At 44.2% G+C, this 288,358-nt stretch overlaps 1 protein-coding gene across 10 annotated transcripts; it reads left to right on the top strand.

Annotated features, from left to right (window-relative positions):
• Positions 1-80,349: 80,349 nt before the first annotated feature.
• On the top strand, positions 80,350-229,360 carry NCK2 (NCK adaptor protein 2). 10 transcript variants are annotated; one of them, XM_078056711.1, is made up of 9 exons: positions 97,860-97,978; positions 99,676-99,810; positions 106,691-106,842; positions 110,622-110,730; positions 141,636-141,743; positions 154,619-154,803; positions 188,411-188,652; positions 209,122-209,843; positions 228,020-229,360. In XM_078056711.1, exons 7-9 carry the CDS (start codon positions 188,427-188,429, stop codon positions 228,212-228,214), a joined length of 1,143 nt encoding a protein of 380 aa, XP_077912837.1. In that variant the 5' UTR covers positions 97,860-97,978; positions 99,676-99,810; positions 106,691-106,842; positions 110,622-110,730; positions 141,636-141,743; positions 154,619-154,803; positions 188,411-188,426; the 3' UTR covers positions 228,215-229,360. The 10 variants fall into 10 exon arrangements, with proteins under 10 accessions (XP_035952472.1, XP_035952475.1, XP_077912837.1 ...); XM_036096583.2 differs by having other exon boundaries at positions 97,868-97,978; positions 99,673-99,810; positions 188,414-188,652; XM_036096571.2 differs by having other exon boundaries at positions 97,870-97,978; positions 99,673-99,810.
• The last annotated feature ends 58,998 nt before the right edge of the window (positions 229,361-288,358 follow it).

Below are 288,358 nucleotides of genomic sequence, written 5' to 3'. Positions count from 1 at the left end.
AAATGGTGGATTCAATGAGGTGGGCTGTCCTCAAGCTCTTAGCACACCTGATGTATTATGCAAAATGAACATTACCAGTTCGTTTCCTCTCGTTGTGAGGGCATCAGATTTGCTCCCCATGGAGACCTATCCACATGCACTGTTATTCCAGCAACACGTATGTAAACAGATCAATGGCATGACAAATGCCACAATAAATTGTTTTTTTCCATCAGCCTATTAAGAGCAGCAGTGAATGCTAACTTCTCTCTACACCTGTGAGATCATTGATCTCTAATGCCCAGATGATGGATAAAAACCATGTTGAAGATGGGCAGAAAGGATCTACAGCTTTGCTACAATAAGTGCTTGCAGGGCCCCCTTCTCAGGCTGTGAGAACACCCATGTTAGAGTAGAGAACATTATTGATCTATTTGGACAGAGTGTGGCTTTCATTTATTTTAGGCCCTTAGCTATTTATCTTCAGATCTGGCTCAGGGCCAGTAAGAGAGGAACTGGTACCTAATGATTAGAAAAATTACTTGGAGCAAGGGCTTCCGGGGTCTGCCCCCCAGGGCCCTCCCTTTCCTCTGTTTGCATGTTGGAAAGTCTCTGAGACCTCGAGATTTCTAGTTGTAAAATGGGAAAGGTCAAGTGCTTTGCACACAGTACAGATTTGTGAACCTGATGAATTGCAATGATACTGGGAGTATCCAGCATCCCAGAGGGGCGGCTAGGATGTCTAGTACATCCCAGGGTCTAGTACAGTGATTCTTGGGCTTTGGCGTGAACCTGTCAGATCACATGGAGGCTTGTAAAAACAGGGTGCCAACCCCTCACCCTGAGGTTTCTGAATCATCAGGTCTGAGGCAGGGCTGAGAATCTGCCTTTCTAACAGATTTCCATCTGGTCCAGGGACCTCGCTTTTAGGTCTAATGGGTTTAGTGGCATGAGTTGTGTAATCAAACGGTGAAATCCAGCTCTTCTACTTCCTGGTGGTGTGATCTTAGCCAACTACCTTATCCTCTCCAAGGCTTAGTTCCCCCTCTATAAAACAGGAAGAATAAGCCAGTGGCCTGGTAGGATGGTTTTGAGAATAAACAAAGAATTGTGAGCAGAGCCCCAAGCCTAGTGCATATTCAGAGCTCAGTATCCTGTGTTGCTCTTATCTACCGTCCCAACTAAAGTTTAGAAGCCTGGAGAATTTTAACAACTTCCAGGCCCACAGTTCGAGTATTACTCAAAAGAATTCTGTGCTTGAAGAGTGAGTGTGAAGGACCCAAAGTCGTGGTCTCTGTGATGACTGAGGTTTAGGATAAGCGGAAGGTCACTTGCCAGGCAGGATGACAAAACAAGGAAGGCTTTGTTCCCCCCGGAGCCCAGCAAGGTGAATGTTGGAGTCCTGGGGATCAAGCCATGTGTTGGCAAAGGACCATGGCCCCCAAGGTCAGGAGGCCTGAGCTCTAGTCCCAGCCTCATGTTGGCTGGCTGTATGCCCTTGTCTCCCTTTAAAGTCTTGGAGACATAAAATGAGGAGGTTGAATCAGATGACCTCTTGGGCCTCCAAACTTCTAAGAATCAAACACTGAGAGTCCCAGCTTTAGCAGCGAGTGCAATGCCTGCCAGGACAGGAGCAATTCTTGAGTGATGGAGGGAGAGGGCGTAGGAGGCAGGGCCAGGGCCTGGGGAGGAAAGGGAGGGACAGGGCCACGGAAGGGACATGCAAAGGGGAAACTTTCTTCCAAATTTTCCCAGGCTCGGCTCACCAGAAAGCAAATTCCAGGGAGGAAAAAAGGAGCACATGTCTCTAGCCTGATGGGACTGAATTCTGCAAGCAGCTTCCAATTTTGGTGGGTGCTCAAGCCTGCTGGTGTAGCTCAGGAAGAATAGGATCCTGGGAAGCTACTAGAAAATGGGAGGAGCCACAGAGACCACACGTCAATGCCAATGTCACAGAGAGGGTTGTCTTTGTCCTGAAAGATAAAAAGCAAAGGACAAGGTTCCAGTAGTCCTCAGTGGTATGTGTGGTCCCTAAAGACCCAGTTAAATGCGTGCTCAGAGACCACTGAGGGTTAGACATTGCTGGTTTTTGAAGAACTACCAAAACACTGAGCTTTTTGAGAACTATTCCTCTGAAGGTTTCAGTTTTGCTTTTGTTTCTGATGGAGAAGGGCAGATGACATGACATGACATCCTAAGAAATGCATGAGCCATGGTTTTCCAAGGGATTGAGATCCCAAGGGCTCTAAACGTGCTATTAGCAACCCTTTTCCCTTCAACCTTACAAAGAAAGTCATGGGTCGATGATAAGGAGGGGTCTTTGATGATGAAGGAGGACTACAGTAAGATTTCCTTCTAGTGTAAATGGAAACCAGGCTCCCGTTGGACTGAGGGCTTCATCCTGGGAGCTTCACCTGGGGAAGGGCTGAAGAACCTCCTTACCCAGAAGGGAAGGGGAAGGATGGAGAAGGGCAGGGCACCTGGTAGTGCTTCCCACAAGGCCACTGATGGGACATAGGGATGCGAGGAGGGAAACCAGAGCTGCAGATGAAGGGAATGTCAGAACGGGGAGGGAGATCTTCCTAGCCATTGCTGCCACAGCCCACGTGGCTGAACCAACTGTCATTTGAGAGCAAGAGCTCATCTTTCATATGGTATCATACGTGTATTAGTAGCTCAGCAGCCTCTCAAAAGAGCTCCATCTTTATTATCCGGACTCCGTGTCAGGGAAATGGAGATACAGAGAGGCGAGGTGAGCCTTCTCAGTCTGCAATGGCAGAAGTAGGCTGGCTCCCGAGTCTCTGCCTTTACCACCACGCTAGACCCTGTCCTTCACCGTGGGCTGCCTGCAGCCGGCTACCGGGGGGCTCAGCAGTAGCCTGTAGAGAAGAGAGAAACCCTTATGGCTATGACCGGTCTCCTTCCCTCTTGACCCTTAGTGATAGGGAAGCCCCTTGCAGGGCACTTGTGATGAACTTGACAGTGCGTATAATTGGAATTATCTGCAGATGAGGCTAGCGTTTCATACGTAGCCACTTAGTTACAAATCTTTCTGTGAGCCTACCGAAGACGGATCTGTCGGGGGAGTCAGCTACGAGCCAGAGCAGGAAGGAAACCTAGAGCTGGGGTCTGGGGAGGGCCGGAGAGGGGCAGCAATTAAAAAGTAAGTAAATCAGCATCTTTATTTAATCATCTGCCTACAGCAAGCAAATTACAGAGAGAGGCTTTGTTAATGAGTGGCAAAGAAAAACCACTGAGGAGGCCTCGAGCTGCCCCCGCTGGGTTAACCTTCATCAGGTGGGAAGGTCAAGAGTCCCGTGGGATAGGAAGCGCCAGCAGGTGCGGCCAGGTGTGCTGCAGCTCCAGGGAGCCCCGCCCCAGTCTAGAGCTCCTGCTGCTAATCTCAGCCCGCAAACAAGCAGGGGAATCGCCCCGCCCTTGTTAGCCTTTGCAATCAGCCTGCCTTTCCATATGGAAGGATCTGGAGTGTGTGTGTGTGTGTATTATGTATATGTAGGTGTGTATATATAACTACCCTGTATCTCTCTTTATATATCATCTGTCTATCCACTGATCTATCAATTATCTATTGCAGTGGGGACCCCCCAACATTTCACCTCCATTTCTGTTCCTTCTAGAGCATCAATTCCTGATTTAGAAGTACTTTAGACTAATTTGTCACAAGTGATTCTATCACAAAGTGTCTAAAACTAAATCCAATTAATCATTTTTTCTAAAATGTCCATTCAACTCCTTCTGCCCCATCCCTATCTTTAGCATTCTGGAATAGACATTTTCCACCTTGCCTCCTCCTCACGCCTCCCTCCTCCTCCCCTACCGCAGCACCCCTGCAAGGCCAGACATGCCCTCCCTGATGGACCTCCAGTCCCTCCGGCCAGGCATTCATGACCTTCCCCTTGCTCGGTGTCGCTGTTTCTGAGTGTTTGGATTCTCTGTCTACTGTACAGGGCCGTCCTCTGACTCCCGGCTCCCCAGTCTCCAAAGCTCCACCCTCAGATGCCTGCCTCCGTTTCACAGCTCATCAGCTCAGCCTGGCTCCTTCCTATCTACCTTATTATCCCGGCTCCCAGTGTCCCCTGGGAAGAAGCTTTCTTGGGGAGACCAGTCAGCACCACTTCTGCCTCCCTTCTGCACGTGTTCTCCAGAGCACGCCGTTAGCTCGTCGGTGTGCACGATCCCATTCTCTCTCTGCACTGCACAATCGATAGGCTGTCCTGTCTAGCGAATTATATGCGTAGTTACATCAAGGCAGATGGATAGTTTATCATCTTATTCTGTGGTTATTTCATGTGTATGCATGTCTCACTGAACCACCTGGTTTATGAGTTCCTCCAGGGCTATACTTTCTAGGAGCTAGTACAGATGTGAATAATAATAACAATAATAATAACAATAGCTGGATAAATAAACTGTGGTACATCCAGGGAATGGCATATCATTCTGTGATAAAAAAGAAAGGAGCTCTCAAGCAATGAAGGAACCTGAAATGCATTTTACTAAGTGAAAGAAGCCAGTCTGAGAAGGCCATACTGTATGAGTCCAGCTGTAAGACATCCCGGAGAAGGCAAAACTATGGAGGTGGTAAAATGATCAGTGGTTGTAAGTGGTAGGGGGAAGGAGGGATGAAGAGGGGGACACAGAGAACAGGGTTTTAGGGCAGTGAAACTACTCTGTATGACTAGCATGGTGGATACATATCGTTATACATTTATTAAAACCCATAGAATGCACCAGGAGTGAACCCTAACGTAAACTGTGGATTCTGGGTAAGACTGACGTTTCAGTGTAGGACATCGATTGTAACAAACATAGCATTTGGGCGGGGGACTTTGATCATGGGGAAAGCAAGAGTGTATGGGAAATCTGTACCTTCCACTCAATTTGCTGTGATCCCAAAATTACTCTTAAAAATGAAGTGTATTTTTAAGGATTATGTATAATATCTAACATGCATCGCGGGCTTTCTTGTGTCCTCATAAAAAGCACTCCGCATGTATTTAATCACAATAACGATTCTGTGAGGGGGATGCCATTATCAGTCCGTTTGACAAATACGGAAACTGGGGCTCAGATAGGTTTAGAAACTTGTTCAAGGTTACACAGAAAGTGTAGCTCCACAGGCTAGAAAAAGCAGCCTTCTTTTTAATAAAGGCATCTGGGCCAGAGTGGGATGGCAGAAGATTCCAGAAGCATTTGCCGCTGCTCCGTGTGTACAGCAAGTGCTGTCTCCGTGAGATGAGGCCGAGGTTTATGACAGAGGACTGCAAGTGTCTGCTCCTTGCCATCAGTAAACAGTGAGTCGCTGGCTGGAGCATGATGGAAATGAGGTCGCCGGGCACCTCTCTGTAAACAGTGCGTCTCTCCGGCCGTGACAATGATTCTGTTTGAGCAGAGAGCTAGAATGTCTATTCCCTCCAGACCTAACCTGTATTTTCTTGTGCTGTCTACTTCTCCCTTGTGGTTTAGGTCAACAGCTTCTCAGGTGGTTTAGCCGACTCCTGATATTTTTTGAGAGGTGTTTTATCTGGTACATTTTGGCACTTGGATTTTTTTCTTGCATTGTTCTGGAAAGTTCTTTCCCAGTGTTTTTTGTTATGAAAATGTGGTCTGTAGAGTTTACCATCCTGTTCACTGTGGCTGAGCCCAAGGCCAGAGAAGGGCACCAGGAGTGTTGAGGGAGGTTCTGCGATCTCCTGGTGGCCCTCACAGGCCCAGGATGGAAGAGCCCTTGAGGCTTGTCTGGTCTGAGCTTTTCACTTCTCAAAGCAGACTCAGGGCCCCGGTGAGGTATTTTGACTTGTGTGAGCCCCTGGGCTCCTAACTCCCAGTCTCTGTCCTGCCCCCCAGATTATCCTCTGGGTCTGCCCCACCTTCTCTCCCTCTACCAGGCAAGATTAAACCCTGAGCCCTGTAACTCCACCTGGGCACACCTCTCTGGTGCCACGTGGGGCCTGCCCCTCCCCACCTCAGCTCAGCTTCCTGTTTCCCCAGCCGGCTGGCCTAACGTGGACATTTCCAACTTCTCAGCCCTGAGAAGTGAGCTCTCAGCAACTGCTAGATCAGCATGCGGAGAGAGAGCCACGTTCGTCACAGACAAGTGACACGGAGCCATGGAAGGGGCTCTGCTGGCTGCCTAGACTATTTGCTTCTGATCCTCCTCCGTGCCACAAATCCAAGGAGGGGGCAGTGTATTCAACTTAGGGGAGAAAAAAGTTCCTATAAAGTGTCAGCACAAACATATCTGACGTATCTTAAAAAGTGGCATTCACTGGATCGAAAATCTCTCCTTCTTATGAGAACTAAAGCACCACCGGCGAGCGGGCCCGCCAGGGCTGGGGGCTGGGACCACGGTGGCCCCAGGAGCCACACAGGGACTTGTGAGGCGCCTCTGTGAGCTGAAGTATCCACTAAGCGGAGCCAGGTGTTAGGGACCCCTAGTTCCTAGGAGCAGTTTGGTCTCAGAGGATTCGACAGGAATTCTCTGCCACGCTCGGGGAGCCTGGTTCTCCCTTAGACCACCCCCCAAAGAGCCCCCCACTCACTTGAGGGATTTGATCTGGGTTGGATTGCCTAGCTTCTCTGTCTCACCAGTGTCCCCAACCCGTCTTCCAAATATCAGGTATGGGGGTTCCTGCCAACCCTCTCAGTTTGAATCTCTCCATGGCAGAAATACAAATTCTTTAAAGCCCCTTTTCCTCTGTCCCCAGAGTTTTGCCAACCAGCTGCTGCCCTTCTGTCACTGTGGACATGCCCCTTGGGTCTCCTGCTGCACCATGATCCCTTCATTGTTCTTTTTCTGCCAGGTTTCAACTTTCTGGAGATGCACCTCCTAAGACTAAACATTGTGGAAAGGCTCATAGCCCATGAAGTGAGACACCACAAGTTCATGACTCATTAGATACTCTGAGTTACCTTGAAATGCTATTTTAATTTAAAAGGTGGGGAGTGGGGAGATGCCAAATTACATTCCAAGGGTGACTTGAGGATTACTATTATGTTTGTAGTGCTTGGGAAGAGTGCTCTACAAATGGATCTCAGTTTTACACAGTGTGTGTGTGTGTTATCTAGGTTATATTATAGTGAGTGTACGTGTAGGTGTGTTATATAGGTTATATAGTATGTGTGTGTGGTGTGTATATGTGTGTGTGTTATAGGTTATACAGCGTGTTTGTGTAAGTGTGTGTGTATGTGTGTGCTATATGGTATACATAGTGCGTGATGCATGTGCATTGTGTGGGTAGTTGGGTGTGGGTACGTTTGTAAGAAATAGAAGATTGGTGTCGAGTCTCCTGGGAAATGAGTTTCTGTAACTGAGAGCAGATTCCCTGCTGGAACCTGAGACCTTTGTCTACCAGAAAGTTGCAATGGCCTAAGGCCTAGAAAGATAAGGTATCAAATTGAATATGCTTTTGAGGTAGCCAATCACATGGAAGCAGATGTGGTGTCTGTGGGTAAATGAAACCAGATCCTGACAAGATGACCTCCATGAGATAATCTGCACAGGAGGAAGATGAGTTGGCCTAAAAAAAAAAAAAAAAAGGCAAAGAGATCCTGAGTTTGCAACCCCATGCCAAAACAGTGGTAAAATGTCTGAACCTTTTTAATTTTTTAGTCAAGTTTTAGATGGTACTCTCATCATCCAAAAATAAAATGTTATCAAAAATAAAACTCCACAGTTAAATTGCCAGAATACCCCTACAGTGATAGAAATTCACATGATGAGTGAGAAGGTATTTTGTTTATGACTGTTTGCTTTTTTTGGTAATGTGTACTTGTAGAGATTCCCCTTGATTTCCAAAGGGAAGGTCTGCAAATGCCAAATCTATTCCTGGTGACTAATACCAGAAAAATCTGAGTGCTGACACTAGGCTGTTGGTTGGGAAGTGAGAGGAACAGCCTTGAAGAAGACACTAGAACCCAGTTGTCTGGACACAAATGTAACTGGCTTATGAGACAGCCATGTGACATTATCAGCAGAGCTGCAAACTGAATTTTTAATATGTCTCCTCTGTGTAAATCTTAATATTTAGAGAAGGTCTTTGTGATTATATGATCAAAGAAGAGAGTCCCTTTGCTTTCGTGGTGGCTATGGGAAATTTGATGCAAAAATTTCCATTGACCTTTAGCATCGTCCTATTGGGGGAGGGACCTCATCTTAGTCTGACTGCTATTTTCTCTGACTTAAAAAACTTAACCTCCCTTCTCAAGTCGTATTGCATTTTTTTAAAAAGATTTAATTTATTTGGGAGAGAGAGAGCACATGTGAATGGAGGGGAGGGACAGAGGGAGGGAGAGAGGGAGAATCTCAAGCAGACTCCCACTGAGCTCAATCTCACAACCCTGAGATCATGACCTGAGCTGAAGTCAAGAGTCAACACTCAACCTGCTGAGCCACCCAGCTACCCCATATTGCATTTTAACTAAGTATTTGATAAATAATGTTTTCTATAGCATGTCCCGTTTATTTTCTGAACACATTAGTATATGACTTAAAAGATCAATTACATATGGTTTTTGGTATAAGCATATAATTAAATATTTGGAAATATGTATAACTCATAAAAATAACCAATCTAATTGTCTTCATAAATTTCCTGCCACATTTTCCTTGAAGGGCACTTAAAAATGGAATACCATGTTTTAATTCAATAAAGAAATAAATATAGAATGCATTTAAATAAAATAAAAATCTCTGAGATCCAGAATAATATATTTTTCAAAACAACTTCTCAAATCTACTTTATGTGAATTCGGTGCCAGTAAAATCATAATAACATGGAGCGTCTAGTCCTTTTTCCTTCTCATTTTTCCCTTTTCAATTTACCTTAACAATATAATTAAAACTGCTAGGAAGCAAAAAATCTTATAATTACAGAATATTATTGCCATAGAAAGAATGACTAACACTTTTAAAGACAAAAACAATTGAATGACTCAATGGATGGCATGAAAACTGAATGCAATGAACTGGATATTTGTGTCCTCCTAGAATTTATATGTTGAAATTCTAATCCCCAGCGTGACAGTGTTTGGAAGTGGGGTCCTCTGGGAGGTGATTAGGTCACGAGGGCAGAATCTTCATGAATGGGATTAGTGGCCTTATAAAAGTGACCCCAGAGAGCTCCTTTGCCCCTTCTGTTACGTGAGGACACAGCAAGAAGACAGTCATCTATGAACCAGGAAGTGGATCCCACCAGACACTGAATCTGATGGCACCTTGATCTTGGACTTCCAGCCTCCAGAAATGTAAGAAATATATTTCTGTTGCTGATAAGTCACCTTGTCTATCGTATTTTGCTTGAGCGGCCCCAACAGACTAAGGTAATATTCCAATTTCGCAGTTTCTCACAACATCATGCACATAGAAGTGGATGGTGAGTCCTGGTGTACTTATTAGGTTGTGAAAGAAAAGAACATCCAAGTCCATGTTCTCTAGAATTACTTGTTTGAGAGATCTTAGTCTTTTCAAAAAAAAAAGTTTGGAAAATGATGTTGTGTAAGATGGCATCAGATGGCAGCATCCCCAATCTCCCCATCCCCAGGCAAGGACTTGGAAGTTTTCACTCATAAGATGGTCATTGCTGTGGTGTGGGCTGTGGCAGAGGCGTGGAGACGCTGTGTGCTAGTCTACCACCAGCCCCAGCCAATGCAGAGAGCAGGGAGTAGCCTCTGGTAGAACTGGTTGGACTAGAATCCCAAATCCCTGCAACTCTGTTGAGGTCTTAGCCAGCTTCTTGTTTTATGGCAGGAGGTAAGCCGCACTGACGCTGCATATGGAGAGCGTTCAGCTGGAAGACCTGGTTTCTAGACGCTTCCCTTGTGTTTAATTATCCACATGACTTCGGGCAAGAACTTAACTCCTTGGAAATCTTGGTTTTTTAAGCTGTAAAATGAGGCGATAGGTCTAGATGGTCCCTGAGGGTCTTTCCAGTGGTAACGTTCTATTCTACTTCCAAATAGACAAAATCTGAAATCAGGCCAACCACTAGAGTGAATCTAGTTGCAAACCAACTGCTAACTGAACAAGAAATTCTAAGCCATTAAATCGTATCTACATTAAATGTGTTAGAGGTTAACCTTCCTAAGCTAAGGTGAAAGTTGAAAGACCAAGAGTCAATGTGAGGAAGGATGTGTTGTACCAAGAAAGCTAAAGGAGTCAACCACCACCCCAGATGTTAGGGTCAGGGACACTGCATCCCATATTTTTGGGATGGAATATGTGTTTTCACCATCTAATTCACCTTTTAGTTAGAAGGGAAGTAGATTTGTTTTTCTTAGGGTTTCAAGAGTCTGTTTTCTCACTAAACACTGTCTTCAACAAAGAATTTCTCTCTTTAAAAAATACAACTTTAAAAGCAATATAAATGCTTTGACCAAGTGGGATTTATTCCTGGAATGCAAATATGGTTCAACATATACAAATTCCTGGAATGCAAATATGGTTCAACATATACAAATCAGTTGATGTGATCTACTGTATTAACAGAATGAAGGACAAAACCCACATGATCGTTTCAATTGATGCAGTAGAAGCATTTGACAAAATTCAACATCCTTTCTTAACAAAAACCAAAAACCAAAAAACGAAAAAACATAGAACAAACTAGGAATAGAAGAAACCTACCTCAACATAATACAGGTCATATAAGGGAGGACTCCTATAACTCCTATAACTCAATAACAACAACAAAACCCAACAACACAGTCAAACAGAGGACTTGAATAGATAGTTCTCCAAAGAAGATATACATATAACCAATAAATACAGGAAAAGATGCTCAGCATCATTAATCATTAGGGAAATGCAAATCACAACCACCATGGGATACCACTTCACACTAGTTAGGATACCCACTGTCAAAGAAACAGAGTATAACAAGTGTTGGTGAGGATGTGGAGACATTGGCACTCTTGTGCCCTGTTGGTGGGACTATAAAATGGTGTCGCTGCTAGGGAAAACAGTATAATGCTTCCTCAAAACATTAAGCATAAAATTACCCCACGATCCAGCCATTTTACTTCTGAGTAACACACAGAAACATTATTCACGATAGTCAAAAGGTGAAAAAAAAAAAAACCCAAGTGGCCAGAAAGAGATGAACAGATAAACAAAATGTGGCATATACATACCCACAACGGAATAGTATTCAGCCTTAAAAAGGAAGGACATTTTGCCATCTGCCACAACATGGGTGAACCTCGAGGCCATTAGGCTCCATGAGATAGGCCTGTCATAAAAAGACAAATTCTGTATAATTCCACTTGTATAAAGTACTTTAGAGTGGGCAAATTTATAGACAGAAAGTAGAATGGTGGTTGCCAGGGGCCAGGAAGAGGGGAAAATGAGAAGTTATTGTTTATTGGGTACAGAGTTTCAGTTTTGCAAGATAAAAAAAGTTCTGGAGATTAGTTGCACAACAGTGTGGTGTACTTAACGCTACTAGACTGTACACTTAAAAAGGGTGAAGATGATGAATTTTATGTCATGTGTATTTTTACCATAATTTTTAACAGTGTAACTTTAAAACATGCATTGTATATATAATGGATCTTTTTTCCAGATTTATTTATTTATTTTTGAAGGGGTGGGGCGCAGAGAGAGAGAGAGAGAGAATCTCAAGCAAGCTCCATGCTCAGCGCAGAGTCTGACACGGGGCTCAGTCTCACCACCCTGAGATCATGACCTGAGCAGAAATCAAGAGTCAGACACTGAACCAACCCAGGTGCCCCTATAATGTATCTTTTTTTTTTTTAAAGATTTTATTTATTTGTTTGAGAGAGAACATGCTAGAAAGAGAGAGTGTGCATGCAGGGGCAGAGGGAGAGGGAGCAGGGGGGAGCCTGATGTGGGACTCGATCATGACCTGAGCGGAAGGCAGACGATTAACCGATTGAGCCACCCAGGTGCCCCCATAATGGATCTTTAAACATGAATCAGTCATCCCAGATTTTATTTTTTATATTCTCCCTTCCAATCTTTTTCATTGCATGCATATAATTTTAGAGTTCTAATCCTAAGCTACCTACCTTGTGGCTATCACTTTTTTCACTTAACAGTTTACCAGAAATGTTTCCTACGTGTGTGTTTTTAGAGGCTGAGTTCTGTCGGCTGGAGCCTGGTTTGGGAGATGTCACTGAGGCAGCTGGGAGGAGGCAGGGACCAGAGCGCCGGGGGACCCAGAATAAAGAGGAGAACCCAATGCCTGATGAGGGAAGAGTCCCAAAACCCAGTCCAGAGGGCTAGAAGGGGCCAAAAGGCGAACGCCCAGACCAAGGCTCCAAAGGAAACTCAGGTGGGACTGAGCCATGACACGTTTCCGGACTAATGAGATCTGTGCTCAGGTGGGAACATGAAGTCTGTTTGGAGCAAGTGTGGCTCTCATTTATTTGAGGTCCTTAACCATTTCACTTCAGGTCTGCCCCAGGGCCGGTAAGAGAGCAACTGGTGCCTAATGATTAGAAAGACTTGCTTAGAGCGAGGGCTTCCAGGGTCTGCTCCCAATTGGGTCTCACCACCTTTGGCCAGCAAGTTGAAAAGTCTCTCAGACCTCCAAGTTTATGGTTGTACAATGGGAATAGTAAAGTGCTTTGCACACAGTAAAGATTCATTAAACTGATGAATGACCCAGGAGTCCAGCATCCCAGAGCGGCAACCAAATAGTCCATCATGAGGAGGTGGAGGGGAGTGCTTATAAAAATGCAGTGTCATTCCCTCCCTTGCCCCCTCCTGGCTCTCAATTCAGTAGGTCCAGGGGAGGGCTGAGAATCTGCATTTCTAACAAGTTCCCAGATGATATCAATGCTGCTGGTTCGGGATTTTGAACTCCTTATGTGAAGGAGCTATGCATTATTCATCTTTGCATCCAACGCGGCATCTTGTACATAGTAGTTGCTCCATAAATATTTGCTACATCCCAACAGTTAGGTGGGAATGAGATACTGTGGGAAGTGGAGGCAGGCTGGAGCAGTAGTGAAGGGGGTTAAAGCCAGATAGATGCCCACCATCATCCTGGGCAAGGTCAAAGTCACCAAGACATGGTTCCTTAGCTGTTTTGCCTAAAGCCAGTATTTATTCTCCAAGTCTCCAAATAGACGGATGCAATGGACAAAGTACGAAGTCTACTTCCTTCCAAAAGAAATTGAATGTTGGCTATGGTGAAAAATTGGTATGCAATAGTTGCTAACTGAGTGGTCCTCAGGGGCCCAGAGTGATGTTTATATTAAAGGCCAGCATTTCACTATGAATTGGGGGTGTCCATCTCAGGCAAGGTGCCCCACCCATGGCCCTGTCACAGGGGATTGCAAGGCTGAAGTAGCACCAAAGACAGCAGGCATCCCAGAGGGGGAAATGAGAACCCTGGGGTACCCCAACATCTAACAAGAGAGAGCCTGGCCAGAAGCTCTGCCCAGAAAATGCCCCATATCCTTACAGAACCTAGATCGACGTCTTGGGAGGGGTTGTGTCTGATTTCAAACCTCCTACTTATAAAAAATTCAATCCCTTTATATGATCCCTAGTGCACCTTCCAACCCCACTTCCACCGGCAGGCTCCTTAGGCTGCTAAAAGAATTTTTTTTTAATTTAAATTTAATTAATTAACATATAATGTATTATTTGTTTCAGGGGTACAGGTCTGTGATTCATCGGTCTTACACAATTCACAGCACTCACCACAGCACATACCCTCCCCAGTGTCCATCACCCAGCTGCCCCATTCCCCCACCCCCCACCACTCCAGCAACCCTCAGTTTGTTTCCTAAGATTAAGAGTCTCTTATGGTTTGTCTCCCTCTCTGGTTTTGTCTTCTTTCATTTTTTCCTCTCTTCCCCTATGATCCCCTGCTTTGTTTCTTAAATTCTGCATATCAGTGAGATCATATGATAATTGTCTTTCTCTGATTGACGTATTTTGCTTAGCATAATACCCTCTAGTTCCATCCACGTCGTTGCAAATAGCAAGATTTCATTTTTTTTGAAGGCTGCCAAAGGAATTTTTGAGAAAGTTAAGAGTGTGTGTGTGTGGAAGGGAGTCTGGAGAATGTCATTCGCTGAGTCCGTTCCAGCATCACAGAGCAAAAGCTAGGCATGGAGCTGAGGGACATTTGGTAAAGGAATCAGCATGGTAGACAGGAGGGCAGCTTAGCATGAAAGCTAACGTGACTGTTTCCAGGAGCATGTGTTAAGGATGGAGGGGAAACACCCTCTTAGAGCATCCTGTGCTCTCCCGTCGTATTAACATATGTATAAGCTGGCTGTGCAGACACAGATTTCATATATGTGGAAAATGATCAGAAGGGTATGTGCATCATGCTAAGATTGTCTTCCATGGACATCAGAGAAGAAAGAACGGGGAATATATGTGGCCAATATAATTTTGTATTGCTTGATTTGTTTTTTTACAATAAGCATATGAGCATTACAAATTCTTAAAAACTTAACAGTGCACTTAGTAGGGCATGCAGAGTTTCCCTCTGACACACGCTGGCGGCTTAGGGCCCCAGATTGCCAGGGAGTGTGTAGCAGGAAACCCGTGTGTGGTTGTTTGGAGCGAGCACTCCCAAAACCTTCTGCTTCTCAACTCAGCTGTGTGTGCATCTCAGAGGTGAGAAGGGAGGGGAGAGCCAGGAAGCAAACCTCGGGCAAATATTCTGCACAACCAGCCCACATATACCAGGGCTGGAACATTCCAGAACATCTGCAGGAGCTATGCGTCGGCTGATGGGGGGGGGAAACGGTACATGTTCAAAGGTTTTGTGTAATAGAAAAGATACTCTGCCTGAAAGGAAATGCTGTGGGAATTCGACTTTTCTTCTTTCTGTTTCCCTCATCTGCCAAGTTTTTCTATCTCCCAGACCTTCTTCTGTCCACCAGAGCCTCCCGACACACTCTTTTATTTTACGTTCCGAAATGAATTCAAAAGCTGTGGAAGTACACACCCGAAAAACGGTTGCTTCACCCTGGATGTGTCGCAAGATCCCCAAAGGGTTTGTTTATAAATGCCTATTTCTGGGCCCCACCTATAGAGATCCCATAAAAGAGCAGTGGGTGGGTGCCCGGAAATGGGCACTTCCGACATGCTGGGTAATTTATAAGACAGATGTCCGGCAACCACAACTTGCGTAAACTTCAGAGAGAAAGTCAAAACCCAATTCAAGGATCACCATATTCTGACCCAAAGCCAACCTATTCTGACCAGTATTCTGACCCCAGCTGCACTGGCTCCTTGTTCTCACTCTAAAAACAGAGGTTATTCAGCGTGTCTTTGCCCTAAAACTTAGGACTTGGCAATATATTTAGGCTAACTGAAGAAATTACCGACTTGCTCTATGGTGGCTCATGTTCCCTCGGTCACATCATTTTTCGCAGGCTGTACGGCGACCACTCATGTGTCCTATGGTGTGGGGGGTGCTCCAAATGGGTGGCTCTGAGAGGGGCCTCATGCAAGAAGGCCTTTCCCAATATATCATCCTAAAAAGTAAAAGTGCTCACCTTTTTATCCGAATTCCACCTGTCGTCTTCCCTCTTGCTGACACTCACAGGAGTTCGTCTTGTAAATTACAACTTCCAATCCTGCAGTGAAGGTTCTCCTTTCATCCCGTACTGAAGTCATTTCCCTGCAGTGGTGTGGAATTATTGCTGCTTTTGTCTCAGCCATCCACGATGGTAGATGCACAGAGCTGGAGTTTTTGTTGTGGGCTATGCGGGGGTACAAGAATTTCCTCCCCGGGAGCAGTTTTGTTTTGCACAGTTTGAGCATCTGCAACATGCCAGCCAGGAAGGAGACCTGAGGAGCCACGTTTGCTCCCAAGGAAGGTTCTGAGCACAGTGACAATAGCGACAAGAGGCTAGAATTTTCGGAAACAGAGGATTTGTTCCTTGACACAATACTGCCTGGCGCTGGTTTCAATTCTGATCATTTTACTGGTCAATGCTCACGAAGAAGCCCCAAGCCAAGACATCCACTGCAACTTGTTAGTGAAAAGACACTACAGAATCAGCCAGAGAATATTACAATGTGCCAACTCCATGCCCAGCTCAGAGTGAAACCTTCACGGCAGGGATACGGAAGTTTTATTTATTTATTTATTTATTTATTTATTTTTAAAGATTTTATTTATTTGACAGAGAGAAAGACAGCCAGAGAGGGAACACAAGCAGGGGGAGTGGGAGAGGGAGAAGCAGGCTTCCCGCGGAGCAGGGAGCCCGATGCGGGGCTCGATCCCAGGACCCTGGGACCATGACCTGAGCCGAAGGCAGATGCTTAACAACTGAGCCACCCAGGCGCCCCGGGATACGGAAGTTTTAGACATGATCTTTTTCTGGTGAGCGGAGAATGTATAAAAACAAGCTGTCCATATAAAAAAAATAATGTGAATTATTACCTAATTAAGTGTGGACAATATGATCCGAAGCACCATGGGAATTCAGAGTGGAAAGCTCATTCTGGGCTAGAGGGGCCAACATGGTAGAGATGGAGGGAATTCAAGACAGGAAGGGGAGCATATGAAACCATGGAATGACCGTGGTCTGTATACAAGTTGCCCACAGACCAATACAGGAAGTTGGCCCAGGGTAGGGGGATGATGATAAAGATGGTGACTTTAACTTGATCCCTGAGGAGTCTGGGATGCTGGGGGAACGGCCCCCAGGGGGCAAAACTGCAACTGAGTTCAACATAAAAGACACCCACAAATGGCAGCTTAAACAAGTGACGGGTTTATTTTTTCACAAAACAGAGAATGCAAATGTCAGCAGTCCAGGGCTGCTCTTCACGACTCTCTCTCGCTCCACAGTTTTGTTCTCATGGTCACAAGATGGCTGCTCAGCCTCCGGCTTCACATCCACAGAGCAAGTGGAGCAAGAGGAAAGCAAAAAAAGACAAAAGGCATATGCCAGCAGTCTATCCATTTTCATCAGGAAAACCATGGCTTTCCCTGAAGCCCCATCCTGTGGTCTTCTATGTTATCAGAACTTTGTGCCCCTGCCACCCTCACTGCCCCCAACGGGCAGAGTCTGGCCCAACAGGCACTCACTGTCCACTCCCTTTTTACTAAGAGAATACTTTGTGTGCGCACTGGGCGAGGAACCGAGAGAGAAAAGATCAGAATGACAACTACAATCCACTGCACAGCTAAATGGGCTAAGCACTGTCCCCAACACTTTACTCACGTTTATCATGCAGCATCTACCTTTATTTTCATAGTAATATTTTATTCTTATAACAAAAAGGAAAAAATTAGCTTCCAGGTCAATCTGTCTCCAAAACTGTATTTTCAGCGTAAAACATGGTCTCCCCTTACAGGGTCGGTGAGGGGTAGATGGGTGAGCAAACATTTACTGTAGATTGTGATAACTACTGTTGTGGGTTCAGGAGGTAGTTGGAGACAGTGAAGATTCAGCGTGTCCTTTACCTGGGCAATTGTAGGAAGACACATAGAGGACGTGTGGTCTTAAAGGATGAGCAGAGAGGACCAGCGAGGGGCCAAGCGAGGAAGACGTACATCCTGATTCTGTCCAGATGGAGCAGAGGCATTAAGGCACAAGAAACACTTTCATCCTACTGCTGTAAATAGTTCATCGTGGATAGGGTGAAATAAATATGGGGAGGTAGCAGGAAACCATTTCAGGAGGCCAGGGGACCATCCAGCTGGCTCTTTCAAGGCAAGAGATGATGTGTCCCTGAGCCAAGGCAGCGGAAGTGGAGGGGAGGAGAGAGGGAGGTGGGGAAGCCAGGGGTCATCTGTGTGTGCATGCATGGCGATCGGGAGGGGCATTAGGGGTGACAAAGAAATTGAACTTATTTCCCAGGTTCCTAAAGCCAGTGACCAGATGAACAGTAACATTGCTAAGTAAGTGGAGGGGAAGTAAATTTTGTCCGACAGACGATAATGAAATCCATTTTGGGATACTTTGAGTTTGGATGATGATGTCACCGGGGTGGCCCCTAGGGGGTGGGGGGCCTTGGGCAAATTTTACATATGTGTGTGTAGGGTCCATCTCTTCCCGTTTTTATTGTTACACGTGTCCTTCCTGCCTAATTTCTGATCTACCACAATGCCATGACCGCCCAAGGCCTGTTTGTATTAAACAACTCACACCTTCTGGCCCCGGCAGATCCCTCACCCAGCCTGTGTTCTGCTCACTCCATGGTGACCCAGGACGCTGCATCCTCCACCTGCCATCTGTCCGCGATGTGGCTCCATGACCTCACAGGTCTCACTGCGCTTCACTGTGATGGCCACTTGGGGTTTGCAGGACAGTGTGAGTGACAACTCTTTTTCTGGTCCTGTTGGAGTTGCCACTTGGCATTTTACGACGTCAGTGTGGAGCAACACATCCCCCAATCCGGTCTTCTGAACCCTCCTGGCCACCATGGCTGTGTCCCCAGAGCAGGATGCCCTAGGGTGTTGACCTCACCCCTGCCCTCCAGGCAAGCCCCCAGTGGGGAGGGTGGGATGTCTCTCAGATCACCCGCCACTATGTTAACCACAGAAGCATTTGCAGCCGAATGATCCCTGTTCTTGGAGAGACAAGTTTTTAAATCACTTATTCTAGAATAGGAATAAGCAGCAAGAGCCTGTTAAGTCCTAGGATTTTCTCCTTGCTCCTCTGAGGCCTTTTAAAAAACACATTTCCATTTAACTTTAGCTTCCTCTTGAATATTCAACTAATCATTATCTAAATGCCAGGGAGAGAAGTGTAAGTAGGTCTTATTCCTTATCACCACCATCAATAAATCTAGAACTCCAGCTGCTTCTTTTCTGCCCATTTTTCCTTTCAGAGTTGTAAGGAGATAGTCAACTCAGAGTGCTGCCAGAGGGGACTCCTGGGGAGCATCTGAAGGACATTCCAACTCTCCGATCACCTGCCATCCTGGCATTTTATTTCCACTCGAACGTCCGGGCTAGCATCCACATGAGCTGACCCCGGCCATCCAGCACCAGGCCTGGGCTCTGGCCCCGAAACACCTGCCCCTGCCAACTGCAGATTTCGAGCCCCCGCCAGAGTGAATAAATGCTTTGTCTCATGCACAGATGCTGACTTTTCCCCTTTCTTTTCTTTGTACTAAGAACTCTGTCTTTTAGGGATTGTACTCAAACGCTCTAGTCAGGATAATCCCCCCCTGCCCCTATAACTGAAGGATGCTGGTCATGAATCAAAAGACAGCATGCTAACTATCCAGCTGGGAGGAAAATGTGTCTTGGTAAGAGTGGTCTTTGGTTTCATGTGAAGGAAATCAGAGGACAGGGACCATATTCCGTGGATGCAATCAATCTAAACAGGGTGGGTCCAGGTAGTCTCTTGCCTCAAACATTGGGAAAACCTCCCTGGCTTCTGAATGCTAACACAAGAAGCATTTCCTGAGCCCATGTGTTGCCTCCCAAGCTGTTAGTGGGGACACATTGCTGTCATAGAGCGAAGGAACCCTCAGCACCTCACAGTGTACCAGCTTCGCCTCACAACTTTGCAACCCTGAGCCCTCGCATCGGCTGCTGGGTGCTGCTGCGCAGCCTTCTCCTAGAACGGACCATTCAACCAACTCTTCAGCACTTATCTTCGAAAAGGTTCACCAGCAGTGATCCTGCAAACCCGACTAATTCATAGGCAATTACTTTATCACTATGAACGAGAAAAGCATCCAACTAAAACATGGCCTTTTACATCTGAACACTTTTCTAGAATCCTTGGCTTCAGTAAGTGGAACCTTGGAAGTCATCCTTGCTACCCTGTCTTCTGGGGTTTCTCTAGAGTAGGCCCTCAAAATGTCTAGGGCAAGTGACTTATTGGCGGGGCTTCCCAAGAGAAGACTAGGGAGATAGGGCAGGGAGAGAAGGAAGCCAACATAGGATGTTGTCTATGGACTGAATGTGTTCCCCCAAATTCATATGTGGAAGTCCGAACTCCCAGTTGTGATCGCATTTACAGATGGGACATTTGGAGGTGATTAGATCCTAGGGGTTGAGCCCTCATGATGGGATCAGTGCCTTACAAAAAGAGATATGAGAGAGATGATCTCTCTCCCCAACATGTGAGGACACAGTAAGAAGGCAGCCATCCACAAACCAGGAAGCGGGCTCTCACCAGGAACCAAATAGGCTGGCACCTTAATCTTGGACTCTCCAGCCTCCAGAACTATGAGAAATAAAAGTCTGTTGTTTAAGCCCCACAATCTATGATACTTTTGTTAAAGCAGCTGGAGCTGAGGGCAACTGGTGCTCGATCCATCCGGGGGCCTCTAAGAGACATTCTGGAACATGCGCCTCACAGGGGAGTTGGGATATTTATCTACCAATTCAGGTCAGTGGTTGAAGGTTGCTGGGTGGTGGGGTGTTCATTCTCTAGCTCTTCCAATTGCTGGGGCCCCGGAGTTCAGAGAAAGTCCTCAGGCTGAGGGATGGAGGTGTCGCAGTTGGCCACCAAGGCCTCCCACTACAAGGCCTAAGGGATGGGTCAGGCCCACTGTGGAGAATGCAATACTGCCCCTTGAAAGTGCTAGTGGGAAGTGAGGACATCAGTGTAGGAGGCGTCTGGTGACCAAGGGTGAGAGTCACAGGAAATGAAGTGAAATGGAACTGATGAGTAGAGGATTTGGGGGCACAGAAAGACTCTGGCTTTGAACTCTGAGCAAAGAGAAGTTACTTCAGGACTTTGAGCACAACAGAGAATGCTCTGATGCACAATTTACAGGGACCACCTGCACTAGAATATGCCTTAGGGAACAAGGGTCAAAGCAAAGAGACCACTGAGGAAGCTATTATAATAATCCCCTGCATGGGGCCCCCATGTGACTCAGTCAGTCAAGCGGCCAACTCTTGATTTCAACTCAGGTCATGATCTCAGGGTCCTGGGATCGAGCCCCACGTCAGGCTCTGTGCTCAGTGGGGAGTCTGCTGGAGATTCTCTCTCTCCCTCTGCCCCTCCCCTCTCCCTGGTCACACACACAATCTCTCTCTCTCTCAAAAATAAAGAAATAAATCTTAAAAAAAAAATCCCCTTCAAGACAAGGAGGGTGGCTTGCACCAGGGTGTGGCCAGAAAGGTCATAAAAAGTGGTCCCATGGTGCTTATATCTTGAAGGAAATGCATCACAGTGCCCACGATCTGCTTACCAGCTAAACAAGCATTGTTCTTGCTAGCGGGGAGAAGAAGGATGGGGCTGGGTTATTACAACTGGCCTTCTAGGAGACATCCAACCTCAGGTGCACTCTTACCAAAGATTTTTGCTTACACGGCTCAGGTCACATCAGTTCATTCCTTTGAACTTAAGTTTTCTCACCTACAGGACAAAAGTGGTTACTTCTGCTTCAAAAACCACATGATTCATTCTCATTAGGAGCTTCACTCACAGGGTGGGACACACATTTCTGAATGTGTCACGGCTACTGGAATTGCCCCGGGTGACAGAGCGCCCCTGTCCCTCAGCCCTTCTTCATGGTGCCTGGTTTTGCCACATCTCATATACGCCCTAGTGTCTTGGCCGCATTCTGACATAGATACAGTTAAAATTACTGTATATTGCTTTCTTGAGAAATAAAACACCAGCTAGTCATACAAAGCCCATATTTCACCTTTAAGCCCCCACACATCCTTGGGGGAGGGGAAGGACTGGAGAAGAGATGAAGGGAGCACAGCACCAATCCTTCATCTTACAAAGGGAGAGACAGGACAGTGTCTGTGGTTGATGAACAAGAAATACGCCAACAGAAGAAAGAGAGACCGAAGCTCCCTGGGGGGAGCATGGAGGAGAGGTGGGTTGTGGCGTAAGTGAGCGCAATCCTTGCTCATCACAGTTGTGAATAATTAAGTTAGTAGTTAAAGAAACTTTGGTCAAAGCCAATGACTAAGAGGTGTGTTGATGGCCACATGAACATTGGAAAAGAGAATAATTCAGAGGGGGAGTGGGGCTGAGGGAGAAGGAGGGCTGGACTCCGTGTTTTTAGGAACCCACTCAGAGTGCCCAAGGTCACAGTTGCAGTGGGAGAAGGAACTGGGATTTAAGTCCTGACCCTGACCTCTGCTTTCAAATGACACAAAGCAAAAATCAAGAAGAAAGCAAGCAAATTAACAGTTATAAATGATTCAGTAAATGTCTACAAAACATATTGTGTCAACTTCATCAATTATTAAATTCAAAATGCATGAAGATTTTAACACACTTAAAAACAATTTGTAGATTTTTCACTTCCTAAAAACCCCCTAGCAGGTACCATGATTGTGGAGTCACTTGAAGGTAGATAACTTCAAAATTAGAATGACAAAATTATTTCAAATTTTAGAGCAAAAAATTACATTTAATAGAGATGTGGATGAATTTTAATTTTTTTATTGAGATATAATTGACATTTAACATTATATTAGTTTCAGATATACAGTGTAATGCTTCAATGTTTGTATATATTAATTTTTTTATTGAGATATAATTGACATTTAACATTATATTAGTTTCAGATACAGTGTAATGCTTCAATGTTTGTAAATCTCATTAACATCTATTGTCATACATAGGTACAAATTTTTTTTCTAATGATGAGAACTTTTAAGATCTACTCTCTTAGGGCGCCTGGGTGGCTCAGTTGGTTAAGCGACTGCCTTCGGCTCGGGTCATGATCCTGGAGTCCCTGGATCGAGTCCCGCTTCGGGCTCCCTGCTCGGCAGGGAGTCTGCTTCTCCCTCTGACCCTCCCCCCTCTCATGTGTTTGCTCTCTCATTCTCTCTCTCAAATAAATAAAAAAAATCTTTAAAAAAAAAAAAAAAAAGATCTACTCTCTTAGCAACTTTCAAATGTAAAATACAGTGTTGTTAACTATTCTCACCAAGCTGTACATTACATCCCCATGACTTATTTGTTTTGTTAATATTTTTTATATATGTTAAGAATTCTAACAATAATTGTACCTAAAATTTATAAAGGTCTTAAATCTTCTGTTAGAAAAAGTGGAACAGGAAAATATTATCTTTTATTTTTTTAAAGATTTTATTTATTTATTTGAGAGAGAGAGAGCACGAGCAGGAGGAGGGGCAGAGGGAGAAGCAGACTCCCCGCTGAGCAGGGAGCCTGATGCGGGACTCGATCCCAGGACCCCGGGATCATGACCTGAGCCACAGAACAGACGCTTAACCAACTGAGTCACCCAGGTTCCCCTTATCTTTTATTATAAGCACTTTATTCTATTTTATTTTGAACTCATGTAGTCTGTTGAATTTTTTTATTATTATTGAAAAAGCCCTAACCTTCATATATTCCACGAAGACTCAAAGATACAATTGCATAGTTGGAATAAATGGTTTATGACATATTCTGATAAAATACACCTCAACTGCCTTATTGACCAACTCACACTGAATCTGAATGAAGTCACATAGTAGTTAATCTGTTTTTGTCTGTGGAAAAATGGTTTGGATTTTTTCCCCCAGAAAACTCCTGGTCACAATGGTAACAGCAGGCTTTGGGTTTGTGTGTTCATTCATATCTCTTTCTAATCAGCTTTAACTCAAGGCCTACGCCAGATATAGGATGATAGAGATTTAAATAGATACGTTACCACTAAACTAAGTCTGCAAAAACAGCAAAAAAAAAAAAAAAAAAAAGCAAAAAAAAAATAAACTCATACTGTCTGATAGAACATATTTGTTGGATTCCATGAAAGTAGAATGTGACTTTCATGGAATGACTGGAACACGTTAATATTCCCAGTTTAGTTTGTAGATTATTTGAAGGCCACACACAAAAACAATTTGATGGGTGACAACATAGAAGCCACCCAGGGACTTAATCATGACACAAGCTGGGGGTCCGTCTTGGCCTCTCCTCTTCCACCTGATGACCCAACTCTGCCTCCCCACTTCTTTTTTTTTTTTTTAAGATTTTATTTATTTATTTATTTGACGGAGAGAGAGCACGTGGGACAGCATAAGCAGGGGGAGCAATGGAAGAGGGAGAAGCAGACTCCCAGCTGAACAGGGAGCCCGATGCGGGACTCGATCCCAGGACCCTGAGATCATGACCTGAGCCGAAGGCAGACGCTTAACGACGGAGCCACCCAGGTGCCCTGCCTCCCCCACTTCTGTTTCAAACCTCCAGACTTTCCATGGTGCAAGAGCAAAACTAAACCCCCTAAGGAGGCCCCCAGGAGCCCATTGTAACCATGTCGGGACACCACAGCCCCCAGGCCTTTCCCCACACCTCCGGCCTCCCGGTTCAGGTACCTGTCCACACCTCTGAGGGGCAGCGGCCCAGCCCTTTCAGAACAGTTTCTGTTCCAGCCTCCTTAGCAGGTCTACACTGGCCCTTTGATCATTCATGTCTTGCGGAATCTCTGCTCCCTGGGGTGTAGACACCTCATTTAGTTGCATTCTTAATAAAATATTACGGTTTCCCCCCAAAATATTACTGTTTCCATTTAATATATAACATAATCAAAACTTGTAATACGTGTTTGCTACTGTAAACACATCCCTGCTAACAAACCTTGTGACAGCAACACAATCCAGAAGGATCTTTTTAACACTTAGGTGAAATCAAATGAATTCAATTTACATGCTTTTTTTTTTTTGCAGAGAAGCACGATCGAGAGAGCAATAAAAGCCTTGTAAGCATAAACCACCACAGACAGTACAATTCTGTGAGCAAAGTGGAATGGAAATTGGAGGCTACGTGGGAAAGGCTTTCCATTTCAGCGCATTAATTACGAGCTTATCCATGTGCTTTTGTTGTGAATAAAAGTGGGTATCCAATCCACAGTGCGTCGAAGTTCACCGGATGCGGTTAAGAGTGACGCAACAGCCCACTTCAGCAGCCAATATTGACAAGCGCAGGGAATGGCCTTCTTAGCATCGGCTCAACTTGACCGGAAAGGAGGGGGCCACGTGAGAGCAGCCGTGAGTCGCGGAGCACTGGTGCGTGAGTCCTCCCCGCGGGAGTGGTTTCCAGCCTTTTTCAGGGCTCTCTGCCAGGGGGAACCCCTCACGGGGCAGCTTGGCCAGGGCTCCCCCCACCCCAGGGCTGCCCTGGTGGGCACCCCCTCTCTCGGCTCGGCAGGCAGCCCCCCTACTCTCCACGCCCACCCCCACCCGCTGGTGAGCCGTGTTCCTTCCCGTGGGCAGGGGACACGTGTGGGTCCTCCTCCACCGCCCCCCACCCCAGGCCCGGCTGTCCACAGACCACATGGCTGGGGCCTCCTCGAGTTGTGGGGTGCGGCTGCCCACATGGTCTCCCCAGAGGGGGAGACACCACAACTCCAGAGGACACACGTGGAGCTGTTCTGAGCCGCGGCCTCCACAGCAGCTCCAGTAAGGACCCCAGGCCGAGAACAAGGCTCCCGGACTCCCCTGCGAAGGCACCCCCCAATCTTAGCTGAGATTTTCTGGAAGCCCATCTCCATAGGGAGACTAGGGACAAGTCTCTCAGGACCAGCCCAGCATTCCCAAAGGGCCCTGGTATGTGTGTGTTGTGTGTGTGTGTGTGTTGTGTATGCTGCACGTGCTGTGTATGCTGTGTGTGTATGTTGTATATGTGTGTGTTGTGTATGTTGTACATGTTGTGTGTGTATTGTCTGTGTATATATGTGTTGTGTGTGTTGTGTATGCTGTATGTGTTGTGTGTGTGTTGTGTGTGGTGTGTGTGTTATCTGTGTTGTATGTGTGCTGTGTGGGTTGCGTATGCTGTGTGTGTATGCTGTGTGTGTATGTTGTATATGTGTGTATGTTGTGTGTGGTGTGTGTATTATCGGGGTTGTACGTGTGCTGTGTGGGTTGCGTATGCTGTGTGTGTATGTTGTATATGTGTGTGTTGTGTATGTTGTACATGTTGTGTGCGTGTTGTCTGTTTTGCATGTGTGTCGTGTATGCTGTGTGCGTCGTGTGTGCGTTCTCTGTGTGTATGTTGTGTGTGTGGTATATGTTGTATGTGTTGTGCGTGTATGATGTGTGTGCAGGAGTGCGTATAGAGGGGACTGGGGTGTTCGGCCTCCTACTCAGCTTTCAGCTCTCACTCTAGCTTCTAAGTCTGACACCAGGCAGCTCACAGCCCCTTGAAACACCTTCACTTTCTTTATCACACTTGGCAATTGTGTATTTATTTATATGTCAATTTGTTCAGCATATTCCCCTCATTTGTTCCAAAGGGCACAAGAGTATACGGCTTCTCCTCTGCTTGTCTGCTCGCTGCTCCCCACAGGGCCCAATACTTAATCGCCGATGAATGAGTGCATGAATAAACCAGTGAATTCTGTATATGGCTTTGCTTTTATCCCTGCCAAATATACTTATTTTTTAAGTCAGTCATTGTTGAGGAAATAAATTTTCATATCATCCTCACTTAATAGGTAGTAAGCACTGCTTATTTGAGACTATCTTTAGAACATCAGAAGTGATGACTTTTACCTCAGTATGTCTCTGATGTAGACAAATAAAAGAGAGTTATTCTCATTAAAAAACGTTTTTAAATGACATGCCCAAATTACTACATTGCAGTGCAGTAGATGAGAACTGTATGTGGTTTTCTAAAAGCCTTCATATCGTCTGCACTTTTCTTGCACCATGTGTCTTCAGAACAAATTCAGATTGATTCTTATCAGATCCAAATTTCTCAGCCCCAGGCCTAACGCACATGCCTGTCTGAATGATGCCAAATCAGCTAGGACTTCTGGGGCCAAGAACTGTTAGCACAGACTCGATTTCTTCTGCTCTTCCCTCCATGATCCTCATGACAAGGCCCATCAGCAGTGCTGCTATTGTGACCCCCATGTCTGTGCCTAAGAGAAAACTGAGTGTGGGGGTGCCTGGGGGGCTCAGTTGGTTAAGTGTCCAACTCTTGGTTTTGGCTCAGGTCACGATTTCTGGGTCGTGAGCTCGAGCCCTACATTGGGCTCCTAACTCAGCAGGGAGTCTGCTTGAAGATTCTTTCCCTTTGCCCCTCCCCCCTCAAATAAATGAATAAATCAAAGAAAGAGAGAGAGAAAAGAGAGATCTTTCCCTCATCTCAGTACAAGTCTAAAGCAATGGGATAAGACCTGGGAAAATTGGCCTATTTTACATGCATATAGAATCATTGACTGAATATGTAATTTGTCTCACGTCTCCCAGAACTACCTAACATAAAGGGCAGATATCAAGTAAGCAGCTTTCTGGGTAGAAATTGTACACATGCTGTATGACACCTGATAGTTTACATGCTGAGACATTACCTATATAGCAAAATTGATTTGAAATGATGTGATTAGCATATATGGCCTCTATTATGTTGAAGTATATTCCTTCGCTACCTGCTTTGTTGAGGTTTTTATCATAAATGGATGCAGAATTTTGTCAAATGCTGTTTCTGCATCTATTGTGATGATCGTATGATTTTTACCCTTCCTTTCATTAATGTATCATATCACGTTGATTAATTTGCAGATGTTGAACTCTCCTTGCATTCCTGGAATAAATCCCAATTAATCGTCATATATGATCCTCTTAGTGTACTATTGAATTCAGTTTGCTAATATTTTGTTGAGGATTTTTGCATCTATGTTCATCAGAGATTTTGGCTTATAATTGTCTCATGACATCCTTGTCTGGTTTTGATATCAGGGTAAGGCTGGCCTTATAAAATGAGTTTGGAAGAATTCCTTCCTCTTCTATTTTTTGGAAGAGTTTGAGAAGAGTTGGCATTAATTCTTCTTTGAATGGTTGGTAGAATTCACCAGTGAAACCATCTGGCCCTGGACTTTTGTTTGTTGAGAGGTTTTTGATGACTGATTCAATCTCCTTACTAGTAATCTGTCTGTTCAGATTTTTCATTTCCTCATGATTTAGTCTTAGTAGATTGTATGTTTCTAGGAATGTATCCATTGCTTCTAGGTTGTCCAGTTTATTTGTGTATAATTGTTCATAGTTGTCTCTTATGATCCTTTGAATTTCTATGTTGTTAATTGTAACATCTCTTTTCGTTTCTGATTTATTTGAGTCTTTCCTTTTATTTTTTGGTGAGTCTAGCTCAAGGCTTGTCAAATTTGTTTATCTTTTCAAAGCACCAGCTTTAGTTTCACTGATCTTTTCAACCTCTCTTTCATTTATTTCTGCTCTAATCTTTGTTATTTCCTTCCTTCTGCTAACTTTGGGCTTCCTTTGTTCTTCTTTTTTCCAGTTCCTTCAGGTGTAAAGTTAGATTGTTTATTTGAGCTGTTTCTTGTTTCTTGAGGTAACCATTTGTATTTCTATAAACTTCCCTCTTAGAACTGCTTTTGCTGCATCTCATGCATTTTGGTATGTTATATTTCCATTTTCATTCATCTCAAAGCACTTTTAACTTCTCTTTTGATTTCTTCTTTGATCCATTGGTTATTCAGTAGCATGCTGTTTAATCTCCACATATCTGTGAATTTTCCAGTTTTTTCTTCATGTAATTAATTTCTAGTTTCATACCACTGAAGTTAGAGAAGATGCTTGATAGGATTTCAGTCCTCTTAAATGTATTAAGACTTGTTTTGTTGCCTAACATATGATCTATGCTGAAAAATATTCCATTTGCACTTGAGAATGACATGTGTTCTGCTGCTTTGGGATGGAATATTTTGTATATATCTGTTAAGTCCTTCTGGTTTAATGTGTCATTTAAGGCCAATGTTTCCCTATTGATTTTCTGTCTGAATGAGCTATCCATTGATGAAGCAGGATATTAAAATCTGCTATTATTGTATTGCTATTTCTCCCTTTAAGTCTGTTAATATTTGTGTATTTATATATTTATATATTTAGGTGCTCCTCTGTTGGGTGTATAGATATTTACAAATGTTATATCTTCTTATTAGATTGACCCCTTAATCATTATTTAACACCCTTCTTTATCTCTTATTAGAGTCTTCGTTTTAAAGTCTATTTTGTCTGATAGAAGTGTAGCTACTCTAGCTTTCTTTTGATTCCCATTTGCATGGAGTATCTTTTTCCATCTCTTTGCTATCAGTGTGTGTATTTCCTTACAGCTCAAGTGAGTCTCTTGAGGTACGTGAATGGCAGAGTTGGTTAAGCATCTGACTCTTGGTTTCCATTCAGGTCATGATCTCAGGGTCATGAGCTCGAGTCCCTCATGGGGCTCCGTGCTCAGTGTGGGGTCTGCTTGAGATTCTCTCTCTCTCTCCCTCTGCCCCTCCCACTCATGCTCTCACTCTCTTTCTCTCAAATAAATAAATCTTTTAAAAAAATAAATAAAGTGAGTCTCTTGTAGGCAGCATATAGATGGGTCTTGTGTTTTATCCATTCAGCCACTCTGTCTTTTGATTGGAGAATTGAGTCCATTTACTTTTAAAGTAATTATTGGTAGGTATGTACTTACTGACATTTTATTAATTGTTTTCTGGGTGCTTTTGTAGTTCCTCTCTGTTTCTTTCTACTTTCTTCCTTTCGAGTTCAATGACTTTCTTTAGTGGTATGCTTATACTCTCTTCTCTTTATCTTTTGTATACTGACGATAGGTTTTTGCTTTATGGTTACTATGAGACATACATATATCTACACCAGTTTATGTTAAGTTGATAACAAGTTAAGTTTGACCCCATTGTATAGCTCAACATTATGATGCTCCCTGCCATGTTTTATGTTTTTGATGCCACACTTTACATATTTCTAAAGATTTTATTTATTTATTTGACAGAGAGAGAGAGCACAAGTAGGGCGAGCAGTAGAGGGAGAGGGAGAAGCAGGCTCCCCTTGAGCAGGAAACCCAACGTGGAACTTGATCCCAGGATCCTGAGATCATGACCTGAGCCGAAGGCAGATGTTTAACTGACTGAGCCACCCAGACACCCCTACATTTTTTAAATCTTGTAGATCCCTTGACTAGTTATTGTAATCATGGTTATTTTTACTATTTTTGTTTTTTAACCCTCATAAGTGATTAATCCATTACCGTTACTATATATTTACCTTTCCAGTGAGATTTTTTCTTTCATTTGTGCTCTTGTTACTAATTAACGTCCTTTCTTTTCAGTTTAAAGAAATCCCTTTAATGTTTCTTCTAAAGCTGGCTTAGTGGTGATGAACTCCTTTAGTTTCTGCTTGTCTGGAAAACTCTGTGCCTCTCCTTTACTTCTGAATGGTCATTTGCTAAGTTGAAAGTGTTTTTCTCTCTCAATACCTTGAATATATCATGCCAATCCTTTCTGGCCTGCAAAATTTCTGTTGAAAAATCTGCTAGTTGTCATGTGGGGGTTCCCTTGTACATAACAAGTTGTTTTTCTCTTGCTACTTTTTATCTCTTTTCTTAAACTTTTGACATTTTATTTTTTATTTTCATTTTTTAAAGATTTTATTTAGGGGCGCCTGGGTGGCTCAGTTATTAAGCGTCTGCCTTCGGCTCAGATCATGATCCCAGGGTCCTGGGATTGAGCCCCGCATCGGGCTCCCTGCTCGGCGGGAGCCTGCTTCTCTCTCTCCCACTCCCCCTGCTTGTGTTCCCTCTCTTGCTGTGTCTCTCTCTGTCAAATAAATAAATAAAATCTTAAAAAAAAAAAAAAAGATTTTATTTATTTTTATTTTAGAGAGTGCAAGCACATGAGTGGAGGGAGGAGCAGAGGAGGGGAAACAGAGGGGGTGGGGAAAGAATCCCAAGCAGACTGTGAGCTGAGTGCAGAGCCTGAGGAAGGGCTCAGTCTCATGGCCCTGAGATCATGACCTGAGCTAAAACCAAGAGTTGGACACTCAACCCACTGAGCCATCCAGGAGCCCCTAACTTTTGACATTTTAATTATAATGTGTCTTGGTGGGGGTGTCTTTTGCTTCCTCTTACTAGGACCTCTTTGGGCTTCCTGGACCTTTCCTCAGGTTAAGGAAGTTTTCAGTAATTATTTCTTCATATAATACTTCTCCCCATGGGGTGCCTGGTGACTCAGTCAGTTAAGCATTGGACTCTTGATTTTGGCTCAGGTCATGATCTCAGGGTTGTGAGATTGAGCCCTGCATCATGTTCCACACTCAGCATGGAGTCTACTTGAGATTCTCCCTCTCCCTCTGCCTCTGTCCCTCTCCTCCATCCCTGCTTGCTCTAAATAAATAAATAAATAAATAAATAAATAAATAAATAAAATCTTTAAAAAAATATATCTCCCCCATTCTCTCTCTCCTTTCCTTCTGGGACACTTACAGTGTGATGTTACTCTATTTGATTTTTTCCTAGGAATCTTTTAAGTGACCTTAACTTTTTAAAAAATTCTTTGTTGTTGTTAATGTTGTTGTTGCTCTGATTGGGTGGGTTCTACCTCCTTGTCTTCAAGCTGACTGATCCTTTCTTCTGTTTCATCTAGTCTGCTATTGTCTTTTTCAGCTCGGTTATTGTGTTACTCTGTCTGTGACTTCTATTTGGCGTTTTCTTATATTTTCCATCTCTTCATGGAAGCTAACATCATTCTCAAGAGTGAAAAGGTTAAACCTTTTTCTCTAAGATCAGGAACAAGACAAGGATGCCCACTCTCACCACTTTTATTCAACATAGTATTAGAAGTCTTAGCCAGAGCAATTATGAAAGAAAAGGAAATAAAAGACATCCAAATTGGAAAGGAAGAAATAAAACTGTCACTGTAGATATAGATGACATATGTAGATGACAGGATATTATGTGTAGAAAAACCTAAAGACTCCATCAAAAACTAAATGAATTCAGTAATGTTGTAAAATAAGAAATCAATACACAAAAATTTGTTGTGTTTCTATACATTATTAATGAACTATCGGAAAGAGAAATTAAGAAAACCCCATTTACAATTATATCATAAAGAATAAAATACCTAGAAATAAATTTAATCAAGGTGGTGAAAGACCTGCATATTGAAAACTACAAGACATTAATGAAAGAAATTGAAGAACACACAAATAATGGAAAGATATTTCATGCTCATGAATTAGAAGAATTAATATTGTTAAAATGTCCATACCCAAAATGGTCTAAAGAGTCAATGCAATTCCTATCAAAATTCCAATGATATTTTTCACAGAAATAAGACAATTCTAAAATTCGTATCTACCATAAAAGACACCAAATAGCCAAAGCAATCTTGAGAAACAAGAACAAAGCTGGGGGCATCATGGTCCCTGATTGCAAACTATATTACAAAGCTATAGTAATTAAAACAATATGGTACTGGCACAAAAACAGAAACACAGATCAATGGAATGGAAAAAAGAGCCCAGAAATAAACCCACACTTATATGATCAATTAACTGGAAGAAAAGGAGATAATAATACACGATGAGGAAAGGACAGTCTTTTCAATAAATGGTGTTGGGAAAACTGATCAACCACATGCAAAAGAATGACACTGGACCATTTTCTACACCATACACAAAAATCAACTCAAAATCATGGAAGATTTTAATGTAAAACCTGAAACCATAGAACTCCTAGAAGACATAGGTAGTGATCTCCTTGACATGGATGGGTCCCAACAATGATTTTTTAAATCTTACACCAAAAGCAAAAGCAACAAAAGTAAACATAACAAGTGGGGTACATCAAACTAAAAAACCTCTGCACAGCAAGAAAAATCATCAACAGAATAAAAAAGCAATGGGAGACAATATTTGCAAATCATATATGAGCAGCTAATATTTAAAATATAGAAAGAACTCATACAATTAAATAACAAAAGCACAAGCAATCTAATTTAGAAATGGGCAGAAGACATGAACAGATATTTGTCCAAAGAAGACATACAGAAGGCCAAGAGACACATGGCAAGATGCTCAATCTCACTCATCATCAGGGAAATGCAAATCAAAACCACAATAAGATATCACCTCACACCTGTTAGAATGGCTAAAATCAACAACACAAGAAATAACAGGTGTTGGTAAGGATATTGTGCACTGTAGCCTCTGTGGAAAACAGTGTGGAGGTTTCTCAAAAAATTAAAAATAGAACTATCACATGATCTAGCAATTCCACTTCTGGGTATTTACCTAAAGGAAACAGAAACACTAACTGAAAAAGATATATGCACCTCCATGTCCATTGCAGAATTATTTATAATAGCCAAGATACAGAAAACGACCTAAGTGTTCACTAATGGATGAATGGATAAATTCTCTTTCTCTTTCTCTCTCTCTCTCTCTCACACACACACACACAGACACACACACACACATACTGGAATATTATTCAACCATAAAAAAAGAATGAAATCTTGTCATTTGCAACAACATGGATGGACCTTCAGGGCATTATGCTAAGTGAAATAAGTCAGAGAAAGACAAATACAATGTGATCTCAATTATATGTGGAATCTAAAAAACAAAACAAAACAAAAAACTCATAAATACCAAGAAGAGATTGGTGGTTGCCAGAGGTAGGGGATGGGGGTGAGTATGGGGGGGTGTGTGTGGGGAGAAATGTGTGAACTCTTTTTGTGTGGTTTTTTTTTTTTTAGTTTAAATAAATTAAAATTTTAAAAAGTGATGTGATTGACACTCTGAAATAGGATAGTCAAAATGTGTTCACTAAAAACTGAATAAATTCACACATGTTTTCCAGATCTGATTTCGTATAGATCCAAGAGTCGTACTCTAAAAGAAGAGTGCAGACTTAGTGCATCTCTACGGGATCCCATTATGAATTTAGTTCAACAAGCATTGGCTGAGTGACTGGGACTGTCCTCGATGTCTAGAATACATCAGTGCAGACATAAATTCCCTGTCATTCATGCAACTTTCCTTTTGGCTGGGGAGGGAGGATAAACAACAATTGTAAACTTAACAAATGAAAAATATGTTTGATGTATTATGTTAGAAGGTGGTAAGCAGTAGGAGAACATTTCTTTAAAGTGGGTCAGGAAGGAGATTAGGAATGGAGAGACAGATGTAGGTCATAATTATTTAAAAGGGGTTACCATAGGCTTCAAGGTGACATTTGAGCAGCAGCTTGAATAAGGTGAGCATATGGATATCCAAGAAAAGAATGGTCCAGGTGGAAGGAACAGCCAGTGCAAAAGCCCTAAATTGGAGGTGAGGACATTGTGAGGCAAAGGACAGTGGAAGAGGAGGTATTAAGATCAGTGGTGCAGGTCCTGGTAGGGTCAGAGGGTTTCCGGAATTTTTCAGGGACTAGAAGAGAAACCTGGGAAGACAAGAAGTAGTGGTCAGAGCATGGAGTGAATGACGCTGGCCTCTACGTGTGAAGAAATATCAGCCTTCGGTCAGGGAGCAACCACATTCTGTCCACTGCTCTTTGTTAGCAGTGGGAAGTCAGGATTCAGGGTTGTGTGTCGTGCTCGGTTACATTGCTAGTTGCCTAGACTGGAGCCCATAAGGATGACCTTCTGTACGACTTCTTCCCTTTGGGAAGAAAGCAACAAGGATCTGCAGCCTGAGGGATGGGGCCCAGCCTATGACTGAGCAGCTCTAAGGACCAGTTTACCTGGGCAAATCCACACTGCTTCTCCCATGAAAACAAGTGCATGTGTTAAGCCGACTCATCCCTAAGGCTTAATAAGCTTTAGGACTGCCCTCAGCTCCTTCATGTTGAACAAAACAAAACACTGCCTCCATGTTAGCAATAAAAAAGGTAAAATTATTATCTATTATCAGGTATACTTATCAATAAATGCATGACTTTCTGGGGTGCATTTCATTTGTCCTCCCAAATCTGATACTGCATTCTGTGGATACAGTGTGTTTCAACCACCCCTTGTTTTTATGCAAGTCATCACCCTAAAAATGCTCCATGTCAAAAAGAGTTACTTACAATTATGTCATGTTGTCATAATAAACCATCCCTTTAAAAGACAATTTAATCGTGACATCTTTTAATGACTTGACATAGCCTTGACCTTAGCTCTTCGCTTAAAATAATGCAAGGAGGTCATCTGTTGGACTCGGGGACCCCCCAACTCAGTGTATGTCATTAATACTACACCACTCAGCGTGTCCCTAGGTTGTCGGCTTTACAAGTTTCTGATGTCCTTTAAATCACTCTACCAGGCTGATGACACATCACTCCTGCTTAAGAGACATTAGTCTTCACATGATCACATAGAGAGATGGGGCCAGGGAAGATCTAAATTACAAGGAATTTTTTTTAAAACCAGATGTTACAGATTTGGGGACAAGGTTGTTTGTTTGTTTGTTTTTTAAGATTTTATTTATTTGACAGAGAGAGACATAGCGAGAGAGGGAACACAGCAAGGGGAGTGGGAGAGGGAGAAGCAGGCCTCCTGCTGAGAAGGGAACCCGTTGCTGGGCTCGATCCCAGGATCCTGGGATCATGACCTGAGCCAAAGGCAGACACTTAATGACTAAGCCACCCAGGCACCCCGGTGGGGACAAGTTTTATCCTTAACTTAAAGATTTATATATAGAGAGAGAGAGCAGGGGAGAGGGACAGAGGGAGAAGAGAGAGAGAATCTCAAGCAGACTCCCTGCTGAGCGAGGAGCCCAAGGTGGGGCTTGATCTCACACCCTGAGATCAGGACCTGAGCCCAAATCAAGAGTCAGTCACTTAACTGACTGAGCCACCCAGGTACCCCATTCTCATTTTAAATTCTTTGAGTTATGGACTTTTACTACTTAAGAATCTGCTTAGCTTTGTAAAGGCTGTTTTAGAAGAAATTTCTGAATTTCCTGACTTGACCTCTAATTTAGATATTGAAATTTTAATATCAAGAGTCTTATGCCTCTTTATCATGTTAAATTGTCCCTCTCACCTAATGACATCTCATCCTAGAAAGCAGAAAATATAAGCTTATGGGTCAGCACATCAGTTCCTGGACTGACGTTCCGTCAGACTAACCTTGGGAAGATTCTTGTAAGAAAGGAAGTAAAATGGTTTTTATCTTTTTGACAGTCCCACCTGGTAGCATTTTTTTTTTTTTTTTTTTTTGACCTTAGAAGAGGATGTCCAGACTTGAGGATTCTGAGTGACTTCTGATCTTTAAATTTCTTAATCAGATCAGCCCAACAGAGCTAGGACTCCCAATGTCCACGGAATTGCTAAAGCATAGAAGGTAATCCTTCTGGCTTATCTGGGCTAAAATGCCATCCATCAAAAAAAAAAAAAAAAACAAAAAAAACCAACCTGCTTTCTATATAAAAAGCAACACAAGACTATACACTGTTTGGTTAGAAAAAAAAGTTTTTAAATTGGGAGCAGTTATATATGAAAACCAGTCATCTATGCCTTAATTTTCTATTATTTTCAATGAAAGAAAAGGAAAGATTACTTAATATGTTAAGAACTCTATTAATTTTTTCTGAGTAATTAGTTCAGAGAGAAGAATTGGTGCTTCATGGATGAGTAGATATGAAATTGTAGAATATTAGGAGTGGAAGAAATGACAGAATCTTCTAGCCAAGCCCTCTTCTTCGGCAGAGGGACGGAAGGAAGCTCAGTGAGGCTAGTTCTCCCACCTAAGGCCCCTGTTCTGTGGATCCATCCATACTTCCACTCTTGGGCCCAGCCTGGAACCCATCCAAAGAGGATCAGTCCTTGGTGAAGAGGCCTCACCCTCATGCTCAAACTGGCTTACAAACTAAGCTCTGCAGATCAGAGACTCCTCACTATGGCCCACCACCTTCCTCCTCTCACAGATCCTGCCAGATCAATGCGCCATTAACATCTCACTCTTGGTTAGTGTGCCCGGTGGGATTTTCATCCAGTTCTTCTGAGGCCCCCATCAAAGCTCTTTCCAAACCGCCATTTTGCTGAGAAAAAAATAGTAAACCGACATGAGCAGACCTTCAACAATTGAAGACGTGCTTTCTAAAGAGCCACTCTGGGCTCCCCATCCTGTAAATTGTCAGGAGGCCTCAAAGGGAGCGATCACGTCTGCTGCCACGTGACAGTGTGCCCCCTCCCTTGACCTCCACCTTTCACCTGCCTTGTACCTTGTGAGGCAGAAACATCTCTATTTTCTAGAAATCTGAAATCTCAGGTGGAACCGAACGGTTGCAAAGACTCCATGATTCTTGACATTGTCCCGAAGCAATTGGTGTCAGAGTGTTTCATTTCACGACTCTTGACATCTGCCTCTCCAATTAGTTTTCACTTCTGTTCTGGCTTCTTCATCGAGCGCAGGTGCTCAGCTGACAGGCGCGGTCTAACATTACGCTTGACAGAGCACCCGTATTGGGAGGCAGACATTGTCTGGTCTCCATAACTCGGTCCCTCACAGATGTCTGGAGTGCATTCTTACCAAAGGGTCTATTCTTGAGGATACACAGCTTGTCTTGAGGCTCACATTCTAGAGCCACCTTAAAAACAAGTATTTGCTGCCAGACTCTCATGGGCTGGTTAGGTATAGGCAAGTAGCCTTTATCTTATAGCATCTCTATGAAGATAGAGGTAGCACCAACTTCCCCTGCCCTCCCCACCCCTCTCTTGTCATCTTGTCTTGGCCCGAAGTAATACAAAAAGAAGTGGAGATTTGGCAGTTTTCCAACTGGTTTGATTAATATAGACAGGTTACCTGAATAATTTAGACTGCAAAGTGGATTTCTTTAGACACTAAGCCACTCCACCTTGCTAGTAGTGTACATTTATCAAATTAAATGGAAAAACGCCAAGACTCTATCTGATGTTGTACTGAGAAGTTACAGCCCAAGACACGGACGAGATCCTGGGTTGCTTGAAGTCTGTGGCAAGGATCGGATGAGAACTTCAGTTTATGATCTGTGCTCAAAATTAGGGCATTGTTTTCTTTTTCCCAGAGGCTTTCAAGCTGAGTCTTTGTTGTGAAATCCTTTATACAAATAAAATTTTAGAGACAAGCCTAAGAGGTAACCAGAGGTGCTCTGATTGGCCATGCACAAAACCCCTCGCCCCACCCTCACAGTGCACTTGGAGATGCACCGATTTACAGAAAACTTATCATGGACCAAATCCAGTTATGTAGTTTGTGTGGTCAGGGAAGAGAAGAAAGAAACTTCCACACTTTGCTCTTAGTTATAGGAGTGCAGAGAAAGTCAGTTCTCTATCCCACCCAAGAGCCATTTGCCCCTACATCCTAGCACCCAGATACCCAGTGTCCACCTGCCTGGACACTTCCTACCTGCCCAGTTGCCTCAACAGTATCCCGACATTCTGCAGCCAGGCCGGCTGACTGCTTATAGCTTTGATTTGATGTTCTTGGCACACAGAAAGCCCTCAACAGATATTCATTAATGAATGAATACATCCTGCCTATAATTCCTCCTCTTGATACCCTCCTATTTCAATTATTTAAGCTAAGTAATGTGCAACTGCAGCTTGAGGCCCCTGCTGTTTTACTAAATGCCAAGACTTGTTATCCTGACTGTTATTCCACATTCCAGTGAATCTTTTTTTTTTCTCCAAATTCTCACATCAAATGGTAGAGTCTCAGAAAGATTAAGGGTGTATTAGTTTTCTAAGGCTGCCATAACCAAGTATCACAGATTGGATGGCTTAAACAACAGGAATTTCTTTTCTCGAAGTCCTGAAGGCTAGAAATTCCAAAGCAAGTTCAAGATCAAGGTGCTGTCAGGGTTGATATCTCTGAGACCTCTCTCCTTGGCTTACAGATGGCCACCCTCTCATTGAGCCTTCACACGGCCTTTTCTCTCTGTAAGCCAAATGTTTGTGTCCAGATATTCTCTTCTTGTAAGGACACCATCATACTGGGTTAGGGCCCACCCTAATGACCTCATTTTAACTTAATTACCTCTTTAAAGACCCTGTCTTCAGATAAATCACATTCTAAAATATGGGAATTAGGACTTCAGTATATGAATAGCAGAGAGTCATCTAAAGTAACCTTTGTTCTGGTCCTTTTGAGAAAAATCCTCTGAAAAATCAGTCATAGGGGCACCTGGGTGGCTCAGTCGGCTAGGCGTCTGCCTTCAGGGTCCTAGGATGGAGCTCACACTGGGCTCCTTGCTTAGTGGGGAGCCTGCTTCTCCTTCTCCCTCTGCCTGCCGCTCCCCCTGCTTGTGCTCTTTCTCCTTCTCTGTCATATAAATAAATAAAGTCTTTAAAAAATAAAATAAAATAAAATAAAATATCAGTCGTAATTGTACCACCAGGTACCTGCTTGGGTACTTGTCTGGATGGACTTACCACTTCACAAGGGAGCCCATCCCTTTCTTGGGCAACTTTTTTTTTTTTTTAAGGATTTTAATTATTCACTTGAGGGAGAGAGAGACAGAGAGAGAGCATGATTGGGGGGAGGGCCAGAGGGAGAAGTAGACTCCCTTCTGAGCAGGGAGCCCAACTCAGGGCTCGATCCCAGGACCCTGGGATCATGCCTGAGCCGAAGGCAGACACTTAATGGACTGAGCCACCCAGGCACTCTTGGGGAACTTTGGTCGAGTTTTTGCATGTGTTGAAGTAAAACAATCATCCTTTACATTTCTCCTTTGCCTTTCTTGCCCCAGAACTAGCAAGGGGGCAGAGGGTCTGCTCCCTCTGCCACGGGTGAGCTCTCTATTTACAGACAGACTCAACTTCACTGCTGACCCACAGCAGGCAAAAGGAGTTGCCTGGATTGGACCCCAACAGAAGCACTCAGTTCAGACAATCTCATTCCCAATTCGGAGCTGCTCGATAGTGAAAAGCCTGGAGAGGTCCTCTCTCAAGCGAAAGTGGAGAGCCAAGTGGCTAGGTGAGGACCCTCCTCCCCCCACTGTATTTTCCCAGGATGGCTACAGTTGGAAATGGCTCCCCTCCCTCCCACATGTCCACCAAGGAGCTATCCATTCCTCAGTCCCACGCAGGAATTCAGAATCTACATGCTCCTGTGTGTTTGCCAACATTTTCATAGTTCTTTAATGTTGACACGGGATGAATCAATCCCATAAATTTGGTTTATGAACAGACAGGCCTTTGTTCTTGAGAATGGAATACTTGCAGCCAGCGAATACTGTAGAGGCAAGCCAAGGTCAGGGCAGCTGCCGGCAGATCACCCACTGCTCTTGGCCGTGATCACCAGCCCCAGGGGGAGCCTCTGACCCGTGGGGCAGGCCAAGGCCAGTGTGCATGCAGGAGATCTCTTGCTTTCTTTTGGCCTTAATCAACCTATGTGTCAATATTTTCCCCACTCACATTAAGTTTTAATATCATGGCAGCTTAAACATTTTAAAGACATGGTTCTAATCATGACTTTCCTGGTCAAAAGCCTCCAGTGGCTCACCATTGCCTAGCAAATTCAGGCAAAACTTGTAGAAATGCCTTTAACACCATGTTATTTATATTCCCTTTGTCATCTGCTTCTCTCTCCCCACCATCTCATGCCAGGCTCGTCGTTCTGGGAGGATGGCCTGGTGGCTTCTGATTGGGTCTGGAAGAAGCAGCAAGAGACTGACAGTTGGGCAGAGAGAGGTGTTGGTATCCTCCCACCCCCTGCCTGCTGACAGCCCCTCCAAGCCTCCAGCCCCTTGCTGACTTGTCCCTCCTCCGGGGTCTGGCTTTCATGGGGCTCCTTCCTTCCCCAGATCTAGGGGTGATCTCTGTTGATGTCTTCACATCTCTTGCTGATCCCCTTACCATGGCCCATAGCCTCTTTATCTGGCTGACTTGGATTCTCTTTCCTGCCAACACCGCGTGTCTTCTGGAAAAGATTCTGATCTGTTTCTCCAATCTCTCGGACCTTCCTAACTCATACCCTAAACTTCAGTACAACTCTTCTTTCTACCTGCTAAACCAAAAACCAGAGGTCTTCAACTCGGACTGCACATCAGAATTACTTGAAAAAATGTTTTAAAATATCCACTCTCTGATGCCTGGGTGGCTCGATCAGGTAAGCGTCCGATGCTTGATTTCAGCTCAGGTCGTGATCTCAGGGTCGTGAGATCCAGCCCTGCATCAGGCTCCACGCTTAGTGGGGAGTCTGCTTGAGATTCTCTCTCTCCCTCTGCCCCTCCCCCTGCTTGCTCTCGCTAAATAAATAAATCAAATCTTTAAAAAAATAAAATAAAATATCCATTCTCAGAGATTCTGATTCCATTGACCTGGGTGAGGTAGAATGGTACGGCAATGCACCAGGCAGAATGGAGGCGGATGGTGAGCATCTGGATGGGCAGGGACAGTGCTGGGCCAGGCATTGCTTGGGGAAAGTATTCTGGGTGATTCTTTATTTTTTAAGATTTACTTATTTATTTATTTGACAGAGAGAGACACAGCGAGAGAGGGAACACAAGCAGGGGGAGTGGGAGAGGGAGAAGCAGGCTTCCCGCGGAGCAGGGACCCCAATGCAGGGCTCGATCCCAGGACCCTGGGATCATGACCTGAGCAGAAGGCAGATGCTTAACAACTGAGCCACCCAGGCGCCCCCTGGGTGATTCTAATATGCAGTCAAGACTGAGAGCCATGTACTAAATATTGCACTCCCTGCCACTGTGCTTTGGCATGTGCCCTCCATTCTCTACAGAATGCGCCCCATCTGGCCCTTTTTACCACATCATGAAATCCCACCTTTAAAACCCATCTCAAGTGGGCTTTCTCCATGGAGCCTTTCGTCACCTCCATCCCAACCAAGGCGGACGTCTCAGCCCTTTGAGCATTCGTGGTATTTACTCTTCCCTCTGGGCAGGGCCTCCTTTTGGGCCTTACATGACAGTTGTTAGGTCAGGCAGCCTCGTCACACAATGACCGTGTATGTTTGGAAAGGACCTCAAGGTCCAAGATGAGACCATCTGACTTTGCCCTCAGCGAGGGAGCAAGGCCTGGGCAATACTGGGTCTGGGGTCTCTGGTGTCACGGCTTGGGATCCTGTTATCATGCTTCCGAATTTAAAAGGCTAGAATCGATTCCAGTTCAAAGTCTAAGCCTGCTCTCCTCACACCTTCTTAGCTACGTAACTCCACCTCACCTGAAAATGTTCTGTAGAAAATCAATGCTATAATCATATTGTAGAACAGAAGTGTTTTATTTGGATATTACATCTGAGTATTAATTAATTGTTACAAATCACAATCAATAGATACGAACACTGTGTTCAAAACAATCTGGTATTTTCTATAACAACCCTAATTTACTTGGATTTCAGGCTCTAGTGCTAATACGCACTTTAAAAATAAACAGCTTCTTTGTTTCTGGGAGATGAAGTAATGTGGCAATTTCCCACACCGGGCTGGGGCTGTGGTCTTACTCAGGTTAACGGTGAATAAGCAGCCTCATCACATTTTTTTGCTTTCCTTCTTCCCCCCAACACGTCATATCCCTTTAACCTTGGTTTAAAGTCTTGTGTGCTAGCCCCTCATACCATAATTGCAACTAACTGCTAACTGGGGGTATGAACGATGGCCACCTCCTCCTCCGTGATGTCCTCCATGCTTTGCTTATTTATACCTAAGCATCCTTACTTCATTGACTCTAGGGGAGTGAGGGGAGATGCATCATTATTTTCTGTATCACCAAGAAAGAAAATATCTGTGATAAATAAACAGGCAAGCCATCAGTTGATTGTGATAAATAAACATCTGTGACAAATAAACAAGCAAGCCATCGTTGTAAGATGCCATTGAGTGTGTCACATATCCCAATGAAAGAGGTGTTAATATATGAAAAGCTGTGTGCCGTGGAATCTGTGAAGAGGATGTTCCTTGCCATCCTTGCTTCCTCCCTGTGAGCTGCCCATCGATCCCATTTCCGCCCCCTTTGATTGTCCAGAGTGGCTCATGATAGATCAATGATCCTTAATTGTGACTATGTCACTTTCTTCCCCGTCTTAAAACTATCGTATCTTATAAGGTTCCTTTGCATCCAAACAGGCAGTTCCATTCTTTAAGAGGCGAGACTTTATTGGCACAAGAAACTTTTCTCATGTACAGTTATAGCAAAGTAAAGAACTAGAAGACATTGTCTTTCAAATAGTCAAGTTCATTGACATCCTCTATCAGTCCTTCTGGGAGCCTTTTCTGAAACAGTCAATTACTTCAATGACAGTAGCTAAAGTTATATACTGTGCCAGAAAAGTTCATTACATTATACCATTTTGAAATGCCACATTGTTTCTCAGTTGAAAAAGAGTAATAAATAATATTGTATATATTCTCATGTTACCTACAAGCTGAAATCATTTTTTAGGTTCAACTGTTTTCATCTAAACTTTTTTACTGTGTAGAATATAATAGAAAATCTATTTTTTTCAATGCCTGCAATTTTTTTCTTAGAAGATTTCCCATCAGTTCTACAATACCCAGAGTCATTAAAACAAAAGCACTGAGGACATAGGAATGTGTTTTCTGTGATTTGATATAGAGGGGCTACCCCTATAAAAATAGAATTCACTGCCTATTCTAAGCAACATGATGCCTGGAACAGACTTCAGGGCTGAGACCATCACTTGGCAGCAAATTTAGATTTTCCTTTCCTAACTTAGGTCATGTTCTCTTTTGATGTTTAAAATAAACTGTTTAATTTAGTCTCTACAATCCTAATTTCTGGTAAGGGAGAAGTCTGAGAAATTGGAAATAAAGTCCTTTCTGTGCATGTGTGCGTGTGTAATATACCAGAGGCAGTGAGTATATTGGCTAAGAGTCAGAGAATGTGTCTTCCATTCTGAGCTCTTCCAATTACTAGCTGTGTACCACTGAGCAAGTTACCCCCAGAGCCTCCTTTTCCTGATCTTTGCAATCGCAATAGGAATAGCCATCACAGAGGGTTGCCATGGGCATTAAATGTGCTGGGTGATTAGTAACCGCTATCAACATTTTTAAATTCACCTGCTTTTTGACCCAGTAACTCCGTTTGTAGGAATTTATATTACAGATATACTGGTGCAATTGCACAAATATGCATGTGTCTATATACCTACCAATATGGAAATACTTCATGTGCTTGTGTATGTGAAAAAGGCACCAGAAAGAAAATCAAAGGCAATACAATGTGGTGCAAATGATTGAATAGCCTTAATATAGGAGAGCTCTTAAAATTTAGTCAAGAAAAGAAGACCACATTATAAGAACAGGTGAAGGGGCGCCTGGGTGGCTCAGTCGGTTAAGCGTCTGACTCCTGGTTTTGGCTCAGGTCATGTTCTCAGGGTTGTGAGATCTAGCCCTGCATGGGGCTACTCGCTCAGTGGGGAGTCTGCTTGAGAGTCTCTCCCTCTACCCTCCCCCACCTCTAAAAATAAACAAATAAATCTTTTAAAAAAAGAATGGGTGAATAGAAGTATTTGATTAATTAAAGAAGCAATTTAGAGACCTGCTAACCATGTGAATATATGTTAACATTCACCAGAAATAAAATATGCAATATAAAATAAAATTAATATCTACCATGTGTCCACCATGCAACTGGCAAGATTTTTAGAAATAATAATAGCATTAGGTATGTAGAAGTACATTTTCCATGCTCTGGTGGTGGGCATGTAAATCTCCAAACTTTGTAGAGCCTATTTTAGCAATATGTATCAAACACCCTACCCTCTGCACTCCTTCTGACAAAACAGTTCTAGAACATTCTAGAAATGTACCCTGAGGAAATAAATACATATGTACTCAGAGATGTGAGGACGTTGAAACAGTGTTGAAAATAGAAGGGAGGACGTTGGAAACAATTTAAATTTGCAACAACAAGAAATGGGTTCAATAAATTATATAGAAACACTACTCAGCCACTTTAAAAAATCCTGCTACAGAAAGTATTTGTTGGCAGGAAAATGTCATAATTTGTTAATTGGGGGTGGCAGTTTAAAACAAAACAACAACAAAAAAAGCAGAAACAGACCCACAAATACAGAGGACAAAACTGATGGTTGCCAGTGGTGGGGGTGCGGGGGAGGAGGGGCGGGGATGGGAGAACTGAGTGAAGAGGGGCGGGAGGCATGGGCTTCCAGTTATGGAATGAACCAGTCACGGAGATGAAAGGTACAGCACAGGGAGTATCGCCCATGGTACTGTTAAGAGTGCTGTGCAGTGACAGGGGGTCGTTACATTTGTGGTGAGCATAGCATTATGTGCAGAGAAATGGAATCTCTATGCTGTACACCTGAGACTGATGTAACACTGTGTGTCAACCACAGTTGAGTTAAAAAATATAAAACTAAAGAAAGAAAAAAGAAGCACAGCAGTTTACAAATCTGTAATTGTGGCCCTTGGCTTGAGGACTTTCCCCGGCCTCTTTTCTTCCTCTCTCTTCTTTCCAGGAGCTCTGCCTCATCTTTGAGATCTTCGAGTCCGCTCCTTGAAAATCCAGGGGGAAAAAACCAGACAATCCGGAAAAGCTCCCCTACTTCACATGCTTCTTCATTCCCCATGTCCCTTTTGAGGCCTGTTTCATAATTGTCATTAAATATTTTATTAACTGGTTTTGGGTCTTTGTCTCCCATGGGCACATAAACTCTAGAAGGACAGGCAGAGAGGGTGGGTCTGGTTTTTTCCCTGGTGTAGCCCCATGCCTAGAACAGTGTAGCCGTGCAGGAGGGGAACTTGAACACGATTCCTTCTGGGGAGAGAAGTACCTTGCTATTTGTGTAGTTAAGACACTGCCTTGAAATATTAATCTTCGTGTTTTTCTTTCTCAAAGTTTTTTTTAATTGAAGTCTCCCTGATGTGTAACATTGTATCAGTTTCAGGTGTACAACATGTTGATTTGTTCTTTGTCTGCGTTGTGAAATAATCATGGCAGTGCGTCTAGTTATCATCTAACACCATACAAGATTACAGATTTTTTTCTTTGATGAGAACTGTTAAGATTCACTCTCTCAGCAACTCTCCAATATGCAATACAATATTATTGACTATAGTCACCATGCTCTACATTACATCCTGTGACTTACTTATTTTACAACTGGAAGTTTGTATCTCTAGATCCTCTTCACTCATTTCACCTCCCTCCCTCTCCTCCCCTCCCCTCTGGCAACCATGAATCTGCTCTTCTCCGTATCTATGAGTTTAGTTTTATATTGGTTTATTTGTTTTGTTTTATAGATTTCACATGTAAGTGAAATAATACTGTATTTGTCTTTCTCTGTCTGACTTATTTCAGTAAGCATAATTTAATATACTCAAGATCCATCCATGTTGTTGCAAATGGCAAGACCTTATTCCTTTTTATGGCTGAGTAATATTATATATATAATATATATATTATATATATATTTTCCATCTTAATATATATTATACCACATCTTCTTTATCCATTCATTCATCAGTGGGCACTTAAGTTCCTTCCATATCTGGGCTATTATAAATAATGCTGCAGTGAACATGGAGGTGCATATATCTTTTTGAATTAGTGTTTTTGTTTTCTTTGGGTATATACCCAGAAGTGGAATTGCTGAATCATATGGTAGTTCTATTTTTAATTTTTTGAGGAACTTCCATACTGTTTTCCACAGTGGCTATACCAATTTACGTTCACACCAACAGTGTATGAGGGTTCCCTTTTCTCCACATCCTTGTCAACACTTGTTTCTAGTTTATTTGATAATAGCCATTCTGACAGGTGTGAGGTTATAGCTCACTGTGGCTTTGATTTGCATTTTCCTGACATTGAGCATCTTCTCATGTGTCTGTTGGCCATCTTTCTGTATGTCTTTTTTGGAAAAATGTCTATTCAGATCCACCGCCCATTTTTAAGTCAGATTTCTTTTCTTGAATTGTATCTGTTCTTTAATATTAGCCCCTTATCATATATATTATTTGCAAGTATTTTCTCCCATTTAGTAGGTTGCCTTTTCATTTTCTGGATAAAACAAAGCCAGAGCTTGTGATTTACAAGTACTGGCTTTTGTTCAAGAAAATATTCTTGAGAAGCAAAAGAGAAGGCCCAGGAAGAGTAAATCCTTGAAAGTGCCTCAATAAACTGGATGGAAAAATAGAAGACCCGGATAAGGGTCACCCAGGGGAGACATGTGGGTTAGGGAATGACTCTGAGAAGGAAGAGGGAACCAGCCTGGGTAGTGATGTGACTGAGAAACCAGCCAGCATAAAGAGAACTGTGGGTCATGAGCCCACAGACCCTCCACTGCCAATGAGTGGATGCCGCAGAACACCTGTGCCACGGGGCCCTGACAACTGTTATTTCCTTTGAGGTGTGGTAGGGGTAACTTTCCCAAGTCTTGGTTTTCTCATATATAAAATGTGGGGAAAATGCCTAACTTCCAGGACCATTGTGAAAAGTTACAATACGTATTTGATAAAATAAATGATTGATATAATGATTGTTATGATAGCCTGCATATCCTTTCAAAGTTCAGTACTTGTTAGTTTCGAAATCTACATATGGCTCTCTGATTCATTGGATTTCCTTTGCAATGCTGTATGACTGCAAACTCCTTGAAGGCCAGAATCCTTTTTCTCTCAACAATCACTAGACCTTAAATGTTATTAAACTGAACAGACTCAGGTAAATCACTTTTATACCTTTCTAGGAAAATCTAAATATATGCTTCTGTATTCATGTATTATAATAATCAGTTAGTGTAGTAAATAACAGCATCTGTGTTAATAAATCAGTTGGCTTATAATTCCCCTTTCTTGTACTATCTTTGTCAAATTTTGGTATCAATTTTATGCTTACCTCAAAAATGAGTTAAGGATGGTTTGTTCTATTTTGTTTTTCAATTTTCAGAAAAAGTTTATGTAAGATCAGAATTCCATTCATGGTAGAACCTAGCTCTAAAAACCGTATGGGATTAATGTTTATTTTATGGGAACATTTTTAACCACTGATTCAGTTTCTTTAATAAGACCATTCTAGTTTTCTATTTCTTTTTGGGTCAGCTTTTGTGAATTTGTATTTTCATTATCTGTTAAGGCTGAATTGTATCCCCCCAAATTCATATGTTGAAGCCCTAACCCCCAATTTGGCTGTACTGGAGATAGTATTGGACTGTATTGGATTAGCCTTTAAAGGTAAATGAGGTCAATAAGGTGGGAACCTAATCCAATGGTACTAGTGTCCAAAAAGCAAGAAGGAAAGATACCAGGAATGTACACACAGAGAGAAAAGGCCAAGCGAGAACACAGCAACAAGGTGGCCATCTGCAAGGTAAGAAGGAGAGGTCTCACCAGAAATCAACCCTGATGACACCTTGATCTTGGACTTCCAGACTCCAGAAATGTCAGAAAATAAGTTTTTGTTGTGTTAGCCACCCAGCCCCTGATATTCTGTTATGAGCGTAGATTATGTCCTGAACAGACCGATGTGCTGCCTTTCTCTCTCTGTGTGTCCTTTTCCTTTATTATATTTTATGAGTTATTTGCAGAAGAGTCCTAGGGGAAAGCTCCATTGTCATTGTCAGACTGCTTCCCGCAAAGATGGTGTGTTTATGTGCTTTCTCTGGTACCGCCTCCATCTGGCACAAACGTAGTTCAAGCAAGAAATTGTCAGTTCTCCTTCTATGTGTGTCTCTTTGGAGAATTTTGTTCTGTTGACTTTGCCCAAGGACACAATGCCAGGCATCATGCCTCTGTCTTACCCCCCGCCCCCCAGTGTGACTTCAATGCATTTTGTAGCCTTTGATCATAAATTTTAAGTGGGATTTTTAGTGTTTCCTACTTTCTTTGCATCTTTGTTGTTCTTTTTTGGGGGGCAGATTTCCAAGAGGAAAGTGAGGCAGAGATACATATCTTTGACATCATCTTACAACTTGCTGTCATTCTTTGTTCTTACAGAAAAAAAATCTTATATCCAAGTACTGTTTCTTGGTCTTTACATTACTTTCCTTTGCTCTCCTTCCCAAGATTTCACCACTTATTACGATTTCTACTTTTGTACCACTCAATCATTACAGGTAATCTGACCATACTTTGGTTCCCCTTTGTCACTCCATATTTGCCCATTTCTCTCTGAATACTAAGTCATACCATAAATTCTTTCCACCTTTCCTACTTGCCTGGTTACATTTAAATACAAATATTGAAGCATCTGTTGTGCTGACCTGTCTATTCTTTTCAATAGCTCATTCTTCAAAGCTGGTCAGAGATGATAAAAGGAAACCAACGGAAGATCAGTGTTTTGCTTGGTTTCCATTAGTGGTAATAAGAAATGCAAAGGATCTGGTTTCAAATTCACCTTTGTCCATTTACTAGCTGCAGGATCTTATTTAGATGATTATTTTTTTGTTTTGTTTTGTTTTTACTTTTCTGAGCCTCCATTTACTCAGTTATAAAATAAGGAAAACAAAACTGGAATGGTGTGAGGAATAAATGAGAAAAATCTGTGTACGGTGCCTGGTGCGTACTCACTCATAAAGGTCCCCCTTGTGCATCAGCACACCTCTGTAATTCTTTAAGTGCTTAATGTATTTCCATGTGCTTTCATATGTGCCTAGATCTGTGGAAGTTAGAGCATGTATGAGAAAAGAAAAGCTTGTGCAGACAGGGCTAGGCCAAAGGGAAAGCATGGCTGAGAACTCTGGGAGGGATTCAGAGTTCCCACTGCCTCCGCGCAAGAGCTCAGTCTGCCCAGAGGAGCAGAGGGGAGAGTTGAAAGCAAACCCTTCTCCACTGCTTTTGCAAAACGAATTTGTCAGTAAAAGTCATTTTATAGAACATCCAAAGCTTCCCCATAGATTCAATTTATGTGGAATAGAATCTGCTGGTGAACGTCAGAGAAATGTTGCCTGAGCTGCATGGTGGGAAATGCATGATTTAATTCCCACGCCCTCCCAACAGCTACCTCGTGTCAGTGACACTGGAGAAAATTCTGGCATTCTTATCTGACATACTTATATTATAAGCCCGTGGTTTCATAAGAACAGTATCCTTTCCTCAAGTTATTTCCTTCTGCTCTTTGCTTGTGGTATAAACTTAGAGGGGTTCTAGGCAGCCTGCAGATACCATGATGGCTTAACCTTCATGTTAGAAAGTCACTTAGAAGCTGGGAGATCCAGCCTCCATTCCTTTTCAGAATTCATTGAGTGACGGCCCCAGTGCTGATCTGAGCTCACTGAGGTTTTTTGGTGTTATTTAATTTTTTTGTTGTGGTAAAATATACAGAAGATTAACCAGTTTAACCATTTTTAAGCCTACCGTCCAGTGGCATTCAGAACATTCACTTTGTTGTGCAACCATCACCCCCTTCCAGCTCCAGAAGGCTTCATCATCCCAAACAAACTCTGTCGCTGTTAAAGACTATCTCCTCATTCCCCCGCCCCCAGCCCCCAGCAGCCACCATCTTACTTTCTGTCTCTGAATTTGACTACTAAGTACCTCATAAAAGCGCAATCATACAGTTTTGTCCTTTTGTGACTGGCTTATCTCACTTGGCACAGCATCCTCAAAGTTCATCTGTATTGCAGGAGGTAGCAGTTTCCTTCCTTTTTAAGACTGAGTAATAATAGTCCACTGTGTGCATACACCACATTCTGTTTCTCTGTTCATCCACTGATGGACACTTGGGTTGATTCCATGTTTTGGCTATTGTGAGTAATGCTGCTATGAACAGGTTACCTGAATTTGGAGTGAAGTTAGGTAAGATGTGAATAACATTTAAAAAACTCTTTTGAGTGGCCAGTATTTAACCAAATGGGACCTGGAAATGAGTGAGCTCACAGGACCAGTGGGAAAGGATTCAGCTACGTCTCTGAGCGTCTGTTCTTAGTCACTGCGGTTGACTCATCACTGGCCTGGTCCCAGCTTTCTCTTGGAAATTATCATAGGAGGGAATTATCTGGAGGAGGCTCAATCGCTGGTCTGCTCAGGAGGCTCCCACACTAGCAAATTCCAGAATCAGCTGGAAAAACATCGGAGAGGCATGGTCACATTTGCCACCTGTGAGATACTGAGAACTTTTAGACCAAACTTTTAACAGGTGACATATTTGATATGAAATGCTCAGTATGTCTGTACTGTGATTCTAGACCATTTACCATTGTGGTTTGCGTCGGTACTCTCTTTGAAAAACCAAAGTCGTTGTAGAACCATAGGCTCCTATGCTGTGTGCTGGTCAAGCAAAAAGGCATTATTAACATAAATAAGAAGCCAAATTGTCCCAGAGCAGATTCCTACTTGTTGGGGTATGGATTACTGCGTTAGTGTTTTGGAAGATTGTATTACATGCAATCAAGGCTTATGTAGAGAGAAGGTCTGGGATGCAGAGATCCTATTCACTGATTTTTTTATTTGTGAAATCTATACAGCCTTGTATCCTGGCACTGACTATCAGGCAGTTCTTACTATCTGTATTTTGCTTGCTAGGAGACAGAAGCTCCTGGAGGTTAAGCAGTGTCTCCAAATTCACACAGCCAGTAACTGGCAGAACTGGAAGTCTAGTCCATGGTTGTCTTAATCCAAACCCGATTCCTTTTCCACCCTTAATCCAGCTCTACTGGATTTACGGAAATTAAGAAAAAGTCATAGTCCAAGTTACATAGACCAGTGGTTCTTCAAGGGTGGTCTATGGTCCAGCAGCATCAGCATCACCCAGGAAATTTGAAAGATGTAAATTCTTATGTCCACCGTCCAGTCTTAATTCAGATGCTCTGGGATGTGGGCAGAACCCCTGTGTGTGTGTGTGGGAGGGGTTCCAATGTCCCCTCCAGTGTGAGAGCCCCTGGACAGATGATTCCTTGTTGAGGGGAGCAGTGGATTATCTATTCTCTCATGTCATCCAGGTAACAGAAAGAAGAGGTACTTGGAAATGGCAAGGATTGGAAGTGGGTAGTGAAATTCAAATACAGGCCAGCCAGTATTTTGATCTCAACAAGTTTTAGCTCATTTTAGATTGCATTGCGAGTTTTACACATGTAAGAGTGTTAACTCTGATCTCAATTTTAATTTAGCCAATTACCCTCCTCCTCTTTCCAGGCCCCAGCTCTCACTTCCTGCAGTGAACTACCTCGGGCGCCTGGCATTTATTGAATAGATATGACCAGCCATCTTTGAGGAATATCAATTTCATCAGCAAACACTTCCCTGCTGTCTTTTCCTGTGCTTGTGCACACTGCAATTTTTACAGGAAGATCTTCGTTCTTTCTTAAGGTGGAATCGTAGCAAAGGAGACGATGCATAGGAACTTACAATATAGCTATCGGATTTGCACGCTGTTTGTTGACACTCTCGAGCACCAGAAACAATAAGATGGAACAGTTCAGATGTTTGAACAGGATTCAAAGGCAATTTTCAGCCAGTTAGATGTCAACGGTGGTGAAGTAGATGAATATGGGGCCTTGACATTTCAAAGCCTTAAAGATCTGATGGTAGTCCTTGCAGAAATGCACTGAAACGGAACACCTTCCAGCATAAAGTAACTGATTTTGAAACCTGACAGTCCTCTGTTGAAGGATTCAAGGTACCAACTTGCCTATGTTGATTGAGTCAAAACGGCAAGACGTGAGTTAGGGAGCTGCTTGGCAGAGAGTGTAAACGATGACATTTGAAGGAAAGTATTCTTTGGAGTCACTCCCCCAGGGTTGGGGGCTTCCTGGGTGGGGAGATGAGAGGAAGCTAGGGGGACAATGACAGTCTTTCTGGAAATCTAGCTTCCAGGAATGCTTTGTTTCATTCCATGTCATGCGTTTGCCAATGTCATCGCAAGCAGAATCAGCACACAGGAAGAGTGAAAATAGCCGTGGTGGAGTCACAGTGAATTAAGATCTTTGTGCGAGCCTAGTCAGCAGGACTGACTCAGCAGGAGCTACTTGGGTATTTTGGATATGGGAGCCCTTTGATAGGGCTGCTTACAGCCTGCACTTAGTAGATAGGAGCTCACAGAAAGACAGTGGGGTGCAGGGGTCAAAACTTGCCCGTCCCGGTTACTGTCTGTGACCTTAAGGAGGCCTGCCTCCCCTCTCTGTGACTCTCCTTTCTCACAGGACAGAAGGATAGCGATCACAGGTCCTGCCTCAATGGGCTGATGTGTAAATATACATAAATGCCTAGACCCTTGGCTGGCTCTCTAGGGCTATTAGTGATTACTAGATAAATAATCAGTGTGATTATTTGGGAGCCTCGGTAGGGTTAAGATATTTTGGGTATCAACAAAACCTTTACAAGCCACCTGAACATGCAGATTTATTAGATCAGTGACACCTTTGTATTGTCATTATTGTAAAATCCTGGCAAAAAGAAGAGAAATTAATATTTACTGAGAACATAGCACCTGAAACACTTGTGCATTCCAAACTGCCAAGTCTTTACACACGCACTAAACCCTATGACAGTTTTTATTGTCTCTAGTTATAAATACAGGAATAGAGATGCTGAACATTAAGACGTGTCAGGATTCACAGAAGGCGAGAACTGGAAGCCAGGATGCCAGCTCTCCTGCTCTGCTCCCAGCCCCCGCACGCCAGACACTTCCAGCTTCTATCACATTTCCTCTAAAAACTGCTGGTATCCCTCTTTCTCCCCAGACCCACTCTTGCCACCCTGGGTCCTATCCAGCCACCTGATATGGAAAGAAACTAGAGCCAGAACTTCTGTTTTCACCAGAAACAAATTTTTCAATGGCCTCGTCAGTCTGACTTGGACTGAGCTTCTTGTCTGAGCACCAAATGTCCCTGCTTAGGTTTAGTTTTTGCCCTGCAGAAAATGTACTGCCACCTTTTGGGATTAATTTGTGAACTGGCTCATTTCAAATGCGCTAAGAACTTGAAATCACAAGCACGGAAGTCGGGGTAGAATGACAATCATGCAATACTTTTATTATAAAGCATCCCACGCCGTTGCATGTAAGCTAGAAAGCCAACATCCGCGGGATAATTTTATACTCACTCTTTCTGCAGTTAATTTTGCAGGAAAGAAAAATAATGGACAAAAATTAAAAGTCATTCAAGGAGTATAACTCTACAGAATTTCTCCAAAGTGCAGGGAAAGTTGTCAGAAGCCCATTGCCAGAGCACAGCTCCTATCATTTGGGGATATTTGCCTTCTTGAATCTTGGGTACTTCCATCAACAAACACATAATGAGAAGAGGGAAGTGGGACTAAGCATTAGGGGCAGCCTGAGTAGCATAATCAGAGGCACAAAGAGTGGGGCTATTTAGAAGATATTCAGGGAGATGGGTCTGGATGAGCTGTAGAAGGTATGATGAGGACAGTGGCAGAAATTGAACTAAAAAGGTAGCTCAGGGCTCACAGTAGAGGAGCACTGTCCACCCTCTCAGCTCACTGAAGGCGTTAGGGCCATACACCCAGTGCCCAAGGCCCACAGACCCTTCAGGGCCTTTGAGAGCTGAAGGAAAATCATTAGCTCTAAAATAAGGGGACAATGGGGTGCCTGGGTGGCTCAGCAGGCTGAACATCCCACACTTGGTTTCAGCTCAGCTCCTCATCTCATGGGCCATGGGATCCAGCACGGCATGGGGCTCTGCACTCAGCAGGGAGTCTGCTTGAGATTCGCTCCTTCTGCCCCTCCCTCCACTCGAGCTCTCATTCTCACTCTCTCTCTCAAATAAATAAATAAATCTTTAAAAATATAAAATAAGGGAACAACTGCAAAGGAAGTGAGCAACTTAACATCATACAACTCTACAGCAATGGCGGTGTCTTCCATGCTACGTTCCCTGTTCAACACCAACACTTGGAGGTCCCGCAGACATCTCAACCTCCACTCCTCCATTGCAGATGACGCAGTTATATCTCTTGAGTTGATCAAGCCCAGGGCTTGGAGACACCCTGGCTTTTCTCTTCCATTCTCATGCCTCGTCAGGAAATCCTGTAGCCCTACTTTCAACAGATACTAGGAATCCTATCACTTCTTCCCATCCTCTCATCTTTCACTCGGATGACTGGAAGAGTCCCCTAAATTGGGGTTTGCTTCTCCAATTGCCCCTTCTTTCCATTCCCAGCCCAGGAGGGGAACTCTTCTAAAACCCCGTTCAGAGCATGTGCCTCGCGGCTCAGAACCCATGGTGCCGCCCGGTCTCACCCAGACCAGACCTGCGATCCTCACAGGGGCACCCACGACCTGGCCCATCTCTCACCACGTCCCCCATCCAATCTGATCCATCACAGTGGCTGCTGGGCCTTCAACATGGTGCACATGCAGCCCGCCCCGGAGCTTTAGCTCCAGCTGGCTCCTCCGCTTGGAAGGTTCTTGCCTCAAATATCCACTCAGCTCCCTGCATCCTTTCCTTTTAGTCTTTGATTAAATCTCCCTTCTCAATGAGCTCCTATGTCACCCTGCGAGCTGTCCCCATCCCAACCACCTTGCAGTGCTCTATTTTCCTTTTTCTTTTTTTCCCCAGCACTAACCACCTTCTAACATACTGTATAGTTATTGACTTATTTTTATTGTTTGTCTCCCCTGACAAGAACATAATCCCTGTGAGATCAGCGCTCTTTGTTTTGTTCAGTGGCATATCCCGAGCTTCTGGAACTATTCCTAGCTAGTGATTAGCACTCAATGAATATTTGTTGAATAAACAGTGGATGAATTAATTTGGCAGAAGTGTGGAAGATTTATTGGAGAAGGATAAGGAGTAGACAGGTAGAGATAGCCATCAGAAATTCAGCATCATGCTGAAGAGACAGATCTGGGCTAAAGATACAGAACCTGACGTAGGCATAGAAAATGCAGTAGCAAAATTAATGTATATGCAGTTTTGACTCTTGCTTTTTCCACTTAAAAAAATATATCAATCCTCTCGTCATGTGTTGCAGTTTTCATAAGCATCATTTGAAATGATTACACTATTCCACTGAGTGGTTGCATAGTAACCATCTCCCTTCTGTGGGCATCTTGACTTTAATTTTTCACTATTATTAATGATATCGCTATGAATATTTTCATGTATACATTTGCTATATTTTGAATCATTTCACTGAGTAGATTGACAAAGGCTAGCAAAAAAACAATTTTATGATTCTCCATAAGATTTGTACCCAATTTCCTCATAACATTGTTGGAATGTACATATTCCACCATAATATTGGCAATATTGCCCATGAATATATGGAAATGTTGGCTTGTTGTCTTCAATAAATATTTATTTTTCTGTATGATTTTTTATTTGCACCCTTCCCTTGTTTATTTACTTGAAGTTTACTGTTTTTGTTTTATCACTTTGTATTAATTATTCACCAATCTGAGAGGTTTAAAAATGCTATTTTAATTTGCTTTTTCCTATTAGGAGTAAATTGAGCATTGTTTCATATGTTCAAGAGCTATTCATATTTCCTCTCCTTTGAATATTTTGTATCTTTTGTCTTTACCTCCGTTTTAAATATTCAATTGTTCATTCAATTCGATAATTAGTCTCTTATATGATGATCAACTGTTGTCAAGGGCCCAGGGCCAGTAAGGACAGGAGGCTCTGCTCCCTGAGATCACGCAGGGACCCTGGGACCCAGGCTTCTTCCTTCTAATCATGCTAGTCCCCATGCTGTTTTTCTCTCCTGTGGCCACCGCTGATTTGCCACCAACAAGTCTGAATTCCGGTCTATGGGAAGGGAGAGAAAACCAAAAGCATGCAGTTTTCTGTGTAAAGAAAGTGCCTTGGAAGTTGTATGATTTACCTACTTGCCGGGGAACTGGGGAGCACAGCAGGTGTTGATGGAGGTGCTCTTCTAAAGCTCAGGGGGTCTGTTAGTAAAGAGGAAGAGGGGAATGGATCTGGAGGGAAATTACCAATCTGTGCTACGGGAACTAAGTAGGTTTACCCCCCAAAACTGCCAAACACTTATCCAGACACCACTTATTAAATAAGACACACCTGTCCCCATTGTTTAGGGCTGACCCTCTCTCAATATCACATTTATTCAAATAAAAACATTGTTTCCTTCATTTCGCTGTTGTATTTTTTTATTATTTATCAATAATAGGGATATATTGTTTGTCAATTAAGTCACCTAAATGAAATTATTTAGGTTTTCAAGGAGAAAACATTTACTTCTTCTTGCAGATGCATTAACAAAAGTAAAGCATGATTTTTAGCTCAACGGATAATAATATAGGCTGGAAAGACATCTTAAGATACCAAACCCCTCTTGTCAAGAAAACAATAACATTCATAAAATAAATGTAGGACTATGTTTAAAGTAGGTAGTTAGATTCTCTACTCAAGTCTTAATAAACAAAACAAAACAAAACACACCTTAGTATATTGGAATCTAAACAAAGACATGGTATAAACAGGCTAAAGTACTTTTTATAATGTGAGAGAATAGTGGTCTCATTGCCTTCTGCAATGAAAATGGTACAGAGTGAATGGTGAAAGACTGATAAGGTTTGAAATTTCTGGGGCAAAAGTGGTCAAGAAGGATGAAAAATTAATAGCAAATGAAAATCGTGTTTCTCCTGAGGTCTAGGACTCACGTCTGTCTCTTGTAGAAGTGGTTTCCATAGCTCTGGAAAACTTGATCCCTGACAACTCCAGGCATCTTTGCACTGGGGAGGGGCACGCTGTCCCTGGGAATTCGGAAAATCTTGATATATAGGCTTGGGACCAGTGGCCTGAGACTGAGCATTATCAGAGCTTTAAAAGTAGGAGTCCATTTCCTGAGATAAACTAAGTAAAATTTTGAAAAACGTAACTCTGTGGACTTTCTCCACTTTAAGACAACTAGGATTTTCCCTCATTTCCAGTCTAGACAAATGGCTTTAGAGGTCCCCCAGTTGCTCCTTCGGAAAGAATTTGAGATGCCATCTAATTCATCTTGCTGCCGTAGGGCAGGATCATAATTAAACTCTCTCAGAGAAATGGCCATCTATTTTCTTTTTAAGGCTCTTCAGTGAAGAATAGTCAGTGAGAATTTTATTGACCGGGGGAGGTCTCCACACTTAGGGATGCATAAAGTTCCAGGCAGCACAAGTGAGAGACAGGCAGGAAGAAGAGAGCGATAGGAAAGTCCTGAGACATCTGAAGGGCCTCAGGAAGACTTTGTGACGGTATATTTCTCTCAAGTGAAAGGGGCACCCTGCCCTGAGTGCGGCAGGTCCACGAGGGTGATGCCCACAGCAGACAGCAGACATTTTCATAATGCCAAAGCAGAAGGCCATTTTGAGGCTTGGCGCATCAGAGCTGCCAAATGGTTTCTGGTGTAACTTGGCTGAGGTGAGCGGCTCTGGTTTCTCAGAGATCACAAAGGAGGCCAGAGTAAGGGAGGTGCTGCCATGAGCCCTTCGCTTTGCCTGCCACAAAATTGTCCCACTTTCTGCTCAAAGAAGTGGAGGAAGTGAGGAGCAATGTGACTGGTGGAGGCCTAACGAGATGGGGCAAGGGAGGGAACTGGGATTACAGTCCGAGAAAGAATGATTGTGTTTTCATTTACTTCAGATTTTACCTGCAATTTCAGAAAATTCCAACAGCTAAACACAGAAGAATCTTATTTATAAAATAAATAAAATATTTTTCAAGACCCTGAAGAGGAATAGTTTCCGAAGCACCAAAGGGGCACAGCAAGTCATAAAGGAAACATATGACTAAATACATATTTAGCACGTTAATGAAAATCTGTAGACTAGGACAAATTTGGTAGAAGAATGCTCAATATATTTATTAACTAAAGAGGTCATATGCGTAAATAATAACATTAAACCTTGATAGCCAAATGCAAAAGAACACAAGCAGATCATTTGTGATTGGGGAAATAGAATTAATGATCAAAATATGATCCCCACCAGTGATTCTCACTTGTAATTGAAATTATGTAACTGAAAACAACAAAGTGGCCACACTTTTTACTTTTTAAATTGAATTAAAAATATATATATTACCCAATTCTGATCAGGATGTAGTGAAATCTGTACTTTCGCTGTTACTCTACTGTATTTCTTTTTTTTTTTTTTAAGATTTTATTTATTTACTTGAAAGAGAGCGAGCACAAGCAGGGGGAGTGGCAGGCAGAGGTAGAAGCAGGCTCCCCGCTGAGCAGGGACCCCCGACACGGGGCTCGATCTCGGGACCCTGGGATCATGACCTGAGCCAAAGGCAGATGTTTAACTGACTGAGTCACCCAGGCACCTCCTGTATTCTATTTCTTAAAAGGAATTTAGAAATGCGTATAAAGGTTAAAAAAAAAAAAAAAGATTCATTTCCTTTGCTCCAAACTCTACTTGTAAAATATTCCTAAATATGGAAAAATATACAGGAAGACAATTACTAAAGACCTTCTATGAAAAAGTCAGAAAAAAGTCCAACAGCTGGATTCTGGCATGCTTGTTAGGGGCACGTTGTACGTCGCATGCAGTGATTATAAAAATTATAATGCGACATGGAGAAAATATTATTGAGTAAAACAAGCTGTGAAAAACTGTATGGACAATAAAAAAAAAAAAAATACAACCAACTATGAAAGTAAAATGTGCATTTGAAAAAAAAGCCTGGAAGGAAAGATGCCAAAATGATAATCATGTCTGGGTTGTGGCCAGAGGATGATGTGAGATTTCTTTAGTTTAAAAAAAATTGGGGGGGGGGGCGGGTAAGGTTTATAAGACATCTAATTTTTAAAAACAGACTTATGTAGTAGATTCCTTGAAATTCCTGAAAATTCCAGGAAAGGGAGTTGTTGGTGATTCAGGTAATCAGAGCACGTTGGAGCCGAGGACCACGGGGCATCTCAAGGGAGCTTACACCCGTGTCTTTGTTCCATTCTATCTTCAGATCCAATCTGAGTCAAAAGATACCTGCACTCATTTCCCATGGATGCTGCAATAATTACCACGGACTTAGTGGTTTGAAGCAACAGAAATGCACTGTCTTTCAGTTCTGGAGGCCAGTAAGGTGGACTGAGCTTTACGGGGCTGAAACCATGCTGTCAGTGGCACTGAGTTCCCTCTTGGTGGCTCCAGGAGAGAATGTTTCCTTCCCTTTTGCATCATTTAGAGCTTCATTCTCTGCATTTCTTGGCTCTTGGTCCCTTCCTTCCTCTCCAAAGTCACATACCCAGCATCCTCTCTCTGACTCTGCTTCTGTCACCTGGCCTTCTCTTCTGTCCGCCCAAATCACCCTCTGCTTCCCTCTTGAAAGAGCACATGTGATTGCACTTAAAGCCTACCTGGATAATCCAGGATAGTCTCCCCATATCAAGACCCTTAATTTAATCACATCTGCAAAGACCCTTTTTTCCATGTAAGGTAAAGGTAGTCTCGGGGTCCATTACTCAGCCTACTGTTTCTAGCCATTGTAGCTGTTGAAGAATTAAGAACTACTGTCCATGATGGATCTGTTGACTTTTCTTGATGACGTTGATGGTTTCTTCGGTGTATAAGTGTGCCAAAACTCATCAAATTGTATAGTTTAAACACGTGTACTTTACAAAATGTCAAGTATAATACCTCAATAAAGCTGTTAAAAATAAAGTACCACTGCAGCATACATGATGAACATTTTCTGAGCAAACATGAAAATGTCCTTTTGGAATTGGTTTTGGATTATTTTAGAAAGTTGGGAAACTGATAAGTTGAGCTTCATGTAGAAGTCTATAGGAACTGCCGGTAAAACACCCACATCCAGGAACCAAAGGAACCTTAATTCATCTATAACTCTTCTCCTTGGGGAGTACAATCCCCTCTCTGCTCCTTGGTGATAGAAACTTAACAGTAGTGACTTCAGTGTCCCCTCAGACACGCAAACATGTACACATAACACTTTTCCTGAGGTCGTTCTGCATGTGTAGTGTCAGGCCACAAGGGCAGGATGGGGGAAGGTACAGGGGACCTCCCTGGGTGATGACATCTATCCTGGCTGGTACTCCAGGGATGTCCATCTTCCTTGGTTGAGCCAGACTGCCATGGGTTGCCATGGAGTCTCGCCTCAAGCTTCTCAGGGTCACATTGGGTTTGGCCATCTGCTTGTGCTGTTCATGGTATCCTCTGCTGGTGGGCAAATTGAGTGCTCTTGCACTCCTTCGGGCTCTAGGGAGGATCTAGAAGTGATCTAGAGCTCCATTCGATTGGCCCCAAATGGAGGGTCTTAGCACCGCCTGAGGAAAGGGATCCCAGGACCTGGTGGTACTTCACAATATTAACTTGTGATAAACAGTGGAGTGCACATGCTTTTCCATGCCTTTTTTACACTATGGAGCAGATAAGTTTTACTTCAATAGCTTATAGAGCAAATGTCCATATTGTAAACTATCCATTGATCTCCATCATAAAGTCACATTAAGATAGGTTTCCATGGAAAGAAAGATCTCCAGAAATATTGAGTGGAAGACATTTGATGGGAAACAGTACAATAGATATAAACACATAATAACAGACTACCCTAAAAATTATTTAAGTCAGAAATGTCAGTTAAAAAAATAATAATTCTTTATATTGCCAATTCCAAACATTTGAAGTTTGGTGCATCACATTTACTTAAAAAGGAATATAGTTGCATTAAATGTAAATTTAAATATTATTAATATTTTGTAATTTGATGATAGAAAATAGAGACACCGAGGAATCATTTTTAGGCATAAGGGAAGCAACCCAGAGGCCAGTAGCCCATCCCAACTCTGTGTCTGTCTTCTGGATGCCCTGACTCCCTTTATCATGGATCTGCTCTTTAATTCTCTCTTTGGTTTTACCTCTAAGCCTTTTGCTTGAGCTTGTGTCAAGCCAGCCTTCACTCAAAGTGGAAGACAAATCCCCTGAGCTTATGGCATGGGGACGGGAGAGTTGGGTGTCTCCTCTGTACTGCCAAACTTTGTAAGTCAAAAATAATGCATGTTTCAAGAGCTGCTTGGGGAAGAATTCTAGTATCTCTGAGGATTCGTATTGAGGATCTGATCAAGGATGTGCTGCCAATTGTTTGTATTATAAACAGATAATTACCATATTTCAGAATTCATCACATTCTAGGTCAAGAACGATTTCTAAAGACTTAAAAAGAATGCTTAAGATGGAAGAGGAAGGGCCACCAACTCACCCTCATCTTCAGTTTTAGGGTTAAGGTAATGAAAGTCTATGCATTTGGGCTAAAAATAGGTATGCCTCTTTAGTTAATGTACAGAGCCTTAAAATAGCTCTTAGCATAACTCCTTCCTCCCTCTGCAATCTGTACTGAGGAGAGGTGGGGCAGCTGAAATCTCAGGGAATCAAATTGCTATTGCCACTGCAATCCCTAGCATTCCTACAGAGCTCGGAATGTTCCAGTAGTTAGGTTCCGTCAAGGCTAGGCAAGACTCTACCCCTAATAGAACTTTTAGCCAAACATGATCTGCACTTGGAATGAATCTGGAACCATATATATTTTGAGTTATAATACTAATTGATGAAAACTAGAGCTTTCCTTGCTCATTGTTCTAGATCATCTTCCTTGGGTGTTTCTCAAGAGGAGTGACACTCCACTTTGTCTTCAATTTGAGATCATCATCTCCTCTTGTCTACTTTGTATTTCAGAATATGAGTTAACTCTTCATACATGGTTTTCTCCATGTAAATATACATTTTTTCATGCATATATCCAGTGCTTTACTTAACCCATCATGCAGTTTCTTTTTTATCAGCAGTGGTAGCTGACAGGGAATCGAGCTTCCAGTCAGGTAGCTCTCCGTGCAGCTCCCACTATGAGTGATGCAGGGACTTGGGCAGTGCAGAGACCTTGGCACTGTTGGCTCCTACTTTGAGTAGCAGCTGAAGCAAGCACAGCACTGAAATCTGGGCACACGCCAATTAGCAGTTTCCAGAAACTTCCACAGCAGCTAGTCAGGGCAGTGAAGGCTCAGCCACAGTACACCTGCTGTATGTCAACCCCAATTCTGGGAAAGAATTCTTTTAACCTTAAAAAGTCACTTTATATGCACTGAGGTGTGGTAACAATCTGACAGGTAGAGATAAGGTATGATTACAGAGGGAGAGAGGCATGCTGGGCCTGTGTGGTGTGTCCTGTGGCTCTCATGGAGAAGTTTGGCTGGCCCATTCCTGTTCTGGGGTGGGCACACTGTGAGACTCAGTGTCCGTGGTAATGGGAGTGAGTGTGCCCTCCACCACTGCCACCAACATCCCCATGTTCTGAATTGGACGGTTACAAAATGCTGGCCAAATAAGGGCAGGGAAGCTGTCATTTCCTTTCAATTTCAGGAACAGAGTGATGTCAGCCACATAGGCCTACTTATTGTGTGATTTGGGCTCACTCAGGTTGTGGGAGAGGCATGAGGTTTCTGCAGAGCACCCCGTGGTCAGCTGGCTCAGAGAGGACCTCCAGTGATCCACACCTCCTGGTGTAATGCCCTTGTACAATACCCTCCCCCTTGAGTGTGGGCTGGACCCAGTCACTTGCTTCTAATAAACAGAATATGGAAAAAGCTACAGGATGTCACTTTTGATATTAGGTCACAAAAGGGCTGTGGCTTCTGTTTTAAGCCCCCCCTCGTGGTCTTTCTCCTGCTCACACTGACAGGAGGTAGATGCCATGTTGTAAACTGACCTATGGAGAGGAACATGTGGAAAAAAACTGAGGGAGGCTCCAGCCAACAGCCAATGAGGAACTTAGACCCTCTGTCCAACATCCTGTGTGGAACTGAATCCTGCCAACAACCATACTGGTCAGTGCGGAAGCAAAGCCTCCATCCCCTAGTAGAGCCTTCAGATGAGACCACAGCCCTGAACAATAGCATGACTGTAACCTCATGAGAGACCTTGACAGAAGCATCCTGCTAAACTGCACCAGGAAGTCAGATCCATAGAAAACGTGAGATCACATGTGTATGTTGCTTTATATGCTAAATTATGGGGTAATTTGTCACCCAGTAAGAGAACAAATACATAGCCTGAGGCACAACACCATAATCTGAAATAAAGAATATTTCAGTTGTGTGATACAAGGTTTTCTCCAGACTCTTTCACTGTACAGACATCTTCATATGGCAGCATAAAAAACTAAAATATTGTCCCAGCCAATAAGTCTAAATATTTACTCCACTAAAAGATTTTTATCAGAGTTGACAAAATACCAAAATGACCTGCTTTCCATTTTTGTTGTTATATGTAAATTATTCCATCCATCTTTCTGCAAAAGTATAGATGAGCAGTGAATGAGACCAAAAGCAACCAGCTTGAAGGAAGACAAATGAGGACTTAAAAACCAAATAATCAGAAAAGTTGGCACATCTGATTCAGACAATGACTAGAGAAGGCAATTGGATTGCACCAGAGAAGGAAATGCTGGGACAGTGAGACAAGAATATGTATGTGGGGGTGTGTATGTCTAATTTGGATAGCATTTCAGTGTTCTGTTTCAATAATTTTGAAAAATAGAAAAGTTGGTTTTAAATTCAATTTAGAGGAATAAAGCCTTTGGAAATAAAAGAAACTGAAAACCCATTAGTCTAGTGATTTTCAAAATTCTTTACCCCTCAAATCTTCTCACAAAAATAAAATCTTAGGTAAAGCTCTAGTGTGTACAACAGAAAATATGGCATTTTGTTAACATAAATTTATTTTACACATTCAAATCCATAACATGTACTTATAAAGTAAATCATCGAGAACAATAACATGAATACAAAATTTAGGAATTGGGATTTATGGATGTCAAGTGCAGTCTTCTGCCCCTCTCCCCTGCTTCTAGTTGTACAGAACTAAAGCAGTTAAAATTGACAAACACAACTAGTTCCAAAGGTACAAGTTTTAAAAAATGGCTTTCTTGCCATCTAGGATACACATCAATTAAGCTAATTCAGAAATGTGATGAATAGTAAGGGAACAGAGAAATAGTAAGACAATTTTAATTATCACTGAGCAGGAAATACTTTTCAAACATAACCATGAACAATATAAAACTATATTAATATTTTAAAAATCAGACACAATAGCACAGCTCTGTCAGATGGTAATTTGAGGTTTCTAAATAGTCTAATTTACTTTGTTTTGCATGTTGAGTACAAACATTAGCTTTCAGTTTCACTGCTGACATTTTAACTGTAATTTTAGGCATGGTAACACAGGGGCCTCACACTGCCAAATTTAGTTCTTTAAAAATATCCCCAAGACATGCAAACAGCACAGTCATGCTATATTGGAGAGTTTTAGTTAAAGATGCTTCTGTTACACAATAGTAATTTTCTGTCTCATTTGAAGTATTTACATGCACTGATGCCTCTCTTCAGTATAACCGGTGAACTTCAATATGAAAAGTAAATTCTGGAATTCACCGCATTTATCACTGTAAATAACTGAAGAGTTTGTAATGGGAAGACAATTCTTTAATAAAGTTGTCAAAGTTGCCTTTTTGTTAATAGCCAGGGCTTGTTTTGCAAATACACTGCTTGCATACACATTGGCAATAATTTTCATGCAAATAGTTTTTCTATCACTCGATATACAGACATTGCTATATTTTTTATGAGGTTATTTGTGGTGTGTTATTTGAGTTCTAAGCAGTTACAATTTTCTTCTCCAAATATGTCTGTGGTGAGAGTTTTATAAAGTGATATTTATCCCTTTTATTTGCCTGAAAAAAACATAAAAAAAAACAATCAAACTAGAGAAATCACCAATCCATACACTTGCCTATTTGAAATGTAAAGATTTTACTGATCTCCGATTTTAAGCCAATTATTTCAGAATCTTGGGTCTGTACTCTTGGATTCTACTTTAGACTCTGTTGTTGGACAATGGTAATCATTGTATTGTACAAACCTTTTATCAGCCCACATTTCATTGGTAACACCAACAATACAAGATTCAGTAACATTTTCCACATGTTAAGTATGGTGAGGGGTCTGAGATTTTACCCAACTTGTTAGCTAAAAAGTTATGCCATAGCTTCATGAATGCTGGCAGAAGACATGAAATTCCTGGATCAGAGACAAAGGGATTTCATACTCCCAGATAACAAATGACATGAATTTCATCTCTGCTTTGGTTCCCCTTGGCTCTCAAATAATTTGGGGTTAACTCTAACTGGTCCAGAAGATGCTATGTATGCAGTGGGTGTTCATCAGTGCCCAGAAACCCAAAGCTCAGGGAACTCGAATTCTTATAATGCGCTACAAGCTAACCAACCTGCTCAACCATGGCGCTGGAGGGAAGCATTATCTTTATTATACTGGACGGTAAAGAAACCTGCCACTGGATGTTGGGAGACACTGCCTTTATTTCCAAAGGCTCTCTGCTATACAAATAAAAAAAGACAGTCTGAAATAAAGGTTGTCAAGGCCTCTGTTTGTGACATGAGCAGAAACATGAGAGACCCATGGAGAATTGTCTCCCAATACCCAACAGTGTATTCTTCTCCCTTTCCTGAAATTTTGCAATTTAACTTAAATGATTCTACGAGTGCCTTTTCATCTTCAGATTTTGCTTTTGTCTGGAGAATCTTTAAAGTTATTTCAGAGGAACCCTACACTTTGAAAATCACTGCTCCAGTCCAACCCTTATTCTACAATCAGGGAACTGAGGCACAACAACATTAAGAGGCTTGTCCAGGTCATAGATTCTTTCTTTTTTTTTTTAAAGCTTTTATTTATTTATTTGAGAGAGAGAGAATGAGAGAGAGCACATGAGAGGGGTTAGGGTCAGAGGGAGAAGCAGACTCCCTGCCAAGCAGGGAGCCCGATGCGGGACTCGATCCAGGGACTCCAGGATCATGACCTGAGCCGAAGGCAGTCACTTAACGAACTGAGCCACCCAGGCACCCAGGTCATAGATTCTTAAGTGTCAACTCCAGGTAATGAAATTACAAATCCAAGCAGGACTAGATGACAGCCAAATTATCTTTTTCTTTAATCTAGAAATAGGTGGTTTAAAATGTATAAGGGCAGAGAATATCCCAGGGCATCCTAATTTGGGTTTCCTGATAAGACAGGGACAAGGATTGCAGTGTAAGAAGATTATTGGGAAGAGATCACACAAAACAGCATCAGGGAGTAGGGGAGTGTGACAATACAAGGGAAAAAGACAATATGAGATTTGTTAGGAACCAGGTGACCACGGTGGATGTCTGGGGCTTTATCACCCAGAGAACTGAACAGTGTAGGACACACACCTCAGTTATCCCTCCAGAGGGGTGAGGGAGCTGGGTATTTGTCAATGAATTCCCATCAGTCATTGGCTGACAGGACTCTGGATGGTGTTAATGTCCACGTACTTCTTCCCTGCCCTGCGCTGGGGTAGAACAGACACGATTGGCCAGAGAGAGCCTGAAGGCAAAGCACTGCAGATGTTGGCAGTTGGAAGCCAGGCCTGTGGGCAGGGCCATGCTGTATTCCAAGGGGATGTGACTGGATACCAGCTGCATCTGCTACGCTGTGTGCCGCCAACCTTTAAGAATCAGTGTAGATTTGAATGATTCTTCTCCTGGTCTAAATGCTCCATCTCTGCATTTGGGTAAAGTTCTTCAGACCTGATAGAAATACTTGTGGATGGGGTTAAGAAGGCTTTTCCATGAACTGGCAATTAAAAGAAGGGATTAAGGAATATAGAAAGTACTGATCAGGGTGAGGAGGAAAGCCTACCTGAAGAGAATAAAAAATATTGGCAGAAGAAGAGAGCAAGACAAACAAAAAGAAATAGAGGAGCAGGTTAGCTAGAACAGAAGACCCATAGGCATGGGCAATTCTGGTTGAGGGAACTCTTCAACAGACAAAGGGCTGTAAACAGGCAGTAGATTACAGACGCTCTTCTTAGACTCCATCCATGGAGGGGCAGCTGAGTTAGAAATGTCTTTGTTACAGATTAGAACAATGACTCCAAAATTTTAAGTAAGAGGGTCCCTTTTTACATAATTTTTTGAATATCTTCATGTGTAAGTGGTAGCAGTTTAAATATCCTTTGATTAGACAACCACATGACTGAAAGTTACAATGAATTCAGGAGCGCTGCACAATGAACTTGTGTTTTAGTCGTCACCACAGCATCTGCATGTGTTTGAAAAATCCTAGTTTATGCATGTGTAAGATGTGCAAAATATGAGGTTTGCTCAGCCCACAGGTTGGGAAAGTATCCTGGCTCAGGGGCATACCACGGTGACCCTACAGGTAAAGATGAGCCATGGTCTAAAAAGGGGTCATAATGGAAGGACCCTGAAAAGTCTACCATGAAACTGTTTTAGATATGTGCCCAACAAATACATCACATAAGGCCTTCCTGAGATGAGACACCCCCCCGCCCCGAGAAATCTGTCTCTTAAATTTCCTCCCATCAGTCAAGATTAGTTGTGCACTCAGCCTGCCTTCATGCAGAACAATAGTAAATAGCATAGTTAAAGGGACTGATGCAGAAAAAGCAAAATCCCATGAATCCAGAGGTACATTCTTTTAAGGAGAATCCTCACACACACATGACTTTTATTCTTGGGTTATGCAATCCAAGTCTACATGGAATCTCACTTGGGATGCTCAGTGGCATTCTCTGACTGCAGGAATGCCTGTTTTGTCAAGCCAGATGTGTGTGTGTGTGTATGTGTATGTGTGTTATTCTTTATAACAACTTTTTTCAGGGTCTAAGGCAAATCGGCATATGGCTTTCTTAATTTGGGCTCATACCCTGAGATAAGGATTTGAGTGAAAGTAATTTATTTGGTAGATGTTTCTGACTAAATATCCCCCCTAAATTCATACGATAAAGTCCTAACCCCTAATGTGACTGTATTTGGAGAGAGGGCCTTTAAATTAGTAATTAACGTTAGATGAGGTCATAAGGGTGGGGCCCTAATCCAATACAACTGGTCTCCTTGTAAGAAGAGGAAGAGAGAGCAGGGATGCATGCACAGAGAAAAGGCCGGGTGAGGACATGCAGAGAGGGTGGCCATCTGCAAGCCAAGGAAAGGAGCCTCAAGAGAGACCCTCCCTGTGGGCATCATGATATCAGACTTCTAGTCCCCAAAGCTGTGAGAAAATAAGTTTCTGTTGTTCAACTCACCTATTGTTACGGCAGCTCTAGCAGACTAAATGAGTAGGTGTTTCTGGAAGCACAGGGAGGGAATAGGGATATGAGATGGGAAAGAAAGGAAAGTAACCAGTGGGTCACTGCTATGAGCAACGGGGGCTCAATCCTGCTGGGGGCCTCCATGTAGTACCACCAAGAGTTAAAGAAGCTGGGATATCCATTTACAGATGCACCTCCCCATTGCTTGGATTGCTTTGGGGGGATTAACTTTCTAGAACTCTGCCTTGCCCTCACTTGACATAGGAAGACATCAGCATGTAGGGAAGAAGGGTATCTGTCCAATGAAGCTGCAACTGGGCTTTGGAGAGGACATGTGGCATCTACTACAATCATTTGGATTAAACAGTAGTATCTACTTTTAGGTTGCTTTGGTGTTTATAAAATTAGTACAGGTTTTAGACCAATTTCTTCAATAACAACACATTTTTTTTTTCCCACTTACACTAACTGGTTAGGAAAAGTGGTTTAATGGACTGCAACTTGCTTTCTACTCGATCTTGAGAATCAACCTATGAATAATAGAAATTTAGAGATTTCAGGGTCTAAGGCATATCACACTGGAAATATGTGTGTATTGGTGAAATCAGGTTTAAATGGTATTCAAGGATGGCTCAGAAAAAACTTAAAAAAGTCATCCTCGGCCTTAGGTGAGGCTTGATATATAGAGAGACAGGTTTTGAGGTGGATTTGAAGATGAGGAAGGGACCACAAGCTAAGGAATGTGGGCAGCCTCTAGAAGTTGGACAATTAAGGAAACGAATTGTCTCCTGTAACCTACAAAAGGTAACACAGCTCTGCCAATGCTTGGAATTTAGCCTAATGAGACCTGCATTGGATTTCTGACTTACAAAACTGTAGGGTAATAAATCTGCATTGTTTAAGTCCCTGACATTGTGGTAATTTGCTACAGCAGCATTAGAAAACTAATTCCCCAGCCAGTTTGGCTTGGAGGGCCACGTTGGTGAACTTGTACTTCCCTCCAGCCTGAGCCCATATGGGTGAAGGTATCACACCCCACCCCCCCACACACACACACCACAAGGCCCTGGTCTGCTGCAGACATCAGAAGTGTTTAATAAAATCAGAGTGTGGTGGAGGAGAATCAGGAACTCTGTTAAGAATTCAGCGTGAACTCAAATAAATAATATCAGAGATGAAAAAGTAGAAGTAACAACAGAAATACAAAGAATCATAAGAGACTACTATGAATAATTAAATGCCAACCAATAGGACAACTGAGAGAAATGAATAAATTCCTAGAAACATACAATATTCCGAATCTGTGTCATGATGAAATCTGTGTCATGATGAAACAGACTAATTACTAGTAAGGATTAAATCGGTAATCAAAATCTTCCCAACAAACAAAAGTGCAGAACCAGATGGATTCACTGGTGAATTCTACCAAACATTCAAAGAAGAATTTAAACCAATCCTTCTCAAACTCCTCCAAAAAATACAAGAGGAGGGAACTCTTCCAAACTCATTTTATGAGGTCTATGTTACCTTGATACCAAAACAAGACAACGATGTCACAGGAAGAGAAAATTATAGGCCAATATCCCTGATGAACATAGATTTAAAAAAATCTTCAACAAAATATTAGCAAACTTAATTCAACAATATATTAAAAGGATCCTATACCATGATCAAATGGGACTTATTCCAGGAATAAAAGGATGCTTCAACGTATAACTTAATCAGTGTGATACATTACATTAACAAAATGAAGTGTAACAATCATATGATCATCACAATGGATGCAGAAAAAAACATTTGACAAAATTCAACATCCATTTATGATAAAAACTCTCAACAAAATATGTATAGAGGGAACATACCTCAATATAATAAAGGCCATACACGACAAGCCCACAGTTAACATCACACTTAAAGGTGAAAAGTTAAAATCTTTTCCTCTAAGATCAAGAACAACACATGGATGTCCACTCTTACCACTTTTATTCAGCATAGTATTAGAAGTCCTAGCCAGGGCAATTAGGCAAGAAAAAGAAATAAAAGTCATCCAGTTTTGAAAGGAAAGAGTAAAACTGTAACTATTTGCAGATGATATGATATTTTACACAGAAACCCTTAAAGACACCACCAGAAAAAACCTAATAGATGAATTCAGTAGAGTTGCAGGATACAAAATCGATATGCAGAAATCTGTTGCATTTCCATACACTAATAAGCTATCAGAAAGAGAAATTAAGAAAACAATCCTACTACAATTGGATCAAAATGAATAAAATACCAAGGAATAAATTTAGCCAAGGAGGTAAAACTTCTGTATACTGAACACTGTAAGACATTGATGAAAGAAATTGAGGAAGACAACAAATAAATGGAAAAACATCACGTGCTTATGGATTGGAGGAACTAATATTGTTCAGATGTCCATACTACCCGAAGCAATCTAAAGATTCAATGCAATTCCTATTGAAATTCCAGTGACATTTTTTATGGAAAAAAATAATACAACCCTAAAATCTGTATGGAACCACAAAAAGACCCTGAATACTCAAAGCAAGCCTGAGAAATAAGAACAAACCTGGAGGCATCATGCTCCGTGATTAGGAACTATATTACAAAGCTATTTTAATCACAACAGTACTGGCACAAAAACAGACATACAGATCAATAGAGCAGAATAGAGAGCCTAGAAGTAAACCCACTCACACATGGTGAATTAACTTATGACAAAGAAGCCAAGAATATGCAATGGGGAAAGGACAGTCTCTTCAATAAATGGTGTTGGGAAAACTGGACAGCCACACGCAAGTAAAACTGGACCACTATCTTACATTATACACAAAAATTAACTCAAATTAGATTAAAGACTTGAATGTAAGACCTGAAACCATAAAATTCCTACAAGAAAACACAGGCAGTAAGCTCCTTGACATCTGTCTTGGCAATAAGTTTGGGATTTGACACCAAAAGCAAAGACAACAACAACAAAAATAAACAAATGGGTCTACATCAAACTCAAAAGCTTCTGCACAGCCAGAGAAACCATCGACAAAATGGAAAGGCAACTACCAAATGGGAGAAAATATTTGCCAATTATGTAACTGATGAGGAGTTAATATCCAAAATATATAAAGAACACATACAACTCAATAGCAAAAAAACCCAATCTGATTAAAAAATGGGCAGAAGAGCTGAATACACATTTTTGCAAAGAAGACATAGAGATGGCCAACAGGTACTTGAAAAGATGTACAAGATCACTCATCATCAGGGAAATGCAAATCAAAACCACAATGAGATCTCACCTCAACCTGTTGGAATGGCTGTTATTAAAAAGACAAGAAATAGCAATTGTCGGTGAGGACGTGGAGAAAGGGAACCCTTGTGCAGTATTGATAGAAATGTAAATTCATGCAGCCACTGTGCAAAATAGTGTGGAGGGTCCTCAAAAAATTAAAAATAGAAATAACATATGATTCAGCAATTCCAGTTCTGGGTATTTATCCAACAAAACCAAAGTAACAAAACCAAACAGTAACAAAAACATGTGTATCCTCGGATGTTCATTGTGGCATTATTTACAAAAGCCAAGATCTGGAAATAACCTAAGTGTTCATCAATGGAAGAATGGATAAAGAAATGGTGGTGTGGTGTGTGTGTGTGTGTGTGTGTGTGTGTGTGTGTGTATCATGGAATATTATTCGGCCATATAAAAAAATAAAATCTTGCCATTTACAACAACACGGATGGACCTTGAGGGCATTATGCTAAGTGAAATAAGTCAGACAGAGAAAACAAATATTGTATGATATCACTTATATGTGGACTCTTAAAAACAAAACAAAACAAACTCAAAGACACAGAGAACATGTTGGTAGTTGCCAGAAGCTGGGGGAAGGTGGCGTGAAATGGTTGAAGGGAATCAAAACGTATGAACTTGAGTTATAAAATAAATAAGTCATGGGGGAAAAAGTAATTCACCATGAAAGTGATTTAATGAGAAAATAAAATAAGTGTAGTTTATTAATCTTGGTTGTATTTCGCAGGCATCCTGTGAGCCAATATTTGTACAAGAGGTCACAAAAAATATTTCACCACCACCTGTTACCTTTGTGACCTTAGACAAGCTTTTGGAGCTTTTAAAGCCTTATCTGTAAGATGGGGATCATCATGCCTCCCTCAATGGGTTGTGAGATTCAGACAATATGCTCAGCAAGTGGTAAGAACACAATAAATGAATAATCATAGCATTAAAAATTTCTTAAAATACACACAGGTAAACATCTGCATTACAAAAACAATATTTCTAAATGGTTTTATCCTATAGCGTTCCTTCAAAAAACCATTATTAACAGCCAACTTTGTATGAGATATTCTGAGGAATTCAAAGAAATCTCTCTTGCTCTTAATCCATTTGTCCTGTTTAAAGATCATAAGGACGTAAATGGTTACAAATCAAGGGATTTGTGGCTAAGTGCCCCAGAAGTAGTGTGTGGGTGGGGAGGGGGACTCCAAGCAGAGAGTTTACTGAATACTGAATGGAGGAGAAGGCTTCGGGAGCGAGGGTGTCCCTGACTACCAGGTACCAAACTACACAGTTTCATTTCTCAAACAGCCACTTCCATAAAATTTTCCATCAAATGCACGGACCATAGAGCTGTTCTGAGCGGCGCAGCACAAAGAGTAAAGTGAAAGCAGTATCACATCGCAGCATTTCCAGAACATACTTTCTCATTACCTTATTTGTGTTTCGGTAAAGAATGTGGTGAATAAAAGCACCATTCTCTTCACCAATACTCGAGAATTGCTTGATATTTTAGAAGTCTTCCTTTTAAAATATACAGGTAAAACACTGAATAACTAGACTATAGGTAACTGGAACCCTCATTAACTGGAGATCTCCCTCTTTTGGGGAAAAAAGGGTAACAAATGTAGGAAAACACACGAATTTCATTAATTTTTTAAAAAGTTATATTGGCACATGGATTCCACCCAAGCCTCCATACATTCAGCACTGTAAAATGAGGATGCATGTTCAGAATGATGACTCTGAGGCATTATGCGCACCCCAACATCAAAGAAAGACTCATTTCATGTACTATACTGCAATTTTTAAGGTAAGATATCAGCTTGCAATATACATATATTTTTAATTTCAACTTATGTTCCAGCTAAAGGGGCTTTCTGGTTAATCCTTACCCAAACTGAAAATTTAATTTAGCAGAACACCTCCCTCCTGAGGCATCCTGATTAATTGAGGGTTTATTGTATCTAACAGAAATGTTTCATATGTGATGTTCCCCTAAAGGCAGATTTCAAAATGGAAATTTGAGTAAAATCCTCTTAGCTTTTCTAAAGTTATGGAGCTCTCTTAAAAGTTTTCCTATCTAAAATGAATTCTTCCCTGCTGCTAATAATCACAAACAATTTAAAGTTTGATCATTTTTATATTTTGGAGCAAGCCGACTACAAGTTTGAAAGTTATACTGCATAGATCTATTACCACAGTAAGTACTCCTGGACAAAATGCATAGGACAGACTGGGCAGTGTGTGAGCACACTTCTCTTTAATTTTCTTTTTACCCTAAATCGTACCCAGCTTTATACTATCACCTCACCTGTTTTTCTTTTATTTAAACAATCAGATAATGCATCGCCGTTTCATGAAATCCAGATCATAATTCAGAGCTAGAAGCAGGAGAATTGCATTGACAAGACATAGGAAAAGTCTTTTTTTTTTTTTTTTTTTTTTTGGTTTGTATGAACCTTACTCTTTGTGATTTTTAAAAAAAAAAACTTAATCCTGCCATTTGCTGAGAGATAAATTTCCTGGGTTTCTAGCCTGTCCCCTCTCAAATCTGAAGAAGTAAGAGAAGGTACTTAGGAGTTTGGGTAAGAAATTACCATGCCATCTCCAGACTCCTGTTTCTGGCCCATCCCCCTCCGCTAATGTAGGTAAAATGAAATAGTGAAATCTGCAAGTCCACAGTATTTGTTTTGAAATTCTTACTGTGGGTTCGTAAAGGCCTCTTTTTAGGTCTCCTCACTAATACTCATAGTCCTCTGTTGCCTTTGGCAAACTCACGGAGGTGAGGAATTTCCATCCATCATTACAGATGTGTTAAGAGTCTGCTCATGCTGGGTACAGGAGACAAGGTGCTGGAGCTGCTGAGGAAAATCAGACTTGGTCCCTGCCCTCAGGGTGTTTCCATCCATGCTAAGATGGATGCTACAATTAAGGAGCAGTACGGGCCATTACCCCAGTGGAATATTCCGCATCCAGAGTACTGATAGCTACTCTTCTAGCCAAACGTCCCTGGAGGGCGGGAACTGTGACTAACTCATCTCTGTACCCTCCTATAGAACAATCTCTGTGTAGTAAGTTGGCAACAATGTGCATGAAATTTAAGTAAAGGGACAGAAACAGAACTGTTTATCCCTCACAAACCAGTTTACCCTGCTTTCCTATTGGTGATATTGGCACCATCATCTTCGCACGCATCCACATCCAAACCCTCAGGCTGTATTTGATGGCCCTTCTCCTTTGCCTCCCCACATCTGATCACTTGTCAATTCCTTGTGAGCCTTTCCCCTTAATTTCTCCTACACCACTGCCCATCCATAGACTCCACCTGAGTTTGGGTTATTACTTCTCTGAGTAATGCAAACGTATTACCGCTCTCCTTCCTCCAGGTGTTCTTGGTATGCACACCTAATGAGTTATCCTGCCGCCAAGCCTGGGTGATGCCCACACTTAACTACCGTAACTCCTTGGTCTTATCTCCTCTGGATCCTTGGCTGGCATCCTCTGCTCCATTGAGGCAACTGGGGGCAACAGGATTCCCTGTTCCGTGGAATCCTCCCACATTCCCCCTGTGTTCGGGGTTCTAAGTTCCCTCCACCGGGAATTTCCTCCCTGTCTCTAACTTTCAAAATCCTATAGTTTGTATCATTCAGGGGTTTGGGTAGTAGGAAGGGGAAGAGCCTCTGGCTACCTTAAGCAGAACAGGGATTTATGGGAAGGATATCAAGTAGCTTGCAGTGGGGCTGGAGGAGCTGGGAGAAGGGGCGAGAACCAAGCAGGTTAACATCTCTGTAAAGAAGCAAACTGAATCTCCTCTTCCTCTTCCCGTAAAAGCAAACTGAATCTCCTCTTCCTCTTCTCTACCACACTCTCCAGTTTCAAAGTCCTGAGTGAGAAGTTTCTACCAGTCAATCCCCGACCATTCATTCTTACAGGGCTTTTGGGAGGGAGGAGATGGAAAAGCTCACTCTGCTTCCCCTTAGGTCAGCTGGGGGCCACCCTACAACCAGAAAGGGGGCTGGCTGGAGGGCCACCAAAGTCTCTCAAGGTCCACTCCCAATGCCATCACCTTTCATAAAATCTAAAGACTCCTTTGACTCCCCGAACATATTTCACTTGGTGCTTTTCTTATCTAGTTTTATATTGGAGTTATTTGTGTCCTGGTCCTGTCCTTCCTCTGAGATTAAAATCTCAACTTATCCTTATTTCTCCTGAATTATCTCTCATAATGCCTTACAAATAGAAATATATCAGGTGTGTTTAATTAAATTGGACGTTGAAATAGAAGGTCATAGAAAAGCTGATATGAGTGTTTACCTTGTGCCAAACACACAGTTGAGACATGTTTACATTATCTCACTTATTCTCACAGCTTTTTGTAAGAGTAGTGTTACTTCTATTTGAGATCCAGAGAGGTTAAATGATCTCAAGTCATGGGCTTGTAGGCAGGCTGCAGGCCTCTGAAGCCTGACCCAACACCCTCAACCCTACCTTGGGTTTCCCATGAGTCCAATGAAGGGGCTCTGAATGGAACTCTGAAGGAAGAGGAGGGGGATGAGGAATTCCTTCCTGTGTCTGCACTATTGAGGTGTGACTATGTGGGGCACAGGGTGGGGAGCAGAGTGACTGGAGTAAATAGCTTATATTGGGACAGAGTCAACAATGAGATTGCTGTGGTAGGACTAAGTTTGAGAGACCTTTGAAAGATAAGTCTTAGGATTTAACATTGAATTGATTTGGGGGGAAAGGCTTACACCTTTTCTTTTTCTTTTTATTATAGAGAGAGAGAGAGGAAGGGAGAGGGAGAGAGAGAATCTTAATATGGCGGGGCTTGATCTCCCAACCCTGAGATCATTACCTGAGTCGAAATCAAGAGTCAGACGCTTAATCAACTGAGCCACCCAGGTGCCCCAGGTTTATACTTTTTCACTTTCAATATTTCATTATTGAAGACATTTCAATAGTAAAACAAACAGGGCATACTAATGGAGTGGAATGCAGAGAGATACATTTTCAGACAAAACATCAGCTTGAAAGAAATGTCTCCCCCATGTTGAATGGTGGCCCCAAAGATATGTTCATGTGGAACCTGTGAATGTGATCTTATTTGGAAAAAAGATCTTTGTAGCTGTTATAAGTAAGGATCTCAAGATGGGATCATCCTGGAATGTGGGGGGGAGGCCTCTAAATCCAATGGCAAGAGAGAAGGGGCCAGAACACACAGGGGATCGGGCCATGGGAAGACAGAGGCAGAGATTGGAGTGATGTTTCCACAAGTCAGGGCATGTCTGGAGCCACCAGAAGCTGGAAGAGACAGGGAAGGATTCTCCCCTAGAGCCTTCTGAGAGAGTATGCTGACACCTTGATTTCAGACTCTCGCCTCCAGAAGTCTGTGAGAATAAACTCCTGTGTTTTAAGCCATACAGTTTGAAGTAATTTATTAAGATAGTCCCAGGGAAACGAATATAGGCCTCTTAGGGCTCAGTTCCTCAACTTTCTCAGAAGCAAGCGCTCAAGTCTTCTGCTGTCAGAGAACTTTTGAGGAACTGTGGTGGGCAATGGGGAGCCATGGTTATTTCTTGATCAGGGGTGAGGCTAGATAGATGCAATTTTTAGGAAAACTACAGTGACACTGATATCCAGCATAAATTTGGGAGATGGGAGGAAGTGAGTGACAGGAGGCTAGTTGGAAGGTAATGGGTGTACTGGAAAAAACACGAATTTTGGAGTCAAGCATGTTCAGTTCTGACCCCAGTTCCTTCACTTACTGTTTCCATTTTTTCATGTGTATAATGAGGATAATACTATCATGTGTGAGTTACAGATTTTATATATATATATATATATAAAGAACTAAAAGAAGTTTCATAAGTATTATCAGTAATAATGTAAAAATTTGGAAGGTACCACTGGAAAGGAAAAAGAAGATACAAAGAGCTGTTTCAAGATCACCAGGACTCAGAATCATGAGGATTTAGACTGAGAGGGATCCCAAGGTCATCTAGGGCCCTCTCCTCACTGCCCTTGGGGAGAGCTTGGAAGAGGGAAGGAAGAAATGGAATTGCAGTGAAGTTTCTCCCGGGAGTTCAGATGCCTGGTGGATTCTTGGCCAAGCCTGAGACCGTGAAGGAGGAGCTACTTTGGGAAGGAGATAAATTTCATTCTGGACCTGGTGATATTGAAGAGATGATGAGCTGCCCAGAGAGACTGCCGACAAGCTGGGGAACTCTCTAAAGCTACAGATCTGGGAGTTAATCACTGAACATCCAGACTGGGAGCATACAAAAAATAAATAAATAAAAATGATCAACTCTCTTAAAAAAAAAAAGGCACATATCAGAATAAAAACAAAGGGCCAAATTCTGCTTCGGGAATATTACTGTTAGATGCTGGAAGGACAACATGCCCTATAAGGGACAGATGTGGAAAGGTCAGAAAGGTAGCTGTGTTAGATAAATGAAGATGACTGAATTTCAGGTAATAGCAGAAATGCCAGGTGCTTCTGAAAACTGCATAGGATAAAGATTAAGAAAGGGATGGGGCGCCTGGGTGGCTCAGTTGGTTAGGCGACTGCCTTCAGCTCAGGTCATGATCCTGGAGTCCCGGGATCGAGTCCCACATCGGGCTCCCTGCTCAGCAGGGAGTCTGCTTCTCCCTCTGACCCTCCTCCCTCTCATGCTCTCTGTCTCTCATTCTCTCTCTCACAAATAAATAAAATCTTTAAAATAAAAAAAAAAAAAAAAAAAGATTAAGAAAGGGACATTGGGTTTTAGATAGAGAATGTCCTTGGGGACTTTACCTTTGTAAAGGAAGGAAAAAGGAAGAGGAGTTCAAGAACCATGATTCAGTGGTGGTTTACAAAGCAGACAAGTTAAAAACTGGGTCAATGTTATTATATGTATTTTGGGTAAACTAATTTAAAATTGGGCCAGACCATTTATTATGATTCTGCTTTCCTTATTAGTAAGACAAAAGGAGGACTGAGGTATCTTTTCTCCCAAGGTCAAAGAGGAGGAGGCTATCCAGATTCCCTGATCTTGGACTCATTGCTGCTCAGTACACTGTACCTACTTCCAACTAGTGACCTACTGAGTGCTCCCTATAGCCAGGAAGGGTGCCAGGGACTGACATAGGAGCTAGGTAAATATGATCTCTCCATTTGTTAGATTTTAGATTGGTTAAGAAACACCTGTACAAGGTTCCACAGTCGAAAAAGCAGATGGTCAAACACTGTCCTGTGACTTCGAAGTTATACTGGTTCTGGTTACCCTACTTGGGTACTTCCTTTTGGGAACAAGGCAGGGGATGAATGATTCAGATGATATAGCCTTGTCGCCTTGGGTAAATTATTATTGCCTTAATAATAATGAGAAGCCAGGAGCCTAAGAAAGAATCTCATTAACATGGATCCAGGCTATTCCGTCAGGAAATCAGAATCATTTGAATAGTAGTATTTCCTTTTGGGAAGCCATATGGGAAGGAGACTGGAGAACAGACATCTGGATGCACGTGCCTGTTATAGGAAAACTTGTCTTTCCCCTTCGTCTTGGGTTTTAATCTTCCACATTTGTTTACAGGTAAGGCCCTGTGTGGCCAGGTGACTGGACCAGTCCCACTAGGAGTGGTAATTCCTTCGGGGGCCCACATTCTGGCAGCTCCTTCCAGGATTCTGCCTGGTGGGCGCGCTTGAGCTGGACAGCAGGCTTGGCAGGCGGCAGGGGCTGGGTTTCCTCTCTTCCTCTTAAGAAGTGCTTCCGACCAGAATGATGGAGTATGAAAGTGTCTGTTTGGGAAAGTAAATAGATACAAGGCAAATAAATTAAAATGCCCAGAAGCAATTACAGAAAGGAAGTGACATTTTTATGTAAGTCACTTTTCTGATGGACCACAGGCCTGCTTTGCCGAGAGTGCCGTGGGAATGCTTCCGGGAGGGGGCCGGTCGCCAAACAACTAGAGCGTCGTGATAAGAAAATCAAACAAAAAGAGGATGGAAAGGCCACCCAGCAGTCACTTGAGGCTGGAAGTTGCTGCCTTTATTTCCTCTCTCGTTGGCTCACCCCCATCGCTCCCCACGCCCCGAGCGGGCAGTTTGGGGAGCGGGGACCTCTCCTCCCCGTCGGCGCCGGCCCCGCGCACCCCCCTGGCGCCCGCCGTTCGGGAGCGCCTGGTCTCCGGGCCGTGGCCAAGGCCGGCCACGCTGCGGGCCCCGGCGCTGCCTGCGCGCCCCCAGGTGGGTGTCGGGCCCCCGCCCGGCGCGCGGGCCCGGGCCGGCCCCTGGGCGGTGTCGCGGCGCGGCCGGGGAGGAGCGGCGGGAGGAGGAGGAGGAGGAGGAAGCGCGCGGAGGAGGCGGGTGCAGCGCGCCGGGGGAGGGTCGCCGCCGCCGCCGCCGCCGCCGCCGCCGCGGGGATCGTCAGGCCGGAGCCGCGCGGCCGAGCGGGCGGCGGGGAGGGCTCGGCGGCGGGAGGCTCGCGGCGGCCGGGCCGGCGGGGTCCGCCCGGGCCGGCAGCGTCCGCCGAGCGGCGGGAGGAGGGAGCGGCGCAGACAAAGAGCGGCGCCTGGGCGGGCGCTGAGCGGCCGCCGCCCCGGGACCCGCGCCGCTGCCCTCCGGCGTCGGCGGGCGGCCCACGGCGAGGTAAGCGCTGCGCGCGGGCTCGGGGCGGGGGCCGCGAACTTGGGCCGCGCGGCGGAATTGGCACGCGCGCCCGGGTAGGGGCCGGGGGGGCCGGTGCCTTCGGCGCCCTGCCGGTGCCCTCGGCCCCGCCGCGGCCTGGCCCCCCGCGGCCGCGACTGCCCGGCACCTCCCGGCTCCGCACCTTCCAGCCCGCCTTCCGGGCTCCCTACCCCCCCCTCCGGGCCGGCGCTTGGGGGGGGGCGGGGGCGCCGGCGGCGGGCGGGTGGGCGGGCGCAGGGGGGCCTGAGCGGCGCGTTCCCGGGGCCAGGGACCCCCGGGCGCGTGGGGCGGGGGGGAGGCGGGGGGGACGGGGGGCGCCCGGCCTGCAGGCTGGCCGCGGCGGGCACGGAGCCGGGGGCCGGCGTGGGATCGTGCGGTGGCCGGGATCACCGTGGCGAGAGTCTCCGGGAAGAATAGCCCCGGTTCGCCCGGCCGCAGCGCGCGGACGCGGGAGGCAGAGCTCGGCCCGGAGAACTTAACTGTGTTTATGGCAACTATTTATGATCCCGCACAAAGCTGCTGTCACATCGCATAAAGGAGATCCTCGCCTGGGCGAGGGGCGCTTTGTGATGGGTTCCAGGCTCTGCGTCCTGTCCCAGATTTACATGACTCTCTTACAGCCACCTGAAAGAAAGTTTCTCACATCGCTCTGTCCTCTTGGTTTATTCAGGGCGATTTAACCACCAAGTGGTTCTGGAAGAATTCGGTGTGTGATTTTTAAGGCACTGGAGGTAACTCCCTTGTGAGCGCAGTTAGCGTGGCATTGTGTGGAGGTATCTAATTTGCAAAACGCTTTAATTTGTAGACAATAAGGATCGCCCTGGAAGGTCTGCGCGGGATGCGGGGGGGGGGGAGTGGGGCTGGGGGGGTGGGGAGGTCATTGACTGATGAACCTCAGGCACCTGACTTTAGCATTGTAACAGCTTCAGGGACAAAGCAGGAACGAGTATAGTGGGCCTCTGTCACTTCAGACAATTCCGGTTGGCGGTTTCCCCTTTATTTGGTTTTGTTTATTTTGCCAACAGGTTTAAGGTTGAATCTGCCAAGTTTGTGTCTGCATAATGGGATGAGCAGGCCCCAGTGCTGGGCCCCAGCAACCTAAAAATCTTGCAGGCCCCCTCGTTCCATTGGCCCAAACAGAAACTGAACCACAGAGGCCAGTGGGCATTGGCTTAGCCCAGGACCTGCAGGTAGGAGAGGCCCTTCCTGGTTCAGGCCCAGCCCTGGCTTCTCCTGGCTTCTGGGAAGGGATTTGGGTAGGAATGAGAGTAATTCGGGTGTGTTTCATACCATTTCATTTGATATTGTTAGCCCCAGTGCTTTTCAAGTCTTAAAATGAATGGAACTGAAATTAACCAGGGCTACTTTAACTTATCAAAACAGATGGAAACTTTGCTTCCCAACACTCTCCTGATGAACTTACCAGGTGTTCCTAGATAGGTGGGTAAATTAACAGGATTCAAGCATGTGCGGCGTTTATATGTATAGAAAGAGAATGGTGGTATTTAGTGGATGCATGGAGAGGAAATGGGTTTAACTGGGAGGTGGGGCTGCTGATGTAGGTGTTTGGAACAGGGATTTCCCAAGAAATAGGTGTTAACCGTGCTGGTGAAGCAGTGACCAACAAGGGAAAATCCTACCTTAATTATTTCTTCCCCTGAGGTTGGTTAGATGTACTTTTGATGGGAGAAAAAGGCCGGATGTTTGTGGTCTTCTGGCTGCAGCGACTTGGAGGCTGAAATTGAGAAGTTTAAGCAGTGCGGAGCTTGTGGAGGTGCTTGACTCTGTTTGCTGTCCGGTAGGCCTCACCTGGGCTCAGAGCTTCTCAGCTGCTACCTAAACACACCACGGTATTGATCATGGAATTTAGGATGAAATTGGGTGGCAGATCACCACCGGTAGAACTGACCGCTCCATCACCCACCTCTGCCCACTTGTGGAGAAATGGGCCATTTATGTATGTATGTATGTATGTTCTATTTGTAAGTAATCTCTACACCCAATGTGCGGCTGGAACTCACAACCCCGAGATCAGAAGTCCCATGCTGTGCCAACTGAGCCAGCCAGGTGCCCCTAAACTGACCCCTTTTAAATGGGTGGGGCTTGTGTAAGGCACATTTCTAATAGCTGTGCTCAGTTCCCAGGCTTTGAGTTTTGCTTTATTACATGCTATATGCTTAAATTCTCTTCTTCCCTGAAATCTGTGACCCTGCCCTGTCATTTGCATTTGGGGATTATTGAGGTTTTCCAACCAACAGCAGATCTTAATGTACATAGTATTTGAGAAAGGCATTATCATCCATATTAAATACACCGGAAATCTTCCTTACGTGCGCACAAACTCAATAACCTTTTGAAATACCCTAAAGACTCCCTGATTGCCTGGAATAACCTAGAGTCCTTTACTTGATAAGTTGCATTAGCTTAATTTGCCCTGGCTAAATGAGGCTGTGTTGCTCTCTGGGATACACATGCTTCTAACAGCCCAGACTGACTTGCAGCGTGCGCTGGGGGGGGGTCTCGGGGACATGGTTCTCCATCATTCAGAATGAGGCTGGCTAGCTGAGGAGCTGAAAATTGCTTGCTGGATCTGCAGGGGAGGGCAGTGGACAATGTTTGGGAAAACTAGTAAGCTGAACTTTTTTTTCACAAATGAACTGGAAACTCCCCACGACTCACCCCAGAGGCTTAGGGAATTAGTTTTCCCATCCAGAGGGATAGCAAATGGCGCTTCCAAATTGTTTCTCTTTCTTCAGATGAGTGATGGAAACCCTTCATGGCATGTTTTCAAAGGGCCTACGCTAAAAAAATGCTATCATGTATGTTGTTAAATGCTTGAGTTCAGACAACTTAGAAGGAGGTCAAGACAGCCTTTAAGCAGTTATCAAAAGTATGCAGCTAAAGTAAAAATAGTTTCCTATTTCTTTAGGCCACTTTAGTAACACAGTTTTAAAAATTAGACTGTTCTTTCTTTTCCTGCATTTTACTTTGAACAGATCCCAAAGTATGTCTATTTCTGAAGGTGTAATCAACATTAGCAAGTTATAACCCACCCCCCCCACGCCCCGAACACGTGCGCACACACACGTTACGATCTGCCCTATGGTTTCTTGTGTTCATACCTTATACACATGGTTCCCAGCAAATACTGACTAAACACATGAATATTGAGTTCTGAGTCTGTCGAGTTATTAGGGCTCTAGGTTCCCACTGAGATGTGAGTAATAAAAGATCTCCAGGATCTTTGTACATCTGCTCAGAACCTGTGACATTGTGGAAGGTTTTGGCCCCAGGATGTCCAGACAATGGGTGAATTTGGCCTGGTGGCCTCTCTAGTTGGTAAATTCTTGGTCAAATGAATCATTTCTAGTCCTGCAGCTAAACTTAAAAAACAAAACAAAACAAACAAAAAGCAAAACAAAAAACAAACCCAGTTGCATTACCACCTGGAGGTTTGGCTCCATATGCTTTTCAGTGGATTGTGTGTGCCAACGTGAACTGGAAACTCGGGGTGAAGCCTTTGTTATCCTGGCTTGGTCGTTGGCTCCACCTTACTTTTTTGTCCCCTTTGTATTTTTCATGTTTTTAAGAGAAGAAGCTTCAAGTACATTCCGAATTGAAATATTGCAGTTTCCTCTTGATAGTTTTGCTGGTCAGTGGTTAATGAAGATCCAAAGTGCCATAGGCAGATAGAAATAATTGGTGTTAATACTTGTATGTTAATTTATAGTTTACAAATTGCTTTCCACATGTGCCATCCTGTTTCATATTTGAAATAACACGGTAAAATGGGCTCTGGCCCTTATTTCTGTGTGAGGAGACTAGAGCTCAGGGCCAGTACCAAGGAGGACAGAGCTTGAACTTGAGGGTAAGTCCGTCCTGTTGGAGAGCCCTGTGGCCCTTAGCTGTGTGGCTAAGCAGGCAGTAGCTGGGGAACCCCAGAAGGGTGCTGGATAGATGTTTCTGTAAGGCTGCTGATCTGCTAGCACGTCGCACTAAGGATGCAGAGCATGACAGACCTTGCGTGGATGCCTTTGCCGTGTGGCAGGTGGGAGCAGATAGCGGTGGGAGCAGAGTCTCTGTGTGAGTAGACTCTTTGAAGGTGAGCCATTTCAGGGCATACCGTTTCAGTGAGCAGTTTGAGTTAAACTTTTGTCCTCGATTCATTGCTAGGAGCCAGCATTACCCTGGAAAGCGTCTGCAAGTTGAAGTGTGCTTGTTCTTGCTTACTGTGTGTATCAGTCTGCTCTGGATGCCGTAACAGAACCGCACAGGCTGGGGGCACAACAGAAATTTATTTCTCACACGTCTGGAAGCTGGGAAGTCCGAGATCAAAGGGCAGGCCAAATCAGTCCTGGCTTGTGGAAGGGCACCTTCCAGCTGTGTCCTTGTGTGCCCTCTCTTTTCTGCCCACAGAATGACTCCGCCCCGTACCCTGAACCACTGCAGTCATCGGTGGCTGGACCCTGAATGGCACTTTGCTAACTGTGGTAACAGTACCGAAGTTTATAATCACCTTCGTTTCAAAGACTTCTGTCCATTGGAGTTGATTCCCTGTTACCCCTTATACCGGTGGCGTCATGCATACCTCTAGCCCTGCACCTCAGAACTGTGCATGCCCCTGTGGGAGGAGGAGAGCGTGGGTCATGCATACCTCTAGCCCTGCACCTCAGAACTGTGCATGCCCCTGTGGGAGGAGGAGAGCGTGGGTCATGCATACCTCTAGCCCTGCACCTCAGAACTGTGCATGCCCCTGTGGGAGGAGGAGAGCGTGGGTCATGCATACCTCTAGCCGTGCACCTCAGAACTGTGCATGCCCCTGTGGGAGGAGGAGAGCGTGGGTGCAGAACGTCCTGTGTGTCTGCTCTCCTGTGGCGTGTGTCCCTGCAGATACCCTTTGAACCAATTATCAAGAGCAGTGCTGTTCTGTTGAAATCTACTGCGGGCCACAGATGGGAGCCACGGACATAATTTTCAATGTAGCCACGTTAAAAATGTTAAAAATTATGTAAATTTTGTAAAATTATGTAAAAATGTAAAAAAAAAATCAATTTTTATAATATTTTTTATTTTACCCAAGAGATCTAAAATATTTTTATTTCTACATGTAATCAGTGTAAAGCCTTATAAGTGAGATAATTTACATTGTTTTCTTTGTGTGCAGTCTTTGAAATCGGGCATGTATTCTGCATTGAGGGCACATCACGTTCCTTCTTTCTTTGGAGTGGCCAGGAGCCCCGTGAGGCTAGTGACTGCCATATTGCGGAGTGCAGGTGGATAGACTTCTCATGATTGCCGCTTCCTTTATTCTGTACGTTCTAAAATTGAGATAGCTAAAAAGACAGAGTGGAACAAGTTAGAATAATAGTAATGGCAATTATTATTATTCCTGAGTGGGAAAGGTGTAATCTGGGTGGTTATAGGGAATAATGTGGTATCTCATGCACTCAATTTTAGAGTACTAAAGTCAGATTTGATTACATGTAATTAAAATACTTTGTATATTTTACAAAGATTTTGAAATGTGTTTTGGATTCTAGAGGTTAAATTATCAATTTGAAATAACTTTTGGGTATTAGGATTCAACATATTTCTGATGGATGTTAAGTACTTGATTTATAAGTACAAAAGCTAAAATCGTATTTTCTTTAGTGATTAGTTTATCCATGAACACACACAGACACACACACAATCACACACTGCAATTACTGTTCTAAGCACTTCATACAAAGTAGTAACTCCTTGAATCCTCTCAAAAGTGTCAAGACACTTCCTGTTTTTATCCTCATAGATAAGGGTACAGAGAAATAGCAGGTTACCTTGCTGAAGTTTCCATCGCTAGCAAACAGCAGGTCTGGAACTCAAACTCAGGCTGACTTTGGGGTCTCTGCTCTTATCCATGAAGCTAGGCCACCATCTCTTCATTAAGATGTATCTGAAAATATGTAAACAGAACCATAAGCTTTTATTAGGTATAAGATTTGAGAAACATTGATGGAAAACCATCGATAAAGAGTGGAGCTTGGATATTGGTTCATTCTGGAACTTCCTTCATCAGCCAAGCAGTGGAGGAAGCCCCGAGCTTGGGAAGGACGTAACGAATAGTTAGAGCCTCCGCTCTCATGGCTGGGGAAGGTTAGCTGTGCAGGGTCACAGGGGATCATGACTGAGCACCCTTGGCCTTGCTTCTCCTCCTAGCCTCTCCTTGCCGTGTCCTGTAGGCTGGTGCTCCTCAAGTGGGCAAACTCGCCAGCTCTGAGATGGGCATCAGCATCCCTGGAGGGCTGGCCTTAAAACTCAGGTGGCTGGACCCACCGCAGAGGGTCTGACACAAAGGTCTGGAGTGAGGATGCCCTTTTCTGCTCAGTTCTTAGGTGACTCTATTTGTTACGTCCTTCCCCAGCTCGGGGCTTCCTCCACTGCTTGGCTGACAAAAGAAGGTCCAGAATGAACCAGGTGACCTGTGTTGGGATGGGCGCCTCACATTGAGAACCAGCACGGTGGGGTTTGTAATAGGACACCTGTGAGTGGGGGGAGTGAGGGGGTGAGTGAGGAGGTTTCTGCATTGGGTAGTAACAGCATTATAATTCGAGAGTGGCCTGCAAGCCTGCCTCTAGGCACTGTGGTGCAGGTCTGTGCACCTGGTCCCTTCATATGTGGCTGTGTGGTGGGTCTGGGGACTGAGGAGGGACCTGACGATTCTCTTGCTCCTCCACCTAGCTCCTGAGCCCTTGTATTGTTGGGATGCCTTTTGGGAGGCCATTGTCAGCTGCAGCTGTTTCTTCTTAATGAGTTCCTGTGTAGTAAAGAGAAGGTAGGTAGGGAGGTGCTTGGAGCCCTGGAGCCCAGCACACCAAATCCTCTTCTTAGGGGCTGTCAGAGCGTTGGCTGGCCTTCTAGTGGGTAGAACCGAGATAGAACCAAGAGTCTGGTGTCTCTGTTGGGGGAGGCGTCTGTATGTCTGTCCCAAGACCCGGGAACACAGTGGTTTCGGATGGACTACACCTTGGGCAGCTTCTCTGAATTCACAGGCTTAGATTTGCCGTCAGGCCGTTTCTCCTGTGGCCAGCTCTGTATGTAGCATGTTCCAGGAGGAGTAGCGGCAAAGATTTATTTACTTAAACAAGCTTAATAATTCTCCCAGCAGCTGTGGGGGTGGCCGACTGGTAAGAAATGTTACAAGAAGCTGAGGTCACAGTGAGATGCCTAGAAAGTGCCAGTGGCTGTCTTATCAGACAAAGCCCATCAGTGTCGACATCGATTTTCCTTAGAGGATGTGCCTCAGTTTAATATCTTATGAATTTTGGCTAAATATTTAAGGACGTCTGCAAGTCAACAAATATTTTAATTATGTCACTTACGAGTCGGGCTGCAGAAGAGAAGAGCAGAGTGTTTGGCAGCCGTGTCCATTTTAAGGACGATCACTTTAAAAGCTTGTTTCCCTGTTTGCAAGTCTATTGGTGTTGGGTGGGGGTGACGGGGAGAGGTCTGAATGGGTGATAAACAGCCCTCTTACTGCTCTGAGTGAGGGAAGCCAGCTTGGGGACATTGCCATTAAAAACTGCAAACTGCTTGAGAATTTTTAAGAGATCAAGAAATAAGGGATTCAGGGAGTTATTTTAGAGACAGTTTCAGGAGATTTGATATAGGTGAAAAGTGAATTTTCATCAAACCACTTAAAAAAAAAACCTATTTAGGAATAGAGTCTGGCAAGGCAGATAGAAAAGTAGATTTTTCTTTACATTCTCTTGGTTCTCCCCTCCGTGTTTCACCTTTGCATGTGACTGACTTAATGTACACCGCCATCCTGACCCTTTATCTTCAAGTCTGTTTTCCATCTGTCTCCATACCTGCCCTCTGATGGTTTTTTCCTTTATATGCTTCCGGTATGGCCTTCCTGGGCCATCCCTAGCTTGTAGTTCGAAGCTGCCCCCGCTACCCCTTTATTAAGCCCTCTGTCCTGCTTTAGTGCCTTCCCCTACTTTTCTTAGTTGGTCTGTTTTATATGGTTCAGGAGATAAGACCCAGTGGCGACTGTAAACAAACATTGCCATTATCCTCTAAAAAAGAAAAAGGGGAGTGGGGATCACACACACTAGCCTGTCATAATTTCCATTTCAGAGCATGCCTGGGTGGAACCGAAGCTCACTTATGTATCACAGGTGAACGCTCAGGTGTTGAATACATCGAGGCTTAAACTTGATTGTGCCAGCACTCAGCGCTGGTCACGAAAGCTGATTCCATCTGCCAACAAAGAGAGGCAGCTCCTCTTTTCCTCGGTGTGTCAGGCTGGTGAGGGCTACATGATGAAGGAAGAAGGTATGTTTTCAACATAATGCACATTAGTACGTGTAAATTCCCATCCATTTTCAGATCTTACTGGCTGTTAGGTGTGGATTGAGAAATAAAAGCCATGCACTTTTGCAAATAGAGAAATACCTTTTTTTAATTGTTAGTATTTTAAAAAACTTCATTGAGACTTGAATCTCCAGTCCTATATATAGGTGAGTGGTTCTCACCTGGGGGTGATTTTGCCCATGTGGACATTTGGCAATGTCTGGAGACATTTTTGAATTATCTTGACTGGGGAGCGCTCCTGGTGTCTCGTGAGTAGAGGCCAGGAGTGTGCTAACCATCCTACAACATAACAGAACAGCCCCCATCACAGAAAATTAACTGGCCCAGAATTTCAGTATTTCAGCAACCTTGATGTCAGTGAATGCTTCTCTACTTGACTTAAACCCTTAAATTAGTGGCACATGTATTTTTTCACACAGTTGTCCATATGGAGATCATTTTTTTCATCCATGTCTATAAACATGAAAAATATCTATTTAGAGAGTTAGACACTATTTATTCATCTTAGTAGTTATATAAAGGGGAAACCTACTTGAATATAACTGACTTAACCACGGTTTATCTGTAATACTGTTTGTGGTAAAATATGGCATACATTGCTTTTCAAATTTTCTACTTCTACATATTTGGACTATATAAGTATAAAATGTTGATTTTTTAGGAAACATTTTGAAATCTGGCTGAGCTGTGATAAAAACATACTCCCCTTAGAATGTCCACTTACAAGAAAATAATGGGGTCCCTTCTCAACTGCATTTATTTATTTGAGAGAGAGAGAGAGAGAGAGATTGAGAGAGAATCTCAAGCAGACTCGCTGCTGAGCACGGAGCCCAACGATGGGCTCAATCTCAGGACCCTGAGACCATGACCTGAGCCGAAACTAAGAGTTGGCCGCTTCACCGACTGAGCCACCCAGGTTCCCCCTCAATTGCTTTTAATAAGTAATCAGTTTTCAGAGGTTGGTCCACTCAAAATCTGTTTACATAGCTCAGAATCCTTTCAGTTGGTGACTGTCCATAGGAAAAAAAGTTTTTTTGTTGTTGTTATTACCAAAGTTCATAAGATTCTAGGTTCAACCTGATAATCTTTGAGCTGGTCACATCTGTTAGCTTTCAAATGTTTCACTCTCATCTTCATATAGCTCTGAAAAATAAACTCTTCAGGGGAGAGCGAATGAAAATACCACAAATTAGACCTTATCCAGGGAAACGGAAAGAGAAAATTATAATTTGGCTGTTAGTCTCTGTCTAGGTTAGTGGCCGAGCTGCCTATTAGCTAGCCTGGAATATGATGTTGATGTCCATACTTTTTTTTCTTTAGACTGAGGCTCCCACTTGACAAAGTCTGATAATCCCAGGAATTAAGAGGCCTGTCAATTAGAAATTTCCCTGGCTTTATCTAGATCTATTTTGTATAAATCACTTCCTGTTATACTGCTCTTCCTTTTTACTTTGTTGCTTATCTTCTTCCTGTTCAGTTATGGGGATAAACACAAAATCAGCACTTTTTAAGTTTTTGAATTTCTCTTGGTGAAGATCGTTAAAAGTACAATGAGTCTTTTCTTTTCCAAAATGCTCCCATCCTCAGTGGACTGAGAAGGACCTCTGAAAAGTCACTAGTAACTCTTTGGACAGAAAACATTCTAGCTATGGGCTCTAAAACAATGTAACATATCTAATTGTTCTTTGCCCAGGCTCGGTATCATTTGATTCTTCCAGCTTGGGTGGAGGGAGGCAAATAATGTCACTAAGCCACTGTGTAAATGAGGAAAGTGCGGGTTACGGGGCAGTGACTGGCCCCCAGGGGTCTCGTTGTGAGTGGCCGAGAGAAGCCCCCCCCCCAGGCCCACGCTCTCAGCAGTGCAGTGGGTCTGGGGTGTGTGTGAGCTGCTCGAATCTGGAGCTGCGGACCCTGGATTTCCTTCAGGCTTTGTCATGTATGTCTCCTCCCTCAAAATAAAATGTTGGCCTTTAAGCAGTGACTTCTTGACTTTTAATTATAATAGGAGCTGGAATAACACTGTATCATCCTGAACTTCATTAAGAGCTAGTCTAGCTTTGAACTGCAAAAATATTGCTTCCTTTAGGCTTCTTTCCACCTGCTGCTAATTTGGCTCAGGTTGTGCAGTGAATCCGTAACCTCCCAACCTCTGTTTGTCGTCTGTGAAACAAGGCTCTAGTGCTCCTGTTTTTGAAGACCTTGTACAGGCCTGCTGTTCCCTGTTTAAAAATTTGAACCTTACCACGCCTTTTCAGACGTTTCTTCCAAAGGAGGGTGGCATGAGCTGACTTCTGTGGTCAGTTTTGTTGCTCTTCCTTTCTTTGTGAATCGGGTTTGAGGACCGCAAAGGCACGTGTGTGCAGGTGTGGAAAAGGCTGCGTTATTCATCCCGATCTGACCTACAGATTGGACTGCTGGCCCCAGTTTCGCTTAGCTACATTGTCACACACCTCGCCCTTTCGTGCCAGGTGCTCTGGATACAAGAGCCCGCCCTCAGGGAGCTTCTGAGCCAGTGGGAGATGGCTTCACGGGTTCCCACTCAGCTCTCGTCCCAGCTAACTAGTCTATAAAATGACTGTTTGTCACCTCTGTGTGGAGTCCTGGAGGGGCTACAAGGAAAGATGCAGGGGAAGTCCCCAAGGCCAGGCAGACCTCATTGCAAGTATTCCAGGGAAGGATAAAGTTTTCTTTGAGATCTTCAGGAACTCTTCGTTCTGCAGGCGGCCCCAGGGACCGTGGCATGCGGGCAGAGCAGAGATGGTCCCACTTGCCAGTTGTCGATCTCTGTCACCACCACAGCTGGGCCAGCATGCCGTTCCCACTTCCCAGGACGGCCACTGTTCTCGCAGGGCCTGCTGGCTGAGGCGCAGGCCGTCCGTGTGCTTAGAATGAACACTTGATTTGGGGGGTCAGCTAGTCCATAATTTTCAGAGAATGTGAACTCTACTTATATGTGGTTTATTTGCCTGAGACTTTTAGCTCTTAAAAATTGGTAAAGCTACTTTTCGGTGCTTTTAAAGGAATGTTGGCGTGGGGTAGCACGCTATACTTCCTTACTCATTTTTTTTTTTTAATTGATAATGGCATAAATGCATTGTGCCATTACATTTTAATCTAGAAAAGATTTATTTAGTCAAATTATTATTTCGCTTGGGTTAGTAATGAATATTATAAACCACTCCTGGCCAGACATTTCCCAGGCTTATTTTGTATCCTACTGATAGTCTAGTTTGAAGTGTGTCTCCTTTGAAACTTGAACTCTTTCTTACTTCGTTATAGATGTTCTTTTGTATATTTTAAATGCAGTGTTTCAGGTTGTTGACTTCTGCTTTATCTCGTACCCGAATCATTGTGCCATTTGACAGCATGTTGGTATGAAACTAATTTCTAAAGGTGGGCTGATTGGGCATTTCTGTTCTAGTTCTGGTTAGCATATGGAAATAACTTAATGCTGGCATTCCAAACAATTAAAACCATAATCAGTGATTTGTCTTCCATTTCATACGGAACCAGTTTACATTTCACTTTTGATGATGTGGATTAGTGGAAAATAGTTTTTATGTTATTCTGTAATTAATTTGTGATACACTGTAATTAATGCTTAGTGCTCAAATTAACTTAATTTGAGAATAATGAGAGTGTAACTTGAGATATGAGTTATGTGATGCACTTTTAAAGATTGCTTAGAATACATTGATTCCTGGCTCTTGGGGGCCTGAGTAGCAGAGAATTTAATGTATGTTCAATTAGTTGGTTCTGGATCTCATTCAAGGGAGGAAGTTTTTTGTTGTTGTTTACAAACTTATGTAGTCTATTATCTTACATATTCAAGTACATATAGTGTGCTCTCTGAAGAACAGCACAAAAATTGTACTGAGTTCCAACCATGTAATAATCTTATTTTATTGTGTTAAGCTAATTGGGTACGTTTATCTCCTTTTGTTCGTTCCGGTTTTTACCCACTTGTCCAAAGTACAGTTTGTAATTCTTGAAAGTCGTCCATGTTTTGCTTTGCATATATGTATTTATGTATAGTACATATATATTTTTAAATAAACCTCTAATTTGAGAAGTTTTAATAATTTTTTAAAGCTTTAAAAAGTTTATTTATCTGTATACCCAACGTGGGGCTCGAACTCACAGCCTTGATATCAAGAGTCACATGCTCTTCCAACTGAGCCGACCAGGTGCCCCTAATTTTAGAATAGTTTTAGATTTACAAAAAAATTCTAAAGATCATATTGGTACATTATTGTTAACTAAAGTCCATACTTGACTTGGATTTTCTTTTTTTTTTTTTTTTAAAGATTTTTATTTATTTATTTGCCAGAGAGAGAGAGAGAGTGAGAGGGGGAACACAAGCAGGGGGAGTGGGAGAGGGAGAAGCAGGCTTCCCGCTGAGCAGGGAGCCTGGTGCGGGGCTCGATCCCAGGACCCTGGGATCATGACCTGAGCCAAAGGCAGATGCTTAATGACTGAGTCACCCAGGTGCCCCTGGATTTTCTTAACTCTTACCTAATGTCCTTTTTCTGGATCCCACCCAGAATTCCACATGACCCTTAGTCCTCATGTCTCTTGAGGTTCCTCTTGGCTGTGACAGTTTCTCAGGCTCTTCTTGGTTCGATGACCTGTACAGTTTTGAGAAATACCAATCAGGTGTTTTGTGGAACATTCCTCAGTTGGGATTTGTCGGCTGTTTTTCTTATGATTAGACTGGAGTTACAGGTTTCGGGGAGGAAGATCATGGAGGTCAGAGGTCAAGTGCCATTTTCAGTGCCTTGTCTCAGTGGTACATACTGTCAATGTGACTTGGCACTGTTGCTCTTGACCTGGATCCCCTGGCTGAAGTGGTGTTTGCAGGCTTCCCCACTGTAAATTTAATTGGTTTTTCCACTGTCCATACTGTAGATTTTGGGAGGAAGTCACTTAAACAGCAGTTAAATTCTACCTCCTCAAGGAGGTGCATTTCCATTAGTTATTTGGAATTCTGCATGGGAGATTTATTCTCTCTGAGGGAGGAAGGTTTTCAGTGGTCGCAGGGGCATTGCGGCACTGCCCTTGGTGCTGTTCCAGGGGAGGGAAGATAGGAGCTGCCTTGTTTCTAGAACATGGTCCTGGGGCACGTATTAGGAACACAGATGCCTGGGGCCTGCTCTGGCCGCACTGCCTGAGTCTCCTGGGAAGCGCTGGTTTTGGAATTCTTCCTGTTGAACCAGTTGCCCCAGTGGTTCTGAAGCATTTTCAAGGTGGAGAACCACTGCTCTGTATTACCGTTTGAACCCTCTCTCCTGCCAGTAGCTTCTAGTCCCATGGCTTCCCTGCAGAGGGCCTCTGGCCTGATCACCCCCATGGTTTTAACCCCTTCTGGATAGCCTGTCTAAGTGGTTCACTTTGTAAACGCAAGGTCAGTCTTGCCTCAGTGTGAGGCCCTCAGAGCTCCAGCAGAGGGGAACTAGTGCAGTTACAAACCGTGGGCCCTGCAGGAAGGGTCAGCCTGGCCGCAGGAGGGCGGCCCTCAAATGCCCAGACCTGTCTGAAAAGGCTCTTGTCGTATGTGTGTGCCCATGAGAGCAAGCGAGGGACTGTGTGATGGTGGGGGTGGCCTGTGGACGCGGTCCAAGTTTGGGCAAATAAGAATGGCCAGCAGATGCTCATGGTCTCCTTGTGTGCCTGATGCCTCTCGCTATGCAGTGGCCATCTATCTCTTAGGCGATCCCTGATTGCAGGGGGAGGCAGTGGCCTGAAGTGGCTTCTCCTGTTGGAGGAGGTGCTTAGTGGGGAGGGAGCTCCTGCAGTAGACGCCGCCAGAGTCTGCTGCTGGTGGCCCTTCCTGCCTGCCCAGGTACTGTGATACAGCTCCGGGTGTGTGTATGAGCAGAGGTCTGGGCCCAGGTGGGAGTTGGCTCAGAAGCTGGCTTGGGGTGGGAGGGGCCCTGGGAGGGCCCTTTTTTCCCTAGCGACTGACCGAAGGTTCTAGAGAATCTTTCTCCAGAGTGAGAAGAGTGATTGACCTTTCTCTTGGGTGCAGAAAGGGTCAGAGTTAAGGCCAGGAGCCCATTCACTTTCCTTTTTATGCCTCCTCTCTCCCACAGCAGTGGTAGGATTTGAGGGTAGGGGGTGGAAGTCTTCCTTACTGTTCCGCTCCCCCCAGAGCAACACGGACCAGAGAGATTCAATTGTACTCATTCACACAAATATACTTTGTATTAGTGCATTTGTTTATTAAAATTGACTGGATAAGAGCATCTGCAGCAGCTTCTTTGAACATGATTTCCTTTTAAATCCATGCCTCTGTGTTCAACGTATAACTTATGGTTTCTGTTTTGACCTGCGGATTTCTAATTTTTAAGAAATCTTGTCATTTTTTCTAAATTTTTGTTTTGACCCAATTTTTGTGAGGTTTTGGCGGCCACGTGTAGAAGAATCACTCGAAATGAAAACGAGGACTCGCACTTTGTTGGAAAACATTTAAGGGCAGTATTTCTGCCCAATTGGCCAGTCTTGGGTTTTCTTTATAATACAGGAGATTTTTGAGAGCATAGTGTCCATATGTAAGAGTGGCATTGAACAAAGTGATCTCTGAAGCTTTTTTCCAGCTCTCAAGCTGGCAGAGGCCTTGCTCAAGGAAATGGGTCACACCTAGTAGGCAGAGCATCAGACTGGGGGCGGGGTCGAGGTCCTGGGATGCGCCACCACATCAGTAGGCTTTCCTGTTATTCTCAGCAACAAAAGAGCCCTCTGCTCCAAAAGGTCCCTCCAGCAGCCCCCTTGCCCCAAGTCTGGACTCCAGGGATTTGCTGAATCCGATGGCCTGGGGTCATGGCGTAATGTGAAGTTCCAAGTGACTCCCCAAAGTGGGAATCCTGACCCAGGGGCCCTGTTTGTGAGCGGATGGACTTTTGGGGGGGGGGGTGTCCAAGCACATGAGGTGGGGAAAACTTCTATTTTTATTTTCACTAGTTTTTAACTGAAATTTAGTATTTCCTTCCATTGCAAATGCAGATCACACAACCCTTGACATTCATGGTCCTCACAGAAATGACTGGGGTTCTCATAACTGCATCAGAGTGGTTGCAGATATGTTGAAATTCGAGCTACTCTAATCATTCCTTTGAAATTATGGTGGTTATTAGATCTGCCGCGACACCCTTTTGTTCAGTGAGTTAATAAAGTAGCACATAACTTACAATATCTCAAATGTGTTTTTTAAATAATATTTTAATAACTCTGCTTTAATACAACTGCATAAAATGAAAACCATTTGGAAGCATCGTGAGGAGTCCCGAGGCCTCACCAGCCTGACTTGGGGGTGGGTGGGTGTGCACAGGAGGGCAACACCTCTCGGGGACCAGGTGCTCTTCTGTCTGAGGAGGATACAGCTGCTGGGCCCTAGCCCTCTGGCCAGAGATGGTCTGCACAGGCCTTGCAGAAAAGTGATTTAATTTTGTTGCCTGGCAGAACTCTTTCCAGCCCTGCAGTGATGACAGAACATCTCCCAAGTGGGCAAAAAAAAAAAAAAAAAAATATATATATATATATATATATATATATATATACATACACACACACACACACATATATATATTTTAAAGATTTTATTTATTTATTTGACAGAGAGAGACATAGCGAGAGAGGGAACACAAGCAGGGGGAGTGGGAGAGGGAGAAGCAGGCCTCCTGCGGAGCAGGGAGCCCGACACGGGGCTCGATCCCAGGACCTCGGGATCATGACCCAAGCCGAAGGCAGATGCCCAACGACTGAGCCACCCAGGCGCCCCTATATTTTTTTTTCTGCAAAAAACCAAACCAAAAAAAAACAAAAACAAAAAAGAATTTTACTTAAATTAGATCAGAAGCCTAAATCATTGTTTTTGTAAATTTAATCATTTAAATTGTCAAGGTAGGAAAATATATATTCAGTTTACTAGCTAAAAGAAAAGCGAATGTAAATAATGTTCTCAGATTTTTGATCCGAGTAGAGTGATGGGGGTGGGTTGTGGATTTGGTACCTGGGGTTTTAAAGTAACGACCAGCATTGGGAAAATGTCGATGACTTTAAAAAATCTCTTGCATAAAAGAGTTGGACTTTTTGGTTCGCAGCGGTGTTGTGGCAAAATGGTTTCTGGAGTTTTGACCCCATGTTTCACAGAAATATGCTATAAAAAACATTTTGGAAGAAGAACTGGTGTGTGCATGGCTTGCACTGTGCTTCCCTGTACATAGGATTATAAATACTAGCTGCTGGGAATTCCCATAAAATGATGGACTGTGTGGAGGAACATTCCTGAAGTATTAATGTGACAGTCGCTACTATTTATTGAGCACTTTACATTTCATAGTGACCTGTTTGCTCTTCACCACCACCTTCCAGGCTGCCCTTATCCCCGTGTAACAGATGAAGCCAGCCCTTTAGAGAAGCTAAGTGATTTATCCGAGTGTTAGTCCTGACAGCCTCTCTGTTTTCGTGGGGGCGTGTTCTGTTTGCACACGTGCACGGTGACCTTTGAAGTCACCCGCTTTGCCTTGGGCGTGCAGGTGGATGGCCCTGCGGGCAGGCAGTCTTCAGCCTTCCCCTATCTGTCATCTCGGAGCTGGGACTTGAGCGGGCACGCCTCCTCCCCTGCCTCGTGCATCCCCGCGGGCGGGCGCCTGCGTCCTGCGCCGCTTCCAGGTGCGGTCACCGAGCTGCCTCCAAACTCAGGGGCCCCGCCCTTCCGGTTGGGAAAGGCTCACCGGAAGCCAACTGAGCCTCCTCACTTGCGCTGCTCTTCCCAGGTGGGGTTTGCAGGTCCGCTAGGTCGGAAAGGGGGTGAACTGAACGCTCACATGCCATATCGAGACCTAGCTTTCTGAGACATCTCTTTTCTGGCACGGCTGTTTTTTCTTTTAATTTTTCTTTCTTTCTTTCTTTTTTTTTTTTTGGGTGGAGTTTTTTTTCCTGATAAAGACAACATACTAACTTTTAAAGATAGTATCTGAAGAGGAAGATGCCTCCTGCAATCTTATCCCAAGAGAGAAACTTCGTATTTGTAATTCGTCCTTGTAAGTATTTGTAACCATCTGTACAATTTTATGTTCTTAATAGGAACATTTCCCCCCTTTGTTAGTAATCTTTGTACTGTTTTCTTGTTGAGTGATGTCCCCAAGAGTTGAAAGTTCCGTCCGTTGGAGAAACAGCCTACTGACTTGGTCATTTAAGTGTCTGCTCCAGTAGATAAGGAGCCTGTGTGCATCTCTGAGCGTATTTCGTTTCTTCTACTGAATTGTTTCCAGAGAATCCGTTCCTCAGAGAGGGGTTGCAGAGTGAAATGGTGGGGACATCCTTATGGTTCTTGATATATGTCGCCATAATGCCCCTCTAAAGGCTTGCACCAGTTTTCAGGAGTGTGGAAGTGTCAGTGTCCCCGAAACGACACTGCTTTGGAAAAAGTATCAGTGGCCCCTCCGTAAAGGCATTTTGAGTTCGTGTAGTCTAGAGGACCTTATCTCCGAGAGGTCCTAAAACAGCATCACTGCTGTTTAAAAACAAATGGACTAGAATTTGTTCACACAGTGACTACCATGTTCTTTAAAACAGGCCTAGTGTAAAACAGTCCTTGAATGTCAGGGGCTCTGCAGGTGCTCATGGATTGAGAACGACATGGTCATTCTCAAGGCTGGGCCCTGCTGCCAACTCGCCGACTTGACTTTCTAGCTGGTGGGCTGCTCAGCAGTAGCATGTCTCTTCCCTTTGAGGGTGGATTTAGCTTTTGTGAATAATAGATTGGAGCCTTGTTTGGGGCATAAACTGGGTGACAGAAATGGATTATCCTGCTTTGGTCCCTGGCCACTTGGGACAGAGGGAATGAGGCTGCTGTTATCTCTGAAGACATTTTTCGGAGGAGTTGCAGATATTTTTAGTAAATTTGCCACACCTAGAACAGGCAGATCACCTCCCAAAGGTACAGTTCAGAGTGTGTGTGTGTGTGTGTGTGTCTAATTATGCGTATTAGCTATGCGTTGTTGAGTAACAAATTAAGAGCCCAGGTAAGCCATGCTCAAACTCCAGACCTGCAGAAACAAATAATAAACGTGTGTAGTTTTAACCTGCGCAGTTTGTGGTGATTTGATACCTAGCAGTAGGTGACTCATACAGTGTAAAGTGTAAGCCGTTCTTACTCCTCCATAGTCAGACTTTCTTAGACTTTCTTGCTGCCAAGCAGGGCTCCCTGAAACTGCAACCCTCCTTCTTTATTAGGTTTTTATGATGTTTCTCCTAATTGGCTCAAGATATAGTAGAAACCCGTTTATGGTAAGCCCTTTAATAAGATTTTTAAAGAAAATAAAAGAATGAAGGGAGGGCATTGGCGGGGGATTAAGGGGGGAAAGGTGAGCAAGATGAGTGCAGGGATAGTAGCGTGAGACTGGGAATGTGGGTGCTTCTTCCCAGCTGGGAAATGGCTGTGCTGTGGGTGATACTGGGAGTGACCATAAAGTGGGACAAACTTGATGTATTTCTTTCTCCCTCTCTTACTTCATTTAGTTGTCTTTTTTTCTAGTGCTGTATTCCCCTTTGTCTTTATCCACCAGGCATTGATCAGGGTGGTCTCTGTAGGAGAAAGCAGGGAGCAGGGGGGTCTCCAGGTGAACAGCATGGCCAACCTCAGTTTAAGCCCCAAACCTTTGTGTTCCTTGGCCTTCCTTCCCCTGATAGGCATGCAGGGATTTTTCCCACAATTTTTTTTTTTTTTTTTAAGTAGGCTCCACGCCCATCGTGGAGCCCAACACGGGGGCCTGAACTCACCACCCCGACATCAAGACCTGAGCTGAGATCAAGGATCAGATGCTTAACCGACTGAGCCACACAGAGGCCCCACAAACTATTTCCATCTGTAGTGAGTAATGATTTATGAGTTAATAGTTTTAAAAGTTTTCAAATTTGTGGAATAACTGACCTGAGCTGCCTTCTTCCGTTTTGCTGCTGTAAAGAGCTGGTCCGAACTGGGAATCAGAGAAGGGGTGAGGTTGGTCTCAAAGAGAACGCTGACGTAGTCAAGTGTAACTGCTCCCACGGCCGGGCGTATTTGCCCGGGTGCGTAACACTCGTATGTGTGAAGTTAGCCAGGTCGGGTACACACACACGTCAGTGCCAGGATGGTGGTGTTTAACCCTTTCCGCCCGGACCCTCCCTGTGTTTCATGTCCTGTCCTCCACTCTGTATTCCCTTGGGTGACTTTTGATTTTATTTTTGCCACATACGTCATATACATCGAATCAAATGTAATGTGCTATTAACTTGATACCTCTCGTGTCAATGCCTAAATGGCCTACTTGTGGTGTTTAAGAAAAGCTTAGAGGCCTAACAGTAAGGTAACTTACGGAATTTGACTTTCCTGGGTCAACCTTGTTATGACAATGACCTAATTAGTATTTTGTGAAAGGGATTCTTTATAACGTTATATTTTGGTGCACTGATAGAATATTTAGGAATAGCTATTTCTCTTCATGGTGGTGTTAAAAAAACAAAACTCAAGTGAGTCAGTTTTTTAAAGATCTTATTGGCTTCCTTCAATGATTTGTGAACTGGGAAGCATCCCATCCTGCAGACAGAAAGGAGCTTCAAGGAGCTGTACAAAATGGAAGACTTGTAGAGGCAGAAGGGAGAAGGAACAATGAGGTTATAGTGGACAGAAAAGCAGATTGGTCGTGACAAGGTCACTTTCCTTTAGGGGATGGCAGGGGTCTATCAAGCAAATTACCGAATTAGTGCTGATGAGGTGATTCTTCATTGACTGGCTTAAGATTCCATTTCTGGGAGCATGGAAACTGAAGTTTGGTGACATGGGCCTGTTTTTTTTTTTAATTTTTATTATTTTTATTATTTTTTATTTTTAACAATTCCACTCTTTTGGTCAGACTGTAACCTGAGAGATGTGATCAAAATTTAAGGCATTAGCACTACTCACAGCCACCACTTGGAAGTTGAGTTTTGCCGAATCTCTGTTGATATTCACAGGTGATGGTGTCTGTTTTGCTGACTCTTTGTGTGGTATTGACAAGTCATGACTTCGGGTTCACATTCTTTAAGTCAGTCACTCTCTTCATTCCTTTCTGATGTTCCATTCTCAGTGCGATCATTTGCTTGGTGCTTAGCGGCTGTGAACATGAACATGCATTTAAAGCTTGTGAGAGAGTACAGTGCACCAGGAAGATTATGATGATTATTTTAAATGATTTTTTTTTATCTATTAGAGAGAGAGCGAGCGCATGCACAGGGGTGGGTGGAAGGGACAGAGGGAGAGAGAGAATCCCAAGCAGACTCCCTGCTAAGAACTGAGCTGTTCGTGGGCCTTGATCCCAGGACCCAGGATCATGACCCAAGCTGAAAACAAGAGTTGGTGCTTAACCGACTGCACCATCCAGGCACCCCTGTGATTATTATAAGTAGGATAATTCCCAATGTCTGGAGGACCTCAGAGCCATGGTCCCTAAGACCCATACCAATCAAGATCAAATCCCATTGAAGGAGTCACTTTCTGAAGCCAGCTGGCTTGGTACACTGATCTTATATGGCTTCCCCAGAAGTGTCAGTCAGTACAGCAAGTGGCATGGACTACAGCACAGACTAAAACAATAATCAAGGGCTATCCTATTACCAAGAACAACTTTGGCCAGAGAGGCCGGGAATTTTTGTTGGCAACTGGTGGATTCTGCAGTATCTTCAAGAGTTAAAAGGTGAGGTTCTGATAATAGCCTCATTTGCACTTACTGGTAGCCAGGGGGACAGTGATCTACCAAAGGAAGCTATCTTGGAGTTATGGTTACCCCCTGGTAATTCCTGCTTGAGTCCATGACTCAGGGCTGGGAAGGTGACAGCCATGGAGACCAGTAAAAGGTAGTGGTCTGTGGACCACACAGTTTTATTCTGGTTTCCGTTGCCTTGTGTCCCTTTCTTGGTACAAGGCTTGGACACAAGGTTCCCTGGCTTTGGGGTTGTTAAACTGAGGCAGGGAAATAGATACCCAGGGTTAGGGAGCCTGACTTAATAGAGATGGGGGCTTAGTTCCAGAGAAACTGAGGCATTTGTCAATCAGGGAAAAGTGTGTGATGGAGAGAACTACAGGACCATCAGCATCGTGGCCCATCGACTAGTAGTTTGGAGATTGGATTATCCCTGTTTGCAGTGGCCCAAGTGTATTAACAATCTTTCAGGCCAGAGCAGATCAAAATATGGGCAAATGAATCATAAAGGCCTTCGTATTATAAAAATTGGAAAAGGATGGTCAGAGAGGCAAGGAGGAATAGAGAGAAACACTCTTGATCTGGTGTCCTGGGTGGAAGCAGTCTGCCTTGATGTTGGCTGCTTCTCTTCTTAGCCAGTTTGATTTTGAGGTCTCCAGCATTTGCACAGGACCAGATGTCAGGTGGACCTGCCTTCAGCTGTGAAATATGCACCCGAGTTTCACACCTTATAATTTGGCAGTGGTGTCAGTGATCAGGAGTTCCTGGTAGGGTCCTTTTTATGATTCTCACTTCTGCAAAAGCATCAGAGTAAAACAGTAGTTGTCTGTAAATGTCAAAGACTTAAGGATGATCATTGTTAGGATTCTTTGTAATGGAGATGACAAGGAAATTTGATCATTTGTGCAATATACAACATTTTAAGATAATTGCAATTATGACTGATAACATTATACTGAGACATATCAGATTTCTAGGAATTTCATACATTTTCTAGAACACTTATATTCAGAACCTGCGTCCATACAAGTATAAGCTAAGGAGGTTTAGTATCTCTTGAGAATGCTTCCCATGTAACTTAACAGCAGATAAACCTAATTAGTTTAATATTTTACCCAGGTGAGAGACAAATCCTTTGAGATTTTCCAGGAACCCTCTGGGAAATCTCAGAGTTACTTTAAGGTGGAAAAAGCCCCCATTTAGAATTTGATTTTAGGAAGTTGTCAAAACATCAAGCGGTTTGAACATTTGACTAAATAGGATCACAGATCATTATGATATAATACTTCATTATCTGTTTAACCAAAATGACAATAGAAGATGCTGTTAAAGGCAAATGCAGACGGTTACAAAGTTGTGAACAAAATTTAGCTCTTTTAGGATTGAGAAGATTGGGTTTTCTTAAGTAACCCAAGAGCTGATGAAGACAGTGTGATGCACAGGAAGTTATTTTGGTTAAAACACAAAATCTTTGCTGCCTAGGCAGATTACTTAAAAGATAAGGAAACTTTCACCATCTCAGATCTAAAGCATACTAAAGGTCCAAGAGAACACTGTCCTTTTATCAGGAAGAAAATCAAATTCTAATTTTGTACCAGTGTACTCTTGCTATTAAAACTCATTAGAAAAACTTAAGTAAATCCATTCCAATCTTAGCCCACTTGACCACTTGTAAAATTCCCTCTATGAGATTCCTTTTCCACAAACCTACAACTGTGTTTATATCCATTCAGATTTTGTCTTATATATATGTTTTTTTTATCATTCTGGAACAACCAGTCATTTTACTCTCCTTGTCTACTCAATACGTAGTTGTTTCCCTTCACTCTTGTTATTTATAAGAAGTTTCAGGTACTTCTATTGACTAGAATTCTTAACGCCCAGAGTCCTTATTTCCTAGTGAAAACTAAGAAGTAAGCAATCATGGACTGTCTCTTACACTAGCTTTCTGTGGATCAGCAAACTCATAAATACATTTCATAACTTGAAGAAGTGTATTCTTTCTCCTAGTAAATTTCTCCGTGTTGTGTGGAACATGTTTACTAATATACCCGCATATCTTAAGTTTCTCTAGAATAAACCAAAAGTAGAATTAGATAAACCTGTGTTCAATAATTAATGTTCATTATTTTATCTTATTTGAAAATGATCTAGTAGATATTCAATGACTATATATCATTTAACTTAACATAGCAAAACTCCAAAGTTTCAAGTTATCAAAAATATTTGGGGAAACTATTTAAGTAGACACACCGTAAAACATAATCATGGCTAAAAAGTTCACCTAAAAACTTTTATCCTACTTAACGTCTATCTAAATCACTTGTTTTTAACATATTTAAATTACTCATGAAAATTTTGCAGACATTAAACAAAGTTATCTATTAAGATATTTTTCTTGCTGACAAACTTTGTAACAGAGATAAGGTAAATCTGTTTGAGTGGAAAATGCAGGCAGAATAAAAGTATTATATTTAATGCTGGTAGCTCTAAATACATGCCTGTTTTAATTAAACCAACAAACTTTAAACTTGCGCTTTTTTTTTTTTTTTACCGAAGACTATCCTAGATCAGGCAAACCTGAAAAATATTTGGGTTAGTTTTTATATTTCTGAGAGTCTAGAAATACTTAATTTGGTAAATGCATGTTTTTATTTAAACTAATTAAATGGACCTTTTTTTTTTAAAAAAAAAAATAATTTTGGCAATACCATCCAGAGGTAGAAAAATATCACACATCTACAGTATACATATTAGACATACATGAACATACATACATACAAACACAGACCTTACAGCTGTTGTTTTAAAATTTTAACCATATGGGGTGCCTGGGTGGCTCAGTCGGTTAAGCTTCTGCCTTCAGCTCAGGTCATGATCCCAGGGTCCTGGGATCAAGTCCCGCATTGGGCTCTCTGCTCAGTGGGGAGTCTGCTTCTCCCTCTCCCTCTGCTGCTCCCCCTGCTTGTGTTTGTTCTCTCTCTCTCTGTCAAATAAATAAATAAAATCTTTAAAAAAATAAAATAAAAAATAAAATTTTAACCATAAGATGGGTACAATAATGCAAAACTCTCTAGTTTCTAAAAGAACAGTTGGAATCTAATTGTGTTTCTAGAAGATGGGATAAGTTAAGGTTACCCATTCTGATGGTTTAAACTTTTTAGCAATATTTGTGGAGAAGACTTTCAAGATTTTTCATTTGCCTCCTTTCCAAATATCCTGCCCCAACTTTTTTTCTCCCTCTGATAAGAAGTACCTCACTTCCTAGAGAGACCAGGTAGAACATTTACATCTCAAAACCACAGGGAGAGAATGCAGGTTCCTTCCTCTGGGACTTCTGTTTCCTAAATTCCATATTTTATGGTACCTGTGAGCCTTTTAAGATGAATGGGTGAGATTTGGGGATTGGTTAAAAGGATAGGTGGGCTTTGAATTGCTTCCAGAGATGCATTTCTCTTCTTGTAAAGACTCAGTTTGTAAGACAAAGGCAACTGTTTTTAATACCTCAAGGAATTGGGTTGTGATCTAAAATGATTTCAAAAGGGCTGACCCTCCCGTCCAACTACCTCATCTTCATTTTGTGTCTTTGTCTCTGGGAGAAGATACTCAACTAAGATGGAAATCAAAAGATTCCTATGTTCTAGATTTAGAGTTTTGTCTTTAGAATGTTTTCCTTTCCCTCTGAGTACTTTTAGCTGAGGGGAGGGGCCCTAAAAACAGTTACTATTAAGTTCTGAATATCAGCTTCCAATTTGGCCAACTGACCACAGAGCTAAAAAAGATCCTTTCAAATACCTTGTCAGGTTTCAGCTGGGAAAAACAGTAAATATTCCTGACAGTACTGAACTATCCCTCCCTGCCCTTGGACGCACAAGGCATTACCAGGGAGGGTGCCAAGGATACTACTGCGCCCTGTTCCCTCCCCAACTCCGGATAGCAATAGGAAGAAGACTTAGACAATTCTCAGGACACAAAATGAGATGTACAAGAAGACACACAAGTCACCCTTCGCCGACTTCTGCCAGTTTTCCCACAGTCCCAACTAGAGACTCCAGAGTAGGGTTTCAAGTAGAGTGTTGCTCCAGTATCGACCAGAATTTGGAAAGGATTTCCATTAATTTCAATTTTAGTTTCCCCTTGGCTGTTTAAGGGAATGACTGGTGGGAATTTACCAGAGAATCCCTCAGAGTTCCACTGACCCTGGGAGGAGCCCATATGAAGGGTCTGCAAGGATAGAAATGGGGGCGTCCTTAAGGCCACTAGTTTGGCCGACTTTTGTTTACAGTTGTGTAGTCTCTGCAGAGTGGAAAGGCAGTTCAGGCAGAGGATTGGCAGACTGAGTATTCAGATAAAGGAGGATAGAGGGGAGCAGTAGGAGTCCTATCTTAGGCTTTTGTTTGGGTACCTCTTGTGTCTTTAATTTTTTATTAACCTTTTGTAAAGAATCTTTCAATGAAGCAATTTTGGAGTCTTGAGGTCTTTTGGAGGCTTCCGCATGCCAATTAAAATAGGTGTCCCAATCTGTTTGATTTGGGAACCCTTGCTTTCAAGTGCATTTCTTAAATGAATGATGTTGTCTAGTTGGAACGTTCTCCATGACGGCCATTGCCATTCTGTCTTGTCTGCATGAGATTTTGTCATTTTTTGTAGATATCTACAGCTTCCAAGACCACAGTTTAGATATAAAACAAGCGGGTTTACCAGAAGTTGGCATGCTCAAGTCTTTGGAACTAGAGGATCCCATTTCTTAGCTAAGCCTTGGGTCCCTCGGAGCCAAATTAATACCTAAGAGGGATGTGCCACTGGGTTGGGGATTAGGTGGTGCTTTACCTTGTACCTCATTGCATGGAGATTTTCTTGAGGTTGGCAGGTGACCTAGTGTCCATCTAACCCATGTTGTGACCAGCTTATCCTCGCACGAGCATTCCAAGAGCTTTTCAGTGCTTGGCCTGCTGTGCCCACCGATTTTGCAGCTTTGGCTTCTGAGATTCCCGTTAACTATGGATCTATTATTCCTTTACCTCATGTGCACAGTAAGAGAGACCAACAGTAACCGAGGAAACAGCTGTGGACACCAGCAGTAACCAAAGAGATGGTACTGTGGACTGGCCGAGAGAAGGCCTTAGGTATGCAGCACCAGCAGCTCCCAACATGGAACTATGGACCAAACCAGCAGACTCCAACAGGTGGGGTCTAGGGACTAACCAGGGGCTAGGGATTTGGGTTTCAGGGGAAACCATCTGCCAGCTCAAGCCGATCTGCTAAGTCCTGGACTGGGACCATGGACCAACCAGGGGACTAATCAAGGGCTAACTAAGGACTGGTGCTCTGTTAGGGCCTTGTGTCAGTGTAGACTGACCTGTCAGCCCTGGGCTAGAGAGCCAGTTAGATCGGGAGCTCGGCATGAGTGGAGCTCACATCTGAGAGGACCTTGGAAATGGCAAGACAGACAACTCAAAGGGTTGGCCTATGTTTCCCATCCCTGAAGGCGTCAGAAGTCTCTTGCATCCTACCACTGCCACCAGACTTAAAAAACAAAACTCAACTGAGTAAAGTGAAAAGATTTTGTTTGCTTTATTCAGCAATTCGTGAATTGGGCAGCATCCCATTTAGCAGACAGAAAGGAGCTCTGAGAAGCTATACAAAATGAAAGGCTTTTGTAGGTGGGAGGGAATGGGAATAAGGAAGTTTTACTAGACAAAAAAGCAGGTCGGTAGGTCATGACAAGGTCACTTTCCTTTAGGGGATGGCTGGGGCAGGGCTGGGGGGTGCTGTCAGGCAGATTACCCAAGTAGTACTTTGTAGACAATTCCTCACTGACTGGTTTAAGATACCATTTCTGGGAGAGTGGAAACTGTTAAGTCTCGGTTTGGTGACACCGGTCTTAGCGTAAGCAACTCCATTTTGGACCCGTTGTCTTGTTTTTAACTGTGTAGAACAGGGGTTGGCCTGTGGGCCAGATCCGGCTGCCTGTCTGTTTTTGGGATGCCGGTTTTATTAGAACACAGCCAGGCCCCTTTTATTTACATATGGTCTGTGGTTGCCTTCATGATACAAGACAGAGTTGAGTCATTACAGCAGTGACTGTATGGCTTGCAAAGCCTGAAATAATTATCTGGTCCTTTTCCAGAAAAAGTCTGCCAACCCGCTGTGCAGGAAGGAAGGGGGGTGAAGTTGGAGTCCTTGCTCTGTGACTTCGTTGGTGCAAGCGAGGTTTGGTGCCTTTTTCTCTGATAGGAAGAGGATTCTCATCATCCAGGGGATTTAGGGTGAAATTGTACCAGGTCCTGGGTGGTTCCTGGCACAAATGAAGCACGTAATGAATATTAATTCCTTCTCCCCTTGATTACTCACATCCCGCTCTCCCATCCTCAGGTAGTTGCTTTCTTTGCAGGTGAAAATTCCAGATGAAAAGTGGCTTTCAGTCCCTACATGTTTAGAAATGAAAGCATTTAAAATAGCTCCATTCCATAGACTATCATGCAAGCCACCAATGTGAGCTAAATCTGTAACTTGAAATTTCCTAGTTAATCCCATTTAAAAAGTAGGAAGAAATAGATTAAATTAATTTTAGTAATGTATTTTATTTAGTTCAATTTCATTTCAACTTATAGTCAGTATAAAAAATCACTAATGCTGGAGCACCTGGGTGGCTCAGTCTGTTAAACGTCAGCCTTTGGCTCAGGTCGTGATCCCAGGGTCCTGGGATTGAGTCCCACTTCAGGTTCCTTGCTCAGTGGGGAGTCTGCTTCTCCCTCTCCCTCTGCCCCTTCCCTCTGCTCCTGCTCTATCTCTCCCTTTCTCGCTCTCTTTTTCTCAAATAAATAAAAATCTTAAAAAAAAATCACTAATGAGATGTTTGATTTTTAATTTTTTTTCTTCTTTCTTTTTTGCATAAGTCTGTGGAATCCAGTGTGTTTTACCCTTACAGCAGGACGCAGATGGACTTGACTGTATCGTGAGTGCTCAGCAGCCACATGTGGCTAGGGGCTACTGAACCGCACAGCTCTCTGCTTCTCTCATACCAGCTGGGCATCCTTTAATTCAGTTCAATTCTGACACCAGCTCCTTGGAGTTAGCGCAGACCGTGTAAGGCTCCCTCTCGCTTCAGATGCCAGTTTAAGGTTCTGGCCCTCCCATCCTTCTGACCGACTGGCTGAAAATTGGGGGTTCCCATGACCCCCTCAATAGGTTTAATAATTTGCTGCAAGGACTCACAGAATTTCATATCAGTGGTTTATTACAAAGGATGCAGGAGCAGCCAGATGGCAGAGGTGTATAGGGAAAGGTATGGCCTGGGGGAGGTACAGAGCCTGGATACCTTCTCCAGACCTGCCACCCTCCTAGCACATCAGTGTGTTCCCCAACCCTGGAGTTCCCTGAATCTTGTTTTTCTAGAGTTTTTATAACCCAGTGTCTAGCCCCACTCCCTTGGTTGTTGGGGGCTGGCGCTGAAAGTTCCCACCCTCTTAATCCTGTAGGTTGGTCTTTCTGTGGCCAGCCCCCATCCTGAAGCTAGCTGGGGCTAAACCTGAGTCACTTCATTAGCATAAACTTGGGCATGGTCTTAAGGGGCTGGTCTGAATAACAAGACCTCCCTATCACTCCGGAAATTCCAGGGGTTTTGGGAGCTCTGTGCCAGAAACCACAGAGCAAGACCAAATATATTTTTTATTATACCACACCAGGACAGCCCTAGAATGCCTTCCCTCCCTTCTTCCTCCCCAGCTGGCTGTGCCCTATTTAAGAACACTCCTCCTCTCTAAAACAGCTGATGCATTCTTATTTTACATTCTTCTCTACCCTCTCTTGACTAATCATGACTATGCTGCTAACTCCCCCGGTTCTTGGTTCTCAGGAAGCAAATGTAGGAAAGATACAGTAACATTTCTAGGGAAGCTTAGAGATCCAAACTGATTAAATGTAGCACAAAATGGTGACTCTACTTACAATAACTTAGAGAAGAATAACTCCACTGTAGCAAATAGGCGTCTAGGGTGCAGGTTTTCTAAGAAGTGGGATGTGGGGGTGAAGCCACCACCCCACCTGCTGCCATGTGGAACCACAGGGTAAAGTAGACAGATCTGGCCGAGAAGGCCCGCCTGTCCATGCAGCTCCCTCCCCGAGGAGTCAGACTGTCCAGGCACCTCCATGGCACATGAGCATCCAGACGTTACCGATAAAGCTGGTTCAGGAGGAAGACCAGAGAAAAACTAAGATTTTTATTCCTCATGTAGTTTTTGGTCTCCCTTGCTTGCATGATGTGTCTGTATTCAAGACACATCTTGTGTCTTGATGGGCTTCAAGATACTATTCAGCTTGCTCGTGCAATTTTAAAGCCAGGGTTCGGGAACCAGAGGGGTGGGGGCAGATCTTGGTCCATCACTACGACTGGGACTTGGGCGGGTTACCTCCCCTCTTGGTGCCTCAGTAGCTTTCACTGGAAAATGGGCTGTTATGAAGATTAAAATATGCAAAAACACTGAGAACAATGCCCTACACATCACATTATCTAAGTATTTTTGCATTTGTTTTGTTATATCGTGTAAAGCACTAACAAGTAAAGAAAAGGTATATTGCAGGAAGAAAGGGATGGTGGCAGAGAATGTCTGGGAGCTGTGTAAGTGGGGCGTGGTTGCTAAAGGAGTTTCTAAGAATCAGATTTTTTAAAGAAAATGTAATATTTTGGACACGGGTTTCTCAAAATTCTTTAAACTTCAAGGACATGAATAAAATTTCTGTTAGTGTGTCTGGAAGTTAAAAGCAGGGTCAGTAGCTCTATCTGATGTTAAAGATCTTATTAAAGGGTGGTGTTTGCATCTGGCTTTTATCTTTCTGAGGCATATGTGATAAGAGGTATCAGAGATAGGATACTGTGCTTTTCTATAACTGAGTGCTGCAGCTTACTGTACGGTGTGTGGGTGACCACAATTGATCACATGTAAAATAATTTTTTTTCTTTTAGGAATAGAAGGCTACAGGATGTCATTTCTGAGGGGTTGTAGATGCGCTCCAGAAACATAGGCCATTGTCTGTAAAATGATGAGGTCATGATTCAGAGATTGATTCATGTGGTAAGTCCTAGAAAGCTATCTTGCCTAGGATGTGGACCTTGATAGTTAGTAGTCTGGGGTATTTTTATTAATTTTCATTCAGACATCTTTATTTTAACAGGTCAAGAAAATTATTTTTGAAAAAGTATTTTTAGCCTCTTTAAATATTTCAGATATTCCAGAAAGTCATTTTGGGGAAGTAAGCTGTATTACATTAAGTTGTTTTTTAAATTGTTTATAATTTCAGTTTTCATTGTTGGTAGTCCTGATGTTAATATCATCATTTCTGCCCTCTTTCATATTTTTCATTCTGACTTTACAGTAGGAAATATGAATCTAAGTTATATTTTGGACAGATCTTTCAAGAGTGGTTTCCTGTTCTTTCTCATCGTATTATGGCTTAAGTGAAAACTATGTTCTTTTCTTCTCACTAGAGGATAATATTTTTTAATGCCAGTGTTTCTTAAATAGAGGCTGTCTTAGCTTGAGCGGCTCTAGAGTAAATACCTTCGACCGAGTGGTTTAAAAAACAGATGTTTGTTTTTCACGGTTCTGGAGGCTGGTCATTCAAGATCAAGGTACTGGCTGATGCAGTGTCTGGAGAGGGTCTGCTCTCTGGGTTGGGGACAGCTACCTTCTCTCAGTGTCCTCGAGAGGTGGAGCGAGAAGGGGCTCTGGTCTGTTCCTCTTCTGATGAGGGCATTTATCCCAGCCTGGGGCCCCTCCCTCATGACCTCCTATAGACCTATAATCACCTCTAAATACCATGACTGGGGGTTAGGGTTTCAGCAGATGAATTTGGGGGAGACTCATTCAGAAACAGCTTTGAGACTGGCTTTGACTTCATAAACCTTTTTAGAAAAAGCATGTACCTTGGCAGAACACTCTTTGCCACTGTTTCTTATTTTCTTCTGTCTGAATTAAAAACCCTTCTGGCATCAGAGCCTCCTCTCCTTTGTCAGGCCTGCCTGTCACTCAGATCTGTATTTTTCCCCACAGCTGTTCCCAGAAGCTTTCTCAGGCTGACTTTCTCCCTCCCAGGTCAGTTGGAGGGCCTAATTTTCCATCCCCTCCCTGCCACCCTGCAAAGATGAGGTGTTGGAGAAGGGTCCCAGAGCTTTTCCGCTTGAAGGCTTCGGGAACTACAGCCTGTAAGCTGCCCCCTGTCTGCCAAGCTGCCTGTGGCGCAGAGGGCAGGGAGTCTTGCCCTACCTGAGGCCGATGGTCTCAAGGGTAGTGGAGAATTGAGAGCAGTCTCTTATCGGGATCTTCCCAAACGGCCTCTCTGAGCCTCTTGGGAACTCTTGACCTTTCTGGCCCTGAGTTTGAGGACCGTGGATTTAGACTGTTGATTTTCACTTTCTCAAGGCTCAGCTCAAACACTCAGCTCGCTTATTTAGTCCCTAGAGAGAATCTTCCAACCCCTTGGAATGAGCAGCACTAAACATCCTATGCATCTGCCTGTGTTTAGTGAGGGGAAGGCTGAGGAAAAGGGAAACGTGCCTTTCTTCCTTCCCGGTGTCTGTGGGCATCATCTTGGATGCCTTCAATCCCCTCTTTAGGCAGCTGGTCTAGTCTCAGATTCTCCGGAAGTGCCTGAATCTCTGGTTCTGTTCCCCTCCACCCCCCCCCCCCCACTACCCCAGCTTGGGGTCAGCCTCAGGTTTTGACACATGGCTGCACTGAGCCAGGACTTAAGTGTCACTGATGCTGAGCATTGGGTCCTCATTGTAGAGGACATGGGAAGAAAACAGCAACGCAGTGTTGCCCCTGATTTCAGGGAGTTTGAGGCATTCTAAGTTCCTGCTAGAGTTTTGTTTCCTGAGTGCTTCTTTCTGGAAGTGGCCGTTTCTCCCCATTCCGCTTACACAGTGGGTGCAGCTGAGTGTCGTGTTGGAGTCGGTGTCCCTCCCTGTACCTGGTCTCCTGGTCCTGCCGCGTCCCCTCCGCCGTCCTCCCAGATAAAGCCAAGGACTGTCATTGTCATTTCCCTGCCACTGAATGCAGCAGTTCCTTGTGTCTTTTGGTAGTGTAAGCCCCCTTGTCCTTTGGCTTCCAGCCACCGGCTCTAGGCAGACCTTTCTCCCTGTCCAGTGAACGTGCGGGTTCCATCCTGTCTTGCTTGTGCCACTTCTTCCCTGGAACACCCCCTTGCTTCTCGTGTTGTTTGTGACCGTGTACAATGTATGTGTAACCTGCTGAACAGGTAACTTCAAGGTCATTAGAAAGACTCCTGTGGTGTATGTAATCTGTGCCACTTCATACTTAAAATCTCTCCTAGAATCGTCCCCAGGACCACGGCCATAATGTGAGTTTGTTTAGTCTGCCATCCCATAATACCTGTGACTGGGTGGCTTCTAAACAGCAGACATTTGTGGCTCACAGTACCGGAGGCTGCAAGTCCAAGGTCAGGGTGCCATCAGGGTTGGTTGGGCGAGGGCCCTCTTCTGGGTTGCAGACTTCTCGGATCCTCACGTGGTGGAAGGGGCAGAGGTGCTCTGCAGGGTCTCTTTATAAGGAGACTAATCCCACTCATGGGGGCTCCTCCCTCATGACCTGTTCCCCTCCCCAAGGCCCTTCCTCCTGATACCATCTCCTTGAGGGTTAGGATTTCACGGTAAGAATTTGGGGTAGAACACAATCATTCAGACCATGGTGGCGTCCCTTTGGCATATCATGGTTCCTTACTTAAATGCTGTAGCTTCCAGTGTGTGGGTATCTTTTCCTTGAAAGACTTCAAGTGTCAGTCACCCACTCAACAAGTATTTGCCTACCCCGTGTCAGGCGGCGTTTTAGGCCCTGGTGATCCTGCCCGGAAGAGGTGGGCCCCAGCCCCTGCTCCCAGGAACATGTGTCCAGTGGCTTCTGGGAGAGTGACAGTAGTGTGGCCTTTTGCTTTGCTCTTCTGTCCTCCTTTGAGTAGTAATCATTTGTGTAACTGATTTATTTTGCTTAAAAGAAAAAATAGAGTCTCCGTTTGAATCATAAGAAAAATACCAGAGACACCAAGTGAAATGCGCATCAGGAAATCTGGCGGGAGAGGTGCCTTAGGGAGGGATGTTTTAGGTACCTGAGTTCTCTTCACTCCCAGGACCTCTGCCTCCTCGAAGCAGGTCCTTACTCTGCCCGACGTGATGGTGGTCTGACCGATGCTCACTCTTTTCTGTTTGAGCAAAAATAAAATTGAAGTATTGAAGAATCGATGTAAGAATTTGGTGGTGGACCTGTGAAGGGTATAGGGGTCCTTTCTGTGTCATGGTGTGCAGAGGTCCCTGAAGCAGTGATTCTGGGTCCTGGAGCCCATTCAGTTGTCTGTTAGGGCAGGTGTCCACTGCTGGTCTGGTCAGCTGTGGCCAGGGTAGCACACAATTACTGACTCGACTGCAGGGCCCGTCATCCGTCATGGGCAAGGTGGGAGTGTGTCTCAGTTTGTCTGGGGCCTGGGAATCACGAAAATCTGGGTCCACAGACAGACTCAGTTTTAACTCACATTTATTTAGAAGCTTGTGGGAGGCATCTGTGGGACACTGATTAATATAGATCATCTATAAAGCAACCTTTCTTTTGAATTATATGTTTATCTAATGAAATCTAGCTTAAGAAGTCATTCATAATGTATAATTGAAAAAAATGCTTTCAAAAATCATTACCAGGTTGATTTATTTAGAAATTAAGTAAAGTCATGTCATCTGAATACCTTGTGATCTGATTTTGGCTTAACTTTATTTTGTAAAAAGTAATAATAAGTGACATGCATTAGGAGTGGCGTTGATATACCAGTCCCATGCTAAGTAATTTGCACTGTGCGTGACACAAGGGTGCATGTTTGGTGAGAATTTGCTAGTTTTATGCGGATGTTAAATTGGGAAATTCTGAAGCACAGAGAATGTGTAGCACATCACTTAGTTTCAGCAGCTCAGGGCCCATCTTATTTCATCTTAGCCTCACTCACTTCCCTCTCCTATGCTCCCCACTAGAGGACCGTAAAGTGAATTCCAGATACATGTCATTTCTTGGGATTATTTTTAACCAGAATGTAATGTTTAAATTTAACTTCAAATTGGTGTGTTCTAACTTGCTTTCCATTCAACTTGCTTATTTTTCTCAGTTGTCGCTATTGAACCTTTATATGTAGGTTCTTTCTTGTCTCCTTTGGGTTTTAAACACTATTTATGAGTTTATGGTTGGACCTCAGTAGTTTCTGCTGTAGATAAAGGAGCTGTCTCACGCTACCTTTAAGTGAGGAATAATCCAGCTAATTATACCCTTTTGAAACTTAGGGTTTTTTTCCTTCTTGACCTTGCTGCCTGGTTCACTTAACCAAGAGCACCACGCCTCCCTGTGTGTAAGTTTCAGGAGCTACATTGGTTCACTTGGATTCTTTCAATGTGGATTTTTTCTTTTATTCACTGATCATGCTCACAATTTCTTCATCTGTAAATGAGAGGGTTGGAATAACTGGTTGTCAAAGTTCCCTTTTGGTTTTGTGGTTATAAAAAAGCCCAAAATCTAGCAGAAGGCCCAATTGTTGACCATCAGTTGCTTAGGGAGTGAATGACTTCTACCTAGGGAGTAATTGGAAGAAAATGCACCCATCGTATTTTTGGTTTAGCCTAATTTGGCATAGCACCATGTACGTCCCTTACTGTGGTCCACCTCTGGGGAGAAGTGGGTGTGGAAAGGCCACCCGTGGCCCTCAGATCCTCCCCAGGGAATCCCAGAGGTCTGCTCTCCTGTCTATGTCACCAGCTGCTCCTACTTCCCTTTCATGTCCCGGGGGCAGGGTGGAAGACCCCCAACTTTCGTTCCAGCTATAATCATCGTACCTCCTGGATTTTCTGTAGCAATTCAGTTACCTGCCTTTTGTCCCTTACTTCTCGAAGTGTTCCAAATATCTTGAAATTTCAGTATCATCTGGAAGCAGCCAAAGAAAGTTGAGGGGAGGGTTTCAGAGCCCTCTGTCACCAGGCATATGACAGGTGGGCCTTCTGGCTGGCTGGTAAGGGGTCGCCCAGCTGTGGTCAGGGCTGCTTCCTATGCCTTGCCTGCCCACCCGTGGAGGGCAGCTGCACTGCACAAGTCCTGGGTTGTCCCCCTGGCCCAGCAGGGGACCTTTATGACATTTTGAGTATGAGCAGAAGAAGGAACTTGTGGATTTTCTTCTAGGTTTGGTTGCTTGAGCGGCTGATGTGGGCTAGCTTGCTGTGTTCCTCCTCCAGGTGGCCCAGCTGGTTAGCAGAGTGATGTCAGCTCTACCCGGGCTGCAGGGACCTTTAGCAGTCAGACCTCAGGTGACAGGTGAGAAGTGACACTGCCCTTTGCTTTTTTTCTGTTTTGACTCACCTGAGAGTCACACTGGCCAGCTGTAATTCTTCAGATGGACTCTGCTTCACTCTGGCTGGGGGGTTCTTTCTGCCCTCTTTGGGGCTTCTCCGTTAGCAAAATAGAAACCTGTTAGGTATTTTAGATGCACAAGGTCTAGTCCAGGGAATGGTTACAAAAGGATATAAAGGGCTGAAGGAGCCAAAGGGGGAGGACATGTTACCCAAAGATCAGAAACTGAGCCAGCGCTGGCTCTAGGTCTGCAGGAACAAAACAAGGACATGGGAGTCCCCCAGAGCCCAAGAGCAGGTGCTCCCCGCCATCACCCCCCACGCCAGCAGGAAGCCTGAACTGCTGGTCCTGCCCTGGGAGCTAAGGCACAGCCTGAGCCTCAGCCACTTGCTGCCATGCATTGGCCATGCTGTTCTAGAACCCTGCTCCTGCCTTGCGGGGGTGGGGGTGAGCAAGTCTTCACCTTTCCCTCCTGCCTTTTTTTTTTTATTATTTTTAGTTTTAAAAGATTTTTATTTATTTTAGGGAGAGAGAGAGCGAGCAAGAGAGAGAGATAGAGGGCAAGCGAGCTCGGGGGTAGGGGTGCAGATGGAGAGGGAGAGAGAATCTCTCAAGAGCAGACTTCCTGCTGAGCACAGATTCCTGATGCTGCGATGCTGTGGGTCTCGATCCCAGGACCCTGCGATCATGATCCGAGCGGAAATCAGGAGTCCGATGCTTGACTGACTGTACCACCCAGGTGCCCCCTCCTGCTTTTTAATGTTGCACCAGGGCCCCTCTTTGGCAGAACCTTACCCAGAGTCCAGCTGGTAAGGGCCTGGGAAATGTAGCCTCAGTGGTCCAGATGGGAGTGTGGCTGGATGGCAGTGGTCCGGACGCCAGGGCACATCTGGCACGGGGACTCTCCCGAGTGTGGGTGGAATGAACTGCCCTGGTGCCACCTGGCATGTGGGGACAAAGAGTGGTCGCTGCTGTTTCATCTCAGCATGGATCAATAGGAATGGAGTACTGAGAATCCACCAGTCATGCATCACGCAGACTATACTCGCAGAAAAGGAGGGAAACCAAAACAAAAAGTTGAACATGCCCGCTTTGGCTACCAGAAATGAATATAAATGATCCCATCGCAGCTGCACTGCGGGGAAGTTACCAGCCGTCCACGTGTGCGCTGCACACCCAGGTGCTGCCGTGCAGTCTCGGGGAGGCACCGCGGTTCCCTCTGGTGCGCCGGTCGGGGGGGGGGGGCGGGGGGCAGAACCACGCTTTGAAGCCTCGGACAGACTGTTCCCCGCTGACAAGCAGGAAGCGACCGCAGGCTTTCCTGCACAGCCCTGCCCAGGGGCGGCTCGGCGTTGGTGATGCTGACGGGGTTCAGATCCCAGCAGAGCGGTTTTGCTTATCCGTCCAGCCCCTGCTGCCCTTCTGCCAGGAACAGGAAGCTCCTGCCTTTATGCGGCCCCCCCACACTCCGTGTTTGCATCTGGCGCTCCGAGGAGTGGCCAGGGTGGCAGTTACCGGAGCCCCTCTGGAGCTCCCTGAAGCAAGAGAGGAAGTCGTCCTGAGGGTGGGGTGTCTTCCGAAGGGGTGTCGGCAAGGCTTCGGGGACACGTAGGGGAGAGCCGCCCTGCCTCTATGCTCTGCCTCTTTCTGCACCCTGCGGGCCTGCGGTACCTCTCCCGGGGCTTGCGGGGTGGGGGTGGGGGGACAGTCGCCCCAACAGCACGGAGGCTGTGTGGCTCACAGAAGCGCCGCTCTGTATCCCACCTCTCAGGGGGGCACATCTTTGGTCCACGTCGGTCAGATGCCCACCCCGAGCCGGTCAGTGACCATCCCCTGTGAGGGAGGAGGAGGATGTCCTGGAGAACACGACTACCCTTATTATATATGCGTGGGGATGGGAAGAAGGGCCACTGAATGCAGAGGGGAAGTCACTGGTCTGGGCCGCCTCCCAGTGAGGCTTTTCTAGAGCAGCCTTCCACAGAGGAATGCCAGCGCTGTGGCCACATCAGGTAGCCAGGGCATCGTCTGCTCGAGCCCCTGCTCAGGTCTCCTTGGACGGTAAGAAATAACGCCCTTAGAACTGCTGGTTGTGTGCATAAATTGGGCTAATGGCTATTTAAAAAAGAGTGTTATGAACTTGCTCTAAGAATATATTCTTTGAAACTCAGAAATGTGGTTTCCATAAAATATCAAAATTGAGAAATTATCGAGAATGATTGGACTAGGAGTGGTTAGTAAAATGTGTTTTTTCTTAGACTCATTCCTGAAGAGAACAAAGAAGACAACACTCAGAACTTTTACTTTTTGCATTAATTTAATTAAAGGGGATGCTTTAAGTCGGTTGCCCTTATGGTCCTTTATCTCTGAGGGTATGGCAGCATCCCTCTTTACCCCCTGCAAAGTGAGAGGTTGCAGCATTCCAGCAAAATGTGGCTTCCTGGAGCAGAATACAGCCCCTGTGAATCCAGACACTGTAGAGGACCCACCCGTGGGTGCCTGGAGGGAAGAGAGAACTTGTTCCCCACCCACTGAGTGCGGCACAGGTGGAGGATGTGTATAAAGAATGCTAGCTTTATTCCACTAATAATACGGCTTTTGAATTGGACCTCTTGGTTTGTCTGTGGTTTAAAACCCACGCTCCCGGACGTGCACACGTACCTCCCTAGCAGGAGATTTGTTTTGTGGAGTTCATATAGGCTGGAGGATGGGATTAACTTTCTTAGCTGCACGAAAGGAGGAACTGACATGAGAAAAGCAGTGCGGGGATAGCGCGGCCTACGTGGGTGTGTGTGATCAGACTGCCTTCTGCTGTCTTACATAATGTCATATACGCACCCACACGCTTTACAGCGGAGTCAGTTCTCTGGACCTTGCTGTTCCTCGATTATTTAATTCAGTTCTATCCTCTTCATAAGCTCTTCCTCCTCCCATTTATTTAGTTTTGTTTTTTTCTCGTGGTATGCATTACTTCAACGAAGAATATTTTGGATGCACTGGAGACGAGGCATACATTTATTACTAGAAAAAAATTTTCTGATTGTGAGATTAATCAAGAAGAAGAAATATTGTAGAATATTTGAATAGTTTTTAAAGTGAAATTTTCAGGGCAAAAAGCTTCGTTTCGCAGCATCTAGGTCAAGTGGGGGCAGGATGGTCATAAATATTTAGATCTGTCACCATATTTCCATAATATGGTTTTCATGTATGTAAATTTATCTAAAAGACACACACCCTTATTTTTATCTGGTATCTGGGCTGAAATTCTTATGTTCATCCTCAAATCCTGCTTCTCCCTCTTAACGTACGTATATTGTGCCCAAGCGGGTGTGGAATACAGTGACCGTATTTCTGGCTGCGCCAGGCACCTTTGCTAGCGGAAAGGGGTGCTATTAATAATTACGCTGAGCCAACAGTCACAGATCAGAGGGTAGCCTGTGGTCACCACGCCTTGAAACGTTGACCTTCTCTCTTCGCATTGCCCGGACCAGGCCTTTCTCTCTCACCTGGCCACAGTCCTCTCATCCTCCTGCTTCTGGACTTTTCTCCCTCTCATCAACCTTTTATCGGTAGCAGGGTTGATTTTCTAATACACAGATGTACTTGTTTCACTTTTCTTCTTAGAAGCCTCTGGGTCCCCATTTCATGATAAAGTCTGGGCTCCTGGGTGTTATTAAAGGGCCCTAAAAATAAGATCTTTGCTTCATCTGCCACCATTTAGTACTTTTTAAATTTTATGAACATAATCACACTGGTTTACTTCCAACAAGGCCATGCACTTTTACACACTGTGCTTTTGCCCATGCTGTTCCAGTGCTTAGCCTGCCTCCCCACCGGCCCCACTGCTTACCTCCTTGCATGTGGCAGGACTGCAATGGCATCTCTCCTTTGGAGCGTCTGGATTACCCCAGAGCTAGAACTAGTGGCTCCTTCCTAGAAGGTCTCCTGGGCCTCTCGTGTACGCCTGTCTTTGAACCCTCGTGCACTTAACCCCGAGAGGCAGTACACCATGGTGGTACAGATCTGGTCCCCTGGCATGGATCGTGGCCTTCCACTTGGTACTGTGGGACTTTGGTTTGGTAGGGCTCTTTGTGCCTCAGTTTTCCCATCTGAGAAATGGGAACAATAGTAATACTTATCTCCTAGGATAGTTGTAAGGTTTATAGAGTGGTGCCTGAAAGGAGCCTGTTCCTTGGCATGTGATGGCCCTGCAGTTGTCTATGACCGGTGGTAGCTGTCAACTCTCGGGTACCCATGCCTGTTTCTCCAGCTGGCATCTGGGTGCATAAGTAGAAGGACTCTGGCAATGTCATTTGGGTCACTGGGTGTTTGCGTGTGCATATATTCTAGTCCCTGCTGATTTCTTGCTGTAATGCTTTGGATTGAGATTAACTACATAGAGCTGCCAATTTCTTTGGTATCAGCGTGACAGTGTCCCAGTGACCTGATGACCTGGGGCCCGCTGGGTCCCTTAAGTCAAGGGAGGGGATCCAGGACAAAGACCTAATTTCCCCGTCCCCTTCCTCACTCTGTGCTTGCCAAGGAAAAGAAAGGCAGGGGGAAGGGAGGGGAAGGATGGCCACATGCTAGCCTGTAACCATGACTGGTTTTAAAGAGAAGAAGCCCCCAGCACAGAGATTGCAGGTTGTAAGCCCCGCCTCTGACCCGGAGAAGTTGCTGTCTGGTTTCTCCCAGTGTGGAAGCCTCTCATTAGGTGGTTTCTTGCTCCTCCCACCTCTGGTTTTGAATAGTTTGAGGGGGAGGATGACTTTCCTGGTCTGATTGTTGGCCGACAGGCCAGAGAGTTCTGGCGACTAGTGATGGGCTCCCCTTCTGGCACAGGGGACCAGCACATCACTAGTGGGGGGCCGGTCATCCGCCTTCCCCTTGCCGCTAGTGTTCCCTTCAAACCAGTGCCATGCCTTCCGCCTCTCCACCTCAGGTGATGATTGGGCTGAAGGCCTTTTGAGAACTTGAGGGGAAACGCCCTACATACTCAGCACTCTTAACTGTGAAAGTTAATTTCAGTTCCACACAAGTTCTTACTTGAATGCTGGCCACATATGTTGTATGTTCCTATCACCCTGCTCCTGAATTCTGCTAGGGGCTAGTGTCTAGCTTTAGTACTTTTCTTTCTTTTTACTTGGTTGGAAAGTAAAACAGGTGGTTTTAAAATCCCCTGAAAGGTGGTTTTAAAATCCGCATGAGGGGCGCCTGGGTGGCTCAGTCGTTAAGCGTCTGCCTTCGGCTCAGGTCATGATCCCAGGGTCCTGGGATCAAGCCCCGCATCGGGCTCTCTGCTCCGCGAAAAGCCTGCTTCTCCCTCTCCCACTCCCCCTGCTTATGTTACCTCTCTTGCTGTGTCTCTCTCTGTCAAAAAAAATAAATAAAATCTTTAAAATCCGCATGAGATGTGCTAGGCTTTCTGCTGAGGCGGCTGGGGAAACAGCGAGCCTGAGTCTTAGCTCCTGCTGAATTAGCTCTAAAAGGGCCGTGGCAAGCCTTACCATGGGCTTTTCTCTAAAATATGCAGTGATTTAGGGGCACCTGGGTGGCTCAGCCAGTTAAGCATCTGCCTTTGACTCAGGTCATGATCCCAGGGTCCTGGGATCAAGTCCCACATCGGGCTCTTTGCTCAGCAGGGACCCTGATTCTCCCTCTCCCTCTGCCTGCCGCTCCCCCTGCTTGTGCTCTCTCTCTCTCTCTCTGTCAAATAAATAAATAAATAAAAATAAATAAAAATAAAATATGCAGTGATTTAAAACTGAACAGCAATAGCAATGAAAATGCTCTGAGTGGTGTTTAGAAATGCCAAAAGGGCCGTTTGTAACCTAGCCTGAGCTTGGTTGGTCCCCATCCCCTTGGGGAGCCTCGTAGGTTGTCACTAGAAAAGAGACTTTCCTGAACTTTTTTCTTGCGTGTGTGTGCTTTGAAGACCAGGCCTTCCCAAAACCAGGGAGATGCACAGCCTCCCCCACAGATTTGAGCTCGTGCCTGGTTAGCCCTGCTTCATGTAGCATGTGCTCGGAAATGCTGATGGCCACTTCAGGGAGCAACTGAAGCTCTTTGAAACAAAGAGCCCGGGTTTGTGCCTTGCAGGAACATCTTACTACAATTCAGTGAACCCCGGTCATGCATTAGGTACTTTTCTACCTATGGAGGATGAGGGCAGTGGAAGGTAGATAGTAAAATGAGGTCTGCAACGTCCTGGGGCATCCGACTCCCCGCCAAAGTCTCCCCTCTGCTGGTGGAGGGAGCTAGGTGGGGGTGGGGAAGGGGCACAGTGTGGCATCACAAATAATGATGCCCTTTTATACCATATTCCCTAATGCAGTATACGACTTAGTAAGATGCACTGAGTTTGCCCCAGCTCCTAATCATTTCTGACGGGTGCTTGGTAATTTGGTAAGTGTTCCATGTGTTGTGTGCTTTATGTCAGTTATATGCATAAAACTACGTGTGTTAGTAACTGTTGGTGTGGATAATGTTACTATTATTTTGGCAGTGTTGATATTTGGATTTTAATACATACTCATACCCATTGGGAGTGATTTTCTGTTGGCTTTTCTCTATAGAAGCTTTTTAATTTTACGTAAATGATTAAGTAATTTCTTTTGTTATTTCTTCAGAGCCTTGTACGTTCTGGAGAGCGTTGTTTTGTGGTCACTGAGTCTAGTGATTATTGCAATATGTTTCTTTCCTCAGAGATCTTCAAGTACTTGTCTGATCAGAGGTGTTTTCATGTCTTTGATCATGCTCTAAAAAAGACTTTTCTTGCTTTGTGCATGACTTTGCAACCATTTTTAAAAGCCCTCAAACTGCTAAAGTTGAAGAGAAAATCACTTGGTTCTTTATCCCAAGTTTGGCTCCCCGCTGCAGCTTCCAGGCCGCGGGGCTGTGGGGGTGTTGATGTGCAGGCTAGAGCCTGCTGGAAGGGTGGCCACCGTCTGGCCTGGGAAATAGCCCCCATGTTCCCAGAAACTGACTGTATACCTTTCCTAGTACCACAGACTCGGTGGCTTAAAGCAACAGAAGTTTATTGTTCCATGGTTCTGGAGGCGAGAAGTCTGAAGTCCCCATGTTGGCAGCCGCACTCCCTCTGACACCTGGAGGAGAGAGTCCTTCCTTGCCTCTTATGAGCTTCAGGTTACCTCAGGCTTTGGCGTTCCTTGGCCTGCAGCTGTGGAGCTGTGGTTTCTGCCCTCATCATCACATGGTGGCCCCTCTGTGTCTCTGGCTTCTTATAAGGACACAGTCACACTGGGTCAGGGGCCCCACCACCACGCTCTGTCGTGATGCGTGCCAGTGGGAGGTGGAAAAGGACGTGAATGCCAGCTTCCTCAGTGGCTGTCTTGGCTCTGCCTTGGCTCACTAGTGAGGTGCTGGCCTGTCCCTGGAAGGGGCTTGTCCAGCTGCAGTATGACAGGTAGACTCAGGCCACCATCACCACGCCGGGCCACTTGAGGGGGGAATGTGGTGGCATCTGTGGAAGACCAGCCTCATGTCGGAGAGACGAGAAGACGTTTAGCAATTCATGAGTCTTTTGCAGAGTTGCTTTAGATACATCCCTTTCCTGGAAACTAAAATATCACAGCTAACAAAAGGCAGTTTTGTCTTGTTTGACTTTCCTGAAGTAAAATGCAAAGTGTAAAAGTTGATGTCTCTTCCGTGACTCACAGCTTTGAATACTGCATCTTCTTCATCTGATCATTGTTTGGGTGACGGAGGTCTGCAGACTCCGTTCCTTGCGGGCCACGTACTCTGCCACATCAGCTCCGTTTACTCTCTAACAGAGAACAGAAACATATGTCCTTGTGCATCGTGAATTTCCAGCATGTAAGCATGAACAGAACTGAAGGCATACTTGTTACAGTCTTTGTAAAAGCAGTTTTAGATGTGAATGAGTCCTCCGGTCATTGATTCTGTTGAAAACATAATTCTGCTCTTAGGAAGACATGGCTTTTTCAGTTTACATCTTTTCTCTAGTTGATGTCAGAACTTCCTGGCTTATCAATCACAGTATGCTAAATGGCATAATTATGAGCCAGTGGGGACCCTGTGATCATTTAGTTGGTTGGTTGGTTTTCCATTTTTAATTAGTGAGGTGTTTGTTTTGTTTTGTTTTATTTTGTTTTAATTGCAAAAGTAACCCAGTGCACAAGGGCTGATTTGCCTGTAATCACCAGGATGGGGGCATGGTTAGCAGTCTCTGTATTAATTTGTTCCTGCTCAGATGTTACTTAGATGTTAACTGTTCTACAGGTCGGTGTGAGTTGCCTTTGGTAGAATTTTAGGTAAAAGGCAGAGCTAGTGGTTGAATGGTGCCCTTGGGTGGGGATTCTCTTGTGTCGCTCACATATAGGGTGCTTTTTATTTAGGGTAAGAATAGCTCGATGCGGAGTTGGCTCTGAGCTGGTCTTACTTGCTGGTTGTAAACTGTGCAAGTGGTACGTGCTAATTTGTATGGCCAGTAAGAAGTATTTCCCCCCCTGCAGATTGAGCTTGGGACGAAGGGGAGAGGAAAGGTTCATTTGCTTACATAGCAAATTGTTCCCGATTTCCTTTTCATGCCGGTAATGGTGGGTACCGCTTCCAATGAAGTGTGAAGGGGCATGTGACATTCACGAGCCGTTTCTACCATGTACCAGAAGCTGTGCTAGGAATGCATGGAGGAATGCACATCGTTCTTGCCTTCCTGTGTCCCAGCGGGTAAGGGCTAAGGGTATACAATGTGAAGAGGTTTTCGGGTTTTTACAACATAAGTGAGCTTGAATGTACTATTATCACTCATATATAATAATGCTAATCACTAACATTTAAATTGAGCATGGGTATGGGTCAGACCATTGTTAAGTGCTTTCCATAAAAGATTCTCACTTAATCTAGTGGAAACTATAGCACCTTCAAAATTGTGAACAAAGGGCATGGCATTTTGGCCTCTGGAGGAAACACCTATCTGCCTGCTCTGGGTCCAGTGTCCAGCTGTGTTCCAGGCCCTGGGGAGTGGGCTGGGTGACAGATCCGCATCACTAGTGTTTCTGACATTTCCCATTTCAGCATTCTTGTGATATACATAGGTATTTCATCCTATAAAACAGACTGCATAGGATATATGGCTAAAGGTAAGAAATTGTGAATGCAGGTGGACAGCCTCACAATTCAGAATGCTTTCTGGAGCAGGCATGTGGTTCTGGGTAATGTTGCTGGGAGCCTGAGGTGGCCATGGTGTTTGTGTGCCGGTGGGCACAGCACAGAGGGCAGTTTCCCCTCCCCACCGAGGAGCCTCTCTGGAAGCTTCCTTTTCCTGTGACGTCTGGAGCCATAGGACAAAATAGTCATAGTGTTGTCAGTGGGGAGGGACATGGGAATGTAATTCTTGATAATCACAGAGATAAAATTAAAGCGGAGTAAAAGTGACTCAATCAGAAGATACCCAATAGAAAGCTGAATTTTAATGCTGGCTGGTTTACCTCTCTTGACCTGAAAGGACCCACAGATGGGTTTCCCTGCCATGAAATACGGGGAGAGTGTAAACCAGCCGGGATGGAGTGGGAACTGCCGAGCTCATCTGACCAGCCCATGTCAGTGTCAGCTCAGGTGTCTGAAGCCTTCCTGCCAAGGCTGGGGTCACCCTGCTGTGTGCACAGCGATGTTTGCTATTGTGCTTTGTATGAAAAAGCCCGGGAGAACTCAGTCATATGCAGAACGTCACCCCTGGGCTAGCAGGAGGTTGGGCATAGGGTGCTTAATTCCTCCTAGTAAGTGCAATGTCTTTTTATTTATTTGTTCTTATCTGGCGTGCTGAAGAAAATGGATGATTATAGCTGGTAGCGATGAAATCCTTCTGGTCCAGAAAGACACTCCAGGGAGACACCAGTCATTTAACCCAGACCATTCTGTCCCCTGCACTTATTATCTTTTGCCTTTTTTTTTTGCATCTTTTCATCTATGTGTGTCCACCCTTTGCCCATCTGTCGATTTTCTCATTTACCTTCTGCTTTATTTGCCTTATTCTCATGTCCCTTCCATTGTACAGTTCTCTATCAGTTAATTAGTTCACTCATCCAGCCTTTTATCGATCCTCTCTTCTGTGGAGGGCTGCACGATTAGTGTTGTGGAGAGAAGGGTAAATGCAGACAGTCTCCGCACCTGATACAGGGAAGACAGAGAAATGTATACAGATGGCTCTGGTACCAAACAAAACGGTTATTTTGAGTCTGGGTAATAGCAACCGTCACCATTAACTGAGCAGCACTAGCTGTGTGCTGGGCCTGGCTGGGAGTTCTTGCCCATCTCACCTGGCCCTGGGAACAGCTAGTGGGCGTGGGGTACAGGGCGGGTGTGCTGGCCCACACTCGCCCCGGAAGCTCTCTGGATTTGGAGACTTTGCGGCCGGCCTTGGGGTTGGCCTTGAACTCCACTTGGGTCTGATGTCTGCTCCGCTGGAGGCACGGGCCGCTAGGGGGTTCCTTCAGCGCACGGCCTGTATGTGTGTTTAGGAGAAGGATGAATTGCCACAGTCCCGGGGCTGTGAAGGAGAGCTAACTCCTTTTGTAAAGGACCTGACGTGTGCCGGCCCAGGGTACGGCTCTGTGGAGGGCGGCAGCCTGGCCCTTCGGATTCCTGTCTCTACTGCTATCTCTGGTTTTTCTGCATCCTCCAGTCCTGGCCTCTGCCCTGTCCTCCTTCCCGCTGTCCCCGGGCTCCAGCGTTGCGCCCTTCCTAGGTCTCTTCCCTTCCCATGTGTCCTGGAGGCCAGGAGGGCTGCCTTCGGGCCCGCTGCCGTAGTACCAGCCCCTGCCTGGCCCCTCGTGGCTGAGTGGCCTTGGGCAGCTTCCCTGACCTCTGCTTCTCAGCCCCTCATTCTCACGAGTGACGCTCTCAGCGCTGGCCCCAGGGGACTGTCATCAGACTCAGAGGAGGGGACCCCCGCCAGGCCTCAGCTGGGCCTGGTGCCCTGCCAGGGCTTGGAGGATGTCAGTGTCCATGAGTGTGGTGGTTTGCGTTTTGCCTCTTGTCTGCGCTTTGTTTCGACTGTGCCTGGGTTCTGGTCTGGCCCCCCAAGGGGTCGCGGCACCTAGGCAGCTGTCTGTCCCTCCTGCCCTCCTGATCTGTGCAGCCTGTGGCCCTGCACCACTCAGCTGCCTTTCTCTTTCCTGGGTCCTTTTCTTCCTGCAGAAGGAGGGTCAGCTCAGGGCCATGGAAGGCGTGGACACCCCAACCCCAGGTCTAATCCTGTTGCTGCAGTTGCCTCGGGCCAGCTCCCCCAACTGGACCAATTTGGGCACCCCCACCCCATGTCCACTGTTGAGGTCATAGCCCCCCCCCCCCCCACGTGTCTGTGTTTGAGGACAGGGCCTCTAAGGAAGGAATCAAGGTTAAATAAGTTCCTAAGGGTGGGGCCCTGATCGGATAGGACTCGTGTCCTCCTGATAAGAGCGCCGGGGACCTGGCTGTCTCTCCACCACATGAGGACACAGCTAGAAGGCGAGAAGGCTGCTGTCGGCAAGCCAGGAACAGAGCTCTCAGGAACCACATCAGCCCACACCTTGATCTGGGACTTCCAACCTCCAGAACTATGAACACATAATTCTGTTGTTTCGTCCACTCCCTCTGTGATCTTTTCTTACGTTAGCCCAAGCAGACGAATACAGTGAGCCTCACTGGGCCCCTCACTGCAGGGGAGACCGGCTCCCCCCACCCTCCGAGGGCATCCTCGCAGCCAGCTTCCCTCCTGTGAGAAATGCCCAGCTCTGCTCTCTCGCCTTGACAACAGTGAGGAATGAGGGATGGGAAGATCGAGACGAGTGCTTTTTTGCTTCACTTTGGACCCCTGGCCGTTCCGTAGGAGAAACTCGTCTCCCCGTGTGAGCCCGGCTCCTCTGTGATGAGACTGGTGTGCAGACCCCTGGCTCACAGGTCGCTCGCTGGCCATTCGAGGGACCAGGTGCACCGAGTGGACTCCTGCCCCTCAGGGGCAGATTCTGCTTCGGACCCTGCCCTTCTGAGGTGGCACCTGCTATACGGGGATGCAAAAATGAGGACCAGGCCTGTAAAAGCTGCCAAGTGCTGACTTTCTTTTCACTTTGGTTCATTTGAATTTGGGGGGCTTGGAAGCGGGAGGAAGGAGACCTGTGCTGAATACAGTGAGCCTCAAATCAGCTACATGAGTTAGACGTCAGAGTTAGACACTGTCGCTGTCATTGGTTTAAAGGGTTTTGATGCCCTGGCAACTCCTACACCCATAAATACCCTCCGGTGGGGCAAGCCACTGCCTAAAAGTAGGTTCAGAGGAGAGGGAAGCTCTTCTGTTTGCCACCATTTCTGTCAGCACCATTTAGCTGATGGCCGTGCAGCCTGATGCTTAGCTTTCTTCTCTGCTTTGTGTATGCACACCCGTATTCTGTCCAAGTTAACTTTTCTCATTAACGGGGATGGATATTCTGAAACTACTATTGCTTGTCTTCATCTCTTAACAAGTACTGTAAGTAGTATTTACATGTATGTGTGTATCGTACTCTATAGGAGGGCGTTACCTAGGGTGTATTAGAGAACTAGATACGTGATAGAAGAGCTGCTCCTGCCCAGGGCAGATCTTACTAACCTTCCCCAAGATGCCTTCTCTTTTTGAGTTTTCTAGTTTTTGTTTCTTTTCTTTAAAAGTTCTTTATCCGTGAAATGTATGCTTTTTCCTAGTTTCCCTCTATTCCTTCTCTTCATTTTTAAATAGCTTTAACTCAGTAATAAGCCATTATAATTCACTACTCTGTGCTTCAAGACAGAAGCCCATCTGTATTAATTCCATGTGTTTTTGACAGAGGGAGATGGTAGTCAGGGCAGTGGATCTCCTATTTATTGACTTACGTTCTTTTTTTTTTTTTTTTTTAAGATTTTATTTATTTGAGAGAGAGAGAGAGAGACAACATGAGCAGAGAGAGGGGCAGAAGAAGAAGCAGACTCCTCGCTGAGCAGGGAGCCTGACTTGGGGCTCCATCCCAGGATCCTGGGATCATGACCTGAGCTGAAGGCAGATGCTTAAATGACTGAGCCACCCAGGCGCCCCATTGCCTTGAGTTCTTAAAAATGTATTCTAGTTGTGTTAATCTTTTCAGAATGCTAAGCAGATGTGGACAAGCTCCTCCAATTTAAAATATACAATGATTGTGATGTATCTAATGCATGCGTCTCTGCCAGGCTTTTCTTCCGCAGGCCCCCCAGAGACTGGCCGCAGCCCCCGCTGAGCTGCTCTGGGGAAGGAGCTGTCCTCTTCGCCTTCCTGGGTGGCTCGACCAGGACCTTCCCACAGGGGTGATGACCACCCAGGCCAAGGTTGCATTTGTACATGTACTTGACCCTGGTGCACAAAAAAAAGTTTCATAACATTTTTCAATGAGAAAAAATTACCCTCTTTCTTTTGATCCTAATAAGAGAGTTCTTTCCAATGGGAGAACTGTTTTTTGGGAGTCTTTTTGATGAAAATGATTCTCTTGCTAGATAACATCCTAATATGGGCAATAAAACGTGTCTGTGAAATGCATTGCAAAGCGTTTATGGCCTATTACAATCTCTTGTGAGCATCTTGCCCTGTGGTTCGTGGTTCTGAAACTAGAGTTTGTTCCAAATTAGCTAGAGGGCTTTTTGAGACAGATTGCTGCCCCCAGCCTCCTAGTTTTTGCCTCTGGAGCCTGGAGTGGGCCCGAGTAATTTACATTTCTAGGAAGCTTCCTAGTGTCTCTGCTGCTGGTCGGGCACGAGGGGAGAACCATTGCCCTGGCCACCAGAAAACATTGGCCACTAGCAGCAGTTAACTGAATTTCCACAGATGGGTGCTGACTTCTGTCTTCACTCCCGGCTTGGAGGAGGAGCATAGAATCAGAGCCTAATGCATAGTATAATCAATCGTGTGTTAAATGCAAATGAGCAGAAGTGGCTTATCTTCAAAACATCTTAATTTTTATTGCTTGTGCTATGTGAAATGTTATTTCCCATTTGTAGAATGGGAAGAATTAAAAGTTGATTTGTGAGCTAAAAATACAGTCAGCTCCTTCTTCATCAAAACCCATAAATAGGCCTGCACATTCAGACATAAAAGCAAACCATTAAGAAACAGTGCTCGTGTCCTTAGAATTTGTTGATCAGATTACAATTACAGACTCTCATTTCTTCACTTCCTGCAGCTTGTGTAACTGCTTACCACCTATTTTTAGGAGGTCTTGCACTGCTGACTCAGAGTGGTAACCAGTGCTGAGCTCTCTGCTGCTTGGTGCCATAAGCTGGCAGGTGGCCAGGCTCCTAAGACGGGTAAGGTTATATGCCTGGGCGCTGTGTGAGGTGGTGTGCTGGGGAGTGCGTCCCTGGGCAGGCAGCCTGGGGGCCCAGCCACCTCCCCTGGCCCCTTCTTGCTGCTTCACACACGTGAGAGGAGCCGTAGATGGGGTCCCCGGGTCTGGTGGTGCTGCATGAAGCTATCTCCCTGATGGGCTATCTCCCTGCCCCTCAGCCTCTGGCTCATCTTCATTCTCAGGCAGAGGGGCTCAGTGCCAGGGTGGGCTGCTGGAACCCCTGGCCTTTGGCTCCATTGTCAGCACACGTGGAAAGAAGTGGAGCTTGTCTTCGGTGGGCTCTGCCTCTGTCTTTAAGGCTGCGGTCCAGGTGGGCCTCTTGCCACCCGCTGATGAGCACAGGCAAGTCATGGGGGGGTTTTCAGCTCTGTGCTTTGACCTCTGACCCATGCCAGAGCAAGAGTCTGGATGGTCAGCCTGTGCTGATGAGGAAAGCTCTCGCCCACAGGGCTTCATAAGTAATCAGCCAGAATGAAACTGTCCTCCCTTTCATGATAACACACAGATACAAACCACTAGGATAGTTCTCTGGTCTAGTAGAACTTGACAAGAATTGGATGACACAGCTTGGGTGCTGTGACCTCCAGCCAGGAAACTTTGGGGGCTCCGGAAGTACCCTTGAGTAACATAACTGGAAGGGTGCTTGAGCCACCCTGAAGCCCGCGTGGCCTGGGGCTCAGCCATTCTGCACCTTTCTTTTCTCATTTGTGAAGTGAAGGGCTTAGAGCACATCTGTAATCCTTCCCCCATGAAGATTTAAATTCTAGTAATCTGTGAGAGAATGTTGATTTCATCTGGAGAAGCCTGGGGAAGTGATGTCAATTACAGCCACACTGATAAGAAATTGGTCTTTTCTCATCTCCCTCATTTAATCTCTTGTGCCTTCATTGCTTTGTCCTTGCCCCAGAGAACAGGGAATGGGCACGGGTGTAGGCTCCGTCAATTTCAGGGTGGCTGCTGTGTGGGGCTGGCAGGGCTGGGGGCTGTATGGGATGTGGGGGCTTAAAATACCCATTTAGTGAACACACCTTCTCTCCTCCCTCAGGCCTCACCAGCTGGCATTTTCCAGCAGTTTTATCTTGGCTTCATGTCCTTGGGATGTCCTTACTCTTTACTTGTGTATCAGCACAGTTTATTATATGTTTATAGAGTACTCTGATGGGCTCAGCTTCTTGGCAGTGAGGGACATTTCTCACGGACTCACTTTAAAACAGCGGATCACGGTGACCTGGCTGAGCGGGTGCTTGATAAATGCTTTAATTTTTATAATTTCACAATTCAGACAAACCAGTGCCGCACACTCTCACCACAGCCTGTGAGCCGGAAAGTGTACGTAGTTTGATCAGCGTGCAGATGACACAGCTGCTGTATGTGCTTTCCCAGGACACTAAAGGTTTCACTGTCTGTTGTGTAGTCCACAGCCGAATAAATTCTCACAATGTTATTGAATGAATGAACTGATTATTCTTTTTCTTGGGGGGGTGGAGTTCAAATTACCAAAAACTTAATGTTTTTGGAAGTATATTCATAAGCAAAAGGAAGAGCCTTAATATCTTAGCAGTGGATGGTAAAAAGCAGGCTTATGGGGCGCCTGGGTGGCTCTGCCAGTTAAGCGGTTAAGCGTCTGTCTTCAGCTCAGGTCATGATCCTGGGGTCCTGGGATCGAGCCCCGCATCAGGCTCCCTGCTCCACGGGGAGTCTGCTTCTTCTCCTTCTGCCGCTCCCCAGCTTCTGTGCTCTCTCTTGCTCCCCCCGCCCATATTTAAAAGAAAAAAAAAAAAAAGGCTTATGAGTGTGTCAGAACTCTTCTTCTACCCAGTCCTGCCGCACTATGTGGAGAGACCGAGGAGATTTCAGGAGCTGGGTTCTGTGGTGGCCTCGCTGGCCCCTCGCTCTGGGGCCTGGGGTTGCTCTACTAGCCTTCCGAGGGAGAAGGTGGTTTGGAGCCTGTGGGTTTCTGAAGGCCCTTCAGGCTGCCCTATTTTTTGATGTTCTGGACTCTCATTTGTAAGGTGTGATTTCCTTTTTTTTTTTTTTTAAATACTATTTGAGAGAGCGCGCCCTCTCACACAAGCGAGGAGAGGGGCAGAGGGAGAAGCAGACTCCCTGCTGAGCGGGGAGCCCTCCACGGTGCTCGATCCTGGGACTCCAGGAATATGACCTGAGCTGAAGGCAGACACTTCACGGACTGAGCCACCCGGGTGCCCCTAAGCTGTGATTTCTTAGTTTACAGGATAATCATATTCAGTGTAGTTTTTAAAGGTAGAATCATAGCATGAATCCTCATGAATATCCATTATTAGAACTTCAGCACATAGTTCTGAATGGCCAGTCTTGTTCCATCTGAACTCCTGCACACTCCAGTGGCCTATTTTTGTAGCAAATCTGAGATATCAGTTCATCTGTAAATATTATAGTAAATACTCCAGTAACTAATTTCTTATTATTACCAAACCTGTAACTACTGTTCCAATTTCCCCAATTATCTCAGACCCTTATTGCTGTTGAATGGTGTGTTTGCTTTCTCCACCCTTTCATTTTTTTCCCCCACGGCGATTGATTTGTTGGAGAAAGCAAGTCTTTCGTCCTTTGGGTTTCCCACAGCTGCAGCTTGCTAACCAGACCCTCACTCGCCATGCCCACCAGCCCCTGTGTTTCCTTCCTGTAAGCTGCTGGTCAGATCTGGAGCCCTTTCTACTCTGATTTTCAGGCAAGACTCCATCGTGGGTGGTGTGTGCTTCAGGAGGAGGGCATGAGAACAGACAGCCCTGGTGATCACCGCCTCCATCCAGAATTCATCAGGGTTGCAAAATGATGCCATTCTGATCATGTCCTTCCTTCTCTGTTTCCTAGCCAGATGAGGAGAATGCGCGGCTGTTAGCCTGAGGTCCACTTACGCAGGAAAGTCTTGCCTTTTCTTTGGCAGTTCTCAGAATAAATAGTTCTGGTTCCCCAGCATCCTCCACAAGCCACCAGTGAGGTGGTTTGCTTGTGTGTTTTTAGAGACATTATGAGCTCATGATCTAAGGTATTTCTGGAGCATTTTCTTTCATTGCGGCTGGCATCCTTGTTATGCTGAGAGTGCCCGGCTGCAGCCTAGCTGGGCTGCTTGAGCTTGCTTCTGTGTTCCGTTGCTCATGCCCAGAGTCTGTGACGTCATCGCCACTGAAGGCTAAGGGCTGTCGTGCTTCGGGTCCGACCGGCTGTGCCCACCCCAGGCAGAGGCCCACATTTCAAAGACCGTGGTCCCATTAGGAGGAAGTGGAATTTGGGGACTGCAGTTTGGGAGTTAGGGATCATTGCTTCCAGACTGATTGTTGGATCTGGGCCTTTTCAGTGGACAGAGGTGGGTTTGTTCACTCGTTTGTTTTGGTTGGTTTTCTGACATAATCCTCTGTAAATTCACGCTGATATTTCTAATTGAGAATTCGAATTACAGCATATTTTACTTCTTTGGTTTTATATTTGTATCACTTTTCTCTTAGGCTGAAAGTTTTTCTCCCTAGGAACATTGGCGTAAGAACTTATTTGCTTGATTATCTTATTTATAGACAACACATACATGTTTAGAATACCAACATTTTTACCAACCATATGAGTAGTGGAAACGGCAGAAGATATCTTTGTCCTCAGGGTTTATCCCTCTAGGGAAATACAGTCAAATTACTGTGTTTCTAAGTCTTTTGGAATAATGTCTCTCTCTGTTTATGTCACCGACTCAATATATAATTTGGTTAATTGGTTTCCATTCTGCTTTTGATTTTTAGGACTTAAAAAAGTTAATATTGGTTTATAGTTACATAAACCATTTAGATGGTTCCAGAGCCAGAAGTGTGCTCAAAGTCTCATTCTGTATCTTCAGGCTCTGCTCGCTCAAGCCCTTTCCATCACTATTTGTAAAAAGATGATTTTTTTCCTTCCTCCTTTTATTTATTGCTTTTTAATGCAAGCACAGACATACATTCATACAGTTGTATATTTGTTTTTAATATTTCTCATTTTCTTAAATAAACAATAGCATGCATCACCCACTTTTCCAAAGCTAGAGTTTAGAGGTTGTCTTCTAATTATATGGCATACTGTGACTTAGTTAATCATGACACTGAGTTTAACTGAATGTGCCATTTTGGAAGGGGTGATTATAGCAACTGCTGTCTAAATATTTTAATCACATTCCAGAATAGTTAGAAAATACATGAATATTCCTGTCTTATTTTTGCTGTTTAAAAAGAAAACAACACAACTTGGTCTACTTAATTTACATGTATTCTAGTTCAGTGTTCTCAGCGGGGTGATTTCGTCCCTCAGGGGACATTTGGCAATGCCTGCAGTGTCTGGAGACATTTTTGATTGTCACCACTCCAGGGAGGATGGGGGCTGCTGCTCACCGTCCTCCAGTGCTCGGGAGAGCTTTGCAACAGAGGTTGATCGGCGCTCACACGTCAGTGAGCCACTGGTGAGAAACCCTCTGTTTCAACCACAATTTCGAGAGCTTGGGTCACCTCACTCGTCCTCCCTCTCTCTTTTCTCTCTCTTCTTCTTCAGTAGATTTATGTCTAGGACTTCAGGAGAACAGAAGTCATTTAAAATGAGAAGACCCGAGGGGCGCCTGGGTGGCTCAGTTGGTTAGGTGTCCGACGCTTGGTTTCTGCTTGGGTCAAGATCTCAGGGTCCTGGGATCAAGCCCCGCATCGGGCTTCCAGCTCAGCGGGGAGTTTGCTTCTCCCTCTCCCTTTGCCTCTCCTCCCTGCTCATGCTTTCTCTCTCTCAAAAAAAAAAAAAAGTTAAAAAAAAAAAAAAGAAAAATTGTGCTTCAGAGGCGCATGTGTGAGTGTAGGTGACCCACGGGGAGGTTGGCAGTGTTGCTGCTCTTATGAAATTATTTTGTCATTGATGATGTGCATGATAACAGGATACATTTTTCTTATCTCTGTGCTTTGCATTTTCTCTATTATCTTACGAAATACTCCATTTCACTAAGAAGAGGACTGAATAATTCAACCACATTGTGGCTTTAATGCGATATGGATAAAAGGGGGCATGCTCCCTTTTTCAGGTAGGGGGCACCTGGAGGCTATTGACAGTGGGGTCAGTTGCACTTGGTCCTTCCCAGAGAGGGTCTGGGAGTGTGAGGACGGGCGTAGGAGGCCGAGGTTTTGATGTTGAAGGTGGACGTTGTCCGGTCCTTGAGGGTTTCAGAGCTTGTCTGCCTTTTGCCTTTGGTGATGAAGAAGAGATCCAGTAGTTTAGTGTTATTCCAGATGTTCCTAACATCACTGTTCTTTTTCCTTTTTTTTTCCCCCCTTGTACTTCCCACTCTTGCATCGGGTAAATTAAGTGATTTTGGGGGGAAAAAAACCTGATCGGCATTTCTTCTTCTTCTTTTTTTTTTTTTTTTTAAGATTGTATTTATTAGAGAGAGAGAGAGCCAAAGAGAGCACTAGTGGGGAGGAGAGGGAGAAGCAGGCTCCCCATGAGCAGGGAGCCCGATGTGGGACTTGATTTTAGGACACCGGGATCATGACCTGAGCCGAAGGCAGACGCTTAACGACTGAGCCACCCAGGTGCCCCTCGGCATTTCTTCTTGACACGAGTAAATGCAACAGCAGTTCGATTCCAGGAAAGGAAATATGTATCACTAGAACAGTTAAGACATTAATGATGACAGTTCACAGGTTTGGCAGCCCTCTTAGGAGTTGGTCTTCTAGGATAAATTTTATTAACATTTTACTTGTGAGCGTTAGCACTTCTTTGTGGTTGGTTTTGATGCTGCCGGTGGGCGTGGAAGAGTGCTCAGATCGTTAGGAGGGTGGTCTTTCAGAAATAGATTGAGTCATCAAAACTCCTTTCTGGTTTTAATTTGTGGCCCGAAGATATAAACATTTATTATCCGTTTTAGGCCTTTGATTCATTTCTTATGCCACCAACCCTTTTCTTTCTGCATCTTCCCCTGCCCCCACAAGAGAGAAGCTGACATTGATTTATAAGCCTTTTTCCTTTGCTAAATTTAGAACTTTACAAAATACCCCTATTTCAGCCTTTCAACTCGTATTTTAGGGGAAGCCCTTAAATATTGATAGGGTTCTGAAGCCTGGGGTTGATTTTTTTTTTTTTTTCCCCCTGCACGGAAATAAAACAAGAATTTGTGCTATTTTGAGTGGTGAGGGTTGCACTCAGGGTTCTAGAGCATGAATGAAGGGACCACCAGCACCACAATTCCATGTTGTTCAGTATAAGGGCAGAAGATGGTTTGTGCATGTCTTTTGAAGGAAGAAAAGTCAGTGTGCCCAAGCAGCAAGCCACCAGCCTGTGTGGGCAAGTGGAAGGAAGTCTTCAGACTCCTGTGGGCACTGCAGGAAGCCACGCACAGGACAGGGGCTTAGGGACTTCAGGGTTGGTGGGGGGTATAGTGTGGTCCTCCTCTTGTTGAGGCTCCTGCCAGGCCCGTGGGAGAGGGCTGTAATCCCAGTCGATAAGTCCCTGGGTTTGCAGCAACTCACAACCAAGATGAGATTCATTATGGTTCTCCCATAGTTGGAATGAGGGAGCAGAAGCCAAGTGTTTTGTAACCACAGGTAAAACAAAGCACCTTAGATTGTGGATGCCTATCAGCTTCTGCCTCTCTGTGGAAGCAGGATGCTTCTAGAAAACAACTAGTTCGTAAATTTGGCACTGAGAACTCTTTCAGCAGGTTGGTGTGGACTCATTAGTTTATGATTTCATCACTTTTTTTTAAAGCTACTGGCAACTAGCTGCAGATTTTTAAAGAGTTTAATCATCCTAAGGAAGGTCTGACTGCAGGATGACTAGCTGCATTAATCTGATTCAGTTCATTTCCGAAGAGAACAAAATTATAACTACATTTTCGTTCATTTACTGGTGTGATCCATCTATTTCAGGGCGAATATTAAATTATCTCCTAGCTCCAGAAGATGTGTTTTTGAACAGAAGTATCTGTAGGATTTAGTGTTCTGTGAAAGGAGTAGGCGTTAAGGTTAGCTTGTTGTAAGATTTGTTTTCTATCTGCTATTATTTTGTTGAAAGAAATTTTTATTTGAAAGAGTAATACATATAAAAGCAAACAAACAGGCAAAAGGCAACTGAAATCTAACATGGAGGGAAGCCTTCCTCCTATCCCGGGTGCCCAGATGGCCTTACCAGAGGCAAGGTTTATGGTTTGTTGTACGTCCAGAATGTTCCGGAAATATCTAAGTAATAGGTTACTCAACTCATTAGTTTCCCTCTTGTTTCCCCCCTTTTTCTTTTTATAATACAAAGAGATTTCTCTATTAACTTTTAAAAATAAGTAAAACCACTAAATAGTACATTTTAATTGGTGAATTTTTATGGCATGTGAATTATATCTCAATTTAATAAAAAGTAACCTAAGAGTTTGGGGACTGATTTTAGAGAGAAGAAATGAAGGGTGAAATGCTTTCATCTTCAGATAATCAGATATCAATGGTGAGGTTCCTCAGCGATCCCTGTAGCTTGGATTAAAAACATTTTTATGGGTTATTTAGATGGAGAAGCCTGTAGTGAGCTCACCAAGGTTACTGATAATTAAGTTCAAATGGGTCATGAATCTCAACATAATGAGGATAAACTGCCGGGATATACTTGAGGCAGCTTTACCAGGCAGCCAAGTGGTAGTTAAGTTTCTACATAGATAAACGTATTTGGGGAAAATAACCTGAAGTGTTCTTACCTTGTTTTTCTGAGGTAACTATCTATTTTTGAACTCTTTCCTATTTAGAACTTAGAAACATTCCTCCTGTTTTATAAGTGAAAAGCGCTTTGTCTGTAGATGTAATGTATTTTACTGTTTTCCTACTGATGGGCATTTAGGCTGTTTCTATTTTCATACATCTTACCCAACTGCTTTTCATAGAGTTGTGCAATTTTGCATTTTCGTCACCAGTGCACGAGCCTACCTGCTTCCCCATAGCCTCACCAAATATGCCGTTTTATCACACTAAAATAAAAAAAAAAATTGTTCTTTTATTTTGAAATACATTTTAGCTTACAAAAAATTGCAAAAATGGTACAAAAAACTTCTGCCTCCCTTGATCCAGCTTCCTCAAATGTTGACATTTTATTTATTTTTAAAGATTTTATTTATTTGAGAGAGCACAAGCAGGGGGAGCAGCACACAGAGGGAAAGGGAGAAGCAGGCTCCCCGCTGAGCAGAGAGCCCTACAGGGAGCTTGATCCCAGGGTCCTGGGATCATGACCAGAAGCCAAGGCAGACGCTTAACCGACTGAGCCACCCAGGTGCCCCAGATGTTAACATTTTAAATAACCACATGATAGTGATCAAAATGGGAAGTTCACATTGACACCGTGCTGTTAGCACATTTTCTGGTCTCTGACAGTCTGATAGGTGAGAGGTGGTATCTTCGTATGACTCTAGTATACGTTTATTTTATTGAAGCCCAGCATTTATCTGAAAGGCAGATATTTTCCTACCCAGTTTCCTTTGCTTCTTTTTCTTGATTGGCTGGTCTTCTCATCAATTGTAAGGAGCTCTTCCTGAATCAGGAAGAGTAGGCCTTGGTCTGTGTCACGAATTGCAAATATCCCTTTTCTTTTTGTCTTTTGGATTTGCCTGGGGTATATTTTGCCATGTAAAAATTTTTATTTTTATGTAGATGAATTCAAACATCTTTTGTGGTTTCTGGATTTTTAGTCATAGATTTAAAAAGTTTTTCCTTCAAGGCTAAGAATTTCTTCCATATGTCCTTCTATACTTTTATTTTTCACGGTAAACCTTAGATGCATTTGGAATTCATCCTGTTGTAGGATGTGAAGTGTGTCTCCATCTTTCTTCCAGATGGCTACCAAAGTATCCCATCACTATTTATTGAGAAGTCTTGCCTTTTTCCCAGTGACTGGAGCTAGCACCCTTTATCATATACTAAATTCCCAGAAGCACTTGGGTCTGTTTTTGTTCCTGTTTCTTAGTTCTGTTATATGCCATGCCAAACTGGAAGAGATGAGTTCTCTGAAAACTTTCTATTATCTTAAATAAACAAAACAAAATAGCATTCTATGAAAGTCTGTAAAAAGCTAATGGCTGTGCTTGCATATCAGTAAATGAGACAGCAGAGGCCCAAAGATCACAAGAGTTGTTTTGGCCTAGGGTAGAAGGCAGATGGTTCCCTCTCTTGTGTCCAAAAGTGGGTAAAATAATATCTATTGCAAGAAGGCATATTGATGGTCCTTACCTGGCCCACCCCTCTGCAGTCTCGCCAGCTGTGTTCTTGGATGTGGGAGGCGAGTTAAGGATGTATGGTGAGAAATTTGATTGAAAATAGTTAATGATAACATATTTTCTTTTTTTTTTTTTAAAGAGAGGGAGGGTGTGTAAGAGTTCCTTGAAGAGTTTTCTTTGGTAAGTGTAGATTCTGGTCTTTGGGAAATCTGTTTCATTTAGAACCACTGTGCTCATGTGACATCATTAAGCCTTTCTCTCCATCAGTGTTTAACAGAGATCATAACCAGTTCCCCCCTTACCACGTGATCCTTTGGAAGAGGGTTCAGTGTAGTTGTTCGACCCAGGTGCACTGTTGAGCCTGGCTGTCCTTGGTCTTCAGCATGACCGGCAGCAGGCATAAGGTCAAGGCCAAGGGTTCCCAAGTGACTGGACTCCAAATTCTCACTGCACCTGTGCACTCAGCACACCTCAGCCGATCCCCTAACTCCTCTGCTGCGAACGGGGACAGTGAAACATCCTGGTGTCAGGACTGAATGTGTAGGAGAAGTGCTCAGCCTAGTGTGTGGCACCCAGTAAATGCTAAGTAAAGGCTTGCTGTTTCATTGGTCTGTTTCCTTCCCTCGTTAGTGCATGAAACTCCGAGGCCCACAGTTCCTGGATTTGCAAGCTGAAGGAAGGTAGGATATAATTTGGGAGTAAATAAGAGAGTGGGATATATGTGTTCGAGTAGCACATGGCAGGCTGAACCACAGATGAGGTGAGGCGAACTTCAACGTTCGAAGGTCTAAAACAAGAAGGTGTTCTTTCTGTCCTTGGTCCGTCCGAGAGAGGGACCCAGAGCAGCATAGGCGTGGTGGTGCTTCGTGTTATATAGGACCAGTAGCAGGAGCAGGACAGATCACCTTTCACGTACATTTTTGTTGGTGTTTTTTGTCAAAAAGAATAATCCTCAAAATGGATCGTATAGAACAGGTATCATTGAGAAGAAATTAAAGCTCAAAAGGAGAAAAGTTAGGAGGAGAGCGCTTGACTGCTTTGCATTCACACACTGAGGTTCAGATGACATATGCGCGCTCACAGGTGGATGGCAGGATCCCTGTTGATATTCTTTGTGGCCTTGAAGGAGAGAAGTACCAGAAGGCTGGGGATAGCGAATGTCCTTATTTTCTAAATGGAGAAAAAAGCAGAATCAGGAAAGAGGCCTTTAACCAGATTACGGAATGGAGGTGAAAGCTGGCAGCCGGGAGCCTGTCGGCATCTCTTCTCCTTGATGCCAGGTGGCTGGATGTCAGCAGGGTGCCTGCATAAAGTCGGACCCACTTCTGTCTCTAGTGTTAACGTACCTGCTCACCCTGGGCCCTCCCCTCTTGACCCTGGTCACTCTTTAGGAGCCTTCTGGGCCGTTGTCTTCTTGGGGATTTGTCTGTGGTCGTCTGCCCTCCCCGTGCTCTGTTCCCCCAGCCCTATCCCCTGACCAGTGCCCTTGACTTCCGCTTACCCCCAGATCATCTCATGCACTCCGTACGAGGTTGGGGAACAGTCATGTGTTTTTTACATTCATAGTCCATTTCCATACAAAAAAAGGGTGTACAACATCAACAGACAGAAAAGGAGAAAATCTGAGGGACAGAGTATGTGAGACATAGCTCAGTGGAGTGAGGGGAGTGGCTCATGGCACAAAGGAATTATAGGGAGTGCCGGCGCCAAAGGAGAGAAAGGACATTTCTCACCTCCACTCATTGTCCTCTGATCTCCCAGTTGACTAAGCTTATCTCCTCTGATAACAGCTGTGGGGATTGTTCTTGGTGTTCTCTGGCCAGCCCCATTCAAAGGTTGGGTGTTTAGGGGCAGGGTGACCCTGAGCTCACTCACCGCCACAAGGATAGGCATTTCAGTGTCTCGTAGGGGGAACAAAGTAATGTTTTCTCTGAGCACCTACTATGTACCGGGAACTTTGCTGGGTGCTTTTTATAGCTACTTACTGTATACAACACATCTGTAAGGTAATCCTTTTCTCTTTATCCTCTATTTTATAGGAGAAAACTTAAGCTTTAGACGTGGTAAGCCATCTGGCCGAAAGACAGAGCCAAGCAGGGGTGGAGTTGGCATTTCATTCCAGAGCCAAAGCTCGTTCACCAAATCAGGTAACAGGCCTGTCTCCGTGCATGTTGAACTGTTATGTGGATTAGGAGCTGGTTGGACGGCCACAGCCACAGAATGTGGACTGCTAGCTTGATCGTCCCTGAGTTCAGATCTCAGATGCCTGCTGTCCTTGGCTGTGATCTGTGCCGCAGCATGGATGTTAACCTGTGTGTCAGATTTGTAGGTGATAAACGGATGGAGAGATAGGGAGCATCCATGACGGAATCAGAATCTAGAACTCCTGTGGAGCTAGGACAGTGGACTGAAACTGGCACGGTGGGGTGCAATAGGAGGACTTGTGAGGAGCGCATGTCACTCAGAAAACACCTGCCAGGTGTAGTGAGAGGCCAGCCCCACCGTGCAGGTGTGATGCTGCCCGAGAAGCAGGGCAGGGTCAGGCATCGCTACCTGCTAGTTAGCACCAGCATTTCCATTTCCTGCGCTGACGTCCTCTTCTGAGTGCGTGCGCCACTTACAGGGGTGAGCGATAATGACCCGTAGCATCCAGGGTCCCCGTTCTGGCTCCTCCAGTTGTCTGTTGTGTCTGCCTTGTGGGGGCGAAACATACATCTGTCTTGTATGTTGTGTGTCCAGCGCGCCGCACGGTACTGGTAGGAGTTGAAAACATACTTGTTGGATTAATTAACTTGAAGTCTGTCTAGAAGCGGGAACAGTATTGGGATAGTGAGTTTCAGGGAACCTGGCATTGTTCCAGCGAGGAAGGTTTTTGCTTGGAGAAGAGATCCCGAGAGACCTTCCTATTGGAAGGTTGGTCTCTGGAAAGCGAGATTAGTCCTACTTTCTGTTGCATCATAAATTATTTTTTACCTAAAGCTGTTACACACACACACACACACACACACACACACTCAGTTTGCTTGTCTCAGAATTTTTTATTTTTTATTTTTTAAAGCAGATACTGGCAGATATTTTGGATAGCACACATCTGTTTTATAAGTTACCTCACACAGTTCAGCTGATTTTTTTTTTTGTAGGTGTGTTTTCTTCTAGCAAATGAAATAAAGAGCACTGCTGTGTCGTCTCCTATTTGACTTTGGTCCCTGACCGGCCCGAGTTCCTTAGGAAGGACAGCATCTGTGCTGTGCCTTATTTATGTACAGTGTTTGCACACAGCAGATGTGCCACACATTTTCATTGAATAAGTGTGACTTTTCATTCCACCAGCGAGGTGACTGATACTGCCTCCAAGGAAACCTAGGCTTTGGGGCAAAGTAGCAGCCTCAACACCCTGTAGCTACAAAGACATAGAACGGGGATTGGCATCCAGTTTAAAACAAAGTCCTTGCATCCTTTACATCATACACAGAGGCACGGCTAACTTCATTACCTGGATTAATCTTCTTTCAGACAACCCTTGTATTTGAATATTTAGGGTTGAGAGAATAGGGCTTCTTGAACTGGCCCTTTTCACTTTCTGGTCTTTTCTCTACAGTACTGGTTCTTAACTGGGGCTGACATTTTAACCACCTAGGAGCTTTTCCAAACTGCAGATATTGTAATTCAGTAGGTCTCAGGTGGGATCCGTTTAGAATGAATAGGCAAGCTAAAGCCCTTCCCATTTCTGGACAGCATGGTTAGAACACTCAAGATTTCGGCTATTGTACATAAGCTGAAGATACTCTGTATTTTGCCGAGTTGTAAATCTGAGTGATGGGTTGTAAGATGAAAGAGAAATTGAACTCATGAGCTGAATCTGTTTTGTCCCGCAGCCTCTCAAAGGTTTTGGCTTCGCTTGCATGTTTTTATGGGACAAATTCCATGCATAGAGGCAATTATGAATTTCAGAGTTTATTAATTTCAAGACATACTCCATAAAGGGGTTGGTTGAGTAAAATGGCGAATTCAGAGAAAGTTTGAAATCTCCTCCTGACTCTGTTTCCTCTGTGCACAAAATTGCATTGTGGAGTGGAAGTTTATCATTTCATAATGTGTGTAAATGAAGGGATCAAAGCTTTTTCTTTTTGACGCTTACACTGGGTGAGGATTATCTGAGAAAACCTGGGAGACCAAGGAAATGGGTTTGACTTTCTGCCAGGTGGTCATTGAAATGTTTTTTTCTTTGTGCCCAGTTAAAAGGCTGGACATGTAGATTTTCACGCTCTTGTCTGGTTTCAGCTTCGGAAGTGCTTACACAGCTAATCTGGCATTTGTGATTATTTCCACTTCGAGCTCACCAGGAGGCTCTTTGGGGATATTCAGACAGAAATGACTTAATTGGATTTCAGCCCACACACAGCATTTGAATGGCTTTATCAATGGCATTAATTGGGCAGCTGCCATAGGAAGTCATATATATATATATTTTTTTTTTTTTTTTTTGAGCTCTAGAATTTCAAAGTACTCTTCGATTCATTCTCTCTCATTGGTTCATTGCTCATTTATTTAACAAATGAAAAACTCAAGAAAAATGAATTTATAAAAGTAAAATTAAGAAATATGGTTTGTAAGTAGAACCCTCATTTGGTTTTGGCATAGTTAGGTTATTATCTGTATTTAAGGTTCCATGTTGACACTCATGGGCTGGCTCAAGGACAATTGTATAAGGGATTCAGGGTCTCTTGGATTGAAATTTGGGAGGAGAGGATTCTGGGCCAGATGGCACTGAATGCTGTAGGGTATTGGACAATTGCAACAGATCTTACAAATATAATTAAAGAAGTGAAAGTTTATTGGATGATAAATGTCTGTTATTATCATTTTATCGAGCGCCTGCCATGTGGCCAAGCCATATGGACCTCAGCATGTGGAGGTCCTTTCCTAGAGGCTCTTCCTGTCTAGATAGCCTTTAAATAGGGGAGTTTATGATTATAAAAGAATGATTTCTGCAGGAACATCTTCCATTCCTATAGAATGTCCCCAAACAGGGAACTGGTTGAGTTCATTTCTGAACAGTGAGTTGGATTTAGCTGGATAGTGGCTTTGGGAAGCTGGAGCGATAAAGCTATCTCAGTATGGGGGAAGAAATAGTAGACATAAAGTCACAGAATTGTGAAAGCATCTGGCATTTGGGGAGAATGTGGCTGAAACACACTTTGACCATTTTAAGAATATTTAAAAGTAGCTAAGGATACTTTCAGAACACAGTATTAATAAAATTCCTGTTCATTTGGAATAATCATAAATTTGTTCTCTGTAAGTTAAACTTTATAACTATGAGCCCCTTTTTTGGTGGCAAAATTTAACTTACTCCCTTTTCATTACATATTTTATGGAATTTTATACAATAATTTAGGGGATACTATAATATATATATGAGCATCACCCCTACTTTAAAGTGGGGAAAACAAATCTATTCAGTACCCATCAGAAGTAAAATAGGATAATGTGCAGTGAGATGTTTTTCCCTACAGTTTTTTAGAAGCAAATTCATTCTGTGGGAAGCTTCTCAGTTACCAGGAATATACAAAATTCAAACAAACAAACAACCTTCCCACAAAATCTTTCTCCAGAACTTAATGGTTCTGTATGCTTCCAGGGACTTCTCAGGGGCCAAAGGTCAGGGACTGTTCCCAGTCTTTTTTCACTCATTACCTTCATCTAATAGCTGTAAAACTCATGTCCCCCACCCTCATGTTGAGAGTCCTGTTTTGGTTTCTTAAAAGGCCAGTGATGTGATCTAGAACAAAGATGGGGTCTGAGTAAACACTAAATCCCTGGAATAGTAAAAATCTGCATCAGTACGTGTAGTTCACTCAGTTGCGGATATGACGATTTAATCCTGAGTTAATTAGAACCCAGACCCTGACCTAAACAGCTCTCTCTGGATGTTTCCATCCCATGATGCCCATGCGTGTCAACTGCAGGCTTAGCAGATCTCGTTTTCTCTCTAAAATTAATGTGTGGTGCTAAAACAACACCAAGGTGTTGAACTTGAAGGACGAGGGAAATAAAGGATTTGAGGTTTCTGATTTGATTAATTCTGGGCCTAGATTTATAGAAAACAATTGAAATGTTTCTTGTAGGAAAAAAAAAAGGACTCTTGTTTTAGAGAAATACAGGGGAAGCATTCTCAATAGGGTAGTTTGGGGGCACGAATTGCTGCTTTTCTGGAGTTGTGTAAGAATGTCCATCAGTGAAACCAAGCCACCTTGAGCCACTGCCCAGGGCTCATCTGCCCCACTGATGGTTATTTTTCTTAAACTATTTTCTTAAAAACCAGAAGAACATCATTCAGTGCTTAGACTGTTTTTTTTTTTTTTTTTTTAAAGATTTTATTTATTTATTTGAGAGAGAGAGAATGAGAGACAGAGAGCATGAGAGGGAGGAAGGTCAGAGGGAGAAGCAGACTCCCTGCCGAGCAGGGAGCCCGATGCGGGACTCGATCCCAGGACTCCAGGATCATGACCTGAGCCGAAGGCAGTCGCTTCACCAACTGAGCCACCCAGGCGCCCCAGTGCTTAGACTGTTTTATAACTTTGAGTCTTAAGTATTATATATCTATTCCCAGTTGAAGAAGGAGAACAGGACCTTTTCTTTCTGAAGGGCCCAGAACTGGAGAAGCACCATACCCTTGATCCCAGGGAGGATCACGCTTGAAAATGGGACCAGTGGAAAGGACGGAAGCAGAGAAGTGCACCAATAACATCAGCACCTCCAATCTGTTTTGTCATTTACTGAATCATTGATTAATTGGGTTGCTCTCTGGTACCAAGTATGGGGTCAGCGCTGGGTCCCTGCCCTTGAGAAAGTCTTCTCCCATCTGATGAGTCCCTTGCCAACTGTCCGTTCACTGGAAGTGCTGGGGTGGAGGAAACGCTGTAAAACAGCGTCAGGGAGATGAAATCTACAATGTCTGGAATGCCAGGTATTTTGCAGGACAAATGACTCCGTTTCTTCAACAAATCATCCTTCAAATAAAATAGATTTAAAGTAACTTAAAAAACGTGCAAGACATTGTAATTTATGGACATTATTTGGATCCCGATTCAAATAAATCGGCTATAAAAAGACATTTATGAGAAAACTGGAAGAATGGGAACACTAAATATGAGGTTTATATTAAGGAGTTAATGATTACTTTAGGTGTAATAATGGAGTTGTACTTATCTGTTGGTGGTATACACTGAAGTGTGTACAGATAAAATAATTTTTCTGTGGGATTTGCTTTAAAGTCACCTAGTCAGGGTTGGGGCCTGGTTGATTGGCCTAGGCCAATAAATGATGAGGTTGAGTGTTAAGGTAGCTAGGGAGATATATCCTGGTTATTTTTGTAAATGGTTAAATATCTACATTAAAGTGCAAAGTACAATGGCTATGGTACAGTATGGTGAATGCTGCAATAGGACTTTGCACTGAGGAGGGAAGGCAAGACTCAGGAGCATGTTCCCAGGGGTGGCAGTATTTAAACTGGGTTTTAACAAAAGTACGAAGACTGGAGAATCTGTTCCTTTTGTGCCCAGGAGGAAGGTGGCAGGGAGATGCTCTGTGGATTTTCTGGTGGATTTGTTACTGACTGGTTCCTTCCATTCATTCATTCCTGCATTCATTTAGGACGTATTTTTCAGGTTCTTGTTGTATGTGGTGAGAATTTGTGGGCTAACAGTCTGGTGAAGGAGATGGTATATTGGGTTGCCAGGGCTTTCATGACCAAATACCACAGCCTGGGTGGCTTAAATAACAGAACTTTATTTTCTCACAGTTCTGGAGGCTGCAAGTCCAAGATCAAGGCGTTGGCAGGTTTGGTTTCTCCTGAGGCTTCTCTCCTTGTCTTGTAGATGGCCACCATCTTGCTGCCTCCTTGCATGGCCGTCCCTCTGTGCTTACACATCCCTTGTGTCGCTTCCTCTTCTTATAAGGACATCAGTTATATTGGATTAGCCCCAGTCTCCATTTAATCTAGTGACTTCATTAAAGATCCTGTCTCCAAATACTGTTACATTCTAAGGTACTGGGGGCTAGGACTTCAGCATATGAATTTTGGGGGACAAAATTCAAACCTAGAGGAAGAGTGTTTAACCGACTCTGGAGACATCTAGGAATCTTCACAGAGGAGGGGCCTTGAACAGCTTCTTGAAAGAGGGTAGGATTTCACCCCTCCACTGAGCACTGGGGGCAGGGCGGGGAGGGAGCTGAGAGTTTGCAGGGAGTTCCCAAAGATGAGGTGTGAAGGTGGGGGAGAGGGCTTTGCAGACCAAGATGGTGAGTAGCCATTTTAGCAGAGGAGATCTGGAGTAGCGGAACCAGGAATGGAGAGGAGGGCTGGTGGTGAGGGCTTGTTCTGTGCTGGGTGGGGGATGAATGAGAGGGAGGGGAAGGAGCACATGCCCTAGGGCAGCCAGGCCAGGCTTCTCCCCAGAAGACCAGGCAGTGAAGAGAAATGAGGAAGAGGATGGAGTTTTTATCAAATAGCTTAACATCCTAATCACCAGAGTAAGACATAGTTGTAAAAATGTTACAGAAAAGAATACAGTTAAAAAGTAAAATCATATTCCTCACCTGGTTTCCATCCTACCAACAGCCTGTGCTTGGCCTTGCCTGCTTTTTAAGATTCTATTTAAAAAAAAAAAAAAAAAATGTGAGCGAGTGCGTGTGTGTGTGTTCACGCACACGCACGTGAGAGAGAGAAGTGTGGCCGGGAGAGGAGAGAAAGAGGATTTGCTTGCCCCGACCCCATTTGTTGACTTTGGCCTTTCTTGGAGTTTCCCTCATTCTTCCAGTCCTTTATCCCCAAAAGGTAAGGGACATGAACTTCAGCAAAATAATCAAAATCATTCTTACATATATTCAGAGTTAAATCTTTTGGATCACCTAGCACACCTAAATTATCTCAGATAAGATTTCAGAGCCAGCCTGCCTGCCTGCTTTCCTTCCTTCCTTCCTGTTCATCTGTCTTTTTAAATAAAAGAGGGGTTTGCACAAGTTTTATTCAGTAGTGCATTTTAGTGTTTAAAGTTTATGTTCTCAGTATGCTTTTTATTGGTATTGTAACTGCCTGGACAATAACTAAACCCTATGTCATAAAGAATGCTAGTGAGCCTTCTAAAAATGTTACAGCCATACCTCATCCTGTTGCACTTCGCTCATATTGTGTTTTTTACAAATTGAAGGTTTGTGGCCACCCTGGGTTGCTCAAGCCTATTGGTGCCATTTTTCCAACGGCATTTGCTCACTTCATGTCTTTATGTCACATTTGGTAAGGCTTGCAGTATTTCCAACTTTTGCATTATTATTACATTTGTAATGGTGATCTGTGATCAGTGATTATGACTCACTAAGAGCTCAGATGATGGCTAGCATTTTTTAGCAATAAAGTATTTTTTAAGGCGCGTGCATTGTTTTTTTTTTTTTAGACCTAATGTTATTGCACACTTGATAGACTGCATTGTAGTATAAACAAAACTATAAATAAGCTGGAAAGCCAAAAAATTCATGACTTGCTTTTTGTAATATTCACTTCATTGCAGTGGTCTGGACCTGGAGCCACAGTATCTCCAACGTATGCCCGTATATGTAATTAGATTGTCTAGTTATCGCATTGAGATGTGTGGCAAGGGTTTTTCATGCTGTTTCTGAAAACTGATTTGGACTAGTGGGAAGATCTTAAGAGTAACACCTTATCAGACCTTTTGGAGAATGGAATATTGTATTGAAGAGGCTACCATCAAATGTATAAACAAAATCTTTACAAACCATTGGAAATGGCGTTACTAATCAAATTCCTATCTGTTAGAATTTTTCAGCAGCAGACTGTAATATTTAAATTCATATTAAGATTTGCATTATGACTTTTTTTGTCACAGAATTTTAGATAAGGTTTAATAATTTTTTTGGTACTGCATCATCAATTTTTGATAATTATTAAATCCATTTGCATGTCAAAGCTGCTGAATCAGAGCTGAGGGACCCTGGTCCTGGTGGAGCAAACAGGCAGAGTCATACAGTACAGGGCACTGGGCTTGCTGAGCCGAGCCTGGAACCCTCATGCTCCTGTCCCGTGGTCTCTTGGCTTTTCACTTTCTCTGGCCTGTTTATATGTGGTTGACCCCACTACCTGCAGTTTTGCTCTTTTTCTCAGTCCTGAAGGCAGAAATCTCTGTTATTTTATTTATTTATTTTTTTTTTAGAAAATTTTTTTTTTTAAAGATTTTATTTATTTATTTGAGAGAGAGAGAGCACATGAGAGGGGGGATGGTCAGAGGGAGAAGCAGACTCCCTGCTGAGCAGGGAGCCCGATGTGGGACTCGATCCCGGCACTCCAGGATCATGACCTGAGCCGAAGGCAGTCGCTTAACCAACTGAGCCACCCAGGCGCCACAGAAATCTCTGTTATTTTAGAACCTAGAAACCTCAGAGCTGAAAATCTGACCATTTACCCTCCTCCCCAGACACCTACCTTAGCCACATGTGATGCCTCTTGGGGGCTGTTCGGAGAGTTAGAAATTAGTACTTTTTTTTTTTTCCATTTTCATTAACGACCTTCTGATCAACAGAATCAGTTGAGAACCGGCTTTATCATTTAGACCTGATGTAAATCTAGCCCAGTGCAGAAAAACTTGGTATCTGTCCTGCTTAGGACTGCTTTATCTTGAGTAAAAATCCTAATTTCATGGCACTTTTTGAAATTTTGGAAACTAGCTTATGGCCTTCGGTACCCTCCGGGCCCTGACTGGGAACCACCGTGCACGAGGGGAGAAACGAGGCTTGAGTTTTAGCCAAGCCATTCAAGGAGACTTTTGTGTAGCTTTGTTCAGTGTCTGAAATGAGCACTTTTCCACCGGAATAAAGTTTTCCGCCAAGTAGTTCGGTAGGAATGAAATATAGCTTGTTCTGCCAGAAGTCAACAAGGCAGCCTGTCCCCATGTTGTTCTGGTCAGGCGGTGACCCTCCATATTCGTTCTGAGCTGGATATCCCCTAGGCCATTGTGGGGCCTATGTGCTCTGAAGAGGGGTCTCAACGTGGGAAGGGCGAGGAGGGGAAGAAAGGATGAGATGAGGCTGTGGCATTCGTGAGCCCAGAGGCCTATGATAGTCACGTGATCCCCCCCCTTTTTTAAATAAAAGAAAAAAGATAATTGTCTTTCTCGCTGTCTACAGATTAGGGGTCTGGGGGGTTCTCTTGGTGTGTTTGGCATATGTAAGTTTTGGTTATGATGCATACCTGAGGGGGCCTGTGAGTCTTTATGTTGTGTGCGGTACCCAACCCAGTCAGATTGTGGCTTTCGGTAATTCTGTGTTTGCTGCATTAGCATCAAAGAGAAACAGTTTCTTTGAAAATAAAGTGGTATGTACCTTCATGGGCGGGCTTCTTTGCTACAGCATTGTGCTGTCCCTACCCTCTTGGAGAGGCTGAAGCCAGCCTCCCGGGGTAGCAGAGACTCCCGACATAGGGCAACGGGAGACAATCTTCGCCTGAGTCTCCAGGCTCTGCCTGCTAGTGGTGATCTTTTTTGAGAAGAAAGAGCGAGGCTGGGCTTTGAAATCAGACCCCAGGGTAGCTTCAGATTCCGGCTGGGGGACATCTGGTGGTTTAGTTCCTGAGCTGAATGATAAGATTTATCTCCCAAGGTCGCTGTGAGGGTGGAGTACCAGTGCCGTGTTTCACTGGGACCAGTACAAACCCTTCTCCCTGCCTTTTATGTTACTCAGTTCTGTGAATCAAGGAGGCGAGGTGGTATCACCTGAGCACTCAGTCTGAGGCTTTGGGAGATTCGAGTTGGCCGGGAACTTGGGCCACCTGTAAAGCAGGTCGAGCTGTTGTGTCCAGCACATAGCCATCAGCAGAACGGGGCACATAGCCTCTTATTAACCCTTAGTGACTCCTCCGGAGCGAAGTGCATTCGTGATGGACATCACCCCTGGACCTCCATGCAGGTGTGAGGGAACTGCCTGGGACCATCCAGAAGACGTGTCTGGTGCTGCAGCAGGCGCTGGAAGTTTAAGTGAGACTAAGGTAGCCACACGGGGGCGTCTCGGTGCCAGGCTCTGGCCCCAGGACGGGCAGTGCTCCCAGAGTTGCAGATCGAGGCACTGAGGTGCGCAAGCCCAGAGCATGCCCTCACAGCGGAAGCAAGTGCTGCAGCCAGCTGCCCCCCAAAAGACCGAGGAGAAGCCCCAAGTTGTGGCTCGGGTTTTTCAAAACATAGTTGAAAAAAAAGAAAACGTCAGTGTTACAGAGAATTCAGATAATCCTGTGGATTTCACAATGATAAAATTTTGTGTTATTAGGGGTCCAAAATAATGCAGAGAGAGAGATATATTTGGTATTAGTGTTAATTCCTTTCCAGTCCTACCTCTTCCTCTTCCATCTAAGGGGAGATGCACAGGGAGCTAGTGGAGAAATATTTTCAAAGGAAAGCATAGACCCATTTCATACAGTCCCATCTGGCTGAAGCGCGGTGTGTAGACCATCCTTGAGTGAATTCTTTCTTGGGTGAGAGCCTTCTGCACTCCAACTGACCGTGTACCTGGTAGTGTTTGCAGTCTGTGGTGGTTTTTGCACAAGAGTGTCTGCTTTCCTGATGGGTTTAGATCTTTGTACTTAAGATCTGATTTGAAATGTTTGTCCTTAACAGAGGTTTTGAATATGCTAATAACCCCACCACGTTAGACATAGGCAGTGGGCAGGCTACCTTGAAACCCAGGATGACACAAGGTTGATCCCTCTGTTTATTTCCATTTGAGGTGTATGCTGAGTGCATGGACGATGGTTTGTCCGTGAAATGCTTTTCTCCAAGAAAACGCTGCCATCTTGAATCCCAGATAGCTACGGGCACCTTTAAACGAACTTGAAATGGTGTCACTTTGATTGGAGCTCCTCCATGAGTTCAAATTCTGCTCTATTCCATCTGGCTTTTCCACCTTGCCTGCGACACTGAGTATCAAAGGACTGGGCTTCCAGATCCAGCCCATTATTCTTCAGCTATGGCCTGGTAAATAAGTCTGCTGTGGCACCAGGCTTGCCATTGCTGTGATGGGTCTAGAGTTTTGGAGGCCTGCGTTCCTCACTGAAGGTTGTTAAGGAAAACCCTTCACCTCCCCGAGAAAGTTAACTCATGTGAAAAAGAGGGTGTAAATAGCTATTGTGGAAGGTTGTTGAGAGAATTAAAAAACTTCACCGGTGAGAGCACAGTGCATCCAGAGGGAGGCCCATGTGCAGACAGCTCTTCTAGCTGCCAGACGCCCCCTCACAACAGCCCGGGGGATCCGACTCCAGGCAGATTCACTTTTCAATTAAAATTTTAAAAAATCCAGCTTATACCCCTGAAAATACTAATATGGAGGTGAATTTTGTGGGCATGACTGTGTTTAGTCGGTGGCTTTCTTCGGTAAGCACAGTAAAGTGAAATAGAACACTTGGTCAGGACCTGAGTCCAGATACCAAAACTTTTATTTTTGGAAACCCTGTCATTTTATTGTAAACACTCAGCAGAGGGAAGGGTGTAATTGTCCAGGGACACATTTACTGTCTTGTCCCCAGTCTAGTGTTCCCATTGTGTTCGGGCATCACCTTTTCCCTGCATTAAATAGTGTAATTTTTAAAAGTCACGCAGCCTTTGGGGCTCCTGGGTGGCTCAGTTGCTTAAGCATCCAACTCTTGGTTTTGGCTCGGGTCTGGATCCGGGGGTTGTGAGCTCGAGCCCCACTTTGGGCTCCACAGTCAGCGCAGATGCTGCTTGAGACTTTCTCTCCCTCTTGCTCTGCCCCTCCTCCCTCCCCTGCTCTCTCTCTCAAATAAATAAATAAATCTTGAAAAAAAAGTCATGCAGCCTTTAAAATAATGCTAGAGAATGCACAAAGAGGAATTAATTTTTTAATCAAAATTTATGAACTTGCTGTCCTACTTGAATTATCTTTTTCTATTTGACTAAAATAGAATTTGATTTTTCTATGGGGTATTTAACATTTTGGGTCATAATCATGCCAGGGATGAATTAATAGATCTTCTCTGAGTGAACTGTCAGGACAGATCCCCTCTGGGTTTGAAATATAATTAAAAATGTCAGTGAACTCTCTTGGAGGTCCACAGAGCTTCAGGGACCCCTCACCAATGCCGGCAAGGATTGACAATAGCCACCCAAGTACAGAGAACATAAGGCAGCAGCAAACTCTCCAGGAGCAGGAGGGAGAGGCTGCCCATCACCTCTGTCAGGCTTTTCTGGTCTCAACTTCCTTGTAGTTTCAGGATATTATTCCCAGATTTCCTGCAGGGTTGTTTTTAGCACAAGGCTATGGGTCGAGTAGGGGGCCTCTCTCAATAAATGGCCAGTGCAGGAGATCTCCAAAAGAGGAACGAGTCTCTAAATTTAAATATCCATGCTCTCTGCAACTCTTCTCCCTTTAATTAGGCTCTCAGACTTGCTTCCTTTCCACTTGGCACACCTTTCTTTTGTTTTTGGCAGGCTTTGAAGGGTGTGGGGAGAAGTTGTAGAGAGGAGGGCTGGAAGAATCTTGTTGGTGGCCACCTGTCCCTACCTTCCCCATCTCTTCCCTCCACAGAGGTACCTGACTGCCTCAGAACTGATAACAGGGAGCTGAAGGTAGTGGAGGAGAACAATTTTGTTTGGGTAGAGGTCAGTAGGTACAAAGCAACTTGTTTCCAGGGTGTATTAAAAATACTGGTTTCGGGGTGCCTGGGTGGCTCAGTGGGTTAAGCGTCTGCCTTCGGCTCAGGTCATGATCTCAGGGTCCTGGGATCAAGCCCCACATCGGGCTCCCTGCTCAGCGGGAAGCCTGCTTCTCCTTCCCCCTCTGCCTCTGCTTCTGTTCCCTCTCCCAATCTCTCTCTCTCCCCCTAATAAATAAATAAAATCTTTAAAAAAAAAAAAAATACTGGTTTCATGCAAATAAATAATCATGCAGTTACTTACAAGCAGGCAGTCATAATATATGGGTTTTTTTTTTTTCTGTTCCCCTTCAGATTTCCTATGTTCCTTTTATACAAGTGATTGCCCAGATCATAATTCTCTGCTGAGATTTGGGTTGGATTCAAGAATTTGGAGAATTCCTGCAGCTTTGTAACTTCAGGCGTGTGACCAGCAGAGAACTTCACCTTTTGAGGAGTTCTGCATTTTGCCAGTCATCTCTTACAACTGAGTGCCAAAGGTAAGTCTGCAATGCCCTGCTTAAAACAAATGCGAGAAGTTGGTGCTTTTGCCTCAAATGCTTGATTTGCAGAGTAGGTTTTACATGAATTAAGTGGCAGTTAAGTGTGGCCCCAAAGTGTTGAGCCACATCCAATTGAAGGTTTCAAGGGCTCTGGTTCAAAAATTAGATTGCTGTTCCTGCATCAGCACATGATGGCACCGAGTAGCTAGAAAGCAGAATGGTGGGTGTCCCCCACTTGTAAAATGCCCTGATGCCCCAGCTCTGCGGCCCAACAGGTGGTCTTGAGCCAGGCCTTTTGTGTGCTGCTTTGGGATGATGAGATAAACAAGAATTGCCTTTAGGCTACTTTTAGTCTCGTAAAGGTTCCTTCCGACTTTGGTCTTGGGAAGATAAGTCTACATGAAAACATGCCAACAGATAAAGGATTCTGGGGAATGTTGTGCTTGTTTGTATGAGAAATCTGCTCATGTGTGTTAAAATTGTACCGGTAATACAGCAGGTGGGCTCGGAGATCCAGGGGTCCTATAACAACAGGTACTGGACAGAAACATGTGTCTGTATAACAGAGATATTTCTCAACCCTAAAAAATCATTTGGGACATTGATTTAAATATAAGAGTTGCGGTTTGATAGTCGGATTAATCTGGTGGTGTGTCTCTGGCCAGGCAATAAGGAGTGCTTTATGAGAAGGTACAGTTTCATCCCCAGTAGGGAGAGCACCCAAATTCATTAGCTTTCCTTCAGAACCTTATTTTGCCTGTGTTATTCACAAATTGTTTTAAACTATTCTTGGATCTATAACTTTGGACTATAAAATCTCTTGGTGTGATATCTGTAAGTTTATTGGTTTAATATAAATTAGAATTGTCTTTCATTTGGCCTAAAACTACTACTAAACTTCTTGTGAGTGGGGTTTCCCCCCCCCCGACCACTTTTTTTTTTTTTTTTCTTTTTTGGAGGCTTCTTAATTTCACTTATGTTCCTTATTGATGTGTGGTAACCAGAACAACACAGAAATAATGTGTAGTATTTCATAAGGGTAGGATTAAGTGTCTCTGGGTGTCTTCACCTTATTATCCTTTATGGTTTCATTTGGTGGAAATGACATGTCTCATTTATTTAGAGTGTTGTGATTTCCAGATCTACATCCTGGTTTGGAATCGAAAGCTTGGAGGTCATATTGTGCAGCCTGATTCTACGCCCTCCTTCCTTCCTCCCGCTATGCTCAAAGTTATTCTGACCTTGCTCCCTGGACCTGTCTCTTCCTAGCCTTACACCCCCTCATGCATTAATGGGGCACTCCCAAGTTTCTCTTGCAGACATGATATAAGATAAACACCATTGGGATATTAGACATCCAGTCCTAGGAGATTTCCGTTACACAGGAAATCTGCGACCTCAAGTCGCAGATCAATTTTTTTTTTAATAGTGATTGAATTGGAACCTTTTAAGACTTAGTATTTTATAAATGCAGTCATGTATTTCATGGCAGTAAGAGAAAAATAAGCACAAATCCTCAAATCTGATCGTCAGAATTCATCAGTAATTCATCAGTATCAGCATCTGACACTTAACGATATTAACACACTTAATCATTTCAGTTATTCTGAAAGTTTCTCTTTCCCAGAGAGTGGTAGGCAGGGTAGTAACATGCTCACTCCGAGCAGGGTATTCTGCGCGAGTGCCTGGCAGCTGTCAGTGACTGTTGGGCAAATGGCTGATTCCTGGGTACAACTAGGTAGAGAACCATTCATAACCATGAAAAGATACTTATACAATATCCATACCCATATTATTTTAAAGAATTAATTTTTATAAGCTCATGACATCCATGGCCAAAACCCTGTAACTTCTTAAAAATTACTTCTGTGGTTTAGATAAATGTCCAGTGGGAAAATCATTAGATGTATCCATTCATATAATAAATATTGTGAGCACCAACTGGATTCTAGACTATTTTTTCTTACAGTTCTAGCACTGTGTTTTAGCAGCTACAAAAATAGATAAAATAAGCTCTAGACAGCATTTCTCTTGCCCTTGTGGGGATGGGGGCAGGACCCTGACAGCTCTGGTTGAGGTTCTTATAGTGAGTCCCTGGTGCCCAAGGCATAGTGGACTGCCCCTCAGAAAGGAGTCTGGAAAAGCCACGGGAAGCTGTGTTTGGAGTGAATTTTAGAGAATGAGGGCATGTGTGTGCAGAGGCATAGTGGGTCCCTTTGGTAAGGACAGGCTGGGTGGATTCGCTGGGTAATGGCTCTTAGAGTCTCCAGATCATTTAAGCAATAATGAGTGGGGACCCAGCATGCTCTTTGGTCAGTGGTCTTTCAAGCGCCAGCAGGAAAAGTGACTTTATCCAAGGGCATATTTTGGAAAGAAATGGAGGCCGCACTAGCCTGGTAAAGTGGTGAGTGGGATGTCAGCCTCTGATGCATTTCCCAGTTATTAGGACTCAAAGTTTGCCCTGTCCCAGCTGAGACCTGTACCTAAGGCTGGGCTGTGGGGAGCAGTTTGAGGAGGGTGGAGTGTCCCAGCTACACCTCAGAGGGGCCTGAGTGGGGTCCTGAGCCCCTGTTTCCAGGTGGTATGCTTCCCTGCCCTGTATTCTTGTCTTCCCTGGAGCCTCCCCGACTTTGAAGTTGAAGAGCAGTCTTGGGAACTCCTTAGCCCTGACCCTGCCCGCTGTGGGGAGTGGGGATCATGGGAGAAGCATGGTAGCAAAGCCCTTCCATTTACACTGGCACTGGTAATGAATGTAGAGCCTGCACTTAATTCTTCCCATGTATCATTGAAAATTGACTCTAGTTCACTGTCATTGGAGGCTGCCTGATGTTTACTGGGGATGGAAGATGTGAAGGGCCTTGTACACTGTGCTGAAAATTTCTTATTTTTTGAAAAACGACTTGGAGACATTTTCAGGACAGAAGCCCAAGGGGTAGAAGGATGTTGATGTAACAGGGGAGGAAAGACCACGGCTTAGGTGATAAGACTCATGAGTGAAGGGAAGGAAAGGAGGCCACGGATTCCACAAACTGTCAGTTGCTGTTACGAGCATCAGAGAGCAAATGTTAGCAGCGATCCTGTAACGTCGTTTCCATCTTTGCTTTTTTTAGCTTCATGGAGGTATGATTGACAAAATTGTAAGAGACTGAAAGTGTACATTGTGGTGATTTGATACACCACATACACCATGAAAGAATCCTGACCATCTAGTTAATTAACACATTCCTCACCTCACATATTTATCTTCGTGTGTGTATGTGAGAACATTTAAATTTCCTCCTCTTAGCAAATTTCAATTAAATAATACAGTGTTACCAACTGTAGTCACCGTGTTATACATTAGATCCTTGGGCCTTATTCATCTTACAGCTGAAAGTTGTACCCTTTTATCAACCTCTGCCTGTTTCCTCCACCTTAAGCCCCTGGCAACCCCTTTGCTACTCTCTGTTTCTACGAGTTTGACTTTTTTTTTTTTTACAATTCCACATATGAGTGATACCATGCAGTATTTGTCTTTCTCTGTCTGGCTTATTTCGCTTAATATAATGCCTCAAGGTCCATCTGTGTTGTCAAGAATGGCAGGATTTCCTTTTTTCTCACAGCTGAAGAACATTCTGTTGTACGTATATATACCACATCTTCATCCATCCATCCCTGGACAGACACTTAGGGTGTTCCCATATCTTGGTTATTGTGAATAATGCTACAGTGAACATGGGGGTGCAGATATCTCTTCAAGATCCCATTTTTATTTCCTTTGGATGTATACCTAGAAGTGGAATTGTCAGATCATCTGGTAGTTGTTTTTAATTTTTTGAGGAACCTCCATCCTGTTTTCAATAGTGGCTTCACCAACCTACCTTTCCATCAAGAGTGGGAAAGTGCTCCCTTTTCTCCACATACGTGCCAATACTTGTTATCACTTGTATTTTTGCTAATAGCCATTCTAACAGGTGTGAGGTGATATCTCATTGTGGTTTTGATTTGCATTTCCCCGATGATTAGTGATGTTGAGCGCCTTTCCATGTACCTCTTGGACGTTTGGATGTCTTCTTTGGAAAAGTGTCTGTTCAGATCCTCTGCCCATTTTTTGTTTGTGTTTTTGCTGTTGAGTTGTATGAGTTCTTTGTATATTTTGGATATTAGCCCTTCATCAGATATATGATTTGTAAATATTTTCCTTCATTCCGTAGGCTATTTTTCACTCTGTTGATGGTTTCCTTTGCTGTACAGAAGCTTTTGAGTTTGGTGTCATCCCACTTGTTTATTTTGGCTTTTGTTGCCTTTGCTTCTGGTGTCAAATCCAAACACTCATTGCCAAGAGTGATGTCAAGGAGCTTACTGCCTGTGTTTTCTTTTAGATGTTTTATGGTTTCGGGTCTTACATTTAAGCCTTTAATCCATTTTGAGTTAATTATATCTATGGTGTAAGCTAGTGGTCCAGTTTCATTCTTTTGCATGTGGCTGTCCAGTTTTCCCAGGACTATGTATTAAAGAGACTTTTCTTTCCCCATTGTGTATTCTTAGCTCCTTTGTTGGAAATTAATTGACCATATATGTATGGGTTTATTTCTGGGCTCTTTGTTCCATTGATCTGTGTGTCTCTTTTTATGCCAACACTGTACTGTTTTGTTTATCATAGCTTTGTAATATACCTTGAAATCAAAAGTCAGATGCCTGTAGCTTTGGTTTGTTTTGTTTTTTTTCCTCAAGGTTGTTTTGACTATTTGGGATCTTCTGTGGTTCCATACAGATTTTTTTTTTTTTAAGATTTTATTTGTTTATTTGAGAGAGAGAGAGAGCGCATGAGCCCACAAGTGGCGGGGAGGGGCAGAGGGAGAGGGAGAAGCAGACTCCCCACTGAGAAGGGAGCTCGACTTGGGGCTAGATCCCTGGACCCTGGGATGACCTGAGCCAAAGGCAGACACTTAACCAACTGAGCCACCCACGCACCCCGATTCCTTACAAATTTTAAGATGGTTCTATTTCTGATAAAAATACCATTGGAATTTTGATAGGGATTGCATTGAATCTGAAAATGGCTTTGGGTTGTATGGACATTTTAACAATATTAATTCTTATAATCCATGAGCATGAAGTATCTTTCATTTATTTGTGTTTTCTTCAATTTCTTTCATCAATGTCTTAATAGTTTTCAGTGTACAGATGTTTCACCTCCTTGGTTAAATTTATTGCTAGGTATTTTATTCTTTTTGATGCAGTTATAAATGAGGTTGTTTTCTTAATTTCTTTTCCAGATAGGTCATTGTTAATGTACAGAAACACAACTGATATTTGTATATTGATATTGTATCTTGCAACTTCATTAAATTCATTTATTCTGACACTTTTTTTGGAGGAGTCTTTATGGTTTTCTATATATAATATCATGTCATCTGCAAATAGTGACAGTTTTACTTCTTCCTTTCTGATTTGGGTGCCTTTTGTTTCATTTTCTTATCTAATTGCTCTGGCTAGGACTTCTAGTACTATGTTGAATAAAAGTGGCAAGAGTGGGCATTCTTATCTCGTTCCTGATCTTTGAGGAAAAGAGGAAAAGCTATCAGCTTTTCACTGTTAGGTATGATATTAGCTGTGGGCTTTATTATGTTGAGGTACATTTCCTCTATATGCAGTTTGTTGAGAGTTTTTATTAGTGGATATTGAATTTTTTCAAATGCTTTTTCTGTATCTATTGAGATTATCATATTTTTATTCTTCATTTTCTTAATATAGTACATCACATTGATTTGCACATTTTGAATTATTCTTGCATCCCTGGATAAATTCCACTTGATCATGGTGTATGCTCTTTTAATATGCTGTTGAATTTGCTAGTATTTTCTAGAGGATTTTTTTATGCTTGTCAGTGGTATTGGGCTGTAATTTTCTTTTCTTGTAATGTCCTTGTCTGGTTTTGGTTTTAGGGTGATGCTGGCCTTGTAAAATGAGTTTAGCAGTGTTATCTCCTCTTCTGGTTTTCAGAAGAGTTTGAGAAGGATTGGTATTAATTCTTCTTTAAATGTTTTATAGAACTCACCAATGAAGCCATCTGGTCCTGGACTTTTGTTTGTTGGGAGGTTTTTGATTATTGATTCAGTCTTCTTGCTAATAATCAGTCTGTTTAGATTTTCCTATTTCTTTATAATTCAGTCTTGACAGTTTGTATATTTCTAGGAATTTGTCCCTTTCTTTTAGGTTATTCAATTTGTTGGTATACAGTTTTTCATGGTAGTCTCTTATGATCCTTGTATTTCTGTGGTATCAGTTATAATGTCCCCTTTCATTTCTGATTTTATCTATTTGAGTTCCCCTTTTTTTCTAGGTGAGTCTAGAAAAGGTTTATATATTTTATCTTTTCAAAATACCAGCTCTTAGTGTCATTGATCTTTTCTGTTGTCTTTTTAGTCTCTGTTTTGTTTATTTCTACCCTGGTCTTTGTTATTTCCTTCCTTATACTAACATTGGGTTTCATTTGTTCTTTTTTTTTCCAGTTCCCTGAGGTGTAAAGTTATGTTATTTGGGAATCTTTGTTTTTTTCTTAATGTAGGTTTTTATCACTATGAACTTACCTTTTAGAACTGCTTTTGCTGCATCCCATAACTTTTGGTATATGGTATTTCCATTTTCATTTGTCTCAAGATATTTTTTTATTTATCTTTTGATTTCTTCTTTCACCCATTGGTTGTTCAGTGGCATGTTGTTTAGTCTCCACATACTTTTGTGGATTTTTCCGTTTTTGTCTTGCAATTGATTTCTAGTTTCATACTATTGCAAGTCATAAAAGATGCTTGATATGATTTCAGTCCTCTTAAATATATTAAGACTTGTTTGTGGCCTAACATATGATGTATTCTTGAGACTGTTCTGTATGTGTTTGAGAAAAATATTCTGTTGACATTAGGTGGAATCTTTTGTAAATATTAAATCTGTCTGCTCTAGCATGTATTTTACATACAAATTTCCTTACTGATTTTCTGTCTGGATGATCTGTTCAACTGATGTAAGTGGGGTATTAAAACCCCCCACCATTACTGTATTGCTCTGTATTTCTCCCTTTGCATCTGTTAATATTTGCTTTATATATTGGGTGCATAAATACTTACAAATGTTATATCTTATTGGATTGACCCCTTTTTCATTATATAATCACATTTTCTGTCTCAATTACATTTTTTCGGCTGAAATTCTATTTTGTCTGGTAATAACTTTAGCTACCCCTGCTTTTATTTATTTATTTATTTTTGGTTTCCATTTGCATTGAATATCTTTTCATCCCTTTACTTTCAGTCTGCATATGTCCTTACATCTCAAAAATGTCCCTTGTAGGAAGCACATAGACGTGTCTTAGGTTTCTTATCCATTCAGCCACTCTATTAGCCCATCTTTCGGTTGGAGAATTTTAATCCATTTACCTTTAATGTACTTATTGATAGTTATGGCTTACTGTTGTCACTTTGTTAATTGTTTTCTTGCTTTTTGTAATTCTTTTGCTCTTTTCTTCTCTTTGTCGATTCCTTTGTGATTTGATGATTTCCTCAAGCGGTATGCTTAGATTGCTTTCTCTTTCTCTTTTGTGTATCTATTAAAGGTTTATGCTTTGTGGTTACCATGAGGCTAATATAAAACATCTCATAACAGCTTACTTTAAGCATCTGATAACAAGTCTGTATGTATTATTTTCCAGCCTACTACAGAAGCAGCAATGATTTGTTTAAGCATGCATTGGGCAGGAGAAAATGAAAAGCCAACCATATCTGTCACTCTTACATTCATAAAAATCCTATCCAGTAATACTACTTTTAGTAAAGGAAAATTTTTATTTCTTGTCTTTATATAAGCCTCAATTTGTATAATAACACTTTTTCCTGAGTTTATATACCTAGTAAAGTTGCCTTAATTTTTCTCCTCACTTTTACCATATCCCAGCTTTTTTGCATTTTAGAGATGACGAGACTGCTAGTAACTCACTTGGCCCCCACAGGGATTATTTAGAAAGACCTTTTACATACAAAACCCATCTCTCAGTCATTAAGTTTTTAGGGCTATAGCTGATCTTGGGAGGTGGAGATATCTGGAAGTAACTTGTTGATTTATGCCAAAATAGAAGGGACCATCTTGGCCCCCTTACTGTGACTCTCCCCTTCACTGGGACTCCTGAGGAGTCTGGGGTAGGGACTCTGCAGCTGGACTAATAGGGTTTTCCTTAAGGGTTACTGAGTGTCTGGGGAGAGCAATAGCCTTTGACGTTCCAGTTTTTATAGCAGCTAGATCTGTGATAATCAATAAAATTGATTAAATAAATACCCAGTAAATATTGGCAATTGCTAAAAATATTGCAGTGTTGATTCTACCACAGTTAACCTGGTGGTGTAGTCAATGAAGACACTTGCCTGATACCTGGCACAGGGCTTGCCACCTCTACTGTTATGTCTAATCTGAAACACAGATCTCATTACCTCCATTTTATAGGCAGAGACAGTAACCCTCAGGAGAGGTTAAGAGGATTGCTTGTGTTCATAGAGTTGAAATTGCGCACTAGCATTTTGACCAAGGTCATGTTCTTTCTCTTCCCCCTGACCCTGACATACCCTGGCAATGATATAGTAACCACCTGTGGTTTGAGCACTTACCTTGAACCAGGCACCACTTGACGGACACTCCGAGAGATTAAATAGCTTGGCCAAAGCTCAGTGCTCGTAAGGGCAGAGCAGGCTGCGCATCCACATCTTCTTGACCCAAAGTCTTTCATTGTTATTAGACCATGAATTTTATTTATTTGCTTATATTTTTTCTCATAGAAAAGTCGCCAGCAACTAAGTATGATTTGGAAGCAAGTCTCTTTTGGAAACTTAAGGGAGCAGGAAGAAAAGCTTTGGGAAGGACTGGAGGGGTGGGAGACAGGAACCTCAGTCCCATGGAGGGTCTTGTACCTTCTGAAGTCCCCAGGGTGAGCTCAGCAGCTCAGGACCAAGCTGAGGCCAAGATGCAGGCCTTGGACTTCCCCTTGTGCTGTTCCCAGACTGCATTCAGAGTCACCTTGCACTGGTGACTCCAAACTTACGAACAGACCTTTGGAAGAAGTCATTTGTGGGAGCAAGAGGACCTTGTATACTTGCCGTGTGCTGGGTCCTCCCCGTGGTCCATTATACTTCCACAGCACCTTTGTACAGAGTGAAGCTTCATAAAATTGCAGTTTAATGTTTTTTTGTTGTTGTTTTTTGGGGGTTTTTTTATGTAGCCAATGAAATCATCATTTTCTAGTGGTTGAAGTGATGATCAAAGTTTAATCAATCATTTTTCTTTTCTGTCCTACCTAACATGCCCTAGCAGTGTGGCTTTTTAGAAAGCTGGAAAAACCAATTAAAACCACAAAAAAACAAGTCCTTGTTCCTCACACCCCCCCCACCTTCTTTTCTCTCTGACAGATTGTAGAAGCGGAGTTCAGGGCATTCCTGTCCTTTCTCCACTGTTCTCTGAATTGTACCCTATAGTTTACAAAGGAATTTTCATGTAAACTTGCATAATTTCTCTTTAAAACCAGAGGACGTGGCTCTTCTCTCTCTCCCCACACCACCACCATTTTATAAAAGAAGGAAATGAGCCAGGAGGTCATGGGTTATAATTACTTGTGCATGCTTGATTGCACAGTGACCTAGCGGCACTGTTCCTTTAAGAGTCGCTGGACTGGGCATGTAGATGTGACAGAACAATATACTAAGAAACAGATCACAGGGAGCTTTGAATGAGAGCATTGCTGCAGTCAAGGTTCCAAAATTAGGAGAGTGTTTTTTTCTTGACCTTCCTCCAGAAAAACAAAAAGTACATTCCCACCATGTGCGTGTGTCGCAGGGGAGGGAGGCAGAGGCTTTTAGCAGATTACAGATCATCCATGACTTAGAATACATTTACATTCCGGGGCGCCTGGGTGGCTCAGTCGTTAAGCGTCTGCCTTCAGCTCAGGTCATGGTCCCAGGGTCCTGGGATCGAGCCCCGCATCGGGCTCCCTGCTCAGCGGGAAGCCTGCTTCTCCCTCTCCCACTCCCCCTGCTAGTGTTCCTGCTCTCGCTGTCTCTCTCTCTGTCAAATAAATAAAATAAAACAAATAAAATAAAAATAAAGTAAAAGAATACATTTACGTCCCAATAAACCGTAAGTTGAAAATATTAAGTCAAAAAGGTATTTAATACACCTGTGACCATCATCGGTTAGCTTCGCCTTGTTAAACGTGTTTAGAACACTTACGTTAGCCCACGGTTGGGCAGGATCATCTAACACAAAGCCTGTTTTCTAATAAAGTGTTGAATATCCCCTGTGATTGATTGGATACTGTACTGAAAGTGAAAACCAGAATGGTCATCAGTGTACTGGTTGTTGATCCTCATGATTGCAAGGCTGACGGAGGCTGTGGCCGCTGCCCAGAATCAGGAGAGAGGGTTGGAGCGCATATCACTAGCCCAGGAAAAGATCCAGATTCAGAATTCGAAGTACAGTTTCTACGGAATGCGTGTTGCTTTCAAGCCATTGTAAAGTCAAAAAAGTCCTCTGTTGAGCCATTGGAAGTTGGGGGCCATCTGTAGACCCAGAACAGGTAAATCTGTTGGAGGTGGTGGACGTGTTTATTACCTTGTTTGTGGCGATGATACCAAGGTGTGTGCATATGTCCAAACTCATCAAATTGTACATATTAAATATGTGTGACTTTTTTTAATAGTAAGTATCCCTCAATAAAGTTGAAAAATAAATTGCTGTGTCAGTGTGAGAATCCCTTTTATGGACCTCCCACCAGCGTGTGCCAGTCTGAAGGGGTATGCGGGAGACCGCAGAGCTGTCTTGCACAGGCAGCGTGGTCCTGGAACACTTGGGGGGGGGTGGGGGCAGGGGTCCTGCGGACCTCTTAGCTTCCACCTCCTCGTGTCACTGGTGTGCCTCAGTGTGGAGAGCAAAAATGCAACCTGAGTTTTAGATTTCTGCCCATCAGAATGGTTTTTCCTTTTCGCTTTTATTAGAACATTGGAAAAGTTCTTTGGAAACAGTACTGGCTCCAAGAAGTTAAATAAAAACTTTGTATGACTAAATCAGACCCTAGAAGATCACTGGAACTGCGTTCATGCGCAAAATACTAACAGAAGCAAGTTGTGAATGGAAACTAGGATCACCCAGTGCTTATTGAGGGGACGGTAACTGTGTCCATCTGCCAGGTCCATGACGTGGGGGCCCACCCTGCATCTCACTGTGAAATGACATGTGTCTTCTCACCCACTCAGAGAGCTGGACTTGACCAACAATAACATTGACAAGTTCATTGGTTAGGTTTGAGCTTGACTGCCTACTGGAAGAAGTAGGGGAGATCCCAATTTTGGAATCCATTGTGGTTGTTCCCTGTCCAGAGCCCTTGGCTCTCTGACCTTCCTGTGTGGAATGCTGTGCAGGACAGTGTGGGCTGGCCGCAGTCAGGAGCAGCCCAGGGCCACCGTGGACTCCAGGCCAGACCCAAGCCCAGTGGGAGAAGCAGAATGCTTCGTACGCAAGGTGGGATGTTTCCACAGAAGGCTGCGCTCATGGGGAAGGAGTGGGGAGTACAACAGTTCTGAGGCCCCCTTCCCCAGATTTGTTTTATTTAGCCGGTTTGGGGACTTGCAGCTTATGATTTTACCCAGAGGTTTGGTTGTAGATTCTGTAGTGCTTACAAAGACTATGAGAGACTTTCCACGCCAAGATCAGAGGAGCTGGGGAGAGCCGTTGATCCCAGGAGCCTGAGATAAGAAGTCTTTCCTGTCAGTAGCCTGCGTCTGGTGGCCGCCTCTTTGTGGGGAAAGCTATGTACGGGCCATCGTCAAATGACTACGTCTTATCATCCCAAAACTCCATAGTGAGCACAGTTTTGTTAAACGTTGGCCCTATCTTCTTGGTGGTTGGATTCCAAGCCGCTTTGAGTTGTGCTCGGAACAGAGGCCTCTGGACAAAGTCGTGTATGTGCAGGCATGGGGTTGAGGACCTGACATCCATTCAGTTGTGCTTTTCACGGCTGTGTGTTAACATCTAGGCCTTGGTTTCTGGGCCAGGGACGTGGAGGGACCCAAGGAGTGCCAGGGCTGTGATTCGGAGTTCAGGGACAGTGCCACGTGGACAGTTTTGTACCACAGTCCTGGCCACCACACCCCACAGAATTCTGTGGGAAGGACCGTTCATGGTATGTACAACACCGGAGGCCCCCCTCCAGCCCCAACTGGCAGGAAACACAGGAGCTCATCTCCCATTGGCCTCTCACCTCCAGGAGAGGGGACCAGGGGTTCCCCTGAGCTACAAGCTGCCCGTGCTGCCTGCCTGTTGTTGGCCGGGTGGGCTGGGCATAGAAGGAGCTGGTCACTTGAAAGGTGCTTGGCGACCAGAGGATACGGGTGTGCCACGGCCCCTGCCTCACGGTTTTCTTTCTAGAAGCAAGCTTACAGGCCTCAGGGAACTCTGAGTCAGTGCCTGCTGGCTGCACGAGGGAGCCACCAACCTGGAGGGGCTGATGGGCCCCAGCATCTCCTGCCGCAAGCTCGCCGGGGCTTCAGACATGCCGGCGCAGGGGAGAATCGCTGGTGCAAACATTTTCATCAGAACTCTTCCCAAACCTACTTCCCCCTCCCGGAGGCTCTTTTAAAAAAACACAGACCCCAGGCCCAGGTCCCAGCTCTGGGGATTCGATTGTGGGAAGCGTGGACTTTTTTGCTTTATTTTAAAGCTTCTCAAGTCTTTCTGATCAGCCAGTTTGGAAACTGCTAATGTGGGCCTTGGATTTTATTTTAGCCCTGGGGAGATAAAGGGCTAGTTTGGGATTGAGAGCATAGGTAAGGCAAGAAAAGAGGGGTAAAGAGGATGTCACAGTACAGTGTTCCTGTTTCCTAGACAAGCCTGACTTGCATTTGTGCCAGCTCCCCATCCCCTCTGTGCTCTGGACCACTCTGGAATGTGCATTTTCCTCACAGAGCCACTAGGTGCTCAGACTTGAATCGAGACCGTCCTGGAGTGAGCTGCGCCTGCACGTCTGTATGTTTTTGCATCCATCCTCCTGCAAGAGACCTTCTACTTTAAGTCCTCCATTTGAGAATGTTCATGTATTCACACTGTAGATAATCTGCGAGACTTAAAGAAGAACTCCATTCCACAACTGATTACAGTGTTTATTGGCAATTCTGATTTTTGATCCTTACTGTGAACTACCCCTCAAGGGAGACTGGTCTTCTACATGGAAGTCTTGGAGAATATAATAAAGAAACAGGAAGCAGCACAGGGCTCCTTGGTGTGTTAGAACATACCAGAAATAGGAGTGCTGCTAATACTTTGTCTCCATGCCTTATGTTCTCTACTTTGGAGATTTCAGCATGAGGGATGATGGGTTCCTGCAAAATGGGGCTCAGGGTCAGTGGAGAAATCACACAGCAGTCTGTATTATTTTGTGTGAAAGGGAAATAATTTATTTTCTTCTAGGGACTTTTTACAGAGCCCTGACTTTTGCCCAGTGGAGCCAGTACCTGGGTTACCTGTGGAACATAGGAAAGGTGTGAAATAGTTACAGCTTTGTAAAAGGGCAACGTAGCCGAATCGGTTCTGGTGGCAGCGGTGTCATACCTACCTACATACATACATACATGTGTTTGGCTCCAGACCCACACCCTCTGGCCTCGGGATCCAGGTCCCTTAGGTCTAAGTATCCTGGTGACCAGAATTGGAGCTCCTAGTGCTGCAGGATCCCGACGGATCGGCTGGTGAACCAGATGATTGCTTTGTGTCCTTTGTGACTCTAGAGCTGTGAAGATGTTCTGTGTCCCTTGGGGGCTGATCCGTGAGGCCCAGTTCCATCCCCTCAGGTGTTTTGCTTGCAGTGTGAATGCTGTTTGTGGGGAAGCTCGTCATTTTGACGGTCTCGGGAGTGGAAAACTCAAAGAGACTGACGTAGAGAATACCTGATCACTTGGGTTATTTCCCTGAAAAAATATAACTAAATAAACCAGAAATGTCTTATTCCCAAATTAGAGCTGGATTCCACATGGATTACCTAGTATAGGGTTCTGAACTCTTTTGTGTAGTGGTGGGACCCCTGGGTTTGGCCCATTCCTGACTTATGCATACAGTACCCCTCCATTTTAGCACAAAATACCGGCCACGTAAGTGTCCTATCCTCTGAGGAGCTTCTGTCTCTCCCGTCATATTCTGGAACACTTTAGAGACAGTTGATATGTAATGTGTATATGTTGACAATAAAAGGATGGAAAAATATATACCATGCAAACGTTAATCATTATCAAAAGAGAAGCAGGAATGGTTATATTAATATCAAAGTACACTTCAGAGGATGGAAAATTCCCAGGTACAAAGGGTCCTGTCCAGGAGAGCACATTACATTTAGTTGTCATGTGTCCTAAGACTGTGACAGTTCCTCAGACTTTCCTGTTTTTGGTGACCTGGACAGTTTTGAGCACTTGTCAGGTGTCCCTCAGTTGGGATTTAGCTGATCCTCATTTTTTGGAGACCATAGGCGCAAAGCGCTGTTTTTCATCACCTAATATCCAGGGTATGTATTGTCCATCTGCCTTACCAACGTGACCTTGGCCTTGACCAGCTGGCTCCAGAGTTCCTCCTTATGCCCTTCTCGTGCTGTCCTCCTTGGAAGGAGGTCTGAGTGCAGCCCACACTTAAGTGAGTGGAGTTAAGCTACCCCTCCTTGACAGAGAGAAGCTACATAATTTATTTGGAATTCTTCTGGGGACATTTGTCTTTCTCCCTCATTTATTTACCCAACTGCCCATTCTCTTGTTCTCTTGCTTTTTTATTCTTTTTTTTTTTTTTTAAGTAACCTCTATGCTGAATGTGGGACTCGAACTCACAACCCCGAGATCAAGAGTTGCATGCTCTGCCAATTGCGCCCGCCAGGCGTCCCTATTCCCTTGCTTTTTAAAGCTCATTTCACTACATCCATATGTAAGCCTGAACAGTATTGTTCAGTTGGCTGGTCGCAGGCCTTTCCAAAAATGGTACCATGTAGGATGTCCTTTGATTTTTTTTTTTCCCTACTCAGTATGGTGTCTGGGAGTCCTCCAAGTGGGTTGGGGAGGCTTGCTTCCGTGTCACTGCTGTGCAGAACGGCGTTGTGTGACCGCACACCCCCTTCCCCCCCCTTGCTCGGGTTCTTTGTCTCTCTTCGCTGTCACAGTGGCGCTGCTGTGAGCGTTGCTGGGCAGGTCCCCTGATGCACACGTGCCGGTTTCTCTCTCACCTGTGACTCGGAGGGAGGATGTGTACGGCAGGCCATGTCGAGCTTCCTGGAAGAGTCCAAGTCGTCTTTCATAGCAGTCATTCCGTTTTCGTTTCTCCAGCCTTCCTAACACCTGTCTCAATCAATCTGTCTCATTTTTATCCATCTGGAGCCAAAAGGCGTCGTACTTACTATGCTCTCAAATCGTGAATGGGGCAGAGCTTTTGGGGTGTGTAGTCACCATTTATGCTGCCCTTCTGTGCCAGGACCGTGTCCTTGGCCTGCTTTTCAATTGAGCTGTTGGTCTTTTTCTTCTGGAATTGAAGGGTTTTTATGTCTTCTAAATGCCAGCCCTTTGTCATTATGTACGGTGCTTACAACGGTTTCTTTTCAAGGTTATTTCATCAGATTTTAATCTGTGAAAATCGAGAATTCCTACTTGAGAATCCAGACGTTCTTTTAACGAGAATAGAGTCTTTTATTATGCCAGCAAAGGATACCACTAGTTACAAACTTTAATGCTTTCATGTAAAAGGGAATCTTATATTCTTCTAGCTCTGCTGAAAGGACCACATCCACTTGGTGTTTCAGTGTTCAACTGCGTGTTTCAAAATTGGGGGGTCAAAAGGATAAATACAAAGCTTTCCAGTGCTGGAATTTTATCAACAGTACTTAGAGTATCTTCGCCAGGTGTGTCCTCTGGTCTCGGACTGTGCGTTCTCAGACGTGTTGTGGGCTTGCCTAAACTGGCATCTTTCTTTTTTTTTTAAAGATTTTATTTATTTATTTGGCAGAGAGACATTGAGAGAGGGAACACAAGCAGGGGGAGTGGGAGAGGGAGAAGCAGGCTTCCCGCCAAGCAGGGAGCCTGAGGCGGGGCTCCATCCTAGGAGCCTGGGATCATGACCTGAGCCGAGGGCAGATGCTTAATGACTGAGCCACCCAGGCGCCCCTAAACTGGCATCTTTCGTTATCTATTGCTGCGCTAATCAGTTGCTAGAAAGAGTTGGAAGATTCACTCTTCATTATTGATCTGCATTTCATGAATATTTATGTCTATTCCATGTACTTTTATCCTTTTACTCAAAGTAGCTGAATAGTATAACATTTAAAATTTTAATTGGAATTCTTCTATGGCTTCCATCATGAGTCAAGAGCCCTTATTATGTAGAATAACAATGGCTATCTCAAGGAGTGAGAATGTCTCAGATGAAGCATCTTAAATGTGACTCAAACTGCAAACCAGGACTTCAGTATAGGACACAGCAGCCTTTCAGTATCTCATACCCACGAGGGGATTCTTCTGGTGGAGGCCGTCCACAGCTACTGATAAAGAGCATCCATGGGCCATTCATCCACTCACTCCTTCAGACGCTTGCTGGGGACACGCATCGGCTCAGGCCTGCCTAAGCGCTCTGTTTACAAGGACACAAAGTCCTTGTCCTCAACAAATTATATTCAGTGGGAGAAAATAGACAATTAATCAATAAAGACATGCATGAAGTACTCCTGGGAAATGCCAGGGAAATAAGAAAACAGCGTGAGGGGATGGAGGGAACGCAGCAGCTGTGTTAGATAAGATGGGGCTGGCGGGGCTTGGCAGAGAGTTGGATTGAATCAGGGATGGGATAGGGGAGAGGGAGAGCAGGGCGAGGGAGGGCACGTTTGGACAGAGAGGCTGCAGATATCTGGGTAACGGCATTGCGGGCAAGAGCTCGCCTGGTGGTTCTGAGGAACAGCAAAGTGTGAGGGGCAGGAGGATACGAGCATGGAGGAAAAGGGCCCAAGATCAAGTTGTTTGAGGCCTTTGTAAAGGCTCTGGATTCTGTTATGACGTGATGGGAAGCTGTAGTAAGGTTTGGACAAAGGAGTGACACAAATCACTGTCGTTAGGGCAACAGTGGCGTTGCAGGGAGGGGTGGGCCCAGAGAGACCAGTTAGGAGAAAGGCACAGGCAAGAGGGTCTGCTGGCTTGGAGCAGGGCAGTAGAGGGGGTGAGGAGTGGTTGGATTGGAGACATTTTTCAAAGGTGAGCCTGCAGGGGTCAGCTGAGTGGGGTGGGTGGTGCGTGAGAAGAGGCTGTAGGATGGCTCTAAGAGCTTTGGCTTGATGAGCAACTGGATGAATGGTTGTCTTTTAGGTCATTTACTCAGAAGGGAACACTGTGGGAGACACAGGAGGGTTTTGTTGTTGTTGACTTTTTTGTTTCTGGTGGGGAGAATGAAGAGTTGTCTTCGGGCGTGTGCAGTTTGAGGACCACATTAGACATTCAGGTGGATGTAGGCACTTGGGTGGAAGAGTCTGGCATTGAGGGGCAAGAGCAGGGGTGAAGACTTACTTTTGGAAGCGACCTGCATCAAGATGGCGCTCAGAGCCAGGAGGATGGACGGAATCATCCAGGCGGCAAGCAGATGGAGTAGGAGCCCCCAGACAGCCTGGCTACTGCTGCATCTCTGTGTCCGAAACAAAGTAGGAGCCAGCAGGGAGACTGAGAGGGGGCAGTCAGGGATGCGCTCAAGAAAGGGCTGATGGACAGTGTCAGCTGTCAGCGTGCAGGTAAGATGATCCAGAAGGGAGGAGAGTACTCATGACACAGTGGAGGGGGCACTACTGACTAGAGGTGCAGGTTCCTCCAGGGGCAGAGGGGTAGCGTCCAGTGCACAGAGGAGGACGGGCCTCTGGAAGCTGCCCAGATGCTTCCCCCAGGAACAAAAGGGACAAGTGGTGCGTTCACAGGCACAGGTAGGCATTTCCTTCTGACTGCTTCTGTTTCTCTCAATGAAGTATGAGGCAAGGTCATTCCTCACCTGAGACTGCAGAAGGGGCGGGGGATATTTGTGGAGGGAGAAGGAAGATCTGAAACAGACCCCTTACAGACCAAGGGAGGGAATTCACGTAGGACCTGGAGCGAGCTGCTGGGCAGCACCCAGGGCTTGCTTGGGCCAGTGATCAGAAGTGTGAAGTGGGACTGGTCGGCAGGTTGTGAGCACCTCTGCAGCACCTCCAGCTGCCGTGGGGCGGGGGAGGGTAGGTGCATCCACAGTTTTCTAAATGCCCCCTTGGGACCTGTCAGAGCCCTGATTTATAGCAACTGGGATCTCTTGAGGTGCTCTGGACATCTCTTTCCAAGTTTTGGCTCACCTAAGTCAAGGGTAAAAATAATTACACTTGCGGTAGCATGAAGTACGTATGGCAGACTGTAGCTGGGATCAGGGAGAGGCCTGCTTAGTGAGGATGGGGGATGGGACCCAGCCAAGGCTGTAGGGGAAGCAGGCGGTGGGAGAAGGGGATGGGGATAGTCAGCAGGGCAGACACAGTGACAGGTACGTTAGGAATCAGGGAGAGGCATTGTTAACCGCACTGCTTAGCAGGAGGGAAGGCTAGTCAAAACTAGACAGCAGCCGTCCCACAGAATGGCTTCTTCACTTTCTTCAACAGTTCTGTGACCCACGAGCTGGGCTAGAGTCAGTAAAATGCGCACGAAGTGGGATGTAGGTACTGCTGGTTACTGTGAAGTCAGACGTACTGGTTCTGGGCCTGGGGCAGGACGTACAGGACGAGCCTGGAGCACCTCGTGATGCCGGAACATGAGGCTGTACTCAGAACGCACACACACATTCACAAACTCACAGTGATGGTGGAATAGCAAAGGAACACAGGAGCCAGCTGAAAGAGGTCCCAGCAGCCAGAGTTAGTTAGAACAGTTTGAGCCACTAAATAAATAAGCAATCCAGGATTGTGGCCCAAAGCATAAAGTATCTATATGAGTCTACACTGATAAAAATAAATGAATGGATTTTAAACCAGGGGAAGAGAGACCAGTCTCCTGTGTGGAATACACCACCTCTTTGAGGGGAGATGGAGCGGAAGCCCCACCCGAGGGTGGACTTTGCTTAGAGGTGTCCTTCCCAACAGCCCAATGTGGAGAAGAGACAGAATGACTCAGAAGTGGGAAGACCTGACAGACACACCGCAGCCAGGTCAACATCACCAGTGATGAGTCATGTGGGTAGTATCTCCCCTTGATCCCATGTGATGGAAACGGCACTTTGCCTCTGTGCTGTTCCTCCCCAAACCACTAACACCGCTCCCATGAGGAGAAACACACCAGACACATCCCAGCCGAGGGACGTTCTACAGAAGACAAGTCTCCCTCAGAACTTGGACAGGTCATCAAGACGAGCCAAGTCTGAGAAACTGTCACAGCCAAGAGGAGCCTGAGGAGACATGAGGACTGAATGTAATGTGGTCTTCTGGGCAGGATTGTGGATTTTAAAAAAGAGTATTAGGTAAAAGCTAAGGGCATCCAAATGAAATATGGACTCTGGTTAATAAGGTATCAATGTTGGTTTATTAATTGTCCCAATGTACCATTCTAATGTAGTCTGTTAATAGTAGGGAAAACTGAAACCATTCTAAAAAATAAAATTTATTTCAAAAAATCAGGCATGGATGTTAGAAATTCTTATTTCCTCCTTCTGTTTTCTTAAATGTTAGGAAAGACATCCTTTTTTTTCCCAAGATTTTATGTATTAGCGCACGCAAGTGAGAGAGACAGAGAAGGTGCGGGGGGGAGGGGCAGAGGCAGAGGGAGAAGCAGACTCCCCGCTGAGCAGGGAGCCTGATGCGGGGCTCGATCCCAGGACCCCAAGATCATGACCTGAGCCGAAGGCAGACTCTTAACCAACTGAGCCACCCAGGTGCCCCAAGGCATCCTTAAAAGAGTTGCACGTTTGGAATAAACATCAGTATCTTTACAAAAGCATTTGTAGTTGTATATGTGTAGTGAGTAAAAAACCAGAGTAGCCGGAATCCCTCCCCATGTACTGGGTACCTGACCTGGGCCAGGCTGTGTCCTCAGCATGATGGGTGAAGCTCCCCATCCCCTGGCCTAGGTACGGAAGGGCTTTCTGTAATTTTTCTTCCCCCATTAAATAGGAAAATTGAAAACATAGAATACTTGGGACTGTGGGCATAAACCTTGCATATCTGAAGAACTAAAATGATTTTGGCAGCTTAATTATATTTGAATGTTGAGACCTTGATATTATAGTGTTTTTAAAATCACTGTGCTGCTTGTTTCACTCGTGTGTGTTTCAGAATTAGGCAGAGGATTGTGAATAATAAGGTGGTCAGAAAGAAGGTCAGGTATTGATTAGCGTAGCTGAATTCATTAGGAAACCGAGGAAGCTCATGACATTTACATTTTGATATGTTTATGAAATAGATATTGAACTTATAACAGTTACTTTTGTGGGGAAAAAATAGCAAGGCCTAATAAACCCCTAAAAATGGTGATCGATGACTATGTGTCTACTTTGGGAGCAGTGGGTATGCGTTGTCTGAAAATACTTCACACTCCCTTGGCGTGGTAACGGAGGGTCAGATTTTGCCAAAGCCATCAATGTCCATTTTCTTAGATGAGTATTTTTCTTTTTTTCGTTATCAGCTTTATTGATGTATAATTGGCAAATAAAATTATAAGATATTTTAAGTGTGCATCGTGGTGATTTACCGTATACATTGTGAAAGGCTTCTCCCCACCTAGATGTTAATTTAAAAATCCATCACATCATGTATTTATTTCTTGTTTTGGTGAGAACATTTAAGTTCTCTTTTAGCAAATTTCAGTTATCCAGTACACTGTTATCAACTGTAGTCACTGTGTTTTACAGGGTATGTCAGACCTTATTCATCTTACAGTTAAAAAGCTTTCATCCTTTTTTCCAACCTCTCTCCATTTCTCCCGCTTTCCCATCCACTGGCAACCACTTCCCTGCTCTGCCTTTATGAGTCTGCTTTTTTGGGGGGGTATTTTGCCATTGCTCTCCTTTGTCTCATGACCCTGTTACTGTGATGTCTTCCAGGTCAGTGCAAGGCGGTGTTTGTTGGATCCAAGTCCAGTGCAGGTGTTTGGAATTCCATGTGTTTTACAATTAATACTGTATAATGAAATTGGCTTATTACATTGACCGTGAGTCTCCAAAATGATGGTACTCAGGCCTTAACGTTCATAACCTGCTTCTCAGCGTGATGAATGTCTAAGAGGCTCATGCAGAAACCGAGAACAGTTAGCAAGGTTAGCAAAATGGATACTCTCAGGGCCTGAGTGGTAAATTATGTCTAAAAATAGTGTAAAAAATAACACTTCCCAGATTCTACTAAAGCAACAGAACTCCCAATTCTATTTCTTCTGGAAAATTTCCGAGGCACTAATGAGTCGTATTGACTTTTAGTCTGGTCTTTGGAATTCTGGTTGTATCCAGGCATTTCACATAGTAAAATTAGCTGCTTGGTGATGAACTCCTGCCAACTCACATTTTAAGGTATTTTTCTTAATATGGTTCAATTTGGGGAGTGTCTGATCCTGGTAGTAAGGATAAATTAATAGTGTTAACTTAGGGGCGCCTGGGTGGCTCAGTCGTTAAGCGTCTGCCTTCGGCTCAGGTCATGATCCCAGGGTCCTGGGATCGAGCCCCGCATCGGGCTCCCTGCTCGGCGGGAAGCCTGCTTCTCCCTCTCCCTCTGCTGTTCCCCCTGCTGTGCGCTCTCTCTCTCTCTGTCAAATGAATAAATAAAATCTTTAAAAAAAAAAAATTAATAGTGTTCACTTAAAAAGAAAAAAAAAAGGATGGGGAGGGGGTACAGCAGAAAGCCCGAGATGAATTATAAAGTATAAAACTTTCCTTTTCTGGAGAATTGCCATCCACTAACAAATCCTCTTCAGGATCCAGTAAAAGAAGGTTCACTTAAGAAATTATGTGTACCTCACACCCTCTAGGATGGCTTCTGTCAACAAAACAAAATAACACATATCGGTGAGGATGTGGAGAAATTGGGACCTTTGTGCACTGCTGGTGGGGATGGAAAATGGCGCTGGCTTTTTGGAAAACAGGATGGAGGCCCCTCAGAAAAACTAAAATAGAATTACTATATGATCCAATCCACTTTGGGGTACATACCCCAAAGAATTAATTAATTAATTAATTTCTTGGAGAAATATTTGCCCATTCACGTTCACAGCAGTGTGATTCATAATAATCAAGAGGTGGAAGTGGTTGATACATACAATGGAATATTTTTCAGGCTTAAAAAGGAAGGAAATTCTGACACTTGCTACAATGTAGATGAACCTTGAGGACTTTATGCTGAGTGAAATAAGCCAGGCACAAAAGGGACAAACACTGTATGATTCTACTTACACGAGTAGTCACATCCATAGAGACAGAAAGTAGAATGGTGGTTGCTTGGGGCGGGTGGGGAAACTAGTGTGTAATGGGTGCCTGGTTTCAGTTTTAGAAGACGAGAAAGTTCTGGAGATGGAGGTTGTGCAACAGTGTAAATGTACTTAATGCCACTGAGCTGTACCCTTAAAATTAGTTAAAATGGTAAATTTTATGTTAAGTGTATTTTACCACAATTTTTAAGTCATGTGGCAGATTGTGTGCTTGAGCTTCTGCTAATACTTACTGTAATCAGGCTTTAAAAAGTGGTCAGTGCTGCTCTGGGTCATGAGGACAAGCCCTGTGGGCAGGGAGAAATGCTGGTGTGCCGCAGAGCCTAGAGCCCCAGGAATAGCAGCCTGGGAGCAGGAGCCCTGGGGCCCGCAGTGGGAAGGGAGCTTGCTTGCAGAGCTCTGGGGGTGGGAAAGGGGCCAGGAGCACCAGGGGGGAGCAGCAGAAGAGGAGGAGAAGAAAAAGCCAGTGACCCCCTGTCTTGGGTATTGTTTCACTGGCTGGTGCTCTGGAATAAACCTCAACAAATACTTTAAATTTATGTTTTGAGGGGCGCCTGGGTGGCTCGGTTGGTTGGGTGTCTGCCTTTGGCTCAGGTCATGATCCCAGAGTCTCGGGATCAAGCCCCACGTCCAGCTCAGCGGGGAGTCTGCTTCTCCCTCTGCCCCTCCCCCTTCTCATGAGCTCGCTGTCTCTCTTTCTTTCTCTCAAATAAAATCTTTAAAAAAAAGTTATGTTTTGGAAATAACTTGGCTACACCAACTTTCTATAAAATGTATTGTGATAAGTACTGTGGACACATGAAAATTCTCTCTAGGCTGAATGCAAGCTCTTATCATTCGTATTAGCCACCTTGGGAGCCGGGGTGTACCCAAGACCCATTGGGACCTCTTGGTAAAACTCCAAAATAGGATTGATGGCGCTATGGCATCTCAATTTTATGACACTACCCTAGAGCATTGGGTCTTACTGTTATTTTAAATTCTCTCACTCTTTTTAAATGACACTATCATAATCTAGGGTAATGTATTTTTGAATCCCTGTAAAGGCTACACTGAAGTCTAGCAAGTCTTGTGATTTGGCATCACATGATGTAGGGGGAGCAAGAATGTCTACCATGTATCCAGCATGGACCAGGTAGAGGGTACTTCCTGTGGATTGTGTCATTTCGTCCTCACAGAAGCCCCAACCCCGTCGACAAACACAGCCATGGAGGTCAGAGAAGTTAGGCAACTTCTTCCAACGTCACCTGCCTGGTTGGTGCTAAGACTGCATTTCAAACCCTGGCCTTCTCCAGCTGGAGAGGAATAATCACAAAGGAAACCTTTGCAAATTCAGAGACTTTACAGGCCACAGGCTCTATGATCCAGTAAAATTAGCAACAAATGATAAAAAAGACCTTTTCCAAAATAACCCACCTGGCTCTTAGTGCATTGGAAGCCTCAGCCCTGTTCCGTTCCGCCATGCTTAGCAGGAGCAGCTGCAGGGAGGTGGCCATCTGCTCGGGGTGACAGTAGTACCAGTGGACCTGCTCCTGCACCAGGGGAGGAACTGAGCTCTTCAACTTTGTGTTTGGGAACCGGGAAACTTCCCTTGCATCTGGTTTAGTCTGCCTTTACCCCTCCTCCAGTGGGATATTAAAAAGCCAACAGGGCCTTCCTGGATCGCACCTGGAAGACTGGGAGCTCCTGTCTCTTTCTCCCTTAGGATTTTCACTTACCAATTTATCAAAAAGAAATTGAAATTTGGTTCTTATGTATCAGTATCTACCTTGCCCTTGGAATTTCTTTCTTTAGCCATGCTGCAAAATTCTGCTGCCAGCAAACACTCCCAGGCCATGGAGGATAATGGATATAAAGCTTAGGCTTCAAATCCCCGCCGAGGCCCTTCACAGCCTTGTGGATTTGGATAGGTTATTTAATTATGCCCCGGGATGATCATTCATTGAATATATCTGTAGATAACTTCTATTTCAGAAGGTTGCTGTAAACATTTGATGAGCTAGCGCATACACAGCAGTGTCGTGCGGGGACAAGGTGGATGGCATTGCTCACGCACGACCGTGCACCCCTCCACCACTCCGTTGGCAGCTTGTATTGGCACTTCTCCCCCTCTGTGGAATAAAGGTGCAGTGAGCCTCACGCTGTTACTTATTTTCTCTTTTACATGTAGTGTATTTGTGTGCCTTGGGGAAGTAGAAGGACCTTGACTCTTGTCATGGCTTAATTAACTTACTGAGAGTTGGAACAGCCACTGGATTCCATATTGTGTCCTACTTAAAATGGAAGTGTATTAGCTGTAATTAGTGATCCTGCTTGTAAAAAGCCACCAACTGGCCTTTCTGTTCCCCCACAGGATACCACAGGTTCCTGCCAACTCCTGTCAAATTAGTTGGCATCTGGCGAGTCTTTTATCTACAGCACAACTTGAAACTTTAATAAGGAAGTTATACGGTATCTCAGTTGCTTCTGGGACTCTTTCTTTGAGTAGATCTCCTTAATGCAAATGTACTATTTTTAAAGATAGACACCAAGGGACAAAGACATTGTAATTCAGGAGGGAAAACGTAGAAGGTGTTCCCTTTTTGGACCGACCTTAGCATAATTACTCACTGCGTGGGTTTGCTGTTGGCTGCTGTGGCGAGTCTCGCCACACACTCGGTGGCTTAATGCAGCCCAGGCTTATCCTCTTCACGTTTCTGGAGGTCAGAAATCCAATCCCTGGGCTCACAGGGCTAAAATCAGGGTTTTGGCGGGGCTGTGTTCCTTCTGGAGGCTTTGAGGGAGAATCTGCTCCTTGCCTTTTCCAGCATCTAGAGCTGCCTTCTTACCTTGGCTCACAGTGCCTTCCTGTGTCTTCAAATGAAGCAGTGCAGCGTCTCCAACTTTCTGACTTCCGCCTCCTCCTGCTGATAAGGACTTTAGTGATTGCCTTGGGCCCACGGGGCCATCCAGAATAATCTCCCCTTCTCAAAATGAGCTGATGAGCACCCTTAATTACCCTCTGCCATGTAATCTAACACATTCGCAGGTTTGTAGATACTAGGTTCGCGATACCTTTGGGGGGGCTCTCATTCTTTCTTACCTCATCTGCTAAAAGCCTGTATTTGAGTGAATTTCCATAATAATTGGTTGACTGCAATGAAGGCATGAAATATTAAAAAGGAAAAAAAATCCTTTAGACCCATAGTGAACTAGATTATATTATTTGACTAATTCAGACTGTATGTTAAAAATCAAGGTAGGGAGGGCAATAATTTTTTTCACATAGTCTTAATTTCTTTTCCTACATGATTACTCTCTACATTTGTTTGCCCATAGACATATATTTTGATAGGTTTATATTCCACGTGTGAACATACATATTTTTCTGAAATTCCAAGTTAATTTTCTAGGGGTAAAAAGCTACACCGTTTTGCTCTGTCTACTTATCTACCTATGTGTTTTGACTTAAGTTCAAGAAATTCTATTCTGTCCATGTAAGGTTTATATTGCAAAGTGGGATTGGCAGTCTTTTAAAGCTCTGTGACTCTGGTCTTTTCTGCAGTGGGCTAAATTGGTTTTTTGGTAGAAGGGTAAATGAGGCAGATTGTGTGTGTGTGTGTGTGTGTGTGTGTGTGTCTGTGTGTGTGTATTTCTTTAATTTCTTTTTTTTAAGATTTATTTTTATTTAGAGAGAGAGTGTAGAGGGGAGGGGCAGAGGGAGAGGGAGAGAATCTCAAGCGCACTCTGTGCTGAGGGTCTGAGATCATGACCTGAGCCGAAACCAAGAGGTGGACACTCAGTTGCCTGAGCCATGTCCCAGGTGGCAGATGTATATTACCCTTGAATTATCAGTATGCCCTATGCTTGAGCGTCCCATCACAGCAGGCAGCTAAAGCCCAAACAGCCGCTGTCACACCGTGGGACCTCCCAGACAGTAAATAGGCAGACAGGCAATCTCAGGTGGCACTGGTCAGGAAGTAAAGCAGTAAGCTGTCCACTAAATGACCTCGGGACAGGAGAGGCCCGAACAGTGATACTGCCTTAGATGGGGAGGTCAGGGGTCGTGTCTCTGTGGAGGTGCTCCTTGTGCCTCGGGCTTGACTCACAAGAGAGCAGACACCCAGGTCCGCCTTGGAAGAATGCTGCATAGGAAGTGCTCAGGGAATCCTGACTGACTGAAGGAAGGAGGCACTAGAACATAGCCCCACCTTACCTTTGTAAAGTATGCTGCAGTGTACAGAGAGTTTTAATTATGACTGTAATTCTCATTCTTTTTTCTTTTTTTTTTTTTGCAGCATAATCGACATACAATGTTATGTTAGTTTCTGGGGTCCAACATAGTGATTCGACAATTCTGTACATGACTCAGTGCTCACCACGATAAGTGTAGTCACCATCTCTCACCATAAAACAGTATTAGAGTATTATCGACTATATTCCTATGCTGTACTTATCCGTGACTTGTTTATTTTGTAACTGAAAGTTTGTACCATTTAATCCCTTTGATCGATTTTGTCCCTTCTCCTACTGACTTCCCTTCTGGCAACCACCAGTTGTATTCAAGAGTCTGTGTTTGTTTGTTTGTTTGTTTGTTTTGTTTTCTAGATTTTATAGATTCCACATACGCATGAAATCATATGGTTTTCTTTTTCCCTGCCTTATTTCACTTAGCATAATACCCTCTAGGCCCATCCATGTTGTCGCAGATGGCAAGATCTCATTCTTTTTTATGGCTGAGAAATATTCTATTGTATATAAATATATCTTCTGTACCCTGTGGCTCCTATTCTTTTTTTTTTAAAGATTTTATTTATTTATTTGACAGAGACACAGCAAGAGAGGGAACACAAGCAGAGGGAGTGGGAGAAGGGGAAGCAGGCTTCCTGCTGAGCAGGGAGCCCGATGCAGGGCTCGATCCCAGGACCCTGGGATCATGACCTGAGCCAAAGGCGGACACCCAACAACTTAGCCACCCAGGCGCCCCTCCTGTTCTTGAGTCTTTTCTGTGCTGGAGAGTGTGCTTAGGGCTTTTTTCACAAGCTCCCAAGTGAGGTACTCTTATTATCCCATGTTGTACGAGAGGCAGCTGGGCTAACATGGCAGAGCAGGACTCCAACCCATGTCTGTATGACACCAGACCTCACCCTCTTAAACACTACATTATCCTGCTTCTCCTGAGCATTAAGACTATTCTTGTGAGGCCGGGCAAGTACTGTTATTCCCATTTTACAGAATAAGCTGAACTCTTCGGTGGACCTAAACGTGGTTTAGCTAAGCTTAGAATCCCAGCCCCTTGACTCATGTCTTCTCTTTGTCATTAGGACCGAGTGGCTCAGGTTTGTCCCGGAGACCTCTCTGGAAACACCTATGATCATTTTGGGGTGTTGGAGGAACCCGGGCTGTTATGAGTAGTATGTAACCCCACCATAACCCAGCAAAATGCAGTTAACAGGATTGTTTTTAGAAAGAAAATAGGGTCCTAGAATAGGGTCGATGTTATTTTAGCAATTAGGGAAAACTTTTGAGCCAAGAAAGTTTTTATAGCTATTCTAGACCTTTTTTTTTTTTTTTTTTTTTAATCTTCTCCCACCTAAATCTTGAAAAAGCAGCTTTGTTTGCTAGGTTCCTTGAGGATTTCTTTTATCCAATATGACATGAGGTTCTTGCTAAGCTCTATTCTAGAGTGGCCACAGGACATCTAAGATAGGATCTGTCTGTATAATATCAAATATGTGGCTCTTCTTTCTGTAGGTTAGACCTACATGATGACTTAATTAGCTATAGTTAACAAAGGCAAAAATGAGATTCTTGAACTGCCTAAGCTGGAGTGATAAATGTGCATAATTCTTGGGATCTGACCTCTGTGATTCTTAGACTAAATCAGAATACTGTCTCACTTAATATTCAGCAGTTAGAGTGTACTTTTTCAGACTTTCTTCTGTTAAGGCTTTTTGCTATTAGAAAATTAAATCTAATTTTATTATGGAATAATCTTGATTCAGCTGCATCTCTTTCTATTCCAATATATCCTACATGCTGAGGCAACTGACTCTTCACTGAAACTAACATGGCCTCCTGTTGGGCCCCTGAGCCAAAGGGGTGGAATTTGAACTCTTGGCCAACCTGCAGTTCCCTCCAGATGGGCCTCCAGGTGGCTTTTCCAACCTGTGTTGGCAAAGAAAAGAAAGATGAAACCTCTGCTGGGATACAGGGTGATGTGCGGGGTGGGGGAAGGGTACTGAACTTCACATTGAAATGGCTTAAAAAAAAAAGAAACGAAAACAAAAAACAAAACCAGAGGATATCCAAAGGAGCTGTCTTGCACTGTTGGTGGGAATGTAAGCCGGTACAGCCACTGTGGAAAACAGTATGGATGTTCTTCAAAAAGTTAAAAATAGAACTACCATATGATTCAGCAATCACACTACTGGGTATTGAGCCAAAGAATACAGAAACACTAATACAGAGGGGTACGTGCACCCTAGGTTATTTACATTATTTACAATAGCCAACTTATGGCAGCAGCCCAAGTGTCCCCTCGACTGATGAATGGATAAGGAAGATGTGGTATATACATACAATGGAATATTACTCAGCCATAAAGAGTGAACTCTTGCCATTTGCAATAACATGGCTGGATCTAGAGAGTATAATGCTAAGTGAAATAAGTCAGTCAGAGAAAGATAAATACCAAATGATTTCACAAAACAAGCAAAGGGGAATAAAGAGAGAGAGAGGCAAACCAAGAAACAGACTCTTAACAGAGAACAAACTGATGGTTCCCAGAGGGGAGGTGGGTGGGAAGATGGGGGAGATAGGTGATGGGGATTAAGAGTGCAGTTGTCATGAGCACTGGGTGTTGTATGGAAGTGTTGAATCACTGTATCATACACCTGAAACTAATATTACAGTGTCTGTTAACTGGAATTAAAAACTTACAAAAAAAAAAAATCCAGAGATACATTTTCTGTTTACTTTTTATTTTAAATGACTTTCTGGAGTCATTTATTCTTAATTCTTTTGCTTAGTAATGTGTTCTACCCTCTGGTTCTTGCTCACACCTTTCTGGCTTGGAGAGCCCCCCTCTGCCTCCACTGCCGCCCCCCCTCCCCAATCCTTCCCATCTTCTAAGACTGAAATCAGCCTCCTTTCCCTTTGCCCCACATCCCGGTTTCCTGCCATGTACCTGGTTCAGCATCACCTCTTTCCATCGCCCCTGCTTTTACTCCTTTCTCGTCTTTCCATTGGGACTGCTGTTGATTGGCTAACATTCCGAAGCACTGGAGTAAGGCGTTTATTGATTGGTGGACTCTATTACCATTGGGGTGAGGCGGTTGTTGATTGGCGGACTCCATTGGGGTGAGGCGGTTGTTGATTGGCTAGCTCTTTGAAGCACTGGGGCAAAGCACCTATTGATTGGCTGACTTCCCTGGAGTGAGGCAGTTATTGATTGGCTGGCCTCGTGAAGTTTTTATATTGAGGGGAAGTTGTCATAAGTCAATTAGAATAGGTTTGACACCCATTGCTATCAATTTCTCGGTGCGAGGGAACTTTTAATTTTCATCCTAGATTTCCTGGGTTGGAATAAGCCCATCAAAATGCAGGTCACACATTAGACCCTCACCCAGCCACCTACCCCAGAAGGGGGCACATGAGCACAGATTTGGGAGTCCACAGACCGGGGCTCAGATCCCGATTCTGTTATTCAGCACGTCACTTAATCTCTGTGATCCTCAGTCTCCTAAAAGATAACACCTCCCTGAAAGGTGGGTGTTCTGGAGATTAAACGAGTTGACCTGCGTCAGGTACCCATCACACACTCAAAATTCTTGTGATCATACACAGGTCTAACAACCCAAGGAAAGCATCCTGCGGTGGCATTTTGTGACTCAGTTCCCTCTTACTTGGTTTTTCCCTTCTAAGGCCTGTCAGAAGGATGAACTGTAAAAACCTGATGCTCAGACCTCACTCCTCAAGATTCTGATATAATTGGTCTGTGGTAGAGCCCAGACACCATATGTGTTTAAGCTCCCAGTGATGTCAGTATACACTGAAGCATACCCTGCCTGGCTAGCTCCTTACTTAACTGCTGTTCATGCAGTTAAATCACGCAGGAAAGTAATAAATTGCTCTGATTGGCCTTATGTGATGGGCTGGTCTTGTTAAAAACTCTCTTGGGGTGCCTGGGTGGCTCAGTCGTTAAGCATCTGCCTTCGGCTCAGGTCATGATCCCAGGGTCCTGGGATCGAGCCCCGCATCGGGCTCCCTGCTCAGCCAGGAGCTTGCTTCTCCCTCTCCCACTCCCCCTGCTTGTGTTCCCTCTCTTGCTGTCTCTCTCTCTTTCTGTGTCAAATAAATAAATAAGAATTTAAAAAAAAATAAAAAATAAATAAATAAATAAATAAAAACTCTCTTGAAAACTGTGTAATTAAGAAACTAACCTGGTATTCAAATGGGATATTCTCTGAGCCCCAATCCTATTACTGCTCTCATTATTATTAAAAAAAAAAGAAAGAAAAACTGCCTTTATGACTTCAAAAAGTTTAACCCTGACAGAAAGGTCAGGAGAGAGAGAGATACATAGTATGGACTGGAGATTTCCCAAAAGTATGTAACAAAATGGTCTACAGTTTGGAAATAAGCATTGTGTAAACTCTGTCCTCTTGGATGTCACATACATTATGCATAAGGATTATTAAATATTTCCTCCTTCCTGAAAGGTTTGTTATCTCTAAATTTGGAAGTTAATTCAAGAAACAGGAGAACATGTATTATTTATAAGTCTCTTTAGCATCTAGTAGAAAGTGTCATGTTATTTAAAAATGGTATTCGTGCTTCCGTGGAGTCAGTGCACATTGGTTCCCTCTATCATCCTAAAGTCATCCCTAGAAGGTAATGAGAAATTGTCTCTGTCAGAGGGGAGGAGGGTTTTAGTCAAGAGTCTTTCCATTATCCCTTCCTTCCAAGTTTTAAGGAAGCCTAGTCAGTTGAAGGACTGAATATTGAATTTTTCTGCTGGAAAAAATACTGGGCCATCTTGTACCTAAAAAATAGGGAGCTGCTGACATAGTTGATAACTATATTCATTTTAGTCATTCAGTTATGCCTTTGCTATATATTACTTCCAGAACTGACTTAACTAGATGTATAATATACTATATTTATTTCTTGTTTTAATAAACTTTGTATTTTGGGATGATCTTATATATGGTTCACTCTTGGTGTTGCATATTTTATGGGTCTCGACAAATGTATAATGACGTGTATCCACTATTAAAGTATCATACAGAGCAGTTTCACAGCTTTAAAAATCTTACGCTCCACCTGTTCGTCCCACCCTCCTCCATCACCCCTGGCAACCACTGATCTTCTTACTGTCTCCATTGCTTTGCTTTTTCCAGAATGTCATAGGGTTGGCATTGTTAAAGAGAAAAATATTCATGATACTTTTTATTTTTCTTATTTATTTATTTTTTAAAGATTTTATTTATTTATTTATTTGACAGAGAGAGAGAGACACAGCGAGAGAGGGAACACAAGCAGGGGGAGTGGGAGAGGGAAAAGCAGGCTTTCCGCTAAGCAGGGAGCCCCAGCGGGACTCGACCCCAGGAACCTGGGATCATGACCTGAGCCGAAGGCAGACGCTTAATGACTGAGCCACCCAGGTGCCCCACGACACTTTTTAAAGAGGGGTAAGGCAGACTTTATTGAGAGGCATTACTACAAGGGAGTTGCATTTGGGCTCAATTCTAAATACAAGAAGGAAAAATAGGAGTTCATTATCAGGGAGTAAGGTAGGCCATAGATGAATGGATGGTTACTGAGAGGAAACATCAGGGGTAAAGAAGGGATTCTGACTAAACTGACCTGACAGGATTCTTCCTGAAGGCAGGCCAGGCGATGAGGCATCCCCTGGGTAAGAGTGGAGGATTCTGGCTCAACCAGCTTAGCAGGATTCATGATAAAATTGGGACATGAAGAGATAGATGTTGAGGCTTAGTCTGGGAAGAGGATTCAGAGGAGCCTGACTAAAGTTTCATCAAGGAGAGGGTCTTCGTGAGAATGAGACAGTGGGTGGCGTTTACAGAGTTGCTTCTTTACTTAGCAGTGCCTTTTCATGGCTTGATAACTCATTTCTTTTTATCACTGAGTAATATTCCATTACCTGGATGTACCACAGTTTATTCATTCACCTCCTGAAGGACATCTTGATCACTTCCAAATTTTGCCAATTATGAGTGAAGCTGCTATAAACACCCTTGTGCAGGTTTCAAGAGTAATTTTATTTTATTTTGTTAAAGATTTTATTTATTTATTTGAGAGAGAGAGAAAGCATGAGTGGGGGGAGGGGCAAAGGCAGAGGGAGAAGCAGGCTCCCACTGAGCAGAGAGCCCAATGTGGGGCTCAATCCAAGGACCCTGGGATCATGACTTGAGCCGAAGGCAGATGCTTAACCAACTGAGCCACCCAGGTGCCCCTCAAGAGTAATTTTACATGTATAGAAAAATTGCAAAGATAGTACAGAGCATTCCCCATATACCTTTCCCTCTGTTTACCATCTAGTGTTAACCTCTCCCACAGCCATGGTACATTTGTCAAAACTAAGGGATGAACATTGGTATGTGTTACTATTAACTAGATCTTACTCAGATTTCACCATTGTTTCCACTAATTTCCTTTTTCTGTTTCAGGAGCCCACCCAGGATACCACATTTATTTTAGTTTTAATTTATAAGGGCAGTTTGGGTGTGTGTGTACATTAAATGCGTTCATAAAATTCAGTATATCTTGAGACAGTGGATGTAAACATAGCAGCTACAAGGAGCTGCCATTACTTAATCAAGTGAACACATTTAATTATGACATTGTTACTTAGAATTTTTGGAAAGTTTGTTTTCGGTTTTGGCACAGCAGGCAGATTTCCCAGTATACAAAATGAGGATTTGTTTTATTAGGTTGCCGTTTCTAAACAAAATACTGAAGCTTGTTGAAAGAAGGTCATCTTAAGGTTATTTCAAGACCCAGGAGGAAACTGGTTGCCAAGTTTTAATAAAAGCTGTCAATGCGTAATTTTTCAAGTTGATACGCAGGATGAAGTGTTTGGTTGGTTCTCTAATGAGCATCTCCAAATGTTTTGCTGGCAGAAGGACTCCATGAAAGATGACAGAGGAAGTTATTGTGATAGCAAAGTGGGACTACACTGCCCAGCAGGACCAGGAGCTGGACATCAAGAAAAACGAGCGCCTATGGCTGCTGGACGACTCCAAGACGTGGTGGCGGGTGAGGAACGCGGCCAACCGGACGGGCTACGTGCCGTCCAACTACGTGGAGAGGAAGAACAGCCTGAAGAAGGGCTCCCTCGTGAAGAACCTGAAGGACACGCTAGGTGAGTGTGCCCACTCGGTAGGACCCGGATTAGAGCTGAACTACTTCCTGTGAGGGAAGGCAAGGAAGCCTTGCGTTTTTGAGGGGAGAGCGTTCATCTTTTTAGTTCATGTGTGTGTTTTTAAAAAGGTCTGTTTTAAAGTTGACATCTTTCTAGTTGTCTTTTTTTTAAATCTCTGAAAATGAAGCGATCACGGTGGAGAAATACCATGTTTGTCTTTTCCTGGAGATACTAGAGTCGAGTCTTATGGAAGTTGACACTTCGGCCTGTTGGGGACCCCTGCATGTGTCTCTGTCTCCTGACATCAATATTCTGGAGGTTCCTGACGTGCAATTACCACCTTCAGAAATGTCAGCCGCTCTGCCCATGTCACCCCATCAGGTCTTCTGTGTCTCACACAACCCTGTCCATGTGGCCTTCATGCATAGAGTGGGAAGGAGCAAAGAGCACTTTGAACCGGGTGGATTTTTTTCCCCCTCTCCTAGACTTACGACACCCATACCGCAGTCCTGGCCAATGTTAGCTCAGGTGGCAGTGGGCGTGCACCAGTGTGTGCCAGAGGCTGGCATCGGTCACTCGGGTGCGGAGTGTTGGGAGCTCAACCCAGCCGGTTCGTCATCTGGTTTTCTTCCCACGTGCCCTGTATCCCGACGTGACCCAGGCCACCTTGAATCACCTGAAGTTAATGGTGTCCGCTCTTGTCTTAGTGTGCATATCCAATGTACTTATAGTAGTGACTGCTTCAGATGATGTGGGGAAGTAACTGTGAGGGCCTCGCCAAAGAACGATGAGCCGAGCTGCCATTTGCAAAAGTTGGTGTTGCCTCCTTATGAGTCTAATGTGGGTCATACCTGAGACTGCTGGTTATCATTTAAGAGTTTGCTATGAAATAAGTCAAATTATCGCCTGTGTTACATTTACTTGACTTTTCCCTTTCTATTTTTAACAGGAGGATTTGTTTCATGTGCGGTGGGAAGGGAGCAAGTGGGAAAACTGGAAAGAAAATTATACACCGAATGTAGTGGGTGTTGCGAAATAGTCGTTTTAAATTTCATGCAATCTTGAAGAGTTTACTAAGTCTCTCTTCAGATCCACTTAAAGACTTCATTTATTGGGTAGTGTTTTTGTATTAGGGCTTAGGTTATTTCTGTGATGTGGAAAGAGAAATGAGACACAGGCCTGAATATGAATCACACCAGTTATGACAGATTCTGAGGCTGATGTAGAAATTTCATTTTGCATGAGCAGTCTGATTCTTTTTTCCACTAACCTGATACCCCTGTAATTTTTTTTTCCCAAGTCACTTTGAAAGAAACATTGTTGTCCTTTACCTATAACTCTTAATTAACTTTGGCAGAAATGCAGTTAGCATGAACAGATAAATACCTGAGCTTAATTTTATTTATTTTTTCCAATTTCAGCCTCTCGCCCACCAAAGTACCTTCTTTGGGACCTGCTGAACATCCTTGACTTGTTTTGTTTTCTTTCTTATCCATTTTTTAATACTGGGAAATTGAATGAAATGATTGGAAGGGAAATAAGACAAAGCAAGCACTCCGAACTATCTAGAAATTCCCTGGAATACCTTGTCATTTTTTTTTTTTTCCTTTACTTGGTAGAAGGAGAAAAGACAAAGCCTCAAATGGAAACCATTAACCAGATGTCTCACTCCGTGTCTACTTTTTCTCGAGTTGTGATCTGCTTGGGTGTGCTGGGGAACTATGGGCCTCTCGTCACAGAGGAGCCTCACTCCACCAGCTGCTCCTGGTGCTGGGTGCTGGGTGCTGGGAGTACTGTGGCTCTCAGCATAGAGGAACCTCACTCCACCAGCCCCTCCCGGTGCTGGGTGCTGGGTGCTGGGGGTACTGTGGCTCTCAGCATAGAGGAACCTCACTCCACTAGCTCCTCCCGGTGCTGGGTGCTGGGTGCTGGGGGTACTGTGGGCTCTCAGCATAGAGGAACCTCACTCCACCAGCCCCTCCCAGTGCTGGGTGCTGGGTGCTGGGGGTACTGTGGCTCTCAGCATTAGAGGAACCTCACTCCACCAGACCCTCCCAGTGCTGGGTGCTGGGTGCTGGGTGCTGGGGGTACTGTGGCTCTCAGCATAGAGGAACCTCACTCCACCAGCCCCTCCCAGTGCTGGGTGCTGGGTGCTGGGTGCTGGGGGTACCGTGGCTCTCAGCATTAGAGGAACCTCACTCCACCAGCTCCTCCCGGTGCTGGGTGCTGGGGGTACCGTGGCTCTCAGCATAGAGGAACCTCACTCCACCAGCTCCTCCTGGTGCTGGGTGCTGGGTGCTGGGGGTACTGTGGCTCTCAGCATTAGAGGAACCTCACTCCACCAGCCCCTCCCAGTGCTGGGTGCTGGGTGCTGGGGGTACTGTGGCTCTCAGCATAGAGGAACCTCACTCCACCAGCCCCTCCTGGTGCTGGGTGCTGGGTGCTGGGGGTACTGTGGCTCTCAGCATAGAGGAAACTCCACCAGCCCCTCCCAGTGTTGGGTGCTGGGTGCTGGGGGTACTGTGGCTCTCAGCATAGAGGAACCTCACTCCACTAGCTCCTCCCAGTGCTGGGTGCTGGGTGCTGGGGATACTGTGGCTCTCAGCATTAGAGGAACCTCACTCCACCAGCCCCTCCCGATGCTGGGTGCTGGGTGCTGGGGGTACTGTGGCTCTCAGCATAGAGGAACCTCACTCCACCAGCCCCTCCCGGTGCTGGGTGCTGGGTGCTGGGTGCTGGGGGTACTGTGTCTCTCAGCATTAGAGGAACCTCACTCCATCAGCTCCTCCCGGTGCTGGGTGCTGGGTGCTGGGGGTACCGTGGCTCTCAGCATAGAGGAACCTCACTCCACCAGCCCCTCCTGGTGCTGGGTGCTGGGGGTACTGTGGGCTCTCAGCATAGAGGAAACCTCACTCCGCCAGCTCCTCCCGGTGCTGGGTGCTGGGTGCTGGGAGTACTGTGGCTCTCAGCATAGAGGAACCTCACTCCACCAGCTCCTCCCAGTGCTGGGTGCTGGGTGCTGGGGGTACTGTGGCTCTCAGCATAGAGGAACCTCACTCCACCAGCCCCTCCTGGTGCTGGGTGCTGGGTGCTGGGGGTACTGTGGCTCTCAGCATAGAGGAACCTCACTCCACCAGCCCCTCCCGGTGCTGGGTGCTGGGTGCTGGGGGTACTGTGGCTCTCAGCATAGAAGAACCTCACTCCACCAGCCCCTCCCGGTGCTGGGTGCTGGGTGCTGGGTGCTGGGGGTACTGTGGCTCTCAGCATAGAGGAACCTCACTCCACCAGCCCCTCCCAGTGCTGGGTGCTGGGTGCTGGGTGCTGGGGGTACTGTGGCTCTCAGCATAGAGGAACCTCACTCCACCAGACCCTCCCGGTGCTGGGTGCTGGGCCACTGCCCCGCCCCTGACAGATGGCCACCCAGCTCTGCCAGAATACTTCTACCTCGACAGTCAGCCAGTTCCATTTTTGGAGAACACAGATTGCTCGAAAGCTCTCCCTTAAATAGAATCAAAGTTTGCTTTTCTTTAACTTTTTCCTCTTGGCTCTCGAGAGCTGCCTGTTAATGCGTGTTCCTTTCTTGGAAGATGACAGCTCCCCACCAGGCCTCAGTCACAGTTCACGCGTGCATCTGCTTGGACACATTTGTGCTAAGCATTACGTGTTGTAAAAACACAAATAAAATTATATTTTCAACATCCGTATCTGTGGAGAAATGCTCCCCCACCACCACCGTTTTTGTGTATCTTTTTATTTCGTGTTTACCATGTTGCCTCGAAGCCTTGCTTTTGTTGCACCAAGAGAGACCTTGGTATTCCAGCATGAGTTTTCCATTGCCAAAGGGAAGTACCAAAGGGAAGGGAGGGCCCCCTCCCCATAAGAAATCCCCACAGCGGAGTGACTTCTTAATCCCCCACAGCTGGCCCTGACATGGCATCGTTGTCAACAAGGAAGGTGAGAAAACCTTCCACAGCCCATCCTGCCTCCCACTCGTCCCTATGGCTAGAAAGATTGGAGCCAGGTGTTTGTGGCTCCCTGCTTTTAAAGTATTGTCACCAACATGCTGTCACAATTACAGTGTGATTTTAGTTGATGACGCAGCCAGCAGAAATTCTCTCTGATGCGTAATTAGAAGGAGTGAAAATTATGTTGAAAACTACACGGCATTGTGTCGCCCTTCCAGTAGCTACTCATGGTGTCATCCACATTTGTGATTTTTACGCTATGGAAATCCACCTGATTCCTCAGTCCAGAATAAAATTTCCCTGGCAGGTGCCTGGTTTGGAATAAAATAGCACCGGACTCCCCAGCAAAGTCACAGTGTTATAAATGTGTTTATGTCTCTGTTGCAGAGAACTGGTACTCTGTGGAGCTCCCTCCTGCTTTCTTATACTCAGTTGCTCTGTTGAGGTCAGTGGAAAATTCAGTTTAATCACATGCAATACTTTGTTAGAGTAACTTCTAGAAAGCAGTACCTTTGACAAAAAGATCTCTGTTAGGAAAGGATTCACATTCTTTCTTTTCCTTTAATGATTTATAATTGAATAAAACAATATGAGCTCTTATTTACACATGAGCAAAACATTTATACACTGGATCTCCTCTCATATTCAATTTATGATCATGAACAGTCAAAGAGAACTTTTCCGCAGATAACAAGGGGCAATTGTTAAGAACCCTTTCTCCTGGCTGAGCCCACTTGATGTTTTGAAGGGCTCAAACCGTGCAGTTCTTTGCTCCGCGATGAGGAGCGTTCCTGGTCTACAGTCTGGCCTTGACATTGCAGCCTCGCTTATTAAATCATGCGGGTTAGGTGTTTTAAAGCACCGTGCTACATCTTTTGAGATGAGGAAGCTGCTTCCAGGGAGGTAGTTTTCAAAGATTTTCCCTCAGACTACTGAAGAACGGTTTTTGTTATAACTTCATGACAGCAGCTGGGACCCAGCAAAGCCCCAAAGGTTAACTCTGTTCTCGGTGGTTCACTGAAGTCCATGGGCTGCCTTGGGATGCCCAAAACGATACGGTTGCATTTAGAAGCTATTAGCAACCTCCTCGGGAGGGTTTGTTCCAAGGCACATGTGCTGTTTGCTGACCACCTTCCTGGGTGTCTGGAGTGGAAGTGATCCCCCACACCCCCCCACCCCCACCGTTGTTTCTTTAGCATTTGTCCCAGTGTGACCATACCTAAGGCCAGTTAGCACCCTGCCAGTGATTAGCCCCTGGACTCCCACCCCTGATTCCAAACCAGACCTGGGAGCAGAGGGAGACTCCCTGATGCTAACTAACTGTAAAATAGCCCTCGGACCCTGTTGGTCTAATGCTTTCAGACAGGGAGGGAGCGGTTCCTATGGGTGAAATTCCCAAGGCCCTTAGAGGCAGAGCCATGCTGGGATTGACTTCGGGTGGCTACGTGACTTCCCCAGGAACACACTACTACTAGTCCTGGTGTGGGACGGAGATGGGATTTCATCTCAAACTTGAATCCAAATTCAAGTTGAATACCCGGATTTAGTAGGTGGGCATCTGATAGAATTCTGTTGCAGAGACGGGCAGTTAGAATATTAGAGGAGATTTTCTTGATACCCAGTCCTTTATTTTAGAGACAAAAAATGTACTAGCACAACTTGAACGGGCTCAGAGAATTAGGTAATAATAATGTATTGATGTTAACTTCCTGATCTGATGGTTGTGTTATGGCTGTGGAGGAGAATGTCCTTATTTGTAGAAATACACACTGAGCGTTTAGGTTTGTTGGAACATCGTGTAGACAGGGGAGTGGTTCTCAGATGGCTCAGGGAAAATAACATTTTTGTGCCACTGTTGTAACTTTACGTTAAAATGAATGGATGGACGTGAGTGGTTTGGGGACCACCCCAAGGCTCTAAAGTTGGCTTGTAGCAGAGGAGATATAACTTCGGCTCCCCCTACCCCCAACTTTGTCTAGGCATCTACTTACCCTAAATTTGGCTTCAACCTTTCAGAGTATCACTGAGCACCTGCTGCCATTGGACCTAAAACGTAAGAATAACACCGGGTGTAGACGTGTCTGACTGATGCTTCCTCAGAATGCTTTCCCACAATACTTGAGAACTTTAATTATCCAGAGTTCTGTCCTTGTCACTAGCTTGCAAGTGAGGGGATCCCTGCTGCTTGCTGGATCAGCCCAGATTGTTCAGAGTCAGTTCAGTGTGTGCTTTTTTTGTTGAAGTGGAGAGAGGGAGAGTCATGGTCAGAAGTGACCCCCTGGGCTCACCGCCTCCGCGATTGTGTGGACTATGAGGGAATTTTCGTTTAGAGACCACAGGATTGTGGATCTTTGCCAAGCTTATAGATGTGCTCTGAGGGCTTGAGCCAGGGCAGGTGGTCAGTTAAAAATGAACGGTGAGTAACAAATGCCCCAGCCTGTGGTTGTGGGAGCTGAGTCTGAGTCTGCGCTGTCCCTTCCTTGCCCTGTCCCTGGGAAACCCCTTCTGAGCCACTTCATCCCCTGCTGAGCGACCTTTGGAAACAGTAACCAAAGCCTTTGAAACAGAGATGCAAACATTATGTGCAGATCAGCATGGTGTAATAGGGTATGTCTGGATCAGAAGTGGGAGCCTGGCCGGTTGTTGTTTCATGCGGTGGGATATGAAGAAAGGAGAAGGTTCAATCCCTGACTTTGGGAAGCTTGTGATAACTGGGGAAATGACACTGGCACAAATAAGCAGTCCTCAGCTGAGCTGTGGCACTGTCTCGGCCTGTCTTATTGAAAACTGCAGTGTGGGCCTCTGTCCTACCTTTCACAGAGCCGTATGCATAGTGGTTAGGAGAGAGACTCACCGCCACGTTCAGATCCAGTCTTTACCAAACTGTTGAACTCTGTGAACCTCAACTGCATTATCTGTAAAATGGGATAAGTGACTGCTTGTCTCCTGCAATTGTTGAGAATTGAATGGAGTCATTCAGTAAAGAATACCCAGGCTGAGTGGACCCTCGGGAGAGCAGATGGGGCTTCAGATGAGGAAGGGAGAACATAAGCCAAGATTTGGAGGCTAGAATCCAAATTGTGTTGGAGGATGTTCAGGGAGCTAGCTGGACTGGGGTGAGGGAGAACATGGGGGCATCCTGAGGGATCCGGGTGCCCCACATGGCAGGCCCTGAACACCAGGCCTGGTACCATTTAGAAAGGGAACCCCCAAGAGTTTCCATATGGTGGACAGAGATGACCGTCAGGGCGTGCGGGAGGCAGCCTGGTCCTTAGGAAGGGACTGGTAAGGGCCTGTCTGTCCATAGGAGGCTGGGAATGAGGCCTCAGAGCCACCCAGCGGTGATGTTGTAAGTCCTGAGCTCAGCAGCGGAGGGGGATTTCACAGGAAAGCCCCAGGACTCTATGTTGACTGGGTATGGAGCAGCTAGAAGAAATATTAGCCACAGACGACTCCGGGGTTCTGAGCCTGAATGATTGTCCAGCAGAGAATTTGGGAAGTAGGAAGAGAAACAGGGCCATGAGGGCAAGACCTGTTTGAGTTTGAGGTGACGGCAGGACATCCGTGAAAACGTTCAGTGGGATGCTTTAGGCATGAATGTCAACTTCAGGAGACAAAATTCAGATGTTTGTGATAATGTACTTCCTATTTTTAAGTGATTTTTGGTTTTGGACTTCTATGTAAATATTTTTATCCAGGGCCCACAGTGGAGACCTGACATTTCTTCAACAGTGTATTAGGGACCTCAGATAGTCTTTCAGTGTTTCTGTTGTCCCGAGGACTGGTCCCAGGCCTCCGGTCCCCCCTTTGGAGCTCTGTCACCACAGCCGTGCTCTGGCAGAAGAGCCTGCAGGCTCCCTGAGCCCACATTCCCCGTGCTCCTGACATTCCCTGCAAAAAGTGTCCCCCCACACCCCACAGCCAAACCAAAAGCGAATGCCGCTGAAAAATTCAGACCAGGACCCCAAAATGGATTTTGTGTGCAGGCTGCCAGTGAGCGGACAATAGTAACCATCTCTCTCTGAGTACCTCGTTGTGCCCGATAGCATGCTAGGTGCCTGCATGCATTTCTGTTTTCATCTTCACAGTAACTCAAAGAGGGATGTGCTGATATCCTGGGTCCCCGTGTGAAAACCGGGAAGTTAGGGATGTGCCCAGGAACACGCAGTAAGGGACAGGGTTGGAATTCACACCACGTCTGCCTGACTTCAACCTCTATTATTGTTGATCAGCTGCTAGAATTGGGGATTCAGATCGGGCAGGGTTGGGGGGACACACACAGTGCCTGCCAATGAAATCCACCCCTCCCCGGGTCCCCACCCACACAGCCATTGTGGTTTCCTGCCACTCTTGCTCTGGCCCCTAAAATGCTAGGGGACCAGCTCCTTCAGTGGGCATCATTTTCTCCCTGACCCCAAGGGAGTCACTTAGTAATTTTGCCCAGTTCCTTCATGTGGAGGTGAGCAAGAGCCATTCATTAAAATGATTTAGAAGCCGAATGTCAGGGGAACATGTCTCCTTGTCTGAACATTGATTTTTATTTCTAGAGCCGTTTGGCCAGCGGCAAGCCTGTAACCGCCACTACTGGGCACATACATTTCAGCCGTCTTGGCCACTCATGGTTTCTCTGGACGACCCAGGTCTCTGCAAACAGGTATTCCTCAGCCCTGTAATCTCTGAGATGCCGGTACTTTATCAAACTACCATTTAGCGCAGCATACTTAATTTTAAAAGCCTGGAAAATATGAGAAAATACAAATCACCTGTGATCTCCTCACCCAGAACTCATCCCTGGGTCTGTAATCATGTGTGTCTGTTTTCTCAGTATTTATACATGTATATAATGAGAACCACAATGTGTAGGTGACTCCTCGCTGTTACTAATACTAGCTGTCGCACTGCCGTTAGTCCGGATGATACCAGGCTCTTTCTGCAAGGTGCACGTGCTGGTCCCAGCACGTCCCTGAGTTCTGGATATTCTATCAGCCATGCAGGAGGAGAAGCTGATTCTTTGTGGTACATCTGTCATAGAAGTAGTTTGTTTCCCAGTTGGAATGTTCTTCAAGAGTAAGAAAATCGCTGTTAATCTTCCTGGAAGTCACTTAAATGTGATTCCTAAGCTATGTCTCCCTGAGGAACCAGTTCTTTGTTTCAAGAAAGTGCAAAGCCAAACCATTCCCCATGAAAAGTTTGTACATAACACGTGGAAAGACTAAGGTAACTTACGCCTTCTGATTTTTTTTTTTTTTAATCCCAGTATAGGTAACATGCAGTGTTTTATTAGTTTCTGGTGTACAGTATAGTGATTCAACACTTCCATCCATCACCCAGTGCTCATCATGACAGGTGCACTCCTTACTCCCCATCACCTAGTAACTCCTTTTGATTTTGAACATTCGATTCCTGCAGCCAATTTTCACCCCCCAACAGTAACAAAACAGGGAGTCTGGGTTCTCAGAGTTAAAATTAGCATGTGAGATTTACCTTGCTGGTCTCTGTTGTATAATCTACCATTGTTATGACCATGAATCCCCTACACGTCTCATAATTTGGAATTCTTCAGGATTCTGTCTTGGGAGCTCTCGTTCCCAATAGAAGTGACCTGCCAAATGTATTGCCCACATAATATGGAAGCTTCTACGGCAATTGTGGTGCCAGCGACCCAAAATAAACTTGGATTTGTTTTTGTATATCATAAGCGTCCAAGTATTTAGAACCAAAAATGTAAAACAACTCACAACAGATTAGTGGGAGGATAATTAGAGACGAGACAGATTGTTAAAAAGAATGCTAACGAGAGAAAAGCCAGGAGAAGCAAGGGGAAATGAGGAGGGGTCTGTACCCCAGAAAACCAGGAGAAGCAGGCGTGTAGTCACGTGTGGTTGTGCGAGAGCCACGTTGCTCTTGGCCCGGCCACTACCCCACCCCCCCCGCCGTGTCCTGAGGAAGGAGGAGAACACAGGTTAAGTACTTCCCAGAAACTGATGTCTTGTATGCTGCTTATTAAAATTATCATTTTCTGCTTCAGTTTTCTAAAGAACATAGAGAACACCCTTTCTTGACTAAAGAGTTATTCATGTGGGAGCCTCAAGTTTTAGAACAGAGAAACATGAACTAAAAATGCCTAAGAATTAAAGTAAAATCTTCTTACCATGTTTCTAACTGCATTTCCCCATATGGCACGCTCTCTTTTTTAGACCCTCTCCATATGTCTCAAATGTTCCTTCTCGCTGTTAGATTTTTGTGTCTGTCCCCTGGGGGTAGACATGGAGTGCAGAGAGGGTATTTGTTTACCCGCATGTGCTGTGGTGCTTGATGCTGAGCCCCTCAGATCCCTGCAGGGCCCGCCTGGGCACCTCCTTTGTGGTGCCTCCTCCCGCTGAGCCCCTGCTGGGCGCTCAGCACTGGAGGGCCGGTGGGCACCTGCAGGGCCCCTGCCTGATCCCCACACTAGGCTGGAGTGTGATTGGCAGGCTGCAGGAGGCCCTCCACACTGTTGATGCCTTGTCTTCGTACTTCCCCAACTCTGCTGCGAACCCATAGACTCTACAAATACCCCCAGTTGCTCCAGTGGTTCTCACAGCCAGGAAGCCACCCAGAGGGCAGTTCTTCATCCATTTTTAAGGCTGGAGCCATCGCGTTTCCTTGGAGTGGGCCGTTGTGTGATGGTTGTTTGCAGGAAATCTTGCTTGACTTTGTATTTTTGTTTTTTCAGGGAGCAACACAGTGGATGGTCTGACTTGGAAAATTGGAGTGTTTATAAGTAGAGCATGAATTAGTAGTGGTTTTTAGGCTACTAATTTAATCTGGCTAAATCCATAATGTTTAACCTAAGGTGCTAAGAAAAATGCTGTGGTGACCATTTGAACCCCTTGAGGTTCTTCCGTGGATTTTTTTTTTCTTTTATCCAAATATGTATAGTTAAGTTTAAAAAGTGGAATTCATTTGAGAGTTTGGCTATCTGTAGAACCCTGGAATACCAGAATGAGGCTTGAGATAACCTGGTCCAAGCTTTTCTACGAAAATCAGGCAAATTGAGTGACTTGCCCAATGTTGCAAGGCTCATTCACAGCAGAGCCAGGCCTCTCCAGGTGCAGGCGGGATGCTGTCCATGGAAGCCAGACATGAGGGGTGCCTGGAGGCCAGGAACCCAGGAACATTAAAGGCCCCTTCTTGGAGCACGGGCAGGTACAGCCTGGCATCTTAGAAACGGTGTCTGCCCTGTCCAGAGCAGCATGTGAGCCTTTCTGCTCATCCCTACTGGGAAAATGGGGCTCCTTTTTCACCCTTTGCGAAGGCCCATTTTGCACTGATCGCCCATTCCCTCTGACTGATCATGGCGGCCCTTGTGACATCACTGCTCCTGACGTGGAAAGCAGGAGTGAGGTTGAGGGCCTGACCCCCCCCCCCACCAGAGCATTTAGGAAGAAAACAGGTATGTGCCCACCTCTGTTGGGAGAACACCACCTGTGCTCTTCTCCACTTGCCCCTGCCTGTGTTCTCAACCAGGAAGGGAAACCCTTAGATGTTTTAATAATAGCAATAAACACAATGACGGCTATCGCTTGGTCTTTTGCTCTGTCTGAGACACTGCGCTTCGTGTGCTCCCCCATTCCTGGACCCTCCTAACAGCCCACAGGGGCACCGATATCCTCATATTACAGATGAAGAAACCGAGGGATAGAGATGCTATTGAACCACCAAGGTCCAAAGCTAATAGTTGGTGTGAGAGCCAGGCTTGGAATGCAGTCTGAAGTATGGCTCCATCGTCTCTGCCAGCCACTTGCCACCTGTGTTCTCCCCCACGAGTGTGCCTGTCCCTTTACTCGTTTGCATGTATTTTCATATTTCATCTTACTTAGCAGGTACAGTCCTAAAAAGTTGCCTGCGTGCCGAGCCTCTGCCAGTGGATTGACACGTTCAGTAATGTGGCAGTGTGTCGTAGCTGAGCCGCACCACGTCTCGTACACCCCTTTGCATACTCAGAAATGCTGTGCTAACGGGTCGGGAATACGTGTTGAGAGGTACTAAATATGTATATTTTTAATTAAAAATTATAATGAAAATTTTAAAAAATTCTTTTCATTGGCATCTGTGTTACCATTCGACTTTCACATTTGATAGAAAATCCTATACTGTAAATGATTTTTTTTTTTCGGGCTTAAATGTTCGACCATGTTACTTGCCTGCCTGCTCACACGTGAACAGGCTTTCTGATGCCCAAAGATGGAAATTCCAGTTCAGAGCCCTGGACGCATAGCCCCGTGTGACTGCCCACCTGTCTCTGAGCTGGCTCTTCGGATGGCTGCCCATTGGAAGAGGGACCACCTGGGCAGAGGGATGGCCAGTAGTCACTTTGTCCCTCCCTCAGCTGGCAACCCCTACCCAGGCAGTGGGGATTTGCCTCCGGTAGGGCAGCCCCCTTCCATCTACACATTGGAAGGGTTGCTAATTGTGATCACAGTCCCCTCTCAGTGACGTGTTAACACTCCCGGCAACATGGGTGTATATCATTGGAGAGCTCAGTCGGGAAGGACTGATCAGTGCCTACAGAATCGTGGTGGTGAGATAGGGAGTGGAGCTTATTAAGTTGAGCAAACACTTCCTGAATGTCAGGCCCTGAGGCCACAACAGGACTAAGCACCATCTTTCTCAGGGAGATAATGCAGCATGGTGAGGCGGGCACTGAAATCAAGGTGGCAGAGTACTATGGGGGGCATGGGGGTGACGTGACATTGTTTTAGTGTTTGAGGATCTTAGTGCTGAGCAGGGATTTTAATGTGGGGGAAAGGCCCACAGGAAGTTAGTTACTTGCTGACCCTGAGTCCTGCCCACAAGCCCGTGGTGTTTCCCGTGGTCATATTGCCTGGGGTCTGGTCATGGAGATGCAGACGACTAAGCTTTTGGGAAAAACCTTGGTTTTCCATTTTTAAAAGCTAGATTCAAACCACTGGAGGAAGAAAGTTTCCTGGCCAACTTTATATGCCAGCCTCCTTTGTTTCTAGCCCAGCCTGGCCGTCAGAAGGATGTATTCTCCCCTGTTGTTGTCAGACCTTACAGAGAGCATGGATGGACTGTGGCACCCAGTGGCAATGACAGTAAGGCTGGTTTGCAAATGAAGCTGTTGCCCAAAGAGACACAAAAGCTGCCAAGGATGCCTTTAGTCCTTTGTCTCACAAGTGGTTAGAAACTTAGTATTTCCCCTTCTTTCAGCCTATCTGGTTCCTAATGGTGAGCCACGATGCCAGGTGGAATTTTTTCTGCCAGCGGGACACTCAGAAGAGAGTTCAGTTGACAAGCTTTTTGCTTTGCCCAACACAGTTCAGCCGGCCTCCACTGTACATGTCTTCGCCCCAGCACGGCCCAGCTCTCTGGCCTCATCCCACATCCTGCCCTCCCGCTGGTCCTCCGCAGCATGGCCCCATGGCCTCCTTCATGTCTTGCTCACAGCCCCGTGCAGCCTGTCTCCTCTGCCCCCACGCTGCCTCTCCTCTCCTGAGCTCATCCCTGGTCAGCAGTTGATGATGTGTTTGAGCCTCTGTGTGACAAAAGAAACAGATGATAACCGAAACAGCTGAGTGTGAGGGCATTTTTGCTTGAGTCGACTTTGACTTAGATTTGGCCTTATCTGAGATAAGTTGTGCTGAAGAGCCTGCCCCCCTCCCTTGAGCTGCCCTTGGGGTTTCTCTGACAAGCCGTGCCTAAGATACCAGCCACAGTGAATTCATTTGGGACCATCGTAAGTCAAATACGCTAGCCCCCATCTGATTGAGGTTCAGTGGTGTGGGTCAGTTAAGCCTGATGTCTTTGGCCACCCAGTGCCACAGATTTACCATGATGGCTCTTGCAGTAAGTATTTTCAACCCAGGATTCTCTGGGTTTAGGAAGCAGGCACGCCAGCCCGGCAGTTAACTGTGACCTGGTGGGGATGCCAGCCCCCATCCTCACTGTCCCACCTTCACTCCCGTACTCAAACCTGGGTGCTCCCAAACTATGACTGTATTCTTTTTGACTTTCTCACCCAAATATAGCTTTGCTAAGGGGGAATCAACAGTTTGGCATATTGAAGGAGGTGGGCTGGAAGGAGTGAGAGTGGGGGGTGGGCAGTTGTATTTTTCAGCACTCTTCATTGGAGTGACAGAAAGTCAAATCAAAAGTAGACAAGATGAAAAAAAGGAAAATTTCAAAAGGAAATCTGTTGGCTCACATCACTGGGAAGTATGGTTGGATCTAGGGGCTCTTCCTCTCATTCTGGGCCTCATCCCTGCTCAGCCCTTCATTCTTCACAGACTTCTACAAACGTGGGCAACTCCAGGTGGCGAGAGCCAGTACTCCCTAATAACTGTGGTGGGTGGGAGTCATGGGTCCCCTACGGATGGCCCAGTGGGGTGGGGATGGCCCTGCTGAAGCCATAAGAAGAGGAGTTTCGTTGAATAAGAGAAGGGATAAAGGATACTGAACAGTTGAAAACAACAACAGAGGACCACTGCATTGATTTTAAATGGTCATCCTTTAAAACATCTGAAGTTCAGTATATTTGAGGGGTTTTTCCCTTTATATATATCAAATATTTTGATCATAAATTTCAGCACTGGTGAAAGCTAATCTTCCGGCATAGCTAAAAAAACCAGACACAAATTAAATGCACATATAATAGCACAAAAATCTATTAGAAACCAAACATCAAATATATCCTAACCTTATATGAAAAATTACTTTGGACGCTTTGTACCCTAATCAAACTTTGTCAGATCTCCTTAGCATTTAAAATGAAAGCCTTTCGGAATTTTTAGTTGACGCTTATGATAGGTCCTAACCCTAATGGGAGAAATCCCCACAAATTAATGACCTTCAGTCTTATTGTAAATGGCATTTTAGGTACAAGGAAGCTTTCTGGTTAATCTGCTTTATGTTGCAGGTCCGATAAGTAACAAAAATAAAATGTCTTTGCCATGGACCTCCTAAACTTGGGTGTACAATGTCTAAACGAATCGTCTTGAATATACTTCTGAACTATCAAATTTGTTTGACATTTTGTCTTAAATCTCCAGAACCCCAGCTGGAAGATGACAGAGCATATTTTGAAGTCGTCTGTTATAACATCTCTTTATCTTAAAAGGAGTATTTAAAAGATTTTGACTTGAAAATCACCAACATTAATAATGTATGACATAGGGCGCCTGGGTGGTTCGGTTGGTTAAGCAACTGCCTTCAGCTCAGGTCGTGATCCTGGAGTCCCAGGATCGAGTCCCACATCGGGCTCCCTGCTCAGTGGGGAGTCTGCTTCTCCCTCTGACCCTCTCCCCTCTCATGCTCTCTCTCACTCTCTCTCTCTCAAATAAATAAAATCTTTAAAAAAAAATAAAATAAAATAATGTATGACATAGTCAAGCTTTTATGAGAATTCTGCCTTTAATGTATGTAATTTTATTCAAGAAGGTTAAAATGTGCTCATTATTGTCAATGAAAATGTAACCCAGGATCAGAGATCCTGGTTTGGTGTAAGAAAATCATCACAAAAGCTCAAAAGTGTAGTTTATGTTTAGAGCCATCTCTCCTGTTTGCCACTTCAAATCATATTTTTATTACTGTTACTAGATGCAGATAAAGCTCATGGAACAAGCTGTGGCTGGTCTTTAATGTGACAGCTCCGGAGGTGCCTCTGTCAAGGAGCTTGTTCACATCCTTCCTCGACTGTGAACCCAGTCCATCCCAGGCAGCCTGTGCTCACGGGTCTGCACCCTTCTGTGCAGTGTGACCGCTAACTGGCCTGGGATCCTGGGCTGGCGTTCAGGCTCTCCAAGACTTTTACCCATCTCCACATGTGGAGCACATCGTCCAGCACCTTCCTGCCCAGGACCCCTGGTGGAGCAAGGAGAGCATTGGAGCTGCTGGGGGGGGCGGGGGGCGAGTTGGGCGGTTGGGGGGCTGTGGACCCCAGTTGTTCTGAGAGCCTAATCTTTAGCTTGGAAGTTAAAATCCTGGTCACTCGTGAGCACATGCTACATGAGACAGCGTCTTTTTCATTTTTTAACAGTGATTTCCATTTGTTCTTTGTTCTTTCTTTGTGCAAAGGTGTTGCGGTTTATACATTATTGAACAAGCTGTAGAGGAAGTCATTACTTGGTGAAAAAATGTTACTTAGCATCATCTAATACAGCATGCCAGCAATTGCAGAGATTTTTTGATGGTCCCATTCTAGATATTCTCATCCGTAATACAATTCATGCAGAGCACAGTGCGGCAAAGCCTCCAACCAAAACGCTCAAGCACCAAATAAAATCTGTGTAGTTGGATTTTATGATTAACGGGAGAGCGGAAAGAAAAGCCCATCATTTGAAGTCATGTCAAATCTTGCTGAAACACCCAGTACTCCCCCATGCTTCAGGTCCCATGTAGTGGGGTCTGGAACTGCCTTGTATCCTGTTATGTATCCAGCTCCCATACTTAAGAGAGAGGGTGTCGGGAAAGGGGTGTGGCCCAGCAGGGGCTGCTGCTCTTGGGCTCTTCTTTCTGTCCACAGCCCAGGCTATCCCAGGAATTCATGATTGGGCCAATGTGAGCAGGCCCTATGGGAAAGTGTGTTCTTCCAAAATATGGCACAGAGAGGGTGTGAGTAGAAACACTGGTTAATGAGGGCTTCCGGTCCACCACGTTTGGTTAGTTACTGTTTACTTACAGTGGGTAAAGATTGCCTGAGACTTTGCAGAAGAGTGTGAGGATTTGCCTCTCCTGCTGGGAAAATGTGTAAAGTTCTAAGAGAAAGAAAAATCCCATTATCTTTGTTAAAAAATCAAAAATACACATTGGAATTCAAGGTGCTTTTGCTACAGCTGGGAAAAGTAGATGGTATGACTTGAATGAAAGAAGAAGAAATGGAGCAGATGTGTGAGCAAAATAGCCACAGGGAAGTGGGGGGGCTGTGGAATTCCCAGTCTGCCTCCTTCCCTAGAAGGTAACAGGTTTCCCTTTAAATTAGAGAGAAATGTTGCTTGGAGCCTGGACACTGTGCGGTGGTGCAGGGCTTGGGGCTTGGGGCTGGGCGGGCATAGCCGTCCTCTGAGACGTCCGTGAACCACACTGCCCATTCTGCATTCAGAGATTTCCCTTTGAGATCTTGTAGCTCCACATGGCAGTGGCCTCGTGGCCTCATGGTTGCTTGTGATACGTTCCTTATCCCAAATCTTCACTCCCTGAACCTCAGCCCAGCTTCCACCTAGAGACACGGGCCATTTCCTTTCCCTAGGATCAGAGGGAGCACTCATCATGGCTTTGGAGGGTTTTATGGAAAGTGAGGATAGACTTTTGACACTCCACAGTCCTCATGCATTTCCTGTAGAAATCATGGTACAGGGTCTTCTGATCCATGCTCTTATGGATTAAATAGACCTTTATTGGTGCGCGAGTCTGCACCACTTCACTGGCTGTATGTGTTGGGCCAGTTCCCTGATCCCCCTCAGCCTCAGTCCCCCCCTGCACAAATGGGGGGATTCTCACTTTGTCACGGGGCTGTTGGGAGTGTTCAGATCATGTAGGTGTCAGTGAGGTCAGGTTCCTCCCTAGTCCCAGACACCTGCCTCTTGGATTTCACTGCCTCCGCAGCTACGTGTGACAGTGCTCCCATGGAATAATGGTGCTGACAGCGCTCCCATGGAATAATGGTGCTGAGGTGCCAGAAGCTCGCCAGGCAAGCTTTCTGTTTTGGTGGCCATCTCGCATGGGTAAAGTTGTTGCCAAGACTGTTCAGAGGACTTTGGCCCTCTCCTGGTAAAATACATGTCTGAGAAAAAAAGAACTTCCAAGCCCTCACTCAGAGTAGTAATTGTTATTCATAGAGTGCTCCCTGTGCCTTATATTACAGTCTGCATTTAGGTACCTGTTAGGGGCTGAATTATGTCCCCCAGAATTCATATGTTGCAGTCTTAACCCCCAGTAAGTCATTGTGTGACTGGACTTGGTAAAGGTCCTTTAAATAGGTCATTGAGTTAAAACGAGGTCTTGGGGGTGGGGGGTGTCCCAGTCCAGTGTCACTTGTGTCCTGTAAGAAGAAATTAGGACACAGACGTGCAACGAAGGGAAGCCCATGTGAAGACACAGCAAGAAGGCAGCTGTCTGCCAGCTAACAAGGGAGGCCTCAGAAGGAAACAACCCTGCCGACACCCTGATGTTTTGACTTCTAGCCCCCCGAACTGTGAGAATATCAGTTTCTGTTGTTTACGCCCCGTGGGCTGTGGTACTCTATGGTGGCAGCCCCAGAACACTGACACAGTGCCACTGTCTAAGGTCTAATGCTGTCTCTTTTGCTCCTCTTGACACCTTTCTGTGCCGATGAATATTCTGAATCCTGCTCTTCTGTACATATTTTCTCAAGTAGCTTTCATTACTCACAAATTTGAAAAGGTCTATTAGCAAGTTATTTGTAGGAGCGCCCAGGTGGCTCAGTCGGTTAAGCGTCTGACTCTTGGTTTTGGCTCAGGTTGTGATCTCAGGGTCGTGAGATTGAGCCCCGCACCGGGTTCCGTGCTCAGCAGGGCATCTGCTTGAAGATTCTCTCCCTCTGCCCTTCCTCCCCTCCCCTCACTCACACACACACACACTCTCTCTCTCAAAATAAATAAATCTTTAAAAAAAAAAAGTTATTTGTAAATATTATTTCTTGAAGTCTTGTTACCAGTAGAAATTGTCCTCTGCCTGGTCATTGCTGCCTTAGCATGCCAACTCCTTGATGAGGCTTAGAATACCTTGGTGCCCAAGCCTTCTGGACAGAAGTGTACTTTCATGAATGGTCTGCCTTCTGGATTCTGGAGCTAGTGAATCACCACAGTGCTCTCTCACGCATAGCTAAACTAACGTAGGTTTGAAATCGCACAAGAGGATTCATTCGAAGATTTAGAGGTTTATGTTTTCATGTGAAGTGAGTTAACTTGTAAGTAGAAGTCTAAAATCTTAACTTGGTTTAATATCCTGGTTTACTTTCGTATTCCCTATATGCTTGAATAAAATGTTGTATAAACACACACACAGAGAAGCCATTTGTTTAAAGAATTTGTATGTTCGCCTAAAAACCTTGTGAACAGCCCCTTCGCATCACTGTGCTGTCACTTCGTGTGCTGTCCGAGGGCCTTTCAGTGGCTGGCCCCTGCTGGAGGCACTGAGCGGGGCTGCGGAGTCTTAGACCAGGGGTGAGCCTGCTCTGGGAGGCAGTGTGCAACACTCCAGGGTAGAGGATGATCACAGGGCAACATTTTGTTCCTATTGAACTCCTGCCCGTCAACAAGGGAGTAGAAGCAAAGGTAATTCTTAGGATCATTCTGTCTTTACTCCATTTAAAGGAAGAAAATGAGAGGCACAAGCTACCCATAAAAGTATCATGGTGGGGGAGGGTGGGCAGAATCTGCAAATGGCCACAGTTTCCATACCATCAAAATCTCCACATTGACCAAGTTAAGAGGTGGTGCAGAGCTGGTGGGTGGCAGCCATCTATTAAGAAAAGCTGGGGAGCATGGCCCACCCTACGAGTCTGGTGGCACACCGCAGCTCTGAGCGTTGATGCGCCTTCCTCCCCTAGGCTCACTTCTCAAGAAGGTTCCAGAATTCTCTGCATTCTACCCGGGCTGAAACATTTTTGCTTTAGGGCTTTTCACCCTGTTTTCCCCATGCACAGGAAGAAGTTTCACACTGAAGCTCAGCACTCAGTCCCTTACGTAACTGAAGCAACAGACCATGCTTGATGCACTTTGAGATTTTCTTATTCCCTTAAAGAAAACCAAAACAACTCAACACACACATACAAGATGGTCACAACCCATTCAGTTGATTTTATGATCCACTAGTGGGTTTTGAATCACAATATGAAAAGTTCTGCCTTAGACTTAACAGATCAACTAATTTTTTCTAATTGGCTCATCACAACATGTGGGAAATGAGTCTCTTGTTTTGAAAGGACAGAATTGCAGGAAGAGAAGAAAGGAAGGAGGGTATTGGTTTGTACCCAGTGGGGCCAGTCTGCTGCCAGACAGCCCTCGGAGGGTCTGGAGTGTCCCTGGAGTGGTGCAGGCGGTGGGCTGGTGAGGTGGGAGCAGGGCGGGCAGCTCTGACTGCTCCTAGACTTGGAGCACATCTGAGCTCATCAGTCCAACTTCCCTCTGGGTACAAGAAGGCCGAAGACATGCTGTCTAAGCCTTTCTACCTTATTTTTCTCTTTGAGGGGCACAGGAATTTTCTAAAAAGTATCATCCTTCAGAAGGAAATTAGCTTTCTGCTGTTTTGTTATCTTTTTGTGCTGCTAGTACTCTGGTATTCTTTCAGAAGTGAATGAGAGAGAGAGAAGGTGTAGGAATTCCCAGCTTTTGCAAAGGCACACCCCACCTACACCTCCCTTTGCCCGGCAGTGGCTGTAGGGTGTGCCCACTGTGGCCCCCGTGTGTCGGAGGGATGGGGAAGCGTGTCTGAGCGCCAGTGATGCCCCCTGCGTGCCCACTGAGCCCTTGCTCTGTCTCCACAGGCCTCGGCAAGACCAAGAGGAAGACGAGCGCACGGGACGCATCCCCGACACCCAGCACGGATGCCGAGTACCCCGCCAACGGGGGCAGCGCCGACCGCATCTACGACCTCAACATCCCCGCCTTCGTCAAGTTCGCCTATGTGGCCGAAAGGGAGGACGAGCTGTCCCTGGTGAAAGGGTCACGCGTCACCGTCATGGAGAAGTGCAGCGACGGCTGGTGGCGAGGCAGCTACAATGGGCAGATTGGCTGGTTTCCCTCCAACTATGTCCTAGAGGAGATGGACGAAGCGGCTGCCGAGTCCCCCAGCTTCCTGAGCCTGCGGAAGGGCACCTCCATGAGTAATGGCCAGGGTGCCCGGGTCCTGCACGTGGTGCAGACGCTGTACCCCTTCAGCTCGGTCACTGAGGAGGAGCTCAACTTCGAGAAGGGGGAGACCATGGAGGTGATCGAGAAGCCCGAGAACGACCCTGAGTGGTGGAAGTGCAAAAATGCCCGGGGGCAGGTCGGCCTAGTCCCCAAGAACTACGTGGTGGTCCTAAGCGACGGGCCCGCCCTGCACCCCTCGCACGCGCCGCAGATAAGCTACGCGGGCCCTGCGTGCAGTGGGCGCTTCGCGGGCCGAGAGTGGTACTACGGGAACGTGACGCGGCACCAGGCCGAGTGTGCCCTCAACGAGCGGGGCATCGAGGGCGACTTCCTCATTAGGGACAGCGAGTCTTCGGTAAGTGCCCCGGGGCAGCCGAGGTCTGCCCGCCGCAGTGCGCGGCTGTGTGTGTCCATCGCACCCCACGCTGGTCGGCACCGTTCCCTCTCCACACACTGAGCATAGCCAAAGAATGTTTGGCCGTCCCATTAGCCTAGAGCCCCCCATTTTTGGGTCTCCAGTTAAGCTAGAGGAATGCGATTTGCCTGTAAACCTGCATAAGGTTGCTGCTCTGTAATAGACTTAAGTCTGCGGTGGGTGTAGGAACCCAGCTGGGGAAGGTGGCCATCACTCTCCTGCAGATGTACCCTCGCGGATGGGATGGTAAGTCAAATATATTTTTAGCTCCCAAAGGTGGTTTTCCCGCTCTACTGAGATTACCCCTTTAATGTTCTACAGACTCAGACGTCATTTTCTCTCCGGGCTTCCCATTCTGTTCATGATCCCACTCCCCCGCACCCCAGCCCTGGTGGTTGACTCTGTTTCCTCTCTGGGTCCTAGGCATGTCTGCTGCACTCAGCGGGAGGGGCACCTGGTTTCCGACACAGCCTTTGTTGGTTGGTTGGTTTTCCTTCTGAAACCAACCAGTCCTAAGGTCATCTGCACTGCAGGCGGCATCATGGAGTTCATCTCCGAAAAGCTTTTAAAGCACTTAGGAACAGAATTGAAAAGAAGACAGGGCTTGAGAGAGATGAGTTTGCATGTGTGAACTGAATCAGAGGTATGAGGCCCCTTGACTTGTAGCAGATCCATTTCCAGCGGCAGACAGGTGTGGGGTTTGTGTTTTGGGGATGTGGCTGGGCCTGTCTGGAAGAACTGGGCCAGTGTCATGCAAGGTCACCTTTTCATGTGTAAACGTTCTGGAAATACTCAACCCAACGGGTTTTGTTGATCCCTTTGCAGATACACCTTCCATATAGTAAGATTTCCCCGAAACAAGACTTCTGTAGATAGAGTCCATTGCAATTACATTGTATTGGTTCTAGCAGTTTTCAGTTTATTTTTTTAAATGCAAACTATAAGACTAGGAAATATGTGATCTGTACTGTAATTGGTGTCCTCTGGGAAGGTTGGTACCACCATCAGTAAGTGCGTATTCAAGACTCCTGCAGACTGATCTGAGAGGAATTCAAGGCCACAGAAATGTTTTTCCTCTTCTGAGAGACAGGCAGCTGTGATCTGTTCTTCTTCGAGGCAGGAGGAGCATCGTGGTGGTGGCAGCCAGACTCCTCACGGTGTCAGCAGGTCGCAGGGTTGACGGCCACCTTAGATGTGCTGAGGCAAGCACACCAGGCCTGGATATTAACTCCCTCTGAAATCTGAACTGAGATTTTCTTATCCAGCCGCCAGAGCTTATCGGTGCTGGCAAGACATCAGATTGAATTGTTCTCACGTGACGTAAGCTCTGTGCATAGCTTCCTTTAGATCATGCTGGAGGCTTAGGAGAATGAAGTATGCTGCACGTTTAACTTTTGAGCAGAAACTTAGAGGAATCACTGGAAAACCAATTACAGTAGAAGGTGGTTGGTCCAGAGTACTTAAGGGATAAGTATAATCCTGAGTCAGAAAGTATAATCTTGATTTAGAAATTTTGAGTTCGAGGGGTGCCTGGTTGGCCCAGTCGGTGGAGCATGTGACTCTTGATCTTGGGGTTGTGATTCAAGCCTCATGTTGGGTGTAGAGATTACTTAAAAAAATAAAAAATCCTTAAAAAAAAGAAGAAAGAAATTTTGAGTTTTGAAGACACTTCTAGAATGGGGAGGGGCCAAAGTAGCCCTTAGCCTCATTCATTATTCTTCCTGTCTAGGGCTCGGGGACAGGGTAGATGAGAAAAACGCCCTCCGGATTGCCGGCCTTGGGGTGGACCTCCTACTACGTTTCCATAGGAAAAACACACTCAGCGGGTATCACTGTCTAAACCCAGAGAGCAGATCCTTGTGAATAGGGAGGGGTACAGGCACCCCTCTTTTCATTGTGCTTCACAAATACTGTGTTTTTCACAAATTGAAGGTTTGTGGCAGCCCTGTGGTGAGCAAGTCTGATTGGCACCATTTTCCACCAGCATTTGCTCACTTCGTGTCCCCATCCCGTTTTGGTAATTCTCACAGTATTTGAAACTTTTTCATTATGTTTATATTTGTTATGGTGATCTGCGATCAGAGATTTTGACTCCCTGAAAGGTCAAGGTGATGGTTAGAATTTTTTAGCCATAAAGTATTTTTTAGTTGAGGCATGTACATTATTTTTTAGACATCATGCTGTCACACACTTAATGGACTACAGGGTAGTGTAAACATGACTTTTATGTGCTCTGGGAAACCAAAGAATTCATTGGATTCGCTTTAGTGTGAGATTTGCTTCTTTGCAGTGGTCTAGATGATCTCTGAGGTGTGCCTGAACTTGCATTATCTGGGTTCCGTCTAAGCACTGGAATAAGCTCCAGTGTCTTGTTTGTCTCAGATTATGAGAGAATATGCTGACTTTCTAAATAATTGAAACATTAATTTTTGACATTTTTGTAGAACCTTCTCCAGATTTTTTGCATTTTTGTCTTAACTTAGAAAAGCAAGGTATGAGACACAAATAGTGTGATTCCAGGAGGATGGAGGCAGGAGATGGCCCTGTATCAGCCCTGCACCCTCACTAGCACCAGGGTGAGGAGGGCCACGTGATCTGACGGTGTGCAGGGCTGCCTTGTCCTGGTGGCTTGTGCCATGACACGTGGCATTTTCCACTCTTGGGATGCCTGCCTTGTGCCAAAGGGAGGCTACAGGGGTCTCCAAGGCATGTTGCTGCATTTCTCCCAACAGCAGACCTAGGTCTGCTTTTCTCGCTCATACCCGGGTCATCTGAGGCTGTTGAGGAACTTGAAATAGATGGACAGATCCATTCCTTATTCATTTTCCACCATCTACTGACTGTGTCTGCCTCTTGCCAGTGCTCTCTTATCCCTTCCTCTCCTTGTCTCCTTTCCTATTCATTTTGGCTCTTCTGAGATGAGAGCCTGGCTTTCAAAGCAACCACCAGACCGATGTGAGCCCTTAATCTAGCAGCTGTAATCTGACAGCACATCGTGTCATGCCGGGGTCAGGAAGGTTTCTGATGGGGTCTGCATTCCTGCAGGACACAGAGACATCGTTTCGCTTTCCTTTTCTGTCTTGCAGTCTTTGGGCCTGGGACTTTCCTCTGGTTGAGGTTACCACGGGACACCTGACTTCTGAATAAGCACAGTAGCATTTTTAGAGCCCTTCTTCCATACAGGCCTCGTGAAGATCTCCTGAGTGATTCCAATATAAATAAGCAAGGCGCTTGCTTGACGTTATCTTGCATTTAAAAATTCTCAGTATTTCTCTGTTTTGAAAAATAAAAATATATCCAACGCTGAGCCCTAGGACATGTGTGCTTTTGGGGGAGGAGAAGTGCATAGTTTGGAAAAACCAACACAAACATTGCCGCATCCCGTGCTAGCCAGTGTGAGTGATGTCGGGGGTGTTTTCGGAGGTATCTGTCAGGCGTGTTTTATCAAGGAATGAACGGAATAACCAAATAATCCTTTTCGGGCTCTCTTCCCTGTCCCGACTCTCAATACCTACTCTCTGTTTTCTACCATCTTCTCTTGCTTCTTCTCCACTCCATAATCGTCATTTCTCCTCAGCAGCTCACGGTGAAAACAGCACGGTTTCTTATTCTCCATGTTCTGTTACCCTGCCTGCACCTGCGAATCCAGAGCTCATTAAGTCTAGAGAATTCAAAGTTCATACCTGTCCTCTGTGTGCTCCTCATACATCCTTATGTATTTGCCCACACTTACTCTACGGATACGGCTGGAAAGCTGTGCCCACAGCTAAGAATACCCAGCAGCAAGGTTTCCAGTAGGCTGTGGAAGTTGTCAGTAGTTAGCTTTCCAGATGCTCTACCCTCCATCCTTGAGAAGGTTATTCGGAAAGAGACAGCTTACACCTGGGATGCGGTCTGCCAAGGGCACTAGCTGTGGTTTAGGGAGCTATTTCCCTCTGCCAGACTTTAAAAATCCCAGAGAGATCTCCTTCCTCACGTGTATTATGTTTCACAGTAGGATTTGGGTACTAATTTCTGGTCATACACTGCATTTGTTTTTTTTTGTTTTTTTGTTTTTATTGGAGAGAGCACAAGCAGGGGGAGTGGCAGGCAGAGGGAGAGGGAGAAGCAGGCTCCCCACTGAGCAAGGAGCCCGATGTGGGGCTCGATCCCAGGACCCTGGGATCATGACCTGAGCCGAAGGCAGACGCTTAACCGTCTGAGCCACCCAGGCACCCCTGCATTTGTTTCTGATGGAGAAAAACCACCCTTTGCTAAAGATAACATAATGTGTGTGTTGGCCACATGAACAGTCATCTGTTCCATTCCTTCCTCTTTAAAAAAAAAAAAAATCCATTAAGATTATTTGGCCAGGGAGGAGCAGAAGGAAAGAATTACTATAGTGCCTTGCTACAGAATTCCAATTCTATTCCTTTATAGAAATCATAATTTTTTTTTGCCAAAACTCTGTTTCTGGGTGATGTCATCCCTTTGCCTCTCCAGATCACTGATGCTCACACTGTCATATTGTGCTACCATCTCCCTGAGGGCCTGGAAAGATAGAGACCACAGGGTCCCACCCATAACATTCATGACCGTGACCTAGGAGGTCTGGAGCCCGAGAATTCGCATTTCTTAGCACATTCCTGGTGATGCTGATGCTGCTGAGCTCGGGACCACACTTTGAAAACGATTATGTAACCTGAATGGTTTCAGACATATTTACAGCACTCATTGAAATACTACATTTGCTTAATCCTACATTTGCAGGAACTATAAACATGCTTACAGGTGAACATTTATCTCTTCTAAAGTTTCCTTTAGGTAGAACTGTTGGCTTCTGTTGAGTGGAGTTCACCTCCTAAAGTGCTTTTCTGTCTGTTTTTTTCAGCGGTTTAGAATTTGGTAACAGACAAGCGGCCTTTGCTCTGTGCTTCATAGAGAATGGGAAAGAGTATGGTTGTCAGAGCAGAGTGGACACTGCTTCCTAGCAGCTGGGAGGATGGGGAGCCCCAGAGCGAGTTCCTTCCAGCAGTGACTTGCTCACGAGCTTTCTAAATCCACAATCTGGGGCCATGATCTCTAGATGTCTTCTCAGTGGTGGGTTAATGTTAAGAAAGAGCAAAGGTTACTGTGAGCAGTGCCTACATGCATCTTTCCAATTGCAAAAATAATAAGTTACTTTTTAATTGTCAGGCTGTTTGCCCAGTACTGAATGGAAGCTTTACACCTGGATTTTTATAGTATGTCTCACTTGAAATATATCAAATTCTTAAAACTGGAAGAACCCGAAGCATCACTTAAGATGGCTACTTTTCTAAGAGTTCAGTCCTCATCACCTGTTTTGTTGACCCAACTTTCAGATGGCTCTGAGCCTCGTCATCCCTGGCTAGCCCTTCCATATTTACCTTCAGACAAATCAACAAACCCAGGCTATGAACTGGCATCTGTGAAAAAGATGAGCCTTATTTAAAGCTAGTTCTTAAAATATAACCAATCACAAATATGCTCAAGGTATCACTCATAATTTTCTTCAGAACCCAGAGAGGGCTTCTGTACTGTGCTCTTGGCCTCAGTTAAAGGCCTGGCTCCCGGTTCTTCCGGGGAGGGAGGGGGATGGACTGGTTCAGTTAAGAGAGTGCTCTGCCCTGGAGCTCCCATGTCTTCGCAGACTGCCAATAAAATTGTATGTAAGCAGCAGGCAAAATATAACTGGCCTTTCAGTAACACAGAAGGCACCTGAGAATCTTAGAAAACCATTATGTATGATGAAGGGCTTTAAGTGGAGTCTGATTTCTGCTTTGTTACAAATAAAAGAAAGTAAATAGTACTGAATCCATTGATTTGTGTTTGGAGGGAGATGAATGTCAAAAAGGAAGAGTAGTCTGTTACCCCAAACTCAGCTGACTTGTGACGAGTAAAGGAAGCAGGTGCAGGTTTGCCGAGTGGGCTCCCTCAGGCCATCGGACTAGGGTAGTGAAGCTGCGTGTGGCCACTCTTCCCCCTTGTATCACTGAGAGTTGCTGAGTGACCTCTTCTGTTTGTGCCTCGTGTCTCTCCAGGTCCTAGTGTGCAAGTTTCCCTTCTTGCACCTCTGTTCCTGCTGTTGGGTTCTTGGATTGGGCTGTCTCTTCCTCCAGACCTTTGTACAGGTCTAGAAAATTCTAGAATACAGTTCCCCTCCCCAGCCCCCCTCGCCAGTGTAATGTACACATGTCCTTCAAGTCTCATTCTGGCCACCTTGGCTCCTGCAAAGCCTTTCCTGACCTGCAGGCCTGGGCCACATGCTCCCCACATGCTCCTGGGTCACCGAGCAGTCTTCAGCCAGGGTGGCATTGCCGCTGGGCATGGCTGTGTTGGCCCCTTCAAAGGCCAGTTCAGCACAGGGAGTGCGTATTGTGTGCTGTTGTTGGCCATTGAATCCCACTACCTTGGTGGGACTCCAAGAAATACTCTGCGTTAGCCGATGAATTAATTATCCAGAATGTGCATAATAGATTCAGTATGGGAATCAGCAGCCAACCAGTGAAGAGTGCTAAAGATTCCGAAGTTCTCTGTCCATGCCTGTGTTCTCCTGGGGTTGTGCTAAGTGCACTGCTGAGCTTGAATCAGAACCGTGGCCTCTGGCATATTTTTTGCTGCCATGAGGGGGGTCCAGACACCCTTTCTTCAGGCCTGCAAACAAAGTGGGGAGAGAAATGGTCATCCAATAACCACTGGCAACTGAAGAACAAGTCTTTCAAAGTAAAACAAAAAAATATGTCAAAGTAAATAATTTATCCATAACAGTATTCAGAAAGATTTTCATAAAAATCTCCTAGATCATGAGCTGCTATTTATCTAAATATTTATGTTGCTCTCACAGAAAATCACCAGTACCTGTAAGAAATGTTTTTCCCCCAAAACATTTCAAGATGTAGTGGAAATTTTTAAAAACTGGGTCAAGGAAGTTTTTAGCACTTTATCTGTTAGAAAGGCTTATATGGCAAATGCATGCAGTACCAGTGTAAGCCTCTGCGGTGTCTGTTTTGTCTTGTTTTGTTTTAACTCGGTTTCTTTTTAGCTGTGGCTACAGAAGTAGCTAAATGTATTTGTCTTCTGGACGGAGACTGAGACTAAATGTATTTGTCTTCTGGATGGAGACTTCCGTTTGGTTTCTACAAGAGGTAGAAGTTAGGCTTACCTCCCAGTAATCCAACTATCACGCCACTAAATTAGCAATGAAAGAAAAGCATAGAAATTATTAGGATCTTGGTGAACTGTGCAGTTTGTTTTTCACAACACACACATGCATAGACACAGAGCGAAGGGCAGGTGAGGCTGCAGGCCCCGGCAGGTGCCCACTGGCCAGTCCAGGGGCATGTTCCCTGCTGCGGATATGGTTTCTCTGCTGGTGAAGGAAGATCACCAGTGCTGTCTCCAGCCTTCAGGATTGGAGAGTGAGATATGGCTGAGGAACCGGGACGGAAATGTTTAAGTTCGGCTCTGGTTGACACTTGGTAAACAGAAACATGATTTTCTTGTGTGTAAGTAAGCACCTGGAAGGCAAGCTCACATGTCTTCTCTCCTTAAACTGAGGACCCTGACTGCCTGCCAGGGGTCTTCACCCAGTGTCCCTAGAAAACTGTTTCTTTGCGATGTATAGAAGGAATTCCGCAAGAAGTGTATACATTGGTCTCAAGGTGTGTGCAAGGCAAGTGCTTGCCCAGCACACAAGCTTCCTAGGGTATCTTAGTAATACCACCAATATTCAAATATTCTAAGAGGGCCCAGTGGGTGTCCCAGCCAAAGCCAGGCTGTATCACTGTAGCATTTTTGGAAGGTCAAGAAAAAAGTGATTCATAGAAAAAAGTAAAGTTTAGGGATCATTGTTGCCTGACCCCAGGCCAAAGCAAAAGCATGCTCCCCACATTTTTGGATCAGGAGGTGTGTCTCAGCCCTGTCTCCAACAGCCACATGCCCCCCTGCATGCTCCCCTCCCAGGAAAAGCCGTTAACTAGGGTCACCAGGTGTTGCAGGTGATCTGAAGGAAATGTTGAGTTCTTGTGTACCACCGCTGTGCCCTCACTAGGAGTGGTGCGCTGGACCCCGTCCCCTCCCTGCCCCCCTCAGCGCCCCTGCAGCCGGAGACTGCGCTCCCAGACTACTGCAGCTTAGCCTCCATGCTGGGAGGAGCACGTGTCCTCACCCGTCCTGATGCCTTGGGTCCCTCGGTTACAGGCCTCTTGTTTCCACCGAAACTTCACAAAGGTTTTTAGACCCTCACAGAAACTTTAAGAGATGTTTTTTTTATAGTGGCAAAATGTACATAATATAAAACTTACTGTTTTAACCATCTTTAAGTTCTGTGGCAATACGGGCATTCACATTGTGCAATCATCACTACCATCCACCTCCAAAACTTTTTCAACCTCCCTGATTGGGATTGTATATCCATTAAATACCACGCATTTCCCTCTTGCCCCAGCCCCTGGTGACTTTCTCCTTTCTGTCTCCTTTCTGTCTCTGGGAATCTGACTGCTCTAAGCTCCTCATATGGGTGGAATCATACAGTATTTGCCCTTTTGTGTCTGGTTTATTTCATATAACATAATGTTCTCGGGGTTCATCCATGTTGCAGCCTGTGACAGGATGTCCTTCCTTTTTTAAAGCTGAATGAGCTTCTATTGTATGCAAAGACCACATTTTACTTTCCATTCATCTGTTGATGGACACTTGGGTCACTTCCACCTTTTGGCTGTTGTGCATAATGCTGCTGTGAATGTGGGTGTGCAAAAATTTTTTCGAGTCCCTGCCTTCGGTTTTTTTTAATGTATACCCAGAAGTGGAATGGCTGGGTCAAATGGTAATTCATTGGTTAATTTTTTGAGGACCTGCTATCTGTTTGCCACAGCGGCTGCACATAGCACGTTCCCACCGGCAGGGCACGGGGTTTCTCCACATCCACGCCAACAGTTGTTACTTTCTGTTTTTTTGGTTTTGTTTTTCACGATAACCATCCCAAATGGGTGTGAAGTGACAGCTATGTGGTTTTGATTTGCATCAGCACGTAACCTCTTAATCTCAGCTTCACTGTTTGCTTCTTTGGGGATGTTTCTCATGGCACTAGTACTAAGCAGCTCCTCCCCATGACCTCCATAGCATGGCAAGAGCCTGGTAGAGTAACAAAATAGAGTTACTCCGCGGAGTTTATAACACAGAAAGCGGTTCATTATGAATTAGGTCCGCGGGTAGTAACTACAAGTGGAATTGTATACAAACTGGCCCACTCACCCCATTCTTCCTTACTGCATTCTGTTTCACCTTTTTGAAAGTTCCCACTAGATTATAGTCCCTGGAAATATGACAGAATCAAGCATGAGTAGTTCAGCAAACAAATGGGAAAAGACACATGTAAAATTTTCCTTAGCCTGGCGGCAGTAATTCTCAAAGTATGATTGCTGGACAAGCATCAGTGTCACCAGGGAACTTGCTAGAAATGCAGATTATCAGGCCTCACCCCAGACCTGCTGAATCTGAGTCTCTGGGGCGGAGCCCTGCAGCCTCCGTGTGAACAAGTTCTCCCAGTGACACTGATGCTCAGATTTGGGAACCACTGAATTGTGGCATATGAAATTGGTTCCAGCCCATTTGAACAGCACTGTGTTATATGGTAAGATGCCGAATTGAATTATTGAATGTCATTTATTTTTGATCATTTACACTGGGCATGACATGGCAAAAAGATGAGTGACAAGGACAATATTCTAAAAGCCCAGACTCTGAAGTATTTACATTTAACTTTAGGAAATGTGTTTTGGGAGGCAGGGAGGGATAAACACACATGCATATACTAACTTTAAACACTGTCGTTTAAAGATTAATAGACTGTTCTGTGGTTGACGACTGAGTTAGGTAAAAAAGTTTATTTCAAAAGAGAATGAGAATGTTTGATCATGTCACATATGGATTGGCTTCAGGTCTGTGGAGTAAACACTTCAAAGACACATTTTGTAGAAGAAGAGAAAACGCCATCGAAGAGATAATCTGAGGATGTAGAAACAGAGAGTAGTATCAGTTGACAGCTAGTGGCCTAAGTATAGACAGTGAGTCAATTTTGATTAAAAGAAGGCCATATTAGACAACCAGGGCAGGTGATCTAACAGAATGATAAAACCAAAAGGCAGCTTTTTTGAGATAAGAACAGAGAGAGTATTGATCAGTGGAATAGAGTTTGCCTCTAATCCATTGGCACTCAGATTTTTTTGGTCAAGGAACTACTTCTCTGGACAAAGAGAGAGATCCATTTACCAAACAGAAGGAAAGAATGATCCAGCTATTGATAAGAAACCAACCAGGTCACCTGGATTTGGAAGTAGTGGGAGTGTTGAATATATGCATAAATTGTTGATGTTCAAAAACCAGCATGACTGGAAATAGGTCCAGAGTCTACCTGGGAGGCTTGGCGAACCACACAAACGACATTTCTACTCTCCAAAGTGAAAGATAAGAAGTTCTAAGAATCAGGAGTGCCTGGGAGCAAGGTCCCACCCTTCCCTGTTATTTCTTCCCAGCCATGTGCTAAGAAGAAAATCAATATTAATACTTAAGCTATCTGGGATGGAAGAAGAAATAACGGACATTATAGACTGTTCTCAGCATCCATTTTTTCTCCATCAGTGAGAAAATAGTGATTAAATCTTGAGGAAAGGAGAGAAATATTTGACGAGGGTATCGGTTTTATAAAAATGCAAAGGTGCTTTACAGCAAATATTTGAAACAGTGGATCAAGTTGATGAAGCTGTAGAAATATAAATAGTATCAAAGAGGGTGTTCTTTGGTTTTCTTTTCTAAAAGTGGTTATTTGTGAGCAGAAATTGCAAAAAGGTGAGATGTAAAAATTACTTAAAGGAATGAAAACTGGAAGAGATGGTCAGAATGGGAAATACGTAAGTCAGTGCATTTATTGAACACCTACTCTGATCCCAGTGTGGACATGGGGGATTAAATCAAGTTCTAGTACTCAGAGGGATTATATTCAAATAGGGGACCTAAAACCTAAACAAAAATAATATATTAGTAAAAGCCCTGAGAGAGGTTGATTTTCTGCCAATCTAGTAATTATCCTCCCATTCCACTTGGAAAATGACTTCCTAAAAAAGGGGGGGGGGCGGGGCGGGTAGAATGAATGGCTTATCCCAACTGATAATTCTTCATAATCTCTGGTTCAATAGCATGAGAATATAAAAAAAATCATTCCTTTAAGGGACAGTCAGAAGGAAAGAACAAGAAGACATGGTCTGATATTAGAAAATTTCAAAAGTTAGCACAGTGTTCAGTGAAAAGAAATGATACAGAGTAAGTATAGCATTTGGAGAAGGAAAGGGAGGAAATTTGGACAGTGGGAGGAAGCTCAACTACAGGAATTGAAGGCAGATGTTTCAAAATGGAAGCGAAGGTACAGGACTGAGTCTATTAGATTTTAGTGCAGCCAAAGAAAGTTTAACAAATATGGTACCTGTGATGGCTTAAAAAGGTGTCCACAAATTCTTTGATACCCTTCTCCTCAAAGGGTGGAGCCAGATTGCCTCACCTTCAGGAGGGGCTGCACTTAATGACTCACTTCTAATGAACAGAATGTAGTGGAAGTTATGTTAGGTGATTTCCAAGACTGGATTGTGAAAGATATTCTGGCTCTGCTCTCTCTCCGATCACTTGATCATGAGGGAGTCAGCTGCCAGGTTGTGAAGAAACTCAAGTAGCCCTGTGGAAAGGCCCATAAGACCAAGAACAGAGGCCTCCTGAGTGGTTCATGTGAGCAGACCTCGTTCTTAGAAGCAGCTTTTGCATCCCCAGTTGAGACTTCAGATGATGTCTTGACTACAGCCCATTAGGAGCTGAGTGGCTTTAGCTCAAGGTTTAAGGCACTCCCAAATTCCTGAGCCACAGAAACTGCAATTATAAATGTTTGCTGTTTAAGCCACTGAATTTAAGGATGATGTGTGACACAGCAATAGACAAGTAATATGGTACCCCAGGTAGAAGGCAAGACTATAAGAAAGGCGACAATAGAAAATGACAAAGTTCAGCAGACACAGCTTTACCATTGGTTGTTTAAAGAAAGAGCAAACAAGTACCTGTCATGTTGATAATGTTTATTTTCCCTCTGCTGAAAATCAGGAGGGGACCTCAAAGATACTCAGTGGCAGATAGTTCAGTGGCCATCTATTTAGTGCTTATGTATCAGATCCATTCTTTCTCCTGTGTATATAAAAATGAGATAGAAATGAGCCTCTTCCTCAGGGAGCTTGGAGCCTAGTAGGAGAGACAAATATAAGCAAGTAAGGACGACAGCATGATCACGTGTGAAGTAAAATGTGGTGCTTCTGTAATAGGAAGTACACCTCTTCTAGTTAGCTTGGAAAGTTAAGTATTCTCTAGAAATTCTAGTCAAAAGAAATCTTTTTAAATATTGACAAGATGCTGATTGCTATCTTTATAAAGTTTCATAAAAGGAACTTAAAGAAGAGCCCTAAATGACAGTGTTTGCTTAATATTTCCCTGAAGATGTTGTACTTCTGACATTACTATAGTTTATTAAACTGTTCCAGTCTCTTCCCAATTTCAGGAATTATCTCTGTTTTGTGGTTGAGAAAATTGAAGCAGAAAACCATTGGGAAATCTGCCCAAGGTCACAACACTAGTCACTAAAGGAGCCAGAATATGAACCCAAGCAGCCTGGTTCCCGAGCCTCTAATACAACCAACTATCCTGCTTCTCAATAGCGTAACTGTAATAGAGACCTGGAGTCTGAACAAATTACCACTTGTCCAATGTCACACGACCAGTTGCCACTTCTGGTCATGGTGGACTAATTTTTCACAGACTAACACTTTCTGCCAAAAACACCTCGAAAAGCTGGACGAAACCGTGAAACAAAAAGCAACCAAGAAGTAGTCTTTCAGGAGCCTACAGTGCTGGGGGGCAAAAATTGGAGGTCAAGGCCACCCAGGAGACAAGGCCCCAGAAAAAAATCCAGGCCTTTAGTACGGACTCCCCAAAGTCTACATACTAGATGCAAAGGCAAACCTGAAATTAACCGTCATCAGTTCTGTTCCTCATTGGATTAAGGTGTTCTGCCCCACTGTCACTGAGTACCAAAGCAAAAGCAAATCCTCTCTGGAGGACACTAGCACCATTTCAAACCTCGTATTAGTATGCAGCATTCAAATTAAAGTACCGAAAGACAAGATTGAATTACCAAAAACAAAGAGGGGAGGAAAGGAGAACAAAAAGAGACCCATAGAAGCCCAGAGTTTGAATGTGTCAATGTGGTCTTTAAGGTATATGGATTAAGAAATTCAGCAAGATGAATTTGAGTAGAAAATTAGAAGCAATAAAAAGGAACAAAAGTGAGAATTATAAGACTGAAAAATACAATAACTGAAATTAAGAACTTGGTGAGTTTACCGTAGATTAAACACAGCCAAAGAAAGGATTAGTAAATGGGAGGAATTAGAGATTTTAGGATACACACACAAAAAGGACAGAAAATACAGAAAGAGCACAAGAGATTTTGCCATGGACTGAATGTGTGTCTCGCCTCACCACTGCCAAAGTCACATGCTGAGGCCCTGCTGGGCACAATGTGATTGTATTAGGTTGGTGGGGCCCTCATGAATGGGATTAGTGCTATCATCAGAGGCCCTAGAGAGCTCTCTTGCCCTTCCGCCTTCCGAAGACACCATGAGAGGATTGTAAAGCAGGAAGGAGGCCCTCATCAGATACCAAACCCGCCAGCTACTTGATCTGGACTTCCCCACCTCCAAAACTGGGAGAAGTAAATTTGTCTTTAAACCACCCAGTTTATAGTATGCAGTTATGGTAGGCTGAACTGAGATTTACAGGACCCAGGTGAGAAATTTAACATGCATGTAATTGGTGTCCCAAAAGAATGGATGGGGAGGGGGGAGAGGTCGGCAAGAGGGTGGAGGCGGTATTTGAAGCGATAAGTACCGGTGCCACCTGACTAGTGGATAGCCAAGACAGGTCTCCTTGCTTCCAATTTAGCACCCTTAAAACATTCTTTATTGGAACACATAACACACAGGAAATATCTTTTAAGTATATTATTAACCCAGGTCAAGCTTAGGAAATAGGACATTGCTGGTACTCTAGAAGCTACTGCCCACCCCCAGATTAGCCTCCTGATTGCACCACACCTCCCACTAGAGGTAACTGCTACCTTTAATTTTATGATAATCATTTTCTTGATTGTTATGTGTGTATCCCTAAACAGTACATTTTAGCTTTGCTTGCTTTTGAATTCTATAGATGGTATCATCCTACTGTAGCTATTCTTTTCTTCCTTCTTTTGGTCCATACTCTGTGAGATTTATTTAGTCCATGTTGATGCATCTGTGTCATTGTTTGATGAAGTATATACCTCATCTTTTTATCCATTTTCCTGTTGGTGGACGTGAAGAGTGTACAAATCATATAAATAATCCTGCTTGGACATTCCTAAACCTGTACCCTAGGACACATGTGCATGCTTCTCTAGAGCACTTCTCTAGAGCACATTCCTGCCATGAGATTGCGGAGTTCTTAAGAATGCCTGTTTTCATCTTCTCCATGATGCAAAAACAGTAGTACTGGCTTGGACCCCCACCAACCGTGAGGAGTTCCCCAGTCCAGCACACTTTCCACCTCAGAATCACTGTGGCACATTGGCCTCCCAGTGAGGGACACTCAGTAGGCTTCAGCCCTGGGCCCCAGTGTGGAAAGCTTATGAGTTACCTCATATGGGCCTGTGTCTTCAGATCAGTAACACCCCCAAACAAAAACCTGTGTGGAGAGAGAAGGCGGGGCTGGAGTCTGTTTGGGTCCTCTTTCTCGACGTTAAGTATTCACACAAAACCCTGGCAAGGTCCTCTGACCAGCTAGCTCCAAGTTAGAGTGCAGAGGCACAGTGTCAGCACACCGCTGCTAGTCGAGGGGAGCGTGGCCTGGTTGTTTTCATCCGACTCCCCTAAGTCATTCCAGAAAATGGACAAGGTGTGGACAAGGCTGGTGGCATCGCCTCCCCAGGGGTCTTCCCCCGCCTCGTGCGCTTTCTCTGGAGCCAGGGTTATTTTGGGTGTGGAGCCATTCCATCGCTGTCAGACCCAGGGAACTGGCCCAATTTAAGGAAAAGAGATCCTGTCCACCAGCATCCCAGCTGTTTCATTGAGGCAGTTCCGCACAGGAATGTCAAGCGGGGCCGGACTCCTTAGGACAGAATCAGAAGGGCATCCGCAGCCTGGGGGTGAGGTTGGCCACAGATCTCCCTGCTGCGAGGGGCTACTCATCAGTCATGTTTGTATCTTTTTCCCATGGCTCTGAACATTTGAAAACACTGCTGGTGGTTGGCGCAGATTGCATTTCTGTACTCAAACTGCATCAGCATCCCATGGATGGCTCATTGAGACACAGATGGCCGGGGTTAAATCACAGATGGCTGGGCCCCACCCTTGAGTTTGATTCAGCAGGTCTGGGGCGAGGCCTGGGAATTTGCTTTTTCTGACAAGTTCCTGGGTGATGCTGCTGCTGGTACTGGTCTTGGGAGCACACCTTGAGAACCACTGGTCTAGCTCATCTTCAGGCTTCATTCAGTGCTAGTTAGTGACGTAGATTGGAAAATCCACTCGGGATGAACCGAGAATTCCCCCAAGTGTTCAGCATTCCTGCTTGACATCAACTTGGTTCGTTCTATGTCCTTAACTTTTAGGGTTTCTGCTCAAGAGCCCATGAAATTAAAAAGTACCTTCTCCGCTGCATCGGCCCTACTGCCATAACACACAAATACACGTGGCACGCCATGGTGTTAAGGAGCTTAAATTAAAAGCACATTTCCCTGTTCAGTAAGTCATCTGTTGATCATTTGGCTTAATTAAAATTGGGTATATCATGTACTTACCCTGACTCACATACTACCTCAACTTCGATGCTGCTTAATCTGTGAATTGATTAAAGGATCTATAAAACTAGCACAGTGCCTGGCTTGTGCTAAACTATAAAAGTGAGATTGCCTTCCATCTTCATCTAAAGGCACAAACTTCTGGCACAGAATATATATATATATACACATATATACATACATACATATATACATACATATATACATATATGTATAGATATATAATGTAATAGAAGCTTGAAACTAAACATTGCCTTAAGGAAGACCTGAAGCCCTCAGGAGAGGGGTGAGTGGTTCATAAGCTGTATGTACTGCTGCGTAGGGATGTGGTGTCCTGATGCACTAGGACTAATAACTGTTGTGACAGAGACAGTGATGCCGGTGCTCCAGGCCTTGCTCCCACGTGGAGGACATGTCAGGCAGTACCTGTTTCACTTGGTTCTTTTTTCAGAGCCATACACAGCAACCAACTTGGAAAATAATACAGAGGACACTGAGGCTAGCTTGCATCCATCTTGTTCAGTCCCATGAAAACAGTCATGATTTGAGAATTGATTAGAATGATGTTTTGTGCCATTTAGAATATTATTTGACAGGGCGGGTTGCCAGGATCATCTGTGACATCAGGGTTTGTCATGATTCATTTCTAAGAGGTCTAGTGGAGGAAATAATTTCCAAGTTCTGTGTCCTCCTCCCCACCTCCTAGACCCTCTCGTGGCCATGATTCTGAAATTCTATGTAGCGTGAGGTTGAATCGGAGATCAGTCTTTCTGTGTCTTCCTGAAGGTCCAGCCTACCAGTGCTTCCTGGGTCTCCTCCGGGGCATCAAGTCCCAGGGTTAGCACGGAGATAAGAAGGGGCTTTTCTCTCAAAGGTTTGTTTCTCTTTGGTCTGTTTGGGGTAGAGGGATCCATAAATACAAACTGTGAGTACAGTTGTCTCTCGATTCTTGCACGGTAGCAGCTGTGACTGGTAGGTGAGCCCCGCAGTGTTTTTGCAGTGTTGAATGCCCTTGGATACCCATTTCCCTGGGATGTCATTGGTTTATGGGATTTTCACTTGTTTTGCAAGATTTGCACACTTTGGACCAAAGGTTTGTAAGCTCCGTGTAAAAGACAGTGGCTGAGGTGCTTGTTAATTTTGTCCCCGTGGGAAGGACACAAAGCTGGGTGGTCCTCAGCAGCAGGAAGTTGCTGGGTTTTGAGAAGCACTGAACCCAGCTTTAGGAATTCCGCTAAGAACTGTAGTAGGCTCCCACCATCTGTACGGCTCTCTGGAATACAGCAGTGGAGAAGACGTGATCCACCTGGCCTAATGCATAGTGAAGGGACAGGACATACGTGTAAGTTGTTTATTACAGTGCAGTTACTGGGATACACTCTGCTCCTGTCACTGGAAACTGTCAGCTTTCTGCTGTAGGGCAAGCAAAGGAGGGGGAGAACTTACCTTGATTGAGAGAGAATGGGGAGGCTTCTTCGGGGTGGAAAAGTAGGGGCCAGTCTCCTACTTCCCCATCAGCTGCACTGGCCAGTCAGTGTCTCAGAAGAGGCAGGACCAATGTTAATAACAGTAATGGTATCTTCCTAAAATTGATTCACATGTAAGTAAGGCACTGACATGATCACAAATTCAGACACTTCTCAATAAAATCTGCGCTTCGACCATAGTACAGCCACCCCCCTGGGATATTACAAACCATGTTTAAAATGCAGCCAAGAGTTTTCAACTGCTCTTAAAGTATTTATTTTTAAATAGCTTAGAATTAGAAAAATTTTTGATGGCTTCATTTCTAGTAGTCCGAGGGAGATTTCTAGCTGCTGCCTATATGCAAACCACTTTTTAAAAATTCCCAGTTTATCAGAAATAGGTTGGGAAATAAAAAAAATTAAGTGTCTTCAGCATCAGGGTAACACTGGTATCCCATGTGCTATGTATGGGGTCCCCAGTTTTCGAGTAACTAAAATATGTTTGGCATGGAAGCTGTACTAAGCAAAATGCATTTTTTCTTGGATTCAGAGCACGCGAACCTCGGACGGCCCCCGGGTGGCTGCGAGCCTCAGGTGCCGCGCTAGATACCACCGCGCCTGGCGTGCGTGCGTGCTGGCGTGCGTGCGTGCTGGCGTGCGTGCGTGCGTGGGGGCGTTCCCCCCGCGTCTCCTGCGCGTGGCCCCTCCTGACTCGTGTTCCGTTTCCTCCCCAGCCCAGTGACTTCTCCGTGTCTCTGAAAGCGTCAGGGAAGAACAAACATTTCAAGGTGCAGCTCGTGGACAATGTCTACTGCATCGGGCAGCGGCGGTTTCACACCATGGACGAGTTGGTGGAACACTACAAAAAGGCACCTATCTTCACCAGTGAGCACGGGGAGAAGCTCTACCTCGTCCGAGCGCTGCAGTGACGCCCGCCCACAGCCCTGCCACGTCCAGGCCGTCGGTGCCGCACTCACCTCCCCAGAGCCCGGCGGATCTGCCCCGGGAAGAAGCCGCGCTCACGGGCCCTCCGGCGGCGGGCTCCGCCCGGTCCGGTGGTTCATCGGTTCTTGGCTTCCTTTGCCTCGTTTACCTTTGCGTGCAGGTCGGTTCGTTTTTCCACTCGCCTCCCCTTCGCCAGGCCGGGCCCTGACACCCACTTTCCAGCCTGCCCTCCTCCCGGCCAGGTGTCCAGAACGGGAGGTGGAAGAGGGCGGTGTTCGATCACTTTACTCCTGCTCAACTGAAAACGGCCTTAGTCTGTTCAGATTGTTCGTGCTGACAGAAGCCCTCATTAAACAGACATCGGGCACAGTTGGAACGCACCGAAGCTGCCGTTAGTTAAGTGAACTACAGAACGCGGGGGCCGGGCGGGCGCTCCTGCAGACGGCTCCGTGCCCTTTGCCCTTGCGTGGCTTCCAGACCGTCCAGGGAGTGGACACGCCTGCTGGTAGCAGGACCAGAACCACCAGATACGAGAGTAGTGAGGAAAGTCCAGTGCCTTCGGGGCTATGCTTGCAATAAAAGAATTTCCTTGAAAGTCAGTCTGCGGAAGCGAGACCCGTGACTCGAAAAGACAGATGTTGTGGTCGTTTATCCCCCAGATGTGCCATCCGCATAGTGCTTTTTCCTCTCGCCCTTCGGCTTGTTTAAATTTCACAATTATGTATTTAATTCTCAAAATAATATGTATCCGTAGCCATTTGTTGACACTAATACAGATGATTAAGGAAAACAGCTGATCTTTGGGGAAGGGGAGCTACCGTACACTTTACACACACACACATACACACACACACACCATATATATATATATATATATAATATATATATATTATTTGCTTTACAGGGAATTTTTCAGGGTTTACAAGAGAATATGTGATTGGTAGTAAGAGACACAGAATGTTTATGAAGAAATTGCATTTTCTTTTTTCTTTACATTTGAACTTCTTTATAGTTTAAATATACAGTCTTGAGATGGCACATTCCTACAACTGAAGAAGGGGTCTTGAGACCTCCTAAACTTGCATACTCAGTTTTTTGGATATTGTAATAAAAAAAAAGTATTATGACAAGACTATGTGTGTATTTATCTTTGGGAAAACTCAGAGTCCGATCTGGGAGAGTAATTGCTCTAGCATTTACTGGACACTCAGTGCCTATGGGGAAACAATTTTTAGAGAGGAGTTTAACAAATTTATTATTTGCGTGTTTTCTTTTTCTACCACCACGTATTTTGTATGCTGAAATAATAAATTTTAATTAGTGAAACTCCAAGAGAAAGCAGAATCTCAAGCTTGGTCGTAACTTTACTCTTTGGAGATTATTCATTAAAAAATGTTGTACCAAACTTTGGTCAGCCGCGCTGCTCAGCACCAGCTCTTCTCTCCCCACCCGTGTCTTACTTTCATTCTCTCAGTTGGTAAGCAGATCTCGAGCAGTCGCAACGTGCCAGGCACTGGGAACAGTCACATCACAGAGGAGGTGTGCCCTTACGGCACAGCTAATGACCGCGCATGTGTGTTCAGCGCCCCGTCTATGCCAGACTCGCAGACACAGCGTCCTCACTCATTCCTCATCACAACCCCCTGAGGTGGTCCTGCTCTCATCCCCCTTAAATAGATGGAGAAAATGGGGCACAAAGTAAATGCACAGATGGCTGGTACATGGTGGGAGAGGGTTGCAAACCCAGAGAGCCGGCTTTGGTGCCGCCCCCTTCCCACATCAGCCCGGGGGGGCTTCCAGGAGAAAGAAGCGTTTTGGTGAGAGCTTGCACTTAACCTACCATTCCTGTTCTCTGTGAGTTCATTGTATCTCTTTGTTGCCTTTGATATAAATTAGACGTTTGGGTCTGGTACCTGGAGTTGGGGTACCCAGTTCCATAAGAATATATATCCAGGTGAGTGAAGTGGATCATTACTTTAGACAAAGCACATCTATTCTATATCTTATCCCTGGAAATTACAAGTCCTTCTGACTTTTTCAGGTCTCACTGTTGTGTGTTCCATTTTGACCTGATGTTAGAATCCCTGCATATAATGAAATGGGTGTCTGGATAGCTGAAAGACTTGGGTTTACACATAGCAATTGAGGAAGAAACAAGCAATTAAAGGACACAATACAGATAGACATTTTGGCTTCAGGAACTTCTCTAAGGCTTATAGTTAAAATTGACCGTCATTTTCGGTCTTGTCCCACACCACCATGGGAAGTCCTCCAGCTGCCTGGGGCAGATCATGATTCATATTTATAAAAGTTCCAGCATCCCTGGACTTCCTGGCACCAGGTGGACCGGTGGAGGGTAGATTGATAGGCACAGTATGAGCCTGTTGACGGTGGGTAAGGCAGTCAAGGCAGGGTCCCTGTGTGGTTTGGAGTGTGGACGGCCGGTGCTCTGTCCAGGTGGCCCTTCTGCCATCACCTTCCTGCATGTCCAAGATTTCCCAGACAGGTCTTGAGTTTCCATTCCCTTGCCTCTGCACAGACGGCAAAGGACAATAAAGGGCAGTCATTTTATAGTTGTGTGACTCTGCTCATTTGTTTGCATTCAACGTGCCTTCATTTTTCAGAAACAGCCCTGCTGAGTTACGGCCCTGAACTACCAAGCCCTCACACGTGACGAGTGCCAGATGCTATTAAATCATGTTTCTAGGGAGCTAAAACTGGCCATGTTTTCTCCCAAAGTGCATCACAAATTATAGTCTTAAATTATAATTAGAATCTTTAGGTCTACTGAAACTCTGACATTTCAAACAAAGTATTTTCGGTGCCAGTACAATTTTGTCTTTGGTTTCTATATGTGAAGTGGTTTATAAACTACTTCTCTACCATTTCTGCCACATGATATCAGAATGCCAAATTAATTTTAAGACCAAAGTTTGGAACTGTGAGAGCCTAGAAACGCTTGAAAGTATTCTTTTAAAATAAAACATTCTGGTAAATCCAGGCCTGGTCTTGGGCACTTTCTCACTAGAACTCCGCCATAGGCGTGTAATTCGTGTAATTACCACTCGTGTAATTAATACAGTCGTTTCAGGTCTGCCTGACACCTTGCGGGGCTGCTGTCTGCTCTCCCATGAAGCAGTGTCCTTCTTCCAGACTTGGGAGCTGCTGCCAAAGCCAAGTGTGGTGGGAGGACCCGGTTATCCTTATTAACCCTGTGACTTCAAGCGAACTAACCAGCTCCTCTGAGCGGGTTTGCTTGCAGGCAAACGGGGCTGCTCGCCATCTTGGCGATTCCCAGGCTTGTGTGAGGATTATCTGGGATAGAGCACTTGACCAACTTCGTAGGCCATGCTACACAGCACTCATCAATGCCGGTCAGGCCAATTGTGTGTCACATAATCTACTTGACATTTTTCCTCATTTGTTGGAACTTTGGGGCCTCTACCAGCCACGGGCTTCCTCAGCCCAACCACAGAGGTCTGGCACCATGAGACCCTCAGCGTGGCCCCTACCGGCAAGGTCAGCGCCAATCCACCCCCACTCCTTAGAACTTAGACTCTTCAAGTATGCGAGGACATGTGTTCCAAGAAACTCCTCATTCTAAATATGTGACCCAGCTTTCATTAGAAGCCCAGGCCCCAGAGCCATACTTAGCTGTACCGAGCACCATACTCAACTTACATTCTTACCTCAAGTAGTCGACAAATTCACATCCCTAAAAAAATCCTCCCTTGAGGAGCAAACATTTTTGTTTTCTCCTTGGCGAAGGGGGGGGGGGGGGTAGAACATCCTCCAAGTTCCTTATATTTCTTAGCCTGAGCTGACAACACAAGAGTCATTGCGTACTGGGCAAAAGTTGAATAGGCCAACCAGTGTTCAGAACACCTCTGCCCCCTATCTTAGCTCGAGCTGCTATAAAAAAAACAAACAGACAAAAAAACACCATAAACCAAATGGCTCATACACAACAGAGATTGATTTCTCAGTTGTGGAGACTGGAGGTCCCAGATCAGGATGCCAGTGTGGTCAGGTTCTGATGAGAGCCCTCTTCCGGGATGCAGACATCTGACCCACTATGTTGTCTCCTCAAATGGCAGAGAGACTGCTAGCTCATCAGGGCCGTAGTTCCATTTGTGAGGGCACCATCCTCCTCACCTAACTCCCTCCCAAAGGCCCCACCTCCGAATGCTATCACATTGTGGATTAGATGTTAACATGAATTTGGGGGCAGTGCAAACAGTCCCTAATGCCCTCTTCTCAACAAAAGCTATTCCCACTGCCCTGAGGACACTGGTCATTGCTCTTCTAAATACAGCTCACTCAGATGTAGAGGGCTTATAGTTCCAACCATTCAAAAATGTTCTTTTATGCAGTTTTTCAACCACCAATTCCAATTTGAAGGGGGGCAAAGGGCAGGCATGTGCATTTTTAACATGCTCCTTGGAGATTCTGATGTAGGTGGTTTGAGGCCTACACTTTGGCTACTGTTCTAGTCTACTTGAAACCTTTGGAAAAATCACCTGCTCCCACCCCCTTGTGCTCACATTACTGACGACACACACCTTCTATAGCGTGTCCTTTCTTTGGATCCTATCCAGAGAAATGTCAGACCTTGAATAACTAGAGTGGTCTTTTTTGAAAGAGTAATCTTTATTTGCCTTAACCTCCATGTGGATTTCTCATAGCACAGCTCCTAGCCGTACAAGCTAGCTGGAAAGATTCATTCCATCCTTGGAGGATCCTGTTACTTGACAGGAAGTTATTACCGAAGATGGATGAGCCTGACAGCTGGTATAAAAGCTCACTTTGACAGATTTTTAAAATGCATGGCCTCCTCCCCAGGGGGTGGGCGTTTGGCCAACTCCTCAGCTTGGGGACCAGGTTCTGCAGCTAAAATCAGTTACCAGAGGACCAGAGCCTGGTACTCCAGCTCCTGCTAATGGGTGAGGGCATGCGGCTTTCCAAGAATAGGTCATGGCCCGGGGAAACCCCAAGTGCAAAGAGGCAGTGTTCCTATCTTCGTGGTTGTCAAACCCTTTCGGCATCTGCCCTGGGAGTAAGCCTAGGCCCTGCCCCTCTCCAGCGGTGTGACCGCCACATTTGGAGACCTCTGTACCTTAACAGCCTCAGAAACACTGGCACAGAGCTGCACTCTCTGCACAGCCATTTAAGGATGATATTATAGTTGTCAGACATTATTATACATGTAGATAAGGTGAACTGCTTTGCATAATAATGCAACATGCTTAGAACCTTTGTACAGCTTGTTAAATGATCTGAATGAAAAGGGAAAAATAGATTAATATGCTAAGTTATTATCTAAACGAAGCCCAAGGTAACCCAAGATTCCAGACCACATCTGCTTGTCGAACCACAGAGGCACCGTATTCAAATGATTTCAACCTCCAACTCCCATCTAGTCACAGATTGGATTCAGATGCTAACGGTATTCATTTCTACAAAGCAAGCAGTTCCCTTCCAGCGCTGTGCATAGTAAAGAATCATAAGAAAGGAATGACCTCGAAGTAATGAAACCAATTAAAACATTTGCCTAACCAGAACGTAGGTATCCAAATAGCGTTTAAATCACAGTGGTCATATTAGGTGTTGGAGGCTCAGCGCTGCAACCTTTGCTAAACAGGCTTTCGGAGCTCTTCTTTGGGAAAGGTCCACCCACACTGCAGGTGTAGCCTCTGACTTCTCAGTGATCGATTTTCTTGGTGGGGATGGTGATATTGGCTACAAAATTATCTAGAAATCATTTTGAGCAATTGGAAATGTTGTATTTTCTTTACACTTTTTAATATTTCCCAAATTTTCTACAAGGGATATAAATTATTGGAAAGAAATATACATTTAAAAAATTCTTTTGTATTTAAAATTGCATGGGCCAAAACTGGGTGAACACAAAATCCATGCTCAATTGGTTGTATTGGTTGTAGAAAAATATTTAGGAGAAAGATTTCTGCTCTGGACTTTGCTTGGCTTCCTGGTGGTATTAGAAAATAATTTTATCTTTAGCCAATATTTTTATGAAAAATGACTGTTAAAATCATAATTGCCAAATTAAAAATGTAGTGAAGTCATTTAACAGCATAATGAATATTGTGAAATCCAGAATTTGTAGGGGCGCCTGGGTGGCTCAGTCGTTAATTGTCTGCCTTCAGCTCAGGTCATGATCCCAGGGTCCTGGGATCGAGTCCCACACCGGGCTCCCTGCTCGGCAGGAAGCCTGCTTCTCCCTCTTCCACTCCCCCTGCTTGTGTTCCTGCTCTCGCTGTGTCTCTCTCTGTCAAATAAATAAATAAATAAATAAATCTAAAAAAAAAAAAAAAAAAAAAAAGAAATCCAGAATTTGTAACCTGGGTCATCTAGAACCTTCTCAATGAAGCGTACCCTGACCACCCTTATTCTGTTCTTTTTTCCCCCATAGTACTTACAATTTCAGACATACTAGATAGCTCACTTATTTGCTATGGTTATTATTTACTATGTGTGTGTGTGCGCACACACACACACACACACACACACACACCACAGCTGGAACTCAGTTTATTTGCCTTGCTACCTAGTGTAACGAAAATAGACCAGTGCTTGGCACATAGTAGGTATTCAGTACGTATTTGTCTAATGGCACTGAATGAATCAACCTAAGAGAAAAGAACAATGTGTTTTGAGACCTTTCATGTCTAAAAACACCTTCCTGTTGCTCTTGAAAAAGAATGCTTGCTGGCTGGATATCGTTCACACATCACATCCTTTTTCTTTCAAAATTCTAGATGCAGCTGTCACTTTTCGATACTTAGTTAAGCCACTTTTACTTCATCCCCTCCTTCACCGGTATCACTTGTTTCTGCCTTTCTCATGTAGCCCCACCTCACTCAACCCCACAGCACCTGCTTCCTTTGTAAGGTCCTCATCTGTCCCTCACCCACCACTTGCTATTCTCAACCACCAAGAATTTTCTCACAGCTCCTGCTATACTAAATGGCAGCTTTTGCCCACTAATCTTCACCTAATGTCTTCACTCAACCATCTGTTCTTCCTGAACCTCTGCTTCCATCCTAGCCCCTAAGTGCTCAGCAGCCCCCTCGTCCGACAGAGATGATGAAATCCGGACTGGACTGCCCACACACTGCCACTCCACTTCGAGCCTCAGCTCCCCAGTGCCTCCTCATCACTCCTGGTAACTCCACACGGAGTCCGGGCATGCCCGTCGCCCTGCGTCTGCACACCGTCACGCAGCCATTTTGGTAAATGAGTAACTTCCTGTGCCCATCAAGCCCCGCTGTCCCAGTCCCTCCTCCGTTTCCTCCATCCCGCTGCCTCTTCTCTAGAAGACCTACAGCATTCATCTGGCTTTGGGGCTGTAGTGGTCGTACTGGTTGTTGCACTTGTTGTACGGGTTGTTGCTCGCCAACCTCTCTGGTGTGTCTGTGCTTATCTTTTCTCTCCCCAGGTTATCAACAACTGAGTTTAGGTTCAGTTGTAGGAAATTGCCCCTTTTTTCAGGTCAAAAGTGGTTGAATATTGGCAATTTCATATGGTTCAACCTAAAAACTTTTCTCAAAGTTCTTAATACTGTGCTCTCTGTACATAGTAAGTGCTTAACAAATATTTGTTGGATGATTAACAACAGAAAAAGAGAACCTATAAAATGAGATAACATCCTTCCCTCTGGTTAAATAAGAATTAAACAAACCACTTTAAAACGCTAGAAGGAAGCCTCGACATAATCAAACATTAGCTATAAAGAGTACATTCTAAGACCCAGTGGTACTTTGATTTACTCTGAGTTTGCACATGCAAGCCTTAGAGGGAAGGCTTGTGTCTCTCAGGCTCTTGCATCTCTCTCTCTGTGTCTGAAAAAGGTCATATGGCATCTGAAATTGAGTCAGTGTCTCACTCGGTAGAGCTGTTGTTTCTTATCTGTCTAACCCACCATAGGATTTCTGGAAAACCCCTTAAATTGGACACCAAATGTGCCCTGTGACCTATTGTGACTTTTTTAAAAAAATTGTGGTAAAATGCACGTAACAAAAATTACTATCTTGGGGCACCTGGGTGGCTCAGTTGGTCAAGCGTCTGACTCTTGATTTGAGCTCAGGCTGTGATCTCAGGGTCGTGAGATCGAGCCCCATGTTGGGCTCCGCACTCAGTGGAGATTCTCTTTCTCCTCCCTCAGCCCCTCCCCCCACTCTTGCTTGCACGCACACACTGTCTCTCTCACTCTCTCTCTAAAATAAATAAATCTTTTAAAAAATTACTATCTTTATCGTTTTTATTTGTACAGTCAGTGCACTGAGTACATGCACACCGTTGTGCAACCATCACCACGTCCGTCTCCAGAACTCTTTCATCTTCTGAAACTGAAAGTCTGTCCCCGTTGACAACAACTCCCCATTCCCTTTTCCCCCAATCCCTGGCAACCATCATTCTACCTTTGATTTTGATTAATCTGGGTATCTCATATAAGTAGAATCATACAGTATTTGTCTTTTTGCAGATGGCTTATTTCACTTAGCATAATGTCCTCAAGGTTTATTCATGTTGTAGCCTGTGTCAGAATTTCCTTCCTTTTTTAAGGCCGAATAATATTGCATTGTATGTATATGCTATATTTTATCCATTCATCCATCAGTGGACACTTCGGTTGCTTCCCTTCCTTTTGGTTATTTTGCATAATGCTTCTATGAACATGGGCGTACACATATCTCTTTGAGTCCCTGCTTTTAATTCTTTTGGACGCATACTCAGAAGTAGAACTGCTGGATCATATGGTAACTCTATTTTCAGTTTTTAGGGAAATCACCATAATGTTTACCACAATGGCTGCACCACTTTAGATCCCCACCAGCAGTGCACAAGACTTCCTATTTGTCCACATCCTTGCTAACAATTGTTATTTTCTGGCTTTTCAATGGTAGCCATACTAATGAGTATGATTACTGTGATGTTTTTGTAAAGATTAGAGGAAAATGTCACATCATTAAAGCTCAGTTTCATGTTCATAACTGCATGCATGAGCTTAAACTTGAGTGTCTGCATATCCTCAAACCCACACACCTCTTGACATTAACAAGTACATTCAACTTACATTATACTATCTTGAAAGGTTAAATTTTTTTTTAATTTTTTAATTGTTATGTTAATCACCATACATTACATCATTAGTTTTTGATGTAGTGTTCCATGATTCATTGTTTGTGCATAACACCCAGTGCTCCATGCAGAACGTGCCCTCCTCAATACCCATCACCAGGCTAACCCATCCTCCCACCCCCCTCCTTGAAAGGTTAATTTTTATGTATCTTAATTCATAGGTGTAATGCAGAGAGTACAGCTTACCCTAAATTAGAAAAAAATGAAATCTAAAAGCAAGTGATCGTGAGACTGGAGATTAGCCTTAAAAGGAAATTGATTCTAGAAAATAATTAACATTTACAATCAGCCAAGTCAAGCAATAAAGAATGCAATCTTGTCCCAACAGCCACCACTCCCCTCTGACTGTGACTTTAATGAATGAATTTAATCCCTTAGGATGGAGATAGGCAACCCAACCCACCTGAGATAGTTGGATTCACAATAGCTCTGTCACCACACCCCTTAGACATCCATCCTTTTTCATGTATGTATGTAGCTCTTGGTCCAACCAATGTTTGCATGTTGGTCCCTGTGCTAGCTTTTTTGCATGCTGGTGCAAAGCTGATGGTGTGGGAAAGGGGACACCCAGAGGAGGGAGGGACAGAGGGAGCAAAAGAACTGAGCAATGACAGAAGGAACAAGACTCTGTTGCTACTTGGAAGAAAGAATAGTGGATAGAGTTGGCTTGTGGATTCGGTAATGAGACGGTGATGGGGTGCCTGTCTGATGGTTTCTGTCTCCCCATGAAGTACGAGGCTAGCAGTGGGAGATTTTTGTGTCCTCAAAAAATGGCTTTTGAATCTATAGGTAAGATTATCCAGAAGGAAGTTACCTGAGTTTAAAAAAAAAAAAAAAATACAGTTACCAAACCGTGGTTCTACCTTAAGTTTCTTAATTCAGTTTACAAATCTTTCTTTATAAACCTAACATGAAGCAATCCTTTTTAATTAGTTTGATTAATGTCTATTTTCATATTAACATGGAATTAAACTCCTTTAAGCATTTTATTTTTTTTTCTTTAAGCATTTTAAATTGCATTTATCTGTCTGTTAATTCAATTTCCTGTCTTAAGTACTTCAAAGATCTAATTAACAAACAAACCTTTCCAAGCACTTAAGTAATTCTTGGAAATCTAATAAATTAAACTTAAAAATACAGTGAGTCTTAAGCTCTCTTAAACGTTCCTTTGCTGTTTGTACATTTACTAAGAGTCCAACCTAAATTCAAAAGTCTAAATTGTTAGATGTTTTAAATTAACAGGCCAAATTTTCTTAAATTTTATAAATACATAAGCTATCAAATACACACAGATTTTCTTACCTCAAAAATGTTAATGCTATAGTTTCATCCCAGCAAACATATCTATAATTTAAAGTCTTCTCCGAATTAAGAAATATTTATCTACAAAAACAATCGTAGCTATCCCCAACGATGTTGGCAGAAATTTCCTAAGAGGTTTCTGGGTTTGCCTTCTCAGCTGCAGGGATTTTTTTTATGATCAGAGAGGTCCCAGCCCAGACAGTGACAGGGTTCTTGCTGTGACCCCCAGGGGATGGGGGGTGGGCCCTGCCCGTGGTTGTGTCATTCCCTTCCCGTAAGTGGTCCCCAGCCTAACCGACCGCTAACTGTGTCACTACTCAGGGAGGCCTGCAGTTGCTTCCATGCTATTAAATGCACCTAATCTCTGTAGTGAGAATCCCCATTCTATCAGGGATTCTTGTCCCATCTGTCCTCCTCAACTGCCACAACTCTTAAATAAACATCTAGCCCTGGTTGAGTCTCTCATGGCCTTGTCTGGCTCTGGGATCACTCCAGTGATGGAGGCAAGGCCATAAGCTGATAGGGATGCCTAAGAAGACCGAGAGATGAGGGTTTGAGGAGAGAAGAAGTGCTGGGGAGTAGCTTTCGAAGAGCACAAGGCTTTTATTGGCCTTGTGGGCTTGGACCCCCAGCAGACGGTGAGCACAGGAGGCAGGCAGGTGCCGCTCCTGAGCACCCACTCTATCCACTATTCTTCTCTATGTAACGAGAAGTGTTTTTATTTGTTCGGGGCTCACAGGTGTTTTAGCACCTGTTTATTCCAGGCTTACATGCTGTTGTAAGAACACAGATGCACTCAGATCACTTCTCACGCATGGATTGGTGTTCACTCCATTCTAAAGAAAACCAAACAAAATTGTAGTGGAGGATTTATAGTGACTTATGCGAGAGAAGCAGTGCAGAATTCCCATCAGCAGACCCATTCTCAAAGGAAAGGCATGGACCTAACTCCAAAGACTGGTGAATGAATGCCCATCTATCTGTTGTAAGCCACAGTAATGTGTTCAAAGTGTATGTGTCAGTTTTTGGCCTTCCCAATTTTAACTTAATAGTTTTACTTTTTAAACGCTTTCTTACTTAAATTACCACTTGCCAGACCAAATGACATTGGATAAAATACCCTCTCCTAAGGTTATAAAGGTAAACCACGGGATTTAAACTGGATAAAGGGGAGAGTAAAGAGGAATTGATGAAGGAAGAGAGACCCCCAGGGATCCATGAACTCAGAAGTCTATGTGATATTGAAAGATGAAGTAACAAAATCAGAAGGATAGTTGGTTGTGGCTGCCAAATAGGACTTGTCAATCACAGTGAATGATCAAGAAGGAGAGGAGGGAAACATCATCGAAGAGAAGAAAGTCAAAAAACTGGATTCATCTGGATGACCTTGGCCAATTCTTGATCTTAAAAAAATGTACTTCAAAGGTTTGCACTGACATGGATGGTTAAGCCCGCTGCATTTACAAACAATGACAGTGAGGCTCAGAGAGATGTAGGAGGACCATGGGAAGAGTGTTTATCAGCAGTGTCCACAGCCATAGGCTTCTTCTAACAGATTGCTGGGGAGGGCCATCCTTCACATGGGGCATGCCATGGCAAGGAGCTCTTGATTGTTTGAAGACTTAGTCTTGCTGGCATCAGGAAAAAGCATGTGACAGCTCTGCCTGACAACTTCAGTGCTGGTGCCAGGTAGAACTTCCTTCTGTGAGCCGGTCTCAGGGGTCCTCATGCACTTTCAAAGGTCTCAGAGATGGTGGGATTCTGCTGACCAACCAGCTAGGTTTCAGCACCAGGATAATGGGGTCAAAGCCAAGGCCATGCTTCTGAGCCCAGACTGGGCTTCCTGCTCACTGCTGGTGGGAGTGAGGTGAAGGTGTCATCTTCCAGGTGGGAGAGCACAGGTGTATTCCAAGGTTGGTAGAGAGGAAGGTATGTGCTGCTCAAAAACCAAGAGACAGATAGGTGACCATTGGTGGGAAGAAGGAAACAGTAAACATCCCAATAGGTATTCTTGTCTTTCACAAACAAGCTGAATAGTATTATTTTCCATCCTTCAGTTTCTGACCATTGAAGGTCCGTGGACTTTCTCAGAAGCATCTTGAATGTTCTTGAACATTCTTGAATGTTATCTTGAATGTCCTTGTTCATCCACTGAATGGGTGGCCAGACGTTTGGAGGTCAGTGTCCTCTACCTCCTCTGCAGGCCACTATGAGGAGTTTCCATGTTCTGAAAGTGGACCAGACCTTCTCATTTCCTCCCAGGTGAAAATCTCTCTCTCAGCAGTGGTGTCTGGGGAGGATTTGTCTCTGTGGGCAGCAAGGTCCCGGTGTTATTATCAATCAGTAACAACAGTAGGCCTTTGTGAGTGGCACCCCAGGCATCCTTGGGACCACAGAAACCATGGCCCCATCTGATGTAGGGACAGCACACAACAACACCCCCTAGCTGGCCTAGCACCGAGGCCAGGGAACTGAGAGCCAGTACACACAGACTGACCCACCAAAGGGTTCAGTGTCCCTCTGGCAAGATGGATTGTAGCCAGTGCTGCTCCCTGATTGCTGAGCCTCCCTTCCTGACCTCCAGAACCTAGGAGACTCTGGAATACATCTCCATCTCCCCAGTCTGCTCTTTGCTCACTTGCAACATGTCCTAATGGATCTCCTTGCCTCTAGGATCAAGCCCCTACATTCTGCCTTGCATACAGTTGTTGCATGCGGGAGATTGCATTTCTAAAAATAGCTAGTCCCACATGCTTTTTTGGAAGTTTGCCACTCAACCATCAAGAGATGGGGGCTAGGTCTCCTCCCCTTGAAACCGGGTGCCTTTCCTGCTGCCTTAACCAATAGAGTAAGCAGAAATGAGGCTACATGACTTCAGAGGCAAGGTCACAAAAGCCAGTTCAGCTTCCACCTGGCTCTTTGTCTCGAGATGCTCACCCTGGGCACACGGCCACTGTGCCACAAGGGAAACCAGGCCCATGAAGAGGCCCTGATGGAAAGAAGCCAAGGTTCATGGCCTTCCTCACTGGCCAGACTCCCAGCCAATCAGCAGCACGGGCTGGCAGCTATATAAGGAGATCTGTGATCTTGGATGCAGATCCCCCCACCTTCAGTTGCGCCAACTCGTTGATCTCCATGTGGAATAGAGACAAGCCCTCTGTGATGAGCTCTGCTCAAACTGCAGATTTGTGAGTAAAGTAAAAGATTGTTATTGTTCTAAGTCACTGTTTCAGGTGGTTTGTTTTGCAGCAATGGATAACCAGAGCACTGGGAACACACATTTCCCAGATTCTTATCCCCTCATGCTCTGCTCCCTCTTCCTCAGCAGCCAGTCCTCCAGCCATACATGCTATCTTCAGACTGGGGCCTGCTGTGCTCTCTCATGCCTCCAAGCCTTCGTCTCTGCCCTTCCCTCTGCCTGGATCATTCATCTTCCTGTCCCCAGTTGCCACCCTCTCTTACCTAAGGATGTCTCCCAAGACTCAGTTCAGAAACCGCCCATTCAAGAGGCTTGTCCCCTCCTCAGTGTGGACTAGCTACAGCCCCCCACCCCCATGTGTGGTCTCACGTGGACCTGTGCTTATCTTCATGGTAGTACTTACCACACTGTACTGTAATGGGTCCATTCTCGTTTTCTCCTGAGATGGTGAGCTTCTTGTGTGAAGAATGTGTCCTATTTGTCTTTGTGACTCCAGAGATTAGCACAGTCTGCTAGAGACTGAAGGTTCGCATCCCCCAAAGTTCGTATGTTAAAATCTTAGCCCCCTGGGGGATGATATTAAAGGTGGAGCATTTGGAAGGTAGGGCCCTCACAAATGGGATTAGTGCCCTTGTCAAGAGACCCCAGAGAGCTTCCCTGCTCTTCTACCATATGAGGACTCAGTGAGAGAAGAGCCATCCATAAACTAGGATGAGAGCTCTCACCAGACACTGAATCTGTTGGCACCTACATCATGGGACTTCCTAGCCTCCATAACTGTGAGAAAAAAATCTTTGTGGTTTATAAGCCCCCCAATCTATGGTATTTTGTTTTTTTTGTTTTTTTTTTTTAATTTTAGGTTTTATTTATTTATTTGAAAGAGATCAAGAGAGCACATGAGCAGGGGGAAGGGCAGAGGGAGAGGGAGAAGCAGGCTTCCCACTGAGCAAGGAGCCCGATGCAGGGCTCGATCCCAGGACCCTGGGATCTTGACCTGAGCCGAAGGCAGACGCTTAACCCACTGAGCCACCCGGGCGCCCCACAATCTATGGTATTTTGTAATAGCAGCCTGAACAGACTAAGATAGTGTCTGTCGTAAACTATAGGCTCAATAAATATTTCATGAAGTACAAATTCCAGATGCGCAGACTGATGGCAAAGAGCTGAGAGAGTATATGCTATTTTCTGAGATAAATCCTGATGAGACTTCCAAGTCCCATCTTCTCTAGTGATCTGTGCCTACTTTTGTGCAGTCAAGTTCTTTCCTGGATGTTTCCAACTGCCTTTCTTGGTTGCACTCAAAATTAGCCCAAGCCAGACCATATTCTCAGCATTTTCCTGTTCTAGAGGACCCGCCCCAGAGGTTTCCACTACTGTGAAGATTCTCTGTTGGTGCCCAAAGTGCAGTTGCAGAATCGAAGTGGTATGGAATTATGTATGAGTGTACGTGGGGATACCTGATGGATGCGCCCCAACTCTGGAATGATAGGTTCCATGGCAATGACTAACATTATCTGTGATAACTAATGTTAACTAACGATATCCATAAGTATCTGCCTATCACCTGAGGCAGGCTCTGGTAAACAAAACTGGCATTCGAGAAGCAGGTGACCAAAACCCACTAATTATCAATACTAAAGAAAATATGAGGAGAAACACTAAAGTCCAAAAATAGAACAAACAACTGAAGAAACAGAGATAATTCAAGTACTTTAAAGGCAGCAAAATTAATCTCAGATTTGAGAGAACGTCACAGTCGTTAATTGGAAAAAGCATGGAAATGATGTGGCTATTGACATCATAGAAATGTTGTCCACCTTGACAATGTACAAATAAAATTCCAGAGAGCAAAGTTGATAGGGGAAGAGGGAAAGAGAGCATAAAGGAAAGCACAGGAGAGCCCGTCAGTAGTTGATAGACAGTAGCTGAAACTGTAAGTTGCTTCAAGTCACGAAGTTAACCTACAGAGAAACAAAAAGGACAGCCTTTGGGACACCTGCCAAAACTGAGTCTAAGTTTGGCATCTTATCACACCTTACAGAGTTTCCCCCAGGATTTAAGTTCTCATTAATAGTGGGGGTCCCATATTTAAGTTACCGTTTAGATTCAGACTTCTCTGTGAATGTATGACCGGAGGTGAGGTAGAAGTGAATTTGCATGAGGGTTCCTGACAGAATGATGTCCACAGAATGCAGCCATGTGGGCAGGGGGAAGGAGAAGACAAGCAAAAGGAGAGCATCCGGTCTTTCTGAGAATGGTCCCCACTCTCACACTGGGTTTCCATCTGAGCCCATTGGAAGTCACACAAGCTGAGGAAGGTGTCCCTATAGATGTAGTGAGGCCAACGCAGTGGACACCAACAAGAAAGGTCAGAATGGAAGAATGTGAGAGGTCCACCCAGAAGCAAAGAAGTCTCTCAGGGTCCAGGTGAGATTCATCCTTGGTTTCCATAAAGAATCAGGTGGGAATCCGAGCGGGGCTGCAGACCCAGCATTAATGAATCAGCTGGAGCTAGAGAAACCTGAAAGTGGGACAACAGAGGTAAACTAAAAGTTTACTTTTAGTATTTGAACATAGTGTTGAGCTTAAAAAATTTTCCCGCACCTATTTCTTCTAGGAGACAAGAGGCTAACACCTAGCAAGCACTCCTTGCAAGCTGGTACCCATGAAAACACACCACTCTTGGGTGCCTTGGACAAAGGACTTGGCTCCATTGGTCTTAGACCCACATCTCTGTCAGAACATTTTAACTTTCCGTTTCACAGAAATAAGCTGTGAAATGCCTCTGTATTTCTCATGTCTAAACATGGTCTAGAATAACTGTTCAGAAATTTCACCTTCTGCAAAAATGGGTTAAACTTTTTTCCAGGGGAGACTGAGCTGTCAGCCCCAAGAGAGCCAAGCTACCCTTCATTTTGTTTACCAACAGTCTCAAATAGGTCCTTGCATGTGATGACAATAGAACAATAAAAAGGCAAATGCATTCTAATTATTCACTTGGTTAGAAATCATTGCAACATCTTGAGACCTCACTAACCTCTCTTAGACTTCAGACTTACAAAGTCTTTTGTCTGAAAACCTACTTAAAATGCACAGCAATTCCACACCGATTGGATAAGCTTTCCTCTTGCCACTTTCTGACACCCACAGGCCATCCATCCAAACGAATTGCTGAGAGCATCTCCTCTTGTCCAGCATTGTCCTTCCTCAGCCACAGCCATGCTCTGTGACCCCTGGGCTCCTTCCTGCAGGACAGATTTGCACAAAGACCTCTCTCATAGCTGTTTCTCTCTGTCCCTAGAGGTCCCTGAGCTGAGTCCCTGGGTTGCAACCCAAGCCATAGCTACATGCAGTGACACAATTGGGCTATTGTATGAGCTGTAAGTCATCGGGAGGGCAGCAGGGGCCCCGGGCTGACTCACCAGGCACACCTGCCCATTCCATTCCTCAGGGATCTGGGGCATTCAGAGCTTCCTGTGTACCCTGGGTCTCATTCCACACCTCTGCCCCCTGAGCCCTGGGGGCATCTCTTCTGCCTCCTGCTGGCCCCTACTGCATTTTTCCTGGCCTTGCCTTCTCTCTACCAGGGCAAAGGCCAGAGCCCAGCCCCTAGACACTGTAGCCCTAAGCCTACTCCAGTTCTTGAGCCTGTCATGACCAGAGCTGGCCACCCATCTGGGAGTTCACACCCCACCCAGAGCTAGTTGCAGGTTGGATCTAGTACTCACCATATCAGCGATGAGCTCCTTCCAGCCTGCCATGACACCTTTAGGCTGCAGCTTTTCTAACCAGATTAAGAGGCCAGTCAGCTGGGCCACTGCCCGGGGTATCAAGGCTGCTATCGCAAAGCGGGAGGTCTTAAGTGGAGCCCAAGGATGACAGGCCCTGGTAGAAGGAGGAGAACAGGGAGTGAGCCCTGGGTGTACCAGCACTTTCTAAAGGGTTGAAACTGGGAGCAAATGAAGTAACACAAATGATGTCCAAGAGAGGCGATGATGCAGAGGTGGGCAGGGGCCAGCGAGGCACGGCCGAGACAGGGATCTGGGATGGAGCAGTGCTCTAGGGCCACCATCCAGGGCGGGGGGGGGGGGGGGGGGGCGGGGTAGAGTGCTGGGGGCAGCTTCCAGAAAGACAGGAGGTGGGCTGGAGAGGAAGCTCTTGAAGGAGTCAAGGCAGCTTTGAAATGAGCCTACTGGCTTGGTCGAGCTCCCTGTGGACCTGACCTACCTAACACTGTTGCCTCCAGCCACAGGCAGCCGAGAACTTAAAGTGTGGCAAGTCCGAATGATGATGTGCTTAAGTGTGAGATACATGCCAAATTGTGAAGACATACCAAAAAAATAATATGAAATATCTCATTAATAATTTTTTAAATCTATAACATGTTGAAACAATAATATATTGGGTTAAATAAAATACCTTATCAAAATGAATTCCAACCTCCTTTGCACTTTCAAAAATATGTCTATTAGAACATTTAAAATGGGGGCGCCTGGGTGGCTCAGTCGTTGAGCGTCTGCCTTCGGCTCAGGTCATGATCCCAGGGTCCTGGGATTGAGCCCCGCATCGGGCTCCCTGCTCCACGGGGAGCCTGCTTCTCCCTCTCCCACTCCCCTTGCTTGTGTTCCCTCTCTCGCTGTGTCTCTCTCTGTCAAATAAATAAATAAAATCTTAAAAAAAAAAAGAACATTTAAAATGACATAATTGGGTGGCAGTATGTCTCTATGGGAACCTGAATTCCCAGGTTCCCCTAGCCCAGTCCCCTTATAGCTTCCCCTCCCGCACCTCCGACTGTTACACGATCCTGCTCTCAGGCAGGACACAATGCGTCCCTGGCAAGAACAGGATGCTATGAAACATGAACAGTGACAGGATAGGACAAGCTCTTGGAAATGACAAATAAGATGGCCTTAGTAATAGGTTTATTAGAAGGGCTGTGTAATAATGTTGAGAAAACCTTCTAGAAATGGAGAGAAGAGATAAGAAAATTATAAGATATGCAAGAGCTAACAACCAACTATTAGGAATTTCCACCCCAAGGGGAGGGGAGAAAGTAGTGGGGAGAACAGTATGGAAGGTTCTGGGATGTGGAGGAGACGAGATACAAGTTCCTGTCAAAAAGCGACATTTCATCCCTTTTACTGGGAAGTTGGTAGAAAATGTCTACAACTGGAAAACTGAGAAAGAGCAGTATAACTGCATCATATTTAGCTATTTGGTCCAGAAGTAAATACTAAGAGATGATCTGTAGAGAAAGGGACTGTTGGTGGCATAGTAAGCCAGCCCTCAGCTGTGGACCCTTAGCCCCATTTCATATGACAAGACAAACATCAATGTGAGAAGCAAAGCCTTTAGAGGATGCTGTACAATCATATTTTTATAAATTTGACATGGAAAAAATTACAAATAAGACACAAAAAGTATAAATCTTAAAGGAAATAATAAACAAGTACAACTACATTAAAAACCAAGATTTCCATTTCTCAGAAGACACAATCCAGAGAGATAAATAAAGTCAAGTCATGAATTGGGAGAAAATATGCTCAACACATTCTCGACAACAAGAACTTAAAAAAGGGAAAGAGGAACAATATAAAAAAGGGTGCACATATACACAGGCCATATACAGAAGAGGAAACATAAATGGCCATATAAAAGGATGGTCATCCAGTCAGGGAACAGGGAAATGCAGACTAGAACTAAATTTTGATTCTGTTTCAGACCCGTAACACGGTCCCAGTATGCCAGGGCTATGATCACAGTGTCCTGCTGGGAGGAATGTCGACTGGCACAACCTCCTTGGGGGACCAATCAGCAATTTCTAATCAAGTTCAATGTAACCATACCATATGGCTGAGAAATCCACCATCAGACACACACCAGGAAATTCCATATATATATATTCTACATATATGTCTCTATATGCTTATTTATATATACATATTTCTGTAATTTATATAAATCTAAAACAGTATCATCTTCTATACATATAGATGGAATTTTATGGCATATGCACAAGAAGATTTCATAACAATGCAATTTATAATAAATAACAAAATCTATAAACTACAAAATACCCACAGATAATGTGCTTAGCTAAACAAAGAATAATGAATGACCATAGTCATATGAATCCACATGAATTTGCAATTTGAGTGAAACAGTTGCAGTAGAATATATTCAGTGTAAGATTATTTATATAAAGTTTAAAAACAGGCAACACAGGGACATACATTAGTTAAGGCCACATACACACATATACACATACATAACAGAAATAGATAAAATGAGTCACAAAGATTAATAGCAAATTCAGCACAATTCCCCTGGGTGAAGGGGAGAAGACAGGACTGAATCAGGGAGAAACCCACAGGCCCTCCACCCGTATTGGTGACATTAATTCCTGAAGCTGAAGGGGGCACAACACTATCAACTCTTCTACTTTTCTTTCTTTTTAAGACAGTTTTGAATTGTGAACTATAATAAAATGCATAAAAACTTCCATGTACAGTTTAATCTATTTATAAGGCAAATACCCACATAACTACCACCCACGTCATCAAACAGAGCATTGCTTTTACCCCAGAAGCCCTGCCTATAACTCTTCCCCATCACAACACCCTCCTTCCCTCCAGAGGCAACCACTGTTCTGACTTTAATACCATTCTCAATTCTCTGTAGTTTTTACCACCTGAGTATGCTTCCTTGAACAGTACAGTTTGGTTTAACCTGTTTTTCTACATTATATAAATGAAATTATACTGTATTATTTTGCATCTGACTTCTTTTCCTCCACATATCAATAAAAACACTCTGTGTGTGTGTGTGTGTGTGTGTGTGTGTGTGTGTGTGTGTGTGTGTACTTCATTTTTACCACTGGATAGTAAATCTATTGTATTAACATATTAAAAATGCATTTATTTCCTCTGTTTTTGATGAGGCTTTGCTGAATACTGGAAATGAATAGTGTTTTTTATTAACTAAATTTTAATGTGCCTCCTGAAAAAGTTGTCTGGTTTAAAAAATAAAGAAAACAGAAGAAAGAACAAAACTGTTAAAATAAGGAATATTTTGCTGATTTATTCAGGGCACTAATTTCAGTTCAGTCAGTAGAAGTGATACCAGAGTGAATTTGTTTCCAAACCTCACTACTGTGTAGACCTAGGGGTCCCGGTTCTGCTTTGGCAGCAGTCAGAATCCCCTAGAAGGCTTGTAGAAGTCTGGATCCCACCCCCAGGGTATCTGATTTGTCGATCTGGTTGGGGTCTGGAAAACTGCATTTCTAATAGCGATCAAACTTTGAGAACTATTGCTGTAGACAATTCTTGTGCAGAAACTGGTAGGCATTCTGAACTTGAAACATCAAATCAGAAAGAACAACAGGCACATTTTTGTGTCACGAAATTACTTTAAAGACTTTTTACCTACAAGCGTGCCGGCGTCTGAACCATAGTACCCTTGTCTGTGTGAAGATGAAATTTCAGTAGAGCTACACCAGATTTGACTGAAGCAACTCGGTGGCCTATTGCACTCAATTTCTCAAGCTGATTCTACTGTCTCAAAGGGTAATGCATGTAAAAAATGAGTTTATTCATTCTTGGGATATCCGTAATTGCTGTTTTTCTAACTCAGCCTGTTATGGGAAAAGCCATTCATGGGCAGTTCTTATTTATAGATTTGACTTAGGAGATGTTAGCAAGCTGTATTTATAATCATCCACATTCAATGAGCATTTTGGGGGGGCATTATTACTGATTGAAAATACTACTGCTCAAAACACAATCACGTAAAATTATGAAGCACTTTCTGGACATGAAAGTCAAAACTTTGTCAGCATATTGTGAGCTCAATTTTATAACTCTATTTATGTAGGTTACCTCTGTCCTTAGCAAGTGTTATCCATGTATTACTCATCACTCATTCATTGGACAAATCTTTATGAGAGTCCACTATGTGCCAGACCCTGTTTTAGGTCTTGGGATACATCAGGGTGGGGTGGACACAGCAGAAATCATCTGCATTCATGAAGCTTATATTCTAGCGGGGGGTGGAGACAAACTAAGTCATAAATATAATAAATGAGTAAAATACCTATTTTATTAAAATGTAATCAGTGCTAGGAAAAAAACAGAGCAGGGAAAGAGGACTCAGGATTGTGGGGCAGTTAAATAATGTGGTCAGGGTGGGTCTCATTGAGAAGGTGACACATTAGCAAAGGCTTAAAAGAAGGACCTAGCCACATGGAAATTTGGGTAACAAATTTGGGTTACATATGAACAGCGAACAAAAAGGTCCCTAATGTGGAAGCTTGCCTGCTGTTTTTGAACAGTTGTGGGAAGAACAGGCAGGCACTCAGGGTGCTTGGAGCAGAGACGAGGATGGGGAAAGCCAGAATGTGTGAGGCCGGGGTAAGGATCTTGGCTTTCAGGGCACGTGAAATGCAGGGTTTAGGGGAGAGGACAAATACGGTCTGACTTAGTTGTTTTTACAACACTTTTATTGAGGTATCAGTGATATACCATAAACTGCAAATATTTGTAAGTGTACAATTTAATACGTAGACACGTGAACACACGTGTGATAACATCACCAAATCAAGATCATGGATAGATCACCACGCCCCTTTGTATTTTTCCCTCCCACCCCTCCTTCAAGTAAACACTCACCTCCTTTCTGGGCACCTGGGTAGCTCAGATGGTTAAGCATCTGCCTTCGGCTCAGGTCATGATCCCAGGGTCCTGGGATCGAGTCCTGCATCTGGCTCCTTGCTCAGCAGGGAGTCTGCTTCTCCCTCTCCCTCTGCCTCTCCCCCTGCTTGTTCTCTGTCTGTCTCTCTCACAAATGAATAAATAAAATCTTTAAACAAACAAACAAACAAAAAAAACCACTCACCTCCTTTCTGTCCCTAAGGATGAATTTGCATTTTGTAGAATCACACCACGTGTGCTCTCTTCTCTGGCTTATTTCAGTGGATATTTATTTAGTGATTCATCCATCTTGCTGCATGTATTCACAGTTCATTCCCTTTTAGTGCAGAGTAGCATTCCATCATGTGGATGTACCAAAATGTATCCTTTTGTCTGTTGGTGGACATTGGAATTGCTTTCAGTCTTTGACTATTTCAAGTAAAGCTGCTGTCAACGTTCGTGTATGAGCCTTTGTATGGATATATGCCTAGACTGGCAAGGCTGGATCATATGGTAAGTGGAAGTTCTCCTTTTCAAGAATCAACCAAACTGTTTTCCAAAGTAGTTGTACCATTCTGCAATCCCACCACCAGGGTAGAGAGTTCCAGTCGCTCCACACCCTCACAGCTGGTAAGGCCGGTCTCTTATGTGACATTCTGATAGGTGTGTAGTGTTAGCCCACGGTGGTTTTACTATGCATTTCTCTGATGATTAATGATGTTGAACATGTTTTCATGTGCTTATTTGCCATCCAAATATCTTCTTTGGTAAAGTATCTGTTCAAACCTTTTGTCCCAAAACCAGGCTGTTTGTTTTCTTATTATTGAGCTATTTATTTATTTATTTATAATTTATTCTAACAGTCTTTTTCTGCTTTGATTGGCAATTATCTTCTCCCAGCCTGTGGCCTATCTTCTAATTCTATTAACAGTGTCATTCAAGTGCTCACTTCGGCAGCACATATACTAAAACAGTGTCATTCAAAGAGCAAAAGTTAACTTCTTTTTTTTAATGGATCATTATTTTTGGTGTTGTAACTAAGAAATCTTGGCCTAACCCAAAGTCACAAAGATTTTCTTCTATGCTTTCTTCCAGAAGTTTTATAGTAGTACATTTAAGACTATGATCCATTTTGGATTGACTTTTATATATGGTACAAGTTATGAATCAAAATTTATTTTTTTGTATATGATTATCTAATAGTTCTAGTACCATTGGTTTAAATGACTACCCTTTCTTCACTGAATTCTCTTTGCACCTTTGTCAAAACTCAGTTGTCTATGTATGTGTATATGTGGGTATATTTCTACACTCTGTTCTATTTGTCAGTGTTTATACCAGTTACATACTGTCTTGATTACTATGGCTTTATAATAATTATAGAAACTGAGTAACATTAATCCTTCAACTTTGTTCAAAGTTATCTTACCTATTTTAGGTCCTTTGCATTTCCATATAGATTTTAGAATCAGCTTGCTAATTTCTACAAAAAAATGGTCTGCTTGATTTTGATTGGCACTGTTCCTTTTTTTTTTAATCGAAGTATAGTTGACATACCACGTTATATGAGTTTCAGGTGTACAACTTAGTGAATCAACAATTCTACACATTATGTGATGCTCACCACCATAAATATGGTTACCATCTGTCACCATGCAGTGTTATTACAATAGTATTGACTCTATTCCTTATGTGTTTTAAAATTTTATTTATTTATTATTTAAATTTCTTTTTCTTCAGTAATCTCTACATCCAACATGGGGCTCAAACCCACTACCCCAAGATCAAGAGTCGCATGCTCCTCCAACTAAGCCAGCCAGGCACCTCTCCCTATGTCTTTTTAATCTTTAGATCAATTTGGTGGAGAACCAGCCTATGAATAAGGTATATAGCTCCATTAATTTAAGTCTCTTTAATTTCCCTCAGCAAAGATTTTCATTGTGGGGTCTTTTACATCTTTTGTAGATTTATCTCTAAGTTTTTAATATTTTTATGTGATATTAAGTGATACTGAGTTTACTTTCATTTCTGATTGTTGCCAATATATAGATAAATAATTGATTTCTATATCTTGATATTGTATGTCGCAAACTTGCTAAACTCATTCATTCTCCTAGCTGATTTTTAGATTCCATCCGATTTTCTCTACAGATAGTCATGTCGTCTGGGAATAAAGCAGAGGTGGTGTTACCAGAACCCAGGAGCTGGGCTCACCTGACGGACGCTGAGCTCTGGCAAGCCCCCAGGAGGTGGACACAAGATGAAATGAAGCTGCTGCTGGAGACAAGGCTCAAGGCTCCCTGCTCGGTCTCCCAGCCCAGCCTCCAGTTAGTCATACACAGCAGAAGCCAGCAGGCGTGGTCATCTGGGAAAGCAGCCTTTCTAGCCAAGTCTCCTGCGATAGAGAAGAGCAGATGAGGGACAAGGGAGGGATAGGAAAGCAAAGAGGCCAACAGACGGCACAGATACTAAGATGTCAAGAACATGAGGAGGAACCAAGAGGGACACTGGGCAGGGGCGATGGTGAAGCAGGAGGGAAACCAAGCTAACTTGTGGCCTGCAGGCAAATGAAGAAAGTTCCAGGGAGGTGGAAATGATCAGTGGCGACAAGTGCAGCAGAGAGGTCCAGAGAGAGGCTGAGAGATGACCCTGAAGTTGGCGACATGGAGGCCACGCAGATGGGAGAGAGAAGGTGACAGGGAAGTACAGAGAGTTCTTTTGAGGCTTTGCTACGAAGGGGAGCAGAGTAATAGGACTGGAGCTTTAAGAACTGGCAGAGTCAGGAAGTGTGTGTATGCACACACGCGTGTACGCATGTGTGTGCATGTGTGTGTAGGAGAAATAACCGTATGTGTGAGAATCAAACAGCTCCCCTCAAACCACTCAGTAAATATGTATTAATTCTCACTCCTTGGTTCAGATGAGAGAGGCCAGCTCAAACTGAAGCAAAAGAGGGAGAATGACAATACTCTTCGGGCACAGAACCATCCCCTGGGGCTAAAAGACTGGCAAGGGGGGCGGGGGAGAGGATGGGTCAGGAGAAACCGGAACCAGGGGTGCAAACGCCTTTAGCATTCCCTCTCCTTCTTATGAATTTCCTTCTGTATTTCCATCGACTTCCTTCTTTGCTCTCATCATGGTCAGTGCTGTCCACATGGCAGAAATCACGGCCTCTGAGAGCTTCCGAGATATTTTTTTATAGCTTCAGCCGCTAAGTTTGATGCAGCTGCTGTCGGTTCCAGCCCATAGTTTCAAGAGGAGATCCCTGATTGGGTCGGATCAGGGAGCTGCTTATTCCTGGAGCAATAAACTGTGGCCTCAGGCGGTGGAGGCGCACCTCATGAAATGGTAACTCTGTCGAGGAGTGCTGGGGAGAAGAGGCACTTTGCAGAAAATTTAGGACCTCTGCAAAGCGAAGTGTTCAGTACAAAACAGTCCTGGGTTTGGCATTTGTCAGCAGGTGGCTGGTTCCCAGCTGGCTCTCAGCCAGTAGAAATAGGTTTCCAGAGCCCTGGGGGATTAAGCCAACTATGAAGATAAAAATGGATAGAGTCGGGACAGGGAGGGCGTCAGGTTTCCGCTTGGGAAACTGACAAAACCCGGTGTCAGCTCTTTCAAGCCTGTCTTCCAAAGCACTTCTGGTTTCTGTGTGCCCTCCCATCCTGCAGAGGTGGGCAGGTGAAAACCTCATTTGCCCCTGAATCCCAGCAACTAGGACTCTAGGCATCACTTAGGATCCACCTCCTGATGCAAACAGGGGAGGTTAAATTTGGAAAGAGTCAAGTGGCCAGAGAGGCAGAGGCTGAGACACCTACTTCAACTGGTGTGACAAGAGCAGAGGGAAGTGGTTCTGAAGCCAGCAGGGGTGGGGGCTGTTTGCCGATCCTGCAGACCCCTCCCTGATGGCCATGAATGTCTCCTGGTTCTGTTAGGTGGCTTTGAGAGTAGCTCCAGGGAGCTCCTCCCAGGGTCTGTACTTCAGCTTTTCCAAGCATTGGGGAAGCCATTTAGTAGCCTGTGATAAATCCTTTTCTGCTTCAACTAGCTCAAGCGGATTCTTTGCCTGCAGCTGAGCCCGGAGAATGACTACAGGTGGGACATGGTGGCTGTCTTCAGAGAACTAAGGCAGAAGCTGTGGTGTCTGAAATGCGGTGTGCAGTGAGGGCTAACCATGGGGTGATGGAGTATTGAAGCCTCCCTGCCTCGGGTCTGGCTTAGCCCTAGGGTCTGGGGCCAGGACTGACCCGGATGTGGTAGCCCCAACACCTGGGCAAGGAAGGAGCAGTGGCTGAGAATTACTCCGGGCTTCCTATTGGCTATGTGTGAAGAGTGAATTCCAGGCTATCAGACCTGGCAGGAATCCAGCCTCCCCACTTTGTGGAAGAAGGAAGCAGATGATACGAGGCGTAGTTAGGGTAACAGGGAACCACATCTTGAATATTGTGACTGGCTCCTAGTACATGCAAGGGGCTTAGTAAATTGTGCTCGGAATGGTGTTGCATAGGAACTCAGGAAATGGTCCTGGAATGGAATACACAGTCGGCCCTTGAACAACATGGGTCGACTTATATGCAAACTTTTTTTCGATAAATACAGTAGAGTATTGTCAATGTATTTTGTCTTCCTTGTGATATTATTAATAACAGTTTCTTTTCTCTAGCTTACTTTATTGTAAGAATACAGTATTATAATATGTATAACATACAAAATATATGTTAATCAACTGTTTATGTGATCAGTAAGCCTTGCAGTCAACAGTAGGCTATTAGTTAAGTTTTGGAGGAATCCAAAATTATACGTGGATTTTTTTTTAAAGATTTTATTATTTATTTCAGACAGAGAGAGAGAGCATGCGTGGGTAGGGGCAGGGGCAGAGGGAGGAGCAGACTCCCTGCTGAGCAGGGAACCTGATGAGGGGTTTGATCCCAGGACCCTCGGATCATGACCTGAGCCAAAGGCAGATGACTAACCAACTGAGCCATGCGGGTGCCCCATGGACTTTTTTTTTTTTTTTTGAGAGAGAGAGAAAGTGTGCACAAGTGGAGCAGGAGGGGCAGAGGGTGAGGGAGAGAGAGAGAGAATCTTAAGCAGGCTCCACACCCAGTGTGGAGCCCAATGTGGGGCTCCATCTTATGACCCTGAGATCATGACCTGAGCCAAAATCAAGAGTCTGACGCTTAACCGATTGATAGGCGCAGGTGGCCCTATACATAGATTTTTGGCTGCATGGAGGTCAGCATACCTAATCCCCCGTGCTATTCAAGGATCAGTTGTATTTGATTCATAATTGGAGAGTCCCTCCCATTCCCTCCCCTTTACGTACATGTACACTGAGCCATCACTGGACATGAGCATTACGTTTCTACTATTGTAACCTGGGGGAGAGCAGCATCCAGGAAATCTTACAGAAGACTTGTGGCCATTTTCCCATGTACCAAGAAAATGTGAAAGCCGTCTCCTAAGGACGAAATGTATACTAATCGATGAAGTGCTTCACCAATTTAGACAGTAAGAGGTTGTTTAATTATAGCAGAGTAGTGGTGCATATTACATCAAACATTTGTTTCACATCTGAAAGCCCTGGAAATGGAAATTAATAGATTCATGCAGGAATGCACTTAGTTGTGGAGGCCCAGTGATTCCGAGTAGACCAGCAATTATTCCTTTTCCTTTGAGTTCATTTCTGTGATGGAAACACAAAAAGTGATTTTAAGAAGGAAAATCATTGCATGGAAATCTGGCAAGTTTTCACAAGGACTGAATTGCTCTTTTGTTTCCTGTCCCGCAATATGAGATTGTCAGCTGAAACTGGGTCTCTGCTGTGTTAGCCGAGACGGAGAAGGCGCTGCGTCCGGCGATGGCCCTGCCCGGCGACCAGCCACCAAGCAGTTTCCAGGACCCACCTGGAGGAGAACAGAAAGCAGGCTCTCGGGAGAACAGGGGCACTGCCAGCATTAGGATAATGAGGGAGCTTTCCAGAAGAAAGACAGCTGGTCGACGTGGTCCACCATGAATCAGGATCAAACTTTAATTTCATTGTCATGAAGCTAAAAGAACACAAAGGAATAATGAATTCAACCAAATGAGGCCAGGACTTTTTTTTTTAAACCTAAATCATTAACTCTAGGAAACCAACTGAGGGTTGGTTGCTGGAGGGGCCGTGGCTGGGGGGATGGGGTAACTGGGGGATGGGCACGAAGGAGAGCACATGATGTACGGAGCACTGGGTGTTATATGCCACTGATGAATCACTAAATTCTACCCCTGAAACTAATACACTCTATGTTAATTAATTGAATTTACATAAAATAAAATTTAAAAAAAACCCAAATCAACCAATTTTGTATGTGCAGACCCTGTAGGAGCATTTAGCCCCATGCCTGGCACAGTGTCTCTGTTCTGTTGAATGAAAAACGTTTAGTGATGATGAAGCCAGGAGGACTGAGTTAAGAGTAAGAAAGTACCTGAGCTAGCAAGACCGACCTATAGGTGGCTTTTTTTTCCTTTTTTTTTAAGTGAGCCAGGTATGGGAAACCAATGACAGAAGCTGGAAGCTCAGCTGTGGCTTGAATTGAGTATCTGGGAGGGAGCTCAGAGTTTCAGGGCTGAGGAGGGGAGGAGGGGCTGGGATAGAATGTAATAGCAGCCAATGTTAGCAAGATGGATTGAAGTAAATGGGCTTCTTGGCCCCCTCCTGCTGTCCCTCAGCCCCAGCCTGCTGGTGGCTTACTGCGAGCAGGCCACGGACAGGCTCCATCCTCCTCGACCCCCGCACCCTGGGCAGGTTAGAGCCCGGATATGAACTAATAGAAATGATGATTATTGAGTAAGGTCCTTAATCCAACACTTTGTAAATCATCAAGCTATCTGTTGGAAATTGATTATATTTTTCCACAGAGGTGAATGAATTAGGCATTGATATAAAGCTCTCTCATTTACTCCCAGTACACAAATAATATGTTTTTTTTGAAATCTCTTATAATCATATAAATCAGAGGGCAATTAAGTGCTCCCGAGGTCTGGAGCACAGAATATCAAAACCAGGCAGAGAAAAATGGTCTTACCTGGTTGAATATCAGCCAATTCCTCTTGCTATTAAATCAAGTGCCATTTTGCCAAATGCCAGTGAGCCAAGTATTCTAGAAGCTAGAGGCAGCTGCGGCTTCTCTCAGACCCAGAGGGCTGTGCCTGGTAACCGTAGCCACTTCTAGGGAGGGAGACGACCCGGGTGGTGGCAGAAGTCACAGAGCCCACACAGCCTTTCTTGATGTATGTTTGGTGGATGCTCAAACAAGGTGTGAGGAATCTGTCTTCAATAAATTTAGGAAGAGTCACATAAAATGTTTGACTCTTAAGGGCGCCTTGAAGCGTCCAACTCTTGGTTTCCGCTCTGGTCATGATCTCATGGGTCAGATCAAGCCTGGAGTTGGGCTCCGTGCTCAGCCGGGAGTCTGCTTGAAGATTCTCGCCCTCTGCCCCTCCCCCCACTTGCCCACTCTCTCTCTCTCTCTCTCAAATAAATAAATCTTTTAAAAAAATGTTTGACTCTTAGGGAGTCACAATATCTATTAATACACATAGGCTCTGAGCATTCCTGCAACTTGGAAAAAGTAACGCGGGTTAGTCCAGCACGCACCGAGTTTACCAACACGGTTTTGCCCGCCATACCGCAGAGCACACAGAGAAACAGCCAATTGGAAGATGTGCTTCTGGTCTCTGTTTGGGGGTGAGGAGCTCTCCATGCAGAATCTCTGTAGGCCATTTTAAGAGTCCATTTCCCAAGGCCCTTTTTGGAGGGGTCCCTATGGGAGGAATATTTTTGACTTTAGTGGCATCTGCTCGGGTGGTCTCTGACTCTGGAGAACCAAGAGAGCCCGAAGGTTCGGGGCGGGGGGAGTCCAAAAAAGACAATTCTGGAAGCTCCCCAGGGCTCTTCCTGGGGTCTTGGTTTAAGGAAAATTGTGAAAGGGGATCTTAGGTTTCCTTCTAGGTCAATGCTGGTTTAGTAGAAAAAAATGCAAGCCACAGATGTAATTTAAAATTGCCTAATAGCCACATATAATTGTAATTAATTTTAATAATATATTTTATCTAACTCAACAAAGTATTTTATTTCAAGATGTGTTCAATATAAAAAATATTGAGATAGCGCTTTTTTTTTTTTTTAAAGTAAGTCTTCGAAATCCAGTGTGTATTTGACACTTACGCCATATGGCGGCCCAGACCGGCCACATTTCCAATGCTCAGTAGCCACGTGCGGCAGCGGCTACGGTGCGGGACAGCCTAGCTCTAGATCAGCGAGCAGCAGGGTCAGTGCCAGAAAGGAAGCTGGCTTCCAGGCTTACCCCCCTGTTTGGAAATGTTTGGGTTCAATTCTGATTTCCTCTCCGTGGTGGTGAATTTTGTGTCAACTTGACTTTGCTAAAGGAAGCCCAGTTAGCTGACAAAACATTACTTCTGGGTATGTCTGTGAGAGTTTTTCTAGAAGAGATTAGCATTTGAATTTGTAGATGAATAAAAAAAGATTGCTGGGGCGCCTGGGTGGCTCAGTCGTTAAGCGTCTGCCTTCGGCTCAGGTCATGGTCCCAGGGTCCTGGGATCGAGCTCCACATCGGGCTCCCTGCTCAGTGGGGGGTCTGCTTCTCCCTCTGCCTCTGCCACTCCCCCTGCTTGTGCTCTCTCTCTCTCTGTGTCAAATAAATAAATAAAATCTTTAAAAAAAAAAAAAGATTGCTGTCACCCAAGCATGAGGATGGGCATCACTTATTCTTGGGGGCTTGAATAGAACAAAAAGACAGAGAAAGGGCCAATTTGCTCTCTGCTTGAGCTGGACGTCCCTCTCTTCCTGTCCTCAGACACTGGCACTCCAGCTTCCAGGTCCTTCAGATCGGCCCAGGACCCACCGCATTGGCCCCTGGAACCCAGGCCTTCAGACTTGGGCTGAGTTACACCACCAGCGTTCCCGGTTCTCCAGCTCACAGACAGCAGATTATGGGGATCCTCAGCCTCCATAACCGTGGGAACCGATTCCTATAGCATCTCAGTCTATGCATCTCTGTATATCCTACTGGTTCTGCTTCTCTGGAGAACCCTGACTAATCCGGCTCTAAAACAGGAAATCTCAAGGGTGAGAACTCTTACTCATCACACAATCCTCTAGGCCTTGGCATTTTATCAATGTGTGGTTCGTCAAATACCTACATTTGTTTTGTTCTTTCCTTTTCAGAAAGTGTCTGGCGATCTCTGTTCCCCCAGTAATACCTTCACACGCCCGTGGCTCCTCAGCACGTGCACAGCACACGCTCTTACGGTGAGACTTGGAATTTGTCTGTCTGTCTTAATACTCCTCCCCACTCCCTGTGTCTCCTTAACTGTGGCTGCCCAGGATTGCCTCACAGGGGGCAGGCAGTCACTTTCTGTTGAAGCAAAGGTAATTGAATTGTTTTCAGCAGGATGGAGGAAAGAGAACATGCCTTGACAATTGGACAGAACTGGGTTTGAGCACTATTAGGGGTGTGCGTCTGAATACAACAAAATCCTCTCATTCATGCCTCAGATAATTATTTAGTGGTGTTAAAAGGAAAACCACAGGCCCCAAATGACATCACGTAGATTAAGGCCCCCAGTCAACAAACCAAGACTTAATACCTAACCTAACAGCATTGTCAAGCCCCCGGGGAATGTAACCTTTAACCAGTTGACATAGAATTTCCTGGTCAATACTAGGAAATTTGCTGATAGGCCCCATCTTCTCCCCTTAGGAGGACAAACTTGCCTAAACAAGGAACTCCTTGCTAATAAATTCCTTTCTTCTTCTTCTTCTTCTTCTTTTTTTTTTTAATGCCCTCTCTTTGTTTTTAAAACCCTTTCTTTTGTTCAGCTCAGAGGAGCTCCCCTCTACTCGCTAGATGGGATGCTGCCGGACTCAGGAATTGTGAAGAAAGCCAATTAGATCTTCAAATTCACTCAGTTGAATTTTGTTTTTTTAAAATGACCTCCACTTCCCAGCCCCGCCTCAGGGCTGAGGAGAGAGGCCCTTGTTGGGGTCCTTGCCTAGTCAAGGAACCATGATCCTCCCTGGGACCCACCCCTCCCTGCACACCCTCCAAGGAAGCCCCTGGAACTCCACCCAGGCACTGTCACCGGCTCTGGTGGGAGCTGCAGAGGCAGGGACCCCAAGGGAGGACATTTGTGGGCTCAGCTCAGAGCAGGTCCAGGAGTGGGCTCACAGCCAACCCCAAGGAGTGCTGTTTGCCCCTTTCCCTACCTTCCTCATGTCTCTGGATTTCTGCCTTATTTCCTGGTTACGTGGAGCACTAACCCACAGAACGCCAAGGATGTCTGAATGGTTCTTGGGGCAAAGAGCAGAAACTCCTAACTGCCTCGAGGGCACAGAGGTCATCCAGCCATGCTCCCCATTTCCCCCCACCGCTTTCTGCCTCTTTTTACCAAGACGCCCTCACCACCCTGAAATCCTGCCAGACCAAGTTGCTGATCAATTTATAGTCTAGCTTTCCTTTTGAAACATGAGGGACAATGCCTGCCCCAGCCCTCCAGGGTTGTTTGGAGGGAAACATGCTATCAGCAGGAAGAAGTTACTTAGTGGCAGCTCAGGTAGGGAAGGTGTCCAGCTGTGGCCTCCAAAGGGGAGGGCCTCTCCTAAAAGGCCCTGAGCAAGCCCTTCCTGCTCCTTGTTTTCTAGAATCAAAGTGCAAAGGATGGACATAAAGACTTTCCCTTGGCCAGGCAAGACTTCCAAGTAGCCAGAAGAGGCCCACCGATGGCCTCCTGTTCAGGCCTGAGGCCTGAGGCCGACCTGCTCTTGTTCAGGCCTGAGGCTGACCTGCTGCACCACTGAGTGGGTCTCCCCACTGAGGAACAGGGGAGCAGGGGACAGTTTCCCCACCGTCCAGAGCTTTAAAGCCTGGAGAATGTCCGCCGCTCACACAGTGGCCCCCACACCACCTCAGGGGTCTGGGGCCAATTCTGCCACCGGGACCCGCCCGGTCTTGCTGGCCTCTTCTGCCTCACCCCCTGCCTTGGGCTCATTTTCCTACTTTCTCTTACTTCTGTTGTTTTTAAGCAAATCTTCTGAAAGCAGGATAGGGAAAAAGACGGGGAAAACACAGGGACCCTGCTACTGTCCAACAGGCTTAACATTTACTGGAGTGAAGAGCCGAAAACTAATGTCTAAAAACATTTTATTTTAGCAGAAGTGATCTTAGAGGAAGGAAATCATGACTGGAACTCTGGAAAGGGGCACTCTGGGCTCGTGTGGGTATAGATCACCCCGGCCCTCGAGGGGCCCCCAGGCCCAGGCAGTGAGGGGAGGGGGGAGTGTGAAAGGCAGGCGAGGGGGCTGGGGGCCGAGGCACCCACACCCTCCACCGCTATGCCCTATCTTCTCATCAAACACTCACACCTTCAATATGAAAGTATTTTTCTGTGCGGAGACTGGTTTTTAAAAACACACTATCCAGCTTTTTATGATCTCCTCTCTTCTGCAAACATGGCGTCTGGGAATGTCGGGACCCACGGCTTTGTGCTGCATCCAGTCAAGGCCCAAATCCACAGTGAGCTGGATGCAACATTTTGAGTGTGCCATGATTTTTCCAGGAGACTGTTCTGTGATCTCACTTCCAGGGATTACAGAGGTTTCTTGTGTCTGGGGAGAGAGACTTGCCGGGTGAGGGGAAGGCCAGCAACCAAGAACCTAGCGACTGCCAAACTGCAGGGAGAAAAAAAACAACCACCTTGTGACTTCCTGAAATGAAGGGCTGGACCCATTGTTTAAACTTCATCCCACAGAGTCACCTCTTTTCTGTCCCACGAGTTCACACTCCTGAGGAGTATGTAGCTAAAACAGTGGGTCTTGGTTTTTTTCCCCTTCCGAAAGAAGAAGACAAAGCCCGTATGGCTGAGCTGGCCAGTGTCTGTCCGCCTGCCCTCCTTCCTGTTTCCCTTTGGGCCGGTGCCTGCCTGCTGGTGGGGGCTGATGTTCTCACAGATGTTGGGGAGCAAGAATGTCCTGTCCCCTTCAAGGTCCTACTAGCCAGACTAAGAATCAAATTGACATGAGACAGATTAACAGGAGAAAAGCAGATTTTAATTTCGTGCATACGGGGAGTCCACACAGACATGGAACTTCCAGAGACAGGCCAAATGAGGCACAGATGTTGCACTGAACGAAGGAGAAGGGGGCAGGAGTCTGGGACTTCAGAGAGAAGGAGCGCAATTAAACAGGAAGGTGAAAAAGCGCAAATGTTTGATAACCACGTATTTGCTGGGCCCCTCAGAAACAACGGGACACAGAGGACTTTGATCAAACAGGCCTCGCTAGGTTCCTCCTCCTGCTCATTATCTACAGGGACAGCTCCCTTCCTGCAGCGGGTCCTCTGTTTCAATTCCTCCTAGGCAGTTGAGGGGAGGGTAAAGAGCTTTTCCAGAATTTGTTGGGTTTCAGTTACTTTTTAGCTCAAACTCATCTTCATGGCAAAGTGACCCATCTTGGGGCAGCCCCTACATAGAACAAGGCCATCCACTGATGTCACCAAAGGGAGTATGCATTTTAGAAAGCTTCCGATCTCTGAAGTTCCATGGGAATGTCACTGAAAAGCAATGCCAAGGTCATGAACCCTTAAAAAAAAAAAAAAAATTCTGCAAGAATAAGGCTGTGGATTTGGGAAGACTAATAATTCAAAGACAGGGCAACTCCAGATGACCAGCTTCACTGCGGCTAGGGTCAAGTGTGCAAGGCTTAAGAAGCTGCAGAAGGATAAGGAAGGATTTCTCCACACGCCAATTTGCTCAAACGGAAATGAGAAAGCCTGGAGGGGCTAGCTTTGACTGGACTTTGCCTGAGAGGTTCCAACGCCTTTGCATTCTAGAAGTACCTGCGGTGGCCGGTCCTCACTGAAGATGGAGACGGCATGGACAATGAGCAGGAAGGACAGGTTTACTTGGTGGCCACAGAAATACTGTGGCCGTTACTTATTCTTTGGACTTGGGGACGTGCTAAGGAGATTAGGAAAGATGCCCGAGAAAGACACATAATGGTGGGAGTGCTCGCACCTCCTTCATTCATTATTCTAGAATATTCATTGAATGACCGCTGTGTGCCAGGCGAAGTGCTAGCTGATCAGGATACAGTGCTGGGAGCACCCAGCCCCCACACTGTCCTCTGAAGCTTACATTCCAGGATGGGAGGTGGTCAGGAATCACATCTGCCCCTCCAGTCTGAGAATTCTCTGGAGCCTTGAGGGAGGCAGCTTGGGGACAGATAGTTAACAGCACTTTTTGAAGCTGGTAGAACAATTTGAGACTTCATTGTTCCAAGAGGTGGAAGGCAGGACATAGAGAGACTACAGCGTCTTGCACCGTGGAAAGAACAGACTGTGGTTGGGAACCCTGGTTTTTGGCCCAGATGCTGAGACCAGCAAGGGGCAGAAAGAGAACAAAGGAGCAGTGCCTTTTGCCTCTAGGTCCCCACACCTACAGGGTCCTCCTCTATAAGGTAAAACAGTGGATGGATACACCTGCAGTTTAATACTTCTAGATAAATTCAGGAACGATTGCTCCATAATGGGGAGTTAAGGGAAAATTAGGGATCCCAAGATAACATTGGGGTGGGAAGGTGGTAACATAAAGTCTAAGAACCAGAGTGGGTACCACCTGGCCATTTTGGAAGTTTCACAGCTGAAATGGACCTGGCCCATCACCTGACCTGCCACCTGCCTTACTTGCATGGGGGTGAGGAGACATCCAAGGTGAAGGAGACGTGTCTGAGGCCGAGGGACCCACGTCTGGCTCTCCCGATGCTCGGGCCTGTGCTTTGCCAAGCTGGCAAAAATGTCTCTGCAGACAGAGCGAATGGGATTCTTGGGTCTTGTGACTCCCTTGTTGCCCTCAGGACCAGAACTTTGAAGGCGGCTTTCAGAATCTGGGTGTTATATGCAACTGATGAATTGTTGAACACTACATCTAAAACTAATGATGTACTGTGTGTTGGCTAATTGAATTTTTAAAAATGGGGGTTTTCTCTTTAGAGAAATGAAATCAGCCTGGAGGGGGAAAAAATCTCCACCCCCAAGCGCCATTTGATGGAATAAAGATGTTTTCAAGACGAGGAAAGACAGAATAGCTTAAAAATCATAATATTTTATTTGAAAAAGGCTGGGTTAGAGGTGTGAAAAGAAATGTGGAAAGAGACAACAGGGCAATTAGAAAGTTGTTTATGCAGTTAGTGATGCAAATGTGATATTTTAAAATGCCCCTGACTCTCTTACTGGAATAAACTTAGATTCAATCTAGCCTGAATCAGATTTTCCTCCTGAGATCAATGTGTTTCATCTCTCCAACTTAAAAGCAGAAAGCTTTAGAAGTTCTCAGGAAATGATGGTTAGATGGGTTAAGTGTAACTCTTAGTAACACATCTGCTCCTCTCAACCAAAAATCTCCTTGTATTTGAAAAAACAAAACAAAACAAAACAAACTTCTCCTTCCCCCACCAACATATAGCTAAACTCTTGAAGATATAATTGGCATGTGTCAAACCTTTCAAAATCTAAATCTTCTCTTGCTTGTGTCAAGGACTCTTGTCAATCGTTTGCCAGTCAGTTTCCGGTCTTCTGAAGGAGCCCAGACCAGGCCACCTCCAGTTTTGATGCCTCGCCCTGCCCCCTCCTTGCTGCATGCCCAAGAGAACACTAGAAAGTCAAGATCGAGAAGCCTAACCCCGTTATCCTTGCCCACCTCAAATCATTCATGGACTGGGCAAGCAATGTGTGGCTACTTGCAAGGCAAATCCCCATCACCCTTGGCAGATGCCAGGATTTTATTTTTCTTGTAACTAGCAAGGTTGCATATTTGGAATAGAGGGGCCCGGCTCCAAGATACCTTTTTTGGAAGCTCAGCTACCCAGGGACTCAAAGGAATGGTGTGTGGTATTCACTTCTGGATGTAATCATGCACCTGCTACTTGCAGCAAGTCTTCTGTCCAGATACCCCACCCAACATACACACTCACACATATACACACGCAGCCTCACACACACACATTCAAGCTCGCACCTTCTGCCAACACACACTCCCCGCTCCGACACACACACCTTCTGACTTATAACCCCTAACCTCATCTTCCCATGATCTCATCCTCTTCTTTTCCTTGGTGGGTTACCTTTATGAGGAAGACCTTCCCAGATGTCTTCAAGCTTGGGTGCCCCAACTAATGAACAGCTCAGCTGAGAAGGAGTAGATTCCCAGTCTTACACTTCTCAGACCCTGGGAGCAAGTGTCCCCATCCCCAGCATTGCCATCATCCTCCAGTGAGCAAACAGGGACTCAGCATCACCTCACACATCTCATGTGACAGATGAAGAGATGACAGCCACCATGTTCCGCTACCCCTTCCTTTGCAAGCTGACACACACACAGTCATTAGGCTTGCCCCTTGTTATCATTCACATCCAAGTCCGCTTTTCCTTTTAAGGAGAACCTTAGCTGGTTTCCTTGTCCCTAGCTTCAGATCCACTGAAATCTACCCTGTACTCTGTTGTCAGAAGAGTTTTCTTAAATTTTACATCTGGTGTTACTTCTCACCCAGCTATCAAAGACTCCCAACTCCTTGCAGCATGAGAGTAACTCAGTGGGTTAGTCTGTCTCCTCGGAGGCTGTGTAATAGGGTGAACAAGACCGCACTTTCTGAAGCTCAGCGTTCTTCCCAGCTCTGCCACTCACTGATTGGTCACTTGGGGCCTCAGGTTTCTCACCCATAAAATAATAACAGCTGCTACTATTGAGTGCCCCCTGTATGCCAGGCACTGGGGTAAGCTCCCGGGAAGAACTGACCCAGCCAAATTGCCCATCCACAAGGTCAAACTGGGTTTTCATTGTTGCTGGTGTTTTCAGTTGATCCAGGTAGCCTCTGGGGATTAAAGATGAGCCGGAGTAGGAGGAGAGGGCGTTTGTAGATCAGCTCTATCTCATCCTTCCCACTGGGTGGAAGGTTATAGTGAGAGCAGATATCAGGCTGACTTTCAAAATGTTCCTCATTAGAAAGCCCAGAGGAGTCAGATGAGCTCTTGGTGCAAGTTTGGGGAAGTCCAGTTCTCCCTGTCCTCTGCGCCCTCTGACAACCTCTTGCACAAAGGGGTTCCTGAAGGCAGATGTGGTAATATATCAGGGTCAGGACCTTCTCACCTTCGAATCAGATCCAGCAGGGGAATCCTCCAGGAAATGGCAGAGGCTAGAACAACAGAGGTTGACGTCATCCTTCCAGAAAGTGCTAGGCTGCTGAGCTCACCTTGTTCTTACGCTATTTCTAGTCAGCACTAATTTCACTAGTGAAATACTGTTCCTGACATCTCTCAAGCTAATTTTTAAGCCAGCCCTTGTGTACGCACTTTGAATAGCAAGCATAGAAGCACTGGTCCCAGCCTCTGCTGGGGCGCAGAGTCCTGATCAGGGTCTTTCAGAAGCATTTCAACTATGGATCGGGAGTAGATTAAAACTACCCTAGTGGAATATTCCAAAGTAAATGGTAAGCAACATGGAAGCACTTTCATATTCTACTTGTAACCCTCACAACAGCCCTGTGAAATGGGCATCGTCACCTCCATTTCAGAGGCTCTCGAGTTTAAGCAACTTCCCCCAAGATAAGAGAGCTGGCAAGTGATGGAGCAGAAGGGCAGACACAGTTCTGCCTGACTCCAGGGCTCCCGCTTTTTGTCACATCACACAGCTTCTCAGTGCCCGGATGTGTTGGCATGGAGAGATTGAACATGCGGGACCTCTGGGGACACAAGGCCCGTCAAACCCTACCTTGAAAACGTGTCCTGAGTCCAGCCACTCCCCTCATAGTCTTGGTCACCATAGCCATCTGTCTCCGGGGCTCACACTAGAGCCTTCTCCCTAATCCCCCCCTCCCCCTACAATGTGTTTGCCCCCAGGAAATCAGAGGGATCTTTCAGAAGTAAAAATTATGTAAAGTCACTGCCCAGCTCAAAATCCTCTCATGGCTTCTCATCACATGTAAAATATAATCCAAGATGCTCCCTGGGCTCAGAAGGTCCCTGTGACCCAGTCCCTGGGCACTTCCTCCAACCTCATGGCTACAGCTCCTCCCACTTCGTTGTGCTTACACCATAGCTTCTGATCTGCTGCTCTTTCTTCATCTTCTTCTTCTTCTTCTTCTGTAGTATAGTTGACACACAATGTTGTATTAGTTTCGGTATACATCATAGTGATTCCACAAGTCTATACCTTATGCTACGCTCACCACGAGTGTAGCTCTCATCTGTCACCATACAACGCTATTACAGTGCCATCGACCAGAATCCCTAAGCTGTGCCTTTCATCCCCGTGACTTATGGATTCCATAACTGGAGTGGAATGTGTTCCTCCCACTTCCCTGCACTTATCTGCCCATCCTGACTTGCTGTTTTTGACCCCATCCACTCACTTCCACATCTGGCAGTATATGTGCTTTCCTCCACACCCATACTCTTCCACCATGACGGCCTCCATACTGTTCCTTGTTTAAAGGTCCACTCCTGAGAGAAGCCCATCCTGAAGTCCTACCCACCTTCTTACCTCTGTAGATGTGCCCTTGCTTTACTTGGAATCACAGCACTTATCACTGCCTGACACTGTACTGTGTACTCGGTGTCGTCACTTACTGTTTTCCTCTGACTTGGGAAGGTAAGCACCGTGAGGGGAGAGATTTGTCTTATTTGTTTACTGCTCTATTTCCTGTGTCTGGAACATGTGTCTGGCAAGTAGTAAAGTTCCGGAAAACTTTCTCAAACAAATAAATAAAAGAATGTGCGAAATCCCAGAAGCTGTTACAACCATCAAACCTCAATGCACAATTTTCAAATGATAGCAGGGCTTATTCTACAAATTTCTAACGTTCAGTGGTGGGTATTTCTCATACCCACCCACATCCAGTTCTCCTCCCATTCCAGGCACCAGGGAGATTAAATGAGTAGGTGGGACCAGTGATGAGTTTTGGCCAATGGGCTGAGAGCAGAGGTGACTTAAGCTGCTTCCAGCCAAAGATTTTGACTCTGGTTCAAGAACCTCCAGAACTCTCTTTGCCATGGGGATGAAGTTTCCAGATGAGGCAGGATTAAAACAGTGGAGTCTCTGTCAACCTAGGACTCTGTGTGACTGTATGGGCCAAGGTTCCCCACCGGCCCACTTCAGATGTGCACTGTGAGTGAAAAGCAAACTTTTTAAATGCTAAATAACCCAGATTTGAGGCTCAGTTTTTACCAGATTATCCCCTAAACCAACCTCATACACATTCCATGCAGATCAGACGGAGGAAAAGAAGAGGAACTGGTAGAGTTCACAGTTTTTTCATTTGGGGTCACCTGCTATCGCAAGGATGACAACGAACTCTGGAGTGTATAGTGAGGTAGTACATCCAGAACTGCCTTTCTATTGAGAAGACCCAGTTCAGGAGCATGGAGCAGGGAGTCGAATAACATCATTAAATAAAATTACCCAGCAGACTGGCTTACAGAGGTGTGTAACCCGGATCTGAGTCCAGGTCACTGAAGTGTCTTTCTCCATTGCAGTAGCAGTAAGGATACTGAGCCTCACCACTTACGAAAGCCACTGGACTTGAAGAACGTCCTCTGCATAACATAGAGTGATCGACAACTGGAAAGGAATGTATCATCAATCATAAAGGCCTCCTGCTGTTCAGTTGTCCTCTGTTGTTTTTTGTCCCTCCCCAACCCCAACCCTACCCACAGAGAGCCATAAACTTGGGAGAACTCGATAGAATCAGGGATCATGGCCCTGGGTTGAGACCAGTGCAGAAGAGACACATTGTCTTTCATGAAATAATGGATCTAGGCAACAATCCCCAGTAGGTGCTAGGACACTTAGATGAAGGATTAATGAGTAACTTCTTATGGGGTGGGGCAGGCTGATAGCCCTTTGATCAACACCGACATCACCAGAAGTGCGATAACCTCTTCATGAGATGCAATGCGAAATACACCTCACCATCCCTGAAGACTTCTTGCCAGAAGAATTGAGTCGGAATCCAATCAAGCCTATAATGCTACCATTTACTGGAAACCTAGAGAAAAGTGGAACACATGAAAAGACACCAGGAAGATGCAGTCAACAAGATCCTGAATGTCAGAAATTCTGCATAACTAAGACGAGTCATGCACGTTCTTCGTCATGAACCCAAGAACACCTGTGTCACGGTGACCTACTGTGGCTGCCAAGTCTATCCCTAAATTTGGGAGAGATGCAATGTCTGAGTCTCTCCCTCAGAGGGAACTCTAATCCCTGCACACCATATTCTGTCTTTGGTGGTGTTACCAGGCTTCATTCATTCCAGGTCATCGATTGAACATCCACCATAGGCTTGACTCATTTGTCAGTATTTATTTATTGAGATATATTTATTTATATATTTATAATTTTTATATATGTATAAGTATTATATATAAATATCTTACATATATAATATATTATATATATTTGTATATATATATACAATACATATATATACATATATATAAAATATAATATATAATATAAATTATATTTACATATATAAATATTTTATTATATATATTTATATATGTAAATTTACTTAATATTTATATATATTTATATATAAATATTATATTTAAATATATGTATATCATGTAAATATTATATTGATATATAAATATAATATTTATATATATTTATATATATCAATAAATATAATTTTTATATATCTTAGTATATATATAAACATATTTATATATGTAAACATTATATTTATATATAAATATTATCTTTTGATAATATTTATATAGAAATACACTTATTTTTATATAAATAAATACTAAGTATACATATATAGATATACTTAATATTTATATACATTTATATGTGTAAATATCATATTTATATATAAATATTATCTTTATATGTAAAGATAATATTTATATATAAAAATATACTTTTTTATATATAATATATATGTAAGTATATTTATATATATAAATATATATAAATCTTTTATATATATAAATACATATATATTTATAATATTATATTTTATATATAAATATATAAATATGATATTCATATATATAAATATACTGAATATACTGAATATTTATATATATATTTATATATCAGTATAATATTTACATTATACATATATTTAAATATTATATTTATATATAAATATTATTTATATATATATATAAAATTTATATATATTTTTATATATATGAACATGCTTAATCTTCATATATATTTATATATATAAAATATTCATATATCTTTATATATATTTATATTTATAAATATTTATATTATATACATATAAATATTATATTTATATATTTATATATTTATATATTTATATTTAAATATATCTAAAGATATTTATATATAAATATTATCTAAAGATAATATTTTCTATATATAAATATATAAATATAATATATAGTGTATATATATAAACATACTTAAAATTTATAAATTATAGTGTATTTATATATATACATATATATGTATATATATGTATTGAATATATATATACAAATATATATAATATATTATATATAAGATATTTATATATAATACTTATACATATATAAAAATTATAAATATATAAATAAATATATCTCAATATATTATATATAAATATATAATATATTTATATATATTTATATAGAATATTTATATACCTATAAATATTATAATTATATATATAAATATTATATAAATATTATCTAAAGATAAATATAATATTTATATATATAAATATAATGTTTACATAATACAAAGATATATAAATATTATATTTATATATAAATATTTTATTAATATATATTAATATATATTATATATATTATATTTATACCTATATAAATATTATATTTATATAGAAATATACTTATTTTTATATAAATAAATACTAAGTATATTTATATATATTTATATATATTTATATATATTTATATATAGATATACTTAATATTTATATACATTTTATATATAAATACATTATATATTTATATTATATTTATTTATATATAAATATATATAAATATGATATTCATATATATAAATATACTGAATATACTGAGTATTTATATATATATTTATATATATCAGTATAATATTTACATGTTATACCTATATTTAAATATAATATTTATATATATAAAATATTTATATATATTTATATATTTATGATGTGCTTAATCTTTATATATATTTATATATATAAAATCTTTATATATATTTATATATAAATATACTTAATATGTATATACATTTATATATAAATATAATAGTATTTTTATGTATATAAATATCCTGAATATACTGAATATTTATATATATATTTATATATAAAATATAATATTATAAATATATATGTATTTATATATATAAAAGATTTATATATATTTATATATATAAATATACTTACATATATATTATATATAAAAAAGTATATTTTTATATATAAATATTATCTTTACATATAAAGATAATATTTATATATAAATATGATATTTACACATATAAATGTATATAAATATTAAGTATATCTATATATGTATACTTAGTATTTATTTATATAAAAATAAGTGTATTTCTATATAAATATTATCAAAAGATAATATTTATATATAAATATAATGTTTACATATATAAATATGTTTATATATATACTAAGATATATAAAAATTATATTTATTGATATATATAAATATATATAAATATTATATTTATATATCAATATAATATTTACATGATATACATATATTTAAATATAATATTTATATATAAATATATATAAATATTAAGTAAATTTACATATATAAATATATATAATAAAATATTTATATATGTAAATATAATTTATATTATATATTATATTTTATATATATGTATATATATGTATTGTATATATATATACAAATATATATAATATATTATATATGTAAGATATTTATATATAATACTTATACATATATAAAAATTATAAATATATAAATAAATATATCTCAATAAATAAATACTGACAAATGAGTCAAGCCTATGGTGGATGTTCAATCGATGACCTGGAATGAATGAAGCCTGGTAACACCACCAAAGACAGAATATGGTGTGCAGGGATTAGAGTTCCCTCTGAGGGAGAGACTCAGACATTGCATCTCTCCCAAATTTAGGGATAGACTTGGCAGCCACAGTAGGTCACCGTGACACAGGTGTTCTTGGGTTCATGACGAAGAACGTGCATGACTCGTCTTAGTTATGCAGAATTTCTGACATTCAGGATCTTGTTGACTGCATCTTCCTGGTGTCTTTTCATGTGTTCCACTTTTCTCTAGGTTTCCAGTAAATGGTAGCATTATAGGCTTGATTGGATTCCGACTCAATTCTTCTGGCAAGAAGTCTTCAGGGATGGTGAGGTGTATTTCGCATTGCATCTCATGAAGAGGTTATCGCACTTCTGGTGATGTCGGTGTTGATCAAAGGGCTATCAGCCTGCCCCACCCCATAAGAAGTTACTCATTAATCCTTCATCTAAGTGTCCTAGCACCTACTGGGGATTGTTGCCTAGATCCATTATTTCATGAAAGACAATGTGTCTCTTCTGCACTGGTCTCAACCCAGGGCCATGATCCCTGATTCTATCGAGTTCTCCCAAGTTTATGGCTCTCTGTGGGTAGGGTTGGGGTTGGGGAGGGACAAAAAACAACAGAGGACAACTGAACAGCAGGAGGCCTTTATGATTGATGATACATTCCTTTCCAGTTGTCGATCACTCTATGTTATGCAGAGGACGTTCTTCAAGTCCAGTGGCTTTCGTAAGTGGTGAGGCTCAGTATCCTTACTGCTACTGCAATGGAGAAAGACACTTCAGTGACCTGGACTCAGATCCGGGTTACACACCTCTGTAAGCCAGTCTGCTGGGTAATTTTATTTAATGATGTTATTCGACTCCCTGCTCCATGCTCCTGAACTGGGTCTTCTCAATAGAAAGGCAGTTCTGGATGTACTACCTCACTATACACTCCAGAGTTCGTTGTCATCCTTGCGATAGCAGGTGACCCCAAATGAAAAAACTGTGAACTCTACCAGTTCCTCTTCTTTTCCTCCGTCTGATCTGCATGGAATGTGTATGAGGTTGGTTTAGGGGATAATCTGGTAAAAACTGAGCCTCAAATCTGGGTTATTTAGCATTTAAAAAGTTTGCTTTTCACTCACAGTGCACATCTGAAGTGGGCCGGTGGGGAACCTTGGCCCATACAGTCACACAGAGTCCTAGGTTGACAGAGACTCCACTGTTTTAATCCTGCCTCATCTGGAAACTTCATCCCCATGGCAAAGAGAGTTCTGGAGGTTCTTGAACCAGAGTCAAAATCTTTGGCTGGAAGCAGCTTAAGTCACCTCTGCTCTCAGCCCATTGGCCAAAACTCATCACTGGTCCCACCTACTCATTTAATCTCCCTGGTGCCTGGAATGGGAGGAGAACTGGATGTGGGTGGGTATGAGAAATACCCACCACTGAACGTTAGAAATTTGTAGAATAAGCCCTGCTATCATTTGAAAATTGTGCATTGAGGTTTGATGGTTGTAACAGCTTCTGGGATTTCGCACATTCTTTTATTTATTTGTTTGAGAAAGTTTTCCGGAACTTTACTACTTGCCAGACACATGTTCCAGACACAGGAAATAGAGCAGTAAACAAATAAGACAAATCTCTCCCCTCACGGTGCTTACCTTCCCAAGTCAGAGGAAAACAGTAAGTGACGACACCGAGTACACAGTACAGTGTCAGGCAGTGATAAGTGCTGTGATTCCAAGTAAAGCAAGGGCACATCTACAGAGGTAAGAAGGTGGGTAGGACTTCAGGATGGGCTTCTCTCAGGAGTGGACCTTTAAACAAGGAACAGTATGGAGGCCGTCATGGTGGAAGAGTATGGGTGTGGAGGAAAGCACATATACTGCCAGATGTGGAAGTGAGTGGATGGGGTCAAAAACAGCAAGTCAGGATGGGCAGATAAGTGCAGGGAAGTGGGAGGAACACATTCCACTCCAGTTATGGAATCCATAAGTCACGGGGATGAAAGGCACAGCTTAGGGATTCTGGTCGATGGCACTGTAATAGCGTTGTATGGTGACAGATGAGAGCTACACTCGTGGTGAGCGTAGCATAAGGTATAGACTTGTGGAATCACTATGATGTATACCGAAACTAATACAACATTGTGTGTCAACTATACTACAGAAGAAGAAGAAGAAGAAGATGAAGAAAGAGCAGCAGATCAGAAGCTATGGTGTAAGCACAACGAAGTGGGAGGAGCTGTAGCCATGAGGTTGGAGGAAGTGCCCAGGGACTGGGTCACAGGGACCTTCTGAGCCCAGGGAGCATCTTGGATTATATTTTACATGTGATGAGAAGCCATGAGAGGATTTTGAGCTGGGCAGTGACTTTACATAATTTTTACTTCTGAAAGATCCCTCTGATTTCCTGGGGGCAAACACATTGTAGGGGGAGGGGGGGATTAGGGAGAAGGCTCTAGTGTGAGCCCCGGAGACAGATGGCTATGGTGACCAAGACTATGAGGGGAGTGGCTGGACTCAGGACACGTTTTCAAGGTAGGGTTTGACGGGCCTTGTGTCCCCAGAGGTCCCGCATGTTCAATCTCTCCATGCCAACACATCCGGGCACTGAGAAGCTGTGTGATGTGACAAAAAGCGGGAGCCCTGGAGTCAGGCAGAACTGTGTCTGCCCTTCTGCTCCATCACTTGCCAGCTCTCTTATCTTGGGGGAAGTTGCTTAAACTCGAGAGCCTCTGAAATGGAGGTGACGATGCCCATTTCACAGGGCTGTTGTGAGGGTTACAAGTAGAATATGAAAGTGCTTCCATGTTGCTTACCATTTACTTTGGAATATTCCACTAGGGTAGTTTTAATCTACTCCCGATCCATAGTTGAAATGCTTCTGAAAGACCCTGATCAGGACTCTGCGCCCCAGCAGAGGCTGGGACCAGTGCTTCTATGCTTGCTATTCAAAGTGCGTACACAAGGGCTGGCTTAAAAATTAGCTTGAGAGATGTCAGGAACAGTATTTCACTAGTGAAATTAGTGCTGACTAGAAATAGCGTAAGAACAAGGTGAGCTCAGCAGCCTAGCACTTTCTGGAAGGATGACGTCAACCTCTGTTGTTCTAGCCTCTGCCATTTCCTGGAGGATTCCCCTGCTGGATCTGATTCGAAGGTGAGAAGGTCCTGACCCTGATATATTACCACATCTGCCTTCAGGAACCCCTTTGTGCAAGAGGTTGTCAGAGGGCGCAGAGGACAGGGAGAACTGGACTTCCCCAAACTTGCACCAAGAGCTCATCTGACTCCTCTGGGCTTTCTAATGAGGAACATTTTGAAAGTCAGCCTGATATCTGCTCTCACTATAACCTTCCACCCAGTGGGAAGGATGAGATAGAGCTGATCTACAAACGCCCTCTCCTCCTACTCCGGCTCATCTTTAATCCCCAGAGGCTACCTGGATCAACTGAAAACACCAGCAACAATGAAAACCCAGTTTGACCTTGTGGATGGGCAATTTGGCTGGGTCAGTTCTTCCCGGGAGCTTACCCCAGTGCCTGGCATACAGGGGGCACTCAATAGTAGCAGCTGTTATTATTTTATGGGTGAGAAACCTGAGGCCCCAAGTGACCAATCAGTGAGTGGCAGAGCTGGGAAGAACGCTGAGCTTCAGAAAGTGCGGTCTTGTTCACCCTATTACACAGCCTCCGAGGAGACAGACTAACCCACTGAGTTACTCTCATGCTGCAAGGAGTTGGGAGTCTTTGATAGCTGGGTGAGAAGTAACACCAGATGTAAAATTTAAGAAAACTCTTCTGACAACAGAGTACAGGGTAGATTTCAGTGGATCTGAAGCTAGGGACAAGGAAACCAGCTAAGGTTCTCCTTAAAAGGAAAAGCGGACTTGGATGTGAATGATAACAAGGGGCAAGCCTAATGACTGTGTGTGTGTCAGCTTGCAAAGGAAGGGGTAGCGGAACATGGTGGCTGTCATCTCTTCATCTGTCACATGAGATGTGTGAGGTGATGCTGAGTCCCTGTTTGCTCACTGGAGGATGATGGCAATGCTGGGGATGGGGACACTTGCTCCCAGGGTCTGAGAAGTGTAAGACTGGGAATCTACTCCCAGTATACATATAAATATAAATATAAATATAAATATAATATTTATATTTATAAATTTATAAATATCATGTTATTATATAAATAAATATTATGTTTATTTATATAAATATATAAATATTTTATAAATATTATATTTATATATAAATATATATAAATATTATATTGATATATAAATATTAAGTATATTTTATATAAATATACTTATATATATAAATATACTTATATATATTTATGTATATAAATGTACTGAATATACTGAATATTTATATATATTTATATATAAATATAATATTTATAGTTATACATATATTTAAATATATTTATATATACTTAATATTTATATATATATTTGTATATAAATATAATATTTATATATATATTTGTATATAAATATAATATTTATATATATATTTGTATATAAATATAATCTTTATATATATTTGTATATATAAATATACTTAGTATTTATATAAATTTATATATTTATATATATGAATATAATATTTGTATATATAAATACAATGTTTATATATAAATATAAAGTTATATTTATATATATAAACATTATATTTATAAATATAATATTTATATATTTACATATATAAATATACTCAATATTTATATATATTTATATATATTATATTTATATATATAAATATACTTAATATACTTAATATTTATATATATTTGGTATATTTATATTATAAATATACTTAATATACTTAATATTTATATATATTTGGTATATTTATATTATAAATATATATATAAAGTATATTTATAATACAAATATATCTATAAATATTAAGTTTATTTATATATAAATATTAAGTTTATATATAGAATTATATATAAATATTAAGTTTATTTATATATAAATAAACTTAATATTTATAGATATATTTGTATTATAAATATACTTTAATTTATATATATATTTATATATGTAAATATACATACAAATACATATATAAATATTGAGTATATATATAAATGTATATATTAATATATAAATATACTTAATTTTTATATATATTTATATATAAATATTATATATTAAATATAATATTTATATATATTTATATATAATATATTAATATAAATAAAAATATAATAGTAGAAGATAAATATTAAATATAAATATACTATAAATTTAGTATAGTATAAATACTAATATTTATATTTATATCTATATAAATAGACATATTTATATATCTATATATAAATAGACATAAAAATTTATATATAAATATTATATTATTTATAAATATTAGATATATTTATATATCTATATATATAAATATAAATATCTCCAAGAGTACATCTCCTTTTGGTTCTTTCTGGAGAACCCTCACTAATATCCTAGTACACATCTCAATATGCCTGTCCTCCGGGACAAACCAAAAAGCCGGATGAACTAAGCACTGGGAATGTATTTGCTGCTGCTTACACTTTATACAGAAAGAAGTGAGCAGCTATCATTAGAAACACAGGGATTGTCGTTGGAGGGATCCGAGAGCCAGGACAGTTCTGATCTGAAGGTGTGGCACAGAACCTTGATACTATTGTGACTCTGATCATTCCTGTATTCTCAGTCTTACCAAGGAAGCAATGCTCTCAGGCCGGCTATGCCGAGGGCTTCCAGCCCCAGGGACTAATAGCGTCAGAAAAGCTCAGCCTTGGCCTCTGTCGGTCCCTCTTCTGAGGTCTGATCTTGCTTTCAAACCAACTTTCCTCTCTTCTGACCTCCTCTCCTGAAGTCAATCCCTCTTTCTTTTATTGCCTCACTTTTTCTCTACAATTAGCCTCATTTTGAGTCTTTAAACGTCAAAATGCCTCTTTGACCCAACCCGCGGCTCCTTGGCTGTGTTGTTCTTTGACAAACGCTTGAAACACCTGCCCTGGTGTCAATTACAGCGAAAATCTCTTTGCCTCCAGCAGCACCTGTTAATCCTATAATCCAGTGCAGATTTCTGCAAGACTTTACAGTTTTCACTGGTCCCAATTCCAAGTAGGTCAGGCAGCTGATGTCAGCTGATTAGAGGCTCCCAGGGACCCTACAGATCTGGAGGCAACGGGGCATCTTGTAACTTCAAAGGCAACATCTTTCTGAATCAACATAGACTCGGGAAGATTGCTAATCTTGGTTGTGCTTGAAGCAATTTAAAGATAATGAGCCTCTGTCAATTTGAGAGGAAGACAACGTTTATATCGCAACACCCTCTGCTGAGCCATTTTGGGATATAGTAGGGCTTTCAGTCTTTCTATAAAAAGGAAGTTTAACAAAAGCACATTTCCAAATGGGAAAGTGCAACCATTTGTTCCATGGGAGAGTAGAGTTTGTTTAGTGAAAGCCTTTTGGCCCAAACAATAAGTGAGTTAACCCAACGAGTCTGACAGCCCACGTCTCCATTCTTGGTGGGATGGAGGCAGCATCAAGCCAGGAGTCCACGTGTGTGCGTAACACTAAGCTGGGGGTTGAGATTGGAGATCCATCCCTGACTTCTGGATGCACCTGGTTAGGCAAGATGACTGTGTCTATCTGTCTATCTAATCATCTCTCCTCCTTCCTTCCAGCTCAGACAATGTGAGAGTGCATGAACTTCTAATGGCCCTTAGAGCTCATAGTTTAAGGTAACCCAAGGTATCTTTGTCACCAAGCACAGTGCTTACCCAGTGCCACGTCATTCTCCTCCTTGGTGGTCCCTGCTCCCTAGCAGTTGCCTGTGGCCTCGTGCCTGGACTCCGGTCAGGAAAGGCAGGTGAAGTGAGGAGCAGCACGAACAGGCTCCTTTCCTGTCTGCTGAGCACCTGTGGGGAACCCAGGGGAGGAGTCCATGACTCTAGAAGAGGGGGAAGCCACAGCTCGTAGGAGCCTGGATTTCTGCAGGGCTGCATGGAGCAGAGGACCCCCTACCCCAGTCCCCATTGCCACCAACCTGCATTGGACTGTGACTCGTGTGAGAAAGAAAACTTGATTATGTTAGGCCACTGCACCGTGGAGGCCATCCGTGTGTTTCAGAAATTGCCTACGTGTACTAAATATTGAGATGATGGTGGAGCCTTGAGAACCATGCAGATTTCATGGAGGAGGGATTCTCAGCGCCCGCCCACCTCTGTCGGGAAGTACTAGGGGGCTCAACAGGTCTGCCTGGGGAGGCCCCAATTCTGAACATTTGTTACTGGTTTTCCCAACAAAACAAGCCTTAGAATGAACAGGAACCTGGTTGAAAAGAAATGTCATTTAAGGACTATCTGGTTTCTTTAAGAATTGATACGATTTTAAAAATATCTGACTTCCGGGGGGGGGGGGGGGCGGTGCCTGGGTGGCTCAGTCAGTTAAGTGTCTGACTCTTGGTTTTGGCTCAGGTCATGATCTCATGGGTCATGGGATCGGGCTCCGTGCTCAGCAGGGAGTCCACTTGAGGGTTCTCTCCCTCTGCCCCTCCCCCCACCTGCATACACACAAGCACCTGTGCATGCGCTCTCTCTCAAATAAATAAATCTTTAAAAAATATATATCCAAATTCTTTTACCCTGGTTAATTGCCTGTGCCAAGCAGCCTTCTGCCTTCTGACCTCCTCCCACCCCAGGGGACCCCTGGATCCAGTGAAGGATACCCATTATCCTGACAGGCACATCACCCGTGGAAATTAATAATTAAAGTGGAATTCTGGTTTATCAGTTGGGCTCATCAGCAGCTTCATCTGCTGGAGGTGGCTTCCCCAGAACCTCATCACCTGAGAGAGTGCTCAGTGTGACAGGCTTAGCAATGGGCCTTGGCCCATGGGGTCTCACAAGTTCCCCCCAAAACTGCTCAACAGCCACTCTCCAGATGCCCTGGTCATTTGTTTGAGCATGGTAGCCGACAAAGAGTAGGCAGCTAAGAAGTATTTGTACAAAGTAAGAGAAGAAGGGCACGTGGGTGGTGCAGTCGGTTAAGCATCTGACTCTTGGTATCAGCTCAGGTCACAATCTAAGGGTTATGAAATCGAGCCTGGCATCGGGTCCATGCTTAGCACAGAGTCAGCTTCGGATTCTCTCTCCCTCTCCCTCTGCCCCTCCCACTAGTGCTCTCTCTCTCTCTCTCTCAAATAAATAAATAAATCTTAAAGAGAAGAAGAAAAAGAAAGAAATAGGGAGAAGAACAGAAGAGAGAGAATGACAAAAGGACATAAGGAAAAGGAAGGGATGGAGAAAAAAGAAAAAGAGATGGAGGGTTGGAGACAAATGATGGACAGACAAGACAGAAGCTCAGAAGCTAAGACGCGGGGACAGAATCCTCTTTTCTCAATCTCTGCAGTGAAGCTCTGCTGGGACCAGGGAGAGGAGGCTCCAATGAAGAATCCAGGCAGACCTCTGAGGCTTTGATTTCATTTTCAACGATACAAGAGGATGCTGCTGGTGCTTTTGTATAAGCGCCCACTAAAGATCACTTCCTCTGAGGGAACAGAGGCTAGAAAACCCCTTTTCCTGCTTAAGCAAAACATGAGGTTGTTCCTGGTTTACAAGGGTGGCAGTCCGTCAGTCCCTGTGCCTACGGGCCCCCGTGGCACCCCATGCCTGGCTCCCTTCCGCCGCCCTTGCTCACTCACTTGGGGCAACAAAGCAAAAGAGCAGAAGCTTTGGATTCTTGCAGCTGGGCCTCCTATTGCTGCCAGGATGAGCCCCGGTCAGGCATGTCGGTGGTCCCTCCCACATATTAACTATTATTACTATTTGTCAAAATTTAACTCACAACTCACCTCTAGTAGATGGCCCTGTTAGATCCCAGGCTTTGACTTATGTGATGGGTTATGTGAAAAGACCAAAATGATGGAAATATGAATATTCTCGGCTTTCTTTTTCCTCCCGCTGCTTGCAGCAGGGAGAGGGCTTTGCCTGGATCTGGGGGAGAAGTTTTTCTCGGGGCCCCGGATGTCTCGGCTTTGTGCTGTGCCGGGCGGACCCGAGAGAGAACCGGAGCGCAAGTGCACTTGGCATATGATGGCAGGGGGAAAGGGAGAGAGAGAGAGGAAGGCTTCCAGGAAAGGACAGTGTAGCCGGTTTCTGCTCTGGGGACCTGTGGGTGATCCTTCTGGGAATTCTGGAAGGGTATCCTGCGTGGGGGGAGGACTCCAGGGTCCTGACTGGGGTCTGCTGGGGTGTTAATGGAGCGATCCCACGTTCATTGGGCGAGGAGCGCTCCCACTTCCTGCCTCTGCTTTCTCCGGCGGAGGAATGAAGGTGCTGGCCCCAGGGAGCTCGACACCTGTACGCATGATGGATGGAGGCAGCGCCCGATGGCTTCTGCTACAGGAGATTTTAAACAAGGAAGCCATGGTCTCTATGTTCTCATGGAGTGTGAGACACCCAGGTAACACACATCAGTTCTTCCGAAATTGCCTTTTGGTTGCTACAGTGCGTCCTCAGCCTGATGCGCTTGTAGCCTGGACCACATGGGTGCTGCTCTACGAGGCTTTCGCCTCTGGTGTCCTCGCCACACTGGAGACATGTCCGCTGTCCTGCTCTGAGCACTGCGTCAGCAGGTGCTTCTTATCGCCTGAGCGTGGAAGTCTCCACGGCTGGACTGGAGGCTCGGCAAGGACAGAGCTACTGTGCGATTTGCTCCCTCTGTGTTTCCTGACACTGCTGGGGAAGTCTTATTTACACGTCCAGAGAAGAGAGAGAGAAGAGGGGCGAGCAACGAAGAGACCCCGTAGATCAAGGAGAGGGTCATCGGAGCTCAGGCTTGTGAAGATCTTCTCCCCTGGGGATGGTCACTCTTCTGCTGCATTGCATAAAGCCCTTCCTGCTTGCTTCTAGGGATGGAAATCAGAAAATTTGTTTGGGGCTTCTGACCAGATACGACTTAACTTTCTGAGCAGAACTCATTCTGAAACACCCCTTTGAGGCCGGGGATCGAAACGGTGCATCCCAAGTGTCACCACCGGGAGGGCGCAGAGTGAGCTTGTCCCTTCCTGTTATTGAGTGCTTCCTGGGCCCCACAACGGAGGTTCAGTTTAGACTGAGGGTCAGGGACTTGGTTCCTGCCCCTCACAACTGGGCTTCGGTTTGTCCATCCCTAGGCGAGGAGAGCAATCTCCGGCCTCTGTGCGGCACTCAGGGACCCGGCTTGATCAGACAGGTAATGAGCCTGACTCGATTGCTCGTGGGGAAAGGAGTCACCCACTTGGGGGGCTGCATTAACCTGGCAGGGCTGGCAGGGACTGCTGAGCACAGCATCTTTGGGGGAGCGCTCCATGGCCCCCGTGCCCTGGAAGAGTGATGTCCACTCCCCTCAAACAAAGGATCAGACCAGTGTCTTTAGACCCCTTGGCTGCCCACGGATAGAGATGTTGGGCTGTGTTAGACCCGCTATGGCTGTGCCACATCGATACTGATACTGTTTTAAACCGCCTGTTAGAGGGAATAGCTGACGCCATGAAACCAAGTTAAGTAAATGTAGCTCGTCTGACACCATGGCCTCTTTCCTCATCCACTGATACCCAGAGCTTTTCCCTTTAAAATGAGCACGACAGGGAATTTGCCCCGAAAAGCAGCATTTGCTCCCTACCCAGCCTCTTTGCATGCAGAGACCCCCCTAACTCCCCGGACCCCTTCCCTTCTATAGGACGAGAAGGAAGGGTCGTTGGGAAGATAAATAGGAGCAGAGGTGGAAGGGTGAGGGTGGATAAGGAGAAGGAGAGCCTCTGGGGTTTAAAACAGTGAAGGAAAAGAAAAAATGGAGAGAATTCATTCTTCTCTTTTGATTTTCTACAGTACTTCCTCTACACTTTCCTTGGGGACGGGCTTGGAGGGCAAGAGCTGTCATTTATATTCCTGTATACTTTTCAGAGTACGGAACGCAACTTCCAAAAAGTCAAAACTATGAAGCCTTCCCAAAATATTAAATCATTAATAAGGGAAAGATCTGCTGAATCATTAATAAGGGAAGACATATAATAATAATGCTGGTTCCAAAAGCAATTTAAGGAGTTGTGTCCTTATAGGAATTTTGAAACACAGAATATCAGAATCAGAACGTTAGTTTAGATAGATCACTGGTTAGTGTTCTGTAGGACAATCAAACCATGGCTTCTCTAGTGGACAGAAATTGACGAGTAACTTCACAGTGTCTGAGCTCTAATCAGTAAGTAGTCATGGCAAACACAGGTTTATGCTCCTGGAGGCTGAGAAATTCCTTGGGTAGTCCTGTTAATGCCACAGAGTGACACTGAAAGTATATACTGGCCCCACTACTTATTTCCAAGTTTTAGATAATTTTTCTCAAGATAGGTATTCACTAAATATTTACAAATGCCTGCATGAATGACACATAGATCTAATATCATGTCTTATAAGTAAACACATTTTTTCTATTTCTAATCCCCACGATCTATTCAGTGTAGCTCTTAGACCCTTTCCTGGACTGTGGAAATTTGAAGGAAGCAGGCCCATGGACAGGAGAGTAGTTTTTATATTGTATAGTTAACATATTTTAATAAAGTCCTGGGTCATATGCTGTCTGAAAACATGCAGCATTCAATGGTGTTATCCGTGCTATGTGGATACCATGTCAATAAAAGTCAAAGTGTATTTAATTTAATCTCATGCAGGCCCAGGCTTTCCTCCCCTCTAGACCTCCTGGCTATTGAAAATTTTCCATATAACCAAAATATTAAATAGTGCTTGAAATATTAGCTTTTATTCAACTGTACGTTGACCCGGAGCCATTTCACATGGCTCATGGCTTACAAAAAGCAACATACTTAAATCCAGGTCTCCCATAAATAGTAAGGGCCAGCTCCATGAAAACCAGTTAGGAGAGGTTTTTTGGTTGTTTTTTCTCTTTTTTGTATTTTTGTCCTTTTTTTTTAAATTTTATTTTATTATTTAGTCACCATACATTACATCATTAGTTTTTGATGTAGTGTTCCATGATTCATTGTTTGTGTATAACACCCAGTGCTCCATTCAATACGTGCCCTCTTTAATACCCATCACCAGGCTAACCCATCCCCCCCCCCCAGTTTAGAACCCTCAGTTTGTTTCTCAGAGTCCATAGTCTCTCATGGTTCCTCTCCCCCTCCAATTTCCCCCCCTTCATTTTTCCCTTCCTACTATCTTCTTTTTTTTTTTTTTTTAACATATAATGTATTATTTGTTTCAGAGGTACAGGTCTGTGATTCAACAGTCTTACACAATTCACAGCGCTCACCATAGCACATACCCTCCCCAGTGTCCATCACCCAGCCACCCCATCCCTTCCACCCCCCCACCACTCCAGCAACCCCCAGTTTATTTCCTGAGATTAAGAATTCCTCATATCAGTGAGATCATATGATACATGTCTTTCTCTGTTTGACTTATTTCGCTCAGCATAACCCCCTCCAGTTCCATCCACGTCATTACAAATGGCAAGATCTCATTCCTTTTGATGGCTGCATAATATTCCATTGTATATATATACCACCTCTTCTTTATCCATTCATCTGTCGATGGACATCTTGGCTCTTTCCGTAGTTTGGCTATTGTGGACATTGCTGCTATAAACATTGGGGTGCTCGTACCCCTTTGGGTCCCTACATTTGTATCTTTGGGGTAAACACCCAGTAATGCAATTGCTGGGTCATAGGGTAGCTCTATTTTCAACTTTTTGAGGAACCTCCATACTGTTTTCTGGAGTGGTTGCACCAGCTTGCATTCCCACCAACAGTGTAGGAGGGTCAGTTAGGAGAGTTTTTAAGTGGTCATTGTTTAAAACATTTTGCTAAGTTCTTATTTTACGCCTCCTCCCCCAGCTCTGTGCTAAGAAGTCCGAGCTTAGCTCCACTAAGGGCACAATGAAGACCCTCCAAAACTGCCTTCATTTATCCACGCAGAATTCTGAGCCTCTGTCCTTGGTGACACTGTGTGTGGGCAGTGGCAGCCTGGCTATGCTGCTGGCTGCACAGCACCGTCTCTGGAGACTAGCCCCTGGTGGCTCTTCCATGAGGGACACCAAGCCGGGCAGTTGGGTCCTGCGGCTGCCTGGTCTCTGCACCCAACACCAGCGTGTGGTTTTCTTTCCCACCCCCAGCCGTTCTCTGTGATGACAGCTGGGCAACATGCAATTTAACTTGATTTTGACACTATCTACCTGGAAACAATATCAGATCCCACAGGTTATAAGGGCTCAGTCCCACAAGATGGCTCCCCACCTTCTTTAGACGCCAATCAATTGCAAGTCCAGGTGTCACCCGTGCTTCTGAATGACCAGCTATAGATCAGAGGTTCCAATGACCCCCTCCTCAAGTTCAATTAATTTGGTAGAGTGGCTCACAGAGCTCAGAGAAACATCTTACTTACAGCCAGATGAAAGAGAAGCATGGAACAAAGTATGTGGGGAGGGGCACGGCACTCCCCTGCTCTCTGAGCATACCACTATCTCTGAATCTCCACATGTTTACCAACCTGGAAGCTCTCCTAACTCAGCCCTTTTGGGTGTTCTACAGAAGGCATGATTAATTAAATCGTTGGCCACCAGTGATGAAATTTAATCTCCAGCCCCTCTGCTCTTTGAATGTCATCAAGGGTGAATGGGCGGGGGTGGGGACTGAAAGTTCCAACCCTCTGATCACAAGGTTGGCTCCCCTGGCAAGGAGGCCCCAACCTTAGGTGACCTAAGGACTTTCCACAAGTCACTTCACTGGCACTGCAAAAGACATTTTTGTGGCTCTCCTCACTTGAAATCCAAGGGATTTAGGAGTTCTGTGCCAGGAATGGGGACTAAGTCCAAATATAGATTTCTTATTATAAATCACAATATCACAGGGGCATAGACCTCTTTGAAAATCTGTTGAAAGTTAAGTCTAGGTTCTCTCCTTTAAATACAGGCACATATACACCCGCCTACCCGTGTCAATATAATTTCAAGAAGTGACATCATGAAATCCTGTGAGAGACATTTGAAACCCAGTGAAAGCCCCCGCACTAAGAGTGACAGTTCATTTTCTGTGTTTACAAACACACCAGACTTCCATGGTCAAAGAAATGCATCTGTGAAGAATTTTGTATGAACATAAAGATGTGAGGCCAGAAGACTTCTTTGGGGGTAATTAAAAGACCAGTTACCCTGCTGGTGTGTGAGGCTGTCTCTGGGGGCCACTCTTCCCCAGGATGGGGCAAGCCCTTGAGAACCTCGTTCACTCGGAAGCTGTTACACCAGCTAATGAGCCATGTTCGTCCACCTGCTGTTTCCAGTCCACTGGGTCTTCATGCCGTCTCTAATCTGTACACCGTGGACTCCCCTTCTGGCAGAGTCATTTACATGTGGGCACGCGCATGTGTGTGTGTGCTCATGCGTGTGTACGTGTGTGTGTGAGCACAAGCTTCCCTCCTGGAGATTGCTCTTTCTTTGCCCACTCATTTAACCCAGTGACTTCACACAATCCCTAGCATGGGAATTGAAATTCAGGTTGGGCAAAGAAAGCCGAGGCTCAGAACTGAGGGAATACCAGTTTAGCACAAGGATCGGGCTGCTCAGATGTGTTGTGGAGAAAAGTTTGGACTGGTCGGTTGGGGCACTACCGTGGAAGGCCTCCAATGCTGAGCCATGCTCCTTTAGCTACGGAGGTAAAACCAAATATCATCTGGAAAGTGAATCATCACCTCTCTTATCTGTCCTGTATGTCCAGTTTCTACACATTAGCCTCTGTGGCAGACAAAAATAGTCTTTCTTCCCCTCTCTCAAAATAACAAAATCCACATTTTGGCCAAACAAAAGACATTCCCAGCCTCCCTTGTCACTACACGGGGCCACGTATGGATGGTCTAGCTAATCAGATGCAATCAGAAGGGCCTGTGAGACTTCCAGGAAATTTCCTTACAGTGGAGCCCACACGTCATTCTTTCTTCCTCGACCTTGACCGAAGTGGCTTGAGCTTAAGGACCAAGAGGACGGGGACAGGCCTGGGCATGACAGAGTGGTTCCCTGACAAATTCGTAGAGCCACCAAACAGCCCCGGACAGGCTACCCACTCCACCCTGCCCTCTTTTATGTGGAAGAGAATTCACCGTCTGGCACACTTAGGCCATACTTGCTCAGGACTCTTCATGACCCATGGACCCAAAGAAATCGCGTAGATGCAGCTCCTTGCCTATCATCCGTTTTATTTAAACCCATCTGGGGCACCTGGGTGGTTCAGTTGGTTAAGCCTCTGCCTTCGGCTCAGTCACGATCCCAGAGTGCTGGAATCGAGTCCCACATTGGGCTCCCTGCTCAGGTAGGTGCCTGCTTCTTCCGCTGCTTGCTTCCCCCTACTTGTGCTCTCTCTCTCTCTGACAAATAAATAAATAAATCTTTAAAAAAATTAAAATAAACTCATCTAAAACAATTTATGAGGCTTTAGATTTCTCAGCAACATCTTTACACATTTTTGGCTTTCTTTATTCCCTTTAAATTTTTCCTCTCCATTGAAGGTCCTTGGAAAGACCAACCAAATGAGCGAATGGACAACTGTCCTTTGGCACTTGTGATCACACTTCCCCTTGTTTAGAACCACGGAATCTACAAACATGGCCCTCTAGATTGGAAGA

The sequence above is a fragment of the Halichoerus grypus genome, chromosome 10 (genome assembly GCF_964656455.1).
Source record: "Halichoerus grypus chromosome 10, mHalGry1.hap1.1, whole genome shotgun sequence".
NCBI lineage: Eukaryota > Metazoa > Chordata > Mammalia > Carnivora > Phocidae > Halichoerus > Halichoerus grypus.
Note: the sequence above shows the minus strand (reverse complement) of the source record. Positions and strands in the feature narration are given on the sequence as shown.

Coding starts and splice junctions, on each gene's coding strand:
- NCK2 (XM_036096582.2), top strand. CDS start 188,427: ATGACAGAGGAAGTTATTGTGATAGCAAAGTGGGACTACACTGCCCAG. Junction 188,653..209,121: donor GAACCTGAAGGACACGCTAG/GTGAGTGTGCCC, acceptor CTGTCTCCACAG/GCCTCGGCAAGACCAAGAGG. Junction 209,844..228,019: donor TTAGGGACAGCGAGTCTTCG/GTAAGTGCCCCG, acceptor TTTCCTCCCCAG/CCCAGTGACTTCTCCGTGTC.